At 43.2% G+C, this 251,571-nt stretch overlaps 8 protein-coding genes across 13 annotated transcripts; 5 read left to right on the top strand and 3 right to left on the bottom strand.

The window, feature by feature from the left end:
* The first annotated feature begins 3,162 nt into the window (after positions 1 to 3,162).
* On the top strand, positions 3,163 to 48,156 carry SIDT1 (SID1 transmembrane family member 1). Its single transcript, XM_033173644.1, has 26 exons — positions 3,163 to 3,550; positions 10,694 to 10,815; positions 11,148 to 11,318; positions 13,274 to 13,319; positions 17,574 to 17,675; positions 18,913 to 18,996; positions 20,676 to 20,769; positions 22,025 to 22,096; positions 23,645 to 23,738; positions 24,468 to 24,511; positions 26,688 to 26,759; positions 28,248 to 28,393; positions 29,998 to 30,071; positions 30,583 to 30,649; positions 31,282 to 31,355; positions 31,574 to 31,697; positions 33,622 to 33,739; positions 35,221 to 35,357; positions 35,938 to 36,046; positions 37,430 to 37,444; positions 40,001 to 40,077; positions 42,518 to 42,564; positions 43,623 to 43,728; positions 44,797 to 44,907; positions 46,370 to 46,483; positions 47,853 to 48,156. Exons 1-26 carry the CDS (start codon positions 3,350 to 3,352, stop codon positions 47,913 to 47,915), a joined length of 2,484 nt encoding a protein of 827 aa, XP_033029535.1. The 5' UTR covers positions 3,163 to 3,349; the 3' UTR covers positions 47,916 to 48,156.
* Positions 48,157 to 54,613: 6,457 nt separating this feature from the next.
* USF3 (upstream transcription factor family member 3) lies at positions 54,614 to 73,257 on the bottom strand. 2 transcript variants are annotated; one of them, XM_033173643.1, is made up of 7 exons: positions 73,130 to 73,257; positions 66,934 to 67,016; positions 66,622 to 66,683; positions 63,935 to 63,963; positions 63,682 to 63,764; positions 62,876 to 62,972; positions 54,614 to 61,639 (listed from the first exon to the last, which is right to left on the bottom strand). In XM_033173643.1, the coding sequence occupies exons 3-7, from the start codon at positions 66,663 to 66,665 to the stop codon at positions 55,185 to 55,187; spliced, it is 6,708 nt and encodes a 2,235-aa protein (XP_033029534.1). In that variant the 5' UTR covers positions 66,666 to 66,683; positions 66,934 to 67,016; positions 73,130 to 73,257; the 3' UTR covers positions 54,614 to 55,184. The 2 variants fall into 2 exon arrangements, with proteins under 2 accessions (XP_033029534.1, XP_033029533.1); XM_033173642.1 differs by lacking the exon at positions 66,934 to 67,016 and having other exon boundaries at positions 55,185 to 61,639; positions 73,130 to 73,248.
* Positions 73,258 to 79,917: 6,660 nt separating this feature from the next.
* NAA50 (N-alpha-acetyltransferase 50, NatE catalytic subunit) lies at positions 79,918 to 96,657 on the bottom strand. 2 transcript variants are annotated; one of them, XM_033172855.1, is made up of 5 exons: positions 96,474 to 96,657; positions 84,494 to 84,627; positions 82,477 to 82,596; positions 82,240 to 82,306; positions 79,918 to 80,639 (listed from the first exon to the last, which is right to left on the bottom strand). In XM_033172855.1, exons 1-5 carry the CDS (start codon positions 96,479 to 96,481, stop codon positions 80,459 to 80,461), a joined length of 510 nt encoding a protein of 169 aa, XP_033028746.1. In that variant the 5' UTR covers positions 96,482 to 96,657; the 3' UTR covers positions 79,918 to 80,458. The 2 variants fall into 2 exon arrangements, with proteins under 2 accessions (XP_033028746.1, XP_033028745.1); XM_033172854.1 differs by having other exon boundaries at positions 84,494 to 84,630.
* Positions 96,658 to 103,190: 6,533 nt separating this feature from the next.
* On the top strand, positions 103,191 to 127,266 carry ATP6V1A (ATPase H+ transporting V1 subunit A). 4 transcript variants are annotated; one of them, XM_033173070.1, is made up of 15 exons: positions 103,191 to 103,338; positions 113,715 to 113,813; positions 114,973 to 115,101; positions 116,065 to 116,279; positions 116,448 to 116,585; positions 117,455 to 117,606; positions 118,580 to 118,742; positions 119,394 to 119,502; positions 120,811 to 120,933; positions 121,045 to 121,159; positions 122,540 to 122,603; positions 123,540 to 123,743; positions 124,260 to 124,354; positions 125,199 to 125,370; positions 126,886 to 127,266. In XM_033173070.1, exons 2-15 carry the CDS (start codon positions 113,732 to 113,734, stop codon positions 126,976 to 126,978), a joined length of 1,854 nt encoding a protein of 617 aa, XP_033028961.1. In that variant the 5' UTR covers positions 103,191 to 103,338; positions 113,715 to 113,731; the 3' UTR covers positions 126,979 to 127,266. The 4 variants fall into 4 exon arrangements, with proteins under 4 accessions (XP_033028961.1, XP_033028962.1, XP_033028963.1 ...); XM_033173071.1 differs by having other exon boundaries at positions 103,215 to 103,338; positions 113,719 to 113,813; XM_033173072.1 differs by lacking the exon at positions 103,191 to 103,338 and adding an exon at positions 110,648 to 110,760.
* A 2,560-nt stretch (positions 127,267 to 129,826) lies between these two features.
* CTC1 (CST telomere replication complex component 1) lies at positions 129,827 to 168,551 on the bottom strand. Its single transcript, XM_033172992.1, is given in 24 exon segments — positions 129,827 to 129,944; positions 132,420 to 132,546; positions 132,673 to 132,838; positions 134,577 to 134,641; positions 135,656 to 135,815; positions 137,287 to 137,367; positions 138,338 to 138,503; positions 138,723 to 138,829; positions 140,558 to 140,622; positions 140,841 to 140,966; positions 141,823 to 141,912; positions 142,212 to 142,665; positions 144,664 to 144,778; positions 146,350 to 146,473; positions 147,181 to 147,384; positions 148,293 to 148,467; positions 149,406 to 149,604; positions 149,607 to 149,629; positions 150,885 to 151,024; positions 151,158 to 151,460; positions 152,414 to 152,558; positions 153,088 to 153,287; positions 153,791 to 154,037; positions 168,286 to 168,551. Coding segments are annotated over 24 exon segments (3,837 nt in total). The 5' UTR covers positions 168,537 to 168,551; the 3' UTR covers positions 129,827 to 129,840.
* Positions 168,552 to 170,819: 2,268 nt separating this feature from the next.
* On the top strand, positions 170,820 to 178,730 carry LOC117061158 (tumor necrosis factor receptor superfamily member 1A-like). Its single transcript, XM_033173843.1, has 5 exons — positions 170,820 to 170,953; positions 171,577 to 171,766; positions 172,689 to 172,817; positions 173,146 to 173,292; positions 178,636 to 178,730. Exons 1-5 carry the CDS (start codon positions 170,915 to 170,917, stop codon positions 178,728 to 178,730), a joined length of 600 nt encoding a protein of 199 aa, XP_033029734.1. The 5' UTR covers positions 170,820 to 170,914.
* A 4,913-nt stretch (positions 178,731 to 183,643) lies between these two features.
* Positions 183,644 to 203,177, top strand: LOC117061159 (tumor necrosis factor receptor superfamily member 1A-like). Its single transcript, XM_033173844.1, has 11 exons — positions 183,644 to 183,809; positions 189,390 to 189,591; positions 193,100 to 193,228; positions 194,385 to 194,560; positions 194,945 to 194,999; positions 196,119 to 196,203; positions 196,993 to 197,063; positions 198,857 to 198,976; positions 201,305 to 201,342; positions 201,465 to 201,591; positions 202,818 to 203,177. The coding sequence occupies exons 1-11, from the start codon at positions 183,771 to 183,773 to the stop codon at positions 203,084 to 203,086; spliced, it is 1,311 nt and encodes a 436-aa protein (XP_033029735.1). The 5' UTR covers positions 183,644 to 183,770; the 3' UTR covers positions 203,087 to 203,177.
* A 5,047-nt stretch (positions 203,178 to 208,224) lies between these two features.
* Positions 208,225 to 250,814, top strand: POLQ (DNA polymerase theta; the record flags this gene model as incomplete). The annotated part of the gene is made up of 30 exons (XM_033173845.1): positions 208,225 to 208,417; positions 209,124 to 209,254; positions 209,998 to 210,154; positions 211,615 to 211,723; positions 213,621 to 213,840; positions 214,768 to 214,909; positions 214,995 to 215,141; positions 216,572 to 216,784; positions 218,517 to 218,659; positions 220,550 to 220,748; positions 222,799 to 222,938; positions 224,893 to 225,086; positions 227,826 to 227,950; positions 228,416 to 228,659; positions 229,805 to 230,490; positions 231,013 to 232,704; positions 233,729 to 233,875; positions 234,509 to 234,702; positions 234,920 to 235,160; positions 236,162 to 236,355; positions 237,341 to 237,478; positions 238,549 to 238,723; positions 241,953 to 242,082; positions 243,528 to 243,637; positions 244,794 to 244,978; positions 245,248 to 245,359; positions 248,086 to 248,210; positions 248,805 to 248,958; positions 249,447 to 249,562; positions 250,639 to 250,814. Coding segments are annotated over 30 exons (6,870 nt in total), but the record flags the coding sequence as incomplete, so codon positions are not given.
* Positions 250,815 to 251,571: the final 757 nt, after the last annotated feature.

The following is a 251,571-nucleotide window of genomic DNA, read 5'->3' on the forward strand; positions in this document are numbered from 1 at the left end:
ACTGGCCCACAAGCCGCCCCTGTTGGTTTTACCTCTCATATAGTTGTGAAAGTTTAGTCAAAACCTGCCAATGAGTCCAAATATTCCTTCAACTCTTAAGAACTGTTCTCTATGTGAGTAGGGCTTCTTCCTGGTTTTTGGATTCTTGTCCTTTCACTATACATGATAACTCAGACCCATAAGGTGGGGGACTCCCTTCAATAGTCAGCCCCCCCCCAAGTTATCCTCAGAACTGTTTAAATGTTTTTGCCTTTTCCTTTAAGGGTACCTGCAGAACCAGGTTTGAGAGGCCCTTTGGACAGGTGCCCTCAGTAGGCCCAACTCCTTAATACTTTCACCACTGCCTCCAGGGGCAAACAAAGGCTAACCAACACCCAGGGTGGGGTAAACCGCCGGCTGCGCACGTGTTGCGCTGCTACATACAACGCATTGTGGCGCCGCTACGTATGACACGTGTGGCACCGCTATGTACAATGCATGTGCTTGACACCACATATGTGTTGTAGGTAGTGGTTTGCCGCTGGCGCCACTCGAACGCCGTACGGACGGTGACGGCAGCCATGAATGGAGGATCCTCCACGTGCGGCTGTGGCAGTGGGTTGGCAGCTCGTGCCGTCACTCCCGGGGGTGGTGGGGCGAGCACCCCACAGGGTGCCTTCTTGTCACCCCCCAGACATGGCACTCAGGGCACACCGCCCCCCCCCCATGCGACGCCACTGACTGCCTCCTTTTACCATTCACTCAAGGCCCTATGAGTCCTACTCGCCAAACTTATGATAAGCAGCATCCCCTGTTCCTTTTCCTCCCTCCTGCAAGTTCTCATTCACATAGGAAAGGCAGGTAAAGAGGCAACAGGATGGATGGGATGCAAAGGGATCGCAAAGGGAATGGGTATGGGCACATGCTCAATAATGATAGCATTTGGCCTGGCTTCTGGACTCTGGCTGGTGATGTGGGGTGGTGCGGAAATTCCCCCCTTTTTATTAGATCTCAAGCTACCTAGTTCAGCCAGCCATACTTTTTTTTTACAGAAGTCAAGAGGCTGTAGAAATCTGAAAGATGCATCCTTTAAAATCTATTATTGCTGGGTTTCCAAATAAATTCTGAACCTTCTAGACCCATGGTTCCCAATGTGGGGCACATATAAGAATTATATGTTGAGGGGAAGCATCAGGATTTTAGAGATGCTTAGGTGCTACCATCTTTTAATAACTGGTATTTGTTTTATTGCTTTAGACTAGGTGTGCGCAACCTGTGGCCCTTCAGGTGTTATTGGACTACAACTCCCATCATGCCTCGTGAGGTAAGGAGATTGCTTTTTTGGCAGCATTAACAAAGGTTGCATGGCAATATTGCAGCTAAGGAGAAAACTGTTGTTGTTCCAAGATTATTAGGAAATATTTACTAGAAAGTTGAGGGTGTCCATTGAAAGGTGAGGTGGGGAAATAGGATACTGAAAAGGAAGGAACTAGCTTGCTTTATCTTCTTACACTTGATAGTGACCTGGGTTGCTAAGGGGCATGACATAAAAGAGCTTCCTTCACTGCAATATACAGCAAGGTAGAATGAAAAAAGAAAATAGTTCTTCTGCTACTGCCATCCTTGGATAGGGATAGCCTGACCCCAGCTGGACTACTATAATGCATTGTACATGGGGCCGTGCTTGAAGACTACTCAGAAGCTTCCTTTAATGCAAATGGTCATCGACAGAATTTTGACCAGTGCAGCTAGATAAAATCACATTGCACAGATTACAAAAGAACTGTGTTGGCTGCCCACTCGCTTCCAAGCCCATTTCAGGTTTTGGGTGGTTACCTTTGAAGCCATAAATGGCTATGCACCTGAAGGACTTGCTGTACCAACATGCCTAAGAGGGGGTTATCTACATTCCAATGGGGGCAGGAGCTTGCTCTGTGTTCACATGTATTAGGTCTTTCTTTGCGGTGGCACCTACCTTGCAAGGTGCTTACAACCTCAGCACTTCTATTTCAGAACCAAGTTAAAACTTTTTGTTTTTGTTTACTCAAGTAATTTGAGTGTTTTTACTGTTTTAAACAGTCTGACTTTTTTAGTTGGTTCTGTCTGTATTAACACCCCCCAACCTTTGTTATGTTATTGTTTTTGCATAATTTATTGTGTTATTTGTTTGAAGCAGTAACTTGCCTAGGTACCATCACTGAAGAAAGGAAGGTTGGTTCTTCTCTGATTTGGGGGATGCTCTCTCTTTGCAAATGCAACAAGCATTTGGGGGGGGGGGTTGTAGCCAGGGTTGGTCATTTTGCTCTTCATCCATAACTTATTGTGTCATTTGTTTTTTGCTGTTCAAACGACACAACGTACTAAAGGGAGGGCTATGTTTATTTTTAAACCAATGAATCAAAGTAATTGCTCAAGAACGAAGCTCTAGAATTTGGCATTTAATGAGGGCTACAAAAATACGCTTAATGCAAGTGGCTGACTTCCGTAACAATTTATCTCAGTAATCTGTTTACCACCCCCCCCCCAATCCGAAAGCTAAATGTGACGTTTTATAATAAAGCTAGCAACCTTCTCGAAAGTGCTGCGTATGGTAGGAAGCAGAGAGATTATATGAGCAGGAGCGTGGAAATGGACACGTGGCAGAGGCTGGCGCAAACCACTCAGGCACTAAAGCGTGGGATTTGCTGCGGGGCCGGGCATTATTTTTACAGATCTCTGCCTACGAGACGATGTCTTGCGAGAAAAGCAAGCGGGGGGTTCTCCAAATAACAATAAACACAACCATCGTGAAAGGTTAATCGCAAGTGATGTTTCCAACCGGAGTTTCTGCTTGCCTAGCCCCGCGCGCAATAAACGATTTTTTTATTCCGGCGAAAAGGGGGTCGCGCCTTTAGGAGACCTCCGTCTTGCGCAAGACTTAAAGTTCGAAGGACACGTCCTGGCAGCAGAGAAGGGATAGGCAGCCAGTTAGTTTCCAACCCTCGGCCGGCTTCCCTTCCCCGGGGACCATAACCCAGGCGGGTTTCTGCTGCGGGATCTCAAGCTTTTTGCGCGGTGCGCAGCCTGCTGCTGTGTTATCTGCGGATACCTCCATGCGCGCCGAGTAGAAGAAGCTGCTGTCTCGACCCAGCCTTTTGCCCAGGGAGATCGGCGTCTATCAATTAGACGCAGAGGGGGGGGGAAGACAGATCCGGCATACGCGCCTCCAATCCGGATTCACTCACCACTGCAAGCGGGCGCATGGAGACCCCCGGCGTGGAGAGCAGCGCCTAGCCACGGCTTGAAGGCGACGCCAGGCCCGGCGCTAGAGCGGACCCTGCTTCAGCGGCTCCCGATTTCTTTTCCTCTTCCTCCACCTGGCTGGGGGATCATGAGCAGCTGGGCCAGGCTCGCCGGGCTCCTGCTGGCCGTCGCCGGAACCCGCGAGCTGCAGCCTGGCGCGCAAAGGAGAGGCGCCGGTGCCGTCGCCGGCGCGGAAGAGGCAGCCCAGTTCGACTTCATGTACTCCGGCCAGGTCAACCGAACAGCCGAGCGCCTTTACGCGTTCAACTACACCAGCAAGCCGGGCCAGGTAAGGCGAAGCACCACCCAAGGCTGCTGTTCTCCTCCCCACTGCCTGGCAGCAGAGCCGTGACGACCGGCGGTGGCGGCTCCAGGGGCGGTCGGTCACCACCAGACTCCCGAGCCAGATTCACCTGCCGGGGCAAGGAGCGTGGATTTCCCCCCCACACACACACTCCCCAGGCAGGGCGGGTGGCGCGAGGACAGAGGCAGGCCTGTGTGGCCGCCGTTATGGATGGTCGGTGGGTACAGACAGCCCTCCGTAGACCCCTCTGCGGAAGAGCTGTTGCAGCCAGAGCTATGATAGGAAGGACAGGAGATTCAGGGCAGGGAAGCGAGACCCGTCTCTCCTGCGTGCCTGCATCTGACTGGCTGCTGCAGCTGGACAGTTGATGCCGGGAGAGATGGGTCGACCTTGGTGCGATTCGGTGGGGAAACGCTTATGTCTCGAACCCTTCTTTGGAGGGGGGATGCGCTTTAGATGCGGTTTGGGACCGCAGGTTGCTGATCTTCCCTCCTTGAGAGTCTCTCTAAAGTGGGGGTGGGAGAAATGTCCATTTGTCGGGTCCATTATCTTCCCCAGTTGCCCAGTAAACACTTGCGTTGTTTGGTGTGTGTGTGTGTGTGTGTGTGTGTGTGTGTGTTTTAAATGCATCCATCCTTAACTTCTTGCCCTTCTTTCTGATGAAACATTTTCTGTGGCTGATTGCTCGATTTGGGAGTTTTATTCAGAAAAAGAGAGAGGCATCATGTTTGTCTGAAGCCTTTTGCTTGATTTGGGTGTTTTATTCAAAAAGAGAGAGAGAGGCCACGTTTGTCTGAAGCTTTTGAGTCACCAAACATCTTAGCTCTGTCCAGTAGTGTGTGTGTGTGTGTGTATTTGTCAGGGAATAAAAAAAAATCTATTGTTTAATGAGAATGCATTCATAAAATTTTTGGAGATGCAATAGAACACATTGGGATATAGCTGTTACCTTCCCAGATATAGCTAGATATATCTATTAGAGTACCCAGTTTCTATGTATGGTACCGTATATACTCGAGTATAAGTCGACCCAAATATAAGCCGAGACACCTAATTTCCCTACAAAAATGTGGGAAAGCTTATTGACTCAAGTATAAGCCGGTTCACCTTTGCCACTGTGGTAGAGGAGGAACGAGCAGCCCAAAGCAGCCATTTGGGCTGCTCCTTCCTCTTCCTCCTTTGCTGCTGTGGAGCTCACCCCGTCGCAGGGTTTCGAACCGCCATTCTTCTGATCAGCAAGCCCTAGGGCTCTGGTTTAACCCACAGCGCAATGTTCCCTTGTGTTATACAGAGAAGGCTGGGATCCTGTCCTGTTTAAGCAGGAGCCAGGGAAAGTGAGCACCTGTGGGGTTTTAATACTTCCTTAACTGATAGGCTTTCTGCCTTCTGGGGTCTAAAGTTTGCATTTATGTGAGCAGTTCAGGAATGGAACAAGCTGCCTGGGGAGAGTAAAGAACCACCGTTCTTGTACACTTCTTAAGGAATGGTTGACTTGAGTATAAGCCGAGGGCAGCTTTTAAAGCACAAAAAGTGTGCTGAAAAACTAGGCTTATACTCAAGTATATATGGTATATCTGTTAGAGCAGAATTAAATAATGAGATGGAGGAGTAAGTCATAATGTGAATATATCCCGCTAAGGCTGAAGCTAGATGTGAACCTGAACTTGTAGTTATTTTTTTAAATTGTTAACTGCTGCAGGGAGCCCTGATTTTCATTGGTACTGTAACACATGGGGAGGGGTGTCAACCTTTTCCTTCTGCTATAGTGTCCTGATTAAAAGAAGTTTCCCTTCTGGCATCTATTAGTGCTGGAAGAAAACATCACATGGGGTGGGTACAGAGGCTACCTGTTGCAATAATTATTTGCCTTTATCTAATATTCAAAGCACTTCCCATTCCTTGCATCAGGAAGCCCTACAGCAACACTGTATTTTCACATAGTTGCAAAGTGTGTATGTGTTTGTGTGCGGTGCCTGAGGCAAGATTTAACTTCCTGGTTCGCAGGTCAGTTCATTACGGAGCAATCCTATACAGTCATACCTCATGTTGCGCCCACTTCATGTTGCGCCCACTTCATGTTGCGTCTTTTCGCGTTACATCCTGCGACAACCCAGAAGTACCAGAACGGGTTACTTCTGAGTTTCACGCTCGCGCATGTGCAGAAGCACCAAATTGCGCCGCACGCCTGAGCAGATGCAGTGCTTCAAGTTGCGGGCATTTCACGTTACAGGCGGGCCTCTGGAACGGATCCCGTCCATAACACGAGGTACCACTGTACTCACCTTTATGCCAGTCCACAGATACACTGTACACCTGATAAATACCAGTAGTATGCTAATTCAGCCTAGGGCAAGAGGGGGAAATCCTTTTTTATATATAAAAAAAGTTAGAAAATGGAAGGATACCCTGCCTTAATAAGCACAATCTTTGTTACTGCCCTCCAATTGCAGGTGAGGCTGGCAACACACCCCATTATGTGTGGCAATGGAAGCAGCCAGTGACAGTGCGCCAACTGGGGACCCCTCCAGCACACCATCTTGTATCTTACAGAGCACGCAAAGGGATGTATTGCACCCCAATAGCTCCAGGGACATCATGCTCTCACACAGGGATTTTTTTTCTGCCAGAACACAGTTCTGGCACCTTTTTTTGCCATGCTTTGCTCAAGAAGTCTGCTCAACCCAGCAAAAGAGGTCCCTAAGTGGTGAGGTGAGCAGGATGGCAGCCAAAGTGACCTAAGCGGGGTGGGGGGGGAGCGAGCAACCTGGCATCTTGTCACATGACTTGGGTTACAAGATGTTGGTGTCGGTGGTGTCTGGGTTGGCGACTTGTGGGAATGTTGTAGATTAAATATTATCCTGCCTAACTCACACTAGTGAGTCATACAGCAGAGTTCATTCCCTTCTATACACAGCAGGAAGCTAGTTGCAGAGTCGTTTGAATCTCTTTAGTTAAGCAATCCAATCTGGCATGCCCAGATTGGAGTATATTCCTGGTAAGACCCCTTTGTCCCTCCTAAAAACAATAAAGACACAATAAGCTTTTTTTTAAAAAAAAGTAATAAGGAGTTTACTCACATTCAGTTCCCTGAATGCAGGCATTAGCTTAGAGTTACAGAAGAGGGTTTGAGTTCATCCCATATGGGAATGAGCCCATGTCCTGGTGGCTGACAGCCAGCAGACAGCAAAATACATCAGTATAAAGAGAGCATGGCATCAAGAGAGCAGCATGGCATCAAGAGGAAGAAGAGGAAGCTGGCTGTGTGACCAGCTTCTCTTATGGGGTCTCCCAGAGTCATGTCCACCTACCTGGTTACACGCAGGGGGAGGAAGCTCCAGACTAGGTGTGACAGGAAGTCCTTTTGGAACTGGAATAACACCTCCCCATGTGTCCACTCTGGGCAAACAGGAAGTGTTGTACTTGACTGCTTATGTTACATCCCACATGACTTACCGGTAGGTGGTGAGTTCTGGCACCTTTTTTCTAGAAAAAAAAGCACTGCCTTCACTCATGTTTTACATACCTGGCACACACACACACACACACACACACACACACACCAGTCATATAAAAGAGAGGGGCATGCCTGGGATTAAAATTACCGGGTACCTAGCAGGTACCACAGAGCCGTTTCCTAACCACTCAGCCATAGCAGGAGCTCAGAATTATGGGGCATTTTTCTCCCACCTCAGGGGTGAAAATGATACAGATCTTTGACTTTCATACTCAGAGCCAGGTAGGTAGCCGTGTTGGTCTGATGCAGTCAAAATAAATTAAAAAATTGTCCAGTAGCACCTTGTTGTTGTTGTTCAGTCGTTCAGTCGTGTCCGACTCTTCGTGACCCCATGGATCAGAGCACGCCAGGCACGCCTATCCTTCACTGCCTCTCGCAGTTTGGCCAAACTCATACTAGTCGCTTCGAGAACACTGTCCAACCATCTCATCCTCTGTCGTCCCCTTCTCCTTGTGCCCTCCATCTTTCCCAACATCAGGGTCTTTTCTAGGGAGTCTTCTCTTCTCATGAGGTGGCCAAAGTACTGGAGCCTCAACTTCAGGATCTGTCCTTCTAGTGAGCACTCAGGGCTGATTTCTTTGAGAATGGATAGGTTTGATCTTCTTGCAGTCCATGGGACTCTCAAGAGTCTCCTCCAGCACCATAATTCAAAAGCATCAATTCTTCGGCGATCAGCCTTCTTTATGGTCCAGCTCTCACTTCCGTACATTACTACTGGGAAAACACCTTAGAAAAGCACCTTAGAGACCAACTAAGTAGCACCTTAGAGACTAACTAAGTTTGTTCTGGGTATAAGCTTTTGTGTGCATGCACTCTTCTTCAGATACACATTCAGATACTCAGAGCCATTCATGAATATTAAAGCATTCTCTGCTTTAATGAAACCCTGAAAGAAATTTAGCCTTGATGCAAAGATGGGGAACCTTTTTTTTCTGTTGTGGACTGCATTCTCAATAACATGTATATAGCCTGGAGGGGATTTCATTAACACTTTAGCATTGACATAGATACAAGATATCAAACGTAGCATTGCCTGATTAGAAATTTCTCAGGGAATGATAGTTCCAAGACATCTCTAGTTTGAGAAGGCTTTGAAAACTTGCAATTAATGCTTTACTTTAAGTGGTCACAAATTGACACAACATAAGGTACACCTTTTCAAAGCTGTGATTGCCTTCACCTTTAGATGCCAGAAAAGGGATACAACAATAAAATATTTTAATGGTGTAGTTTATAGAAGCAAACATTAGGTGGAAACCAAGGAGACTATGACCAGGAGGTTGGTCACCATCTACTTTCCATTTTTATGCACTGCAACATTACACAACGCCACACACACACAGTAAACAATGCTGAGGTGTTATAATTTGTATCTCAGGCTGTTTCCATGATACTGGGTGGTTTGCAAACTACCACCTCAAAGAAGGGCTGTAGGATTCTATAGGATTCAAAATATGAGCGTCTGTTCTTTAAAAATTATTCAGATGGTAGTGTATGGACCAGAAGTCTCATGTGGCTGGCATCAGAGCTTTTGTGTAGCTCAGGGCTGACTGAGTGAGGCAGTTGCCAGAGGCAGTGATTGCTGGAAGGAGTGGGGCAGTGGTAGCAACACACACACACACACACACACACAGAGAGAGAGAGAGAGAGAGAGAGAGAGAGAGAAGGGGAGGACACCCTCCCTAATGCAGTACATGTGCATGAAGGTCTCCTGCTTCCCTTTCTTGGGGTGCAATGAAGGATGGGATCCTGTGGAAGTACAATTCATCTGTGTGAACCTTATTGGCTTCAGCAAGAGGAATGTGGTGGGGAGTTGCCCCTCGCTTTAGGCAGCAAAAGGCCTTGGTGTGGGCCACATCCTATATTCTGATAATATAGGCTTATTTTATTATATGAGCTTTCAGACTTCATGACTGTAGAGAACATGGGAATCATAGAATGCCATAGAAGTTCCAAAGAAATAAATAAAAAGACAAATGGCTAAATTTATAGGCTTTGAGGTTTTATAATTCCTAGTAATTACAATTCTTAATCTTTCTAATTCCACATTGATCTGGTGAGAAGGGATTTGTGATGCTTACAAGTTTTTACAAAATCCCCTCCATCCTCTCTCTGGCCTAGACAAGACGTGGATTTAGAGCAGTGTGACCAGTTCTGCCACACTGAGCGCCGAGCCTATGGGTGCCTCAGGGTGTCGCGACTATTGACGTGGTACAGAGTATAAAGAGTGGGGTTGACAGGGAGAATTTATGTGGGAAATATCACAGGTTTCATTTTATCCCCATGGATCCTGGACTTGGTGCTTTCCCAGCTTTTATTAAACTTTATGGAGGAGAGAAAGATATGCTAGTCGCATAGATTGTGTTGCCATGGCAACATTAATAGACATCTGTCATGAGGACATCTGGCTTCTTGAGCCACTTCTGCCCTGCGGATGTTTTGGGTCTGTAGCTGACAGGCAATTACAGGTTCTCCTACATTTCAAGGCTACATTCTTCCTCTTTTGCTGGACATTGTGGACAGGAAAAGCTTGGCTTATCACTACACCTTCTGACGTTTTTGATGTGAGATAACAGGAGTTGCAGTCAGGGCAACCCCAAAGAAAGATTACTGCCCATCTCAGGATGGAGGGCCTGGGCATAGCTAGCTGCTCCAGCACCCAAGCTGCCCACGGGGATGGGGGAATCCGTGCACGGAGGCGGCACAGCAATCCACGCACAGGGGCACCGCACGGGGGCAGCACGGCAATCAGCCCAGGGGGGCAGTGTGGTGAGCTGCCCACAGAGTCCACCTGGCAGATGCAAGCCCTACGCTGCCATTTTGGGCAGCGCTGGACCCTGAGCCACCAGGTCACTCCCAAGAGAGATGCATGGCTTGGGTGCACTGCAGGCCAGGCCCCGTGGTAAGTGCCGCCTCCCACAGTGTGCCATTTTGTCACACACACCCCAAGGATGACACCTGGGGTGGGCCGTACCCTCCTTCCTGTGGAGGGCATCTTTATAAGACGCGGGAGGGGGGATACAGAGCACTTCAGCAGAATGCCAGGTGGCATTTGCTATGAGAGATACTGCTGACAATATTCCAAGGACCTTATCTCTCAAATTAGATCAGTGTTTTTCAACCTTTTTTTTGGCAAAGGCACACTTGTTTCATGAAAAAAATCACGAGGCACACCACCATTAGAAAATGTTAAAAAAATTAACTCTGTGCCTATATTGACTATATATAAAGTAATTTTTCAATTTTTCCCAAGGCACACCAGGCAACATCTCGCGGCACACTAGTGTGCCGCGGAACAGTGGTTGAAAAACACTCAATTAGATTATTACATGGGGCAGGTAATAACATATTAAACATCTATGGCAAGTTCATTGGCAAAATGGAGGCAAGTTTCTCAGAAAACTAATGAGGAGAATGGTGGCTGCAAATGTTTGCCTCATATCCCAGGTTTGACAAACTGGTTATTGTTCTTTAAATGAAATCTGGAACTTCAAGTTCAGAGAGTGGGGGAGCATCTGTTCCCCCTGCCTCCCAATCATGGGCACCCTTGGAGATGACGCTATGTGGGTTTTAATTAGTGAGTGCTTATACATATTTTTTTTTTCTCTTTGCAGGTGGATGCAGTCCGGGTTAATGTGCGGAGTAACTCTGAAGATCTTCAGTATCCAGTCTTGTTTGTAGTTCGGCAGCAGAAAGGAGTGCTATCCTGGCAGGTCCCACTTATTTTTCGAGGCCTGTAAGTAGTTGTAGTATTGTTATTGCCTGACTTGGTGTTTTTGATGCTACTCTATTTAAGGTTTTCCATATTTAGTTCCCTTCATCGAATAGGGGATGAGAGCATATCATTGCATCACAGTCCCACCCATTGTATCTGTGGAGTGGTGGAAGGATATCTTCAGTGGCAGAGGTGTGTCTCAGTTCTGCTGGCATGATGGGGCTCCTGCAGAATCCTATAGCCCTTTCATCAGTGCATACTGAATATGGTTCAACATGGCTGTTCCTCTGGAATTTAGCATTGCAATTTTTCTTGGGTATGAAGAATTCTGGATTTTATTCTTGTTTTTTCAGTTACCAAAGAAGTTATAACTACCAAGAAGTGAGCCGTACCCTCTGCCCTTCACAGCCCACACCTGACAGTGGACCTTCTGAACAGATCATATTTGTAGATGTGGCTTCCATGGCCCCCTATAATGCCGTATACTCACTGCAGGTCACCATGATTAAGAGCTTCCAACTTATGTGAGTGGTTCACGTTTTGACTCAGAACTTGTCTGTGTTTTTTTGTGCTGCATTCACAATTGCTGTCAGTTACACATACGTATCACCACTGTGACTAGAAGACCTTAGGTTACTTTGAGATACGGTATAATCGGTTCAGGTTGCTCTGGCTTATTGTCAGCACAGCTTGGAGACAGATTCATTCCTGCAGCCCACACTCTCATGCTTGCTGCAAGGGAAAGCTAGTGGACAGCATAGGTGCCAACTCCCTGGGGCCCTGGGTGCCCAAGCACCCACAAAATTCCCCATGAAGGGGCCAGGCATCCACAAATTTCAGTGTCAGGGCCATGCACGCTGCATGGCACCCACGGCCTGGGGCACCCACGGTCATGTGGCCAAGCTGGCACTCCTGGTGGACAGTGTCACTCTCTTCTGGGCAGAGTCCAAGCCTGAAACTTCTTTTTTACTCTTGGATAAATTTTAGTTTGATCCTCAAGATTGTGTGTGTGTGTGTGTGTGTGTGTACCTTCAACTTGCAACCCATCTGTCTTAGCTTGTCCTAACACACTGGGTGTGTGCTGGGCAGTTATAAATGCAGATGTGTGAAACACACCCCCTTTTATATACATGGAGATTTTCACTTTTCTGCCTGGTGCTATTGAATATCCATGGAAACCCCAGCTGGCTTTTCTAAGAGTTTGCTTATTCAGCCATTGGTAATTTGATTTCCTTAAAACACACACACACCATTATCACAAAGCATACAAATAGATAAAGGAACTAACCGCTTTCCGAAACATTAGTGCAGCTTACAGAGTTGAAACAGACTTGTAGCACAAAACAGATCACTACAAATCTGTGGTTCTCAAAGAGTGTGGTGTACCAAGCTGGTGTGGAAGGAGAGTGTGGCAAGTCTGGTGGGAAGATTCAAGGACAATCAAACTCATTGAGTTTGTGTACATACATAAGGTAAATATATAAGAGGCTCGTTTATAATTATATTTTTGGAAATGACTCATGTTCTTATGTAGCTGCATTTATTTTATACTTACTGGATGTCCCATGATCATATTATAAAGTAATTGTGTTATAAATAAAACACTGCCAGGAGTTGTTTCACTTTGTTTTCCAATGTATTTGTATGAACAACTTTTGATTCTGGCCCAGAGAAGAAATTCTGAGAACCACTGCTATCATAAACAAATGTGGGAAAAGAGGGATTGGCATATTCCCTCTTGCACTTTTACTCCAACCAAGATTGACGCATAGTGGCTGGAAGGTGGGGTAGTTCCTCTGTATTTCCAGACAGAAAGTAAATCAGATTGAATTGGACAGAGGATGGTTTCAGGAGGGAGGTGTTGATTTCCCCTCAAAACATCTGTAATTTGATCTCTCCTGAAGAAGCCATCACAGTCACCTGATAATTGGTATATTGCCTTAAGGCAGGCTTCCTCAAACTTGGCCCTCCAGATGTTTTGGGACTACAATTCCCATCATCCCTGACCACTGGTCCTGCTAGCTAGGGATCATGGGAGTTGTAGGCCAAAAACACCCGGAGGGCCAAGTTTGAGGAAGCCTGCCTTAAGCGATGCAATGAAATTGCCTGACTTTTTCCCTCTGAGGAAAAGACCTTAGGTTCAGAGATCACTTTCTTCCATTCACAGGGTAATTCATGACATCTGATTCAAGGAGACAGAGATGCTTTCATAATCCAGCTTCTCAGTTTTGCTTTGGTACCTGTTATATACCAAATGAACTGATGAGCGGGGAAAATACCTTCTGGCTTTTCTCATTGACTTTGTGGGTGCCTGGCCCCCACAATTATATTATTGTGGGTGCATAAGCACCCATGGCCCCCTGGAGTTGGCTCCTATGATGGGCTTCACCTTCAAAAACCTTCTGCCTGCCAACGTTCTGGTGTATTTTGGGTTTTATGTTGGCATCCATACTAATCTTTCCCCCTCCTGTGTTTTCAGGTTGGACACTCCTTTTAGCTTCAGTGCCAGTCCTTCCCAACCTCAGGTAAGTTAGAGTACTGGATGCTATAGATTATAAATTTCCCCCCTGGTGGCAAGTGAGTATAATTAGTAGTTTGACTATTAGGATCACTACATCTCCTTTCTTAAGATGCTGATATGCCGTAATTGCACAATACCATAAAACATTATCTTGTGGCCATTGTAAGTACCGTATTTTCCCGTGTATAAGATGATGTTTTCTGCTAAAAACAATTAGTCAAAATTTGGGGGTCGTCTTATACACGGATGGTGAATGCATGGGGTTTAAAACACACACACACACACACACACACACACACACCACTACTTACCTTCCTGAAGCTGCCATGAAGAAGCTGCTGGAACCAGTTCCACCAACTATTACAGTCTGACCACTGGTGGGATTTGTTCATTCTTTAGCAAATGTCTGGGTCAACAACTTTCTCCCGCTTCTGATTGTCCGGGTTTTCATTTCTAGAGATATGGTAACCCTAAAATATTGATTTTTAAGTTTTGGGTTAAAAAGGGGGGTCACCTTATACATTGGGGCATCTTATACATGGAAAAATATGGTAAATAAGCTTTATTGTACTAGCCAAATGCCATAACAAAACCATACAAACACAACCAGGAAAAGAAATATCTATATTATATATAAAAAACAGAGCCACTGCCTGAACCATCAAAATAATAAAATGCAGATGCATTACTTAATGGTTTGTAGAGTGGGGACTCCACACAACATATAATATTTTTCTATTTAGACCTCTGAATATCCCTCACAGTTTACTTCAATTTTGTACAGGTTCTTCTTCCTAATCTTTCTTGCCACCAGTGCAAACAGGGCCACAGTATGAGTTGCTGGAGCATTAGCAACACTGAGCAGCCATAGCACACTCTCCGTGGGTAGGGGAGGTAGCTTTTCTGGACAAACAATGCATTTACAAAGCGTTCCCTAGGTTTTCTATATAGTGGGCAATATAATAAATAGTGCTGGGTGTCCTTCACCTGTGGTTGCCCACAAATACAAAGTCTATCTGTGTACAGAACCCTGTTATAACGCCTGTCCAGGACAGCAGAGGGCATTACTTGTGGCCATTGGAAATAATTATATTGCATTGCATACTTCTACCAGGCTCTTTGCCTGTCCAGGTGCACAGGGAGGCCATGTCCCAAGGAACAAATCATTTGCAAGCAGTGCAATCTAAGCTTTAAACTGCCTCGGCCCAGTATACCTGAAGGAGCGTCTCCACCCCCATCATTCTGCCCGGACACTGAGGTCCAGCCCTGAGGGCCTTTTGGTGGTTCCCTCACTGTGAGATGTGAGGTTACAGGGAACCAGGCAGTGGGCCTTCTTGGTGGTGACGCCCACCCTGTGGAACGCCTTCCCATCAGATGTCAATGAAATAGACAACTACCGTATCTGACTTTTAGAAGACATCTGAAGGCAGCCCTGTTTAGGGAAGTTTTTAATGTTTGGTGTTTTATTCTGTTTTTAATCTGTTGTGAGCCACCCAGAGTGGCTGGGGAAACCCAGCCGGATGGGTGGGGTATAAATAAATTATCATCATCATCATCATCATCATCACCTTGCAAGAAGTGGTGGTTTGTGTGAGGAGTGGTTGAGAGCAGGAGCTCAGCCTAGCAGGATTTTCTAAGTCTATGAAATGTTCAGACTGAATAGTGGGCCCTGCAGCTCAGGCTTTGTAGCAGTAGGTAGGGCTGCATTGGGTTTTCTGATGAGGTTCTGAGTCAGCTGGTGGGGCTTGCAATGACGCCCTAAGGTGGCACCTCTGAGGAGCATAGTTCAGTCTGCATCTTCTTCAGCAGACAACTCACCTTGGTCGCACAGGAGGTAAGATGCTGGAGCCTGGCTTCTGTGAGTCATGCTTCTGGCTACAGTGTCCCATCTCTCCCCTGCTGTTGGTGAATTATGCGCCTTCCTTTTCCTGCCACATTTCACACACTTGCAGAGTTCTGAATCAAAACACCATAGCTATCAAAAGTGGCAGAGATAGTAGAGAGGATAATCTTTGTACATTTGTGAGCAGAAGTATTTTAGTCCCATATAAGTGCCCCCCCCCCTCCTTCAAACATTGTTGCTCATTTTTACCCATGGCTGCAAAGTCCACACCTTGTTTGATTTGCTAAGGGAGAAAAGCTATTTGCTTAGTTGAAAGGCACCAGGTTATGGGACTGATAGCGGACAATGGCAAATGTATTAAAAAGCAGCTCCTTCAGTAATAGGGAGCACACAAAAAGCAGTGACTCTTTTGGACCATAGTGGAATTCGAGCACGTCTTTCAAGCTTCCGCCATCTTTAGGTGTCTTAACAGTCTTAACTCTGTTTACCAACAGGGCCGGTGCTAGGGTTTTTTGCGCCGTAGGCAGATCACCTTCTGGTGCCCCCCTCCCCCGCTGGCGGAGAGGGCGGAGAAGCCCAGTTTAGGGCTGCTCCCCCCTCCCCCGCCACTCTGCTGCTGGCGGAGGGGGCGGAGAAGCCCGATTTTGGGCTGCTCCCCCCTCCCCCACCACTCTGCTGCTGGCGGAGCGGTGGCGGGGGGTGGCGGGGCAGGCTGGCCAGCGCCCCCTCCATTTTGGCGCCCTAGGCAATTGCCTAGTTCGCCTTAATGGATGCGCTGGCCCTGTTTATCAAATCTTGCATAAGGAATTCCTATGTACTTAACATCCTGTTTTGGTTTGGTTTGGTTTGCTTTTGAAGATTTGTATCTGAGCTGGATTACCTGAGTGTGAGGGCAAGCACCTTGTGAAGTTATCTTTTCAAAGATGTATCATCTCTGGATGCAAATATGTCGATGGACTTTCCTTCATCCCTTTCCTCAATTAACCTTCAGCCTCAGCCCAGTTCCCACCCCTCCCTTTTCTTCTCTTTTTACTTTATTGTAACAGTGTTAGGAGTACTTTTAGCAGAGAAGCAGCTCATTAATGCCAACGATAAATAAATAGAGAGGTTTATATTATTTCCCCCACTGGCCAGTGGAAGCATTTGTGAAATGACTACACTGTAATCCTCGTAGGCTGCAGTAATGAGAATCTTTGAGGAACTGGTTTTTCTGGTTTTCAGAATGATGTCTGCTAGGATTTTTTTATTTTTTATTTTTTGCCAAAACACAGGCTGATCTCATTCAACAAGAGATGAAGCTGCAACAGTAAGCTTTTTGACCCTGTGAAGATGCGTACAAAAGACAGGTGCAATACAAACAAGGAGATTAATGGCCATTATTATTACTATTATTTTATTTTAAATTCCTATCCTGCCCTTCTTCTCAAAGGAGTCCAGAGTGGCAGCCAATACAATGCATAGTTTATGTTATTGTGCAGTTGCCATTGTGCGAGTGAATGCTGAATGTTTTTCAACTGTATTAAACCAAACAGGAGCACGTGGCAGAGCCTGGGAGTGGCTGCAACTCCTTGCCACATGTGCATGCAGTTTAATCTATGTTTGCCACCATGTAACTGCTCTGAGGTTTTACAGTCAATACCGAGGAAATAAACAGCTTGCACCACCACTTCATACTGCTTAACTGGGGCTGACCCCAGCCACAGCTTGGCAGTGTGGAAGTTACCACTCTTGTGGTCACTCTTGAATTGCTACAGTCACATTGAAGTCTTCAGCCACAGTGATGGATGCTGATTGGACAACTGCTGGTGGGCATGGCTCACAGTGGGAATGCCCATGCTGCTCAGCTGTTGTTTAAACTGGGCCTTGTGCAACAATTGGTAAGAGGGGAGGTTCAATTTGTGTGTCATGACAATTGTGTGCCCTAATGAGATGGAGGGAGGGAAAGGGGAAATCGGGTACAAGGCTGTTTTCTATCTCCTATTTCTTGTGAAATTTAACCTTTCCTCTATGTTGGAACTCAAGGCAGTGTGCCCAGGGAGTCTTCCTTCTGGGCACTGAGCAGGTTCAGACTTACTTACCTTCAGCACACTTTCTATGCCATGTGCCTTCAGACCAATGCTCTGCGACGAGGGACTTGCTTAAGTTGGCAGTGGCGGACTTTGGGCTTTAAAATTTCAGCGGCCCCCTGTACAAAGCCCAAATTTGGTGCCCTTCCACCTCCTGTTGCTTCTCATTGTTGCAGTGTCCCCTAAGGTGCCCTCTCAGCTTGGTGCCCAATGCGGGCAAACCGGTCACGCTCCCTTTAATTCTCCTGTGAATTTGGGCTCTCCAGTGGACATGGCTTTTCTCATGACATAAGGATGTTTTTAGCGCATGACAAGAAAGAACCCTAAAACCCTTTTCTTCTTTCCATAGTATTTTCTGTACAAGTTCCCTCCAGATGTGGATTCTGTCATAGTCAGAGTGACTTCCAAGACAGTCTACCCATGCTCCGTTGTATCCATCCAGGATATTGTGGTAAGCTCCAAGAGGCCGGGTCGTACAGAAGGGCTGTAATAGCCTGGCAGAACATTTTGGTGTGGCTTTCCCAGGCTTAGCACTGCGCATCAATAAATAAGTCTGAGGTATTGGGAGCTTTGTCTGGGCTTTTAAGATTTAAATGGTTTGAACTGAGGTCTCATGCCAAATGGTGAGAATATGCTTAGGTGTGTTTGTGGTCACTGGTTAGGAGAATGGCTTGTGACAGGGGCAAAACTAGGCTTTATTTCACCCGGGTCAAAGACCCAGTTTGGCACCCCTCCATGTACATTTGCATACATACACACACAGGCTGGGAGCCTTCACCTGGGGTAAAAGAACTGGCTATTGCCGCATACGTATGCAACAACAGCCGCAGGGATGCTATTTGCCCAGAGATGGAAAGAAGATAAAGTCCCTACCAGAGAGGAATGGCAAATCAAGCTGTTGGACTATGCCGAAATGGCAAAACTGACTGGAAGATCTAAACTTCAATAAAGAATGGGGAAATTTTATAATTTATCTAGGAGATCACTGTAAACAGATGAAAGCACTAGCAGGATTTTCATAACACAAATATTATGGATAAGATGGAAAGATACAGAATATGGACTGTGGGAAAATATGCAGTTAAGAAGGTGTATAATAGGACCCATGGGGGGGGGGGAAGGTGGTAAGTCCAGAGATTTGGAGAAATCTCTAAATATGGATATGTAATTTGGATTGTTATAAAATAATACCTGTAAAACCAAATAAAAAAAATTATTATTCAAAAGAACTGGCTAGCCCCTCCCCAAGCTATCATTTGTGAACTGTACCTAGTTTCTTCCAGACTCATGAAAGTCGGTTGTTCTTGGTCAGCTGGAATTAACATGTAATGTTTTAAAATACAGAAGATGGCTTTCGATGAAAAGCAGTCATGTTTAAGGGGGAGTAATCAATTCAGGACAGGTCAAGACAGTATAAACAGGAACTTAGAATAAAGGGCAAACAATCCCACATACATTGTGGGTTTTTGAGGAGAAACTTATTGAGCTTTTTTTCACAAAGTAATAGGAGACACTGGTAGAGACTGGAGGCTGCCACATTAAACAGCATCTGCCCTCAATTTTGAGAAAAATATTATATGGTATATATTGTATAGTGCAAAATTGCAGTTCAGGAAAAGATTTGTGCAAGGTAACTTTAATAGAGAACCTAATACAACTCTTTAACAAGCAATGTCTATCTGTTGCAGTGTCCAGTTTATGATTTGGACCATAATGTGGAATTTAATGGCGTTTACCAATCCATGACAAAACAGGCAGCCATCACTGTGCAGGTGAGTTGCTTATTCTATCCATTAAGCCATTTCCCTGTTTTTCATTTTCACTTTATTATTCTAGCCCAGGGGTCAGCAGCCTTTTTCAGCCGTGGGACGGCCCACTGACCCTCAGATCATGTGTTGGGCCAGACTATATTTTTTTTTGGGGGGGTGAACAAATTCCTATGCCCCACAAATAACCCAGAGATGCATTTTAAATAAAAGGACACATTCTACTCATGTAAAAGCACGCTGATTCCTGGACCGCCCGCGGACCGGATTGAGAAGGTGATTGGGCCGCATCCGGCCCCCGGGCCTTAGGCTGCCTACCCCTGTTCTTGCCACAGGCAGTTCTAGGTTCAAAAAATGTTGAGAAAAAATGTTCAAAAAATGTTGGATATGCTATGAGGAATATATGGCCAAACATTACTCAAGGGACGATGTGCTTGCATGTCTAGATTAAGAGATATGGAGATTAATAAAGGGAAAAAAGAGATTAAGAAGATAAGAAAATGTATTATAAAGAATGATAACACAGAATGCATATTGTGAAAAGGATTTATGACAGAAGAAGAAATGTTGCTGGAGGGGAGTCAGAGGGGGGGAGGGGGTATGGGAGTAAGATTAGATGGAGAAAGATTATATGACCCTCTCCAAGTTTCTATGCTTGTTTTGGGGAACCTTCGGGATTCTCAAAGTGTGTATTACACATTGCTATTTTGCTTGTTTGTTGATGTTTTGACCATCATGGTCATACATGACTATTTTTCACATGGTGACTAACAAAAAAAATAAAAATAAACCAGCATTCCTCTACTCTCCGGCCTTTGACTAATTAAATGATCTATGGCCTTTTAAACTGGGTTGGGGGGGTCATTGTTTTCATTTGTCACTATTTTTGTGTTTTTATATTCTAAACTGCGCTGTGATCCTTGGATGAAGGGTGGAATACAAATAAAAATGAAATGAAAAAATAACATGCTGCCAGATTCCTAGTTTCAGAAGGTCGAGGGAATCCTATACTCCCTCATATTTTACTAATGCAGGTAAATATTAAAACTTGGATGCCCTAGAGCAATCCAGGTTTTCGTAACAAGTGGGCTGCAAGAGTACTTCAACACAGAAGCAGCAGGACTCGCCCTGCTTTGTCATGTGTGGGGCAGGAAGCGAGGCCAAAATTTGATGCCCAGCCCTTGTGGTGCTTTCCCAAAACCGGCTAAGAGAAGCGCTTGGATTTGGAAGGAGGTGTGAGGGCTCTGGCAGGGTTTTAGCGCCAACTAGGCTTTGGGAAGGAGGCAGGAGAACCTGTCAGAGCCCTCATGCCTCCTTCCTGAAGCTCAGCCCCTCGCTTATCCGGCTTTGGGAAGGCAGCATGAAAGCTGAGGGGGAATGTAAGATGTTGCTGAGGGCTGCCATAAAAGGCCTTGAGGGCCACAGGTGGCCCTTGGGCCGCACTTTGGACCACCGTACCCTAGAGACTTGAGACTTAGCAATAGGAGTCCTCCCAGTCAGGAATAAAAATCTTTGGAAAATAAATCCACTCTGTAAATGTCATGGCTACTGGTATCCAACAACTTTGAATCATACAACAGTGTATTAAGTCTGTCAATGACTTAACTACATCCAAACTACAGAGAACCTCTCATTTGTTGAAAGACTCAGTCTTCAAGATGAATTTTGCTTCTTGTCTTATGCAGAAAAAGGACTTCCCAAGCATGCAGTTCTTTGTTGTATTTGTCATAAAGCCTGAGGACTATGCCTGCGGGGGATCGATACCTTCCTCCATTCGAGGTAAGAGGACTAGAACCAATATGGTTGGGGAAAGCAGCCTATTCATAAGGCACCATCTTGGACACACTTAGACTGCAATGGCAATGTCCATATGAAATTTCATCAGTTGTCTAAATGTAGTTGGATCCTAGAGAAGCCCAGCAAGCAGCTGTGAAAAGAAGGAAGGAGCTTCCCAGGTCGGGCATCTACTTGGGGTTGCAGCGCTCATCTCGATCTATAGGCTGAGGGAGCCGGTGTTTGTCCACAGACAGTTTTTCCGGGTCATGTGGCCATCATGACTAAGCCGCTTCTGGCGAAACCAGAGCAGCGCACGGAAACGCCGTTTACCTTCCCGACGGAGCGGTACCTATTTATCTACTTGCACTTTGACGTGCTTTCGAACTGCTAGGTTGGCAGGAGCTGGGACATAGCAACAGGAGCTCACCTGTCGCAGGGATTCGAACCGCCAATCTTCCCACTGGGCATCTACTTACGAAACCTATAAATAATATCTGGCAAGAGTTATTGTCAAGAGATGATATAATCTGCACCACATAACTATCAATGTGATCCTGCCTTTGATATGTATCAAAGTTTAAAGGAATATTGCCCAGTTGCCTCTTCAGTGTGTTCTATCATTTTTGTTCCCTAAGCAGTAGTGGAACAATAGCTGCACACAGTGGTGTGTGTGTGTGTGTGTGTGTGTGTGTGTGTGTGTGTGTGTGTGCGCGTGCACTAAACCCTTGATCTGCCACACACACACACACACGTGTGTGTGGCAGATCAAGGGTTTAGTGTGCATTTTCAGGCCTCCCAAAATGACAAAAATTCACAGCAAAACTCAAACCTCACAAAAAGTATAGCACCAATCAGCAGTGGTCACTTGAATTTTGCATATGAAAAAACTTTAGAGTACTTTTGTTAATTGGGGGGAAAATTAGTTAAAATTTCCCAAAAAGTCTTAAGTGCACATTTAACAAATTCATTTTTTTTGAAATCAAATGGATTTCTGTAATTGATCTAGCATTTGTTGATTTCATTCATTCATTCATTCATTTCCTGCTTTTCTTGAAAAATTATGAAAGCAGCGTCATTCAAAAAGACCAGATTATAACAATTCCTGTGCTGCATCTTGGAGAGGTCCCCAAGTTAGTGAGGGGTTATACAGCACCCCAACGTGTTCTGCCCAGAATAGCCTAAACTGCTGTTGCATGACCAAGGCCACAAGAATTTCTTTCTCTCTCCCTTCTCCCACCCTGCAATCTTCTTACTCTAGGACAGGCTAACTATACCTGGAACCTGCAGCGCATGAAGAGTCTTGAAGTGACAGTTGTGCCCTCCATTAAAGGTATCTGGCTATCATGTTAACTTCTTCTTATGATGAGCCTCAGAAACAGAAGTAAACTATTTGGGAACAATGTCCCTGTAGATAGGAGCAGTCTAGAAAGCGCTAATGCATCCTGTGCCTTTTTAAAATTTGGGTTTTTTTGGGGGGGTATTGGGTTGTTGTTTTTATTTTGATTATATATTTTGTGGTTTTATATTTTGATTTTGTTCTGTGAACTGCCCTGAGACCTGCAGGTATAGGGTGGTATATAAATTCAATAAATTAATAATAATAATAATAATAATAATAATAATAATAATAATAATAACTACTTTTAAAAATTAGTACAAAATGGCTGATTTTCACAGAACTGTTCCACTTTCGAGGCCAAACTTGGCACGGTTTTGAAATGCACCTTTATGTTTTATCTATAGGTTGTATAGGTTGGCCTCACAGCAGGCATAGAATGGCAATGCAACCCTCTTCTCCCCCACTGCAGTCCCGAGGAAACTTGCTTCTCTGAAGGAAGCACTGGAACATACTGACACAATCAGCTATTACATCTCCCTCCTGATTATCACAACCCCCCCCCAGGCCCAGTTTATTCAGTGTATTTATTTGTTACACATACCCCTCTCCCTGAAAAATGCCCAAGACAGATGACAACAAAATCCATACGTAGCAAATAAGCAATATGACTATAAAACCATGCAACAATCAAAAAGAGCAGGTGAAAAAAATGACAGCTAGTTAAAAACATACCGTATTTTTCTGTGTATAAGACTAGGTTTCCCCCCTAATAAATTATGTCAAAAATTAGGGGGCTGTCTTATACATGGATCGTGCCGGGGCCATTTTCTTAAATCTGAGTCCCCAATAGTAGGGGGCATCTTATAGACGGAAAATACGGTAATTTAAGTAAAAACACACAGACATTAAATTGCAGAGCAGCAGAGAAAAGCCAGTTTATGTTGTGAGGCAGATTGCAGAGCCTGGGTCACACATGGCTCTGACTCCAGTTGCAGGACAGAAGTATATGCTTGTGTAATGGAGGAGGAAGAATTGGATATCCTCTGTTGTCCAGTTTTGGGTCTGCTGCAGACCTGGCCCACTGATGAGGCAGGGTGAGGTGCTCACCTCAAACTGTGGAAGCCCCAAAGGCAGCGCCCAGCTCACCTCTGCTGCCCGCCTTGCCTCTGCCTCCCACCCTGCCACATCCGCTGCCAGTGGAGAAGCTGTGCCAGCTGCGGCGCCGGTTTCTGTCGAGATCTCGTGAGATCTCAATGAAATCTTGGCAGACTTTAGTGAGATCTCGCAAGATCTCACCAGGAGTCGCCACCACCGCACAGGTCGGAGAGGGGGGGAGGCAGCTAGGGGGCAGGGCAACAGCTGGTGGCGACATGTTCCCGGTTCACCTCAAGCAGGGAAATAGGACATGGCACCCCTGGTCTGCTGCAGCAAGGCTTTGGAGAGAGTGAAAACACTTGTGCTCCTGTTTTAGGAGCAAGAGCAACCTAACGGCAGAGGGGTGGACTTATGCTGATGGCAGATGCTTTTTCCTTCCCCTAGGTTCTGTTTATGTGAACGCCATCCTTTTCAGCTTTCTGAGTTTCTTCTCATTCTATCTGGGCGCACTGGTGGTTGCATTTGTGCACTACGTCAGGTGGGTGAAGCATTCAGCAGTGGCCACATGGAGGGCAAGCCAGTTGCCTCATTTTCCATTTACTGACATGCCTGACCCTGCAGGAAGTCAGGAGAAGAGTGGCCAAAGAAGTTGCCATCCCTTTAAAGACTGGTATAAATTGGCTTGGCACTCTTTATACTCTCTTTCCTTTTTGCCATCTCCTCTTTGACTGTAATGTCGTCATCTTTGCATGTGACCTTTCACCTATGGAGCTTCTTGATTCCCCCCATAATTCCTCCCTGCACAAAAGATAAATCCCCCCCCCATATTCTCTCTACACTTTTGCCCAGTGGTTCATTCTTGTTCCTGGAAAAAGGATGTGTTTTGCACTCATTTCTCCCCCAATGTGTTCTTTTGGTGCACATCCTTTCCATTTTACCATGGTTTCTAGATGAAATGATTGCCCCTGGGTTGTAGTGTAGGAAGAAAATTTTGTGCATGAAAGAAGATGGGCCAGGCCTTTACAAATACATATTCCAGCGTCCTGCTTCTCCAGTGCCTTGTACATGAGAGCATTTTCTTTTGGTTAACCCATGTGATGTTAAAAAACAGGAAATAATCCACCAGGACTTTGGTTAGCTTGGTATCTAGAATCAAATTTCTGTGCTTTATAAATCATATGTGGACGATGGCACCTTACATCTCACAGATGAGAGTAATAGCCACGTAGCTTGATGGATAATTAGCCATGTTTGTGCTTGATTTCAGGAACCATAGGAAGCCTTCAATTGCTGGACACAGTCCTGATGATGGTAACATTCTAGTATACTGTTCTTATATCACTGACCTGGAAGGCACTTCATGGGTTACTGGATACAACCTCCTGCCCACTGCAGGAGTCCTATCATCTATCTCATATATATATTTGCTGTGGAAATAAATAATAAATAATAGCCATGGACAACACTGCAGGGGTGTTGTAAACCATTCAGAGACTGACCTGTGAACTGAAGGCCCATCACACTCTCACCCTTCCAACATACAATTTAAACTGCATTTGCATTGGAATTTACATGAGCAAAGTTCTTTGTAAAAATGTTTTACCCTAAATAAAAAATAATAAAGAGCAGGGACTCTTTTTTGTGTTACCTGTTGGGTTTTTAGTTTTTAGAGGTGCTGCTAATCTCTACCATATTAAAAGCTTGGATTTCTTGATGGATTTATTTGGCCAGCCCTGACTTTGTCCCTGGGGACATTTAAAAATAGTGTGTGTGTGTGTTGTGTGTGTGTGTGAACCAAGAAGTGACCTGTCCAGACAATGACATATTTCTCACTATACTTTTTTGTATCTATGTATGTGTTCTTCCACCCTCTTTCTCCAGTATATGCCATTCCATTTTGGCTACATACCGTATATACCCGAGTATAAGCCGACCCAAATATAAACCGAGGCACCTAATTTTCCTACAAAAACCTGGGAAAGCTTATTGACTCGAGTATAAGCCGATTCACCTTTGCCGCTGTGGAGGAGGAGGAGGAACGAGCAGCCCAAAAGCAGCCCTTTGGGCTGCTCCTTCCTCTTCCTCCTTTGCCAAGTTTGCATTTATGCAAGCAGTTCAGGAATGGAACAAGCTGCCTGGGGAGAGTAAAGAACCGCTGTTCTTGTACGCTTCTTAAGGAATGGTTCACTGGGGAGAGCAGGTGGCAGCATGAGCGGAGAGAAAGGGCTTCTTTCTCACCGCTCCCGCCGCTCGCCTCACTCAAGTATAAGCCGAGGGCAGCTTTTTCAGCACAAAAAATGTGCTGAAAAACTAGGCTTATACTCAAGTATATAGGTAAGTGTCGGCATTCTCAGTCTCAACTGAAGATGGGAAGTAAAGGGAATGCCGATACTGATCTACAACAGAAATCAAAACAGTGTATGCATAGCCTTTCAGCATTTGAAATAACCATCCCTGCCCAACAGCCATGCTGGCTGCAGTACATGGGAGTTTGAGTCCATCAGCATCTGGAAGGCCAATAAGTCCTCTATTCTTTCTATAATGGTTCACTGCTCACTTTGTGAATGGCATGCATTACTAAATGCTATAAGCCACCTATTCCCCTTTCCTGCATATTATGTGCAATCTAGCTGGGCTTTGTTGATCTTTTTCCTTTTGTAACCTCACCCTCTGATTGTTCCATTCTTTGGGTTCCTCCCATCGCTTACATTGAAGAAGATGGGCTGCAGAAACCAGTTTTGCTTCATCACACCTTGTTAAGCAAACACTGGTTGTACATTCTGCCGGTTTGCTGGAGGAGACTTGTTTGAAACGAGCCTCCTGCAAATGTTTCATTTGATGTCTCAACTGCTCTTGTAAAGCATTTTTACTCAGAACTGATGATTTATGCAATGACATGCCAGGTATATCCACATGTACAACACTGAGGTGCAAGTGGGCAGTGCTTTTTTCTGGGGGGACACATACCCCTAAACATTTAGTGAGTATTTCAATATGAGTAGGAAAATGAGAGTACCCCTAAACATTTTTTAAAGAAAAAAAGCACTGCAAGTGGGGCAGTGCCGGCCCACCCATGAGGCAAGGTGAGGCGGCTGTCTCAGGCGGTAGGAGGATCCACAGGGGGAGCAAATCCCAATGTCGATCTTTCTTCCCTACTTGTTCTTGATCTTTCCTCACCCCTTCTTCCCTGGCAGGGGGGGAGGTGGGCTGGAGATGAAAGTTGGGTGGGCTGGAGATGAAAGTTGGGGGATGTGTTAGCATTCTCTGGTTCCCGTGGTGGCTCCCTGTGGCTTCAGACAGAAGCAAATGAGTTAACAACTGCACTATTCTTCACCTCTTCCGTTCCTTGAGCTCCTTCCGTCAGTGCCAGATGCCCATAGAATAGGAAGCACCTGCTCTCCATTCCGAGGAGGAGTCTCTCTGCCAAGTCTGTGGGGGCTTTTGACCAGTCAGATGAAGGCTATTCACATGTTTGTTTCCATTGCAGGATCTGGGACTGTGGCCTCCTCTCATCCTATCACTGCCAGCACTCCTGAGGGAAGCAGCTATGGAGCTATTGGTAAAGTAACTCTGGAATTGCAAAGGCACAGCTAGATATATGTGGTTTATAAAGCTGGTAGTAAAGTTGCATTAGAACAGTTAAAGTGTGTGATGGCAAGATGTGGAACCATGAGAGTACTTTTGGGGCTACCTTTGAAAGTGACTCGGAAACTACAATTAATCCAGAATGTAGCAGCTAGACTGGTGACTGGGAGCGGCCGCCAAGACCACAGAACACTGCTCTTGAAAGACCTCATTGGCTCCCAGTACATTTCCGAGCACAATTCAAAGTGTTGGTGCTGACCTTTAAAGCCCTAAATGGCCTTGGCCCAGTATACCTGAAGGAGCGTCTCCACCCCCATCATTCAGCCCGGACACTGAGGTCCAGCACCAAGGGCCTTCTGGTGGTTCCCTCACTGCGAGAAGTGAAGTTACAAGGAACTAGGCAGAGGGCCTCCTCAGTAGTGGCACCTGCCCTGAGGAACGCCCTCCCATCAGATGTCAAGGAAATAAATAACTATCTGACTTTTAGAAGACATCTGAAGGCAACCCTATATAGGGAAGCTTTTAATGTTTGATGTTTTATCATGTTTTTAATATTCTGTTGGGAGCCACCCCCACCCCCCGGCTGGGGAAACCCAGCTAGATGGACGGGGTATAAATAATAACTTATTATTATTGGGACGTGGGTGGCACTGTGGTCTAAACCACAGAGCCTAGGGCTTGCCAATCAGAAGGTCAGCGGTTCGAATCCCCGTGATGGGGTGAGCTCCCGTTGCTCAGTCCCTGCTCCTGCAATCTAGCAGTTCGAAAGCACATCAAAATGCAAGTAGATAAATAGGTACTGCTCCAGCGGGAAGGTAAACAGCATTTTCGTGTGCTGCTTTGGTTCGCCAGAAGCAGCTTAGTCATGCTGGCCACATGACCCGGAAGCTGTACGCCGGCTCCCTCGGCCAATAAAGCGAGATGAGCGCCGCAACCCCAGAGTTGTCCGTGACTGGACCTAATGGTCAGGGGCCCCTTTACCTTTATTATTATTATTATTATTATTATTATTACTTGTTAAAATAGGATGTGAGGCGAGACGCAGACACCCAAGTAGCTGGTACAGATAAGCAACGAAAGAGCAGAACATCTCATTCTGCAAATTATTATTATGAGTTAAATGCTTGCAATACAGTGCATCTATGCCATGAAATATAAGAAAAGCAACATCAATTATACAAGTTTGGACAACTTCCTTTGTAGCTTGATGTCTTTCCTCATGAGTATGTCTTGCTCGTCCACTTAGTCTTGTTCCAGTAATACATGCCGCCATTATTATTTTTTGGCAGTGCATTAAGCCAAGAGGTTGATACTCCCGAGAGAGGCATCTCGTACTCTTAATAAACTTATTTGGTCTCTAAGGTGCTACTGGGATTTTTTTATTTTTTTATTTTGTTTTGACTATGGCAGACCAACACGACTACCTACCTGTAACTCTAAATAATTCCTGTTTGCTTTCCAGATGAGTCAAGCTCCAGTGGGGGCCAGCAGCTGTCTCTGGAGCGCAGGCCTCGTCGTGGCTCTGACACAGACAGCTCAGTGGAAGAGGAAAGCGACTTTGACACCATGCCCGAAATTGAAAGCGACAAGAACGTCATTCGCACAAAGGTATTTCGTGCAGGATCATTTATGTAAGGAACTTTTCCTTCCAGATGCCATACACACAAACACATGCATCCCATCTGGCATTATAATTTATCTGGGAAGCAATAAAAACTGATAAGTTACCATTCATGAAATAAAAACAATGAAGGTGAGGAAGGAAAGACATGGACTCTAGCGAAAAATCAAGGGTTATTTGAGATGAAAAGGCTCCCACCTGCCGCTGGGAAGCAGGGTGCCACATGACCCTTCTGGGACAGGCAGTTCCATGGCTCAGATAGCATAGTCAAGAAAGTTCACCTACATCTCATAGCCACCTGTCACACTTCAAATGACAGGGGCTCTTGCACTCCATGTTGCTGCATTTTACTGTAAAGCATTCAAAGAACCCAGCTGTTTTAAAAACAACAACCCAACAAATAAAAGAGATGAACCTTGTGCAGTTTTGACCACAGGTAGCCAATTCTGGCCACAGCTATAGATGGGAGGGTACCATTTATCTCTTTGTGGGGTGAGAGGCAACTGGCAAGCGGACCCCAGGCACACACCCACTTTGTGCAGGGCAGGCAACTGATGTCAGAAGCTGTGCAGTATTCTCTTTCATGCTACTCTTGATCTGGTGAGTGCTGCTGCCATAACCAAAGTGAGAGCAGCAGTGCAGAAGACTCTGATGTGCACATGGCTGGGTCCTTATTTAGGGAGCATATGGGGAGGAATCCCATTGTACCAGGATGGGGGACTTGTTGCTCTCCAGCAGTTGTTGGACTCTTACTTTCCCTTATCATTGGCCATGCGGGTGGAAGTTGGGAGTCCAACAACATCTGGAGAGCCAAGGGTTCCCCATCTCTCCCTTCGCACCTTTTCTTTCTCGCTCCCTGTGTGTCTGTGTTCCTGTTCTTTTTCATGGTCTCAGTGCATGCATGCACATGACTTTCTGAGCTTGTGCAGGACATGCTGGTAAATTATGTGGGTGCTTCCCTTAAGGGGGTAGGTTTTTCTTCATGTGCTTATCCTGAGGATAGGGATGAGGAGGGTTCCAGTGCATTCTGCATTTTGGAGCAAACTCTCACATTTCACATGCATCCCTGGCCTATGCGCAGATCAGAACATTGATCTGCCGATTAACCCATCTAATCAATTGATCAGACCACACACGGATCCATGCAGTACTTTTGCCTTTTTAACATGTTTAACCTTTTAAGCTGCTCAGAACAGCTCCATGGCCGCATGGTAAAATATCTATTTGAAAATGCTCCCAGGAAGTAACTGTACATCATGCTGTGGAATCCTTTCCAGAACAAAAGATGACTGCCCCCACAATGTCACTATTTTCTTTTCTTTTGTAAGAAACTGGCAATTTTTAAAGTGTTTTCCCTTAGAAACCCACCTACACAAAGACAATGACCTGGAACCGGTTTTGCAAAAACAAACTAAAACTAAAACAGCTCAAGGTGGCACTATGGTGATTCATCTATTCTTACCTGAGTTCCTTCTTAAAAGTTTTTGGAACAGCTGTCCTGTCCTAGGTCTTTTGCTAGCTTGCATGCCTTTAAATAAACTGTCACAGAATATATATATATTTTAAAAAGTTGTTCTCTCTCTCTTTTTAGAGACTGCTGTATCTGTCAGATTTATCCAGGAAGGATCGGAGAATTGTCAGCAAAAAATATAACATTTATTTCTGGTACGTAGCTGATAATCAAAGCTCAGCCTTCTACCGTATATTCTGATCTTAATTTTAGGGCCCTCCAGATGATCCAATGTTTTCTTGGTATGATAAGAGCTGCCTGCCTAAATCCAGCATTAGTGACATCCTCCATCAAGAAGATATTTTGGGCATGTGTAGAGAAGCTGAAGAGGGAGGTGGAATGGTGGTCAGCTAGGAGTGGAAGGGAAAGTTCTACACCCTATAAAACTTGACTGTTGCTCAACGCAGAAATTGCTGTATGAGAAATTTCAAGACACAAAGATCCAGCTTCAAGTTTTAAATGAGAAGTTAAGAAGTAGGAAGTCTTGAAGTTGGAGGATTGGTATGGCAGTGTGGAAATAATGGAATTTACAGTACAGGCAAATTGTAGGGTCCATTTGCCTTTCTTTGCTGATAAAATACATCCCGTTGGTTAAAACTCGGTGGAAATGTGCATGCATCTTCTTATGCCCATTTATTCTCTTTCTATGGTCTCTTGGTCCTGAAGGAACATCATCACAATAGCAGTCTTCTATGCCCTACCTGTGATCCAGCTGGTGATCACGTACCAGACGGTGAGTTGTCTGCCTTCACCCCACATCTTAAGAACAAAAACTCATTTCGGGGCTAACATCTTGAAGACTTGATGAATTTATTATGGTAAAAGATTTTGGAGGCTAAAATCCACTTCATTAGACTCATAATTTTTGGTAATCCATGAAAGGTTATGGGATAATACATTTGCTAGCCTCTGAAGTGCTCCTTAAGTGTTTAATTTCTGTTGTAAGCCATGGCTAATTGGCTACCCCTTTGATTGATAGGAAACTAGAGCGCCAATGACAGAGAGAATCACATTTAAATTAGGTCTCCAGATCCTCTGGTACCTCTTGTTTTTTAAAGGTATAGGGACCCTTGTTTAGACAACTCCACCTTTTCTCCAAATCTCAGGTCAGCTGAGGATGGTCCTTAGTCCTCACAGCCAATCCCCTTACAGGTGCCCCATCATTCTCAAACCATTAAGATGTTGAGGTCAGGAAGGCTACCGTGTCCACAGTAAATGTAGGTAGGTTGTGCAGGAGGTTTGAAGGACATGTCTTCAGTCCTGCCTTTCATTATGAGGTTGTTTTTCCTCCCTTGCCATTTTCTCATCATCCCTGGGATGGTGCATTCAGAATGCAAGTAACACCTTCTCTACTGTTCTTTCTAGGTGGTGAATGTGACTGGAAACCAGGACATCTGCTATTATAATTTCCTGTGTGCTCATCCACTGGGCGTTCTGAGGTGGGTGTGGGTGACTCACGGGCCATTCCTTGGGTTAACATTTTCTTTCTCCTTCCTTTACAATCAGGAAGTAGATAGTGATATATTCCTGTTTGTAAATAGACTATTCTGTACAGGAGTAACAAACAAAGGCATGTCCCCTTCCTACATTTTTGAACTTCTGGTTTGGCTTGTTAGGTTTACAAAAATAATATTTAATAAGATTTCCTTCTTTGCAGTGCTTTTAACAACATCCTCAGCAACGTGGGCCACTTGCTGCTGGGCTTCCTCTTCCTCCTGATTGTGTTGCGCAGAGACATCCTCCACAGACGCTCCCTGGAAGCCAAAGACACCTACACAACGGTACACACTCTTAACATGGGCCTTGTAGAAAGGCAGGGTTTTTTTAGGATCATGAGTCCCTTACAGGAATCATGTACCAAAACAACTAGTTGTACTGAAGGAAAGGCCCTAGCACAATTGTCCTTTAGTGTACCTTGGTGACAACGTGCCTTTGGGCCAGACTGCACACCACAATTCTTTTATCCAGTCTTTGTTTAAAAGCAAAACCACCGTGACTTCAAGGTGGTGTGGAGGGGAGAGCAGAACCAACCCTCCTTCCAAATGCCTCTTAAAATCACTCCCCACAGGGGAAAGATATGACGTCCCTATATGTTTTCCCCTGCTTGTTGGGGGGGGGGGCAGTTTTGAGGAGACAAACCCTGGGAAAGGGGGGAAGGCCTCTGAACTCACAACCGATACCAAATTCCGCTAAAACTATCCTTGAAGTTTCTGGCTGTGCAATAGGCACAGGGAAGCTTTTTTGGTACAGATCCTTATCAGTCCCTACCCGCAAGCCAATTTTGACAGGTGGGTGGGACAACCCACCTATCAGTCATGATGTCATCAGATGGTTGACAGGTGGATTGTCTCACCCACTTTGTGCAGCACTTCCCAAGTGCCTCATGAACAGCTGGTTGCCAAGCGATTGGGAACTGCAACGCAATAAGCTTTGCCAGCCCTGTTTTTTGGCACTTCCCTAGCGCTGAGCTGCTTTCCGCAGAGGTGAACTTGGTCACACAGCCAATCCAGCAGGCTTGAAGTCACTGCACATCAGTTGATGTAGGGTAGCTTTGCCTTTTTGTAGGGATGGCTGTGTGATCGAGTGCTCCTGGAAGATCTCGTGCGTGCAGCGGATCCAGTCACGTACCTACCTGCCCCACACCTGATGTCACATATAGGTGGGGTGAGTGGGCAGGCATGGTTTGGGGGAAATGGCCTTGTTGGCCAAATTTTACCCAAAGGCCAGAAGTGCTCTACAATATCTTGCATCCTTACTTTAAGAATGCATAATTCCCAGCAAATGTAATGCAAATGCTCTCAGGGCGAGTTTAAACCATCGCTAAACATGATACCTATTTAAAGATTTGCCATGGGGTGACCAGGGCTAGGCAATATCTGGTTTTCAACATTGCAACATATCACCAGCTCAACATCATAGTATACTGATATAGCACAATGTCTGAAATAAGGGTGGAGCTATGTAGAGCCATTGGCTGTTGTCACTGTTTTTCCCACATTGTGATTTTTGCATAGCACACTCACAGACATCATGATTCGCAATACAGTATATTGCCAGGTCAAAAATTATGAAACCAATATCACAATAAGGCCTTCAAAAAGGTTTTGCCTGATATACCTAGTGGTGATTCTAATCACATGGAGGGGTGATTATCTGACATTTCCAGCCACACAGTAAGCCTAACATTGACATTCCAGCATTTCCTTGGTTTTCCAATTTGGTGTGAGAGTATAGCAGTGTTGGGCTTACCATATAGCTACAACCCTACGGATGCTGCTACATGTCATACAGTGAACTTTCAAGCAGATATTATGTGTTTAGTGGCAATCTGCATCCACCATATGGCCTTAATTAGACAGTAACTTGCTGCTGAATTGTACACTGCAATTATTTATCTTTGTCAATATGTCGGTCCTACCCTAGAGTGCGCAAACAGTCATGAATCCGGCTGAACATTTTAAGCAGCAGCACAAATAAGGACGTATATGGCAGACTGCATTTCTTCTTCTCGTAAATGTGTCTGGTGCAAAAGAGCAATATATTTTTCAAACAGAGTTGCTACCACAGTTGTCACATCCAGCCAAAACTGCAGTGCCTGTTAGTTAGACAGATGGATTTTCGTCTGCAGTATTGAATGAAAGACACTTTCCAAGCTTGTGTGCACACTACCAATGTATGATACTGTTCTTGGTCCCTCTATTTCAGGAATATGGGATTCCTAAGCACTTTGGCCTCTTCTATGCCATGGGCATCGCTTTGATGATGGAAGGTGTCCTCAGCGCTTGCTATCACGTCTGCCCCAACTACTCTAATTTCCAGTTTGGTAAGTGGGTGGCTTCTTCTAGCAAAGGAGCTAAGGGGAAAGAGGTTTGTTTTTTTCTATGGATGTTTTGAAGAGTCCCCAAGAACTGGTTTTGGATAGCTGAATCAGTGGCGGATCTTGGGGTCTCAAATTTCAGCAGCGTCCCATGAGACACCAAAACCTGGCACTCCATAACGCATCATAGTTATGGCATCCCCTGCATCGCCCCCAAGGCAACCAAACCGGTTGCGCTACCCTGAATCTGCCTCTGGCTGGGTGTTTTGGGTTTCAGAGTGCTCAAGGTCCTCTTTCAGTTAGGGTGATAACATAGATTTGAACACTATAGTAGCTTGGGAGAGATGTTGCTTTGAGAACTTGAGAAGTGGGGCAGGGGAATCAGTGGCCACATTCTTTAGATGATGTGTTGTTGGGGTACTGGAACAAAGACTCTCCTTCGGTCATATTTTTCTGAATTTTTGCCACACCCATGGGAACCCAGAACTCTTACCTTGAAGAAAAATAGGAACCCCATTGTGGTGGTCTTAGTTCACAACAACAGGAACCTTACGAGCCACAATGGGGTGGTGATAGCGCCCTCTGCTGCAAAGAGAGGCTTTCTCCCGTAGAAAAATATTTGCCAGTAATATCACTGTTGCCAATTTACTCATTGTTAGATACCATCGATATATCATTTTCATGTAATTTTCTCTTAGACCATAACATTCTGTAAATTTTATATCCATATTCCACAATCGTTTCCATGCTTCCATGTCTATATTATTATCAATATCTATTGCCCAATGTATAATTTAGGATTTTACTAGCTCATCCTTTGTCTCTCATTTCAATAATATTTTATACATTCTAGACAGCACTTTTACATTACATTCCAACAGGTCTCTCTCCAGTTGTGATATTTGTTCCCCAAAGCCTCGTATCCTATCTTTCTTAAATACTTCATTTAAATGATGATATTGTATCCATGTTGTTAATTTTCCTGATAATTCCTTAAATTCTTTTAATTTATACTCTCCTCCCTCTTGTTTTAATAAATTTCTATAAGTTGTCCAGCCTTCTATCATATTCTTTTTCTTTACCACTATAGCTTCTAACAGTGAGAGCCAAAGTGGTGTTTTTACCTCTAATAAATTCTTATATTTATCCCATATTCTGTACAGATTTTTCATAATTTTATGATTTGTAAATCCCTTTATGAACTTTCACCTTTTCATACCATAAATAAACATGCCAACCAAAAATATTGTCATGACCTAAATCTAGAATATGTGAATTCTCTAATGTCATCCATTCCTTCAACCAACAAAGGCAGGATGCCTCATAGTATACTCTCATATCCGGCAGGGAAAAACCTCATCTTTCTTTTGCATCTATCAATATTTTATACTTGGTTTTTTACCTTCCCAAATATATTATTAATTTATTGAAGTTATATTTTTGCCATGTATTGAAACTATCTATTGCCCTTTCTCCTCCTTTGACAGACACCTCCTTCATGTACATGATCGCAGGGCTGTGCATGCTGAAGCTCTACCAGACCCGCCACCCTGACATCAACGCCAGCGCCTACTCTGCCTATGCATCCTTCGCGGTGGTCATTTGCCTTGCTGTGCTCGGAGTGGTATGGATGTATTTGACACCCTCTGCCCTTCAGAGAGAGGGACTGAATCAGCAAAACTTGGGGGAGAGCTCGTGAGAATGGGGTCAAAGGCAAATAGGCTGTAGAATCTGCAACAAAATTGCTTGCGCAGCCTTACCCTCAACTTCTGCAGGATTCTCATGATTTTAGGCTCGGGTTCTGCAGCAGCCAAGTATTAGAAAAACAACCGTTACAGCTCCTTCCATACTATCCTAACACTCACGGCCCTTTATACAAAAGAAGTGCTCTGATTAAAGCCCATTACTTTGCTCTAACTGCTTTGGGAATAGTGCTACCCTTGGTGTGTGTCTCTCCCCAGTACTTTGGCTGCTTGTCGCAGATGCCAGAAAAGTTGCAAGGTCTCCCAGGACATGGGATGGCTGTTTCTGTACCCTGGGTTATTTGAGTATCTACATCTTCCAACCATTCTAACAACCAGACATAGACAGGTTTGGAAAATGCCACCTGTCTGTAGAGCATCTATAACCTCTCATTGCAGAGAGGGAGACTTTTTTCATAACTGGACATAATGCACAATAATTCTTTTTTTGCTTGCTATCAGGTTTTTGGGAAAAATGCTTTGTGGTTTTGGATCCTCTTCTCAGTTATCCATGTTGTGGCCTCACTTGGTCTCAGCACCCAGATCTACTACATGGGTCGTTTCAAGATAGGTAAGTTTGATGACAGGTGATTGACACCTCCTAAATATTTAGGCCCCCTAATTATATTCACCTGGAGGTATAGAACTGCTCAGTTTTTTACCTTTAGGATTGTAGCCCCAGAGATAGAATAGGAGTGGTGTTTATTCCCTTCATACTGTATGTTTCTGATCTGTTAAATAAGAACGAAGGCCAAATGTTGACATGACCTTATGATTTCTATTTATTGCCTGACCTGGAGATTTGGTACTAGGGAGTTTCACCTTGACTCCCTATGGAATCATTTATTTATTTATTTATTTATTTATTTATACATACATACTTTTCAAGTTCATACATTTCACTAATTTTACAATCATTCTGACACTTGAAAACTTGACTTCCTTCCCCCTCTTTCTGCAGTTCTTTCAATTTATTTTTAATATCTTTTGCATATCCAAATTAACTTAATTTTCTCATTTATTCATCTTCTTTAAATATATACTCTTATGAAACTGCAGGTTGGTAAATAATCCAGCCAATGTTCTTATCTGTTTACAACTTATGTATAAATATTCAATAAACCATCTCCATTCTTTTATAAAAAGTTTGTTATCTTGATTTCTTATTCTTCCGGTAAGTTTCACCATTTCTGCATAGTCTATAAATTTTTGTATCCATTCTTCCTTTGTTGGAACTTCTGTTTCTTTCCATTTTGGGACAAATAACATTATTGCTGCTGTAGAAGCACACATGAATAAGTTTCTATACATTTTAGGTAGTTCTGTCCCTATAGTTCCCAAAAGCTTCTGGGTTTTTTTTTTTTTTTTACAAATGTTATTTTAAACATCCTTTTCATTTCATTATACATCATTTCCCAGTAAGCTTTAACTTTACTACAAGACCACCATACATGATAAAAATAACCTTCTTTCTCTTTACATTTCCAACACTTATTTGATTTAGATTTATACATTTTTGCCAATTTACTCAGTGTTGGATACCATCAATATATCATTTTCATATACTTTTCTGCTGTAAATTTTATATCCATATTCCACAATCGTTCCCATGCTTCCATGTCTATATTATGACCAATATCAATTGCCCAATGGAATATGGTACTGGCTTTTCCTCTGCCTAATGTACTTAACTGCATGTTAGTGCTGTGCTGTGTGCGAGGAATTATTCACCTTCCTGCCAGTGGCCCTTTACTCAGGGAGCAGGCTGGTTGGGGTATGTGTGTCTGTGTAAGTGCATGCTGTGGGAATCAAACCAACTTCTGCTTTAGTGGGCATTTGGGTGGCTGGGGGGGCTTTCCAGCGGCAGCACATACATTTATTCTTCTTTGCTGTGCCGGTATGCTCCTCTCACTAGCATCTTTTTCCCTTTCTCTTCTGCTTCGCTTGGCTGCAGATGTCTCTGATCCAGGTAACTAGCACTTGATCTGAATCCTCTTTCCCTTTGGGCTGAGCATGCAGAAGCCTTAGCAGCCAGAATAGGAGGAATGTTCATTCTTCTAAAGCTTATGGGGAAGGTCAATAGCTTGGACTAGGGCTGGGCAATACCCGATTTTCAATATTACGATATATCACCAGCTAAACATCACAATATACCAATATATAGCAATGTCTGAAATAAGGATGGAACTATGTAGGCCTACAGTGGTACCTTGGTTCTCAAACTTAATCTGTTCCAGACTTTTGGTTTTGGAACGCTTTGGTTTTGGAACGGACTTCCGGAACGGATTAAGTTTGAGAACCAAGGTACCATTGTACACAGTTCCATCCTTATTTCAGACATTGTGATATGCTGGTATAGTGTGATGTTTAGCTGGTGATATATCGCGATGTTTAAAATCAGGTGTCGCCCAGCCCTAGTCCAAGCAATAATCAATGTACTGTACTATAAAATAAACAAGGCAGTATTGTAGATGATAAAAAATTAAAATTACATTGTTTTCTTACCTGCACTGATGATGGTCACTGTTTGGATGGGGGGCTTTTATCCATTTCCGCAGTCACACAAGCAAGCAATCAGTAGCTGAACTGGGTTCCACACAGCCACAAAAACAAATTAACCGAAAAAGCCTAAAAAACAAAAACTCAAAATAAATAGCAAAAACAAAGGCGCCAAACTTAATCCATTTTGGAAGTCTGTTTGACTTCCGAAATATTCAAAAACCAAGGTGCAGCTGCATCGGATGTTCGGCTTCCGAAAAACATTCGAAAACCGAAACACTTATTTCTGAGTTTTCGGTGTTTGAGAACCAAGGGGTTTGCAAACCAAGGTACCACTGTAGAGGCGAATAGTAGGGCTGGGTGATATCTGGTTCCCAACATTGTGATATATCACCAGCTAAACATCACAATATACTGATATATCACAATGTCTGAAATAAGGGTGGAGCTACGTAGAGGCATTGGCTTCATCTTTTTTCCCCATATTGTGATTTTTGCATAGTACACACACGCATACACACACACACACACACACACCATGATTCACGATATATTGCCATGTCAAAATTATGAAACTGATATCATTATATGGACTTCCAATCAGTTTTGGACAATATATCAATATATCACCCAGCCCTAGCTTGGACTAAAGATAGCGAAGGTGAACTTGGAGCTGCAGTAGTTTAACCTGGATGTAGGAATAGCAGTGATCAGGCGGTTTACTATCCTGGAGGAGCTGTTAGTGCACCAGCCTGGTAGAAAACAGCTTAGGTTACAGATGCTAACTGGCATAGCCAGCACAGCCATTAGATAGGGTGAGGCCGCTGCCTCAGGTGGCAGAAGCCCCCCAGACAGCATTCCCATGGTACACTACCTTCCCCACTGCCTCTAATAAACAACAGCACTATTGGCCCAGATTTTTTGCAAGAGCGCATCCATTTGGGGCACAATCTTGCTGAATGTGCAAGATCTCACAATTTTGGGTGAGATCTCACGCAAAAATTGGCATGAAAATTGGCCAGAAATTGGCCAGAAATCGTCAGCATCTGGTAGTGTATACCGTCATGGCAGAGTGGGCGGTGTTGTGTTGTTGGTGGCAGCAGCAGGTATGGTGGTGGCAGCAGCAGCGGCAGGGCAGTGCGGCACTTCCCATTTCCGCTCAAGTGGCGAAACAGGAAGTGCCACTCCACCCCCTGGTCATCAAGAAATGGCCCTAGATCAAGCAGAGTCCAAACTGCAGACCTGATTTATGTGAGGGAATGCAACTCCATTCAGAACAGGTTGGAAACAATTTCTCATACCATACTAGGCCAACTAGTAGTCAGCTCACAACACTATTACATTATTAGTACAGCGGTACCTTGGTACTTGAATGGCTTGGCTCCCGGACAAATACAAATTAGCTCCTGAAAGCCACAAACCCAGAAGTGAGTGTTCCGATTTGTGAACTTTTTTCATAAGCTGAATGTCCAATGCAGCTTCTGCAGCTTCCGATTGAGTGCAGGAAGCTCCTGCAGCCAATCAGAAGTTGGTTTCTGTACCATTTTTGGAGTTGAACAGATTAAGTTCGAGAACCAAGGTACCACTGTACATTATTATTCTAAGAATCTTTGCAAGCCTTACAACACAGTGGTTCTTGAACTACAGTTGTTCGGAGCTACAGTTTCCATCATGCCAGACCATTCATTGGCCATGCTGACTGGGGCCAATGGAAGTTGTAGCCCAACAACATTTGGATCACACCTTGTTAGCTACCCCTGCCTTACAGCACTGGGATGTTTTATGTTTTTTGTGGAATTTCTAACCTGCCCTTCACTATCTGGTCTGAGGGCAGGAATGCAGCACCCTTAACACAATAAATAGCAATAAAACCAGAAATGCAGAATGGAAGATGAAAACTCGGTAAAATAAGCAATGCCAGCAAGACACTGTACTCCTTCATTATGTATAATAGATAAAACGTAGCTCCTTCATAGCAGCTGTGCTCTGTTAGGTTTTCATCCCCTGTGCTCTCAATCTCTGGCAGACTTTGGGATTTTCCAGCGTGCGGTTATGGTCCTCTACACAGATTGCATCCAACAATGCAGCTGGCCAATGTACACGGTATGTATTTCCCTTTTTCTCTTTAGCCATTTCTGGCTGGTTTGGAGAGCTGCTTATTCCCTTTTGCATCTGAGCATGTATACATGGGTGAGAGAGAAATTGCTATCTTGCTTTTATTAACAAAAGAAAAGTCCTCAACTCTGAATGGATCATACCTAATCCTTTTTATATAAACTTAGAAATTTCAAATCCGTACTTACTTTCCTGCTCCCCTTGATGGTCTCTGGGAGTAAACTGAAAGAGGGCCAGGCACTCACCACACGCAGAGCAAAAGTGATGCTGGCAGGATCTTTGGAGCCAAACTCCAAGAGAGAAGTCTATGTTGTCAGCAATTGACCCGGCATGGAGCAAAAACATCTGGAAATCAGAATTTTGGAGTGGGGAATGAATGGAACAAGAGAAGTTGTTCTTGCTGGTTTTTCAGGAGAAATGATGTATTGCATTGGTTAAGAGCACAAACATTGAGACAGGAAGCCTGAGATTCAAAAGTCACCTCAACCATGAACCTCCCTAGGTGGTCTTTTTAGCAAAGTGATTACTTCTTAGCAGGGTGGATTTGATTTAAATCAAATCGATTTAAATCACGATTTAAATCACCAGTCAGTAAGACTTGATTTAAATCATTTTTTTACAGAAAGATTCATTCTTGCTGGTATCATCTTAATATTTACAACCAGAGGAAGGTTTCATTTTTGAAATAATAAATTTTCTGAGTAATTTTACAGTTATGTCAAAAATTACTGATTTGGCTATACTATTAGAAATACATAGACACATAATTATGAAATTATAGTGAGGTTTAATAAGTTAACTTTATATTTTGACAACTTTTTTGCTGTACTTTATTGGAAGGAGAAAAGGAATCATTTCCTGAATATCAGTTTAAACAATATATTTAACTAAAACAGTAACATTATAGCATATGTATCCATGTTTGTTAACTGATGTGGTTAAACAATTTTAAAAAAAAAAACTTAGACTGAGTTTTAGCACTTATGACAAACTTAAAACAAATCCTTATTTCCTGGTGAATAGCCTTTGGACTATAATGTAACTTAAATAGAAAACTATCTTTAGAAATATTTTTCCTCCAAAAGCATTTTATTTTAAAAATCTGATTTAAATGAAAAAATATATATTATTTTTTAAATATTGATTTTTATCAACCCTGCTTCTTAGTCAGGCAGCCACTGCGTTTGTTTATTTGCATATCTATCCTGGTTGCATAGGATAGGAAATTTTAATGTCACAGGGAGCCTGTAGGTGAGGGCAGTAGAACACTTCTCTGATTTATCTCCCTGCATCAACAACCCAGCATTGATTCCAGAAATGGAGGCAGGACACAGCTCAGTTCTTCTCTCCCACAAATCTGTTCTCATGTTAAGGGCACACAGTTGATCAAGCATGGCTTCAGCTATCATGTCTGTTTTGGCCTGCAGCACAAGGGTAATTTTCACATGGGTAGAAGGCTGAAGAAATAATGATTCCGTCGCTCCTGCCCATCTCATTTGAGTTGGGCAGAACCTCTTAGGTTGGAACAATTGAGACACAGCCCAGGATAACATGGGTTGTCTATTGCTTCCTCCCTTTGCCTCCCTTTGTGAAAGATCAGACAAGACATATAGGAGGTGCTCTTCATTAGTTTGTTTAAAACCAGAAATGAAAGCTTCTGGTTTCCCCTTTGTGGCCACAAAAGAGGAAGGTTGCAGACTTCTTCACTAGTCAGAAACTATTGTTTTCCATTGCATTTGAACCAGGCACATAACCTCATAATTATGTGGAGTATTCAGAACATTCAATTTTTTTTTTGTAAATCCTTAGTAGCAAAGCATCAACAGTTACCTGAAAACATATTTAAAGCTTCCTTGCAGCTTTTTGGAATCAAAAGGATGATCCAGACCAGGGGTCCCCAAACTAAGACCCAGGGGCCGGATGCGGCCCAATCACCTTCTAAATTTGGCCTGTGGATGGTCTGGGAATCAGCATGTTTTTACATGAGTAGAATGTGTCCTTTTATTTAAAATGCATCTCTGGGTTATTTTTGAGGCCTGTCTGGTGTTTTTACATGAGTAGAATGTGTCCTTTTATTTAAAATGCATCTCTGGGTTATTTGTGGGGCATAGGAATTCATTCATTATTATTTTTTCAAAATATAGTCCGGCCCCCCACAAGGTCTGAGGGACAGTGGACCGGCCCCCTGCTGAAAAAGTTTGCTGACCCCTGATCCAGACCAAAGTGAGGCATTTTTCTGTCCCAAATTTAAGCACATACTTAACTCTCTCCCTTTGAAATCAATGGGACTTAAACATCAGACGAGGTTTTAAAATGTTTAATATGTTCGGATTGTCCCTTGGGCCTCTGAGTCTCCAGCTGCAATGGCAACTGTAACTTGACACACATTTCTGGTTTGCTAATGAGGGTTCTTGCTTCTTTCCTCTAGGACAGAATGGTCCTGCTTGTTGTTGGGAACCTAGTAAATTGGTCCTTGTAAGTGGCATGTATGGGGCTTTGTGGATGTTTAGCATGCTCAGGGAATGCAATCAGAATGGTCTTACATGGATTAGCCCCAGAACCCCCCCCCCCCATATCTGAGGTTTTTTATATACTTTTGAAGCAGGAAGGTTAGAAATAATGTAAAGATTTTGCTCTCTTGTTGTTTTGTCTTCTTATCTCCAGGCCTGGCCCCTGGTAAATTTAAGACATTTCCCAAATATCACTCTGATTATTGTTAGTAAAGAAACCTAAGTTCCCTTCAACGCATGGTGGGGGAGCCACTTTTATTCTGAGGACTAGATTCAGACCCGGTCAGCCTTCTAGGGCGTTGAATGGTGAGCAGGGCCAGAGCCAAAAAAGCAGATTTTGCATACTTTATTTAAATATATTTTATGCCCATTTTATGCATTTTTCATTTAACCCCCCTCCCTTAGTTTTGGGGAGAATTGCATGTAAAATACGGGACATGTGAAATTTGTAATGGACAGGTGTCAAATGACATCACATGTTTGGCAGGTGGGCGGAGTCTGCTCAGAGTTCCCTCGTCAGCCATTTGGAGGTGCCTTATCCTGCAAATTGGCCCATGGCTGGAGGTCCCAATGCTGTAACGGGAGACCCAATTAGAATAAGTACTAGTTGCTCCTTAATTCTATGCAAGTATCTTCTTATATCAGGGGTCCCCAAACTAAGGCCCGGGGGCTGGATGCGGCCCAATTGCCTTCTAAATGCGGCCCACAGATGGTTTGGGAATCAGCGTGTTTTTATATGAGTAGAATGTGTCCTTTTATTTAAAATGCGTCTCTGGGTTATTTGTGGGGCATAGGAATTCGTTCATATTTTTTTTCAAAATATAGTCCGGCCCCCCACAAGGTCTGAGGGACAGTGGACTGGCCCCCTGATGAAAAAGTTTGCTGACCCCTGTCAGCATCCCTCTTCAGTATGTGCAGTGAGGGTGGCAGGTGATGGTGGTATGATGAGCTATGTATCAGGATGGCAAGTTATGGGGGGCCTGCACCTTGGATAACATAATTCTTGTCCTTTTCCTTTCTTAGTGCCATTTTTGGACTGGTATATCGGCCAAAAGACTTTGCCTCCTACATGCTGGGCATCTTCATTTGCAATCTTCTGCTGTATCTTGCTTTCTATGTCATCATGAAGGTAAAGGAGTAGCACCTGCAGCTCTTTTCTGTCATTGTGAGAACTTTAACAACTAGCTTTCATACGCAAGCTTGAAATATGCATTGTGTGAACATACCAGTTCTACCACTCTTGTATCAAACTACAGGTATAGCAACGCAGGGCTTGTTTCTCTTCTCTTTTTGATAATACATTTTATGGTGTTTTCGCTTTACAAATGAATGAATGTCGCTGAACACACAAACTAGCATAGTCCCCAGTCTGTGTGATATATTCCCCAAAGAGAGAGTTACTAAAACTAAAGCTGTATCAAATATCCTCTCCAAGAAGAAGACTGGGAATTGGGGGCTGGGGGGCTGGGCTGATTTTTTTGGTTATTTTTTGACCAATAACCACATTAAATCAAATATATCATATTTTGCCACCTTTCACTATTTTGTGTTGTGTCAATTTGTGTCAAAGTGCTATCTCCCATATTATGTCATAGCACGTATTTGCAAGAAGGCAATTTTAGATTGAACATTTTGCTGGGCTATAATTACTTGCTGCATGCCCACTCTGGTGGTAGATTTACTTTCTGAGGCTCTACCATAGATGTCATGAGGGTTATTGGATTCCTGTTGAAAAGGTAAATCCCTTGCTATGAATTCGTTTTCTGTGGTTCCAGGAGGCTATTCCTAACCCTTAGAATAGCACTGCACTTGGGCAGGAGGCAGGACCAAACATCCGGTTCTTCTTCCTCCAGGGTAACTCTCCCGTAGCCATGGGAGAATGTGGGGTTCCCATGGCCATCTGGCAACTGGCATTGCCAAGAACACCACAGTAAGAAATGTGCTTCAATTTGCTGGAAGTTACTTTTCAATCACTCTAGGTTCAAATCAGTGACTGGCCAAAATAGTAGTAGTAGTAGTAGTACTAGTAGTAGTACTAGTAGTAGTAGTAATAAACAAAAACAAAGCAGATCTGTTTGGGTGGGGGACCAAAATCTTTATGATGCACCCCTTTGGCTTAAATGTTCTCCTGGGCTCTTGGGAAGTGTCTGCTCAAATATCATTTGAGGGGATTATTTTAAGGTTTTTCTCTTTTCAGCTCCGCAGCTCAGAGAGGCTTCTGCTCATCCCTCTATTCTGCATCGTGGCCACAGTCGTGGTTTGGGCTGCAGCCCTTTATTTCTTTTTCCAAAACCTTAGCAGCTGGGAGGTAGGTTTCCTCATTTGTTCCTCTCTCTTCCGCTTCAGGCACAAAATACATAAATTTAGAAATATGTAATTGATTTCCTCCAAGCTTTCTAATGCTTGCAATACTCGTGAATTTCCAAAATTATCTTAATTGCTCAAAGCCACCCCCCACAGCCCTATAATAATAGAAACCTGCACGTGATCCACATGCTTAAAAGTTTAATCCCTGGTATTTTTGTTTAAAAAGATATTGGGAAAGGAATTTGGCAAGAACTGTGCCCAAGATCATGAATAACTGCTGCCAGGCATTAGGCTAGATGGGCAATGCTTTCCAAGACCATCTACTTGGCATGGCCTTTGCAATCTTGAAGACTTACTGCAGTAAACAGCTGCAGGTATTGGAGGGAGCAGTCTGGTTGCTGTAACTCTTTATTTGCTCTGCCTTCCAATTTGAATCCATGTCTTCAAACTTACACCTCAAACTCCTGGGCAACGTTTTATTTCTGCCACCCTGTTGTTTCAAATGCTGTGACATGCCAAATATTAATGAGAACCAGTTGTGCAGAACCTGTCCTTTATTTATGCAGAGTTGTCCACCTCGTGCTCTTGGGAGGTTTATAGAATGTACCCAATATCCTTGCTTTTAAGGATTGCAGGAATAAATGGGGTTTGCAGCCAAATGCACAGGACATCCATAGAAGTGATAATCTTACAGCTTTGCCTCTTCCCAAGCACTACTGGAATAACAGTGTTGCAAGCAATGTAAGCTGTTGCACAGGCATTCCCCACCCCGTTAACACATATTAAAATCACACATGGCCCCAGAAACCCAGAAGCGGGGGGAAAGACCTGAAGAACCTCAACAAAGCTCTGCTGCGCATCTGTCTTGCAAGGAGACCCTCCCCGGAGCCCAAAGGGGACATTTCACTCCAGGGAGGGTCGCCTCATGAGTCGGAGGTGCAGTGGGGCTTTGCTGAGACTCTATCCTCTTGGCCAACAGCTGATGCACAGGAAAGCAGCTGCTGCTGCTACATTTCCTGCACATCAGCTGTTAGCCAGAAAGCCCGTGTGCTTCTTGGCTTGTGAGGAGACACTCCCTGGAGCCCAAAGAGGACGTCCTATTTAGGCTCTGGGGAAGGTCTCCTCATGACCTGGAGGCGCCGTGGGGTCATCCCTATTTCACTTATGCAGGCAGGGGGTCAGAACATAACCCACGTGTAAACGGGGAGTTGCCTGTATTCTAGTCAACCCCAGTAGTCAAGGGATATGATACTGCCAATGGTTTGCTGAAGAATTATTAACAAGGCCTCTTCAAAAGTCATGATTATTTGCTGAAGGCGGCATATATACCCCACTCCCCCAAAATATTTTTTCCCTGCTTCCGGGGGGTGGGGAGCACACATGTGGTAGAATTTCTCTACAGCACCGGACAGAACTTTTGAGACCGAGCTGGAATTCACTGCCTGTGCCCATCTTTTCTGTAGGAAACTCCTGCAGAGTCCCGAGAGATAAACCGCCCGTGTATTCTTCTGGGATTCTTTGATGATCATGATGTCTGGCACTTCCTCTCAGCAGCTGCACTGTTCTTCTCCTTCTTGGTGAGGTTTTCCTTAAAGTCCCTCTATCAATGTTATGCCGGGTAGGCTTCCCGTCTCACCCAGTTCCATGTCATAGCACACTCAGTGCATTCTCACACATTCATTACCTTAAATACTTGTTGCAGTTTTAAATGACATGCAGGTCAGACTTAATTTAGAGAGAGAGAGAGAAGGGCCCTGCTGGATCAGACCAAAGGTTCAGGATCCTTTTCTCACAACAGCCAACCAGATGCTTATGGGAAGCTCACAAGCAAGAAATGTGCACAATAGCCTTCTCATGCTAATTATTATTCCCCAGCAACTGGTGTTCAGTTTGGTAGGATACTGCTTGTAAGTGTGCAGGCAGGGCCTTAATCAATATGTTTGTGTTCTCATCAATTAGTGTTGCTGCAAGTGGTCACTGTGGCTTTTTATGCCTCCAAGTTAAATATAAATGGTCACATCCCCAAAATGCTGGACACCTTCTGGGAGCCTCAAACAATAGAAATTCATGCCAGAATTTGTTTCTGCCCGTTTATCTGCTGCAACTGAATAAATACATGAATTTCCTAATGGTGGTGAAGCTTGAAGGGCATGGTGTGAGCCCCCTGCCCCCCAACTCACCATCACCTTCTCCCCTGAGAGGGCACTGGGGCAGGGCATCACTTGTCTGGAATAGATCCCAAACAGGATCTATACAAACTGCATAAAAGCCCAAGAATCAAGAGGACAGATGCAGCCCATGTAAGCAGGCCCAAATTGTCCCAAGCAATCTTTAGCAAGCTGCACTGGTTTTCTCAAAATGTAACCACATGTATTATGCATGGATAAGATGGCTGCAACATTTGAATTGGGTGCCTTCTGCACATAGATGAGCATTTTTGTTTTTAGATCCTTTCCTGGGCCAATGCTCACAAGAGACTAAGATGTATAGCCTTGAGCAAGAAGAGTGCTGGTGCAAGCTGCTCTAGAGAAGCTCTCTCTTTCTGTTCCCCTGACAATTTGTGTTTGATAGGGTGGGGAGGAAGAATAGAAGCAGCTAATAATCAGGAATAGGCTTCTGCAGATAGAAAGTTATATGCCCACTCTAACTCCATACTCGTTTCCTGCTAAAAATAATCACACGAGAGAACCACGAAGATCATTTACTTCCAGCCCCTGCAGTGCAGGAATCTTTCATCCAACATGGGGCTTGAACCCATGACCTTGACATTTGGAGTCACATGCTGTATCAACTAAGCTATCTCCCCACCGTTATTTGTTCCCAAAGGTTGGTGGGAGTGGGACTATATAGAAACTGAAAGGTTCCTTTTTTCTGGGGCATCATGCGTGTTGGCTCTGTGGACCATCCAGAAGACCAGACTCCAATCTTTGCCCTGCTTTGTTCTAGGTCCTGCTGACTCTGGATGATGACTTGGATTCTGTGCGGAGAGACAAAATACCCGTTTTCTGAACTGCAGGAAGTTTTGGTAATGCTTGCTCAAACACATTGTGTTGCCAGCCCAGGGCAGTCGACAGAAAACAAACTTGTTAGTGTACACAGAGCGCATCAAGTACACACTGGGAAGAAACGTGTTCAAACCAACTGGCAAATAAGGAAGACCTGAACAGAGGACAATAATCATTTTGCAACTGGAGGGCTCAGGCTTGTATGCCAGATTGTTGGTAGAAAGCAGAGAGAAGGGAATAGTTACCTGGGGGGTGGGGCGGGGCTTGCAGATCTTTTTCAGCCATCTGATGAAGAATAAAATTTAGTCCCCAATGTCAATTTTAGTGGTGGAACTTACACTTTCACTCACTGCCTAGAAACAGCGGGTATAAGTGCAATAGTGTTGAGACTTGAGAGATCTCTTGTATTGAAAAATCAAGCATGTATTGGCCATTGAAGCTATGGTTCTTAGTCTGATTCTTCAGATGTATATGGTAAGCTGTTACTCTTTTTACTCCTCATACCCAACTGCTTAATTTATCACCATTAGTTTACAATGGAGCATCCTATCTGCTCCTGTACAAGATACTTGAATGCTTTGACCCCCCCCCAGTCTGCAAATAACAGGCCACCACCATTTTATTTAAATTCCAATTTTAAAATTACACACACCCTGTACCCTTCTTCCTCCGAGAGGCATTTCTTAGCTAATTTGAATAGCACAGCTGAAAGGGAAAAGCACACACCTCAGAAAAGAGCTTTCCAATCTGGGCTAGATGTTCTCTTCCTCATCCACAATCTGCCACTCCTCTCCCTGCCATCATTATTATTTATAAAGCCATTTTTCAGTACAACCACCAGCCCCCTTTGACTGAAATGATAGTGTTGGTTCTCTTCTCAAAGAGGGTAAAAGGCTCTGTGTATTGCAATGTTACGATACTTCAAAGTCTATGAGTCCCCAATCTCTTCTGGCTGTTGCTGCAGCAGACTGCTCATGAATTCTTTTCAGAAAGCTGCAATTATTATTATTATTAACATTTGCTGTGAATGCCAAATGGATTATTTTCTTAAGTATGCCTTTCTCTTGATAAGAGGAAGAGGAATGGTTTTAGGAAGAAACTCTTACATTTTTCCTAAATTGTTTTATTTTAGATAATACATAGCAGGGCACTGCGTTTCTTGTTTGCTAAATTTTTGAATAAAAAGTTGGTTCACTATGACTAGGTAAGGTAGTAATTATTCAAAAAGTGTATCAACGGAATCTACCAAAATATCTGCCCATTCTGCTGTTAATTCTTAAAGCAGCTATTAAACCAGCTCAGACTGTGCTGTCTGCTTACCTAGGTAAAAGTACAGTACTTTTGTATCAAAGTACCAGGTGCTGAAATTCTGCACTGATGTGTTTCACAATGTCCTCATGTCAAATGCAATCAAATGTTTAAAGGAAACCTGAGAACTCAAAACAAGATTAGTTCCATTCTTATATCAACTAAAAAAACAAAGAAAAAAGCTAAGAACTTTTGATAGAATGTAAGTGAAGCACTGTTGTTACTTCATATGTATTACATATTGCATTTTTTCAGTGTTCCATTACCGAAACTAAATAGATGTTTAAACAGTAGTTTCCTTGTGCTTCTGATTTTTAAGTTTTGAGCCTTTCATTTCATGTTCATGCCAGTCTTTTTTTCTTTTTCTTTTTTAAAGCACAGTTCAAAAACTGAACAGACCAAGCATATGCTCTAAAGTTCTAGAAGAAAGGGAACCCAGGAGAATAGGCCAAATCAGGCTGTTTCTTTTGGTCACATCCCCCCAAACTTTTAGCCAGGGTTGAGGTGACAGGCAGAATTTGGACCAGCTAGTCATAAAGTTGCTAATGGATAAAAAAGGAACATGAGAGTATACGGACCCAGTTTGTAAACATACAGGCATTCTTAAGTGAAACTTGCTAGCCGATTTAAAATGATAAATATATCCACAATGAAGTAGGCAGATCAAAGAAATTAAAATTAGTTAAAAACCACAAAAAGAATTTCTTGACTTTAAATTATTTACATTTTTCTTTAAAAAATTACAGTTTATAAACTTTGGCTGCAACTTGCAGCCAGGATTTAAGCACAGGATCACAGGCATTGGGGTTTTTCCCTGGAAAAGGGACAGGAAGTGGAACTAGAAAGTATATAGAGTACGCAAAAATGAAAGTACACAAACTGTACATTTTTAAAATAAAATACCATTTTGTTCATATCTATACAATTTTTACAATCAATAAATTGTTACATTTAATAAAAATCTGAGACCTTTCATCAAAACCACCATTGTAAATATTTACATCTGAATGCAATGAATTTGTAAAAAGATGTCAAAATAAATGGAACAAAATCTTATTTACAATAATCCGTGTGCCTGATCAGCACCACCACACATTTCTGTACTAGGGCTTGAAAGAATCTAGGGGCTATATGCAGAATTTTAGGGGATGCACTGTGGAAAAACTGTGGCGCAAATCAAAGGAATACATTTGTTACTTTCAAGAGAAGAGGGAAGCGTAGCTCACTCTGAGTTGTTTAAGGGAATCATAAGGGTATCGGGATGTCCGCTTCTGGCTTGGAGATGAAGCAATCTGCCAAAGCTGGATGCCACACAACCTATAATCTGTATGGTATCGTTTTCCATAACTGCTCCCATTAAAAGGGGCTGTCTGCTTGCACCCAGCAGAAACAATACAAGATGTGATATGCTCACTCTGTTAAAGCTTCTATATTTACATGCAACTCATCTGCATGTGACAATGAGAACAGCACAATGGTTCATGTGTCCAGTTTGGCATCCCATAGGACCTACAAACTGCCAAGTCCCCAGTGTTGTTGTTTTTTTAAAACTCCCTTAAGCAGTGCTGGTAAGGAGAAAGCGTTAGAAGGTCACACATAATGCAAAAGATCTTGATAAGATTAGAAAATTGGTCAGCAATGTCACTAAACTGGACAGCGGTATTAAGAAAATAAAGCTAAGAGATTATGAGTCAAATGGCTTGCTAGTACATAACAGACCAATTTGTTGAGCACATTCTGCAAAAGAGAGAGAAGATCTCTACATGTTGGCTCTTTAGTGAAGAACACGACCGCCTGAAAGGAGGAGATAAGATGTGATTGAATTCATGGACTGTGTATCAGTTTGTACTCCAAGGATTCTGAGACATGACAATTTTCGGCTAAACAGAACTCCCGGCAGTCACTCAAGCTCCTGTAGCACTTGTGACAGTAAAACTGCCACCGCAGACAATGTCAAGACAGACATTTTAAAAATGTCTTAACAGCACTAAGGTTCACATTAGCAGCTATCTACCACAGTTGTGTCTACCAGAAAGTCCTTGTAAGAAGATTCAATATAGATACAAGCCCACAGAAGTGATTGATCTATTAGCTTATACTACAGAACATACTGAATGTTTTAGCAGTCTTAATTTTTTCCTTCATCAGAAAAGTGGGAAATAGACGCCAATTTACAGAATTTTAAAAATACACCCTCCCAGCTCTGTAGATGTCTTGCTAACTTGATGGCGGAGGCAGAACTAAAATAAAAACCATGGGGAGGGAAGGGGAGGGCCACAACAGATATTGGCTCAGACGAAATAAGTTGCAGAAGCCTTTTCTCATATTGAACGGCCTGTTTTCCAGCCTTTCCCCATTATCTGCACTTAAACCACATCTAACCAGTTTACAGAATCCTAGAATTCCCAACCTAAGCACAACCTTTTGCATGGAAATGAACTTCTATGACAAATATAAAATAGGATTCTAATATGTCTCTGACTTGCCATGTTGTCTTGGAAAGTCACTCTTTAGGTTTCCTCAGCTCCTCGTTATTTGAGTATTTAAGCTGAATTCCTCTGATGCAAAATGATAAGAAAACTGATTCTTCTCAATACTAGGAGTACCACTAACTATATAGCACAACCAACTAAAAACAGGGGATGGAAGGTGGTTAAACAATGTAAGTGAGGCAGTACCAATGCAGTGTCAAGGCACAACATCATAATTTCTATAAAGTAGCAGTTTTTTCCCCCTTCCGTTTGCAAGACCAGAATAAGGAAGCCAAAAAGAATCCAAACATGGGTTATTAACTTTTTGAAAAAACAGTGTGTACTAATTATGAATAATTTTTAAAAAGAAAATGTTCACAGTTCCATAAAGTTTAGTCCAGACACTGCAGACCTTTTTAAGTGCTTTTAAAAATACTTGACTAACCAATGCAACACAGAGCTCTCCATTTTCACTGGGACAACTCAACAGAAACTTGGCATGTGTATACAACAAGTAGCACAGCAAAGTGCCTCTTCTACCCCCTAGCATGGGGCCCATGACAGAAAAGTTAACCTGCTATGTCCTCTTTCATTACTGAATTAAATTACTTGTAGAATTTTCAGGAATTTGTTGTGAATGCTGTCCTAGGCTTTTTCTGGAGAGTGTATTATAAATTTAGCAAATAATAATTGATTTGAATTTTTAACTTTTCTATCAACAACCAAGATAGTCCTTTTGATTTCTGAACTACAAAAAAACCCTCAAACACAATTAGCACATGTCTAACAAACTTAAACAGGCTGAATAGTTAAGCATTTTTAAGGGGTCCTGCAGCTTTTTCGGGGGAGCAGAACACTAAGGAACAACTCCACATCCTTAGAAAATGAGTTATGTGGAGTAAGGCATGTCAGTTATACCACTTTTACTTATTAATCATGGCAAATGACAACACTTTCATGCAGCAAGAGATAAAGCCTTCGAAGAAATAGATGTTCATTTCCCAAGTGATATTATCAGAAACTCAGAGACAACTCTATTACATCACTTAAGTAGTTAAATCGTACAACACAGAGAAGTCTCCAAACTGAACCAAGTAGCTGGAATGACGTATGGAATGAAGAATCCAAATAACTGGTTACTTGACAATTGCTTTTGAAAAAAATTATGCTAGGAATCCATGTGTTTTTGATATCTGCACATACATACACATGTCTTATCATGCTAGTATGCCCTTTGAAAATAATTACTGTATCCACCCTTTTCTTGAGACAATATATATGGAATCAAGCTCTCAATTACAACTATGGTAGCATACATTCTTTCACAGTGATGAATTTCCCAAGCACTTAGAGACCCAGAGATGCAGGCTGAATGACCCTGCCAAGCCAATGAACTGAAAGATGCTTCCTAACATGCTATGCACAAACTATGGCCAAGAGAGCTGTTTGTGGTTTTAAAAATACTCTGGAACTTCACACACTGGATTCTAAGAGGAAATGGCTTGTTTTGCTGTTGCTGATTGACAAAAATGTGTGTTATGTGGCAGCTACTATAGCGCTGGAGTTAGAAGAAAGCAACAAGCCATAGGTCCTACCCTGAAAAGGTGAGCAAGAAGACAGCATTTTGAAGCACATAAGGACACTTGAACTCCAGGGCAAACTGAAGGCACATCCTTCAAAACAGAAATATGCTATTATAAATCAATGGTAAGTTTGCACACCCTTCTTTTAGATGTACACAGAAAGTCAGAGTCCAAGATTCAAATTCCCTCTGTTTTCAGGCATGTGTCATGCAGGTCCATGGAAGCTGTTCCACTCTGTCTTACCTTACCATTTGTGAATGAGCCACTGCAATACTAGAAAGCTAACTTCCACTTTGGCCAATTGAACCTTCTGGGGTACTCATTAGAAAGCTGAGCTTGTGAAAACTCCTACAGTTCTGATTCCGACCAAGCCAGCCACTTCAGATTTCCCACTGGAGATTACAATTCCCATGAGGATCTCTGTTCCAAGACAGGAGGCCCTAAAAACAACTGCTGAGGACATTATTGAATTGCTATTTCAAGACAGACCCATGCTGTAATTTCAGCACATTTACTAAGCAATGACTATATACTATACCCATTCTAATATCCCTTTATATGCTACCCCTAAGGTTCTTCTGGCTACCTAATTGCTTAAGTGTTTTTTTTTTAAATCCCACAAGGAAGTTAGCAATCACTAAGAAAGTAGCCCAGGCCAATTTTTTTTACTGCCAAGGTCATAGCCTGGCTACCATCAGCTGAGGAAGACTCTTTGAAACAATATTGCTGTGTGTTTTGAACAATCCAAAAGGGTGCAAAAAAAAAGCATTTGTAACAATTACAAGAGAAAATCAGCCATTCACCTGTTACTTGCCACATTTCATCTATTAAGTTACTGACAAATGTTTCTCCGCTGTAACTTTGCCTCATCAAGACCATCCCATTTTGCCAAGTGCTCAAACCCTCACACGCTCCTCTTTCTGCCCCCAGCAAAGAGTTTCTGGACAGAAGGTGCTTTGTAAGTGCAAACTAATACATTTAAATAAGAACTTAATACTAATGTTGTATTTGCCTACAGTTTCACCCAACAATATTTGTCATACGATATGTTCATATTACATGTTCTCATGTTACAAGAGTCAAGAGTTATCTGAGGGAAAAGGAAAGAAAAACATTACAATGGTAAAAATGGAGATAATTCCCCTCCTCAAAAAAGTGATAAGCAAGACACAAAAAGGATACCCTGAGAAACTCACAGCATACAAGCTGTGGGGAAGAAATCAACATATATGAACTGAACTGAACTGAACATAAATTATTTTTTTAAAAATTCTATGGATTGTTAGCAATGCTAAAAATAAAAGCCTCAGGAGGAGAGCATTAAACTATATGTTTCAGAAAAGAGGCAGTATTTCCCATTACATTAATACAGTTCCTCAGAAGCTAGGCATGGCACTAAGCTTTAAATGCCCACCAGAATTTATCACATGAAGTCAGCCCTATGAAATATGTCTATGATAAACTTCAACACAAATAGTAAAAATGTTCTACCAACTTGAGATGTGTTTGAGACCCTCACGTATCTACTTCCTGGACAAAAAGGAAAAACCACTCTCCAAGAACTATAAATGCAACTCTTCAGTTTCCCTGGACTTAATTTTGCACAAGGCTCATCTTGGCACAGGGGGTGATGATCTGGAACTCTCTTAAGACAGATCAAGGTGTTTGATTCTTACTCTTACTAGTAAGCATTGAGATAGCCACCTGCTACTTTAAATTAGCAACATGGGTATGTAGAAATACAGAAGCACCTGCTATTGTATATATACTTCCCACAAACAGTGATGCTACGAGTGGTCTTTTCAAGGATGGCAATCCCAAATGCATACATGAACACATGCATGTATATACACAAATATGCATACTACACACATAAAATAATTCACCATTCTAACTCCTGGCCACAACATTTCATACAGCCGAACTGCAATCATGACCTAGAATATGGCTTATGTTGTGAGCAGGCCGGTTTGATGATTGCTTGGAAGAATCAGAAGCAGAAGTGTTTGCTATAGAGAGCAGGGGCGAGATTGCTGAACCATCTGGAGGCAGAGCTGTAGCAATCTCTGGGAACAAAGAAGTCAAATTAAAATTGGACAAGTGAGATGAATTGGCCATATGCATTGGGGGCATGTCTGTCAAAAGGGGGAAACTTGGCTGGGCAAAGCCCACTGGCCTGGGAGGAGACAAGATGGAGCCAAAGCGATTGTTTAAACCTCCACCACTTGGCTTCTCTGTGCTTGGATTAGGAAACATCTGGTTAGAAAAATAGGGGATTGAAATGTCATTGGAAAGGGTGGGATGGGCAGGAGAATATGGTGGATAAAAAGATGGCAACGTATTTTGAGGATCTACTGGAATCAGGGCTGGTGTTCGAGTGGTACTAGATTGAGTCACTGGTGGAATGAACGGTGCATTGGCATTTATTGGGGGATTCATTCCACCCTCTGGAATAAAAGGGAATCCAAAATTTTGAGACAGACTGTGCTGATCAGGAGCTGCACTATCATTAGTCATTTGTGGTCCTTCAGGCATGAATCGCACAATACTGCCTCTTTTTTCTAGAGCAGGTTGTTGCCTTCCAAGGATCATACTACCACTGGCAGCCAAAGGAAGGTGGGGAAGACTAGGATCAAACACATTTCCATGTCTTTGATTTCCAGAACGATTTCTTTCAGGCTGGCGAATTTTAGAACCACTGTTATCCTGGAGAGGGTGTCTTGATCGCTGAGTAACTGAAGAATTTGGTTGACGAACTGATGGTGGGACTTGCTCGGCATTCCGAGAGACGGGTGGGTGGGTGAGAGGAGGTCGGACGACTCCATGCACATTGCTAGAAACTGGAGCATTCATGTGACCCTTGGTTCCATGACTCTCTGTCATTCTCATGGGATTGGATTTCTGAACAGAAATATTGGGGCTTGTATTGCGACCCTGAATATCTCCAGAGGAACTTGAAAAAGGAATATTTAATGTATTGTTCCTATTATTAATAGCACCAAGAGACATATCACAACTTTCCCTGTTCTGACCATCACCTTCTCTTCGAATGTGAATACTGTCTCTTGCTGGGGGGCAATTATATTCAACAATAGAAGAAGTGGCACACTGTGGATTTCTCTGGTGCTCTGCAATTGGTCTTTGGCCTCCACCGACTTGATCTCCAAGATGAGGGACAAGTAAACTCTGCATAAAACTTTGGTGGCATGTATTTTCATTGTCTCTTGGGGGAGGAAGAACATTTCCTGCTGAAATGCCCTGAACTGGCTGATAGGGCAACCTCTTCTGTCTGTCTATGGGTGGTCCAGCATTCTGAGCAATTCGAAAAGCCTGTGCCTGCATACCTCTGAGGGATGACATTGAGGTCCCTATTTCACTGTTCCTTGAGGACTGAACATCAAACTGCTGGTTAGCACTATTTGCCTTGAATGTCTGGCACTCAGAAAGTCTATGAACATCTGATCCAACCGTATGGTCTACTGACATACGTCCTTGCATGTTATGGATTACCAATCCTTTATTCCTAGACACATCAAGGTAATTTCTCATTTCAAGATTATCTGAAGCCCTCAAGCTCTGAATGGATATTCCTAGCCTCTGCTCTGAATTAGAGGGAGTCTTTCCAATAAGTGCCTCTGCGGAGTAGCTGCTAACCCTATTTCTTTCTTGTCTATGGGGGACACAGGTCATGTCGGATGACCTGGTGACAATACTAGGTTGGGACACCATTTGCTGCTCCAAAGCCCTGGAGGTCATAAGTCTTTGCATCTGGCTATGTCCTGGCATGTGTTCAGAAGAAACTCCAGAACCTGTCTGTCTGTTGCCCACATCTGGTGCTTGCTGATGCAGAATATCCTGATTCAGATGGCTCTGAGGATGGTTGTGGTGAGTTCTGTTTGTAGTGGGGTTCTCGCATGTCTTCTCAGGCTGAGAAGATGTATAGTGCTGCTGCATTTGCTGCATCTGCGGGTGATGGGGGTGGGGTTGGCTGCTCTTTGACCTTGACTGGTCGTTTCCATGATGCTTCTGCTGTAAAGCAAGTGTGGTAGGCTGGGCTGCTTGGATGAGGGTTCTTTTCTTCTGCATTTGTGCCTCTTGATGCATTACTCTTTGCTGGTGGACGCTGAGGGCTTGGGAATGGATAGGGCTTTCTGCATGAGAAATATGATGCTGGAGTTGATACAACTGATGTCTTTCTCTTAACTGTCCAGCCTGTTGTTGCTGCTGCTTTATATATGGATTGCTATGAAGGTGGGTCATTCCTTGAGTGGGAGCATGTTGAATAGGTTGCAGGTGCTGTCCTGTCTGATCCGGGACAGAAGGCTGAGAATTACACTGAATTTCAACTTGCCTCAGAGCAGGTGACACAAAATTGCTGGTTGGGAACAACCGGCTAAGACTATCAGTGTGCCCTTGACTGCTCCCTGATACTGCCATATTGGAGGAGTTGGAGGGGATCTGGTTGACAAGGATTCGACTTTGATCTGAAATATCGTCAGCTGTTTGGTTCAGCAAAGCCATCCCTTCAAGTTGCATAGGTGCCGTCTGGCAGTGTTTCTGTCTCTTCGATGCGGAAAGCAGGTGATCATCTTGAACAGAACGTTTGACAGAGTCTTTGCGGCTTTCCTGGCTTTGCTGCTTTAGGTGTGGCTCATGCATCTGAGACGCCTGCATGGTGCTGGTCCGAACAGCAGTCAGTTGTTCTGAAGCATAATCTGTCATTAGCACTGGAGAACGTCCTGGAGACTGAGTTATATATGGATTAGTGGGCATGGATGGAGTCATAGTCACAGAAACAGCTGATTGGTTTGAAGTTGGGGGTAAACCTGAGCAGCTCACAACAGGGTGGATGATGCAGCTTTGATGTATGAGATTATTGACACTTAAGCTTGATGTGCTTGAAGACTGGGAGGCTGGAATTTGCAATGTTACACTGGACACTTCCACTCCAACAGAACAGCTTTGTTTTTCGACTGACCTATCAACGTTTATTTTCACTGCATTCTGAGTGCTGAAATTTCTTGGCGCTGTTTCTATCTGGTCTGCATCTTTAATGGTGTGAGACTTCAAAGACTGGTCTCTTCTTAGAGATGCCACTTCATCATCCTTGGAAACAGCAGCTCCCGACACTGCTGCTATACCTTTTGCATGGGCCTCTTGGTCAAAAATTGCTTTTGCTGCCAAAGCTACAATATCCGTTTGCTCTGAAAATGTACAGCTGTTGCATGTATTCACAGAAGTGCTGTTGGGAACATTTTCCCTGCATGTGTCCGGCAACATGGATGCAACTGAGAATCCACAACTGCTGCCTGAGCTAGTTGACATGGGAGAGTCTGCTTGTCTGTTAGCAGTGACTGTTTCTTGTTCAGAGGCACAGGAATGAGATTGTGCAAGGTTTTCCTCTTCAGTGTTCACCAGCAAGAGCCCCTCCTGCTTGTCTTCCGAGTCATTCGAGTCTATAATTGATTTAGTGTTTGGGGTGTGAAAATTAGGGTGTTCAACTTGGACCGAGAAGTTTTTTTCTACAGCTTCTCCCACTTTACTGAAATCAGAGAAAATCTTGGTCAGGCCTTGCTCTTCTAACAAATCACTGGCCTGCATGACTATGGAACAATTTTGTTCCATTGTGCAGATTTCAGACACCTCTGTTCTGGGAACACCCTCTGCACTCGCCCCACTGTTTGCCACAGATGTCCCAGAAATATGAGAAGCTGTCACCTGAGAGTCAGAAGGTGTTAAAGGGCTGGTGGGGGTGCATTTGGATGATTCTGATAACTTAGAATTTGTTGCTGAATTAGTTTGAGGAGGCAGAGATGCACACTCTCTGGAGACGGGAGGAACCACTTCAAACTGTTCTGATGAGGCCGATTCAAGAGGCAACGATCTTGGCACTATAGCTGCATTCAGGTCAGATGCCAGGGTAGTTTCCATATCTTGTTCAGCTCTCAGTCTCTCTTTGGGATGAGAATCGGAAGCATCATTTTGGGCAATGTCATTAGGTGCTACCCTATTTGCTTGTGATATGGCTAAACTTTGTAACACCACATTATCAGGCATGTTTTCAAGCAAGATGTCACTTCCTGAATGCTCAGGGGTAGCCTCCACATCCCCACTATCAAGTTTCTTCAAATCTTTGCAAGAATTCACTCGACATGCAAGATTGCTGCTGGCCACCAAGCATTTTTTAGTACTTTTATTAGACCATTTTGAACCGAGACCAAATGAGGTCTTTGGGGGAGAGGCACCCACTGAACACGAAACACTGGTTAACATTACATTCTCAGCAGCTGAAGAGGATGCTGCTGTAGCTGCCAGCAGAACATGGTTACTTGGTGTGGTTTGGCTGCTGACTGTTGATGGATTTGTAGGCTGACTGGTAGACACCTGCAGACAATTCTGTCCAGCCATCTGCGATATGCTTTGATTGAGGCTAGCTAAAGCACCAAATGCATTGAGGGCAACATTTGTATTTGGATCTTCACTGGTGGTAGGCTGAATAACTTGCATAGGGGTTTGATCTGAACCTCCAGAGCAGGACTTCACAGGCTTCAATGCAAACAGCTGCCCATTTAAATAAATAGTCTGTGGAAGATGTTGGTTAGCCGTTGCAACTGAAAATGTTTGTGTCGAGCCAGAAGATGATACAGAAGATGGCCTTGGCAAAATATGGACAAGATGCTTCCCACCAAACATATGAGGGCCAGAGGCATTTTGCATAGGATTACTAGCACTTGCTGAGGGAGCGGCTCCATTTATAGGCATTCTGATAGGAGGAGGAGGGGGAGGGGGAGGAGGAGGGGGAGGGGGAGGGGGAGGAGGAGGGGGAGGAGAGAAAAGGGAGAGAGGATTTGGATTAGCAGTCTGTATAATTACAATCTGCTGGCTAACAGTTTGGTTGGGGACTTCAGTTCTCAACACTGGTGGACTGGCATTTGAAGGCTGTAAAATGACTACATTTTGTTTAGCAGGTGATGCAGTGACAGATGGACCTACTGGCTGGGGCATCTGAATCAGCTGCATAGTGGGATTCAATGGAAGGAGGCTCCTTGCAGGTTGTGCTAGAACCTGCGTCTTAGTGACTAGCGGCTGCATAGGTAAGGATGGGTACGATGGCAAAGTAACCATGATCTGCTCAGCTGTTTGTTCACCAGCAGGTAGAGGATTATTTAAACTGGGAGTAGTTGCCAAAATCCTGTTAGGAGTGGATGCTGTAATGCTAGTATTGTTAACGGGCTGATTTAAGATGGCTACGTTTATGTTGGACGGAGTACGGTTTAGAGGCTGAACAGTATTCCCTGCTAGTTGCAAAGTAGTCCAAGTAGTCTGGGTGTTTCCAGCAGAAGTCATTCGTGTCAGGCTACCCATGGTTTTGGAATTTGAAGTGCCAACAGCTGAAGAACTGGGAAAAGGCCACTTGTCTATAGAAGCAGCAGGCAAAGTGTTAATTTCTGTTACAGCCTTCTGGATTTCTACAGCAGATGCTGCTGGTCCTCCGCTGCTTTTGAAGATGTTTCCTGCGGATGGCTTTCCATCAATGGAGAGCATTACAGATGGAGTACAAGTGGTGTCAGCTGCAGAAACTACACAGCTTTCTAGGGATCCATTTCTTGACTCCTCTTTAGGGGGCATGTCTGCCAGCTGAGCCAGAGATCTGTCCACAGTAGCACTGAAAGGAAGGCTGTTGCTAGGTAAACCCGCTTTCTCAATTAACTTGAAAGTCTCTGGTTTATTTTTAGATTTGGAGATGTCATCTTCATCTTGTGGAGAACTCTGCATTTCAGGCTGTAGCCTCACTAGCTGCAAGGGATTCAGTGAGCTGTCAGCACTAGAACTAGTAGGTAGGCCTTGCTCATTCTCAGAGGTAGAGTGCTCAATAATTTTCTTGGCTGGATTTGATGGGCCTGATACCAGTGGAGAAACTGAAGTCTGAACCCCTGATTTGATTTCTGTGGAATAGATACTAGAAATGGTCACAGGAGTGACTAGGTTGCAAGTCCTCTGGACAGGAACAACATTAGCAGTCTGCTTCTGTAAATTATGACTGATATTAAAGGTTATTCCTTGGACTGATGCCCCCTGATTGGTTCCACCAAGCTGACTGCCATTGGAATATACAATGATGTTCTTTTGCAGCTGGTCACTGGGGATAACAACAGACACTTTTGCATTTTTAAGGTTTCCTTTCTTCTTTTGCGCCTGATCATTGGGGATAACAACAGAAACTTTTGCGTGCTTAAGGTTCCGTTTCCAGTGGACAGTGGGATCATCATAAAGGCAAATGTCGTTCGCTTTTAATAATGCAATGTAGCGCCCATTTTCTTTCTGAAGTTCATCCAACTGCTTCCGGAGCTTTTTTATTTCTTCAGCTGCAGAGAAATAATAAATAAATAAATAAATCTGAATGACCAAAGGTTCTGCAAAAGGCTGATTTGTTTTAGGAGCAAGTGGAGATAGCATTAAAAAAAGCCATTTCATCACCTCAACATAGGTTTCTGCTGTAATATGCAGCGCTTTTTTTCTTTAAAAATGTTTAGGGGTACTCTCAATTTGACTCAAGAAAAGCACCATTTTATGGTTCAAACTGGGAAAAATAAATACAGTAAATGGACAAAAGTACAAAGATTCACAAAACGTCCCCCCAGGAAAAAAGCACTGGTAATATGTACTCAAACTCAGATTACATCCCTAGAGACTTAGAATTAAAAGGAGAAAACACAAGTTGCATAGAACACATCCCAGGATCTCTAGCTAAAAATATTTATAGGTAACAGGAAAGAAAACCCAATGCAAGTTGGAGCCAATCATTACTGGGCAGATGGTTCAACTGTTGAATCGGTAGATAGCAGCTTCATATGTTAACTGTATTTCACAAACTTATCATCTGAAGAAAATTACAGCCTTATAATTCCTCTCAGCAAGGAAGTATTTCTATTGCTTTCATTCTATTATTTCTTTATTGTTCAAGTTCACACTGCATTTTTCCAAAAAGGATAATTAGTTGTATGAAAATTAGGGGATCATCGAATGAACAGGCATCATCTAATGTAAACCCTAATAAACTACTACTACTGAGACTTGGATTTCAACCATGTTGCAGAATATTCAGAAAGACCCTATTCTTTCTGTTTAGTTTGGACGAAGAAAACAGCTCCAATTATAACTGAGAAGCAACTTCACTTAGAAAAACTATCAAATAACAGTTGTTCTATATCTTAATTTACAAGTGTGGCAACATTTTTTAGAATTAACTTTAGTGTAGCTTTTTTCAATCATGTTCAACTTCTTCATATAAAATGTGTATTGTGAAAGAGAATTAGAATACCAGCACACCAAGATGATGTTGTTAGCAAGGTATAAAATTAGCAAATCTGCTTTTTAATAAAAGATTGGGACTACTTTTATTAGGATAAGGAAAATTTCAATCCAAAACACAAGTATTAAGCAAACAGCATTCAATCTGCAGGATAGCGAATCTATCATTTGATAACAGTTCCGGAGGAAAGGTGGAGTAGCAGTTAGACAAAGAATGTTTAGTTTGAAATGTATGTACAATAAAAACAGATGTATTCTAGTGAGAGTATTCTAGCCAGTTCCCCATTCACCTTGCTCATTGTTTCCTCCATTCAGCAGGAGCTCATCGTTTTGCCTTTTCATTTCTGTTATATATTGATATGCCTGGTCAAGGATCATGTTCTTACTCTGGAAGGGAACATGTGGATAATTAGGAAAAACATTCAGAGACTCAGTCTGAAATTCAAACAGACCTACTTATATTATATTAATAATAATAATAATAATAATAATAATAATAATAATAATTAAATTTGTATACCACAGCAGTTCGGGCACTAGCAACTTCAATATTGGATTACTGCAATGCACAGTTGCTGAACAGAAGTGAGACCGTGTCAGTCTCTAACACCTATACTCAATGGTTGGCAATTTGTTTCTGGGCCAAGCTTTAGGTATTACTATTAGTATATAAAGACATTAACAGTTTGAAACCAGTTTACTTGCTGGATCATGTCTCCTACATACCGGTATGCCCACTTGACTGGAACTAGCACTACAGGTGCCACATAATACTCATTACACACTTGTAAGAAATTGATATTTTTTGTGTGACAGCACCCACACTTTGGAAATACCTGCCTATTGACATTGGGCAAGCACCTTCGCAGTACTCTTTTCGGTGTCTGTTTAAATCATTTTTGTTTAGCAAGCTTATCTACACATAGATGTTTACATCTTTTCATCTCTTTACTGATAATTCTAATAATCTTTAAATGTTTAAACTGTTTGCATTGATAATTTTAATATTTCATACTTAGAGGTTTTATTACAGCCAAGCAGTATATAAATTTTGTTAAATAAATAATTATTCAGCTGCCATGAAGAGCAGACTAACTTGTTTCAGTGCTGGGGAGCATGGAATTAGTTCACCGATTCGATTTATTCCAGCATTGATCTTCTTCTTTCGATGCCTCTCCACTAGCAAAAACAGAACACATAAGGTGTATAACAGTACATTGATAGCATATCCAGAAACAATAAGACTTCTCTTTTGATTGTGAAGACATGTATTTGCATGCTTGGTGGAAGGAAGAACTCGAAGAGGAATGCCTGCTCCACCCTGACAACAGCAGCACTGAAGCTCTTACCTGCATTGTGAGTCTCACGGTTTTTCTTTCTGTTAAAAAAAAGGTAACATGTAAATGGCTAAATTACAATATTTGCTATCTAAGAAGTTGTCTTTAATCAATCTATTCTCTTTAATCTGCCAGCAAATGCACAAAGGGAGAAGAGAAATAACCACATTTGCTGTGAGGATCCCCAAGATATATATCTGACTTGCATTATTTATGTAAATACTGTATAGACATAAAATTATATATATGCCACATTTTGGGACACAGCCTAGCCAAGGCAGTTCGCAATATCATAAAAAGAACAATAAATATAATGACCTAAAACAACCTAACAAAAGTAGCACATTAACAAAGGCCATTTGAAACAGTTACAAAGATTAATAAAACAGAGCTATATTTTGTAGATACCTCTGTAGAAAAAGCCTTTAGAAAAAGGCAAAAAGAAAAAAGATGAGTCTATAGTGCCCATTTAAAAATCCACAGCATAGAGGCCATGCTAATCTCTATGAGGAAAAAGTTTCAGAATCTGGGAGCCACCACAGAAAAGGTCCAACCACTTTGGCTTGCCAATTGGATTGACTTCACGGGCAGAGCTTCTGAGGCCAATCAGAATGCCCAGCAAGGTTTATATGAGTGCAGGCGATATTTCAAATAACTCAGTTCCAAACTCAAAACAAAATAAATAAATTTTAAAAATTCCTTCCGGTAGCACCTTAGAGATCAACTAAGTTTGTTGTTGGTATGAGCTTTCGTGTGCATGCACACTTCTTCAGATACACTGAAACAGAAGTCACCAGACCCTTATATATAGTGAGAGAGTAGGGAGGGGTATTACTCAGAAGGGTGGTGGGAATGGGTGATTGGCTGATAGGTGTGGAAAACCTGTTGATGACTGTGAATGACAGCAATTGGTCTTACAGGAAAAAAGCAAGGGGTGAGATAGCTAAAGATAGCTTTGTCATGTATAATGAGATAAGAATCCAATGTCTTTGTTCAGACCAGGTCTCTCCATGGTTTTAAGTTTGGTAATTAGTTGCAATTCAGCAACTTCCCTTTCCAGTCTACTTTGAGATCTTGTATAAAATGTCCTGGGAGACTGAAGTGTTCTCCTACTGGTTTCTCTGTCTTGTGATTTCTGATATCAGATTTATGTCCATTTATCCTTTGGCGTAGGGTTTGGCCTGTTTGTCCAATATAGAGAGCTGAAGGGCACTGTTGGCATTTGATGGCATACACAATGTTAGAAGATGAGCAATTAAATAGTCCTGAGATGGTAAGTTTGATGTTGTTGGGGCCAGTAATGGTGTTGTCCGGGTGTATGTGGCAGCAAAGTTGGCATCTGGGTTTATTGCAGGCTCTGGTACCAGTGTCCATGTTAAGTCCTGTTGTTGTATTATTGTGGGTGAGGAGTTGTTTTAAGATTGGGTGGCTGTCTGTAGGCGATGAAAGGTCTTCCTCCCAGAGCTTGAGAAAGAGAACTGCCATTGTCTAGGAGAGTTCTCATTCTCAAGCTCTGGGAGGACGACCTTACACTGGTAACGAGTCCAACTATTACAAAATTGGTGTCATATCCTCTGATTGCTTTTGCACCCAATAGCAGCCAAGCAGCAGCTTTCTCTTCCAGTTAAGCACACTACAGCGGTATAACCTGGATGCAACTAGTGCATGGATTACCGAGGCAAGGCCCAATCTCTCTACATACAGCCACAGCTGATATATCAGTCTAACCTAGCCAAAGATGCAACCAGACAACACTAAGTCCAGGAGAGGCCTCAAGCTACAAACTTGGTCCTTTAGGGGGAGTGTAACCCCATTCAGAGAGGACGGCTTCACCATCCTGAGCACCTCCATCTTGTCTGGATTAAGCCTCAATTTCTTTCCCCTAATCCACCTTTCAAAACTATCCCCAGTAATTCAGGAGTTTCACAGCCTTCCTTGGATTTGCAGATGGAAATGAGAGGCAGTGCTGTGTATTGTGTTGTATTGGATTTTTATTGGGCTGTAGACTGCACATGATCTGATCTCATCCCAGAGTTCCCTTCACAAAAGCATAACAATAGTTGGGGGTCATCACTTACAGGCTCTGACACTGTGAGCACTTTCTTGCTAAAAGAATCGCACAAACCCTTGCTTTTGGGGAGCCAAAGGAAAAGGCCGAAGAATTGATGCTTTTGAATTATGGTGCTGGAGGAGACTCTTGAGAGTCCCATGGACTGCAAGAAGATCAAACCTATCCATTCTGAAGGAAATCAGCCCTGAGTGCTCACTGGAAGGACAGGTCCTGAAGCTGAGGCTCCAATACTTTGGCCACCTCATGAGAAGAGAAGACTCCTTGGAAAAGACCCTGGTGTTGGGAAAGATTGAGGGCACAAGGAGAAGGGGATGACAGATGACGAGATGGTTGAACAGTGTTCTCGAAGCTGCCAACATGAGTCTGACCAAACTGCGGGAGGCAGTGGAAGACAGGAGTGCCTGGCGTGCTCTGGTCCATGGGGTCACAAAGAGTCAGACACGACTAAATGGCTAAACAACACTCTAGTGGCTTTTTACTAAGAGCTGACACATAATAAGGGAGACTGACAAGCATGATCTTATACACACTTATTTGTGAGTAAAGTTCACTGAACTCAATAGAGCTTGCTTCCAAATAGATAGGCGAAGAATTGCATTGTAATTCTATTTATGAACAGTACACTTACCGGTGCTGTTTCTTAAGAGGAGCCTTCTCTGTCATCTCTGGCATAGTTTGAGAGATGAGGATCTAGAAGAACAGAACCAAAAGTAACGATTCTAGAAGCATCAATCATTATTGTTCCATCTGAAAACCCTGATTCTCAAGTATTTTTTTCTACATAGTTAAACTTCCGCTGGCTTCTTTTAGATCAGCACAACCTAATAAATTGCACCACAAAGGACACTAACTAGCCTGCTAGGCCTCATTTGTAGCCTAAAAGAAGATGCAATCATGCAAAGCTTCTCTACAGGTGACTAGGTAGATTATTTATACTCACCACTGGTGAGTGGCTGTTTACAAGAATGCAATAGTACTCCAGCTTCTACTGTGTTGATGTTTCTCAAACCATACTTCACAATCCTAAGTGAGACAGATAGAATTTATTGGAATTCTAAGGACCTCTGCTTACATTTAAAGGTTACAGTCATTGGAATAATTAAATACATTATTTTAAATGAAACTTGAGTAACAGGAGGGGGAGAGAAACCAAGTTCTGTTTAGTTCAGTGTTTTTCAACCACTGTTCCGCGGCACACTAGTGTGCCGCGAGATGTTGCCTGGTGTTCCGAAGGGATCTTTGCGCGCATTCCCCCCCCCCGCCCCTCTCCGAACCGATTCTCGGTGCAGGGCTGTAAATTCCTCCTGTCAAGCCACAGATGCAGCAGCAGCAGCGAAACCTTGCCGCTCTCCGCTCTTGCCGGGCTGCGAAGCTGCGCCCTGGTTTGCAGCCTTCGTGACATGCGGCAGCTCGTACTGCCGCTGCGACCGTTTCACCCCGGACTGCTTTGGATCCAGTGCGGGGTTTCCCGCTCTGCGCGCTGGGGCGCCGCAGGGTGAGGCCGCCGGCGGAGCGCCTGTCCTGCAAGTCCCAGCCTCGACGGCCCGCCCGACGGAGGTCACCTTGCGTCCCAGGAGGGGAAGGGGGAGAGGTGGAAACTGCGTCCGTCCCGCCTATGCCCCAGCCAAGACGGGCGACGAAGCCTGGGGGGGGGCGGACGCCTCTCCCTCCTCCCCGCGGTTTCCGAAGTGGTGCAGCACTGCGGGGAAGGACCCTCGGGACTTTGGGGGGGGGACACACACACCCCAGCTCTTGGGACCTTTGGCGGCGGGGAAAGACCCTCGACGAAAAGGTCCCAAGAGCTGCCCGCAGTAGCGAAGGTTGAGTTGCCTTCTCGGGCGTCGGGTCCAACCAACGACGGCAACGCGAAGTCGACGGCAGCCTCTTCTCCACGTCGCCAGCCCCGATCTTTCGGGCATGCGAGGCATGTGCGCGCCCTCGCCACCCGCCTCCGCCCGCGTGGTTTCGCTAGCCTGGGGGTGGGTGAATAATCGCGTGGAGCTGAGGCGCCCCCGAACTCGCGTGTTCTCCTTTCGCAAATGCGCCGCTTCGCTTGCCGAGAGTCGCGGCGGCGCTTTGGGCGTTTCTGCTCTTTGCACGCGCCGGGACTGCGCTGGGGAACTGTCGGGGTCCTTGCACCCTGGGAGACTCTGAGAAGGGGTCCCTTGGTAGAAATCCACTCAGGGGTAATTCCCCACCTGTGAATATGGGCTTTGGGCGAGCTGCAGTCACAGAATGGTAGAGTTGGAAGGGACTCCCAGGGGTCATCAATAAAGTATTTTATAATTTTTCATATTTCTGTTTACTTACTATTTCATAATAAAGTAATTATAAAATACTTTCTTTGTGTTTATTTGATTCCTATTCAAGAGAATTACTTTATATATAGTCAATATAGGCACAGAGTTAATTTTTTTAACATTTTCTAATGGTGGTGTGCCTCGTGATTTTTTTCATGAAACAAGTGTGCCTTTGCCCAAAAAAGGTTGAAAAACACTGGTTTAGTTTACTGTAGTTAAATAGATTTTTTAGGCCACCTTTCAGCATATCCGCCCTTCCAAGAAACATTACAATTTATTGATACAATGATCTGGTTTGCGTACCACTAATAACCACTACTATGGCTTAACTTTGGTTCAACATTCTCTCTCTTTGTAAAATAGAACTCCACAAATATTTATGAACTTCCAAACTCAACTTTTCTTGGGTCTGAGTTGGCTACTGTGACTCATGTGCTGGTAACCTCACGTTTGGATTACTGTAATGTGCTCTGTGTGAGGCTCCCTTACAACTAGTCCAGAGATTGCAGTTGGTACAGAATGCCACAGCCCAAGTGGTTAATTGTGCTTCTTACTGGGCATGTATCACACCAGCACTAAAGGCTCTGCTATGGTTCTATAGGTCAATGAACCAGTTTTAACATCTTGTTACCAACATATACAGCCCTAAACAACACTGGACATGTTTACCTGAAAAATCAGTTTCACCTCCACTGCTCAGCAAGACCATTAAGATCAACAAACAGAACCTATTAGCTTTATCATTCATGCCCTAATGATGTGGTGTCAGGCTTTTTCACTCATGGCACCAGTGTTGTGGAATGTACTGGCATCCCATTGCCTTTTGAAGATGCACCTGGCATTCCCTTGATCTCTTCACCTAAGTCTCCTGCTATAATTCTTGTGCTGTTTTAATGGGGCTGTATCAATGAAAATTTTAATCACTGAAGTTTGCATTTTAACATCCCAATTGGATTGTTTTCCAGTGGACTTCAATTATGGCATATCATTATGTATTTTAACAGTGTGGTTTTTTATTTTGTAAACTACTTAGAAACCAACTGGGCATTAAGTGGTATATTCATTATTAATAATAATTTCAGAGATTAAGGCACAGGGCCAAGCTAAACATGGCCAGACAGCCACATTCGTTGTTCATGTGCCAGCTCCCTTCATGTATAAAGCCTGGAAGGGTGATCATAGTTTTTACATCAAGAGAGATACCGTATTGGCCCGAATATAAACCACACCTGAATATAAGCTGCACCTTTAAATGTAAATAGGGGGAAAGAAAAAAAGACAATACCTGGGCTGCTTGGGGGGGGGAATGTCCCACGCCACTTTGTTGGTGGCTTCCCCTTTCCCCCTTCATTTCAATGGCTCGGGGGAGGCTTGGGAGCAGCGGAGCTTTGCTGGCAGTGTAAGGTCATGAATGTAAGCCGCACTTTAACTTTTCATGGTTGGAATTCAGGGGGAAAGTGCGGCTTATGTTCAGGCCAATATGGTACCTGTTTCTCTTTCTCTTTCTCTTGCACTTGTTATTTCAAATCAGACCCCCACCCTAGTATCCTACTAATAAGGTAAAAAGGTAAAGGGCCCCTGGACGGTTAAGTCCAGTCAAAGGCAACTATAGGGTTGTGTTGCTAATCTCGCTTTCAGGCCAAGGGAGCCGGTGTTTGTCCACAGACAGCTTTCCTACTAGTAGCATCTAGTAAGCTAGCATCCTATAAATCATGCTTGGGAATAAGAAAACTTTATTTCCCTCTATCTTTGTACTATTGCTGAGATCTTGTGAGTTTAACAGAAGCCAATAGCAAGCAGTGTTAGAGCAGAACAAGCAACTCTGTGGACAAAGCATCATAATAAACAAAGACACTGATTCCAGAGACAGTGGGATCAGCATTGCTGGTAGAATTTACAGGTGCTCACAAGTACGCTCTGGATCTTTTGAGTATTTTCCTTATGATATGTCGTTTAAGGAGAATATAAACTATTCTCATTTATTATTAAATGCAGTTCACACAACACTCCAACTGCAATGAATTTTCTGTAAAGTATGCATTGCTTTGTAGATTTTCTTAAAAATTGGAAGTGACTTGTAGAAAATGAGTTTCAGCGAGCTAGCAGTCATCAAAAATTGCAAGTGATTTACAGAATAAGAATGGTTAACCAATGTAGTTACTTTCTCTTAACAAGAGTGAGTTTGCAAAAGAAATTTACTTTGAGGAGTTAATTAATTTAGCAATGAAAAAGAACACAAAACACAAAAATAACCTGGTCTATATATAAAATGTTTGTACACATGCTAGTCCATTAGAATAAAAAATAAAAACACTGACAGGCTAATATATTCATTAGGACCAACCAAAAAGTTAAAATAGGCAAAAGGCAAACATTTGTAGGACTCATATTCAGGCTAGGTGTTTGGGTGCATGGTTGAAAAGCCCCAATTACAGTAGGCCATGGTATAATTTTGGAAATGCAAAAAATATAACTTCAGAATTAAAAGACAAACTTTTATTTAATGCCTCATGCAACTGTATGTATTGGATGGGATTATGGGATGTGTGTGGGATCCCATAATGGTGTTATAAATTTGTAGTGGGACCAGAAAAACAATGTTTGGGTATGCTACCAATCAATCTTAATCCTAATCATATTGACTTGAAAGCAGTATTTACTGATTTACTTTTACTTTTGAAGAGGAGGCTGCAATCCTATACAATCACCAGGGAACAAATCCCTCTAAACTCAACTGACACAAGTGGGACTGCATTGTTAGGACTGTAGTCTGTGTTTCTTAATATAGTTGTCAGAATGTAAAGTTAAGTATATAGAAGAAAATTTCAAAGTACAGGAGACTCCCAATTTATGCCGAGGTTATGGTCCATGGACAGTGCCTAAAGCCAAAATAGTATATAGTCAAAACACACTGAGTTCAATGGTGGGTGAGAGTACCAAAACTTCCCCCAATGCTTGCCCCCTTTTTAATGTTTTTAATTTTTTTTTGCCAAGCATGTAAACACAAAATACAATTGCATTATCACAAAAAGCTGTACTGAGTATATTTGCCTATGACGGGTGTGTGTGTGTGTGTGTGTGTGTGTGTAAATAAAACAACATGAAGAGGTTAATAAAAATATGGGCAAAAAACAAGAGAACAATTTACCATTAATACATTTAGCTTGAATAATAAAAGTGTATGTCCTAACTATAAAACAACAACAATACCAGAACAGTGTCTTAGGACAGCCATGTGAGCAAGGAAACTCACTAGTGATACAAATTAGGAGGATGTGATTTTTATGTGGCATCTTAATCTGGCATCTCATAACTCCCAAAACATTTCCATATCTCAATTCAATAATCTTCACAAAAGCCCTGTACAAAAACTTAGCATTATTATTTTCTTCATATTGCCAATGCCAGACGGAGGTTGTAATTTAAATACAGTATTAATAATAATAATAATAATAATATGCACTACTACTGCCGGGCTTTTTTGTCTGTGGTATGCAACATGGCCATGTTATCAAATGGGTATTTTGGTAACTAGGCTCCTTGCTCCCTTTCCTACAAGCAAAATCCACTGCAAAGTGCTTAGCATACTGCAATCTATCTATCTTGTATGGATAACAGCTACACAAGGGAGAGTCCCGCTGCAACCGATCACCTAGTCCTGAGGTCGGTTTCTGACAGCAGCCCCCAAGATGCCTCCTTCCTGCAAAACTTACAAACAAGGCACGGAGCTGCACCCAATCTTCCCTTGCGCATCCCCAGCATCTTATCTGCTCCAGGGGATATACTGCCTCTGCACATGGAGGTTTCCGCAGGCCATCCTGTTGAAACCTCCCTGCTCCAGACACAAAGCGCACGGCCCGCAGCACTTTGGGGGCAGCCTCGTCCCCTCGACAACTCCCACCCCGCCCGGCAGAGAAAGCAGCAACCGGGAGCACTGGACATTTGGGGCAGCCTGGGGGTGGGAGGGCTCCAGGGCCCCACCACCCCAAAACCCAATATTGGGAGCCGGGGAAAGCCGCAACTAGGAGCAATGGACATTTGGGGCAGCCCGGGGAAAGGAGGCCACCCCACCTCCACAAAACCTATTAATTATTATTATTGTTGTTATTACTGAACTTCTATACCGCCTTATACCCGGAGGTCTCAGGGCGGTTCATAGAACAAAATCCAAATATAAAACCACAAAATGTATGATAAAAATAAAAGCAACAACCCAATAACCCACTGTCTCCTGTAGTTGGTTGTTTCATATCTGAACTCTTGTAGAAATATGACGTGTGAAGCTGTGAAAGAAAAAGGGACTCGCTTCTCACCCCACTTGATATAATTCCAGTGCTTTTTTTCTAAAAAAAAAATGTTTAGCGGTGCTCTCATTTTCCTACTCATATTGAAATGCTGCCCCTCAATGAGGCCAAACTTAGATTCACAAAACGTTTAGGGGTACGCGTCCCCCTGCGTCCCCAAAGAAAAAAAGCACTGGATAATCCCCAAAATACAACACCATGTATTGCAGTGTCAAATATTCAGGGGGGGGGGCGACCGCCAACATGCCTGACGACCCTCAGCAGCTCCAAGGGGGAGGGGTTGAGGGAGGCCCCCCACATACACACATTTTGACGCGTCCCAGAACTGAGGCAGCCCCTCACAACCGGGCAGCGCGACGCCACGGCAGTCCCTCACAACCGGCCCGACGAACTGCCACTCTGGCGTGAGGCGGGGAAGAAGCGGGCCGGGCCGGGTGTGTGTGTGGGGAGGGGGGACGAGCACCCTCGCGGCCCTCCCCCTCACGCCGCCGCCAACGCCACGACTACGACGCCCGTGACCTGAGGGACTCACCGACGGAGCGCCGGGCGGGATGAGCGGCTGCGGCCCCACCGCGGGGACCATCCTCCTCCTCCGGGGAGGCCTCTTCCTTCCCTCCGCCTCCCCTACTACAAACTCCTCCTTCTCCTCACCACACCGTCAGTACCCTCTCCACAGGTACCAAGGATGCCTCCCCTCCGCTTCCAGGATAGCCAATGGAGTGCCGGCTCGGCCGGCCGCCAACCAATCGGCGACCCCGAGAAGTGGAAAGGGCAGGTCGCGCCCGTGAGGAAATGCTGAGGCCCAGCCCACTTCAAGCCTTATATGGCGCAGACGGAGGCCCGCACGGGCTTTTGGATCAACGCGCAAGGTTAGATTGACGTGGGGAACGGGGGCGGGGAGAGAGAACAGGAACTGTGCGAGAGGCCAATGAGCAGTTGGGAAGAGACGAGGACGGGCGGGGCGGAGGAGCGCTTCTCAGGAGGCCGAAATCTGCCTGATAGAAGCGCAGCAGGAAACATATGCGCGGTAATAGGATGTTTTCGAGGTGGTGCATGTGAAAAAAAACCCCGTGTGGCCTATTTTCTTTCCAGATTCTCGCCGAATTATGTCAGCCCTTATTGAGAACTTACTGCTGCCCCTGGCTAGTCATTGGGAAATATTCCATCAAGGGTGTATCTGAAAAATTGTTCACATCCCTTGGGAAGACAGGTGAACTAATGCAAGTGTACTGGAAGAAGCAAAGATCACCAGTGTCAAAGCAATGATTCTTCAACATCAACTTCATTGGACTGGTCATGTTGTGCAGATGCCTGATTATCGTCTTCCAAATCAACTCCTGTATTCCTAACTTAAAAATGGAAAGCGGAATGCCGGTGGTCAACAATGGATTTAAAGACTCTCTCAATGCAAATCTATAAAATTAAATGTAGTATAAACACTGACAACTAGGAAACACTGACCTGCGAGCACTCCAGTTGGAGAACAGCCCTTACCAAAGGTGTCATGGACTTTGAAGAGGTTCGAACTCGGGACGAAAAGAGAGATGCGTGCTAAGAGGAAGACACGCTTGGCAAACCCTCACCATGATCAATTCCCGTCCGGAAACCTATGTCCCCACTGTGGACATTTGACACTGGTGATCTTTGCTTCTTCCAAGTACACTGGCATTAGTTTGCCTGTCTTCCCAAGTGATGTGTACAATTTTTCAGAGACACACTGTTGATGGCATCTTGAATTGGAGATGGTAGCATACAGTAAGGCTGATGGTACAACTACCTGTACTACCTTTCAAGTAGTACAACCACCTGTGAGGGATAAATAACTGTAGTTCAGGCACGTCCAACAGGTAGATTGTGATCTACCGGTAGCTCACTGGAAGATCACAGGCTCCCCCAAAGAAGCTCAACAACTTTGGCTCCCCTAAAAAAAAAGCTCATATTTTTGCCCTGCACCCTCCCAAAACAGGGCTTCCCTTCTCCCAACAACTTTGACCTGAACCCCAAAAAAGGGGGTAGATCATTGCCAGTTTTTAATTCTGTAAGTAGATCAGTCTCTTGGGAGTTGGCCACCCTTGTGTGTAGTTTATTCCTCACAGAGTTCCAATTCCCAGCACGTGTAACAAATGACAACTCCCAAGATTCTTTTGGGGGGTGAGTAATGATATTTAAATGTTTCAGACTTGTGTTTTTCAAGCTTCTCTGGCCTACCCTCACATAATTGACTGTTGGAGCATGACAAAGACAAATGGCTTAGATATGCCAAATGGTCCCTTAAGAGAAGCTGGTCATGAAACCAACCAGAAGAGGCAACCCTGGAGTTAATCCAAATTATGCCCAGAGCCTGGTGCACATACTTCAGAACTCACTGGGAATGATTGCTTTGCTCTTGCACTTGACATGTGTGGAATCGCCAAAAAAAAAGTATCACATTTCCCATCAGAAGATAAATTTGAAGCATGAGGGCACTGGTTAAGAAAATATGCTAAAAACGGAGAGTCAATTTGCTTTGATGTTATTTTAAAACCGTAATAGCTCAGGAAGAAAGATACCATCAAGTGTGAAAGAAGTGAAGGAAGCTTCATTTTTTTAAAAATGAAGTTTTTCTCAAGTGAGAAGAGAACAAAAAAAACACACACTCTGTACATGTAAATTACAACAGGGGAAGCAAAATACTGAGAGTATATTGCTAGAAATATAACAGAATTGTAGAGTTGGAAGGGACCCTGAGGATCATCTAATTCAACCCCCTGAAATGCAGGAATATGCAGCTGTCCCATATGGGGATCGAACCTGCAACCTTGGTGTTATTGGCACCATGCTCTAAGGAACTGAGTGACCCACTCGGGTCACTCAACATGTCTTACATGTCTTAAGCTTGTTCACGCCTTGAAAGGCAATTTTTAACAAATGAAGCGCTATATATATATTGCTAAATAAAATGCCATCTGTGAAAGAACACAGCTCGGTAACCAATGTGAGGTTTTAGGCTGGTTTGACTTGCCAGTCCTACCTTGAATATCCTGTTGGCAGGGACCTATGATTTTATTTATTCGTTTGTTCTTTTTCAGACCATAAACATTTCAAAGTGCTGTACAGCAGATACAAAAACAATTCACACAATAAAATAGAATTTAAAACCAATAGAACCAATGAGTGACCAAGTGGCTAGGTTAGGTCAATAAAACAGGAATGCTTGGGAAGGCAAGTCTTTAATGCGCATTGAATAGTTAAGACTGACGTTTCTTCTTTGGTGATCACTAGTAGGCGAGTAAGACTGTCTTCCATAAACACGGGTTTTAACTGTGGAGGCCAGTTCTGGATCCACGTGTCCTTCCACAGTGGGCACATAGGTTTCCAGGCAGGATTTGATCATGGCGAGGGTTTGCCAAGCATGCCTTCTTCTTAGCACATTTCTCCCTTTCGTCCTGAGTTCGAGCATCTTCAAAACCCATGACACCTTTGGTAAAGGCTGTTCTCCAATTGGAGCGCTTGCAGGCTAGTGTTTCGCAGTTGTTGGCGTTTATACTACAATTGATGTATGGTGTCTGGAGAAGGTATTCCATAAGGGGCAAGGGTTGCTGCCTCTCCCATGTCACTCCAGAGGATCTTGCTAGCATGCAGCACCACCAGGACTTCATCAGATGACCTCTGTGACCTGGCAGGCCTATAAAGGAGACTAATCAGATAATCTGGTCCTAAATTCTTTGAGTCCATATTGTACACCAACTAAACCTTATTGAGTGCTCCCTATCTCTCTCCTGTAAATCTACCAAGTTGTGAGCTACAAGCTTACTTTGCTGGAGTCAGTGCAAGTGAGTTTCTGGCTGCTTCACCTTCTTCCCAGATAAACTCATATTCACTCAAAGCATGCAAGGACAAAGCGAGCTTAGGTGGGAAGTCTGCTTGAGAGGACTATCTAATTTGTCAAGTTCCATCACAGCCGTTATGTGGGGGATTTGACAATTGTGTCAGTGTATGGTTTGTGCCTGCGAATTGGGTAGATAAGCTTCTGGTAGAAGTTCATCCAGCCTCATTTTTAAATGCTTGCATCTTGTCTACATCTAGTGACATGTTTTCTGAGCCCCTTTTGTGGATTCTTAAAGGTAAAGGTAAAGGGACCCCTGACCACTAGGTCCAGTCGCTGATGACTCTGAGGTTGCAGCGCTCATCTCGCTTTACTGGCCGAGGGAGCCAGCGTACAGCTTCCGGGTCATGTGGCCAGTATGACTAGGCCACTTCTGGCAAACCAGAGCAGCGCACGTTTTCTTACACAAGCATATATACAAAGAACTGCTTTATTAGTCTCTTTGCTGACATCAACCCCACCAGGAACAGTACTGCAACAGGCTTTTCACCCAGTTTAAAAGTTAAGTGCCTGATTCTCCCTGAGACCATGATAATGCAATCAGGTCTCTTCTGCACGGTCTTTCTTATTTATTAGCAGAATCTGCATTTTGGGCTTTCTGGAAATCCTCTGACCAAACTATACCTGCTTCAGAAGTCACTGCTTGCTAGTATGTTACTATGTCACATACCTTGCAGGGTTGGAGACTGGCAATTTTTCTTGCTGGGACAGAGGAAGGGGTGAGAAATGAGACACAATTCAGGCAGTTGCCTGGCAGCCACTGCAGCTTTTCTCTGCCTGCCTTAAGAGAAATGGCATGTCTGGGTTGCAGATGTTACGTCTGCAAGCTGGTCCTACTCTTACTGCATGAGGGTGGTAAGTGGGGTGGTGGTGGTAAATGGACAATGCTCCCATCTTTAGCAGAGAAAAGCAGGTAAGGGAGAAAGGAAGCCAGAAACACAAGGCCGGCTCATGGGCAATGTAACTTGTGGTGCACATTTATTAAGAATGGTTTTTTTTTTTAAAAAAACCTTTAGCTTCCAAGGATTTCAGAAAGGTGAACTTGCTTCTGATGTACAAAGGCGGTGGCCTAAAATTTGTGAACATGTTTTCCTTGCTTATTCATGTAAGATTTAAACAATATATTCTATCTTGTGAAATGCCCCAGCAATAGTCAGTCATGTCACAAAGCACAAAGAAAACATCCTCCTTTTTATATGCCATAGCATCCCTTCTCACATAATTGCAACAGGCTGGCAATTAAGCAAGAATAACTTTTACCCATGAAGTAAAAAATATATAATTAGGTTCACATTTACTAGACATCACAAGGCACCATTAAATGTTAATGAAAACAGAACTAGAATTTATTTCAGCTGTAACAGTATGTCATCTTTAATGGACATATTCAATCATTAACTGAATCAAGTAATCCCAGCCACTTTTATGTATACAAAAATATTCCCCCTCCCATGCCAAGTAAAGGATGCCTGTCCTGGGTGCTTTTTCCCCATTCTTGTTGCATATATCAGTTACCTAATACTGAAAAAAAATCTTTATGAAGTCCAGCAGTTTCATAGTTATATGATGAGAAAAGTACTGTGCCGAGCCCCTTTACATTTACCCTGCTATAGGATATGTAAAGTACGCTACACGTATTCTCCTTGTAAACTTCTACAAGAGAAGCACTGATGATGGTAATTTAACTGAACCTCCCAACTAATTACTGCAGTTGTACATACGCTGATTTGCAAGAGAATGGAAAGTACTGACGAGTCACATGAAGCATTAAAAAACACCCATTTTAGACAACCCCCTGCTTGACTATTTCAAAAGACAAGACATTTCCTCCAAATTGGCAAACTTTTGCAGCACTCAAAGAAAGAAACCATCCGAACTGCTGCTCTTTGCCACACTCAAGCAGAGGGGATGCAGCTCAAGGAGCTAGGGATTAAAACCTGTGTTCTTTTTAAGCAAGGAATCACTGGCAGGACTGATAGTCATGAAAAGTGGAGCTTTGATTTCCAATTTCTTTTCCTCCTACCTCCTGTAGAACATAGTTACTAAGGAAGGTTGACTGCACAATGGAAACCCCAAGAAACGTTGAGAAATACATTCACAGAATGACAGTTGATTAAAAAATATATAAACGGGTGGGATTTTTTTTAAGTCTAAGCAGAAAACTACCTGTAAGTGATTTGTAGATCAAGAGAAGCCATTGACTTCCCAACCCCCAATTCCAAGTATCTACCATTCGGTTCCAAAAAAAAGGACACACTTTCCTTAGCACCAGAAGATAGTTATGAGCAGATGTTGACTTGGGCTGTATATACATTCTTCAATGCAGTACCTTCCCCTCTGAACTTCTTTGCCTTATCTACAACTGATCAGGGAAAACAGTGTTGGCACTTGAGATTTAGATGTGCTTCAACAACATCTTTGCAGAAGGAAAACAAATACTCAGGAAATACAATATAAAACTTAGCAAACTATGGCCAGAGAAGCAGTACAAGAACATTTCCTGTACAAGGATTCTGAAGGGTGAACTTGCTGTTTTTTTCTGATCAAAAGAATAAGCATGCAGTTGGGCAAAATGTCTGATGGACCAAATAGGTGTCAGGATATTCTGCTAGCCTGATAAGGAATAGTGTTTCCTGACTTCTCTGCAATTAAAGGTTGCACAATATTGCAAATTGCTTGAACTTTCCTGGTCTTCATGTCCCCTTGTTTCTCAATTCAGCATCACAGTGAAATTACATCTGCTAGCAAGGTTACATTGTAACCCCCACCCACCCACCCTCAATAAAGATTTTTCAAAGCAGAAAAGCGCAAGATACAGTTAAAAGTTCAAAATCAGGAAAGAAATGCAGTTTAATATTGATTTAGGTGATAGGGCAGGTTGCCTCCCCTCCCTGGTACGTTTCCCCAGATGGAGAGAAGAGTTGTAATGTCAAGCTAGCATTGCTGTACTGAATTGCTAGAAGCTCAAAATGAAATTGCAAACAAAAGCGTAACAAAATACAAAGCAAGAGCTTGGTAAAGTAGGCTACAGTTCTTACATTACAATATCAAGAGAAAACCAGTTATTTTCTGAATCGTCACAATGCTCCCCAATAAGCCACTTCCATCTGGTGTTCCATTGCATCCCCTTTTAATATTCTTCTAAGACGAGTGCCAAATCTTCTGATGTGTAATGGGGGGGGGGTAGCAGTTTTAATCATCTTCTATCTTAGGGAGCGTATAATCTCAGCAAGCAAACAGAGTTCAAACCAGCAGAGCCATTTCGAAGGCAAAGCTTCCTTCCTTCTCTTTCTTTCTTTTTTTTCCTAAGTAAGAGTCACAGACTGATCTTCTTTAGCAATCTTTAATGTTTGGCTCCTCCATTGTTCTGCCAAGGGTTGTTCTGTTGTTAGTGCAATACCTATAACGAATGAGAGAAGAGTGGAAGATGGTACAGTCCACTCTGAATCCTCACCTGCATCAGCTGGTCACTTGCTGACCGCTCAGCAAGTTGAATCTTCTCGCCAGCCACTTTGTCTCAAAACACAATGAAGAAATGGCAGCTCAAATGCTCTGAATTAGCTTCCAAACTGATGCATGTTCAAATAGTAAACAAGGCCAAAACTGCCAAACCAAGTTCAAAACTAGAGACCAATAGACTCCATTACAAAAAAAAGTGGCATGGTATTAGGAGCCTGGATGCAAGGTATTGCTTAAAACTCTGCCCTTCAATGGGAATGCAGGAGGATCACACACATACCGAGGAAAAGCTGACCTTTGGAAGACCGAATGAAGGCCCCACCCCAGCTAGAACCGCATACTACTTCCATCCCAAAATTGCAAAGAAGTAGAGCTATAGAACCCAAACACACAATTTGACAATCCTTGGGAAGTTATTAATTTGTTGGAGAGGATACAACACACATTAGGAGCAGGGGGAAACCAAAAACAGACACCAGGCCTCTCTTTCCCTATTTGGTGACAAGAAAGTGCAAGAAAGCGTTCATTGGGTTTTGTTCAGTTGTCAGACTTTTGCACATCTGTGTTCTGGCCGAGACAAGGGACTTTGAGGTTTTTTTGCAGCACATGAGCATCCGCTGGTTCTATCCTCTTGTAGTAGTTCTTCTTCGTCTCAATGATCTCAAATCCAAACTTTCTGTAGAAGTCAATAGCAGATTCATTGCTAATCTGGACATGTCTGGGGTAAAAAAAAGAAACCAAGGGAGAAAAGCATTACCATTTATGAAGGCTGGAACTTGGATCTATATTTTAATGAACTGTTTATTTGAAGACTGGAAGGGAAAATGGGAAAGCAAGGATAAAGAAGAGATTAAAACAGATGTTACCAGATGTGATAATAAACAAAAGACCATTGAACTTCTGTATCCCATGTTAAATTCAGCTATCACTTTACTACAGCTAGGGGGAAAATATTGCATGCCAACTTATAACACAAGTGCCCAGAAATCAAGTACAGTTGTACCTTGGAAGTTAAACGGAATCCGTTCTGGAAATCCGTTCAACTTACAAAACGTTTGGAAACCAAAGTGCAGCTTCTGATTGGCCGCAGGTGGCTGAAGCCCCGTTGGACATTTGGGTTCCAAAGAATGTTTGCAAACCCGAACACTCACTTCCGGGTTTGTGGGGAGCCAAGATGTACAAGTACCATGGTGTTTGGGATCCAAGGTACAACTGTCTATGACCATCCTATGTAAACAACTACCTACCTTTTGCCTTTCTGACTTCAGCAACAAACAACAACTATTCTAACACAAAAGTACTCTAGAGCACATTTCCTAACCTGTTGTCCGCCAATTACTTTGGACTACAACTCCCATCAGCCTCAGATAGCATGGCCATGCCAGGGATGATGGAAGTTAAGTCCAGGATGCGAAGGAAAACAACATACAGTACTGCAGAGCTCTCATAAACCAGAAGGCAACAGTACTACTACACTGGCCCCCAAGAAAGCTATACCTTGATAGCGCTGCAGATGCCCAGCAACAATTGCATCAGGTGGGCCTTCTTTGAGAAGGCATCCCACAACTGTGGTGCCATGATCAAGCAAGTCCTTTCCTACATGCTCACGTGCTGTATCTCAGATTGGGGGACGGCTAGTAACTTTAGAGAACATATTTACAAGGTTGGGTTTACATGTGCAGAATTATGCTTAGGAGCTTTTTGAACTGCTGTTTATTTATAAGTTCAGCCCTTGCAGAGCTCAGCATGTCCCTGGTCAATGGATATAGGCACTAATAATAAACAATCCAGGCACAATACTGATAAAATAAACAGGGCATCACTTACAAAAAAGTAACAAAACTGTACAGTCGCACCTTGGTTCTCGAACGTAATCCGTTCTGGAAGTCCGTTTGACTTCTGAAAACATTTGAAAACCAAGGCGCGGCATCTGATTGGTTGCAGAAGCTTCCTACACTCAATCGGAAGCTGCATAAGCTGCGTCAGACGTTCGGGTTCCAAAAAATGTTCGCAAACCGGAACACACACTTCCGGGTTTGTGGCATTTGGGAGTCACAAGGCGTTTGAGAACCAAGGTATGACTGTAATGTATGTATGTACCTCCTGTGGTTAGCAGTTGCACTACATGGTATTGTCAATATAATTAGTGCCTCTACTGTCTCCCAGCAAACTCTAGTACTCGAAAGAAAAGTCTTATATCAGTTGTTCTTTAATAATAGGCCACAAGACCTGAGCGGCAAAATTTCCATGCAAGCCAACTAAACATGTAAGCATGTAATTCCTCCTGCCTAGGAGGCCAGAAATGTCTTTCTACTTACAGATAGATATTGTCGAAAGTGCCATCTTTTTCACAGATGTTTAACACATGATTCAACATTTTAGTTCCTACAAAGGAAGCAAGAGAAAATGGAAGAAAGTTATTCCCAATTTCAAATACTGCAGCATCTTGCAATATCTGTTATTTTATAAACAAGTACTAAATTTTGTTTCTGTAAGCTTTAGATCCACATGTTCCATAGCCAAGAGCCACCTCATCATTTACAAAACAGCCTTACCTATCCCCAACCTTCGGTAAGGGGCCAGACATCCAAGCGTCATGATGTACAGTCTTTTCTGATTCTGAGAATGATCTACTCTACAGCACACTGCACCCACTGCAATATCATTGAAATAGGCTGCCAAAAAGAGGGGTGGGGAGAGGAAGAAAGCATATTATTTTGATTTTTTTTAATCCACCATATTCTGAGGGTTTTGGATAAATATAAATATATAGTTTTAAGAATACCGCATAATTAGAACAGCAAGACACACTTCCATATTAAATATATAACAATAAATGTGATCCCATCCCTGCTTAACTCCACATCTCAAACTAAATATGTAACAATAAGAATAATCCCATCCCAACTTAACTCCACATATCAAATATCAGGTCAAACAAGGTCTAATTCTCACTGAAGGGAAGCCTGTACTATGCTGGTGGAACTCCAGGCTGAAGGGGAGAGAATAGTTCCTTGTAAAAATAAGATCTATAATTCTACATGCATAAAACTAGCATATTAAAGAGAATGCTGGGGTAGAACTCTTTCCCCTCATAGTCTATGTGCCAGAAATACTATGTATAATGGACAATTCAATCAGACCTGAAGTACAGCCTTTAAAGTGATAAAATCAAGACAGAGTTCTACAATTGCAGCAAGAGCTAGATCTCGCAATACTTTAGGAAAACATTCACTTTGATGCACAGTGGTCCATAGTTCTGCTTGTCACCCCCACCATAGCGTGTGTTTCATTACCTTATGGCAAGGACAATAAGAGGGGGAACAAATCTCTTTCTACCTTGGATCATCAACCGAGTTGTGCTGAACTTCAAAGGGTGTGTGTGTGTGACTGCAATAAGCGGGATGACCTCAACCCCCTCTCCAGCTCCAAGCTAAACAGGAAGGCTAGAGCTGACCATGGCACTCTTCTTGCTTTTGCTGCCTGCCACCAAAATGTTGGCGAATAGTCTAGACACTCAGAATGCCTCAGCCAACTAGCTCCAAAGCAAGCTCCTACTCCTCTTCCTCAGTTCAGAAAGCCTGGAGGGAAGGTGGGGCTTGTCCCTGAACTCCTGCAGGGGTGGAGCAAGAGGTAAAAGTTACAGTCTTATGAATACCCACCTTAGAATAGGACTCATTGGGTTGGATCCATACTTAAAAGCAGACCCGCTGAAATCAACAGGGCTTATTTTAGTCATGGACCAAGATTTCAATGGGTCTGCTCAAACCATGGCTTACTTGGGACCCAATCCATTCAGTTCAATGGGACATACTTCTGAGAAAGCATGCATAGGCTGAAGGGGAGGACCAAGGCGAGGCCACCTTAAAAAAAGCTGTGAAACCCTGTTGTGTGTGCAGTAGGAAGGTTTACACCTGATGAATGGGTATCTCTCTGTGCATATCACTGAGACATGTGACAAGATATGTTAAGCATTTGAGTAGGAAAAAATGGTATTATTCGTTTTAAAGGCCATTATATAGTATAAAGGGAAAACGTGTTTCTAATGTAACATGAAAAGTAATTTAGGGCTACCTAAGTTGTCAGTTCTGTATACTGCAGTCAACTGGACGCAAGTGGTGATGCTAAAACACTCACAACTTGGCATGAAGGATCTTCATGAGGAAATGGGCCACTGCTTCCTGCACTTGCTGAAGCTTTTAAAACAACCAACAAGGGCACTAGTTTTCCTAAGCAGCTGTGGAAGGTAAAAGCTGGTAGCTCTCTATGGCTAGAACAGGAGGAGCTGAAGGGGAAGGAAAAGGCACAGACAAGGGGAGAAGAGGATGGACAACTATCTCAGGCAAAAGGGGTACATACCTGAGGAAGATGGCTGAATAAAGGCAATATCTGCATTGTATATGCAGGCCCAGGCTGCAAGGCATGCAAGGCTTCATACAGTCAGAATAATTAAGGTATCTGGAAAAGCTATCCTCACATAACAGATGATATACTGAATCTAGCAGATAAACCAAGAACAATGGAAAACCCTCTATCCACCAATCCACCAAATAAAAAAGCAAGGTACTATACCCAGTTTGGCAAGCTCGCCAACCTCTAACACATCCTTGTAGAACTTGTCATTGTAGCTGACGGGAAAAATGACTTGGTTTAGCCGCTTCAGCTGCTTAATGTTGTGTGGCGTCACATCACCCAGCTCGATCCGGCTACTGGAACAAATCAAAACATGCTTAATACCTCTAGGAATCCCACTGTGATTAAACTATACTAGGAGGAACAGTAGAACTGGTCATCTTGTCATGTCCAAGCACTTTGGTGCAATATCCCCATTCTGCACAGAACCCTCCTAAATCTATCAAAGTCAAAATTCTTTATTGTATTCGCATTTAGCCATAGCATAAACCCAACAAACAAAAACAAACAATGCCGAGTACAAACAACAGAGTACATAAGTCGCACTGAGCTGCAGGCATAGCATGGCATAATAAGACTTAAAGTACTATAAAACAAATAGAACTAATATCTAAAACACCTGAGGCTGATTATCTAAAATTATCTGAAATTACTAATAGATACCAAGCAAATAGAAACCTGGGGGTAGGCTCTAAAGGTTGAACTCAAACAAAATGATGATAATCCTGAGCTAGGCCGCACAGCCTGTCAAGGGAACCCTAAGTTTCAATGCCTGCAGAATAAAAACGGCCACTCCATGTGAGACTTGGGGCTTTGCATCTACCAATAGGAATTTCAGGCAGTCATCCTTTGATATAATGGAAGACGGGATCAGGAAAAGAAGTTTGGGTCTTATTAAATTGTGTAAGGGACACTGGAAAAAGAAATGTAAAAGGTCCTCTATCTCTTTCATATTGCAGGGCCAGGGGCGCTGATCAATAGGGATCTTAAGGTGTATACCCTGGAGGAAGGCTGTGGGCAGGGTATGGAAGCGGGCCATAGAGAAGGCTCTTCTTAAAGCAGGCTCTGTCAGATCACTCAGGTAATTGGCAAATGATCTTACGGCCTTCACTCTAGGGAACCACATTGAGAGACGGACTGACTTGGACCGTGCCAAGTCCATAGCTTCGTCTTTAGCTAGAATCCAGTCATGAATTTTATCTTGATCCCAGGATGACAGCTCAGGAAATTCCGGAAGGGAATAATAAATAAGGAAGGCCTCCATGCCCTTGATCCATGTGTAAATACGGGGAAAAGTTTAAAAAGCCTGCTTGGCTAGTAAGGAATTTGGAGCATCTGCTAATTTTTTATAGAAGTTGATGATCCTAATATGAGCTCTCGCTACAATGGAGGGAAGGCCCAGTTCCATTCTTAACTGGGCTGCTACAGACCCCTTGGGAAGACCGAGGATCTTTCTCACAAAGGAATTTTGCAGGGTCGCTAATCGTTGAAGAATTTTTAGATTCCATCCCCAATTTTTGACCCCATATAGTAAAATCGGAAGTACCAGTACTTTGCTGATGTAAGCCTTTCTAATTGGTGGAACCGACTGGGCATCTTTTGTATAAAAGAATTTCTCCAGGGCACCGATGTTCTGTGGGCAGCAAATATGGTCATTTTAAAATCAGCTGACCAACTGAGCCTATATTGGAATATGATACCTAAGTATTCAAATGTTGCACATTGGCCAATGGAATGGCCTTCTATATTCCAGAAAGGCTTCTGTTTTGGCGTGCCAAAAGACAGAACTTTAGTTTTAGAGAAGTTAATTTTGAGGGAATTGGCATCGCAATATGACATAAGCCCTCTCAGCATGTTGTTAAGACCCTGTTTTATCAATGATCGAATAATCATGTCACCCGCATATAATAATATGGGGATCTTGATCTGCTGCAGGGAGGGGGCAGATTGATTGAAGCCCTTCATGGATGTTACTAAGTCATTTATAAAGAAATTAAATAGAAAGGGGGCCAGAAGGCAGCCTTGTTTAACTCCTTTATCCAAGGGAAATGGGTCAGAGAGAACTCCATTAGGACCAAATTTTACTCTGAACAAGGCCTAAATATATCGTGCAGGATTTAGTAGGACTCTTTTTTAAAAAAGCAAACACCTTGCAGTTACTCATACTGAAATTTGGCCCAGTGCTTTCAGGTTACACTGATCTTTCAGCAATTAAATTTATACATGGATTGTACCCAGAGCAACAGGATCAAACCATCATCTATCCAGCTTGTCAAGGGCAAGTCCTCTAAACTGCAGAGAACATGGAAGTCGTGTGTCTTGCCTCACACAAAGCCACAGAAGAGGTGAAATATGGCCCATCACCCATCAATTGGCACATGTGACTTTTGGGAGTTTCAGAGAAGAACAGAGGACCCATAAATCACACTCAAAGCTTGCTTGCTTCCTTCCCCAACACATCTAAAGACACCGGGAAAGAAGCAAGAAAAGCTTACTTTGAAACTCATCAGAAAGTGAAACAGGACACTTTGCCTCTTCCACTATTTTGTGGCATGTCTGCAAGTCTCAGTGAGAGGGAGAGACTGGTAGTGGTAACCACAAATAGCACCTGCCTAGAAAATCAAGCCATAATGTGTGGATCCTGGGAAGCAACCTGTCATTTTAGAGTTGAGAAGGAAGCTAAATTAGCTCCTCAGAATGGCAGGAAGTAACATGAGCCATGCTGGAGACTTGAACCACTGGCTGTATGAAAAGAATTCCCAAGTTCACATTACAAGGCTCAAACATATAAACAAGACAACAGAACAAGAAAACAGGAACATACATAAGCTAGAATACATTTTCACATATAAAATTATAAGCCATTACCCAAAACACATTTCCAACAGTGAAACCGCATACAGCCATAGTTTATTGTTCACATTAAGAAAGTTAACACCCCCAAAAGGAGTCAGGGTCTCAGGGACAGAGAATGGCTGAAAGTGGGAAGGCAGAAAAAGGTCTTCCTTTCCTTCCACTCTGCAGACAAGCCCTGGACTCTCCCAACACCCCCTTCCCTTCAAATAATTATATCTTTTTGGAACCTCAATTAACACATATTAAAGGCCTAAACTGATGGCAGAGACACCTTGCAGCCAATCAGAAGCTGCACTTTAGATTTTGAACGTTTTGGAAGTCGAATGGACTTCTGGAACGAATTTCGTTCGACTTCCAAGGTACAACTGTATAAGACGACCCCAAGATCTATTGGAAGTCTAGCAGGGAAGAATTTATCCTCCCACACCCTCAGCATCAGCTTTAATCTGAAATCTTAGGCACAGTACTACGCCCAGAGCTCAAAAACTGCTCACTTTTATGAAATTCCCTGTCACAAAACGCTCCTAGAACAATGGGAGCTTCGAACACTGTCCATGTGGTCACAATTAGGCCCACGCCAGTAGTAAAACGTGTCTGGCACCTGGCTATTTCCTATGTGCTAACTAGGGCATAGGGGCAGAGAGAGTCCATACTGTGTGTCTAATCATCTGGGCAAGGGGGGGGGGGTTCCTACCTAATCACTGACTTCACTGAGAGAGATAATACTTGGCAAATATTATTACTATTTATTATTATTGTATCAGGCAACTGAGAAGTAGCTGTGTTGAGCTCTCAGGGGCTGAATCCAAATGCAACGTAGAGGTTGAAAACATTAACAGGCCTGTTCATATTAACCACTTAGAAAAGTGGTTCTCTATATCAGGAGATATAAAATGAGAAGTATAGTCAAAGAATCTCAAGGCTAGCTACAGCTGTGTCTTAAGAACTTATAAAGAACTTTGTACTGCTTTCTTCAATGCTTTTCATTTTTTAAGTGCAAGATTTATGATTTCTATTCTATGCATGTGTGTGTGTGTGTGTGTGAGAGAGAGAGAGAGAGGGGGGAGAGTGTGTGTCATTATTTGCAGTTTTTTTTTAAAAAAAACAACAACTATTCACTTAAGTCTTGAAGTGTTTTGAAAGGAACACCTTTTAATATATAAATACAACTCATACAGTAGTACCTCTGGTTGCGAACAGGATTCGTTCCGGAGTCCCGTTCGCAACCCGAAAGGTCTGCAACTTGAAATGCCATTATCTGCGCATGTGTGCGGCGCAATTCGGTGCTTTGCGCATGCGCACAAGCGCTATATTGCACTTTGCGCATGCACAGAAGTGCCGAACCCAGAACTAACCCGTTCTGGTACTTCCTGGTTCGGCGCATTCGTATCCCGTGACGAACGCAACCCGCAGTGAACGCAACCCAAGGTATGACTGTAGTTGCTTATTGCAGACTAAGAAAAGTAGGCAATAACTGAAAAAGCTTCTATGCATAAACTCATGTTCCAGACACTAATAACAACTTTGCAAAAGGTTTTAGATTAGTCAAGTTCTTTTGAGAGTTGTTTGTGTATTTCTAATTAAGTGAGAAATTGTAGTAGTATTTCTGAAGCTGCAGTTGTGTCTGTTGTGTACTGAGGGGGCTGAACTGGGAATGTATATGATTTATCTTGATTTTACAGTCAAATTATACAGCTGTCTTAAAAACAATACATTTTAAGTGCCAGACATTCTTCTTATTAGAAAGGGAGTAACTCCAAAGAGAAGAAATAATGTTTTATTGGCCAGTTGGAAATGTCACCATGTACAGACTTTTAACACACTGTGAGAACAAATTAACAATCTGCTTCCCTAAACAAAGAACCAGGAAGTTATTTGCACACTGTAGCAGTACATAGGAGGTATTTCTATTTATTTAAGACAGAGTCCACCTGTTAGTCAAAAAGGCTTTCAGATCAGCTTTCAAAAATCAGTACTAAGACTCAGGCTCACATTTGAAAAAGACATAACACATGAGTAAAAAGGAATGGGTGGGAGGAAGGGAATATAAATTCAGACTCTTTAAAAGATACAATTCTTATAATAGGGTTATGTCTATTCAGATTCTGGCTGTCTAGAAGAGCAGCAACTACTTGCTAATGCCAGGGACAATTCTGGCAGTCTTGCCCTTGATAAAGCCAACAATGACAGAATAGTATGAAATCTGTATTGCTGCAGTCTACCATGCATTTAAGAAGCTTGTAAATTCCCACATATTAACCAGGGTGTAAGCTGATTTGTCTGTATGCACTCAGTGCCATGGCTGCCTGATTTTGGAAGCTTTATGACCATTATGATGCCACCTTCCTTGTCAGTCAAGCTGCCCTCTGAGCATGAAAAACTTTTAATTTCCCCCTGCTGGACTGTAACTCTTTGCTTCAGCCATGACTTGGTGAAGTCACAGAATGCTGTCTACTTGTGAATGATGAGCCAGTTCTTTAAAAAGTAATTAGCAAAAATAAACCGAGACAGGGATCTAAGCCGCCACCTTAACACAGCAATACCACAGCTCCCAGCTCTGCTCACTTCTCAATATATTTATAGCCGGTTACCAAAACGGACCACATGCACATTTGATTTACACCATCATGGAAATAAACTCATGTTTTCACAACCTATCCGTCATTTTTGGAGGGAAGGTTTTGAGCCTTACTCTGTAAGAAAGTTGCCCCAGTCAGTGTTCTTGCATGTCTAAGATTCAAACTTTCTCTGCTAATTTTCCAGTTGTCCCCTCCATCTCTAGAAAACTTTGGACTGCACAAATTGGGCCTGATACTTTGATATCATGTTCTTTACTTTAAAGCACTGAAAACTTTTAAAACAGAAAACGTCTGCTGCCAGAAGAGCGGCAGAAGTATTGGCAACAGAAACACCTGGTAGACAAGGGGAAAGACTGCAAACATCTGCCCCCCACAATAGGTCTCTTTAGCACCACAAACATTTGAGAGAAATAGGAAAACTGGTGAGACAGTGGTATCAGAAAAAAAACCTCAAGAAAAGGAAGTGTCTCTAAAAGCCACTGTCCCTGGTAGTTCTTACTGTAATTTGAAGCCAGTGAGAATTTCATTGAAGCTCTGTGAAGATTGTATTGCTAGCAGAAGAATGCCTAGGTGGACCAAGGATAGCAAAATATGCAGCGACTTTGCATTTTGATAGTTACATGCTCTCCAGCTACTACCAAACAATTTGACTTCATTTGACTCTTACCCACACCACCACATAAAATCATTCAACAACATTGTCAATGTAATGACCACCAGATTGCTCTTTACATCTGCTTTCCACCTACAGGAGCCTTTATCACTAGAAGCGTAAGAAATATGGGTAACGGTTAGCCTATATGGGTTTGTTTTTTTTAAGGATCAGCAATTCTCCATTGAGTATCGGTTGCAAATGATAGTTCATTATGTTCTTTTGCTTTTGCATACTGAAAATTTTTAAAAATAGGGATTAGCCATTCTTTCTTCATCACAGAATCCTAAACATAACCAGATACCTGCAAGCACCTAGCAGAGATTAAACCAGCCTGCAATTTTCATCATCTGACTAAGTCTGAGAGCAAGGCTTCAATGTCTAATCCCCCTCCCCAATACACACATACTCCCAATCCCTGCAGAAGAGCTCTGGAGAAATCAAACATTTGTGCACTATTTTGTGGCATTTTGTTAGTCTTAAAAAATGTATTACACAACCATGGATTTTGGAGTTAAATGTTTAAGAGTTTGAATGTTTAAGAAATTCTGTATTTTATCAATGCATTTTATGCTTAAAACATTGAGTACTGTGTACATTTATTGATAAAGTAGAGGAAGCTTCCTTATACAGTGGTACCTCAGGTTGCATACACTTCAGGTTACATACTCCACTAACCCAGAAATAATGCTTCAGGTTAAGAACTTTGCTTCAGGATAAGAACAGAAATCGTGCTTTGGTGGCACAGCGACAGCGGGAGGCCCCATTAGCTAAAGTGGTGCTTCTGGTTAAAAACAGTTTCAGGTTAAGAACAGACCCCCAGAACGGATTAAGATCTTAACCCGAGGTACCACTGTATTGAAAAATACTGTTAGTCCATCAAGTGCAAATGTCTACTCTGACTGGCAGTGGCTCTCTAGGGGTTCAGACAAAAACTTTCCCCAGCCCTACCTGAATATGTCACGGATTGAACATGAGATCCTTTGCATGCATAAAGTATCTGATTTAGCATTGCCTTTGTTTAAACCAGCAGTCTTCAGCCTTTCAGATCCAGCCTCGCATTTAACGTAAACATGCATTTGCGGGCCAATTTCTTAATATTTTACCATATATATGTAGTATGCTGATACTGCTGTTCTGACTCAGATCAGTCTACAACCAACTAAGATCCTGCCAAAAATTTCCATCAATGCCAAGTCAAAAGACAATATCTGAGTGCAATAAGGATAGATCAAGATGGAAAAGAACACCAAAACCTCTATCAAGAATTACAGAGCAAAACTGCAAGACCACCAAAAGAGAGCCTGGGATTATAAAAATAATGCACAATAACAGACCTTCCTTGACACTCACTGGCTACTAGCATAATGCATAGTCATGGAAGTTTGCTATTGCTCATCAGAGCCTAAGGAGAGGCCAACTCTAAAGCAAACTTATGGTGCTACAATAGTAGCTACTAACATCTGTGTAACATCAATATACAGTCATACCTTGGAAGTCGAATGGAATCTGTTCCGGAAGTCCATTCAACTTCCAAAATGTTCGGACACCAAAGCGTGGCTTCCGATTGGCTGCAGGAAGCTTCTGCAGCTAGTCAGAAGCCGCAGAAGCCCTGTCGGCTTCTCAAAATAGTTTGCAAACCGGAAGTCACTTCCAGGTTTGTGGTGTTCAGAAGCCAAAACGTTCCGAGAAGTAAGCTGTTCGAAAATCAAGGTATGACTCTAGTTCAGTTAGGATCTTTTATGCTCTCAGAAGCAAATTGGCATCAACTGAAACTGAACTTACCGGTATCTCCAAGAGTCACTCTTTTACCACACAAGGCAAGACCCCTGAATCCATACAGCAGTATGCTTCTAACATCATGTTCACCATCTGTGCTAATCCACAGCAAATGGCAAAATGCTTCCATGATGTCACCCTACGGGGCAGATGCACTGACCTCCACTGCATCAACCAGAGATGCAGGTGGCAGGAATTCAGTAAATGAATTTTCTTGCAATTCCAGCAGATGTGGGTCGGAATCCAATTATACAACATACATAGGCTGTGACTAACCAACCTTTTGATGGATTTCAGTTGAAAATGCTGGAGACCTGGCAAAGCCTGTGGGTTTACTGGGGAAAAGGGAGGAAGAGGCTGTCAACCCAACACAGGGCATTTCATGTAAATGGTAAATTAACTCATGTAATTTCTGTAAATGTAATGTATTTATACATGATACATACATGTTTGGTCTTGTTTTCCACCAAGCAAACATCATATATTAAACAATCATTAGATTCTTTGTAACGAGTGATGGTTAGATATTCCGTATTCTCTGAACAAATCCTGTGCGGGACTTAACTTGGCAAGGGAAATATTAAGGTTTTAAAATTGGTTTTAACTGTAGCTTGTAAACTCCCTTGAGTACTCCGATTAAAAAGCAAATGATAAAGTAAATAAACAGTTACCCTGTTGAGGGTTTTAAACGCAGTTTTTTAAAAAGTTATTTCCAAGCACATTTTTTTATTGATAGTCAAACATTCCTCAGTTCATTTTGAAATCAACTCTGCATTTACAAGCTTCCATGGAGAACATTTTTAAATAGCTTCTGCTTTCCAAGAACTCTCTCCAAGCCTATAATGTTAGTGATCTTTTTGGCTTTTTAGCAACCATGGTGAAAGCAAAAGCACCTTCATGTTTCAATGTGTAACATGATTCAACCCTCCTTCAACATTTCATCTATTTTTCATCCAAGTTCTGGCCATTAAATACAGCTCCTCCAGCTGATTTTAAGGCTCTAAGTAAGGAGTCTTGCAGTCTTTTGAGCGACTGACAGATCTGACCTAGAAGAGTTTGGAAGAAGAAGAGTTTGGATTTGATATCCCGCTTTTCACTACCCGAAGGAGTCTCAAAGCGGCTAACATTCTCCTTTCCCTTCCTCCCCCACAACAAACACTCTGTGAGGTGAGTGGGGCTGAGAGACTTCAGAGAAGTGTGACTAGCCCAAGGTCACCCAGCAGCTGCATGTGGAGGAGTGCAGACACGAACCCGGTTCCCCAGATTACGAGTCTGCCGCTCTTAACCACTACACCAAACTGGCGTACCTAGTCAGCGTACCCTTGCTTGTTTGCCACAGAAAAGAGACTTCTAGGTAAGGGGAAATGGCAGACCACTTTTGAAGAGAGCCTATCCTTTGGGACGTAGCAAGCCCTATGCTAGCATTATGTCTATTGTGGTAGTGGGTTTTGAGGATTTACTCTACTTGCCTTATACCTCTGTGTCACTGGAGGGAGAGCAAATAGAAGCTCCTTTCTAGCTTACTGACATGGCTGTTTGGGGACCACTGCTCACTCTCTTTGTGGCCTCTGGGATTATCTAGGCAATACTGAGATGTTCTATCGAAAACTGTTCTTACAGTCTCTTCCAAAACAAAGATACAGCTCAAGCCTGGTATTAATAAGCCCATTTACAATATCTATTACATGTGTAAAAGGTCAGTAGTCAACTGGTATCCAAAGCTAGAGGATTTGTTCCAACACAGTGACACCACTATTTGAGTTAGCGGGTACATTAGTCACATCTCACAATCATACTAGTATGTGCTCAGTTCTGAAAGAGCTGTGGTAGTTTTAAATGAACACCCAAACACATAAGCCCATACATTATATGGGTTGCCATCATAAGTATATTAAAACTCAGTATTTCAAATGTTCCACCAAAAGCAGCCCACCCTTTGGCTTGCACACAGTAGGAATTTCTTCTTCTGTAAGGAATAGTACCGGTAGCTATTTTTCTCTATTACACATCAAATAAAATAGTCATTTTGAATCCAATATGTTACTTCAGCAGCGCCAGGACACCCTGATGCCTGAAACAGTTCTCCAGTTGTTTTAAGTTTAACCAAAGATGGAAATCTTTGGTATCTGAAGAAGTGTGCATGCACACGAAAGCTCATACCAAGAACAAACTTAGTTGGTCTCCAAGGTGCTACTGGAAGGAATATTTTTATTTTTTATTTTGTTTTGACCAAAGATGGAAAGAAGACAAATTCCCTACCAGAGAGGAATGGTAAACTAAACTGCTGGAATATGCAGAAATAGCAAAAATGACTGGAAGAAATCAGAAACGAAGTAGACAAAAGCTTCAAAAAAGAATGGAAGAAATTCACACTTTATCTGAGAGACCATTGTAAACAAATGAAAACATTAGCAGGTTTTTAACAACACTTGTAATGGAGCAAAAACTTTGGATAATGGAGATAGATTTAAAATATAGGTGATGAAATATATGCAGTTGAAAAGGACAACATGGAGGGAATACGGGGGGGGGGGAGGGGGAAGTCTGAAATTCAGGGGAATCTTGTATTTTAAGTGTATTTGTAATATTGTAAAAATTTTATATTTGTAAAATCAAGCAAAATGTTTCCAAGAAGAAAAAAAGGGAAAAGTTTAACCAGTGTTTTCAGAGGACCAACTTTTAGCCCTAACCTGAAACTTTTGTGGAGAGCTGTTTGTTTTGTTACATACAGCCATTTTCCACCCCCCCCCCTCTTTAGGCTGACCAGATGCTGAGGAGAATCTACCTCTTTTAAAAGCAGGCACAACACAACACACAATGTTGATTTTCTACGCGGACAAACTATTCACCGTATGTGCGTTAAGGGTTGATGTTGCTTAGAAAGAAAAAGTGTCCTGCATTTATTTCAACCCTGCGACTTCCTCCTTGGCACAGTTAAAAGTTGGGGTGGGAGACAAAACTGGTGGACTATGCCAGGCATGTCCAACAGATAGATTGTGATCTACTGGTAGATCACTGGGCGCCTGCGGTAGATCACTGGTAGATCATTGGCTCCTCCCAAAAAAGCTGAACTGTGGCGCCCCTCTGACAAAAGCTCAACAACTATGACCTGAACCCCCAAAAAGGGGATAGATCACTGCCAGTTTTTAACTCTGTGAGTAGATTGCAGTCTCTTGGGAGTTGGCCACCCCTGGACTATGCAGAGCTGGAGAAACTGACAGGGAAGATCAGAAACCAGGAAGATCAAGTATTTTTAAAGGACTGGAGTAAATTCTTAATTTATTTAAAAGACCACTGCAAACAGTTAAAATATTGGCAGGGATGTAATGACACATGCAATGTGGAATTAACTACAGTAACTATGGATATATAACAGATGGATAATAGTAAAAGATGCAAAAAATGTAATCTTAAATATGGAACCCATGTAGGGAGAGAAGGAGGTCTGAAGGTTCAAAAGAACCTTTTAATGTTTTAAATGATTAAAGTTAAAATGTAAAAAATTGTGTAAAACCAATAAAAATATTATTTTAAATAATAAAAATAAAGTTGGGGTGGGTGCCAACAAAAGAAGAACAGCAGACAAAACTGATAGACTATGCAGAGGTGGGAAAACTGACGGGGAAGATCAGAAACCAGGAAGATCAAGTATTTTTTAAAGGACTGGAGTAAATTCTTAATTTATTTAAAAGACCACTGTAAACAGTTAAAATCATTGGCAGGGATATAATGACACTTGTAATGTGGAATTAACTATGGCAACTATGGAAATAACTTTTTATTTTAATGTTTGAAATGGTTAAAGTTAAAATGTAAAATGTTGTGTAAAACCAATAAAAAATATTATTTAAAAAATGAAAATAAAGTCGGGGTGGGTGGAGAAGGGGAGAAACAACCTGCTGGTCTATTCGTGGAAATCAGGCACGGCTCACTCTCATCGCAACCTTATGGCGCACCTTGAACCCAGAACCCGCCAAGTCCCAGCCGCTTCCTCTCTCCCTCCCTCGCCGACGTAACATAACCGCATCCTCCCCTGAGGAAACGGGAGCCGGGAGAATAATCCGGAGGGTCCCGCTTCGCTTCTACTCCCCCACCCCCGGAAAGAAGCGCGGGAAACAAAGACCCACCGCGCCACGGGGGGGGGGGGAACCTGAGGGGGAAAGAATACCTCGAGGGCGCCTGAGGAGACCGGTGCTCGGTGGTTGGCCCAAGGGGAGGCGGGAAGAAAAGGGGAGAGAAAGGGGTTGGCGGCTACCGCCGGTCCCGCACTCACCCCTTCATAGCTGCTGGCGAGGGCCCCGGGATCCAGCAGCGGCGGTTAAGCTGCTCCTGCTGCTGCTCTTGCCGCCGCCGCTCCACATGGGCCTCAGGCCGCTCCGAGCTACCGCGCGCGCATGCGCACGACCCCACCCCCGCCTCAGTTCGACCTTTCACCTGACGGCGACGTGACGACGACTGCACGCTTTCCCGGCGTAACGCTTTGCACGCGCTCCAGCGATAGTCTCTTCGCCCCGCCTGCCCCCGTTTAGAAGTCACTCAGAGACCGACTTCCGGGTTCTTTAGTCCCGCTCCTCCCGTTTAGAAGTCACTCAGAGACCGACTTCTGGGTTCTTTTCTACGCCACGCGATTTGCCCACAGACGAGTAAAGCTTGTTATCAGCTTAGCCGCTTGGATGGCTTTCCGATTTTAGTATAACTTATTATATTTATCTACAGTGGAACCTTGGTTCTCAAACTTAATCCGTTCCGGAAGTCCGTTCCAAAACCAAAGCGTTCCAAAACCAAGGCGCAGCACCGCAGCGCTGTTGCAATCGTCTCTCGCGCCCGGGCTTCCAACCTGCAGATGGGGTAAAATGCAGCTAGACTTTTATTTCGCATCGTTGAAAAACCGCTGAACTGCATTGCAATGAGCTGCATTTGCAATGGCAGGCTGTTTTCTAAAACAAAGACTCGGGTTGGAACGACCTTGAAAACCACCTCTCTTTGCTAAGTATCTGAACTGGGCACCCTCCGGCGTTGCATTTTATGTACTCGGGACGAGGCGTCCCGCCTCCGGGGATTGGAAGGCAGTGCTAAAAAGCCTTTTTGCAGGAGAAGGGAGCAGCCTTAGTCACCCAGAAGTGAACAAAAGAAGGCTCACTAGGGGGGCATTGCTAAAAAAAATGTCAACTTTGTAACCAGAGGTTCAACTGAATAGAATCTGAATCACATGCACCACAGGCCTATGCAGCCTCAACTTAAGGTGGCTCCCGGCCTGGCTTTTTACAGGACCCAGCTGACTGCACAACCTGGCCTTTGGAAAGGCCATATACAGGGGCGTCGTAGGGTGGGGGCGGGCCGCCCCTAGGCGGGTGTGTGCGGTGCTGCTGCTCCCGGGGTGACGGAGGGAGTGGCGGCGCGTGGGGTGACAAGCGGCGGCCCCTCCCACCACTCCCACACGCCGCCGCTCCCTCCGTCACCCCGGGAGCAGCAGCGCTGCACGGACGAGGCTCCCGAAGCGGCGGCCCAGCGATGCCCCGCCCCCGGGGATGCCGGGCCGCCGCTTCGGGAGCCTCGGTGGGCTGCAAAGAGCCCCGGAGCCGCAGCCTGGCACCCCTTTGCGCTACGGCAGCGGCTTTGGGGCTCTTTGCAGCCCGCCAAGGCTCCCGAAGCCCCCGCCCGGCATACCCCGGGGGCGGGGCGTCGCTGCGCGTGCGTGCGTCATGACGTCATGACGGACGCACACGCCGCGATGCCCCCGCCCCCCAGGGGTGCCTCTTGGCTTCCCGCCCCAGGCAGCCAAGGGGCTAGGAACGCCCTTGCCATATAGACAGATACCTTTAGCTTCTGCACCCCTCCTTTGCACACCTGTCAACACAACCACATAGGCATTTTCCACAACAGTTCGGCAGCACAAATCCCTTCTGCAGGCAGGCACCCGTGCGCAAGAAATGCGCTCCACTCCCCACAGCAGACCCATGCTCCCTCGCCCTCTCGAACTTCCCCTCTGCAAGCTGCATCCATGGATAGAACATGGCACCTAAACATTTCCATTCTGCACAATGTGCAGCATTTGAACGACCCCCTCCTGACAGCACCACACACGGAGGGATAATTCCCACACACAGCTTGATGGGCACGTGCAGACCCCTCCCCCCAAATATATATATATATATATATATATATATATATATATATATATCAGATCTGCATCAGAGGGAATGGCACATGCTTCTTTGTCAATTTGAGCATAGTGCACTCCGCGGGCAACAACGTACGGGAATAGAAAGAGATGGGCTTGGCTTGGGCAGGCCGGGTCGTCCCCTTGGGATTGACAAGTCATCTGACCCTCACCCTCACCTGAATCTCATAGCTCGTCCTCTTATATACCTGCTGGGATTGACAAGTCATCTGACCCTCACCCTCACCTGAATCTCATAGCTCTCCAGTAGCTGCCTCTGATCACTTATCATTTAACTCTTGGGGAAAATAATTAGCATCACACATCATGTGCCTGGAAGTTGCCAAACCAATTAACCAACCAACCAGAAGGATTACTGTTAATAGCACCAGTTTTCCTATAGCTTGATATTGCTGGATAGTTTTGATGAATTGCAAAAGCATTTTTAGTTTGCTTTCTGTTGCAACACTGGAACGTACGAAACCAAATGAATCTTCTCAATTTTATGTCCCCTTGACACTGCATCCTGTGCAGAGGAGCCACTCACATCGCCCTAAATCTGGCGCTACTGCAATGCAGGAATCTCACACAGATCATCCATGACAGGTGGCCACCCAACCTGCTTAAAATCCTCAAAGGAAGAAGAGTCTACAACCTTCCGAGGGAGTCTGTTCCACTGTCTGAACAGCTCTTACCATCAGAAAGTTCTTCCAGGTGTTTAATCAGAATCTGCTTTCTACTAACTTAAAGCCATTGGTTTGGGTCTGACCCTCCGGAACAGGAGAGAACAAGCTTGCTTCATCCTCCATGTGACCATTAGATATTTGAAGGTGGCAATATGCAGACAGCTGAATCTTTCAGCTTCATGTGCCTCTCCTGCCCCATGTCACCTCGCAAGGATGCATATCCTAGCTCAACAAATGCCTCTGAAGCATTTCCCCTAGTGCTGCCTGGCAGGCTTTCTTACACAAAGACACAGACACCTCCTTCTGAGCTGAAGCCACAGGAGTTTTGGGGGCCTCTTCTTCCCTACCTCCAACCTCACCTTGTTTTGGTCTGTAGCTATGAGATCTTACTGCTTCAGAGCCCTTGACAGAATGGGGCCCAGAAATGCCTCAGGGAGCGCATGGGACCACTCACATAGCAAAAACTACCATAGAAATCTCAAAATTTTCAGAAGTAGGCAGTCCATGGCTTGGCTTTTGAAAGAAGGGGGTCCACAGTACTTAGCTAATTGGAAACCACTTCTCCAGCACAAGGATTAACACTAGTGTAACAGAATTTCACCCCTCTCCTCCCATGCTGTCCTCAAATCTGCTCTGGGGGTTGGGGGAAAGTCCAAAACAGATTTAGAAATTAGAAGACGCCTGCTTCTTGGGAGAAAAGCAATGACAAACCTAGACAGCATCTTAAAAAGCAAAGACATCACCTTGCCAACAAAGGTCCGTATAGTTAAAGCTATGGTTTTCCCAGTAGTAATGTACGGAAGTGAGAGCTGGACCATCAAGAAGGCTGATCGCCGAAGAATTGATGCTTTTGAATTATGGTGCTGGAGGAGACTCTTGAGAGTCCCATGGACTGCAAGAAGATCAAACCTATCCATTCTCAAGGAAATCGGCCCTGAGTGCTCACTAGAAGGACAGATCCTGAAGTTGAGGCTCCAGTACTTTGGCCACCTCATGAGAAGAGAAGACTCCCTGGAAAAGACCCTGATGTTGGGAAAGATGGAGGGCACAAGGAGAAGGGGCGACAGAGGATGAGATGGTTGGACAGTATTCTCGAAGCTACTAACATGAGTTTGGCCAAACTGCGGGAGGCAGTGAAGGATAGGCGTGCCTGGTGTGCTCTGGTCCATGGGGTCACGAAGAGTCGGACACGACTGAACGACTGAACAACAACAAGGAGGAGAACAGGGAGAGAACATTATGTTGCACAATGAGAAACCCTTACACTGATGAAACATTCACCTGATTTATTTATTAAATTCAAATTCAAATTCAAATTTATTGCGGCTATAAGCCCATAAAAACATAAAATATGGAATATATGACATAAAGTTACAGCAAACCACAGACCCTGGAGTCAAAGGGAAACAAACCACAGCACAAATACAAGTTTTAAAATTGCAGCCAGGGAGCAGAAAACAAAAGTATTAGTGGTCGTGTAGTCACCTGATTTATTTATTAAAATATTTATAGACCACACTTTCACAAAAATACAACAAATTACAATAAAATAAATAAAAACATCAATACTGGTTGGTGAAAAGAAATGCACAATGAAAAGGTCAGTCTGAATAACAGTTTTTAGGAGATGTCCAAAAGAAGGTAGAATTTAAGAACATAAGCCTGCTGGATCAGGCCAATGGCCCACCTGGACCAGCATCTTGTTCTCGCAGTGGCCAATGACGTTCCTGCGGGAAACCTGCAAGCAAGATTTGAGCACAAGAGCACTCTCCCCTCCTGTGGTTTCCATAAACTGGTATTCAGAAGCACGGCTGCCTCGCAACAGTGGATACAGAGAGGGGAGAAAAATGCCATGCATAATTTTATAAACTATCATGTCACCCTCTTGCATTTTCTTTTAATGAAAATGTCCCAAATGCTCCAACCTTTCTTCATAGGGGAATCGCTCAATGCTCTTTTCTTAACTTTTCGAACTCTAGCCTTTTTGAAGTGAGGCAACCAGAATTGTACAGTCGTACCTCGGGTTACATACGCTTCGGGATGCATACTTTTTGGGTTACAAACTCCCGTAACCTGGAAGTGTAACCCGCCACGCACGCGAACCGCGCATGCGCAGAAGCATTCTGTGCACTTTGCGCATGCACAAAGCACGTTTTTCGGGTTATGTACGTTTCGGGTTACATACAGCGACCCGGAACCAATTAAGTATGTAACCCAAGGTACAACTGTACAGCCTTCCAAATGCGGTTGCACTATATAGCCCTGTTTAGGGAGGCTTTTAATGTTTAATAGATTATTGCATTTTAGTGTTCTGTTGGAAGCTGCCCAGAGTGGCAGGGGAAACCCAGCCAGGTGGGCGGGGTATAAATAAATTATTATTATCATTAACATTATTATTATTTGCATAAATGGTATTATGATATCGGCAGTCACCTTCAAATATTGGGGAGTTTCCATTTATTTTTAAGGGCAACACTGTTCTGCCAAAGAGACGTTTAAGAATGGCTTCTCAACACGAATAAAAAAATGGCTTATCTAGGTGATGAGATTTGTTTATCGGATTCTGTTTTTGTGCTCTTACCACCATGCATGTTGCAGAATTGGCATCTGACCATGCTCGCATTTTTCATGTAAATGGCAGAAGACATGATAAATCAGTAATAGGTGTCTGAACCTGAGTGAAAGCCTGATAGCTTTTCTCAAGCAGAAATGAAAGCTATCAGTATGAAAATTCAGGATTTTACATGACGTCACCTGCCATTTTCTGCCTGTGTCTAATCCCCAACCTGCAAGAAAGATAGAATTGCACTGGTATATTACAGAGCTGCTATGAAACACTCTCATCCTCAGTTTGACTCCAGCCTGCACTATTAACAGTGGATTACACCGCAGGGCTGTCACAGCCCCTCCCCTATTTGCGACATGGGATCATTTATTGCATTTATGTTTTTGTTTCTGAAAAACAACTTTTGTTTTTATATTGTTTTATATTATATTGTTTTATATTATATTTTATATTGCTACCATACTTTCCCCAGTATGACTACTGAACGCAATGTCTTCCAAGGGGGCTGTAAAGGGAGCTTTAAAACCGAGGAGATTCTTGCGATAAGCTGAAGTACACTCTTTAGAGACTTTCTTCGCTCTTCATTCAAAGTAGAAAAGTTACATTAACATAAAAGTTGGGGATGTGGGAGAGTGGGGGAGAACTGTGTGCTGATCATTTTACATATGACAAGTGAAAACTCACAATTACTAAACTGCCCCACCACAAGACAAACAGCAGTGTCAACATCAGCTACCGGTAAGTTTTTTCCCCTCCCCGTTAAATTACACTTTGCATTTAATGCATATTTAATTACACTTGTGTATGCATATGCAGTGCTATTTTTCTTTTAAAAAAAAGTTTAGGGGTACTCTCATTTTGACTACCTCCCCCCATTTTATAGTTCAAATCGTGAAAAATAAATACATTAAATGAACAAAAGTACAAAGATTCAAAAAATGTTTAGGGGTATGCATACCCATGTGTCCCCCCAGCAAAAAAGCACAGTGTATATGTGTGTGCGCTTGTGTAAAAGCACATTAAAGTGTTTGCTTTGGTTTTGAATTTATTTTGGTTGGGCGATTTCCCAATGTTTAAAAACCTAATTTTAAAAAATTGTTCACAAGAAATGAGCTTTTTTATAAAAAAAAACACACACGATACAAAGCTTCTTTTATTTGGGCGTTGCACTCTAGCGTTCAAACAGCTATGATGAAATCCTGGATTTCCCCCACCGGTTCCCACGACGGGCAGCTTTCACTCCCATCCCTCTGCGGGAAATTTTTTTTATATGGCGCTACGCGAACCCGGAAGCTTGTTCTCAGGACGCACGATGCGCACATCTATACTTTTCATACCTCTGTGGGGCTAAACCCACGTCTGTGAGGCAAGCGGTAAAGGCTGCGTCGGGCCGAAAAAACGCACAGGCGTCCCCGCCGTCGTCCTCCAAGCTTGTCAACATCAATTATTGGTTCAATCCGGCGCCACGCCAGTTATTTATTTTACGACATTTTACCACCACGGAGGACAGAGAGACGCGGCGAAGTGCGCAGGCGCCGCAAGAAGTCCGCCGAAGCCCGCGGGAGGCGCTGAGAGGCTCGACGGGAAGTGCTCATACGTCACTTCCGGAGGCGCCTGCAGGATTAGTCCGCCGGGTAAAGGGCGCATCGGCATTCGGCTGCTGCTGCGGGTGGTCAGCCGCTTCCTGAGTCACTGCGCGCGGAGCTGCTCCAGTCATTAGACCGAGGTGAGCAGCCGCCGCCGCCGCCGAAATCGCCATCTCACCACACTTCTCTCCCTCCTGCTCCCTCCGCGCGACGTTTCCTCCCTTTAGAAAAGGGGAGCCTGACCGGCTTCCCAGGAGCTGTTACGGTTCATTCCCACCCCTTCACCCCTTCTTCCACCTCTCCCTTGCGCTAAGGTGTGCCTTTCTCTCCGTGGGTCCTTCAAAGAGTGCAAAACATCGCCTTGCCCCCCACCCCATAGGAGCAAAAGCTCGGCATCTCCCTCCCCACCTCTAGGCCGGTTCAAAAAAACGGGGGGGGGGGGCTTATGTGGCGGTGTTTTGGGTGCTTGTTTCTGACGAGACGGCACCAAACAGCAGAGGAAGTCTTATAATCAAACGGATACAAATAAACAAACAAAAACACCCTACAGCCGGTCACTAACCCATCATCATATTTATTTGTATCCCACCTTTCTCCCTGATGGGACTCAAGGCGGCTTACAGAGAAAAACAGAATGAAAACTCCTATCACTACAGAGGAGGTACATTTCCCTCCTCTGAAATCCTTGCCTCAGTTATGTCTTGGCTATTTTAGTTATAAAATTCTGGGTGAGGAGCTTAGAGTGTTGTTGTTGCTGTTGTTGTTGTTGTGTAAATAAGACTCACTTCCTGTATTCATTCACTTGTGTAAAATTGCTTTTTCACGTAACAGTGCGGTTGACATTTCGATGTGTTGTGTGAGGCCTGATAATGAATGCATGTGTGGTGGCCGTTGACATTGCAGAAGGAGAGGTGCATAAATGAGAACTGCAGCAAGCTACTACCCATGTGCAGCCATGAAAATAAAATAAAAGCGAAAGAGCAAAGGTAGATCCCCAATGCATCTGTGTCTCTGGGTGTGTATTGTAAAGGACTTGTTCCCAGGTGGTTTATAACAATTACAGGAAACACGTTTTCTAAGTAAAAAAATGGTGGTGTTGCATTATTTTAAAGTGAAGCAGAGAAATAATCAGCTGAGGTAAAACTGATTACCGTAGGTTAAAAGCCTGGGGAAATAAAGGGTCTCATTGATATTGAGAGATGAAGTTGAGTCTCCCAGGGGAAAGTATTATACAGCTGGGGTGTATCACACTAAAAAGGACCTTTCTCCAGTAGTCACGCACCACCCCTCTGATGCTGGTGGCACCTGAAGCACTTCTGTTAAATATTTTAACATATAGGCAGGTGCACTATTTTATGAAAGGAAGGAAGGAACTGCATAGAGTGCAGTGAACTGCTGTGTTCTTTCCACCAGCACTTAGGGGGCATGGATGGAGTAATTGAAGGGAGGGGAGGGGAGAACACTGATGCACACTACTTCGTGAACATACAAACTTGCATGTACAGACAGCATATATAGAAACTCCTGCTTAAGGCAACATTGCCATGCAAATGATATCATGCAAAGGGATGCGGGTGGCGCTGTGGTCTAAACCACTGAGTCTTTGGGGCTTGCCGATTGGAAGGTTGGCGGTTCAAATCTGCACGACGGGGTGAGCTCCTGTTGCTCTATCCCAGCTCCTGCCAACCTAGCAGTTCGAAAGCATGCCAGTGCAAGTAGATAAATAGGTACCACTGTGGCAGGAAGGTAAACGGCATTTGCATATGCTCTGGTTTCTGTTACAGTGTCCCGTTGCGCCAGAAGCGGTTTAGTCATGCTGGCCACATGACCCAGAAAGCTGTCTGCGGACAAACGCCAGCTCCCTTGGCCTGAATGTGAGATGAGCACTGCACCCCATAGTCGCCTTTGACTGGACTTAACCTTTTTTTTACCTTTTATCATGCAAATATTTGTACAATTGCAAAGTGGTATGCACAAAAGTGCTCTGTGAAAAAATGAGCCCTGGGCACTTCAAACTCTATGTGTGTACATAACCATACTGTAGTTGTCCCCCAGCGCTTTTAAACAAGCCCAGGTTTGGAGCAATGGTCTCTTATCAGCTCAGATAGGAATGGAGCCACCTTAGCACAGGATATTCACTAGGATAATGATGATGATGTTTATAAGCTGCTGAGAGGTCCAGGAGACTGAGTAGGATGCTGCTCCATAAATAAGTTCATGTTGTGGACTCTCCTTACTTGGCCACATGACCCGGAAAGCTGTCTGTGGACAAACGGCATCTCCCTCGGCCTGAAAAGCAAGATGAGCGTGGCACACCATAGTCGTCTTTGACTGGACTTAACCATCCAGGGGTCCTTTACCTTTTACCTACTTGGAGGTTTTTAAGCAGAGGTTGGATGGCCATCTGTCATGAATGCTTTAGCTAAGATTCCTGCACTGCAGGAGGAGGGGGTTGGACTAGATGACCTTTGGGTCCCTTCCAACTTTAAGATTCTATGATTTTAATTCAGAATTCCAAAAGCTGGGGAGAAATTTGGCTGGAAGAAAACTTTCTAATTATCTCTTTTTTAAAACCAATGTCAATAAGCTGGCTTTTTCTTAAGTTTCTGATTTGGGACAATGAGGAGTTGTCTGCTCCTAGGTAAAATCATTTTTGTCAAGGTATTGGGAATAGCCACAGTCGAATGCTCGATATTATTACAGTTGCTCATAGTAATATTTTCCTTGCCATGACTGGTGGTTGAATAGCTTTTGCTCAAGGTCTGGTGGTTAAGAAGGAGTTCACATTTCCAATTACATTAATTTAGTGATCTGTAATTTTTTTATGGCTATGCCTCCCATTGCAGCTTGGGGCTTGGCTTGCTTGCTTGAGTCATATTTCTTTGTAAGTTCCTCTTCCAGTTCACCCGCTGTAAGGGTTTGCTTCTTCCTTCTTTTATTCTGATGTTGTTGATAATTATAATATTAATTCTGTAAATATGAAATTGCCCAATAAAAAATAATCTGGAAAAGTTCATGATGTGCTAATATCCTAATTATATCTCACCTTTATAATGATGGGCTTTTCTACCTCAATCATCTTTTAGCTGTTATCTAACGTGTCTCAGAGAAATGTATTGTATTCAGTTGGCTGAGATGCTTAAAGTAGTCTCCATAATTTTGTCAGCCATTCCTTTAATATGGGAGCAGGTGAGGCTTTCCATTCCATGTCAGATAATCATGGCTAAGTAGAACAATTAATTGACACATGGAGATGGGATACTTTTAATCATTCATCTTAGTGTATATACAGTATAATATTTTGTTAATAATGCTTTGTTTTGAACAGCTTCACAAGATATTTAAGAAATGGCTTTAGAATCCTATACACTTGCCTAGTAATAAACCCCTTTGAGAAGAATGGGACTTAACAGCTAAATGAACATCACGGTTCTTAGGCACATTTGCAAGTACCTTGAAGAACATGCATTTTTCTAAATCTTACTAAATAACTTTGATGCCTCTGGAGAATATTCAGGTCCTCTTATAAATATTGTCTGCCAAACAAAGAGGTAGTTAGTATTGTCAGAATTTCAACCTATGTATCCTTAAATGATGTTTCTATCCTAGAAAACACTAAAAGTGTTGTGTAAATTTAGCAGTATGCCTCTCTTGGTCTTCTTGTTAGATTGTGGTTTTAAGTGGTGTCCAATTATGTAATATGGAACCCTTCTTCAGAAACCTCTTTCTTAGAAATGCTGGTTCCACTGGAGAGCATTGCTTTTAATTTTCCTTGCAATCTCTGTTTGCATAAATCTTGAACGGCTTCTTTAAACTACATGACACAAAACTGGATCCCTTTCACGCCACTCTCTACACATATAAACATATAAAAGTAATAGGCCAATAAAGCAGGGGTAGTACTTCTTTTTGAATCCCACTTTCCATTAATACACGAGCTGGGTAATTTTATATGCTGTTTATTTTACATATTTAATTATAATAATATGGCATAAGATAATTTGAAGTGCCTTGTTGGATCAGACCAAAGTCCAGCATCTTATTTTGGGGTTGGGGGGGGGGGAGAAAGAGACTGTTGGAACTTAGAATTTCTCCCTATTTTTCTAACTCTTGGCTTTTGTTCAGGTTCAGTTCAGATACCATGCAGTGCTGGATTTACACATAAGCTAAACAAGCTGTAGCTTAGGGCCCTACTCTCTTGGGGACCCCAAAAAAATTTAAAGGAAAAAAACCTGGATGTACATTTCCAAAATATAAAATAAAAAACAAATAAAATAAAACCTACATAGAGCAAGTGTTTTGTGTTGTGTAGGCTCCTGTGATGTAAGTAATGGGCCCCGCCTGCTAGCCTGCTCCCTAAAATATCACTGGTTTGCTCATTTCTGTATATAGGGTGCCTACATTCTGCATGTGCAAAGGCTTTAGATACCTATTAGGTCCATAAATTATCATATAGCATATATTCAACACAAAAGCACAGCGACAATTTGTTATTGACAAAAGGCAGCTGGACATGTAAAGGGCCCCATCACCTTCAGTAGCTTAGGGCCTCATCAAACCTAAATCCAGCCCCGATACCATGCCAAACTACAGCTGAGAATGTTTAGCTGTGATAGGAAATCTGAATTGACAAACCATAGTCTGCAGTTACCTGTTAATCCAAAATAGAAGCATGATGGGAGGTGGGCTTGCACTGACTATATTTTGGTGTGGTGTCTGAATGAGCTTAAGCTGAGAGAACAGAAAATGAAAGGTGACAAACTTCTCTAAACCTTGGTTTGCTTTTTGTGCATTTGGAAATTGAAAATGTGGGCTCTTAAATTGATAGATGTAATCTGCAGTTTATCTTGATATCTGAACAGAGCCTTAATTAGAAAACATATTCTGCCTTTTTTGGTACAATTTCTCTTTATGCAGGTGATCCAAAATTCATTTTTAAAAGACTACACAGTAATATGCAGTATGTAATATGTTCATATATTCCCCCTCCCCCATTTAAACACCACTGGCTTCCTATGGTGTAATTAATTGTTCCTGGATATGCAAATAGCTGCTTGAGTTCTATTTCCTGTTGTCTTAATAAAGTTCAATAGAGAAAAAATTGAGATGTGGAGGAAGTAACGTCAATATTTCCCATCAATTTAATACTTAATTTGCGTTGGGAAAATTGATTCTCCTTTAGTTGCAAAGCAGTTTGTTGTATGGTGGAATGGAACAACTCAAGCCAAGCAATAGACTTAAGAGAATAATTCATGTATGTTTCACTGTTAGTCATTCACTGTTAATCATTCTTTCTGATCTAACTAGTGTGTCTGGGTTGGAACAATTGTCTCCAGTGCTGGGTTGCAGGAGTTTTTAGAAATGACCCAGAACATTTTGGTCCTCTGTCAATGCATATAGCCCCAATAATTCATTTTTTAAATAAATCATTTTTATTAGTTTTCCAATAAGAACATCCAATTAGCAAATCCATCAAATCATAATCATAATTCAAACAGTCTCTGATACTGAATACTAAAGGAGAATTCTGTTGACTGAAAATTACAACTTTTTCTATGTGGGAGTTTGAACCAGCATTTTAATTATAAAGGAGAGGGCAAAATGCATAATAGGCAATTGTATCGCATTAGTTCACACCACCAAATTTGTACTTGAGATCATTAAAGGAAGAATGTGGTTCAAAATGTGCATATGATGGCTTGGATTTAACTATTTTTTTGTCTGTGCCTGGACTGGCTGTAGCACAGTGGAGAATTAGAGCTACCCCCCCCTAAAGACTTGGAAGAATCAGGATTGCAGATTTGGGTCATTCAGTTGTCATGATGTTCCTTAGCTTTAGGCAGTGTTGATATTTTTTTGATTAGGAATATTAGCAAAGTACAGTGGTACCTTGGTTCTCAAACCCCTTGGTACTCAAACAACTTGGAACCCAAACACTGCAAACCTGGAATAAGTGTTCTGGTTTGTGAACTTTTTTTGGAAGCCGAACGTGCTCTGTTTTGAGTGCCATGCTTCCGATTTGAGTGCCACACTTCTGTTTTGAGTGTTTTGCCGAGGTCTGTCTCCTTTTGCTATTTATTTTGCATTTTTGTTCTTGCAGCTCTTTTTTGTGACTGTGTGGATCCCAGTTCAGCTACTGCTTGATTGATTGTGTGACCGCTGTACATTGTTTATTGCTTTCATTTTATGGATCAATGGTCTTGTTAGATAGTAAAATTCATATTAAATTGCTGTTTTAGGGGTTGTTTTTAAAGTCTGGAATGGATTAATCCATTTTGCACCTTGGTTTTGGAACACTTTGGTTTTGGAACGGACTTCCGGAATGGATTAAGTTTGAGAACCAAGGTGCCACTGTAGTAATGGGAGGGGGCAGCTTCTTTTGTTACCTAGCAAACCACTCATGAGCAGTAAGGTTTTGTAATAAAATATGGATTTCCCCATTGGTATAAGCTGAAAGCACATGAAGTCCACCTTGCTGCAACTAAGCAGGTCTGGATCAGCACCTGGTTGTGTTACCACATTTGTACATATATGATTGCATTAATATGTGGAATTAGTGTTTTGCAGCTCAGAAACATATTCTGAGCGAATGTGTGGGCAATGTTTCTACCATACCTGGACTTAAAGGGACATGGGTGGTGCTGTGGTCTAAACCACTGAGCCTTTTGGGCTTGCCGATCGGAAGTTCGGCGGTTGGAATCCCTGTGACAAGGTGAGCTCCCGTTGCTCTGTCCCAGCTCCTGCCCAACCTAGCAGGTCGAAAGCACGCCAGTGTGAGTAGATAAATAGGTACCGCTGTGGCAGGAAACAGCGTTTCTGTGCACTCTGGCTTCCGTCATGGTGTCCCGTTGCGCCAGAAGCGGTTTAGTCCTGCTGGCCACATGACCCGGAAAGCTGTCTGCGGACAAACGCCGGCTCCCTCGGCCTGAAAGCGAGATGAGCGCCACAACCCCATACTGTAGTTGCCTTTGACTGGACTTAACCATCCAGGGGTCCTTACCTGGACTACAATTTCCTAGGGTCACCAGATCCCCATTCTTGCCCCACAAGATAATTGCTGCAGTTAAAGTTAGTGTTTAGCACTGGGCAGTGACTCATTAGTTCTGCAGAAGTGAAGAATGCAATAAAACAGAGGCATTTTATTTTCTGACTTGATCATTTTATAAATGGGCTCTTGAGATAGCAAAAACAGTATGTCTCTTCTTCTTTGGGTCTTGCCCAAGCACGGAAACAGCTTGTGACTGAGAGTTGATTTTGCTTTCAGCCTCAGCATGATGGAGTGTGTTGAAATTCAAAAAGAGCACATTTAAAATTTAGTTGGGCCTTGAGCAACGTGACTTGCTATTGCAGCAGTCCTTTTTGGGAGCGATGGATGACTCATCTGGTCAGGTGACAATCTTTTCTTTGCTGTCTCTTCCTGAAATGCTTTCTTTCCTATCTCTTCTGTGTGAGAGCTAGGAGCCAGGAAGGCAAATCATTTGCTTTTTCCTGATTTCTTAGAGCTTGTGTTTGGATTCCTTCATAAGACTGGTGGATATTTTTTTGTTGTTGCTTCCCCTAAGGTATGGACCTTTTAGTACTGTATTTTACCATGCATTGCTTTCTGGGTGATTGCTTCGGATGAGAATCTTGATTGCGACACACATGTGGTTTTAATTTCAAACTGATTCAGATTTTGTTGCAAAAAATTCAGTCTTTTAAAAAACCTTAGATCAAAACATATTGGACTCCCCAGTGTGAGCTGAACAAGGGAACACTCTTGTTAGGCTTTGCACTGTAAAATGGTTATTTAGTTTGGCTGAAATTGATCTCAGGCAATCAACATGCCATGTTATGGGTGAAAATGTGTTTTAAATTTAATGTTGGCATTAATGAAATTCTATTTTATGGTGGGTGGTCAGCTATTGGAACCTGCGTTGAAAATCTTTGCCAGTAAAGTGGTCTCCCAGATGCTTCATGGAGTTGCAATATGGCGCAAGGACCCAAATGCCAACACAGCCTTAGAAATAGTGCAGAACAAATTCCTCAGGAAAGTGCTCTCGCTCCCCAACGGGACTCTAGCTGCTCTTCTCCACGTTGAAGCTGACGTGACAACAATACAGGCTAGAATTGATTGTTGTTGTTGTTCAGTCGTTCAGTCGTGTCCGACTCTTTGTGACCCCATGGACCAGAGCACGCCAGGCACCCCTATCCTCCACTGCCTCCCGCAGTTTGGCCAAATTCATGCCAGTCGCTTCAAGAACACTGTCCAACCATCTCATCCTCTGTCGTCCCCTTCTCCTTGTGCCCTCCATCTTTCCCAACATCAGGGTCTTTAACTTTGCTAAAATTATGTGAAAAGACTTCAATTTCTTTTGGAGGAGAGATTCCCGGTTATGTCACACACAGAACAGAAACAGACCAAATGTTGGAAGAACAGTATCCAACGCCTCTTGTCCCAATAACAATTACAAGATTTTCAGGTGACTATGAAGATGGACAAGAGGCACTTAAGAGATTGTCTCTTTAGGTCCGATGCAGAAAGGGATCTAACCATGATGGCTTCTACCAAGAGTTTGCCATGGTTCCCACTTAATAAAATGGAGTATACCTGGGCCAGTATCCCACTTGCCATGCTTAGAATCACTTTCACAGAATTATGATTCCAATCGATGCCCTCGGCGGTGTTGGATGGATGCTACAGCAAACTACATTATGAAGAGAGACTTTGTATGTGTGGGCAACCCTGTGTGGAGGACCTGTGCCACTATTTATTGCAGTGCCCGTTATATATAGACTCAAGAGACCGATTCATAAAACCCCTGTTTCCGAATGGAACTCACTTGAATAGGGTGGAAAGGGTGAAATGGCTGCTGAGCGATACTGATGCCTTTGTAACTTATAAAGTAGCACTCTATGGTTGGCAGCTAAGAAGATCAGGAGGAAAGAACTAGATAAAATAGCGGTCAACTGCAAAGGGGATTTGGATATTTAATTTGACACATTTTACTAGAGAATCTTCTGCTGTTCTATTTTATGCAACAAACAATCTTAGTAGTTGTGACCGTGGTTTATATTGTATGTGTGGTCCTGATGATTTTTATTGCTGTTTTTCCTTTTGTTATTTTTCTGAATGATGCCATGGCCTATGGCTAGTGCAATAAAAGTCTATGATGATGATGAGGTTGATGATGATGAATTTAATGTAGCAGAATTCTTTAAATAATGTAGTAGAAATTTGTGAACGGTATTCAACTCTGCAACTTCCATTTGCCCATCTCCAAAACAGTGTGTAACTTTTGTAAGTGGATAGCTTCATAAAATAGTGGGAATGTTAAAAAACAGGTTTAAGGGAAAGAGGAACCCGCTGAAAGGGTCAAAACCCAAATACGTTACCATAATATACTCCCTTCTCGTTTATGGGCAGAGTGTTTTCTCACAGTTTGCTAATTATTCATAGTTTTTTCTCCGCACCCTCTGTTCTTGAGTAACTCCTGAATTATGCTTTGGAGGGGGAAAAGTTTGGATATAAATGCAATAAATAAGCTCTTCTGCTTACCTGTTTAAGAAAGCTGGAGGGACCGGCCAGATGGAGATGTCAGTCGCCAACCTGGCATCCAGAGATCTCCATGTGGTGGCAACTGGACCCACGCCAGTAGCAAAACGCACCTGGCGCCTGGCTAATTTCTAACACTTGTAGGTAGCCATGGTTGTATAAGGCTATCTTGGTGATGCTTAAGATCAGCACAAAGGAAGGCCTGCAGCAAATGTTTGAACCATAAGCACACTATTTTGTAGCTACATCTGAATAGTGTTGAGAGCTTCCTCAACACCAAATACATTCCAGGGCTGCTGAGCTAGCAGTTGTGATTGCATATTGTGTACCCATAGATTTTCACAGAGATCCTTCTTGAATGAATTTTTATTTGCGTCAGCCATCGGCCATAGCAACAAAACAACAATGCAATATACGAAGAACAGAAATAAAAAGTTGATTATATGAAACACACTTTAGGCTCCTGAATAGTGGACCTTATTCTGATTGCCCCAGCTAAAAACCTTGCTGCCTTTGCTGTCATCTGCTCCTCTTGATCTGCCAGGAGAAAGGACACTGTGGCAGTGGTTGGGCAACCCGGAATGGACAATAAGAGAGGGTTGATAATCTCATTCCTAAAGTCTTTATAAAAAGTGCAAGCCAGAAGGGCATTCCACAGAGATCAGCAGCTAAAATAGGGAACTGAAATGAATACTTACTGAGTTCTTTAGCACTCTGATTATTACATGGCAAGATTTCACATATACTTCAAGATGCAGACGAACCTTTGTATACAGTCCTACATAGTTGCTCAGCTATTTAACTGACAGTTGTGGGGGGAACACAAGATTCAGACTCAAAAAGTGAGGGAATGCAAGTAATGTGGGTGGGGGGAATTCCACTTTGTGTTAATTGTGAGTGGCATTGCTGTGATTTGATGTAGGCTAACCAAACATGCAAACTAGACTTCTCTCTCTCTCTCCCCCCCCCCCCACTTCTCAGCTAGCTGGACAGTAAAGATGGATTTCTCCAAACTTCCCAAAGTACGTGATGAAGACAGAGAGGATGCCTTTGGCTATGTCTTTGGAGTTTCAGGACCTGGTAAGTGCTCCTGGTATGTGTACTTTAAATGAGTAGCAGTGAAATGGAGCTTAGAAAGAAGTATCCTCTATAGTCGTGTCCAGGAGAGGCATGGTCTGAAAGCTCAGGACAGGATGATAGGAATTATTTGGGAACCTGTATCCTTTCACCTGATAGAGTCCCTTAAACGCCCCCTTTCCCAAGGAAGAGCAGTTCTGCATAGATTGACCCCACCCCCTGCTTTTGAGAAGCATCAGGGCTTTTGTGACATTAGGAACAACCAGCCATCTCCTTTCTTGCTGACCTAACTGCATGTGTTAACTGCAAATCTCAGGGTCGTGGGTTCGAGCCCCATGCTGGGCAAAAGATTCCTGCATTGCAGGGGTTGGGCTAGACGACTTTGTGGTTTTTCCTGCTTTCCAACATTATGATTCTGTGACCTCATGACAGAATTCTCCTCTGCACAAAAAATAAAAATAAAAAATTGCTCTACAAAGTAGCATGCCAGGGAGAAGGCTGGGCTAGAACCCTGCTTCCTGGCACCCACCTTTCTTTAAGGAAGGAACATACATGCATCCTTTTATTTGTATACCGCCTTTCCACAGTTCAAACCATGCTCGAGGCAGCTTGCAAAACGGAAACAAATTGCATAATTACAAACATAGCAAAAGTAGTTATAGAGCAAAGCATCGAAAAGTACAGAACCAAATTGAACATTTCCATATAAATCATAAGATCTAAAATAAATACAAAAATTTATATCAATAGCAGCAATAAACCCCCTATCCCCACAAAACTCCCTAAATAGCACCTCAGCCCACTAGTCTGTTCAGCAGCCCCAGCTTTTGTAGCTTTAGTAAGTTGGCCTCCACCCTTCCAGGCCAGTTGGAAAAGGCTAGCAAGACAGGGAGCAGGTCTTTCAGGACTCGCAGCCAAGAAGCCCAAACACGTGGTTACCTTACCACTTAGAAGTCTTTCATGCACCACAGCAATATTTTGGGCTCTACTTCCAGTAGACACTATAGTTGCAGAAATTTTAAAATGAAGCGAGATGAGCACCACAACCCCAGAGTCATTTGTGACTGGACTTAACTGTCAGGGGTGCATTACCTTTACCCTTTTCTACCAGCGGGAAATCACAGTTGAATCTGCATTCACCTCTTTCTTTTGTTTTCCCTAGTTGTCACTGCCTGCAACATGGCAGGTGCAGCTATGTATGAATTGGTACGAGTTGGCCACTGTGAACTTGTCGGAGAAATTATCCGGCTGGAGGGGGACATGGCAACTATTCAGGTATATGAGGAAACCTGTATCCTTTTGGCTGGTGCGTGATTTATGCCATTCAAGGGTATGTTGAGCAGAGTAAAGATGAAAATGGGATGATGACTTCAGTGGGAGCTGAGATCCTTGGTTTCTAGTAGTGGATGTGCTTCGTGTACCAGCCAAAGCTTCTGGGCCAAACTCACTGCCTAGACACCGGAACCCCATTCTTGGTCTGGGATTACTTCCAGATTGCTAGCTTAATCCCTAAGGGCAAGTGCAACCCCATCCATAATGGGCATAATCCTATCCGCCTGGGGAACTAAGCAATTCATTTTGCATTTTTTTATTTGAAATTGTAAAATAATAATAATCACAAGTTTAAACAAGTAAGCAAAGCAAGGATGATATGTAGAAGGTAAGAGAGACTCATACCACACTAGGTTTATCAGAATTATACAGTTTATTGTAGTATGGCCTGAGACTCATTTCCGTTTTTCCAGGAGGAGGCAAAAATAGCACCACCAGAACCACATTGACTTGCTAAACTCTCTGGGGTGGTTTCTGTTAAGTCAAAGACCTCTGGAGTTGAAACAACTTTGTTGCTATTCTATGGAATGTCTGAAAATACAGTCGAAATCCGACTGTACAGTTGAAATCTGGAAATGAGTTTTTTTTTAAATGATTTTAGAAAGCCTAACATCCATTGCGGCTTCCGATTGCTGCAGGACACTCCTGTAGCCAATCAGAACGTGCCTTGGTTTTTGGACATTTCTGGACTCCTGGAACTCATTCTGTTTGAGAACCAAGGTACAACTGTACTTGTTGGCTCACCAAAATGTTTTCTCCCCTCCCAGAATGGGAGCCTTTATATTCATATGGCTGAAACTTGAGTTCCGTTGCAAGATGTTTTTTGTGGCCCACCATGAAGAGTAATTGGTTATGAACCAGTTATACAATTCTAGTTAGCTTGACACCACCTTTAGGATGCCTTCCTTAACCAATTGCTTAGCTGGTGTTTCTGTAGGAGACCCCGTACTTCGTACTGGCAAGCCCCTCTCGGTGGAGCTTGGCCCCGGAATCATGGGAGCCATTTTTGACGGTATTCAGAGGCCTCTGTCAGACATCAGCACTCAAACCCAGAGCATTTACATCCCCAGAGGTGTAAATGTGACAGCTCTGAGCAAAGATATCAAATGGGACTTTTCACCTGTCAAAAACCTGCGGGTAAGTTACGGAGAACATGTTTGCTGTTGATTGTATTTTGGCAGCGCTGTTAACCAAACTGAATTGAACCACTTTGCAGTTGGGTATCCATAATGTTTATAGTGCATCTCGTACTGTGGACATATAATACCTCTGTATATTAATATTAACAGTTTCTTTGAATTGCAGGTCGGCAGTCATATCACAGGCGGTGATATTTATGGCATAGTGATTGAAAACTCTCTTATCAAACACAAGATCATGTTGCCCCCACGAAACAGGGGTACGGTGACGTACATTGCTCCACCTGGGAATTATGACACATCTGTAAGTTTTTCTGCAAATAATAAGTTTTTCTCCACTGTCTAATGTTTTGGCCTTGCATGATGCCGCGTTTTGTGTGAACTGTTTCAGACATGGTAGTACACTGGAGGAAACACTTCCCATTTCATAAATTTTTGCTCTTGCTCAAACGATGGAGTCACTGCAGGTCTGTGTTTTAAGTTGAGGGAGGCAGTGGAGCTAGAGAAAAACTCTCCTCTCATTCTCCCTTTTCAAGCACCTGCATTCTTGCCTTGGCTGGGCTGGCTTTCACAGCCAGGACACGTGTGTGTGTGTGTGTGTGTGTGTGTGTGTGTGTGTGTGTAAGTAAAATGGGCCTGATTAGGGAAGGAGGTGGTGAGGTTACGATAGACTCAATTTCACTGATACACTTAATGTGTAAGAAAAACTCCAGTGCTCTGTTATGAGGCCATGCACTCTGTTATGCCCTCTGTATAGACAACTGTCAGGCAGATCTCTATATTGTACAAGCACTGCCTCAGCACTTGTGCAGAATATGCAATCTCTTGGGCAGGGAAGAGACAGGTTACCCGGCTCAGTACAATTCCCCCTGTCTCTGCACCACCAGGGAGTCCTACTGACTTCCACAAATTGCTGGCAGATTAGGGTTGCTTGAGGGATGCCTAAATTGCCATCATGGGGGCAGCTTGCAGAGGTGGCTTGACGCAGAACCTACCACTGCCAGCAAACCTCTTTGCTTCCTGTCTGCAAACTAAAAATGACACCAGGACCCCACTTTTTAACATAAATGTGACTTTGCTGAAATCAGCAGCATGCCGTTGTCCTAGCTGACTTTTTGCCAGCAGAGCTTCCAGTACATCTTGTTTGTTCTTGGTTTCACCGCCCTCTTGCAGGATGTTGTGTTGGAGCTGGAGTTTGAGGGAGTGAAGGAGAAATTCACCATGGTCCAGATCTGGCCTGTACGGCAAGTACGCCCTGTCACAGAAAAGTTGCCCGCCAATCATCCTCTCTTAACTGGTCAGAGAGTCCTTGATGCACTCTTTCCGTAAGTAGCAACTATGATTGCAAAGTCTGTTTTTTACTGCTTCTTTTAGTAGAAAAGTTCTCCAGTTATGTATAGTAGAACTGTCGCTGACAGCATAACTGGAATAACTGTATGTGCAATGCTTAGAGCACTAAAACTACAATAAAGATTTTAATATTAAAAAACTGGTAAAGGTAAAGGGACGCCTGACCGTTAGGCCCAGACGTGGATGACTCTGGGGTTGCAGCGCTCGTCTCGCTCTGTAGGCCGAGGGAGCCGGGGTTTGTCCGCAGACAGCTTTCAGGTCATGTGGCCAGCATGACTAAGCCGCTTCTGGCGAACCAGAGCAGCACACGGAAATGCCGTTTACCTTCCCACCGGAGTGGTACCTATTTATCTACTTGCACTTTGACGTGCTTTTGAACTGCTAGGTTGGCAGGAGCAGGGACCAAGCAACAGGAGCTCACCCCGTCAGCCGACCTTCTGATCGGCCAGCCCTAGGCTCAGTGGTTTAGACCACAGCGCCACCCGCGTCCCTATTCTATTAATGCTGAACCACGTCTTTGGTTGTGTTTTCTGTTTAAATCATTGCATATAGAGAGAAAAGGGTTTGGCAAGAACGAACAAACATATACAGCCCATGCAAACTGCCAGTTTACATAGAAGCAGGAGCAAAGGTTTCTGTTTTATGTTTTTGCTATAACAGACCCATATTTCTTTGAAACATTTTTATTTCACTCTTTACTCTTTATTTCACCAAAGTGGCTTTCAAAGTTCATTAAGAGTGCTCACAGGGTACAGCTACTATTATGACATTTTAAACACTGCTGGAGTAGGGCAGGGTACCTTAAGTGGTCAGATTCAACATGTCCTCTTTAAATCTTGAGGCTTGTGCCAGTTTTAAAATATATGTTGCACTTCCTTTCTGTCTATTTGTCCATTTTTTGTTTCCCTCCGAGTTAAAATATTGATCCAGTCTATCTTCTTCATTTAGGTGTGTTCAAGGAGGGACGACGGCTATTCCTGGGGCTTTTGGCTGCGGAAAGACTGTGATTTCTCAGTCTCTATCCAAATATTCCAACAGTGATGTTATCATATATGTAGGCTGTGGGGAACGAGGAAATGAAATGTCTGAAGTCCTCAGAGACTTCCCAGAGGTCAGTATTGGGCATGGAAATGCTGTTCAAGCAAAATGTAGACGGTGGTCTTTGTCTGTCTGTCTGTCTGTCTGTCTGTCTGTCTCTCTCTCTCTGCATGTAGGTTTCACACATAAGGCGAATGCCCAGATAGGGTCATTATATTCAGCAGATTCAGTCCTGTTTCTGGGGTTTATACCATCTTCTTTTATTGATTCTAGGTTTCTTATCTCCATTACACAATTTATTGATCATACTTTGCCAACCCTTTATCTCTGTCTCCGATATCTTAATTGGTAGCATTCTAAAGAAAAAAATTGTTCTAGACAAAAAATTTCATTTTAATTATCGCCACTCTTCCAAACCATGAAACCTTAATTTTCTTATATTCCTCCAGCTTTTCCTTAATTTCCTTCTTTAATTTGTTCATATTCTCTTGTTCAAAATTTCTTGTTATTTTTATTCCCAAGTACTTTATTACATTTCTTAATTTTATATCTATTTTTATTTCCTTCCAAAAAATCATTTTTCATCTTCATCATAGTTAAATATCATCATCTCTGATTTGGACCAATTTGCAATCTTGTTATTTCTCCAAATTTTGTCAAATGTGCCTCTATTACCTGCATATTTTCCAGTGGATTTTCAGTCCTGTTTCTCTTGCCTTTGCAGCTCACAATGGAGGTTGATGGTAAGGTCGAAAGCATTATGAAGAGAACTGCTCTGGTAGCAAACACCTCCAACATGCCTGTCGCTGCCAGGGAAGCTTCCATCTACACTGGTAAGAGTTGAGAATACAAAAGACTATTGGGGGCTCATGCTTCTTTCCTGGTTTTTCAGCCAAAGGCTGTGTAGACAATCCTTAAGTTTATCATTAAGGATTTTACTCTGTGCTTAAGACTGAATCGGTTGGTTGCCAGTATTTCTGTGGACTGAGCACACCGCAGCCTGGTAACTCCATGGTGCTGCAAGACAGGCACAGTTTGTTGTGTAGAATCACACTCCTATTTTGCAACTCAGCTCTGCCACTTTGGGAAGTCATGCTTTCTCAGAAATACCTTAAGGGACTGTTTTTAATAGTAGTTGTTGTTCTTAATCTGTAAACTATAAACATCAGTAACCCAAAAACATTGTAATAATCAAAAGCAATGCAAAACAACAGTGTTAATGTTGTGTATTCAAAGTGCTTAGAAAAAGGGCTATTGTTAACTGCAAACTACATGTGCTAAAAGAAAGCGGTCTGGTCCCTTTGCCCTACAGTAAGATGGGCATTTCTATTTATTTCCAATTTTGTAATAAATAAAATTTAAAAATGGTGCTGGGTTTCTGTCTAGGAAAATGTAAATGCTGCTATGAAATACAGTCGTACATTGGTTTTTGAACAGCTTAGTTCTTGAATGTTTTGGCTCCTAAGCGCCGCAAACCCGGAAGTGACTGTTCCGGTTTGCAAACTGTTTTTGGAAGCCGAATGTCCGACAGGGCTTCCATGGCTTCCGATTGGCTGCAGGAGCTTCCTGCAGCCAATCATAAGCTGCGCTTTGGTTTCCGAATGTTTTGGAAGTGGAACGGACTTCTGGAACAGATTCCGTTTGACTTCCAAGGTATGATTGTACTGGTAAGGGCAAGAACACGAGACAAAATGGTCTGCAAATACAGTGGTACCTCTAGATACGAACGGGATCTGTTCCGGAGCCCTGTTAGTATCCTGAGAAGTCCGCAACCTGCAGCGCCGCTTCTGCGCACACGCGGGTTGCGATTCAGTGCGTCTGCGCATGCGTGTGATGTCACTGTGCGCATCTGCGCATGCGCGACCCACTGAACCGGGAAGTAATCCGTTCCGTTACTGCCAGGTTTGGTGTGTTTGTAACCCGTGCAGCGAACGCAACACGAGGTACGACTGTAGTATTGAATTGCACAGGTGAGAATTGAAACGAGTGGTGAAACTTTCCTCCTGATGCTTACCTTTCCATTACTGCTATACAAATCTGAGAGTCTATAAATGCTTCCAGGAGGTTTCTCAGTTAAGCTATCATCAGCTAGGATCTCCACTGCCTGTGACACCTGATCTGCAATTCCTGTTCTTTTGTAGGGATCACCTTGTCTGAGTATTTCCGCGACATGGGCTACAATGTCAGTATGATGGCTGACTCTACATCCCGATGGGCGGAAGCCCTTCGAGAAATTTCGGGACGCCTCGCTGAGATGCCTGCTGGTAAGCCTTCTGCTGTTGACGACCACCTTGGGAGCTTTCTCCAACAGAGGCCCTGAACCTTCCTGTGGTTGGGGAAGCTAACTTTCCATTTGTCTGCGTTGATGTCTGCAGATAGCGGTTATCCAGCCTATCTCGGCGCCCGCTTGGCTTCTTTCTACGAACGGGCCGGCAGAGTGAAGTGTCTGGGGAACCCAGAGAGGGAAGGGAGCGTCAGCATTGTGGGAGCGTAAGTATGGCAAAGTCCCTTGGTCCTTCGTTTCTTCAGTTGGGATTTGCAATGTCTGTCTTGTGCAGAGAAGAACATTCCCTGTCCCCCGAGGAGCTACATAAGGAAGGCGAGTCAGAGGCTGGAAATAGATAAGTCAGGGTCAGAAGTGGCACAAGGGTTTAGTCATAGGAAGCAATGCAGGGAAGGCCAAGCCCAGGATTAGTCAGTGGAAGATGGCAAAGCCAGAGGGAGACATTCAGTCTTAAGTTTGTTGATTCTGTGCCATGCTAGGGAAGGTGGAATCCAGAGCAAGCTGCTTTAGTGGAACCAACTATACAGTACCCATGTCAGAATTTGAACCTGTAGGGTTACCATGCCGTTTCTAGGGGAAACTACCGAGTGAGGATAACCACCCTATCTCTTTGTGCTTTCTTTTTCAAAACTGGATAAAGGTCTTAAATTAGAATCTCATTAGTCTGACCCAGTCAGCTGTGATGTGTCTGTGTTACAACAGATTGGGAACCTGTGCCCCTCAACAAGTCATTGGACTACAAGTCCCATCATTCCCAGCCAGCACTGGTCAGTGGTCAGGGATGATGGGAGTTGTTGTCACATCAGCTGGAGGGCCGCTGGTTCCCTAAACCTGATTTAAATATTAGGAGTGCCTCTCCTTGTATCAACCTCCCCCTCTAGTAAGATCTGCTGAAGAGGCCTTTGTTGTGTGGGGATGGGGCCTTTTCCATGGTGGCACCCCCAACTATCGAACCACCTCCGTCACAAGATTTTGGCTATTTTCTGACACCACTTACAAACATTTTTATCCTTCCAGTCTTTTACTGGGCATTGCTCTATGAAGAGCAGAACAGTGTCACTGGGGGTGGATCTGATGCAGAGTCATAGACTGCTGTGGATCTGTTGTTTTTACTGAATTACATTTATTGTGTTTAATAATCTTCTTGCCAGGTGGCCCGATCTGTGTTCCTGGTTCTTTAATATATTTTGCTTTCATTTCATGGTTATGCTTTGAGATGTTGCGCGCCACATAGATACATTTTCATTGCGGTCTAGAAATGAGTAAAATGGTAAATGTGGCTTGAGTATGTGTGTAACTGCACTGTATTAGTTTTAAGCCTTGGCATGGTACCAAGGACTGGGCTTATTTCTACAACATCTAGTTCATGCTAGACTATGATTTATAACACTGAATCAAGGATGAAATCTGGGTTTGGTATTTCCCCCATCCCCTTGTCTCAGGTTGTGTTTCAGAAGAAGTTGTGTGGTGGGTGCAAATCTGAGCACCGAGTTGCCAAGTCACACAACTGCTGTTCCCCATGAAATGTCTATTGCTGCTGTTCATGTCTCTTTCTCTCTCTCTCTCTCTCTCCTATCTGTGCTCAGTGTATCTCCTCCAGGCGGTGACTTCTCTGACCCTGTTACTTCTGCTACCCTGGGTATCGTTCAGGTAGGTTGAGGTTCTGGTTCCTTAACTGAATGCAAGCTTCACTTTCCAGTGGTCTTCTGCTGCCTGTGCCCAGTGACTTGCTTCATCTAGCCCAGCATTGTCCGCTATCAACAGTGGCTCATTGCGGTCTTGGCCAAATGCCTTTCTCTAGTGGTTGGGCAGTACTTATTTCTGGGAATTACCTTCTCTTGGGCTGATGGGCAAGATTCTCTAGCAAGCACCCCATTAAAGGGAAGTGGGGTCTTCCCTCCACCCCAAGACTGACTCTGCCTAGCTAGAGGGCAACAGAACTTTGGCGTAGCTCATATCCAGGGCACAGGACACCTGAAAGGAGAGGGGAGCTGATATTTGAGGGATTCTCTTTAACATCTGAATCGTGACAGGGCCATGCATTACCTGGGCTGATGGGCTAGATGAGAGCCAATCATCTGAAACTGAATCCTTATGCTGAATGGTTCCTGGGTTCAAGAGTTGAGAAACTTCCTGTTTCGGATGGGGTTACACTCCCTCTTGTACATAGTTTCAGGATACCCCCAAGGTCAGTTGTAGTCATTAGATGACCTCAGTAGCAAGAAGTCAGCTTCAGTTGGTATGTCAACTGTTGGACGGTGTTAGACACTGAATGAAAAATTGCCTTTTTTGCTTGGGTGTTTCTCGACAGTTGATCTCTGGATCTTATGATTATGCTGCTTATTATTTTTAGTTTGTATCAGAAGTCAGTATTTCTTCTTTTAAAAAATGATTTTATATCACTGGTGGTTTATTATTATTATCTGTATGTGTGCATTGCTCTGCTGTATGTTTTAGAGACCTTGACCCTTGGTTATTTTAGAGTCTTGTGACTTTCTTATTGCAAACTGCTTGGAGAGAGACCTGCATTGTGTAGCAAGCTGTCTGTAAGTTGACTAAATGAATAAAAGCCTGGTTGCTTGGCAGGTGTTCTGGGGCTTGGATAAGAAGCTTGCTCAGCGTAAGCACTTCCCATCTGTGAATTGGCTGATCAGCTACAGCAAGTACACGCGCGCTCTAGACGAGTACTATGACAAGCACTTCCCAGAGTTTGTCCCCTTGAGGACTAAAGCAAAGGAGATCTTGCAGGAAGAGGAGGATCTTGCAGAGATTGTACAGCTGGTGGGGAAGGTGAGTAGAGGAGCAGCAGGGGGAGCAAAGTTTTGGGGAGACATTTTTCCTCCATATTCTCAACTGCTATAGGCATGTCTGTAGGATAATGCAATACAGTCCAGTGACGATGCTTGCCTGTTGGCGTCAATGGGGTGGGTGAAGGACTTGGGCGAGGATAGCAGCAGTACTAAAACGTTTTAGTTAGCATCTAAAACAGTGGTAGGTGCTGGTATGCAAATTATAAGTGATACGCTCCCTGTCAAAGGGGATTATTCTCCCTTATTGGCAAAACAAGGCTTAGAGTGAGCAGTCAAGGGCTGACAGTGAGTAAATGACAAACATCTGGAGATGTGGAGGTTATCAGAAGCCGGAACAGAAGTTGTAGTTGGGAAATATGGTGGACAGATGATTCAGTAGCAGGTGGACTAGAAATGTGGACTAGAGAATTTTTAAAATATAATTTTAAAAAATGAACCTGTAACATCAGGAGGAGCAGGGAGCCAGGAAGCTAACTTGAGTCTCTTTCACTTCTAGGCTTCCTTGGCAGAAACAGACAAAATTACATTGGAAGTTGCCAAGCTCATTAAAGATGACTTCCTGCAACAGAATGGCTACACCTCATATGACAGGTTTGCAGCGGCTCATTGGTCTCCATCTTTGGGAATGCAAAACTTGCAAATTGCAGGGAGGCAAAGGGGCCTTTCTGCACGTGTAAAAGACAGGAATTACTGCAGTGGAAGTGGAGTAATTCAGCCATCTATTTCCACAAAAGTTTCTGATGTTTCAGGAGCTGAAATGGGCACTAAGGAGGTAGACAGTGTTATGCTAGACGTTTCCCAGTTAACTTTCATGGGGTAAGAAGGGCGTTAGAATTTTGGTCTCTTCCTGCAGCATTTTGCTGTTCCATGACTCATTGACTGCTGCTGAAATAAAATGGCATCTCAAAAAAACAGAGGCAAGAACAGCTTTCAGATTTGCTTACCTGCCTTGAAACTCCTTAACCTGTAGAAATCTGTTAAGGTTATGGTAGTGTTGTAAGAAAAACTGTTCCCTTTCCCTTATGGGGTAGAGTCCTTAAGTAGGTTCCCTATGGGTAGGAGAAAACAGAGGCCAACCAGGGTATATTGAGAGGCAAAGCAGCTAGTAAGCCTGATTTTTATTAAAGGAACTGTTGTGACAGAGTCCTCACTCACCATATGCAGGAGGGAGGAGAATTCTGAACAATGGTGCCCACCCAAGACCACCCCCCAAAACATCCTAGATATATCACAGAAGGAAGAGGTCTACAGCAGAAATCCTGTCTGCCAGGATATCTGTTAATGGTCACTGATTGCCCTACCTGGGCAGCCTGGCCATTCTTTTATGATGGTTGATACTTTAGTTCCTGAGTCCAGGTCACAGGCTTACCCTATTCATTCACAAAAATGCCCTTAAGACAGGATTTGCAAGCCTTCTCTGCTTTTTTTCTGTTAGGTTCTGCCCATTTTATAAGACAGTGGGAATACTGTCCAACATGATTGCGTTTTATGATATGGCACGTCGAGCAGTTGAGACCACTGCCCAGAGTGACAATAAGATCACTTGGGCCATCATCAGAGAGAACATGAATGAGATTCTTTACCGACTCTCATCAATGAAATTCAAGGTATGTCCTCTGCTTGAGGAAGAACAAAACAAACCGAAATTCCTTCTCCTGGCTGTGTTAGGTGGTCCCCCATTTCTGGGTAGCGTGAGGACATTGTCAGAATGTCCCCTATTATCTTGGTTGTAAAAATGGCAAGCGTTTGAGGCCGAACTTGGCAGTGTTGTGTTTTTATATTTAAGAGAAAACGAAAAGACGCAACAGGCAATTTTCATATTCCATTCTTTGCTCCCACTGCCAACAGGTTATTGTGTCATAGAATTCTACTCAATTTTGAGCCAGAGCAGATTCCAATGTATAGCTAGCAGAGTAAAAACTTAAACACATTGCAGGATTCCCCAAAAATAGACCAGAGGCAATTAATATTTAATCCAGCAGAGCTTTGCTGCTACTGAAGGCAAATGAGCATAATGGCCATTGTGTTATTATGTGGTCGTTTGACATGAGCTATGAAGTAAGATTAAAATTGTCTCCAGGTGAGCCTTACCCCTTTTAAAAATAACAAAACTTAAGGAAAAGGATGCATTAGTGGTCACGGTGGTCCACATTCTCTTCTCCTCTGACAACAAGCCCAAATTTCATTTATCAATTTGAGATCAGTGATTAGACTAGTCTTGCCATGGCTGCAGTTGGCTGTTTCTGGGATGAACATGACTGTTGTCCACGCTGACAGTTTTGCTTTTTTCTAGTCCATCCAGACAGTTGTTTAAAACTGTGTTACCTCAATCCAATGAGAAGAGGAGAGTAGAATGCCTTCCACATACAGTGGTACCTTGGTTCTCAAACTTAATCCGTTCCGGAAGTCTGTTCCAAAACCAAAGCGTTCCAAAACCAAGGCACGCTTTCCCATAGAAAGGAATGCAAAATGGGTTAATCTGTACAAGACTTTTAAAAACAACCCTTAAAACAGCAATTTAACATGAATTTGATTATCTAATGAGACCATGGATCCATAAAATGAAAGCAATAAACAATGTACTGTAGTCACACAATCAAGTCAATCAGTAGCTTCTGTTTCAGTGTATCTGAAGAAGTGTACATGCACATGAAAGCTCATACCAAGAACAAACTTAGTTGGTCTCTAAGGTGCTACTGGAAGGAATTTTTTTTTTTGACTGGCAGACCAACACGGCTACCTACCTGTAACTGGGTTCCACATAGTAACACAAAAACAAAACAAAAAGAGCCGCAAAAACAAAAATGCAAAATAAATAGCAAAAACAGACAGACCTCAGTGTAACACTCAAAACGGAAGTGTGGCACTCAAATCAGAAGTGTAACACTCAAAACAGAGCACGTTTGGCTTCTGAAAAAAGTTCTTCCGGATTTGCTGTGTTTGGGTTCCAAGTTGTTTGAGAACCAAGGTACCACTGTATTGATAAATGTGAGCTCATATATGGGCACTGGGGGTAGAAATTGCCTAGGAAGGAAATACTCCAGACAACCTCCTTCCTGACAAAGGACCACTTTTCAAAATGAGCTCCAGCGATTCCTGAGTTTTGGTCTGTCCATTTTCAGGACCCAGTGAAAGACGGAGAGGCAAAGATCAAAGCAGACTACGCCCAGCTCTTTGAAGACATGCAGAACGCATTCCGCAGTTTGGAAGACTAGAGTCACGACTCTCCTGGAGCCCCACTTGAGTGTGTTCCTCATCTCCGCCATCTTGCTTTTCCATGGATAGAAGATGTACACTTCACTGAAGACTTCCTTTTATCTTTGAAAACATTCCCATTTAGTTTGATAGCTGTGTGTTTGTGTGTGTGTAAATCTGAGCTTAAGAGCGTAAAACAGGTCCCTCTGAGGTTGAAAGTCTCCTTTACCAGATTTGACCTCTTAGCCGGCAGTTTCCCATTCTTTGGAAGAGAACCAAGGGAGCTCAAGAGTTTATCTGGGAGAGAACCCCCCCCCCCACATGTACTGCTGTATACGTATAGATGGCATCGGGGCGCTTGAACCCTTTTCCCTGGATTACTGCTATTCATTTGAAGCAATTCTGATGCACCAGAGATAGGATTTATTGATTGATTGTACTTTAATGTTGCTGCTGCTGCTACCCTGAAAAAAATAATCAAATCTATAGTTTAAATTACTTAGCTACAATATTATTTCACTATCTTCCTGTTTTCAGCCAGTGTGTTGAAAATCTGCAGGCTTGTGGGGCAGAGAGGAATGCCCAGCAGCAATCTTTCTGCTCATCTTATCTGAGGAAACACTATTTTCCTTAAATACGAATTACATTTATTACTCTCAACCATGGTAATAGGTTCTACTCTCTTCCTAGATCATCTCCACCCCCCAAACACAGAAATTAAGTCAAATCTCTGTGTGCTGCAGCTTAATATTCCCCCCCCCTCTATATGCAGTGGGACAAGGCAGAAACTAAATAATTGTTTTTCAGTGGGACAAGGCAGCAGTCCTTCCCTCTGCCTCGTTGCCTGCGTTACTCTTTACAGTTACTGCAACGATTAAAGCAAAATTGGAACCCACACATTTTTTTACTTTGGATTTTTGTTTTTATTTCAATCACTGGAATAGCGGAACAGTAGTTCTTAATGTTATAGGGTAGGGGTGGGGATAGAGATGGGAAGGCCTGGGGGGGAAACCGAAAAAATTGGGGTGAAACCATTTTATCCCCAAACCCGTTTCCCCCCCCCCCCAGAAAAATTGGGGAAAAAAGTGTTTGATATAGTTTGAATATTCCACACACTTTCTCCCCATTTTTCCAGGGAGGAAACAACTTTGGAAAAAAATGGAGGACAGGATCTGCCCCCCTCCCCATTTTTCTGGGTTTTTCTCCCCAGGATTTCCCATCTCTAGATGGGTGAGCCTTTGGCTGTCTGAATTTTACTGGACTCCAGCTCCTATCAGTCTCAGGTAGCACAGCTGGTGGTTAGGAATGATAGGAGTTGTGGGCAGGCAACAGCTGGAGCCCATAGGTTTCCCCATCCCTTTGGTGGAGTAAGAATATAGAGAATTTTTCATTTTACAGAGCTGATGACTGGGACGTTTGCCCTGCTAGTCTTGTCTTGCAGGACACGTGGGCAATATTGCTCAGTTACCTTCTAGTGTGCAGGGTGGTATTTTCTCACCATTGAGAAGTTAGTTACTTTTCCTGGTGCTCATGTTCTAGTTACAGTTTCAATAATGAAGAACTTTAGTTTTCACTGAATAAACACCCACTGCTGCCGTGTCACTGCTGCAAAAACACGGGTTCCTAGCAAAAAACACACCTAATGCCCCTTCTGGGTGAGTTTCCTATTCTAAACAGCAGAAAACCTGCTTAACAGAATCACAGAATGGTTATAATTGCAGGTGACTCTTGTACAAGTTAAATGCTCCATATCTCTCTCCACCCAAAAATAAACATTGCCAGGAAGTTTCTAGGTTTCTAAATGCCAGTTAAAACCTAACTGCATCTTGACATTATTGTTGGTTCTGCATTGAGTTAATTTCCACTGTGTTACCAAGCGTGGCGTATGAATGATTTGTGCAAAACCCACTTTTGCTGAAAACCTAATTGACTGTACTGTGCTGTAGCATTTCATGCCTATGAAACCAATAACTACTTTAAGACGATGCTGTAAAATTTTATGAACTATATCTGAAATAAAGATGTCTATTTATTGTGCTGTACCTGCCTAAAACTGGCCAGTTCAGTTTCATATATATTTTGTCTCCTTGTTTTGTGTCTGTTTTTCAGTGTTAGAAAAATAACTTAATGTGCTGCTGCAAATTCTTGGTTCACCAGAAAGTGGAGGAATGAGACGAGGTGGGGAGGGGAGGGGAGGGGAAGCCTGTATAGTAAGTATATTATCTGTTGCTAGAAACTGTGTACATTGTTGAAGTAACTGAGAATAAAAAACAGATTTAGAATATACTTGACCTGTCCTTCCTTCATGTAGCAAAAATGTTCACTGATTTTTTTCAGCTAGAGGGCTCAGCTTCCACTTTAAAAAAAGCCTGCTTAACAAATCTGAGAGCACGTTTTCGACACGATCCTTAAGATTGCACAGAAATCCTCTTAATTCTGATGAATCAAGACCTCAAGAATGTGAAGGAAGTGTTTTGAGGGGCTCTCGGCTATGGAATCCCCCTTGTCCCAAAACTCATCAAAGCTTCAGAATGTATATCAAAATACTACTCAGCAAAAATAAAAACTAGCATGAACGGTCAGTGCCAGAATTTGCAAAAAATTGGCTAGAATGCACGAAAGATGGTGAAAATTAATAGTCATATCTGCATGAAAGAAAAACAAGCTAGATGTTTAAAATGAGTTTATTTTATTTTTTGCGACAGCAATTAGGAATATTATTAAAAAGCTACAAAATAGATTTGTTCCAATTCATTACATTTGCATTTTATATGAGAAACGTAAACGACATGTCTCCAAATGACGGGTTGCATGGAAGAAGTAGAAATTTAATAATTGCTCTTCCGCAGCAGGATAAGAACCAAGATGTACAAGCATCATGTTCATGTCGCCTCCTGGACATCCAGACACATCAAGTTCCACCGATGCCTCGTCTGACTTAGGAACTCCAAGTCATTGGAGAAAAACCTCCTCAACTGTCCTGAGCCTTGAAAAAAACAAAAACACACAGTTTCACTTTAAACAACGAAGTCTCAACATTCCACATAAGATTTGGGGTGGTGAAACCAAACAACCATTGTATTATTTTTTTCATTTGATTTACTTTTAAAACATTATTTGAGCTACCTAAAAATTCAGATATTTTCTTAGGGAAAGTTGGTTAGGACAACACTAAGCTCAGACTATAAGCTGGAAAAAGATACCTGGACACCTACAATTTTCTTTCTTTCTAAATTTAAGAAGCTGACATCCTGTTAGAGTTCACTGCCTTTACGACATGCCACAATCTCCAGATTCTGGTCCTGAAAGTATAAATCACCAGAGGACCATGGATGACAAACCCTTCCAACCCACTATAAACCAGCAAAAAAGGTATATTAATCAAATTGCCAAACCTGCATTTTTTTTGCTTATTTTAAAATGTGCAGGCCAACAGCCTACTTGCCCTTTCCCTCTGATTCCCAATACATAGTTTTTATTGAACTGGTTGAAAATTATTTATGTTAAGTCCAGTCAAAGGCAACTGGGGTTGTGGTGCTCATCTCACTTTCAGGCCAAGGGAGATGCTGTTGTCCACAGACAGCTTTCCAGTTCATGTGACCAGTAGGACTAAACCGCTTCTGGCGCAATGGAACACACTGACGGAAACCAGAGCGCACGGAAACGCCATTTACCTTCCCACCGTAGCGGTACCTATTTACTTGCGCTGGCATGCTTTCGAACTGCTAGGTTGGCAGGTGCTGGGACAGAGCAACAGCTCACCCCATCATGGGGATTCGAACCACTGACCTTCTGATTGGCAAGCCCAAGAGGCTCAGTGGTTTAGACCACAGCGCCACTCGCATCCCCATAACGTTATGTGCGCACAGAATGGCTATTGTAAGCCTTTAGGATTCCACTGCCAATCTGGCACAGCACCCTAGAAATTCCTAGGAAGCTGCTTTTGCGTACAGCAAGGGGTCATCAAAAGGGCATGAATGCATTTACAGCAAGATTGAGCCAGTCCTACAGGTGCAATGAGTTACATGCTGGCTGATTGGAATAGAGATTAAGAAAGTGCGATCTGGACCCAGTTTTGAGAACAGGAGATATGTAGCTGTAAACCTTTTTCTCCGAGGTGCAACAGATGCTATGTGCTTTGGAAGCAACAATCATCTCAGAAAGAATTATTCATCTCTCTAGAGCAGGATAAAATTCCTACATCAGTATTCCTATTTGCTAATGGAGTAAGGGCTTTACTGAAGTGTGTCCCATAAAGAATGTTGGCCAATTACAACAGCACAACTGTTGTAATACATTGAAAAAATGGGGATCCCTTTTGTTTGGAGGGCAAATGTTTAAATACAGCTTAGCTTGCCTCTCCAAGCACAAATTTATTAAGCAAAGAACCTGCTTTGCCCAGTGCCTCACACAACAAGCACTGCTAGCCACCAATGGAAAATGACTGTCACTCAAAAGGATTTAGTGGAGTCACCTGCCCCATAAAACAACCCCACCCATACCTCCAGCAGACAACCCATCTCTGACTTAGGCATGAGAATCTCCTGCAAAGGACAGGCTTTTTTTCTTCTTTCTTCAGACAGAGAACCTAATTGGGTTTACTGTGTTTCCCAAAACCCTTACCATTCCAAGAGATTACATTTAACGCCAGTGTACTAGACAAGAACATGCAGAAACCAACTCCAAGAGAACCAAGCAGATACTGAGCCACGTAGGTAGGCTTCCAGAGAGCTTCATGGTTGAGTGGCAATTTGAACCCTGGTCTCCCAGGTCCAACACTTTATCTACTACGTTACCCTGTTGTGTTGCCCAAGGCTTTGCCCAAGAAGACATTTTATAACCTATTAAAAAATGCAGTCTCTTCCCTCAGCAGTAGAAATTTGTATGTTCATGTCAGAAGCAAGCCAGCAGTAAATCACACTGTGCAAGTTGGGATCAACTCTTTATAAACACAATCACCACAGACTTGGCAGAGTGTGAGGCCTAATGAGCACAGTCAGTCTTTCCCCTCCATGAAGCAGTTTCCTCTCCACTGCTGCCCAAGCCTCTGGGTCCCCCCCCCCCCACAAGCAATCAGAGATTGTGCCTGTGTGCTTGTCTTTGCTCCTACCACTTCATGCCTCTTCTGATTCTGGGAGACTAGAAGGAAGAGACACAGTGACTCTTCACCAGCCTGACTCATCTCTGCCTCTTGGACTCTCCCCTCCCACCCTCCTTCAGCTTTTGCCTCTGATTCTGGACTGCTCTCTGCCACAGACTCTCCAAGCTCACTAAGCCCTGTTGCCTCTTCAGCTTCTGACACCTCCTCTTCCCAGTCTTCTCCCTCTGAGCATTTATCATTGCCCCACCACCATCCTCCAGGCTCTGAGCTTTCTTCCCTTGAGGGTTCCCCAGCTGGTTCCTCCCATCATTCCTCTGCATCCAACCAGTCCATGACACCTGAGGACACATATCTACATACCTGCCTCGTGATCCCCCGAGGGCTTTCTATCTGGCCTGAAAGTCAACAGGACAGGCCGACAGACAATTGGGCTTCTGCATAAGCTTCTCAAGTACCAGGTGAACAGGTCTTCACGCTCCTCAGTTTGCTATCAAAAGCAGAAGATTACTGGCAGTGTACTGAGCAAGTGAAATACACAGAGAAGATCACTAGGGAGAATTTGTAATTCAGATACGGGGTTAGCAGTTCAACCGGAGGAGAATAAGCCACTCACCCCAGGAGCCATATTAAGTTCACTGTGCTGAATGCCAATACTGCCCGTGTTCTGAACATGATTCTGTAGAACATCCCACTCCTTGGTGCTCAAACCCAGCACTTTCTGCACCTGTTGGTTCTTGCACACCACCACAAATTCGCTTGTTCCATCTTCTACTATGATTCTGAAGGTTTGAAGGAGTAACGAGATCACAAAATTATTCTGACTCGGAATGGTGGTCTGTCTATGTCAGGGAATGGCCTGAAGCAGAGGACTGGGGACAGTGGAAGAATGGCAGTTGAAATTAATGGACTTTATGGAACTCGCCGAACTGACCGCGAGAATCCGAGACCAGAGGGAGGAGAAGGTGTCGCAGGACTGGAAGAAGTTCAAGGATTATTTGATTAAAAGTGTAAAATTGGACATTTAAAGCAGAGTTAGCTAGCAGAATTGGCTTAAGCTTGTTAAGATTTGTTAAAATTGGGTAGATGATTTAAGTATGAAGGATATAAATAGTTAAGAATTTTAATATAAAATGGAGATGGAAATGGAATTGAAGTTTATAAATATATTCGTTTGATTGATTTGAAGTTTGAGATATGGTAAATGTTATGGGAAAAGATACAAAACTACCCAGAGCCCATAGATAATTTATGAATGCAGTGGGGGGAACGGGGGAAGTCACAATGTTTGAAATAAGATAAGTTTGAATTAAGAATAAGATAGAGATGTATGTTTGAGGTTTGTATACATTTTATTTCTTTTTATGTTCATTGTTATTGTTATGATTGTTGTTCAATGTTTGCGTGTTACTATGTGTTTTGTGTTATTTCTTGTTTTTGTTTATAAAAGGGAAAATTAATAAAATCTCATTAAAAAAAATGAAGCAGAGGACTGGGGAATGCATTCTTAGGCAGATCAGTTCTCCAAAGAGGAGCTGGAGGGGGAAGATTCACCCCACCCCTTGTCTTCAGCGGTTTCAGAAGCAGGAGCAGCTTAGACAGGAGTTACCTCACTACGAGATAATGGCAAGGGAAACAGAAGGGAGGGAGCAAATAGCCGAGACATCATTAGAGAGTGTGGGGGAACTAGGACAGGGGTCAGCAACCTTTTCCAGCCGGGGCCAGTCACTGTCCCTCAGACCAAGTGGGGGGCCAGACTATATTTTTTTTTGGGGGGGGGGGAATGAATGAATTCCTATGCCCCACAAATAACCCAGAGATGCATTTTAAATAAAAGGACACATTCTACTCATGTAAAAACACGCTGATTCCTGGACTGTCTGCGGGCCGGATTGAGAAGGCGATTGGACTGCATCCGGCTCCCAGGACTTAGCTTGCCTACCCCTGAACTAGGAGGTCTGTCCATATTAGAGAACAAAGGATGCAAAGAGGAGGAGGGACTTTCCGTTGGCGCCCAGGATGTTGCAGGAGACAGAAGGTGAAGGATTTGGAGTAGCTAACTGCTCTCCTTGTGGAGGGATGTGGATTTTTGCTTGCAACCTGACGCTTGAATAAAAGAACTATAAATTATAAACTGCTTGTTATTTCTTGTCTGTGAAGTTACCGAAGGGAGAGGAGGACTCTCCACACCTGACAGTCTACTCAACTGGCTTACAGTACAGTCCAAGTGAGGAACCTCCCCTAGACCACCTAGACGACTCTGGCATTTGGCCCATGAGGACTTTTTGGCCAAGCCACACCCGCCTACCCTATACCTGGTGCCATATACCATGTCAGGTATGGGGCAGGTAAAAACCTGGCTGAAGGGGCTGAAAGGGACTGAGCAAAACCAGACAAACTTTGAGACTTGCACAGACATTGCATGCAAATCCTGACTCTGACTAAACAGAACATTCAAACCCTCATCAAAGGAAGCTTGTGGAAAGCAAATTCACCTCAAATCTAATCCACTGCACTCACCTGGCACGGGCTTTGCACACTCCTGTACGCGACAGGCAAGGTGGGTTATACTGGCTGCATTTTCCCTGGATGAAAGAGAAAAGAAGGCAAACTCAGGTCACTTCTCACTGAGGTGGTAAACAAGTAAATGTCCTTCGGAATATAGGTGCGGGGTTCCTACAATTGAATGCTTTCTCCATACAAAAATGCGAATAGATAGACATAACATTTTACAAGGACAGGAGGGAACACCATGGACAGAATAACTGTCACACACAGGAGGAAGAAGGGTATACAGTGGTACCTCTGTTTTCGAATGTAATCCGGAAGAGCGTTCGAGTTCTGAAACATTCAAAAACCGAAAACTCAACAGCCGACAGCTAAGCCTCAGCATCCTGCGCTCAGCAGAAGCCGCATGGCATGTTCGAATTCCGGGGTGTGTTCAAAAACCAAAGCATTTACTTCCGGGTTTACGGTGTTCGTAAACCAAAATGTCCGTCAACGGAGACATCAAAAACCGAGGTACCACTGTAGTTTGAATGCTTCAACTCTGGGTTTATAAATCATTTAATGTGTCAAGATGTTGTTAATATTGCAGTTGTAGTATAAGGGGTTGTTATTTTGACAGGAGTGTAATGGAGAGGAATAAGATTTTGGAATGCAGAAACAAAAGTAAATCATCAAACCATCAATTCTAGCACGTAGGAGGCCACCTAAATTATATAATTTGGCATCTGAATGATTGGGATTAGTAATTGTATAATAATTTGGCACTGTTATAAAGAGGCTAACATTGGATTGCTGTTGTTGTTTAGTCGTGTCCGATTCTTCGTGACCCCATGGACCAGAGCATGCCAGGCACTCCTGTCTTCCACTGCCTCCTGCAGTTTGGTCAGACTCATGTTGGTAGCTCCGAGAACACTGTCCAACCATCTTGTCCTCTGTCGTCCCCTTCTCCTTGTGGCCCTCAATCTTTCCCAACATTGGATTATTGTAATTGAAAACTAATAAAAATTGTTGTTATTAAAATATATGCCCCCTTTGCACAGAAAAATATCAGGAGAAAGGTTCTAGCTACAGGATATGAGTTTGCTGGGCACCTCTGTGAAGATGCTGTTGCAAAGGGAACAGTTCCAGTGCAGGGACAAAGACAGGACACACGTCAAATGGCAGGCAACCTGTGCTTGGCACAGACTAGAAGGCTCTGGCGTTATCTTGGACAAATATACCACAGAAGGAGCAGAGGTGGCACCCAGCTGCCTAAAATTAAAAAGACAAAAAGGATAGACAAAAAGAAAGGTTTTAGTTATGAGATACCAAAGTTTCAAAAAGAGCTTCTAGAAAGCAATACTAAAATACTGTCGAAAATGTATAATTGGCTCCTGGAATGGCATACAAAAGATGAACAGGTTAAATTGGTTATGATACACTGGGCAAAGGACTTGGGACATAACATACAGATGGCAGATTGGGAGAGGCTTTGGGAAACAGATTTGAAATTCACAGCATCTTGTATGCTGAAAGAAAATTATATGAAAGTGATATACGAGTGGATATTTGAGCCCCACTAAGTTGGCGCTGTGGGTTAAACCACAGAGTCTAGGGCTTGCTGATCAGAAGGTCGGCGGTTCGAATCCCTGCCACGGGGTGAGCTCCCGTTGCTCGGTCCCAGCTCCTGCCCACCTAGCAGTTTGAAAGCACGTCAAAGTACAAGTAGATAAATTGGTACCGCTCCAGCAGGAAAGTAAATGGCGTTTCCGTGCATTGCTCTGGTTCGCCAGAAGTGGCTTTGTCATGCTGGCCACATGACCCGGAAGCTGTCTGCGGACAAACACCGGCTCCCTCGGCCTACAGAGTGAGATGCACGCCGCGACTGGATCTGATGGTCAGGGGTCCCTTCACTTTTTTACTTAAGTTAACTAAAATGTATAGAACAAGTTTAAATTTCTGCTGGAAGTATAAAGAAAAGGAAGGTACCTTTTACCATATGTGGTGGACGTGTACTGTAAGGTAACAAAACCATTTTGGGAAATGGTATATAATGAATTGAAAAAAAAATGTTTAAAATAACTTTTGTTAAAAAACCAGAAGCTTTCTTTATGTTCTTTTATTGTGTATTTGTGTATGTGTAGTGTTTTTGTTCCTTATGCTGAAAATAATAAAAAATATTATAAAAAAACAAAACCAGAAGCTTTCCTATTAGGAATTATAGGTACCGAGATCCCAAGGAACTAGAAAAGACCTTTTATGTATGCAACAACAGCTGCATGGATGTTGCTAGCCCAAAGATGGAAAGAAGAAATAATCCCAACTAGCAATGGCAAGCCGAGATGGCAAAACTAATTGGGAGATTCAGGAATCAAGAGGATAAGAATGGGGGGAAATATAATATATCTAGGAGACCATTGTAAGCAAGTTAAAACTTTAGCTGGACTTGGAGATACATTTGTAATGCAACTAATACCTTGGATAATTTGGAAAAATGGAAATTTTGGAGAACAGACTGATATGTAGTTTTAAACATTGCAATAAGGACCCATGTAGGGGATGGGAGAAGTCAGGAATACAGAGAATCTCAATAAATGATTATATAAGCTGTTTGACTGTAAACTTGTACTGGTAAAAGCAAATAAAAAATATTTTTTAAAAAAGGAAAAAGTTTGAAACACATTAGTCAAACACAGTAGGGAGTTGGGTGAGAGGGTAGATCTGTCAAGAGTTTTGTACTCACTGGGAAGAAAAGTCATGGGCTGCAGCAGTCAGAACACACACGCAACTGGATGCAATGTATGTACAATAGACATTTTTGGATCTGTAATACAGAGGTTTTGATTTTTCAAGGAAGCAGCCTGTCTGTTATCCTAAAAGAAATATATAAATGCCACAGGGCGAGAAATGGGATTCCCAAAGAACTGGAGCTCAGAGTAGCTGCTAATTCCCCCCCTTAGTACAGCACACCACTGCCACATCCAGGCTTGACTCATTTTAAGGCTGGCGCAGTGACACTGTTTGTTACTGCGCCAGCCTTAAAATGTCCGTTTCCTTTAAGTGTTGAGCCCTCAGAATTTCATATAACTTAACAGTGCAACATATAATCAATGGTGCCCCCAACGGACTTGACATCCACAGATAAAGAGGCTCTGTATCTAGTAATGAGAGCATGGCAAGGTTGGGGTGGTGGCAGAGCCGTAGCTAGGTGATCTTGCGCCCCTGGCAGAACCGTCCAGATTGCCCCCCCCCCCAGCCACGGACAAATGAGCTCTTCTTTCTGCCTCTCCTCCAACCCCTCCCTCCACCCATCCAAGACCCTCTATTTAAAAGCTTTTCTTATGCGGCAATAATCAATATTTTCATTTACAGTGGTACCTCGGTTTACAAACACCTCGGGTTACAAACACTTCGGGTTACAGACTCCACTAACCCGGAAGTAGTACCTCGGGTTAAGAACTTTACCTCAGGATGAGAACAGAAATCGCGCATCAGCGGTGCGGCAGCAGCAGGAGGCCCCGTTAGCTAAAGTGGTACCTCAGGTTAAGAACGGTTTCAGGTTAAGAACGGACCTCCGGAACGAATTAAGTACGTAATCAGAGGTACCACTGTATAGACATATTTATGGACATATGTTTTAGCCAATTTTGCACACCCACCCCTCACCTGCGTCCCTGGCGGGGGCATTCCTCACCACCCCCTAGCTACAGCCCTGGGTGGTGGTCATCACAAACACACCAACCAGCCCAGAGTAGGCCCCTAAGCCCATTTCCACACCTTTTGGATCCACATACCTGGCAACCTTGCGCTGCAAGTTCTGAAAGAGAATTCTGGCGCCAGGAAGTAGACCCCAAAGATAGGGCAAGAATGCCGTTTCAATGTACACATCCAGCACTTCTGAGGCAGCAACTGTAGGTGATACACTTAGCTTCACGGTGTAATCCCGGGGTAAGAGGTTACCTAAGTGTGAGGAAGACAGGCAACACTTTGCTCTCATGCAGTAAATACCCTAACTTGTAAGTTAGGAAACACAGATTGACAGACTTGGCACCAGAGCAGCTCTCCTCCTGCAGAATCATTCTGCCTTACCCAGACACACCGATCAAGTCCATGTGTCTTATTTATGTGCTCAGCCATGGACCAGAAATGCTGCTTCTATAGTACATTCCAGGTTCTCACCCTTTTGCTGCATCAAAACATCTCCAGGTGATTTCTTTCCAACGAAAGATTGACACAAAGTCCTCTCCACTATTAGGCCAGAGAAAGAGACCAGGGAGCCTGTGAAACTAATGAGTGGGAACAGGTTTAAGAGTTTTACCAGGTTCTCAAATACTTGGAGAGAGCACAGCAAGATTCTCTCCAAAAAAATATATATTTGATTTTCCATATTAAAATTTACATTCACATAAAGAACATACTATATAAAAACAAGATTCTAAAGAATGTCCTGGACTTCCCTCCTCCTCTTAGTGGGTCTTATTGTTAATCTTTTCCTTCTGCATCTTTTATAATAATCCATATTTTTGTATCTCCATTATATCCATAATTTGTTGTTACATTACAGGTGTTATTGCAATCCCACTAACAATTTTAACTGTTTACAATGGGTTTTAAGGTAAATTATAAATTTTCTCCATTCGTTATTAAAGTTTTGGCCCTCCTGATTTCTGATTCTTCCTGTCATTTTTGCCATTTCGGCATAGTCCATCAACTTAATGTGCCATTCTTCTCTACCGGTAGTAAAGACTTCTTTCCATCTCTGGGTACGGCCAGATTCTCAACCCAATATGTTTGTACTCTTAAAGTGACCATAGAACATCGGTCCCGAAAGACCTACATTGGCTCCCAGTACTGGTATGTTTCCGAGCACAATTCAAAGTGTTGGTGCTGAGCTTTAAAGCCCTAAACAGCTCAGCCCAGTATACCTGAGGGAGCGTCTTCACTCCCATTGTTCAGCCTGGACACTGAGGTCCAGCTCTGAGGGCCTTCTGGCAGTTCCCTTACTGCGAGGTTACAGGGAACAAGGCAGAGGGCCTTCTCAGTAGTGGCACCAGCCCTGTGGAACGCCCTCCCATCAGATGTCAAGGAAATAAACAACTATCTGACTTTTAGAAGACATCTGAAGGCAACTCTGTATAGGGACGTTTTTAATCTTTGATGTTTTATCGTGTTTTTAATATTCTGTTGGGAGTGGCTGGGGAAACCCAGCCAGATGGGTGGGGAATAAATTGTTGTTGTTGTTATCATTATTATCATTATTATTATTTAAAAAGCAGCTGGAGTGTCAGCATGTTTCAATAGGAGAGATTCTTCAACGGGAAAGAATTATGGCTCTTGAGTGGGCATCATGTTGAGCGAGAGCAGGATTTATTGATTAAATTCCTATCCTGCTTTTCTTCTCAAAGGAGTCCAGGGTAGCAAACACAGAAGTGGTATCTCATCCCCCACAAAAAAACAACAACAGTGCAGGCTGAGTCAGTAACCACTTCCCTAATGGCATAATCACTGTGGAAACTTCCCAGTTCAGAAGGAACAATTTCCAGACATGAACCTGAAGGCAGAAGAGGTGCAGATTCAAGCAAAAGTGTGTGTGAGGAGGTATGGGATTGAATGGGTCAGGACATGACACGGCCGCATGGTGCATATTGAGCAACGTGTGTCTTAAGTGGCATCTCTGGTGCTTAATCTTCCCTGATCCTCCTGCCCATGCATATGCAAATTACTCTTCAGATTAAGACAAGGTCTGTGTGCACCTCATGTCCTCAACTAGCTCTCTCTCTCATCTCAATAAAAGGCACTGGTAGGCTACTCAAAAACCAGCTTCTCTCATATCCACAGCCAAAGATGTTGGCATTAAAAGCCGGAATATCATTACATTTTCTTTTTAGTGGAGAGTCAGCAGCCAATACAAAAATTCCCCGTGTTGTTCCCCATTAATCTTTTTTTTTTAATGTTCCCCACAGATTCTCTTATCAGCTTCTTAGTAAACAGGAACAGAGGGAAGGCTAGATTACCTGGAGCTGAGAATCTCCGCAATGGAAAACAGCTTTTGACCCATCTCTGGCACTGCTGAAACCAGCTGAAAAACAACATTCCTTTATAAAAACATAATGCAATGTCAAACATTTAAAACTTCTTGATACACGGCTGCCTTCAGATATCTTCTAAAAGTTGTGTAGTTCTTTATCTCCTTGACGTCTGATGGGAGGGTGTTCCACAGGGCGATTACCATGAAGGCCCTCTGCCTGGTTCCCTGTAAGTTTACTTCTCACAGTGAGGCAACACACACAGGCATACCTGAGAAATACAGCCCACATGGTGCAGGAGGGCACCATCTGGAACAGGTAGAAACAAGGAACGTCTCAGCGCATTCAGGTTTCCTTGTGCCGACGAGCAGCACAGTTGATCAAAGACACCCAAGTCCTGCAAAAGCAATAGCACCAAAGATACAGTCAGTGCTTTTCTTGCTGTTACAGTACTCACTAGTAAAGAGTACTGTCACCTCTTTCTCTTGAGGCACATGGCAGCCATTTTATGCCGACAGCCATGGCACTTTTACCTAAAAAAGCACTGGATGCGGTACAGAATAGAAAAATATTGTGCAACAGAATACTGGTAGTTGGAAGGACCCCCAAAGGTCCTATAACCCAACCCCCTGCAATGCAGGAACATTAACTTGGCATTTACGGTATATACCACCCAATCAGTTATATTTTCTGCATAGAGGAGAGAGGAGACCCACATCCATCCCCAAGCCCAGAAGTATTTGAACAATGGACAAAAAAGTACCGTACTTTTCCATGTATAATACTAGTTTAGTTTTTTTTTTACTTTAAAATAAGGTTAAAAATCTGGGGGTGTCTTATACACGGATAGTGCATATGCCCATTTTCTAAATTTGGGGTCCCCCAAAGTAGGGGGCGTCTTATACATGGGGGCATCTTATACGTGGAAAAATACGGTAATAGATCCTTTGGGAAAAGTAGCAAATCAAGTGAATGTGTTTCTAGTTAAGGCATAGGTAAATATTGACCCAGAAAGAAAAGGGTCACAAACAAGAACAAATTTACAAACTACAGACTGACAATTTAGCAGAGGAAACAAGGAAGAGACACCAGATTGTCATAGCATGAACATGCAGAACAGGATTGGAGGAGATGCCTCCAGCTAAGAACAAGCATTTTGATCACAGGAAATCAAAGAGCACCAGAAATGACTGGCAGGTCTCTTGTAATGTTTCCAGGAATGGGCTGGAGCTGGAGCCGTTTTTCATCCTTACCGTGCACTGGGGTATGGTGAGCTGGTACAGGTGATCAGGGTGCAGGAAGGGGAACCACCGGAGAGATTTCTTCAGGAACAGGAGCAACAGCTGAAGTCAGAGGGTTTTTTTTGAAAAGGGGAAAAAAGAAGCCAGTAAGAGAAGAAAGCCGATTTTAAGTGTAAAGGCAAAACACGTTAAAAAGCAACATAATTGGCTTCCACGCAGCACAGCTGATCATTTGAGAGAGCATGAGAATTAAAACCAGCTGCAGAACACTGGAAATGCATTATGCATCAGTAGAGGAACAATGCAGGAAACAGCACTTATCTCCAAAGTCAACCCAGCTACCTCCACTCCAACCCTAGAGAAGGTTCTGAAAACATCCCCTGCCACCTCGCCTGTCTTACTTTCTGCTGGGCTTCACTGGTCTCTTGCAGAGCGGAAGTGTTAAGCTCTTGCCAGCGCCCGCTTTCTCCAAGATTCTTGCACAGTTCAGGGCTACCCATCCATACCACTGTGGCTTGAAAGCAGAGTTGCGCTGCCCGGCCGCCTTTGCCCCCGTCTCCTGAAGTCGGCACATAGTTGCGCCAGACGAGCCCCTCTTTCTGCATCACGAGGAACAGGCGAGAACACCAGCCCGCTTCTGCAGCGCTGCCCTGGGAAGGCTCTGCTGTGCTGGCACCAGACTCTGCCGTTCCTGCGCTGGATATTTTCCCCTCTTGGGATCTTGGCTCAGCTGCCGAGGAGCCATCGCCTTCTGTTTGAGAAGAGGTCCTTTCATTCACTCGGCGACCCTCGGATGCTCTCTTTTCAGGAGTATGAAGGATCTCTACATCCTCAAAACAAAACTGTACGCAAGGCCTTGGAGGAAAGCAAAGAAGTGGGGTGAGTACAGCTCAAGCCCATTATTTACAAAAATAAATACAGTGGTAACCTTGGTTCTCAAACTTAATCTGTTCCGGAAGTCCATTCCAAAACCAAGGTGCGCTTTCCCATAGAAAGTAATGCAAAATGGATTAATCTGTTCCAGACTTTTAAAAACAACCCCTAAAACAGCAATTTAATATGAATTTTACTATCTAACGAGAGCATGGATCCATAAAATGAAAGCAATAAACAATGTACTGCGGTCACACGATCAGTCAATCAGTAGCTGAACTGGGTTGCACACAGTCACAAAAACAAAACAAAAAGGGCCGCAAAAACAAAAACGCAAAACAAATAGCAAAAACAGACAGAACTCAGCGTAACACCCAAAACAGAAGTATGGCACTCAAATCGGAAGCGTAACACTCAAAATGGAGCTCGTTCGGCTTCCAAAAAAAGGTCGCAAACCGGAACACTTACTTCTGGGTTTGCAGTGTTTGGGTTCCAAGTTATTTGAGTACCAAGGCGTTTGAGAACCAAGGTACCACTGTAAACATAGCTGTGGAAAAGGACAGCGGAGGCAAGCCTTTCGGTGTGTGTATGCTAAAAACATCTCTCTGTTGGACAGCACTCTTTTGTTGACTGCTGCTGCAAGTTTTCATATTTTTGCTGAATCTTAGTTTACATATGTTATTAAAGTGTATGCCCACTTCCCAGTACATAATTTTTTCTTTGTTTGCATTTCTTATACCATGAAGCTGCTTTAAATGCCCTATGGGCAGAAGAGCAGCAAACTCCAAGACTGTACCATTATTTACCAAAAGGACACTACAGTCGTACCTTGGAAGCTGAACGGCTTGGCTCCCGAACAACTTGGCTCCCGAACGATCGAAACCTGCAAGTTAGTGTTCCGGTTTTTGAACAATTTTCGGAAGCCAAACGTCTGGCGTGGCTTCCGATTGGCTGCAGGACACTATCAGCCAACCAGAAGCCACACTTTGGTTTTCTAACAGTTCTGGGAGTCAAATGGATTCCCAGAATACTTTCCTGTTTGAAAACCAAGGAACCACTGTATCTGTCAGGGGCAGAGGAGGAATGGTGGAGACCGCCTCCCCACCCTGACCCTTCCAGGGAGGAGGAAGTGGAAGACAGTTTAGATTTACAGCAGGGGTTTGTGGGAGGTCACAGCTCAGAGGCAGATGAGGGGGAAAGTTGGGAAATAATGGGAAAGGAGGAGGAGGAGGAGGAACCAGCAGAGGGGTGACAGCTGATGGACACTGTGTCTTTAGAAAGCATTCCATACCCTCCATCTCCCAGAACCTGGCAAGCCTTGGAAGTAGGAGAGCAAAGAGCTCAAAGACAGAGGCCATGTAGCAGCACCCATAGAAGTGATGATGAGGAAGTGGGAGAGATGGGGGGGGTGGAGATTCACTTGGGATAATGCCATTATCCAAGAGGCTGGGTTCTATAGCTTCTCTCTGTAATTATTGAATTAAAAAAAGATGGTAAGAAACCTTCCCTTGTGTTTATACTTTTCTGGGAAACCAGCCAGGAGCCACAGGCAGCATCCTGACACTATCCATGCATGAGAAAATGGCTATCAACAGGCTTGGGGGAAGCACAAGGTTTGCTGAGTTACAACAGCAAAGACTTTGGGGGGAAATGGAGAGGGGGCTCTCAACAGAACAGAGAGGTGGGTCTCCTACACAGCAGCATTTCACACTGCAATATCGCTTTTGTAGCTTATTTGGGCTAAAATGAATCTCAAGCCTGAAAAGCTTGAAGATGACTGGCCTTGAATATTGCTTCCTGCTTTGCTGCTGCCACCGCCGGCCCCAAATCGAAGCTGGCAGGGCGGTTTCCTACTTCCTCCCCCACCGCTTGAGGAGAACCTTCTATATTAGAACTTTTCACCTGTGTGCTTTGTACCACTCCGAGGCCCTGCCATGGTTCTCAATCTTTCGGGGGGCTCAGAGAAAGAGGGAGACTTGCCTTGTTTTCTTCTCCTTTATGTAGTCATGTGACCCCAGCTGCTGCCAAGAAGGGAAATCACTTCGAAGGAATTGCTCCATTACAAACTGAAATATTTCTACCTGCAGGAGGCACCCTGCAATAAACAAACAACAATACTAGAAATAGACACCACATCAACAGTTAAGCAAAGCTGGCTAAATAAAAAGTCTTAACTGTGAAGCAGATGTAGGTGCTTGCAGAAGGCTTGGTCCTCAAATCTAAAGCAAGTCATTCTACTCTCTGTGCTGAATCTCTTGTTTCTCATCCCCCAAACTCATCCTTATCTGACCCAGTACATTCCAGGGGCAGAGACTGAGAAATCTGGCTTAGCTGTGAGAATCCTCCTTCGAGCACAAAGCAGTCCTGACACCAGTGGCTTTCCATCTGTAGCCACTTGAGACAAAGTTAGCAATCTGTTTACGAAGGTAAAATAGGGGTGAGGGGGACTCCAATTATGGGAAGGGGCAGGCGGGGCTGGAGGGCAAGATAAAATAAGATCTTTCTCCAAACTAGAGCCCTCAGCAGCATCAGAAATTTAGCAAGGATTGGAAAGCCTCTTTTCCTGCTGCCCCACAAACCACAGCAGCAGGTTATACATTGCAGAGTTCTCCTAGTGACTCCCTTACAACTCAAGATATTGACTTGCAAAGAGTCTGTAATCCAATATTTGTTGAGGGGTGATACTCCCAAAACTACCAAGATTGTTTGGGGGTAGTTACAGGTGGGTAGCCGTGTTGGTCTGCCATAGTCGAAACAAAATAGAAAATTCTTTCCAGTAGCACCTTAGAGACCAACTGAGTTTGTTCTTGGTATGAGCTTTTGTGTGCATATCTGAAGAAGTGTGCATGCACACGAAAGCTCATACCAAGAACAAACTCAGTTGGTCTCTAAGGTGCTACTGGAAAGAATTTTCTATTTTGTTTGGGGGTACTTAGCCGAGATCTTTAAAGCTAAATCTAAAGTTGCCTGATTTATTCAATGGTGGTTATTTAGTCTTTTTTATACTGTATATGTTTGGATTATCAATGTATCTGGATGACTTTGTATGATTTTATGATTTTACTGTTTTAACTTATGCCAATAAAGGCTAGTTACAAGTTACAGTATGTTTGTCCCTAATGTTGCACAGGTCCTTTTTTGCTGCACCCCAGAGCTAGATCCCAAAGCAAGATTAAACCACAGATAATCAAGAGCCCTTTTAAAGTTAAAGGCACCATTATTTCACCCCTCTCTGAAGTCCTAGGAATTGCAAATATTTGTTTCCGTGCTTCTTAATTAGTACAAAGTTGTTTTGTTTTTTTAAAGCATTTTCTTGACTTGGTTGGTGAAGACTGCATAGGCTATTTGGTTTCCTTGTCAGATGTCAGACCTTTTTATCATGATGTATAACAATCTATTTTGGCCACTTTGTGCAAATGTAAAAGCTGTCTTAGTATTGTATTTTGGAAGTTTGTTTAGAATACTATACTATGTTCTTACTACGTGCTAATCTATCTTCCCAGGTTTTTTTTTTTTTTTAAAGATCCAATACAATAGTTTCTTTTGAAGAAAGCTATCCTCTTAAATTCAAAGCTGTGAAAAAAATTTCTAAGTCCTAAGAGCCAGCATCATATTGTTGGTTTTTAAGAGCATTCAAACCACAGAATCGATATAGGATGGACACACCTACTAAAGACGTATCAGCAAATGGCCGGCCATCTCTGTGAAATATTATACAAGGGAGTGCTTTACTTCTGTCTTGTAACTTGAGGAAGCCACTGCTGGAACAGTCCAGCCACCCAAGCAACACCTACCCACCCAAAAAAGAGAAAAGAAAAAGGTGAAGAACACTGACCAGACATAATGATTAAATGATGCTTTCCCCACACATTTTCCAGGGATCTCTTTGTAATGAAATAAGAAGCATTTATATAACAAAACGGGAGTGTGCAAAGCACTTAAAATCACAGGATCACAGAATTGTAGAGTTGGAAGGGACCCCCGAGGGTGTCAGGCTTTGGGGAATCGGATTGCTCCCCCGTGGCCGTAAGTGAGCAGATCAAATGAAAGGGAATTATTACCAGTTAGTCTCTTTAATAAACACAGCGAAGGACAAAAGAAAGCCTCTACCCAGAATGGCGGTGCTCCCAATTAAGGCTCACACCCCTTCCATCTCTATTAATCTATGTCACTCCTACATATTGTAATCTGAGTTTGTACCCTTTGTGCTTTCTGTTCTGAGACTTTCTGAGCTCTTCTCGACCTTGGGGAGGGCGCTGGAGGAATGCTGTCCAACGACTGTGAATCTGTTAACCCTCTCTTTTCCAGTGTTTCTTCTCCTAGCTGTTCCCCATCCAGTATTTCCCAGCTTCTGCCTTCTGAACTATGCCCCTCTGCAAACCACTGTTCCAAATCTATATTGTCCTCCTGCTCCTGGGAAGATTCAGGAGCAGGAGCAAGGGGAGGGGGTAGCTTCCACCATTCCTCCACAATTAGGAAGTTGAATTTAGCACTTACCATCTGAGGCTGAAAGCTCTCAGCAGATAAACTAGAGTAGGACCAGGCCAATCTGCGATTCAGCTCCTGGGCGCTCACGTTGCAGAGCTCGGGGGCTGAGTTCAGTTGTTGCAGTGGACTGAGGCTTTCCCAGCACTTCTTCTCAGCCATAGCAGACAGCAAAGAGAAAGGTGGAATCTGACATGGCGGCTCCAAAATCTGATACTAGGAAAGGATTGAGAGGGTCAAAATATCCTCTATCTCCAGGAAGAGATGGAAGCACTCGGGGCTACAATCAGGAGTAAAAAAGGTAAAGGACCCCTGGATGTTTAAGTCCAGTCAAGGGTGACTATGAGGTTGTGGCACTCATCTCGCTTTCAGGCCAAGGGAGCCGGTGTGATGGAAACCGTGACGGAAACCAGAGCGCACGGAAACGCCGTTTAACTACCCGCTGCAGCAGTACCTATTTATCTACTTGCACTGGCGTGCTTTTGAACTGCTAGGTAGGCAGGAGCTGGAACAGAGCAACGGGAGCTCACTCCATTGAGGGGAGTCGAACCGCCGACCTTCCGATCGGTTTAAACCACAGCGCCGCTCTGATAGGTTTGGTGAAAAACGGCAGCCATTTAATACCTTCAGCTTGTTTGGAGGTTCTAGCAGGGGAGCACAGCTATTGTATACCCTTGACCAAAGAACAGTACACTCCTTCTATCTGGGATGGTCATCCTCTTCCACCGAGCACGCAGCTTCGGGAGGGACGCACATGGAGCGGTGAGGGAGGAAGGGGACACCCGCCTAGCCAGCCAGATCAGCCGAATCAACCCTGGCGATCAATGGGGTGACAGATGTCGCAGCCAGATCGCCCTCACATCCATGAGAAACATGAGAAACGTCCAGTTTGCTAAATTGTTGGCATCCTCTCAACATTACTAGCAAGTCCTATATTCATGAAGCTAAAGGTAAAGGTAAAGGACCCCTGGACAGTTAAGTCCAGAAGAATTTGACTATGGAGTGTGATGCTCACTCCATCATGGGGAATCAAACCACCGACCTTCCGATTGGCAAGCCCAAGAGGCTCAGTGGTTTAGACCACAGCGCCACCCGCGTCCCCGCACAGTCAGGAGTAGAGTTACCTGCTCTAGGGGGCAGTGGTGCTTTTCTGCCAGAATCTCTTGATGGATGTTCCGCTCTTGTTTTCCAAGCGGCACCAGAACATTCAGAATAGGAACAATAAACTTCTCTGCTGCCCCCAGGGCTTGGTGGCTAAAGCAGTGCAACGACTGCTGGTGCGGAAGAAAACAACAAAACCTAGGAGGAATTATGGATGCATTAGCCCCTTCCAAGTTCATGCAACCCTCAAATAAAAACCCCTAGGAAGGGGAAAATGCAAACAACAGTTGGAGATAGTAGGAAGGAAGCACAGAACAAGTCGAGACAACAGTAAGGGAAAAGGATATGGGATGTGAATGTACACATCTAAGAAAAGGTCAGTCCAAGATATTCCCACACAACGGGACATTTTATACCTTCTGTGATAGAAGTCCTTCATTACCCTCCTACTTTGTTCTCTAGTTCTTCATTACTATGTTCTTAACTGCCATCTTCTATGTGAAATTACTAGGGGTTGGGTCAGGGTTTTAATCTGTTATAAACCTTTAAGATATTTAATATACTTGGTGATCCAAGTCAGTCAATTTTTTTTATTGTATATAGCCAAAGGCCGACAGAGAATAAAAGGAAAACTTTCCTCTAAAACGTATACAGAGCTTCCAAATTCAAAGATCTTGGCTAAGGGAGACAATTCCACCCGCAAATTACATCAACAGTTGGAAAATAGCCCCAAAGAATTGGTTTCCAACTGAAGACAAAGCTGCACAGCTTCCTCATACTGTCACATGCCATGAGTTCAACAGTGCTCACGGTTATGTATTCAGTGGTCTGTGTTTGCCTGTGCTTGAGTCTGGACTAAGGATTCTGAGCTCCTGTGTTTTGATTCGATACATGATGTCCAGTCACAGAATATTTCAGGATTTGGGCCCTTGCCATTGGCTCCTGAACTCTTGAGTCATGATTCGCAGCTTGGAAGTTTAGACAGCCAATAATGTTGGGAGTGGGCGTGGCCCAGGCTTTCAGGAATGTATATAAGCAGTTGCTTTGTCCCTGTTTCCCAGTTATGTAGTTCAATAAAGGTTCTTGCTGTTATCACTGTGTCTTGCCTCATGGGAACCCACCTACACCTCACTCACCTCTGCTCAAAAGTCTCTAGCAAGCTGACCAGCCAGATATAGAGCGGCAGGCTCAAATTGAAACGCAAAAGCAGCTGAATATAAAGATTCCCAAAGCAGGCTACAGGCTGGTATAATGTGCTGCACGCCGAAAAGCTCTTCAGCACAACCATGCTGCGCAGGCAAGCTCCAAGTACACAAGGCGAGGCAGCCAAGGGCTTTGCACAAGGTGGACGTCTTGGAAGCTGTAAGACAAGCAGACAGATCAGCATAAAGGAAACAGTGAGTTCTTAAACTACTGCAGTTTCCATAAAAAGACCAAATGATTTCACCACGATATCCCACCAGTCAAACATTACTCATTTGAGGTTTAAGAAGCACCACAGAAACAGCTTGGGCAAAGGGAGACAAGATAATGCTCACGCCCCAGGGACAGAGCAAGGGGGTGCGATGGGGGCGGACCGTCCCAGTGCCACTTGGCCTCCCCCACGCCCCCCGAGCCTACAGCGAGCGGCGGCCATGACGGCCCATCCGGGCCACCGGCAAAGCTCTCCCCCTTTCCCCAGGCTGACTGTGGGCTTGGGAGGCGGGGGCGCCGTTGCCCCACCGCCCGGTAAAAGGCCTCGCTCTGCGGCTTGCTCGTTCACCCGCTCGGCGCTTTGCTTCCTTCCCGCTCGGGCTGTGGGCAGAGGCGAGGGGCGGGAGGGGACACTTCTCTTGGGCTGCTGACGCCCCTCCCTGGCCCGCCCCTTGCCTCTCCCCGCAGCCCGAGCAGGAACGAAGCTAAACTCCGAGCTTGTGAGCGAGTGAGGCTTTTTACCAGGCAGTGGGGCAACGGCACCTCCAAAGCCACCCAGTAAAAAGCCTCGCTCCACGGCTTGCTCACGGTTTCCCAGCGGTGGCGCCAGCAACCCGCTACATAGCACGCATGTGCAGCGTTGCTACGTACGTAGTGATGCTGCGCATGTGCACTACGTAGCGACGCCCCGCCCCTGGGTGCACCTCGTGTTCTTGCCCTTGGCTGTGCTGCGTTTAAGGAATAGGGCAACGGCTAGGCCAGATTCCACCATTAGAGCTGGCGATATATTTATAAATTGTCTGAAACTGGTATGGCTTTCAGACCATGATACCGGTTTCAGACAATTTGAGATGGCTCAAATTGCCCGCAAACAGCAAAGGCACAGGCAGGCAGGCGGAGCCTGAGAATGTTCCAGAAAGTACTTTAAATCGCTCCGCCTGCCTGCCAGCGCCTTTGAGGAAGCTCCCTGCCCCTTTGGCTCATGTGAGCCGGAGCAGTATCTCAGCTGCTTTTTCCTTCTCTAAGGTTGGGAGGAAGCAGCAGCCGAGATACATGCCAGTCAGACATCGCAATATATCAGCATTTCGTAGTATTTAGCTGCTGATATATTTATGATGTTGAAAACCAGATATCACCCAACCCTACTCAGCATCGTCTTAAAGCACCAACTCTGCTTCTTCTTAAAGCACCAACTCTAGGACCTTAGTCTCACCTCCACGCCTGCTCCTGGTCTGAGCCCACGGCCAGAATTCAACATCTGCTGATAAGCAAGACACAGAGTTAACTTGTTGTCCAGTTCATAGAGCCCAGCTTGGGCATTTAGCACCTGGGTGATAGTGCCCTGGAAAAGGAACAGAGAAAGGAAACAATGTGCCCTGCTGTGGAGAAATCCAAAGACACCTTCTTGAATCCCAAGGTAGAGGAACCAAATTCAGGGTAAGGTCCTCTCCGTGCAGGAGATACTGTTTGCTTACTGCATAGGAGATCATCTGGGACTTCCGAGCTGGAACCACCGTCTTCGCTTCCTCCTCCAGCTCCAACGAGCTGCTAAGCTGCTCACAGGCCTTGGTGGAAACAGACACAGTTGGACTTCCCTCTGAAGTACTGTCCAAAGATTGCTCCTTCACTCGTTCCATACAGTATGGTAGAAGGTGTGAGGAGGAGCTGGTGATAAATACCCTCAATCCAGAAGCTTTAAGGCAAGATGTTTTAAGAGCAGTGAGGACATACCGATGCCCAAGCTGTAGCACATGATGCCAAACCAACTGGGAAGACCTCTAGGACAGAAAAACCAGAAGGTGAGTCAGAATTCAGCACACTTTCAAGAAATATATTCTTCCAGCAAGAGCCTTATCCACTAGCCTCAAAACTAGATGCATTGCATCTCAGCTGGTATTTATGGGTCATGGCAGTTACACATCACCTCGAAGATGACTGCACCAGTGTTAGAAACTGAGATATGAAAGCTAGGAGCTAAATGGCACCTTAAACCTAGGTTATGGGCACAACCATGGAATGTCTAGGTGCACTTTTTATAACAAGAATACAAAGCTGAAAATGAATGAACTGCAGCTAGTCCTTCAACTGCCCACCCCACTAATATTCTTAAGAAGGCCTATTCTCCAGTCTTCAGAGTAGCTGGAAGTGGGGAGGCAGAAAGGGGTCCTCCTTTCCTTCCACTCTGCAGTTTTAATTTGAAATCTTAGGCGCAGTACTGCGCCCAGAGCTCAGAAACTGCTCGCACTAATGAATTTCATTGTTTCAAAATGCGCCTAGAACAATGGGAGTTTTGAACCATGGACTGTGCTAACTAGTAGTGTCGTACCTTGGAAGGAATCCGTTCCAGAAGTCCGTTCGACTTCCAAAACGTTCGGAAACCAAAGTGTGGCTTCCGATTGGCTGCAGGAAGCTCCTGCAGCCAATCGGAAGCCATGGAAGCCCTGTTGGACGTTTGGCTTCCAAAAATAGTTCACAAACTGGAACAGTCACTTCCAGGTTTGCAGCGTTCGGGAGTCAAAACGTTTGAGAACTAAGCTGTTCGAAAACCAGGGTACGATTCTAACTTTACATCGTGAATGTGACCTTATACATAATGAATATATCGCAATATGAACTCTTAGTGTAGATGCAGTATTTTGAAACGTGGAAAAGAAATATAGCTCTGATTCAGAAAATTGGCTTTGCTGAACTACAGTACAGATGTAACAGTGAATTTTCTGGGACAGCTTACCTGCACTAATACTGGGATACATGTAGCTGAACTAAAGCACTTCAGGAAGATGAAAAAGAAGGTCTTTTGGTGGATGTAGAGAATAGTGCTCAGCCTACACAGTTCACCTGCCACATTCAGCTTTGTGATCTCCTTATATTGAGGCCTTAAAAAAAAAAATCATACCAAGGTGGGTCTACCTATATAAACAGAAAATTTCAACAGCAGCAACAAATCTGGCTAGACCATTCTTCTCAGATATGATCTCTAGGTTACGTCCTGCCACAGACAGGAAAATTAATTCACGTTACAAGCTTGAATGACTTGTCTTTACTTAAGCCAAGTAATTCACCGCTTCAACAGAAGCTTGCGGAACATTGAATTTCTGTACAGTTGTACCTCGGAAGTCGAACGGAATCTATTTCGGAAGTCTGTTCAACTTCCAAAACATTTGGAAACCAAAGCATAGCTTCTGCTTAGCTGCAGGAAGCTCCTTCGGACATTCGGCTTTCAAGAACAGTCACTTCCAGGTTTGTGGCATTCAGGAGCCAAAATGTCAGAGTACCAAGGCGTTTGGGATTCAAGGTATGACTATATTCATTTTCCCAGGCAGCTTGCTCCCTTGGTGGAAGACAACAATCGGTCTAACAATCATGGCTGCTTGAAGTATTTGACAGGCAACATTGAACCTTTACCTGGCATTGAGAAGCTGGGCAGCTTGTCCCGGGTAGAAAATAGGGAGGATATCAAGAGTTTTCTCTGGACCAGGCATCACTTGGATTGGGTCTTGCATGATCTCCAAATATCCAGCTGTGCTCTGGCCTGCTTTGGGGATGTATATCCAGCTGGGAAACAGCAACAGACACCCTAGCCACTCAAGCTTAAAATGCAGGAGCTGAACCGAAGAGAGAAAGAGACTCTATTAGGCGCATATTTTCTGTGAAATTTGAATACTTTGAATAAGTAAAAGTAAAGGCCCCCTGGACGGTTAAGTCCAGTCAAAGGTGACTATGGGGTTGCAGCGCTCATTTCACTTTCAGGCCGAGGAAGCTGGCGTTTGTCCACAGGCAGCTTTCCGGGTCATGTGGCCAGCATGACTAAACCACTTCTGGCGCAATGGGACACCATGACAAAAACCAAAGCGTACGGAAACGCCGTTTAACTTCCCGCTGCAGCAGTACCTATTTATCTACTTGCACTGGCGTGCTTTCGAACTGCTAGTTTGGCAGGAGTTGGGACACAGCAATGGGAGCTTACCCCATCGTGTGGATTTGAACCGCCAGCCTTCAGATCAGCAAGCCCAAGAGGCTCAGTGGCTTAGACCCCAGCGCCACCCGCGTCTCTGTTTGTTGGAAACAGTGTTAGAAAGCAAAAGAGAAGATAGCCCTCAAGCCATACCGTGCAGGGCAGCTCGCCAGTGTTGTCTCGCACATACAAACTACCATCCACCAACTTCTCTTTCGCCCCACGTCTTTCATCCGTCAAGTAGCCCACGAGTATTAAGTGTGTCCGTTGCAACCTTCTCTGGTTAGACAAGGCGCCTTCACCTTGGTGAACCCATTCCCTGAATTCATCGGAGCTCCAGGTTAGATGACTGCAGCAAGGCACCCGTTGTTGAGACTGGAGGTCAGAGACAGAAATAAGGCTGGAAGAGAAATAATGATTGATTTAGGAAACAAAATTTTGATTTTCCACATAGAATTCTGCAAGATGTCTAGACGTAAGAATCAATATTCATCAAGGACATACATAAAAAAATAGGTGGCTCAGCTTGGGGGGGGGGGGCGGCGGGAATCAGCCAAAACAATAGGTCTCAATACTTTTAAAGCTGCCTCATTGTGCTCATTTCATTTTCATTTCACCTTTAATATGTATACCACTTTTCTATATTACTGTACACAAGGCAGTTTACAACAAGAAAATATACAACGAAGTTCACACACCTTAGAATAATCTGGTGAAATACAAAATCATAATAAAAACATAACTTTAAAATAAACAAATAAAGTAACATTCAATAATGTATTAGAATTTAATAATACACAATAAAATTAACTCTTGAAATACCAACATATAATAATTAAACAGAAACTTATTAACAATTACAAAAATTACTGAAATACCCTTCAAAAAACTGAGTTCAAAATTTCACAAGAGGAAACAAAGCTAGTTAACAATACAGTATGTGACGGTACCAATCTCAGAATTGTAGCTCCCCCCCTTTTTAAAAAAAGAACAGGGAAGCTCAAATTGGACAGTATTGAAATGTGCAACTGTGTTAGAGCAGATCCAGACCAGCAACATGGAGTCTCCCCAGGCTCTGATAAATTCATATAAATTAAACAAGGAAGACTACCCAGAAACGACGGCAACAAACTTTCTTCAGTGCCAGCTGCTCTCAACCTCAACAAAAGAAAAGTGAGTGTTTTATATAACTTGCTAATTTTGACTCCACCACCCCTGGGATCACAGCTATGAAGCACACAATTTTGACTGAGTCAGGTAGGAATTTTGTTGTGCTTACAAGGGCTCAGCCGCAGAATCAGTTTCTAGGGCACAACCTGAAAATATACCGGTACTAATCATGGAAGGAAGATAAGGTTCCAACCAGAGAAGAATGGATAGGATTGGGTTGTTTTCTTCATTTTGATTATATATATTGCGGTTTTTAAGGTTGATCGCTTCTGTGAACCGCCCTGAGAACTCTGGGTATATAGGGTGGTATATAAGTTCAATAAATCATCATCATCATAAAGATGATGCCAAAATGGCAAAACTAACCAGGAACATCAGAAACCAAGAAGACAAGAAATTTAACAAAGAATGGAATTTTTTTTACAGATTACCTTGAAGAACACTGTAAACATTTAAAAACATTAGCAGGATTGACATAACACTTGTAATGTAATAATTTTATGGTTAAAATTGGATATAATTTTTTTTGGATAAATAATATAAGATGCAGTAGAAAAAATATTTACAGTGGAAACCATGGGGGAGCGAAGAGATGTCCAAGGATTCAGGGAATCCTATACATGTATAAAATCGACTATATTTGAATGAAAACGATATTTCTAAAAACTGAAAATTAAAAATTAAAAAAAGGAAATATACTAATTTTCTAGGTTCTGGGCATGTGCTAAGCATCTTTCCCTTCACTAGAGTAAACCACAGGCTCACAAATGAGCGTACGCACACACACACAAACACTTTTCACTGAAGAAGGCTGCTGTCAGGCAATTTCGGGCACCTCTTGAGCAGTGACATCACAAAAGGACTAGTGCTTGTTCGGCCACTATACATTTTTTACATTTGCACACTTTTCTGGGATCAGTAGACAAATAAGGGAAACTTTCCAAGAGGCAGGCTGGAACTGCTTCTGCTTTCAAGTGTCAAAGAATCACCTGTGGGTGAGCAGATAACACAAAAGGCAAATAGATGAGGGAAGGATGGGTAGACAAATACATAATGCTAATGTTTAGCCTGGAAAAGAGGAGACTCAGAGGAGATATGCTAGCCATCTTCAAATATCTAAAGGGTTGTCACATGGGAGATGAATAAAACTTGTTTTCTCCTGCCCGGAGGGTAGGACCCGAAACAATGGCTTAAAGTTACCAGAAAGGAGATTCTGACTATACACTGGAAAGAACCCAGCTCCTTCAACTGTTCCTCATAAGGCTTGGTATACAAACCCTCGATCATCTTGGTCACCCTCCTCTGCACACCTTCCAGCTTGTCAACATCCTTCTTAAATTGTGACACCCAGAACTGGACACAGTATTCCAGCTGTGATCTGACCAAGGCAGAATAGAGTGGTACTATTACTTCCCTTGATCTGGACACTATACTTTTGTCGATGCTGCCTAGGAAAGCATTAGCAGTTTTTGCTGCTGCATCACACTGTTGACTCATGTTAAGTTTGTGGTCCAAATAGGCCCCTAGATCCTTTTCACACATACTGCTAGCAAGCCAGGTGTCCCTCCATCTTATATATTAGGGACGAGGGTGGCACTACAGTCTAAATCACTGAGTCTATTGAGCTTGCTGATCAGAAGGTCGGCGGTTCAAATCAATGTTTCTGCAGATACAACATAAATGGTTCCCAATCATTTTTTAACTCTCATTTACTGATTGTATATTGTTGAAAGAGAATTATATGAAAATGATGTATAGGTGGTATATCACACCAGCAAAGATGGCAAAAATGTATAAAACAAGCTCCAACAAGTGTTGAAAATGTAAACGTAAAGAAATGTAAAGAAAAAGAAGGTACTTTTTTCATATGTGGTGGAATTGTAAAATAATCAAAACATTATGGGAAATGATTTATAATGAAATGAAAAGAATGTCTAAGATAACTTTTGTTAAGAGACCAGAAGCTTTTCTGCTAGGCATTACAGGTCAAGACGTGCCAAAAGATCAGAAGAAATTATTCATGTACAGTGGTACCTCGGGTTAAGAACTTAATTCGTTCCGGAGGTCTGTTCTTAACCTGAAACTGTTCTTAACCTGAGGTACCACTTTAGCTAATGGGGCCTCCCGCTGCCGCCGCCACAGCACAATTTCTGTTCTCATCCCGAAGCAAAGTTCTTAACTCAAGGTACTATTTCTGGGATAGCGGAGTCTGTAACCTGAAGTGTCTGTAACCCGAGGTACCACTGTATGCCACAACAGCGGCTAGGATATTACTAGCCCCCAAATGGAAAGACAGTAAGATACCAGCTGAATAAGAATGGCAAGAAAAACTGATGGAGTATGCTGAAATGGCAAAGCTAACTGGAAAACTGAGAGATAAGGACAATAGAGACTTTTAAAAATATTGGGAAGCATTTATGTTGTATCTGCAGAAACATTGTAAAGAAGTGGACTCACTAGCAGTGTTTGAGTAAACACTAACAAACAACAAAACAAAGATAGAGAATAAGATGTAATAATTGGAAAATAGTAAAATATTAGAAGTAATTTAAAAATAAGTACAGGGGAAAAAGAAAAACGCTAAGAATAAAAAATATTCAATTGGAAGAATATAAGGTATGAAAATAAGCAGGAGATGTTATTGCGTAACAAACCAGAAGGGGAAGTTGAGGGAAATCGTGGGGTGTGTGTGTGTGTGTGTGTGTGTCGCGGAACTGTGTTTCTTTTTCTGTCTGAGACAATGTTATTGTGATGAACATAAAATTGCAAAACAATAAAAAATATTTAAAAATGAAAAAGAAAAAGAAAAAGAAGACATTTGCACCCACTGTATTAATGCTGCAAGGGACTTTTTTATGTGCTCTTATGACCAACAGGTGGTGGAAGGAGCGAGCCGCATTCCAATGAGTGAGCCTGTCCCTGGCTATAGTACTGGTGTTAGCCCTCTCACTGGTCAGAGCAGAAGTAGATAATGGGCAGAAGGATTAGGAGAGGAAGGCTGGGGAAGATGAAACAGGTCTGAAAAGGCAACAAACCACCTTAGGTTAGGTTGCTTTTCAAAACTATATATATATATATATTTTAGAGTAAATGAAGGGATTTCACTCTGCTGAAATTCATCATTTACAACTATAAAAAGGGACACAGGTAAATTTCACCTTATATCCCTGCTGTGGTTGATTTCAAATACTGCGCACATATATCTTAATCAGGTATTTGTCCCTGAAAAGTGTTAGCAGAGGCATTAAATTTTAAATTAAAAGGAAACTGAAGGAAAAATAGAAGATCAAAGAAGACTTAATCCTAGTAACACAGGGACAGTAAATTGTAGACAGATAGGCCTAATGGACTTTTGGAAAGTCCTCCCAAAAGAAAAGTTTAGCCAAGCCAAATTTAAACTGAAAACTCAGAAAACTATGAAGATGGAGATGTTAAAGAGAATCAAGAAAATTAAAAATACTGAAGTGGAAAAGCTAAGAGAAAATGAAGCTAAATGAAGGAATGTGAACGGGGGGTATCAATTTTATTTACCTTTCAAACTAATTAGTCTTCGGATGAAAAGAAGGAGCACATGGATATAGAAGTCTGCTTAAAGCAGAGAGAAGATGAGTATGGAAAATAGAAGGCATTTCTTTTAAAAGGCAACAAGAGAAGTCATTTCATGAAGAGAAAGTTGGGGTTTTTTGTAGCTGAAGCTAGAAATGTGCATGGGGGGGTGGGGAGAAAGAAGACAAGGAGAAGAAAACCATTGCTTCTAATTTCATGTTGACTCAGGCTGCCTTGGAAGGAGAGAAAGACCGGTAAGTTAAAAACTTGCTGAAAAGGTGAATAAAGCATTTGGAGGATGAACCTGCTGATTTGAAGCGACCATCACAGCTGAAAGAAGGCAACTATCAATAACGCTTGTTTTTTAAGAGGCAATGACAGGCTCAGATACCTCACAAGTAAACCTTAAAGGCTACATCACAATGATAGCAGCAATATAGTTGTATACATTATGCCTGAATGACATCTAGGTGAGTAATCCTTGCTTGGCTGGGAAGAAAAATTATCTTGTGTTCCTTCTGCAACTCTTTGTGCTAAGACTCTTTCAGGTTGCGGTGACTGAGGTGTCAGAAGAGGCCTTATCCTGCGTCACCACATTGAGGCTCACCTGTAGATCAATGGTTCATCCAGATTCAAACAAAAATGGCGGTCAAAATGGTATTCCAAGATTGAAGGACATTTATGTGAGTATACCTTGCTTGTTAGGGAGACAATCTCTATTGTGATCAGTCTGCAACTCACTCTGCTAAGACTCTTTCAGGTTGCGGTGACTGAGTTGGCAGAAGAGGCCTTATCCTGCGTCACCACAATGAGGCTCATATGTAGATCAATGGTTCATCCAGCTTCAAACAAAAATAGCGGTCAAAATGGTATTCCAAGATTTAGGTGAGTATACCTTGCTTGTTGGGGAGAAAATCTCTATTGTGATCAGTCTGCAACTCACTGTGCTAAGACTTTTTCAGGTTGCGGTGACTGAGGTGTCAGAAGAGGCCTTATCCTGCGTCACCACATTGAGGCTCACCTGTAGATCAATGGTTCATCCACCTTCAAACAAAAATGGCGGTCAAAATGGTATTCCAAGATTGAAGGACATTTAGGTGAGTATACCTTGCTTGTTAGGGAGACAATCTCTATTGTGATCAGTCTGCAACTCACTCTGCTAAGACTCTTTCAGGTTGCGGTGACTGAGGTGTCAGAAGAGGCCTTATCCTGCGTCACCACATTGAGGCTCACCTGTAGATCAATGGTTCATCCACCTTCAAACAAAAATGGCGGTCAAAATGGTATTCCAAGATTGAAGGACATTTAGGTGAGTATACCTTGCTTGTTAGGGAGACAATCTCTATTGTGATCAGTCTGCAACTCACTCTGCTAAGACTCTTTCAGGTTGCGGTGACTGAGGTGTCAGAAGAGGCCTTATCCTGCGTCACCACAATGAGGCTCATCTGTAGATCAATGGTTCATCCAGCTTCAAACAAAAATAGCGGTCAAAATGGTATTCCAAGATGTAGGTGAGTATACCTTGCTTGTTGGGGAGAAAATCTCTATTGTGATCAGTCTGCAACTCACTGTGCTAAGACTTTTTCAGGTTGCGGTGACTGAGGTGTCAGAAGAGGCCTTATCCTGCGTCACCACAATGAGGCTCACCTGTAGATCAATGGTTCATGCAGCTTCAAACAAAAATGGCGGTCAAAATGGTATTCCAAGATTGAAGGACATTTAGGTGAGTATACCTTGCTTGTTAGGGAGACAATCTCTATTGTGATCAGTCTGCAACTCACGGTGCTAAGACTTTTTCAGGTTGCGGTGACTGAGGCGTCAGAAGCGGCCTTATCCTGCGTCACCACAATGAGGCTCACCTGTAGATCAATGGTTCATGCAGCTTCAAACAAAAATGGCAGTCAAAATGGTATTCCAAGATTGAAGGACATTTAGGTGAGTATACCTTGCTTGTTAGGGAGACAATCTCTATTGTGATCAGTCTGCAACTCACGGTGCTAAGACTTTTTCAGGTTGCGGTGACTGAGGCGTCAGAAGCGGCCTTATCCTGCGTCACCACAATGAGGCTCACCTGTAGATCAATGGTTCATCCACCTTCAAAGAAAAATGGCGGTCAAAATGGTATTCCAAGATTGAAGGACATTTAGGTGAGTATACCTTGCTTGTTAGGGAGACAATCTCTATTGTGATCAGTCTGCAACTCACGGTGCTAAGACTTTTTCAGGTTGCGGTGACTGAGGCGTCAGAAGAGGCCTTATCCTGCGTCACCACAATGAGGCTCACCTGTAGATCAATGGTTCATCCACCTTCAAACAAAAATGGCGGTCAAAATGGTATTCCAAGATTGAAGGATATTTAGGTGAGTACCGGTATACCTTGCTTGTTAGGGAGACAATCTCTATTGTGATCAGTCTGCAACTCACTGTGCTAAGACTCTTTCAGGTTGCGGTGACTGAGGTGTCAGAAGAGGCCTTATCCTGCGTCACCACAATGAGGCTCACCTGCAGGTAGGAGAGAACTTCTTCTTTTGTTCCAGTTCTTCTTTCCTTCAGGGTTTCCAGAGTTGAGACACATTAAATTTTGAATTAAAAAGAAACCGAAGGTAATTGGATCAAAGAAGTCTTACTGGTAATACTAGTAACACAGGGACAGTTAATTTGTGACCGATGGTGGACCTTGAGAAAGGACCTTCCCCCCACAAAAGAAAAGTTTAGCCAAGCCAAATTTAAACTGAAAACTCAGAAAACTATGAAGAGGGAGATGTTAAAGAGAATCAAGAAAATTAAAAATACTTAACTGGAAAACCAAGAGAAAATGAAGATAAATGAAGGAATGTGAAGGGGGTATCAATTTTATTTATCTTTCAAATTAATTAGTCTTCTGATGAAAAGAAGGAGCACATGGATATAGAAGTCTGCTTAAAGCAGAGAGAAAATGAGTATGGGAAATAGAAGGCATGTCTTTTAAAAGGCAACAAGAGAAGTCATTTCATGAAGAGAAAGTTGGGTTTTTTTGTTGCTGAAGCTAGAAATGTGCATGTGGGGGGAAAAGAAAGAAGACAAGGAGAAGAAAACCATTGCTTCTAATTTCATGTTGACTCAGGCTGCCTTGGAAGGAGAGAAAGACCGGTAAGTTAAAAACTTGCTGAAAAGGCAAATAAAGCATTTGGAGGATGAACCTGCTGATGGCGACTGGAGAGTGACTTCTCAGGGACATAGCAAGAACAGGATTCCTGTGGGAAAATGCTTTGTCTGAGGGAAGTTCCTGAGAGAGTGGAGTGGCTAGAGTGGTGGATTAGGAACTGGGAGACTAGAGTTCAAATCCTCACTCTGCCATGAAGCTCTCTGTCTCTCAGCCTAACCTACCTCACAGGGTTGTTGTGAGGATCAAATGAGGAAGCAGACTAGAACATCAATTCCACTAAGCCTTTCCAGCAGAACCTGCAAGATTACGAAAAGATATGGGAAATGGAGCTCAAGGTAACTATGGAACAAGCCAGGCAAAATTATCCCTGATACGTAATTTGGCTCTCTGGTGGTAATAACCAAGGTTTTTGGATTTTATTTTATTTTTGCCAAGCATCTTCTAGGAACAGCTATTTAGCACGTAGCTCAGACAACACAAAGCATTGACTTTATACAAACAAAAAAATACAAACTTCTCACTTTGAAGCGACCATCACAGCTGAAGGAAGGCAACTATCAATAACGCTTGTTTTTTAAGAGGCAATGACAGGCTCAGATACCTCACAAGTAAACCTTAAAGGCTACATCACAATGATAGCAGCAATATAGTTGCATATATTATGCCTGAAGGACATCTAGGTGAGTATCCCTTGCTTGGCTGGGAGAAAATCTCTATTGTGTTCCTTCTGCAACTCTTTGTGCTAAGACTCTTTCAGGTTGCGGTGACTGAGATGTCAGAAGAGGCCCTATTCTGCGTCACCACAATGGGGCTCATCTGTAGATCAATGGTTCATCCAGCTTCAAACAAAAATGGCGGTCAAAATGGTATTCCAAGATTTAGGTGAGTATACCTTGCTTGTTGGGGAGAAAATCTCTATTGTGATCAGTCTGCAACTCACTGTGCTAAGACTCTTTCAGGTTGCAGTGAGTGAGTTGTCAGAAGAGGCCTTATCCTGCATTACCACAATGAGGCTCACCTGTAGATCAATGGTTCATCCAGCTTCAAACAAAAATGGCGGTCAAAATGGTATTCCAAGATTGAAGGACATTTAGGTGAGTATACCTTGCTTGTTAGGTAGGAAATCTCTATTGTGATCAGTCTACAACACACTGTGCTAAGACTCTTTCAGGTTGCGGTGACTGAGGTGTCAGAAGAGGCCTTATCCTGTGTCACCACAATGAGGCTCATCTGCAGGTAGGAGAACACTTCTTTTGTTCCAGCTCCACTTTCTTTCAGGATTCCCAGAGTTCACTGTACCTGAGGTGAGAGTCACCTGCATATGAATTGTGCTGGTTTAGGTAAGTTCACTTTCCACCACTCAGTGGTCTTTTTTAAAGGCAATGATTTTTTAAAATTGGTTTCTAATTTTTCCCATTTTCTTTTCTGGTGTTCTCTTCACAGGTCTCTTCAAAGAGCTCTTCTTTACATATTTAGGTTTTTTTTTCCTGAGAGAACATTAGCAGAATGTTCTCTCAGGTTTTGCTTTTCCCCTTGTTGCATTGCTCAAAAAAAAAGCAAAAGACACTGGTGGTCGGCGCTCCTGGTTCCCAGGATGGGGTTCAAATCCCTACGGTGTCCTCGCTAACTTCCAATGCAACCATCATGCCCCCCTTTTTCCCCCTATATCCCTCACTTCCCAAAGTATTAGCATGGGAAGGTTTTTTAGTAGTGATTTCAGTGAATAAGCCTGGTTCTGAACTCCGCCAAGGCACCTGAGAACCTATTCAAGCAATCTTTGCACTGTTCCTGCTGCTCTCACACTGCTCCCCTGATGCATCACTGACATCTGTCTCGATAGGCTGAATCATGTGGCAGCTTCCTATCCTAGCATCCCAGGTATGTATGTATGTCTGAATGTTTTTTAATTTCTATACTGCTTTATATTTTTAAGAAAAATCTCAAGGTGGTTTACAGAATATTGAAACATCAATAAAACAATCTGAAGAAAGTCAAATATAGAGTATATTCTGTCAGATTTTAAAAATGAGATGCTGACACAAATGCAAAAGCAGAATGAAAAAGTTGTAGCAGAATTGGGGAAGAACACAAAAATGGTCACAGAAATGTCTAGCAAATTAGAAGCTTTGGACATTTTTGTGAAAAACTTGGGAGGCCGAATCCCAAAAAATTGAAAAAGAGACGAATAAATTAGAGGGGAACAAGAGATAATAAGGGGGTTATGAGAGGTTTAGCTGGCAGACAGGATCAAATTGAGGATTGTCTCGTGGTCTTAGAGACGAGACAAAGATCTAATGTGATGCAAATAAGAGGCCTTCCAGAGGCGGAGGGGGAACAAGTTCCTAAAACATAAAAGTCAAGACAATTGCAGATTCATTGGGAGAGAAATAGGAGTATGTTGAAGAATCTATTGACAGTTGCTGCAGGGTCCGGTCTAAACCAGCTAAGGCTAAGAAACAGCCTCGAGACTGTTTGGTAACTTTTTACTCTCAGAAATTGAAGGACACTATAGTCCAGAACAATTATGAAAACAGACTCCAGGTTGACGGAAACCCTGTGGCTATGTTTAGAGAGATATCTCTTCGTTTGCTTCAAAAATGCCAGAGGTACTCGTTCCTGACAAACGTCTTGATTAGAGTCAATATTAAATTTAGATGGGAATTCCCAGAAGGAATTTACTTTACATACAAGGGGGGAAAGATAAAGATTGGTAAATGAAGAGCAGGCACAGGAATTCTGGCTAAGACATGGCAGAGATTTTGGCAAGCCATACACTCCACAGGACCCATTGGGAGCAGTAGGAGAGGCAGGGGAAGGAGCAACAGTGGGGGAGGTGGATAATTTAGATAACCAAGACAAAAAAAAAAACTTTAGACAAGATTTTAGGAGAAAAGACACAAGTAAACATAATGGCAGATTTAAAGGTACTGAGTTGGAACCTAAATGGTCTAAACAGTAAAGTAAAAAGGAATCATGTCATGAATGCACCAGCTCCCAGGGAAGAAGTACAGGCAGAGGGAGAAGGCAGACAGGAAGAGAGGGGGCTAAATGCAAGACTAGATGAGTACAATCAGCAGTCCTCTCCCAAACCCTCAGGAATGTCGACTGGAAACAACCTTGATGGCAGACAACCAATGGAGTTCAAATTACAGAGAAGTAGCAGCCGCAGCTCGGAGAGTGGGAACGAACATGGAAGCTCCGTGTCTGGGAATGAGGAAGAGGAGGGGGCTGACCCCCTTAGCCCCCGCTTTCATCAAATAGGCGGCCTTTAGGACAGATCACGTCACAAGAAGACACTGGACTGCTTTTGGTTTCGCTGGAAGAAGCCTCATCAGTAGGAACATCTTCACTGATGGACGGACAGCAGCGTTCACCACTCCATGAACTCTTTTGCTTTTTTGCAATAAATATTCTTTCTAATTAACCACGCCCATTTGTTTCCAAGACTCCCTGACAAATAAAACATTCCTCTTCTCTCAGGCCTTTGGCTCATTAATCTTTGGCCATTTAAACTGGGGAGGTTAGTGCTGCTCTGGTATGCATTTTTGTGTTTTTATATTGTAAACCGCACTGTGATCTCTGAATGAAGGGCAGTAGAGGAGGAGGAGGAGGAGGAGGAGGAGGAGGAGGAAGAAGAAGAATGCTCTGGTGTGGATTCACTCTCAGTTTAGACAATGCTTGTCAGGGTTGGGAAGTGTGTGAGCAGGCACTTAGATGGGTCCAGAAGACTTGCAATGAATAGTGTTGCCCTCATGCCAAACACCAATGGAGGAAGTGGGAAGATTATTTTCAATTATTCCTCCTTCCCCATGTAGCCCCTGACCTTGTGACAGGGCTGTCTCTACGAATTCTGTGGAGCACCCGCCGCTGAAGCTGCCTAAGCTGTTAACCACGTGATTGCGTTTGATGGGTCATTTCAGTTCTCTATTGCGGAATAGCTGCAGAATCAATGTAACCAGCGCTGCTCCCTAGTGGTGTCTTTCATTTTAGCATGATTGCAAAAACGGAAAGACTGAGGTATTGCAGGTGCTTTTTGCTTTTTCATGTTAGTGGAATTTGCTGTCCCCCTCCCTCAAAAGCTCAACAACTCTGAGCAGCCCCTCCACCGAAATTGGGGGCGCTGGGTGAATTTTTGCACCCGGGGCTGCATATGCTAAAGACGGCCCTGCTATGCCCTGAATCATTTAATATTACCTCCCTGATAATAGAGATTTTTTGGTTTTGAAATCTTTTATTATATTTATTTTCAGTTACATTTTCATACTCAACGACATGATGAAAATAATAACACTCTGGTATACATGCAACACTCCTACTCTCATTCCAGTAATCATTACCTGGCCTCATTTAACACATTGACACTCATTTAACACTTAAGGCTTTACAATAGTCTGTCCTGCACTGGCCTCTGAAACTAACCTGATCATAATATTTTCCCCTTTAAAAAATGTTTAATAGAATGTTTAATCTCACAACGGGACTGCTTTTGCTTACAGAACAATGGGTAAGTAGAAGGTAGAAAACCTACATTTTTTGTGAGTGATTCCTATGTCATTAAACAGCCAAAGTCAGATAAGGGAAGTCAATAAAGTATCATTCCAATGCTTTTGAACTCACCCTGTGAACAAACAAGCTAAATAAATCTGCCACATCACAAAGCCACACCCACCCCACCACATGAGACAGACACATGTAGTTGTATGCTTGAACAGCCATGTGTAGGCAGTGCACATGCGTACAAAAATGAGGCATGAAGCAGGGTGAAACATGCGAAGAAGGAAATACATGTTATCTGCATGGCACAACAGTAATTCTTAAAACATTTACCCTAGCAAGGTGGGGAGTTTTCAGGCTGCAAAATGTCTTGTGACAGAAGCAAAACAAACACAAGATGCAAAGACTTGATTGTTGGCTATGAAAGCAGTATCTTTCACACTTTCCTGTTTGGGGGCGGGGGGAGACAGAACACAAGAGGAGCATTCTTGGAACAGATCGGAAGTTGACATGCAACGGGGCACAAAAACATCAGCCTCCCTCCCTGCTCATCTCCTTCCATGCCACTGAAAAATGCCACCCCAAGTAGCCATGAGATCCACCTGTCATAAATGTACCTAATTACATTTATCTAAAGTTATCTAGGCCCAGGTGGCGCTGTGGGTTAAACCACAGAGTCTAGGGCTTGCTGATCAGAAGGTTGGCAGTTCGAATCCCTGCAACGGGGTGAGCTCCCGTTGCTCGGTCCCAGCTCCTGCCCACCTAGCAGTTTGAAAGCACGTCAAAGTGCAAGTAGATAAATAGGGACCGCTCCAGCGGGAAGGTAAACGGCGTTTCCGTGTGCTGCTCTGGTTCGCCAGAAGCGGCTTTGTCATGCTGGCCACATGACCCGGAAGCTGTCTGCGGACAAACGCCGGCTCCCTCGGCCTATACAGCGAGATGAGCGCCGCAACCCCAGAGTCGGACATGACTGGACCTGATGGTCAGGGGTCCCTTTACCTTTACCTTTACCTATCTAGGCCCAGAGCTGATAGTGAATCCCATGAGTTATTTGTGGGAGTCAAAAAAAAATTGGGCTGACCTTGCTGGAAAATTGAAAATTGTAGTTGGCTTGACAGTCTCTCCTGGCCTATGAAACCCCCTTCTGCCTTTACCAATGGATTGGCTAGATGGGCAGGTGTGTGCTTTCAGGAGCCACTAGCTTGAAGGTGCTGTGCTTTCAGGCCATGGAGTCCAACTCTCCCTGTCCATTTCCAGGCTGGCAAGGAGTGTATACTATTAGTCGCTGCTGCCAGCAGCAACCAACACTACCCAATCTGGCAGCAGGAAAGGTCTTGTGTGCATATGTTGCCAGCTTGGTCCTGCACCTTGAAGACACAGCTGCCAAACAGTCCTAAGCCTTCCTCCCAACTTTGGGGCAGGGTGGTGGTGGGGATCACTGCCCACTGCTGAAGCTTCCAAGTTGGGAGGAAGTCTGGATGTTTGTCAAGCTCATCAAATGAAGACTCTATGCAGTTGTCACAAGAGGATTTGTTACTATTAGTGGTACTAGTGGTAGTAGTGGACGCGGGTGGCACTGTGGTCTAAACCACTGAGCCTCTTGGGCTTGCCGATCAGAAGGTCGGCGGTTCCAATCCCCATGACAGGGTGAGCTCCTGTTGCTCTGTCTCAGCTCCTGCCAACCTAGCAGTTTGAAAGCACGCCAGTGCACATAGATAAATAGGTACCACTGTGGCAGAAAGGTAAACAGCATTTCCGTGCGTTCTGGTTTCCGTCATGGTGTTCTGTAGCACCAGAAGCGGTTTAGTCGTGCTGGCCACATAATCTGGAAAGCTGTCTGTGGACAAACGCCAGCTCCCTCTGCCTGAAAGAGAGATGAGCGCTGCAACCCCATAGTCACTTTTGACTGGACTTAACTGTCTGGGTCCTTTACCTTTTACCATCTTATATCTGTGCACCTGGCTTTTCCTGCCTAAGGGCAGAACCTGACATTTGTGATCTGCTTGAGATTCCTGCAACGCAGGGGGTTCTCTAGAATAGCATTAGCTATTTTTGCTGTTGCATCACACTGTTGACCTGTGTTAAGCTTGTGGTCCACCAAGACCCCTGGATCTTACTGCTAGCAAGCCAGGTACGCCCCCACCCCAATCTTACATTTGTGCACCTGGCTCTTCCTGCCTAAGTGCGCAACCTGACATTTGTGACCTTTTTGAGATTCCTGCATCGCAGGGGGTTCAGCTTACATGACCCGGCGGTCCCTTCCAACTCCGCAATTCTCCAAGCACCTCGCTCACCTGTAGCCATGCAATTGCAACAGGTCCTTTCGGCTCCCGCACTCCAAGGCGCGCATCAAGCACCGCAGCGCGGCGTCCGTTACTTCCTCGTCGCTCCCGCTGATTCCGAAGTCCCGCAGCGCCTGCAGCCACTGCTGCTCCAGGGCAGGGAAGGAGGCTCCGGCCAGCCCACGGCCCCCTTCCCCGGGAGCGGAGCACGGCAGATCCATGGCTCCAAGGCGCGCATTTCTCTCCGGAGGAGGAGGAGACATCCGATCGCCCCGCCCTGATCGCAGGCAGCCTCTCGCGCGTCCCCGGAGCTCAGATGCGGAAGCGCCACTTCCTGGTTCCACCGAGCATGTGCGGGTGGTTGGAAGGTGCCCGTGGAAATCAATGCAGAAATTCAAATATTGCAACGCGATTGGGATCCACTTCCCAGTTCTCTTCCCCCACCAAACAGAGGCAAGCAGAGAAGAGGCGGTGCTTTTCCTTCCGTGAGAAAGCTGATATTAGTTTTTCAAGCTTCCCTGTGCTATCGTAGTCAATGCTTTTATTGTTGTTGTTGTTGTTGTTACTACTACTATAATTACTTTTTCTTTTTAAATAATTTTTATTGGTTTTACAAAATAAATCTCACATTTACCACATTTGAATTTTAAAATCAATCGAGATTCTTCCGAATCTTATGACTTCTCCCCTCCGTGGGTCCTTTGTATATCTAAATCAAATGCATACTGTATTTTAGTTCCTCCACATTATGGTCCTCCAAAGTATCCAAAGTCTTTGTGACATTGCAGGAGTTACTAAAAGCCTGCCAAAGAACTCACGTGATTACAGTGATCTTTTAAGTACAGTCTGTATTTTGTCCCATTCCCTATTGAAGTTTTGATCTTCCTGATTTTTGATTTTCCCTGTCAGTCTGCCATCTCTGCATACTCTTAATAGTTTCATCTGCCAGTTCGCTTTTGTCGGCATCTCCTCTTTCCATCGCTGGGCATTACTACTATAATTTCTATACCGCCTTTCGCCCGAGGATCACGAGGCGGTTGGCAATATAAAAACACAAAAATGCGTATTACACAAGCTGCTAGACAAAAGTAGCTTTCACAATTCCTACACTTGCCAAGCCGGGCACATTTGGTGGTCTACTAGGACTGTGTCATGAAGTGGATATGGGAAGAGAGCCAGGAGGAACAAAACTTAAGAACGACATACTAAATTTATGGAGGAGGTGGGGAGAGTCAGAAGGAACTTTTGCCAGTTTCCCATGTGTGCAGATCAATGCAGAAAGTAGCCATACAATTTTTTAATGTACTCTCCTAACATGGTTGTGGCCAAGGAGGGGGCAGTTGCCCCCACTAAATCAAGAAAATAAATAAAAAAAATACTTAACTAAAAAGTTGAAATCGTAGAAAGATTTTGAGAGATTTTCCTGAGCGCTTTGGGGTTAAAAGAAAGTACAGTGGAACCTTGGTTTTCGAACATAATCCGTTCAGGAAGACCGTTCAACTGTTGAAACGTTTGAGGCGCAATGGGCGGTCGGCAAAATCCATTGAGAAAATTGAAAAACACACAGCAGAAGCCGTTCGACTTCCGTGGCGTGTTCGAAAACGGAAGCAAATACTTCTGGGTTTTCGGCATTTTGAAAACCAAAATCTTTGGCTTCCGAGACACTTGAAAACCGAGGTTCCACTGTAATTTAAAACAAGTGTTGTTGAGACATTTCATTCCGAACCTGCTAGATGGAACCAGACAGAGGATGATGATAGGTTGGCATCCTGCCCCCCCCATAAATCTGGCTACCTGCCCCCCCCCACCTACGCCCTGCCTATGCCCATGTCCACTTGTGGAGTTTCTGTGTTCACTGCCTTCTTCGTGTGATGAAGCAGAATCCTTTTGTAGCAGTGGCCCAAAGGGGCCACAATGAATATGATAATGTGAACCCCAATAAATCATTGAATATGCTTATGATAGAGAATTATGGTAACCTGTTGCTTTAAGGAAACTGATGATTTGGCATGAGACCTTCTCTACAGGGAAAGAAGGACAGCAAATACGTCAATCATATTCATAAGCTAGAACATAAGTTGATACATAGAACAAAGGCCTAACACAGATTCCCATGCACGAAAACTAACGAAAATGTAACAATCTCTGAGAATCAAGGTTTAGTTAACAATGCTTATCGCGCATGTGTATTAGATTAAACTGAAATGATGTAATGAAATATGATTGGTTAAATTGAAATGCTTTGTCTGAAATGTTATAAATACCCCTGCCCAGACCTTTGTGCGGGGTTGCAGGCTTGCGAAAATGATTCGACTGTAACCCTTATTGCTTTGCAATAAAGAAAACAAAATGGACTCCTAGCTCCTCTAGTCTCTGAGTTTTATTGGCGTAGCTCAGAAGAAGGGCCTTTTGCCCAATGCAACACTTTCAAGGCACTGTGGAGATGGGGAAAGGCTCACCATGTCCTGTGGGTGGGAATTCAAGTCTCCACCCTTTCCATCATATTTTTTTGGCTTCCTGTGCTATAAAGAACTTCGTTTACCAGGCAAGCAAATTTCACTCTTCGCCTGTGGAGGTCCTGTGAAAGGTGAGAGAGTGAGAGTCCTGCCTGCAGGTGTAAGGGACAAGTTGGCCAAAAACTATGGCTCTGTTGGAACTGCTCCCAGTTTTAGTGGCGATGGTAAGTGAGAAACCTGAAGGAAATTGGTCACCAAGGCTGGGAGAAAATAGCTAATTAGGTCCAGTGCTTTTTTTTTTCTTAAAAAAAATGTTTAGGGGTACTCTCATTCTGACTCAAGAAAATCACCATTTTATAGTTCAAATTAGGGAAAATAAATACAGTAAATGGACAAAAGTACAAAGATTCACAGAATGTTTAGGGGTATGACTACCCCTGCGTCTCCCCAGAAAAAAGCACAGGCTAAGTCCATATTTTTTTGTGCAAGCAGAAAGGCTCTGTAAACATTCGCCTTCTGGCTTGTGTGGCGGATTCCTGAAACTGAGCCATTCTTGATGAAAAGTAGTTTGTCTCTATATGGAGTTTGGATTTGGATTTGATATCCCGCTTTATCACTACCTTAAGGAGTTTCAAAGCGGCTCACAATCTCTCCTTTCCCTTCCTCCCCCACAACAAACACTCTGTGAGGTGAGTGAGGCTGAGAGACTTCAGAGAAGGGTGACTAGCCCAAGGTCACCCAGCAGCTACATGTGGAGGAGCGGGGAAGCAAACCCGGTTCACCAGATTACAAGTCAGCCGCTTTTAACGACTACACCACACTGGGTTTTATTTTTTTTCCTTTGCAGATCAACTTGAACCTCGTTCAGACAGACACAGGGGAACCCCTCATCCCTGATGCTGAACCTATCCCTGCATCAGTTGTGGATAAGGATGCCCTCATCCACTCCAATGGTATACAAAAGAGGGAGCTGGATTGCTCAGAAGGATACTATCATCACCCGGATGAAACCCACTGCTGCCGTAAATGCCCCAGAGGTATGGCAGAATGTAAAACAGAGTAATAACTGTTAGTTGTGATTTCCTATTTCTGCATACCCCCCGATTCTTAGAACCATAAAAAATCCAGTTTTGGGGAAATGTGCTTTAATTTTTTTTCACTTCAACTCAAATGTAATTGCATAGCAGTGAAAGGCTATAGCTCCTCTGGAGTACTGTCGTACCACTGTGGAGATTGCGGGCGGCATGCCAAAAATAAGACCATAATCCCACTGAAGTCAGTGGGACTTCTGAGTTTGAATCCCAGGTTGCAACTATGGGGGAAGCAAGATTCTCTTCGGAATGTAATGCTGCTTAAAATGCAAGCAGCAACTCCAAGCAGTGGTCTTGGATAGATTTTGGCAGCAGCCTAAGCTACTCTCTAGGACTGGGGTGGGTAGTTGGGTTGCCATATTTTGAAGAGCAAAAAAAGAGGACACATTTGCCGACTTCTACTTTCAACTATGGATCGCAAAGACAACTCTACCCATGAAAAGGAGGATGCGTCCCAGAAAAAGAGGACATTGGGTAACCCACTGTGATAAGAGGTAGGGCTGGAATGTACTGTTGTACCATTGAGCTACAGTCAAACCTCGGTTCTCGAACGGCTCCCTTTTCTAATGTTTCGGCTCCCGGACAGTGAAAACCCATAAATAACTGCTCCAGTTTTTGAACGATTTTTGGAAGCTGGACGTGCTACGCGGCTTCCATTTTGCGTTTCCCTATTGTATTTCAGTTTTCGATTGTCAAAAACTTAGTTTTCGGTTGTCAATTGTTTTGGAAGTCGAACAGTCTTCTGGAACGGATTACTATCGACAACTGAGGTTTGACTGTACGGAAACTTTCATTCTATGCCCAGCCTTGCATTTCTTTTCTTACTGAATGACTTTTTCCTACTTCCTCTTGGATAATTCTTTCGCAGGAACTTACATTGAACAACACTGTTCAGACTCGAATGAGGCATCTAAGTGCTCAATATGCCCTGAGGGTTCCTTCATGCCTGAAGAGCATTTCTCTGAAAGGTGTCTCGGATGCCTTCAGTGCCGTCGAAGTAAGTCTTTTCTTTGTGTGTGTTCATGTCTGTGTTTTGGATAGGAGTAAGCAGCAGTTTCGCCAGAAGCGGCTTAGTCATGCTGGCCACATGACCCAGAAGCTGTACGCCGGCTCCCTTGGCCAGTAAAGCGAGATGAGCGGCGCAACCCCAGAGTCGTCTACGACTGGACCTAATGGTCAGGGGTCCCTTTACCTTTACCTGTAAGCAGCAGTGAAATGTCCCTGCATTGGGAATGTTGCATATGTGTATTGACTGTAGATTACTTGTTTCTCAAACATTAATGGCCCATGTAGAATTAACCAACTCTTCCTTTATTTCTTCTTAGCCTTTGGACAAATAGAGGTATCCAAATGTACCAGTGAGAACGACACAGTTTGCGGTTGCGGCAGTGATCAATATCAAAGTAGCCGCAGTCTTGACTTCATGTGCAAGAGCTGCAGTGACTGTCCCGATGGAAAAATCCAGCAACCTTGTGAGTGTAATTAGGACAGAATCAATGACTTAAAAACGTTACTACCTCCCACAAATTAATTAATTCATACTAGGAACAGGCTCTCTCACCCCTACAGCAAATGCAAAGCATTTTTCTTTGTTGCAAGCTGCGTGTGCTGGCAAAATTGAATTCCTTCAACTCTCTTTGTCCTATGATAGCGATTCTCCTTATTTTTAACCCTTCCTCTCCTCTCCAGCTTTATGTATTTCTTTTAATGTGATATGTCCTTAAGCCCAGCACCTTTAAGGCAGTATTAAATTTGAATGCTGGTGATGGTGATGCATTTATATAGTGCCCTGTATATATACATAGAACCTGAGCTTTCCAGAGGACAAACAAAAAGACAGTGGTGGACGGTGACATTTTGAGGTGGTAGGGCTGCAGTTTTTAACCTCACCAGGAAAGTGTGCCATTGCAGAGTACCGTTGTCTCCTTACTGAAACACATCAATTATGTTTTGCACATCTGTGGACAGGGGATGTGCTAGGGATGAAAATTAAGGTTGCTACCAACTCTGGGCCTGACTAAGGGAGAACCATCCCTGAATTCCTAACAATCCTTCCCCATACGTTGATGCTTCAGCAGACGTTGGTTTTAGTCACATCACCACTGATACCCACAGAGAGAGAGATATCCAGTACGGGTTTTCATTTTGCTTAGAATAAAACAAACAAGTACCAGTAAGCATTCACACCCTTTCACAGCAAAAGCTCATGGACTTAACAAACTCAGAAGCATAGTAGGGGAGTCTCCACTGGTGAAGGAGCAGATTCAAGGAATAGTGCTGAGCTTCACTTGCATGCCTTCTTACCTCACTTCTAATGACTATTAATCTCTCTTATTATAACTAACAACTTAATGGGTGACTCTTTAAAAGGCAAAAACACCCTGAAGACATTAAAATAACCTCTTTTGATTATACCTTAAAATCTAACCTATTGACTCTGTTAAGCAGAGAATGTTCTCTTAAACATGCTATGTCCTTGTTCTGAACCCACACCAAAGAAGAGGAAGAGTTTGGATTTGATACCCCGCTTTTCACTACCCGAAGGAGTCTCAAAGCGGCTCACATTCTCCTTTCCCTTCCTCCCCCACAACAAACACTCTGTGAGGTGAGTGGGGCTGAGAGACTTCAAAGAAGTGTGACTAGCCCAAGGTCACCCAGCAGCTGCATGTGGAGGAGCGGAGACACGAACCCGGTCCCCCAGATTACGAGTCTACCGCTCTTAACCACTACACCGCACTTATTCTGACTACAGGATGTACTCTTAGCTTGGTACAGAAAACGGACACCTAGAAACTTACAGAATATGTCCATAATGCCACACATGGAGAGCAGCACATCGTCTACCCCTGGCCTAGAATTTTTAGCTCCCCTGCTGGCATTTAATTCAAGCCTCTCAAACTATATATATGAACGATGCAGACTCTAACAAATAAGTGAAACATCCTGAATCAGAATATATAAAACGTAGGTTTAATCAACATAAACATTCCTTTATTCCTTCACAATCCTAGTGCTAATATAGCACTAGTGCTTATGTTGAATTTTTAAATGATATTTAAAGTTCCAACAGAATTACTTCCGTGTAAGATATTCCAAGTATGGTTTTCAGACAAGACTGACTTTATATCTCTTACTTAGAACCCTGCCACATGACATACTCTTTTGAATTCATGTATTCAATTCACAATAACACCTGCTCATCCAAAGCCAAAGGAACTAAACCAACACACAGGAAATTTTAAACGCATGCGCTTTTCTTCCCCAAACAAATCAATGTAACTGTTCATTATCTGAAACACTTATTCTCTAAATTGAAAGAACAAAATATTCCAACCAATAAGGCAAGAGTAATTGTTTCATTTGAGCCATGGCACATATGAGCATAGCAGAAAAACATATTTGCAATTCATGGCTCAGCTCTGAAAAGGCGAAGTAAAAATCTTTGCTCATGTGCAGAGTATCTCACGCCGGTGAGCAACCAGCTTCTATCATGACTGACTGGGGAATGACAGGGACTTATGCACAGCTCCTCTTGTCCCACTGCTTTTCGGGGGGGCGGGGCTGGGAAGCTGCTCTTTAGCGCTCAGTTAGAGCAAATGACAGTTGGGTTTGCCATTTGACATAAATTGCCATTTGTTCTGATTTAAAGCTAAATATCGGGTTTTCCCTGGGAAAGGAGCAGGGCAAGGGGAAAACAGTAGGACCTGTGCTTTCTACTTTTGTGATAATAATTTTTTTGATAACATTTTTTATTAGTTTTCAATTACAGTCCAATAGTAGCCTTATTATAACAATGCCAGATTATAATACAATTACTAATACTAATCGTTCAAATACCAAATTATATAGTTTAGGTGCCCCTCCCTGGTGTGCTAGAATTGATGGTTTGAAGGTTTTCTTTATTTCTGTGCTCCAAAATCTTATTCATTTCAGTTACATTCCGGTCAAAGTAACAATCCCTTAAAGAACAATTGCAATATTAATAACATCTATTCGTGTTGACACATTAAATGATTTATAAAACTGCAAGTGAGGCACTCAGAACTAATCCTTGTTCTTCCTGTGTGTGACAGTTACTGTATTCTGTCTGTGATGTTTCTTTGTGTCCTTGTAAAATGTTATGGGTAAGCTGTGCCTTCGAAGTGTGGGACAAGCAAAATGGGAACCAGCCCAAAGGGTCAGTCAGTGAGATATCCAGACAGACTTGGATCCAAAACTTTTCATTATAGAAATTCACTGACAAATGCAAAACAAGCAGGGCAATTAAAAGCATGTTATCCAGCCATAATCGGGAACGAAGCTGATATATTTGTCTTAACCCCTACATCACACAGTTGACATTGGAGAGAATTTATCTAACCAGCCCCATAATTGGAAATCCTGTGCAAAGATTTCTGCCTGAGGGCTTGGGGGAATGCCCAGAAAAGCGCAGGGGGCAGAAGGAAAGGGGGATTCTTAAGTCTGGCAAACTGGATTTTTTGCACAGACTGATTTCCGGGCATGCGCAGTCCATCCCGCTGGCGCTGCTGCTCCAGCCGCGACCCACCGAGTGAGCGCCGGCTCATGGGGCTTCCCCGTCCATGCTGCTTTAAAGCAGCACTGATGGGGCAGCCCCACGAGCCACCGATTGCGCGGGGCAGCCCCATAGCGGGGCGGGGCTGGCCCAAGTGTCACCCCCCCTCCCCTTGAATCCGGGGCGGACTGCCCCCCTCGTGACGCCCGTGATGGCATCGAATTCCACCCAACAGCTCTCCGCTACCCTCTCTGCAAAGAAATTCAGTGCAAGCTATTACCTCCCTTCCCAAGAAACTTATTTCAACAGCACAGTCCAATGAATAGCACAAGCCTTTGTTTTGTGGAGTTTGTGCTTTGCAAAATGTTTTACCTTCGCAGTTCTGCTTTGTGTGTGTTTTTTTGCCATACGAGCTCCGCACTCACCAATTCCTCCCTTCAGTTAAGCCATTTAGTAACAAGAGAGGAATGTTTAAGTGTGCAGTGTCATAATTCATGTTGTGAATTTCGTTTCTGTCAGTTGTGTAAGAGTTGAAGGCATAAGAGTTCCCATCAATGCAAAATATTGCACGATTTCACTGCCATCTTCAAACTGCTTTTTTTTTGCTACTTCCCTTCCTCCTAAGTTTCTATATCCTCTTCCACTTCTTAATTTTTTGTTTTTAAAGAAGCTTCTTCTAATTATGTCTGCATGTATTCACCCATTCACAAATGGTCCATGTCTGCCTTCTCTTTGTATTCATCTCTGAGCATTGTTATGGAGTAGTTTCCTTCCATTTTATCTTAAGAGCTTCCCCTTTCTCTCTATACTGTAATTGGTCATTGTCCTCCATCTGACTAGAACAGGGGTGGCCAACATGGCCCTGGACTAGAAATCCCATCACCCCCAACCATAGGCTTGCCATATTTCAAAAGGTACACCCCGAAAGTTGTTTTAGGAACGTCCCAAATTGTTGAGCTTTTTTTTTTTTTTTTTAAATAATGCCCAAAAGTTGTTGAGCAATTTCCAATTGACTTCTCTAAGATCCAGGACAAAGCATAGTTAAAAAAACACACCTGGAGAGCACCACATTCTGTTCCCCTGGCCTAGAATTTTGAGCATTGTGCTTTTTGGGGGGTGTTTTTTTCTTTTTCTTTTTTTACAATACCTTTATTTTCCTCAACCAAGCTCCAAAATATTTAGTTGTGGTATATATATAATTTTATCTGGGGAGATTTAAGGAGGACTTAACAGTAATCAAAATCAGCTATTTTGTCTACAAAGTTTCAATTTAGAAAGCCTAATAAATTGAAGCAAAAATGATATCAGGAGCTAGTAATTATTCTGCAGTTCCATAATCTTACTTTAATATTAGGAATGCAAGAAATTGTCTATTATAAAATTGAGCAAACAGATGACCCAAAACATAACATGAGGCATTTTTTTAAAATTCCAATATCCAAAGTTGAAAGAAGCTAAAATCTTCATTCAGCTGTAATTAAAAAAAACCTTTCAGTATAGATGGAACATTAGAAAATATTAATTTTCAGTTATATGCAACCATAAATCTATGCATGTTTACTCAGAGGTAACCCCTACTTTACTCAATGGAGTTCACTTTCAAGTAAACATGCATAGAATTGCAGTCTTAATTTATCTTGCTTTTTAAATGCAAAATGATGCATCTTTTCCAATTGATATGTAACTATTTGGTGCTTGTTTTCAATGATTCATTGTTGAACAGTTCCCTCCTGTGTCACTGTTGGGAACAGATGACAGTACTTTTCTTCTAACCATGCTGTTAATTAACCCATTCTCTTTTCGCCCTGCAGAGGGCACAGTTAAATGTGTGGAGACCTGTCATTAGGATCTCTTGCAGTTTGTTCAAAATGCAACGACAGACCCACTGACCCTCATTCAGATCAGGAGCATAGTGCTGGGAAAAGATTCTGGCTCCTTCTCATCCCCTCAGATTCTTCCCTGGGCTGTTTTCTTGATTAAAATCCCATCTCTGAAGCTATTGTTTTCCCCAAGAGGAAAAAACACACAGGTATTGTCTGAGAACCTGTCTCCACCTGTAAATTAGCCCCACAGTTATCAATGGGAAAACCACTGCATATGGGAAATGTTGACCAGATTTTGGTAAACTACTGCTCTTGTTGAATTGCCTTTAAAGCCACAAGTGATCCTGAATGCGGAACTTCTGCATCACGTCTAGTTTGTCCCCAGATAATAAACACTGCTTATGTGCTACTGTGTTTGAGTGATATCCAAATCATTGAAATAAAATATCTTCCTTCTCTCACTTATCTTTTCTTTCTAGGTACCAAATTCAGTGACACAATATGTGAGAGTGCCTCCATGGATTCTTTCTCCAGGCTACCCATGCAGCAGGTGGGGGGAAACCTTGTTATCTAGCTGCATAAAAGGTGGGAGTACATTTTTGTAGAAAAACAGCATCCTAAGGGTTTAGCCCTTATGGAGGGCTAATCCACACTTCCTCTCATCCTGCTGCCCCCCCAAAAAAACTTTTTAGTGCTCAATTGGACGAATCCTTACTCCCTTTGCGGGGGGAGGTGGGTAATAATACGATATAATACTTCAGATGATGATAGGATTCTCAATGCCATGTTCATAAAGCAAAAGTATTAAATCAGGCATATGTCTGGCTGGCACTTGGACAGCTTTTGAGAGCCTTTGCAGGGGAGAATCGCTGAGCAGATGCAAAAGCTTCAACATCTTTTCCTCCTGCCTGCCAATCTTCCATGCTAGGTAAAAGGAGCAAATATAGAAGCCAAATTAGGTAGCTTTGCCCAAGGCAGTACTTTGTTAAACCAACCAAAATGTCACAAAATAGTATGCAAGATCCTTTCTCTGAGTAGAGATTCAAGGAGGCAATGAAATAGGAGGAACTATAAAGGAGCTATAAAGCAGTATTTATTTCCTGTGCAACTGAGGCCTACTTTTTTCTTTTTCAGTTGCAGTCAGCCAGATTGCCAGACAGACTGCGACATCGGGCTCTGATACAAAAATTATTCAAGTGAGTTCTGGAATAATAGGGTGGGGAACCTCAGACATGGGGGTACAGACCTCCAGGTCTCTCTTATTTGCCCTTGACCTGTTTTTCTCATCCAGAGCAGGAGATGATTAGGGGGTAAAGCCCAGAATATCATTACATTTTCTTTTTAGTGGAGAGTCAGTAGCCAATACAAAAATTCCCCATTGCAGGAACTGGTTTGCTGGACAGTGTTATTCGCCATTAATTATTTTTGTATGTTTCCTCACAGATTCCCTTATCGGCCTCTTAGTAAATAGGAACTGAGGAAAGGCTGTATACCTGGAGCTATGGATCTCTGCAATGGAGAAGAGCTTTTGCTCCATTTCTGGCATCTCTGGAACCAGCTGTAAAACATTTCATTTAAAAATATAAATATTTAAAATAAAACATTTCACCTTCTGCCCTCCTGTCGAATTTCTGGTGTCCCCCCCCCCAATCTAGTTTTGGCCACTGTACAACCAGATTCCTTGATCGGAGAGTACTAGCAGCAAGCTTCTCCCTGCCACAGTCCATTACTACCCGTAAGTCTCCCTGCTTTATCCATTCTTACTTCACTGTTTTCTGGAATAAAGTAAAAACACGGTTGCTGCCATGGGCGTAGCCAGGATTTTTGTTAGGGGAGGCAAGACATTGTTGGGGGGAAAGGACTTTTGGGGGGGCAGAACCAATGTCAGTTGGTTGAGTATTTCTATTGTTTTACTTGATCTGTCGGGGGGACAGGACAGCTGCTCCCCTTGGCTATGCCCATGGTTGCTGCAGGAGCGGCCTGGGCCAGCAACGGCAGAAACGCAGAACTACAAAGACACACACGGGCATACCTGAGAAATACAGCCCACATGGTGCTGCAGGAAAGCAGGGTCTGGAACAGACAGAAAACAAATAACTTCCCAGTGTGTTCAAGAGGTTTCTTGGTGCTGGTGAGCAGCACAGATGATCAAACAAACTCAAGTCAGGCAAAAACAAAAGCAGCAGAGATACAGCCAGTGCATTTTTTGTTACGGTACTCACCAGCAGGGAGTACTGGTGTATAGGGTAAAGGGGATGTGGGTGGCGCTTTGGTCTAAATCACTGAGCCTCTTGGGCTTGCCGATCAGGTCGGCGGTTCGAATCCCCGCAACAGAGTGAGCTCCCGTTGCTCTGTCCCAGCTCCTGCCAACCTAGCCGTTCGAAACCATGTCAGTGCAAGTAGATAAATAGTTACCGCTGTGGCAGGAAAGTAAATAGCGTTTCCATGTGCTCTGTCTTCCGTCACAATGTCCTGTTGTGCCAGAAGTAGTTTAGTCATGCTGACCACATGATCTGGAAAGCTGTCTGTGGACAAACGCTGGCTCCCTTGGCCTGAAAGCGAGATGAGCGCTGCAACTCCATAGTCACCTTTGACTGGACTTAACCGTCCAGGAGTCCTTTACCTTTTACCTTTTTTACTGGTGCATACAGTATGGAGGTCAAGGAGGATTAACTGGGGTGCATTTCCCCTGTCTCTCCCGACAGAGGTCATCATATAAGGTGACCAGGGCAATTTTTGTGTCAAAGCCTGGCTGATTAGACCAGGACAAGGGAGTGACGTCAATACTATATCCCCCAACTTTCAGATCACCCTCTTCCCGGCCTGGTTGAAAATACAAGATTCAGAACGCATTCTGCAATATGTGTTGGGCTGATGACATGTGGGGTCTGCCCCATGGCAGACATGAAGTCCTGAGCCAGTCACCTCGGCATGGATATTGAAGCCCATCCAGAACCAGCAGCCTGAGAATCCTCAACCCTGCCTATGAGACCAGCTCAGGCAGGGTGACTGCTGGGCAGTGTGGCAGGCAGTAAACCAGCAGAATCCCTAATCTTTACTCAACACCAGGCACAAACACTGTAGATCTCCATTTAGCTGAACAGAAAATCTGGAGTAAGAAAGAAAATCTCTAGACTATAACAAACCTCCCTTCCCCAGTCGTCAAGTCTGTCCTGATGCTTTGTCTAATACACAGGTGGGCACAACTGGGTGAGATAAGCTTCTCTCTGTTCACCCACCCAGGTCTCCGTAATACAGACCAGATTGGCCTTCTCATAAACACATAAATAAAAGCAATGTCTTAAGAATTAATTGGGGCATGAAAAATAGCTTGTGTGGTCAGAATATAGAACCATTGCAATGCTGCAGGGAGCATCATTCAGCTTTAAATACAGGTCCTTAATAGGTGGTTTTATATCTGAAAAAATAATGCCGGTAAGTTCTCTGTTTATTATTAGTTTATTAGCTCATATGCAAGGAACTTACAAGGCTCCATGCTGTGAACTGGTGGATGGCTTGGAAAGGGGAGCCAATATCCTTCCAGATAGGAAGGGCAAACCAAGTTTTTAGACTATGTTGAAATGGCAAAACTAGCCAGAAAGCTCTGGAACCAGTGTTGTAAGAATTTAAGGTTATATATATATATATATATATATATATATATATATATATATATATATAATATTATTAATTCACCAAGCAAACATAGGACGAACAGGCCTCACACCATTTTTCACTCCCAAACTGATAAACTGCTTCTCTGCAAGGAAGGGGGGGTTGGGGAACCTTCCCATTATCTCAGTAATCCTTGGCATCCTGATACCAGTGCCAGACAAAAGGCTGTGATTAACTTTGCTGGGAAGCAGGGAAATGTAAATATCTCTTGTTTTACTTGATGGGTTTGGTGGAGGGCAAGAAGAGACATGGGGGCAGGGTCCAGGATGCTCAGATCACTGCTAACAGATCCTCCCAATTTGTGATGTATGTATGATGTATGGAGGGGTGGTCTTGAGCTGGAGGGGGGCAATTTCAAAAGTCTATATAGGAGCTTGCGTGCCATTGTTCGAGGTCTTTTGCTTGCAAAACACCCTGCTGTAGCAGTTTCTAATAAACAAGGCCTTGCTTTGGGAGACTCGGTATTGTCTTTGTCTTTTGTGCTGCATTATCGGGAAGGGGCTCTTAAAATATAGCGCTCTTCCCGGGGTTATGGACTCCCTTCTGGAGACGGACCCAGTTACAGAATTTTTATAACACCAGGAAAATAAAAATTTCAAGAAAGAATGGGGAAATTTTTTAATTTACTTAGGAGACCATTGTAAGCAGATGAAAACATTAGCAGGATTTTAATCTCACTTGTAATGTAACAAATACTATGGACAATGTGGATAGATATAAAATATAGATTATGAAATAATATGCAGTTGGAAACATTGACAATAGGACCCATGGAGGGGATGGGGGGGTCTCAAGATGGAAAGAAAACTCTCTATATGGATATGTATTTGCAGTGCTTTTAGAGGTGCTCTCATTTTCCTACTCATATTGAAATGTTGTTGTTGTTGTTCAGTCGTTCAGTCGTGTCCGACTCTTCGTGACCCCATGGACCAGAGCACGCCAGGCACGCCTATCCTTCACTGCCTCCCGCAGTTTGGCCAAACTCATGTTAGTAGCTTCGAGAACATTGTCCAACCATCTCATCCTCTGTCGTCCCCTTCTCCTTGTGCCCTCCATCTTTCCCAACATCAGGGTCTTTTCCAGGGAGTCTTCTCTTCTCATGAGGTGGCCAAAGTACTGGAGCCTCAACTTCAGGATCTGTCCTTCTAGTGAGCACTCAGGGCCGATTTCCTTGAGAATGGATAGGTTTGATCTTCTTGCAGTCCATGGGACTCTCAAGAGTCTCCTCCAGCACCATATTGAAATACTGCCCCTCAATGAGGCCAAACTTAGGATTCACAAAATGTTTAGGGGTATGTGTACCCCTGTGCCCCCTCCCCCAGAAAAAAGCACTGTGTATTTGGTTTTGTTATAAATTTGTATCTGTAAAATCAAATACAAATGATTTTTTTAAAAAAAACAAAGGAAAGGAGAGCTGATGGATTTATCAAGTGCTTTTTTCCCCCTTAAAAAAATGTTTGTGGGGTACTCTCATTTTCCTACTCATATTCAAATACTGCACCTCAATGAGGCCAAACCTAGACTCATAAAATGTTTAGGGGTATACGTACTCCTGCGTCCCCCCCCCCCAGAAAAAAGCACTGGATTTATCAGTGACATTGCCCAGATGAAGCGACCTTTTGGGAGGGAAGCAAAACTGGACACGGAGGAAAAGCCACAGGAACTTTGTCCTCCGTCTTTTCTTTAGGCTTCTGTGCAGTTCATGGGTTAACTGGCTTGCTCGTGTGACGAATGGAGATGGGAAAGGCTAAGCTTGGCCTGTGGGTGGGAATTCAAGTCTCCACCCTTTCCCTCATAATTTTTTGGCTTCCTGTGCTTTAAGGAACTTGGATTACTAGGCAAGCAGGTTTCACTCTCTCCGCCTGTGGAGGCCTTGCCAGAGGAGACGGAGCGAGGGGGCCCTGCCTGCAGATGTGAGGGACGAGCTGGGCCAAAAACTATGGCCCCACTGGGGCTGTTCCCAGTTTTGGTGGCGATGGTAAGTGAGAAACTTGGGGGCAATTGGTCAGAAAAGAGCGAAGTCCATTATTTTCGTGTGACCAGAAAGGCACCGGAAGTCCACCTCCTGGCTGCTTGTGCGCTGAATTCCTGGAACAGACATAAGCGAGGAAGCCTAGCAGATAAGAGCAGAAGATATTGGAAGATAAGGCAAAGACAGCTGTCGCTTCGTCTTTGTGCTCGAAAGGGGATTAGGCCATCTGACTCCCTCCACGGCTTTTCCTCTGGAGGTTCAGGAGTCTTTTTGCTTCCTGAAAAACTTATTCAGCACTCGGGCCTGTTGCGTATTTGCTGGGTGGGGCCTCTTCATAGTGCATATACAGTAGTAGTTTTGTTTTGTTTTGCTTCCTTGCTTCACTTGCTTTGCACAACACTGATTTGCTTAGCGAGGGGCTGCTGACAGTGTTCGAAACTCCCCTTGTTCCAGGCGCATTTTGCGACAGGGGATTTCATTGAAACGCAGAGTTTCCGAGCTCTGGGCGCAGTGCTGCGCCTAGAATTTCAGATTAAAACTGCAGAGTGGAAGGAAAGGATGGCCTTTTTCTGCCTCCCCACTTCCAGCTACTCTCTTAAGACTGGAGAAGAGACCCTCTTGAGAAAATTAGGGGGGTGGGCAGGGGAAGGACTTAAACCCAGGGTTCCCAACGTGGGTCAGATGCCCCACAGGGGGGGGGCAATTTGATTTTTAAGGGAGGCAATTCGACAATGCGTTAGACCAAGTTAATGGCCTTTTAGGCTTCCTTCACGTGAATAAGAGTTCGCATTTTGAATACAGTTGTATCAAATTGGCTCCCGGAAGTGAATGTTCCTGTTTTCGAATGATTTTCAGAAGCCGAATGTCCGGCGTGGCTTCCAATTGGCTGCAGGAGCTTCCTGCAGCCAATCAGAAGCTGCATTTTGGTTTCCGAATGTCTTGGAAGTCAAACGGACTTCCGGAACAGATTCCGTTTGACTTCCAAGGTATGACTGTAATAATAATTATATGTCATGGGGCAGGGAGGCATCAGAATTTTAGAGATGCTTAGGTGGGGCATGGCCAAAAAAAAAAGGTTGGGAACCACTGGACTAAACCATGTGAAAAATGAACATAATATTTTAGCCGCAGTTCATTCATTTTCAGCTTTGTATTCCTGTTATAAAAAAGCACGCCCAGACATTATATGTTGTGCCCGTAACCTAGGCTTAAGGTGCCGTTTAGCTCCTAGCTTTCATGCCTCAGTTTCTAACACTGGCTGCTAGGCATGCTATTTCTTTCCTCCCCCTAACTTTGCACTTTTCTCCTCCTCTTCCTTCAGAATCCAATTATGACAGCTCAGGGCTGTCACCAGCATCTGCTATATTCTTTGCCGAGAGAACTTGGTTGCACAGCTGGTTTAGAAATGTAGTAAATGAAATATTTTTGACACAAGGCCAGGATCTGTTGCTTTGAAACTCAGTAATAGAAAGCTCTTTATTTCCGGCCGAAGTAAAATAATGATAAACTACTCTAATACCAATACTTCAGAACCAAACTCATGTTGAGGCCTGACATGTAACTCTGATTAGGAAGTGAACTCCATTGATTCGGCAGCAGACACAAGTTTAAAAACTGATCAATTCCTGGATATAAAAAGGTCAGAATACAATTACCAGAATTACAGAATAGTCATAGGAAAACTTGTTCCAGGCCCAGGCAGTATAGGCTATGTCAGGATCAGGTCAATAATTCACAGGGGGTCCACTGCTACAGAGCCCTGAGAGCATTTCCTACTGTCCAACATATTGCCTTGGTATACCTCCTGGAATTTTCACTTATCTACTCCTGTTTTAGGACATTCTTGTTTTGTTTTGTTTTTAAACCCAGCACTAACCTAAACCTGGCATTATGGTTGCATCAGAACACTCAATGCAGTTTACAAAATAGGGTTAAAATTAGGGAAATTGTTTAAGAAGCCTTACAGTCGCTTCAGAATTTGCATTGCTGTGGATAGTTTCTTCGTGTGCCACCTCCATGAGAGGTCCAGAGGGTGACAACATGAGAACAGGCCTTTTCTGCGGTGGCTCCCTGTTTGTGGCATGCTCTCCCCAGGGAGGCTCACCCGGTGCTTTTGTTACATAGCTTTAGGCGCTGGGTGAAAACATTTCTCTTCAACCAGGCCTTTGGCTGATTAACAATATGTATATCCTTTTAAATGAGTTTGTAGAAGGGAGGTTATTGGTTCATTTTGGTTTTTCTTTTATTATGTATTTTGTGTTTTCATTTTTCATTTTTAATGTTGTGAACTGCCCTTTGATCTTCAAATGAAGGACGGTATGCATATTTATTTAATTAATAAATAAATAACAACAACAGCAATAATAACAGTAGTCATAACAATGATAATAGACAGCATAGTGCTGAGTGGTATTGCTTCTCTTCAGACTCTTATCTTACAACACAGAGAATAGCCAGAATATAGTTCCCTCTTCATACCCTGCTGCTCCCTACATCTTGACTGCTCATTGGCGGTAGTAACAACATCTCATAGTGGTCATTTACACATTGAGGGAATCTGGGAGGTAAATGGACCTGTGTAGCTTGCTATCTGGCAGTAGTTTTACACTGGAAAATGAATATCATGAGCTGGTGGCATCAAATTAGCTGGGGTTTGCTCAGAACTATTAAATGAGGGTTGTTGTTGTTCAGTCGTTCAGTCGTGTCCAACTCTTCATGACCCCATGGACCAGAGCACGCCTGGCACGCCTATCTTTCACTGCCTCCCACAGTTTGGCCAAACTCATGCCAGTCGCTTTGAGAACACTGTCCAACCATCTCATCCTCTGTCGTCCCCTTCTCCTTGTGCCCTTCATCTTTCCCAACATCAGGGTCTTTTCTAGGGAGTCTTCTCTTCTCATGAGGTGGCCAAAGTACTGAAGCCTCAACTTCAGGATCTGTCCTTCCAGTGAGCACTCGATTAAATGAGGGTAAAGGTAAAGGGACCCCTGACCATCAGGTCCAGTCGTGTCCGACTCTGGGGTTGCGGTGCTCATCTCGCTCTATAGGCCGAGGGAGCCGGCGTTTGTCCGCAGACAGCTTCCGGATCATGTGGCCAGCATGACTAAGCCGCTTCTTTCGAACCAGAGCAGCGCCCGGAAACGCCGTTTACCTTCCCGCTGGAGCAGTACCTATTTATCTACTTGCACTTTGACGTGCTTTCGAACTGCTAGGTGGGCAGGAGCAGGGACCGAGCAACAAGAGCTCACCCCGTCGCAGGGATTCAAACTGCCAACCTTCTGATCAGCAAGCCCTAGGCTCTGTGGTTTAACCCACAGCGCCACCTGGGTCCCTTAAATGAGGGTAGGGACCACCTAATTAACCTCAGTGCAGATCATTCTTTGTAGTATTTATCCCTATTGGTGTGTGGGTGGAAAGACTGCCTTTTAGTGTTAAAGAACAGGCAAGCTATATCTCTGATCTTAACACTATGATTGTGTTATCTCACTAAGGTTGTGAGATAAAAGGTTCCTCTGTCTGCCTTCAGAGACCACTTTCTGAAGCAGGCAAAGCACTTGATTTCTCAATCTGATCTAGTTCCCAATCAGAGCTGGGTAGGAGGGGGCTGGCACACTTCTTGCAGCTTCTCAGGTCCTCCTCCTCCTCCTCATAAGAGCCCTGGCAGCAAACACATCTACAGTATATAAATAAAAATGTAAATGTTCGTTTGTTACTAATCTAAGATCTCAGAAAGTCCTTGACGGATCGCTTTGAAATTTTGACACAACGTTGGGTTCCATTCCTGCCGTGTTTTATGTAAAAATATTACTTAAATGTCACACCTGTGACAGGTAAAAACTTGATTTTTGGCAAAAACAGTGCCATCTGCTAGACGCAAAAAACAGCACCCGGTAATTTCATTGGTCGTGTGCGCGGGGGCGGAGCCAGCACTTTTACAGGAATGTCCATTGTGTGTGCACAGGGGGGGGGGGTGGAGGCAGCGGTTTATATGGAGGAGCCGTTTCTGAGGGAGAAACACCATGGAGCCTCTCCGCTGGGAGAGGAGGCAAGCGGGAATTTAGTAGAAGCTGTGGGGTAGAAGCTGTGGGGAGGCAGGCAAAAACGGGGTCTCCTTCCACTACGGGGAGGGGGGGACGGAGACAGAAAGGAGCCAGGCGGGAGTTCAACGGGAGAAGCTGTGGGGAGGCAGGCGAAAACGGGGCCTCCTTCCACTACGGGGAAGGAAAGAAGGAGAGGAGGCAGGCAGGAGTTCAATAGGAGAAGCTGTGGGGAGACAGGCAAAAAGCAGCCTGAGTTCAACAGGAGAAGCTGTGGGGAGGCAGACAAAAATGGGACAGAGAGGAGGCAGGCGGAAGTTCAACGGGAAAAGCTGTGGGGAGGGAGGCGATATCTCCACAGAATTACAAACGTGCGCTTTCTCTTTTCTATCTTCCTTTTCCATTGAACCAAATGAGCCACTGCAACGTGTGGTCGGGTACAGCTAGTCATTAATATAATACAAACAAAACATATTCTTTTTAAAACTCATTGATTTTTATCCACCCTGATGCATCTATATTTTGTTCACAGACCAATCAGCAAACGTCTGTATTCAAGGTGTATTAAAAAATAGTATATAAATGGGACAACTCAAAGTGCTAATTGTTGGCAATGTTACTAACTACGGAAGAATCCTTATGTTTCTATACCTAGGATTCAGAATCTAAGCAACAATCAGCATTGTGACCAATCTGCATTATATTGCTCGCCCTTGCTCTAATGTTAAGCTGAGGTTGCACATGTACATGAAACAGCCATTACCAATCTGAATAATGTTTTTCTGATCACCTGAGAGAGATATTGTATTTTACAATCCATTATGCAGCGGGTGAAACTACACTTTATTTAACCCCTGGTCAAAGACTCAGTTTGGCACACACACCGCATGCATATTTGCATACACACAGGCTGGGAACCTCAGTGGTGCCCCTCCGGGGGCTTCACTCGTGGCAAAAAAAAACCAGTTCCCCCCCCCCATAGCTACAGCACTGCAATATGTTAAATAATACCGTATTTTTCCGTGTATAACTCGCCCCCATGTATAAGACACCCCCTATTGGGGGATTCCAAATTAAGAAAATGGGGGGAGATTGCCCAGAGTTGTTGTTGAGCTTTTTCGGGGGGGGGGATTGCTCACCTGCATGACCTGTGCTTCCACTCGCATGTGTTGCAGTAGCCGCTTATCGTCTGTCCCCTCGCCAGCAGAAGACATCAATCGCCTGCCCAATTGACGCAGCAACAACCAATCAACACCAACCCTTGCTGCAGCCACCAATAATACACCCAATAGCTGCAGACAATCTCCGGCTCGCAGCAGCCGCCAATCACACGTCCCCCCTATGCACTATCCGTGTATAAGACGACCAATTTTTTAAAACCCTTTTAAAATAATAATAATAATAATAATAATAATAATAATAATAATAAATAAATAAATAAAGAAACCTCGTCTTATACACGGAAAAGTACTGTATTTTGTGAAGGCTGAAGTTGAGCCTTTTTTATGAAAAGCAGTTTGCTTATTTATGCCATTCTTTTTCTTTCCAGGTCAACTTGAACCTCATTCAGACAGAAAGTGGGGGATCATTGGGGGTAACCCTGAACCCTGTTACTAAACCTATCCCTGCAGCGGTTGTGGAAAAGGATGCCTTCATCCACTCCAGCAGTAAACAAAAGAGGGAGGTGGATTGCACAGGAGCATACTATCTTCACCCCAATAAAACCCACTGCTGCATTAGATGCCACAAAGGTATGACAGAGTGTAAAACAGAGTAATAACGATGAGTTGTGATTTCCTATTTTTGTGTACCCCTGATTCGGTCAAGAATCCAGTTTTTGAAAAATGCACTTTTTTATTTCCCCCCACTTCAACTCAAATATAATTGCAGTTACAGGTAGGTAGCTGTGTTGGTCTGCCATAGTCAAAACAAAGTCATGGTATCTGAAGAAGTGTGTATGCACACGAAAGCTCATACCAAGAACAAACTTAATTGGTCTCTAAGGTGCTACTGGAAGGAATTTTTTATTTTTTATTTTGTTTCAAATATAATTTCATAGCAGTGGAAAGCAATAGCTCTGCTGGAGTATACCAAAGTATGGTATTCACTTGTAATGAGTGAGTTATTGCAGCTGGTGGGAACTGCTAGGTGAGACAGAAGGAAGATAGCCTTTTTTTGTGCAAGAGGTGTGCCCTTTTATCCTATCTCACCAGAAAGCTGGATAAATCTAACCTGAAAACTAGATAAATCTGAGATTCCATATACAATTAGACTTCGTTCATGCTTTCCGTTGGGCATGTAGATTGCTGATGAGCGCAGGGTTGGGGGAGTCCCTGGCTATTTGAAATTCAGACAAAGGAGATATCCTACCTATGCTTTTACCGAGGTAAAAGGTAGTGGTGTTGCTTAGCCCACTGTAGCATTCCCTTAAATCCATCCTACTCAGCAACTGTTGGCTATATTTTGATATCAGCAACCAAAGTTTGCTCCAATAACTTCTAGACCTCAGACTGATGCAGCAGTAAAGGAGGAACTGATACTTGGTGTGTGGGCATTAGTTGCCATTCTTCCTCCTTTAGCTGCTCAGAGAATGGGTGAATACATTACTAATTTGCATGATTTATTCAAATATTTCAATACAAATAGCTAGCTGTCCTTTTACCGCACCTTCTTGGCACACATACCTCTATTCACACCTGCAAACTACTTCTCTGTGTTCATCGTATATGTTTTCAGAACACAGACAACCGTGGGTGATTGAGCTCAAATCTGCTAAGGGAACAGTTTCTCCTTGTGACCCTCTGTTTATTCTGCTGGAGGGAAAACTGCTGTCTGTCTGGTACAGCTGGCTAGAAAGTAGAATGTTTTCCAAATTTAGCAGAGCGCAGTATGAGTAACTTCTGTCAAGACTGTAAAGCAACTTTGCAAGGTGTTCTAGAAACGACAGACATGAAATCAGAGATTTTCCAGAAATTTAGTTTCATTGAGAAAGTATTATGAATGCTCAGTACAGTGGTACCGCGGGTTACATACGCTTCGGGTTGCGTACTTTTCGGGTTACGAACTCCGCTAACCCGGAAGCGCAACACGACGCGCGCGCGATTTGCGCATGCGCAGAGCGGTTTTTTCGGTCTGCTCATGCACAGAATGAATTGTTCGGGTTACGTCCTTTTCGGGTTATGTAGTGTAACCCGGAATGAATTAAGGACATAACCTGGGGTACCACTGTAGTTAACTGTGAAGGCTGTGGCAGAGAGAGGACAGAACGAGAAGTAATGCTGGAATGAAGCTGTACAATGGATTGCTTTGGCTTCCAGGCTGTGGGGAAGGATGTTATTGTTTTGGGAACAGAAAAGCTGCAGGGGGAGAGACGGTGGAAATTATTCATTTCCTTCCTTTCTGCATAAGGGTAGGAAGAAAATGGTAGCTTTCTTTCCTGTGCTCTCTCAGAGCAGAGGGGGCAGGGATCCTTAGCATCAGTGTAAATCCAAAAATAATTGTAGAATCATAGAATTGTAGAGCTGGATGGGATCCAAGGGTCATCCAGTCGATGGGTAGGCAAACTAAGGCCTGGGGGCTGGATCTGGCCCAATCACCTTCTAAATCCAGCCTGCGGACGGTCCGGGAATCAGCGTGTTTTTACATGAGTAGAATGTGTGCTTTTATTTAAAATGCATCTCTAGGTTATTTGTGGGGCATAGGAATTCGTTTCCCCCCCAAAAAAATATAGTCCACCCCCCACAAGGTCTGAGGGACAGTGGACAGGCCCCCTGCTGGAAAAGTTTGCTGACCCCTGTAGTCCAACCCTCTGCAATGCAGGAATCTCAGCTAAAGCATCCATGACAGGTGGCCATCCAACCTCTGCTTAAAAACCTCCAAGGATGGGGAGTCTATCCCAAGGGAGTCCGTTCCACTGTCTAACGCCTCTTGCTGTTAGAAGAAGGTTGTTACAAGAAGGGTTTGCGGATGCCAGATTCCCCTAAATTCCTGGGTCTGATAGGTGTTAGAATTTAATCAGTGCCTGGAGTGTTAAAAAGGCTGCCAGACACAGGATTTAGCCAAGTGTTAAAATGCAGGCCAAAACAGCATTCTGCATTCAGGAAATGTCCTGGGAGATCAGTCCTTAACCAAAGGCAAAGGGAAGGTAATGGGCCATTAGAAACACCAGAAAGAGGGTACTCTGTGCCAGACTGAAAATGAGAGGAGGCTCTCCCTCAGCTCTGAGATACTTAGCAGAGCCCAAGCAGACTAGAGTTTAGGATTGCAGTTGTGGGGAAAGAGATTCCAGTCTGAAAAAGTCTGCAAGCTGCAGACAGGCAGAGCCATGGCTAGTGTCAGTTTGAATCCCAGGCTGCAGGGAGATTCAAGAATCTCTTGGAGTGTAATGCTAGGAGCCCCTCTATCGCAAGCTCTACTTGTATATATGTGGCGCGGGTGGTGCTGTGGTCTAAACCACTGAGCCTCTTGGGCTTGCTGATCAGAATGTCAGTGGTTTGAATCCCCATGACGGAGTTCCTCTGTCCCAACTCCTGCCAACCTTGCAGTTCAAAAGCACGCCACAGTGCAAGTAGATAAATAGGTACCACTGTGGAGGGAGGGTAAATGGCATTTTTGTGCGCTCTGGCTTACATCACGGTGTTCCTTGCACCAAAAGCAATTTGGTCATGCTGGTCACATGACCTGGAAAGCTGTATGTGGACAAACGCCAGCTGCCTCGGCCTGAAAACGAGATGAGCTCTGCAACCACATAGTCACCTTTGACTGGACTTAACCGTCCAGGGGTCCTTTACCTTTATATCATAAGGACATCCCAGTCTCTGCTGTGCCTCATTTCCAAAGTATTTCCCTGGGTAAAGGGTGCCTAGAACTCCCTGCAGTCTTGCACCGCTGCGGAGATTGGAGGTGGCATGCCAAAAATTAAGACTGTATTCCTGCTGAAGTCAGCGGGACATACTTCTGAGTTTGAACCCCAGGCTATAGCTATGGGAGAAACAAGACTCTCTTGGAGTGTAATGTTGGTTAAAATGCAAGCTGCAACTCCAAGCAGTGGTTTTAGACAGCAGCCTAAGCCACCCTCTAGGATTGGGGTGGGGAGTGAATGATAAAAGGTAGGGCTGGATTGAACCCGGGACATTTTGTATATAAATCACATGCTGTTGTACCATTGAGCTACTGAAACTTTCATTCTATGCTCAGCCTCGCATTCCTTTTCTCACTGAATGACTTTTTCCTGCTTCCTCTTGAATAATTCTTTTGCAGGAACTTTCGTTGCACAACACTGTTTAGACTCTGATAGGGCAACCAAGTGCTCAGTATGCTCTGAGGGTTCCTTCATTGATGGAGATAATAGCTCTGAGAAGTGTCGTGGATGCCGACGCTGCCGTCCAAGTAAGTCATTTCTCTGTGTGTGTTCATGTCTCTGTGTTGGATAGGGGTGAGCAGCAGCGAGGAAATGAAAAAATTACTAAAAATTACACTTCACAAAAAACCAGGAATCATTCCTTCTTGGGATTCTGACAATATTCCAAAAGAAAGATTAAAATTATTTTTTCTATGCAGTGACGGCATCTAGGGTATTAATAGCCAAGCACTGGAAGGGTGACCATATACCAACTAGAGAAGAATGGCTACAAAAGCTGAGCGAGTACTTGGAACTCGCTAAGTTGACTGAAGCCTTAAGGAACAAGTCAAATAAAATAGTCCAGAAAGAATGGGAATGCCTAAATACCTACCTATCGAGTCAAGGTTCAACAACCAAGATTTGGTTGTGTTTAGAATAAACCCGTACGTGGGAAAATGTCTCCTTATACCAAGATGAGTAATATATTGAAATACAGATAAATTGTTTTAGTAATAGGAAATGAACCACCATGAGATCAATGGAAGTCAAAAAAACCAAAAGTATAATAAAAAGAGATCCACCCCAGAAGGGTCAGCATCTCGGTAGAGAAATTACATTCTGGGATGTCTGTTATACCGATAGTTACCTTGTATTGTACTTATGTTCTTACTTTTTTCGTTTGCTCTCTATTTTGCTCTGTTTTCTTTTTTGTTTCTTTTTTCTTTTTTGTATAGAATAGAATAGAATAATAATTTATTGGCCAAGTACATTTTTCAATTTACTTGGAATTTGCTTTGGCTACATGACAATGTAAAATACATTATACAAACAATAGTAATTTACAGAGCAAGAGCCGAGGCTTCCCTTCTCGGTGCCTCTTAAACTGTGTTGGTGAGTGTAGGCCTGCCTCCTAGGCCTGATGGAGTTGGCCGGAGGAGGGAGCGGTCTTCCCAGACACTCACAGCAGCAGCAACAGCAGCAGTGTTGAAAGCAGTGTATTCAGTTGAAATGTTTGTATACTTTGTTTTGTTTGTATCTGCATAGTAATTCAATAAAAATTTAAATAATAATTTTTAAAAAGTGGCAGCGAAAGGCCCCTGCATTGGGAATGTTGCATATGTGTATTGACTGTAGATTACTTGTTTCTCAAGCATTAATGGCCCACATAGAATTAACCAACTCTTCCTCTCTCTTTCTTCTTAGCTTTTGGACAAATAGAGCTATCCAAATGTACCAGTGAGCACGACACAGTTTGCGGTTGTGGCAGAAAACAATATCAAAGTAGCCACAGTGATGAATTCACGTGCAAGAATTGCAGTGTTTGTCCCCATGGAAAAATCAGGCTATCTTGTGAGTGCAGTAGGACAGAATCAATGTCTTAAAAACATGACTCCATGAATAAATTCATTCATACTAGGAACAGAGACTCTCGCCCCTACAGCAAAGCTATGCATCTGTGTTTGGGGCAAGCTATGTGTGCTGGCAAAATTGAATTCCTTCAGCTCTCCTTTGTCCTATAATACTGGTCTTCCTTATTTTTAACCCTCCCTCTCCTCTCCAGCTTTATGTATTTATTTTAATGTGATAATGTCCTTAAGCCCAGCATCCTTAAGGCAGTATTAAACATGAATGCTGGTGATGGTGATGCATTTATATAGTGCTCTGTATACAATCCTTAAAATTTCACCTGTTAACTTTCTGAAGATGCTTCTTAACCAGAGAATGTTCTCTTAAACATGCTTTGTCCTTGTTCTTAACCTCAGCATACACCTGCAAACACATCAAATGATCCTTCTGCACTTATTCTGACTGCAGGATGTACCTACTCCTAGCTTGGTACAAAAAACAACAACACCTAGAAACTTACAGAATATGCAACATGGAGAGCACCACTTTGTTTACCTCTGGACTAGAATTTTGAGCTCCCCTGCTTCATTTAACATATTGGCCGAATATAAGCCGCACTTTCCCCCCAAATTCTGACTGTGAAAAGTTAAATTCGTGACCTTACAAAAATTGGCTTTTATGATATCACTGCTGAAACAAACATAAAGTAAAACGGAACAAAAAAAATGTTTTATTGCTGATTTGCGAGCTTGTGACTGTTCATTTGCCATTCACAGGTGTGAGTGCCTGTGGAATTGTAGCAATTGAATAGTGATTTGTGATTTTAGCAGTTGTACCGTAACGTTTGCGGGCTTTAATCAAAGAGTTACAATTCTACCAACCGCAGCGATTTTCAGCCTGTAACCCAATTTTAAGGGAGTGGCTTATATTTTGGTGTTGTCTTTTTTTCTCCCTGCCCCCCGTCCTTGAATTTTAAAGCTGCAGCTTATTTGCAGGTGCGTCTTATATTCAAGCCAATACTGAAATTGTGAAATTGAATTGTGAACAGATTCTTTCTGTTAGAACCATTCTGTTAATTCACCCATTCTCTTTTCGCCCTGTAGAGGGCACAATTAGATGTGTTGACACAGGAGATCTGTGATTAGGACCTCCTGCAATTTGTTCCTAATGTAACAACAACACTGGCCCTGATTCAGATCAGGAGCATAGTGCTGGGGAAAATGCTGGCTCCTTCTCATGCCCTCTGATTCTTCTTCTCCAGGGCTGTTTTCTTGATTAAAATCCCATCTCTGAAGCTATTGTTTTCCCCAAGAGGAAAAAATACGCAGGTATTGTCTGAGAACCTGTTATGTCTCCACCTGTAAATTGGCCCCACAGTTATCAATGGGAAAACCACTGTATATGGAAATGTTGATCAGATTTTGGCACCCTACTGCTGTTGTTGAATTGCCTTTAAAGCCACAAGTGATCCTGAATGCGGAACCTCTGCATTACATTTAGTTTGTCCCCAAATAATAAACACTGCTTAGGTGCTACTGTGTTTGAGTGAAATAAAATATCTCCCTTCTCTCACTTATCTTTTCTTTCTAGGTACCACATTCAGTGACACAATATGTGAGTGTCTCCCAGGATTCTTTCTCCAAAAAGATGAAAACAAATGCTACCCATGCAGCAGGTGGGAAAAGCCTTGTTATCTGCATTTTCTCAGTCACACAGAAAGTAAAGGCAGCCGTGTTGGCCCATAAGGAAAAAAAAAATCCAAAGTCTGTATAAGGCCACACCTTTATTACACCAACTGAAATGTCACAAAATAGTATGCAAGATTCTGACCTCCCCAGAACTCTCCTTTCTTTAAGCAGAGAGTCAAGGGGGCAATGAAATAGAAGGAACTTTAATGCTATACAGTGGTACCTTGGTTCTTAAACTTAATCCGTTCCGGAAGTCCGTTCCAAAACTAAAGCGTTCCAAAACCAAGGTGTGCTTTCCCATGGAAAGCAATGCAGAATGGATTAATCTGTTCCAGACTTTTAAAAACAACCCCTAAAACAGCCATTTAACATGAATTTTACTATCTAACAAAAGCATGGATCCATAAAATGAAAGCAATAAACGATGTACTGCAGTCACACAATTAATCAATCAGTAGCTGAACTGGGTTCCACCACACAGTCACAAAAAAGAGCCACAAAAACAAAAATGCAGAATAAATAGCAAAATCAGACAGACCTCAGTGTAACACTCAAATCGGAAGTGTGGCGCTCAAATCGGAAGTGTAACACTCAAAACGGAGCACACATTTGGCTTACGAAAAACTTTCACAAACTGGAAGACTTACTTCTAGGTTTGCAGTGTTTGGGTTCCAAGTTGTTTCAGTACCAAGATGTTTGAGAACCAAGGTACCACTGTAAAGTACCTGGTAGTATTTGTCTCCTGTGCAACTGAGACCCACTTTTTCCTATTTCAGCTGTAATTCTGAGAAAGAATGCGAGATGGCCTGCAAGATGGCTTTAGTGACGAAGCCAGAAAATAATCCACGTAAGTTCTGGAATAAGATGTACAGCACTCCAGCTCTCTCTTTAGTCCTGGATACTCTCCGCAGCAACAACTTTCACCAGCCCTGCTTCACACCTCAATTGTTCTTGTATGGCTGGCAGAGGCACCAACTTCCAAGGGAGAGGAGGGGTGACGTCATGTGATGTGAGATGTCAGGAAGAGCCGGACTCATGGGTGTAGCCCGGAAAGTGGCACTTGCCCCCCCTAGATCAAGTAAAACAATACAAATACTTAATTAACTGACCAATCACATCGGTTCTGCCCTGCTTCACAAAAGTCTTGCCCCCTCTAACAAAAATCCTGGCTATGCCCATCGCTGGGGTGGAACTGAATGCGACTGGTCCTACAGCGAGAGCTGCTTCCTTATTCCTTCCCGTCCAATTCAGGAGGAGGAGAAGGAGCCAGTCACTGATGTGCTCTGTTCCACTCTTGACCTCTTTCCTCCCACTTTGAACATGGGGGGGGGCATCCCAAAAAATGTTGGGGTGTGTGTCCCAAAGGGCTTGGCCCCTAGGAGAGGGCACGCCTGATGACTGGAGAGTGTCCTTGAACTTTGACATCATTTACTTGTGCGGATGGAGGATAGAGATGGCATGTCTAGAAAGAAACATACAGAACAAATGTAGAATGTACATTTGTTACTCCACCCATTTACGCCTCTGGTGCCACCCACTGTTAGCATGTGACCCCCAGGTGCTTGTGCTTGGACTACTGCAATGCACTCTACCTGGGGCTACCTTTGAAGGTGACCCGGAAACTACAACTAGTCCAGAATGCGGCAGCTAGTCTGGTGACTGGGAGTGCCGCAGAGACCATATAACACTGGTCCTGAAAGACCTACATGGACTCCCAATAAGTTTCTGAGCACAATTCAAAGTGTTGGTGTTGACCTTTAAAGCCCTAAACGGCCTCGGTCCTGTACACCTGAAGGAGCGTCTCCACCCCCATCATTCAGCCCAGACACTGAGGTCCAGCTCTGAGGGCCTTCTGGCGGTTCCCTCACTGCGAGAAGTGAAGCTACAAGGAACCAGGCAGAGTGACACCCGCCCTGTGGAACGTCCTCCCATCAAATGTAAAGGAAATAAACAACTATCTGACTTTTAGAAGACATCTGAAGGCAGCCCTGTTTGGGGAAGTTTTCAGTGTTTGATGTCACTTTTTTATTATTCTGTTGGAAGCCGCCCAGAGTAGCTGGGGAAACCCAGCCAGATTGGCGGAGTATAAATAAATTATTATTATTATTATTATTATTATTATTATTATTATTATTATTCAGAAGAGATTGCAGACCTCAGGCTGAAAAAAGTTCCCTACTCCTGCTCTCTAATACCTGACATTGACTTCACTTTCCAATCATTTATCTCCACACCACACTTGCCTCTGTGCTCTAGCTATCCTATCCATCTCGTTGCACCTGTTTTCCTATCTTTCCAGACCCTATCATCTATATCAGGGGTGGCCAACAACCAAGAGACTGCAGTCTACTCACAGAGTTAAAAACTGGCAGTGATTTCGGGGGTTCAGGTCAAAGTTGTTGGGCTTTTTTTAGGAAGGAGGAAGGCCCATTGGGGGGGGGGGTGTTGGGTCAAAGTTGTTTTTTTCAGGGAGGAGGTAAAATGTTGAGCTTTTTAAAGGGGAGCCACAGTTGTTCAGCTTCTTTGGGGGGAGCCAAGGATCTACCAGTGATCTGCCACAGACGTCCAGTGATCTACCAATAGATCACGATCTACTTGTTGGACATGCCTGATCTATATTATGCTTATTTTTCCTTACAGAACACACAATTCTCACTATATTAGTAATCATATTTGGAGCTACCTGTGCATTGCTGTTGGTGAACACATTTCGCAAACGATCCTGTCAGAAGAGGTTCGGCTCCACTTTCTGTCCATATGGTGAGTATATCACTTGCCTGTTGGAGGATCCAGATTAGGAAAAGTCTGTGGTTTCAAAGCTGAGCAAGGGGAGACTTGCAAAGGGATTTAAGGCAGCTCCCATGCTCCTGTTTATAACCTCTGGAAGCCCAAACAGGAGCAGCGTGTGTAGGGCGACATGCTGTCTTAAAGCCCTTTCTAAAAACACACTATGAAGCAGCTGCCCCCCCTTATCCTTCAAACATTGGAGAGAGCAGGTGGGTGGGGGGTATGTGGGGAACTTGCACCAGCACTCATGTTTTATCCCCCAGAGGCCGGGTGGGGGGAGGGTGGTCTTATAGCAGAATCTCCTTTTGAATCAGCCTCTTCCCCTTCTTTAAGTGAATGGTCAGCAGAATGACTCCACCACCATGCCCTAGAGCTGTCCAACTGCTTGCTCTAAAGGAGAAGAGGGGGGCTGCTTTAAGGATCGTGGGTCCCCCCCGGACTTTCCCTTTGTAAAGGTGCTTTTCAAAGCAGCTCTGCTTCTCCTTTAAGCAGGCGGTTCCCACATAAGCACACACCGTATACCTGTGGCCGCCACTGTGCCAGCCATGGACACAGTGACACCTTTGAGAACTGCCTTCTAGGCCCCTGTGGTGATATCGCCCCTTTAAGACTGATTTATGGGAATAGGTTAGAATTTCAGAAATAGTGAGCTTGCATACAGCTGTCTCCCATTCAGGCTTCAAGGCCAGTGTCAGAAGGTAATTGGGTGGAAGAGGTGAACATCCATGGTCTATGTTCCCATAAAACCTGGGTTGGTGGGAGCTCTCACCAGTCAGCCAGGCATCTATTTCAGCTTTTGACAGCATCTTGTTCCCACTGAGATTTAAGTTTAAGCATTTATATTAATTAGCTGGATAAGTTGGTGTTTGTTGTTTTCTTCCCTTCTGAGCTATTTTTAATCTGTGCAATTATTTGGAGTTTCTCTCTCTCATAGAGTTTTGTTTCAGTAAAGTCTGTGTTTGATATTATGAAAATTGGTCTAGTCTGAGTTCCTGAACCCTTAAATTTTGACCATGCTTTTTGGAGCAAGGGTCATCCACCACAGCCCCTGCTGTTCATTGAAGCAATTTTCATAATTTCATAAGATGATGAGGACGGGTACCTTTTTCTCCTTTAAAAATACATGTAGTGGATAAGTTAGTTGAGAGATGGACAGACAGGCCCTTTCCCATTTTCTCATTCAGTTCTAAGTGCTTCTCAAGGCTCAGATTGCTGAGCAGGTATCTAGATAGGAGGGGGAATAGGAGGAGGGGAAGGGGAACAATCTGGTAGACTGGCTGGAGGAAAACAGAGTAAGAGGGTTGAGAGGGGACAAGAGAAGAAATGCAGGGTGCCACAGAAATTGGGAGAGAAAGAGAATGAAGTGTCAGAGAGAAAAAAAATCACAAGTGGTCTCCAGTAAAACAGATCTTCTTGAAATTGTATAATTTTCCCATGGGTTCTCTTCCCTCCCATTTCCTTCACCATCAAATCACACATCAAGTGCTCTGCAGCCCTGACATGGCACAAAAGCATTAAAGTACATTTAGAACCTCACAATATTTTTAAAACTTGGATCAGTACTAATAAAAATAATGTATTATTTATACCCTGCCCATCTGGCTGGGTTTTCCCAGCCACTCTGGGCAGCTCCCAACAGAATAAAAAGCACAATAAACCATCAAACATTAAAAACTCCCATAAACAGGACTGCCTTCAGATGTCTTGTAAAAATCAGGTAGTTGTTTATTTCCTTGACATCTGATGGGAGGGCATTCCACAGGGCAGGTGCCACTACCAAGAAGGCCCTCTGCCTGGTTCCCTGTGTTCTTGTGGTGCTGGCAAGCCCAGGATCTGCCATCTTTATTGTGCAGGCTACCCAAGTAAACTTTAATTTGATGTGCTTTTCGTGGGACTCCAGGTAAAATCCTGCAAAATCAAGAAGATCCAACATTTACCCAGACACCATGGAAGAGCAAAGAGGGGTGAGCTGGGGAAGAGAAGCAATCAGAGGGATATCAATGGCACCATTTCAAAATTCCAAAAAGCTTGGCTTATGTTTGAAGACCCAACCAGCGGCAATGCCTCCAATATCTCTGTAGCCTAGTTATACATACTCCAATTCCTTTAGTGAACTGAATATAAGCAGAACTCTGGTCTTCAACACAACCCTAGCTGTTAAATGCATCAAGTAGCTAGTAGCTGCCACCATTCGTGTTTGCTAAAGAATCATCTAGCCGACTATTAGCTTGACAATAACAATAAAGCTAATTTTCTCTTTTGATGGCTGTAAAATAATTTTTTCTGGGATTTTTTTTCCAGCTTCAAATCTGCAGCCAACAAGTGAACCTTCCCCAGAGGTAAGTTGTTGCAAAGGTTTCTAAAATTCCTCTAAACCTCAGGATTGTTTGCAGTTCATGCCTAGCTTTCTTATTTTCTAAGTTCAGCCAACTGCATACTTGATGTTTCTCTTGTTCCTTAGGTGGTAGAGAAAGCAAAATGCACATTTCTGGAACAAAACCAGATAGAGAATCTTTTGCCACAGAAAGCCACACCAGCTGACCTCCCAGATTGTGTAAGAGTGGCAGGAGAGACACAAATCTCAGATCGTGAGTGCATCTTAATTTCAGAAATAAAACATGGGCAGCCGGGGGGAGGAGAAAATGCGAGTTATTTGTGCATTGCTCCTATAAAGGTGTGTAGGGATGTGTTTGTGTCCATCAAAAACCCAAGAAGGTGCTAAAATCCTGAATTTGAATGTTACAAAGAAATCCAGAAAAGCGGAATGCCAGTTGCTGAGAACCTTGTGGGGAGAGTGCTGCTGTCCTTAAGTCTTGTTTGTGGGCTTCCCATGCCTATCTGGTTGACCACTGGGAGAACAGGATGCAGGAATAAAACCATCCTTGCCTGATCCATCAGAGCTCTTACTTTCTTAAGTGCAGCTATCTGGTTATATGGGGCATTGCTGATTGCCCATGTTTCAGTAAAGTGGTGCCTTGGTTCTCAAACTTAATCAGTTCCTGAAGTCCGTTCCAAAACCAAAGTGTTCGAAAACCAAGGCGCGCTTTCCCTTAGAAAGTAATGCAAAACGGATTAATCCATTGCAGACTTTTAAAAACAACTCCTCAAACAGCAATTTAACATGAATTTTACTATCTAACGAGACCATGGATCCATAAAATGAAAGCAATAAACAATGTACTTGCAGTCACACGGTCAATCAGTCAGTAGCTGAACTGCGTTCCACGCAGTTACAAAAACAAAACAAAAAGAGCTGCAAAAACAAAAAAAACGCAAAATAAATAGCAAAAACAGACAGACCTCAGCACAGCATAACACTCAAAATGGAAGTGTGGCACTCAAAACGCAAGTGTAACTCTCAAAATGGAGCACATTCGGCTTCCGGAAAAAGTTCGGAAACCAGAACACTTACTTCCAGATTTGCAGTGTTTGGGTTCCAAGTTGTTTGAGTACCAAGGCATTTGAGAACCAAGGTGCCACTGTATTTCACGTTTGTCATACAAGGAATGTGCTATTAAGGAAACATGGCTGTCTCAGAGAGCCGTTTTTCAATAATAGGGAGAGTGGAAATAATTTTTGTTACTGACAATTTATACTACACTAGGGTTTCCTAAATTTTGTTGTTTTTGGACTACAACTCCCATCATCCCTAGCTAGCAGGACCAGTGATCAGGGATTATGGGAATTGTAGTTCAAAAAAACAGCTGGAGGCCCAAGTTTGGGAAACCCTGACATAGACCAAATAGTGGGAGGTGGGCAGAGCATAACACCTAACAGCATCACTTGATTTCTCCTTGGTTCCTTTTACCCCTAGGTCCTGAAGTTTTGTACGCTGTGGTGGATCACGTACCGCTGCCCCGGTGGAACGAATTTGTGCGGCGCCTGGGACTGAATGAAATTTCAATAGAGAGGATTTATGCAGAGCACCGGCACATTCGGGAAGCGCAATATGTCATGCTGAGACAGTGGAGGCAGCAAGCAGGCCACAGTGCCACTGTAGAGCGCATCTGTTACGTTCTCAACCAAATGGAGATGAGTGGTTGTAGTGAGACTATTCAGGAGGTCCTGTCCAAACTGCCTTAGATGTACTGCATCAGTACTCACTCACACCAAGCACAATCATCTCTTGATGACTTGTAGCATCATAATGGATTGTGTGTTTGAATGTGCCATTACGCCATAAACAGAATTTGTAGGTGTATTGCCTCCAACACAATGTTTTATTCAATGGAGTAAGCTCACTGTGTTCCATTCTTAAACAATCAAGAAATATGTGTCTGAAACAAGTTGTTCTTCTTCCCATCCCTGTCAAGTCTAGGCCCTCCTTTCAGAGGGCTTATCCACTCTTCCTTTTGTCCTGCTGCTTCCCCCGCCCAGGTGAAACTGCTCTTTAGCTTGTAATTGGAGAAAATGGCAATCTGGTTTTCCGCAGTTCTTACCTATCTCTTAAAGAGTGGGTTTTCTTGGAAAGGAGCAGGGCAAATGGCAAACCACTTGGACCCATGCTTTCTAGGCATGGCACAAGCAGAAGCGTGTGCAAGCCCGGAGTTAGATTTTGGCCTCTTCACTTGCTTGTCATCTACTTTATTATTCTTTTTTTGTAGAGACTGAAAAGCAAGCAACTTAATCAAATATGTTTCTGAGCACAATTCAAAGTGTTGGTGCTGACATTTAAAGCCCTAAACGGCCTCAGCCCAGTATACCTGAAGGAGCGTCTCCACTCCCATCATTCAGCCCAGACGCTGAGGTCCAGCTCCGAGGGCCTCACTGAGAGAAGTGAAGCTACATGAAACCAGGCAGAGGGCCTTCTCGATAGTGGCATCCGCCCTGTGGAACACCCTCTCTTCAAATGTCAAGGAAATAAACAACTACCTGACTTTTAGAAAACATCTGAAGGCAGCCCTGTTTAGGGAAGTTTTTAATGTTTGATGTTTTATCATGTTTTTAATATTCTGCTGGGAGCCGCCCAGAGTGGTTGGGGAAACCCAGCCAGTTGGGTGGGGTATAAATAACATTTTTTTAAAAAAATTAAATGTTCTACTTTATAGGATTGTGAGAATGTCTCTTGAATACTCCCTGCCTCTTCTGATCCAGGACTCTTTCAATCCCAACCAGTTTGAATGTGTGTGGGTTTTTTAAAAAAAATATATATATATGTCCATTTTCATGTATTTGTGCTGTCGTTCTTTCTGCCTCCCACAAGGTCTTCTTCAGGGCATGCGTACACTACAGACATCTTGGTTAACTGTGGTTCCTTTTGTGTATGTAGCATTGGAAATTGTTGTTTGGAGCACTAACAGACAATTTTAGAATCATAGAATTGTAGAGTTGGAAGGGACCAAAGGATCTACTGTAGTCCAACCCCCTGCAATGCAGGAATCTCAGCTAAAGCATCCATGACAGATGGCCACCCAAGCTTTGCTTAAAAATGTCCAAGGAAGGAGAGTCCACAACCTCCCAAGGGAGACTGTTCCACTAATAGCTCTTACTGTCAGAAAGTTTTTCTTGAGGTTTAGTCAGAATCTTCTTTCTTCCAGCTTTAAGCCATTGGATTGAGTCCTACCCTCCAGAGCAGGAGAAAACAAGCTTGTTCCATCTTCCATGTGATGTGTGACTATCATAACTCCTTTCATTCTCCTCTTTTCCAAGCTAAACATACCCAGCTCCTTCAACCGTTCCTCATAAGGCTCAGCCTTTATAGAACTAGCATAAATGAGTAGTCACAATCTTGCTCTAAATCTTTGCTTGTCTTTCCCACCATCATATTCTTTCTCTCTTCCTTAAAAAAAATAATCCAGTATTGTGGGGACATTTGTGCAACCCACCAATGGATTCTAAATCACTAGCTGAAAACAATTTTAGGCTGTAATCCTATGCACCTTTGGATAAGCTCCAATGAACATAGTGCGATTTACTTCTGAGTAAATGTGCACAAACTTGCACTGGCAGTTGGGAAAAATTGCACTCTCCTGGACAGCGTAAAGTTAATGAGAGTTAGGAGGAAATATTTCAATCTGAGAGTCAGTAGAAGTGCTCCAACATAAATAGTATTTGTTGGTTGATTGGCGTTTGTCTGTTTTGAGTGTGCCTTTGGGGTTGAAGCCTGGGCAGTGTGTATGGAGGTCCTGGGAATGGCAGTTTTATCTGTATATATTTGCCGTTTGGGTTAAGTAATGCAGTATTTTGTATATACTTTTGTTGTATCTTTGTGTAACCCTTGTTATAACTGAGCAACCAAGTCTGACAAAATACAGCAAGACGAATGTGCTTTTATATATTTTTTTGAACACGTTTGTTCATTCTACACTATAGATATAAATGGCTAAACTTGTAATACAAATTAAAACCTGAAAGCAAAAGAGAAGCTGTTTTTTCTTTCTTTTTCCCAACAAAAGCCTATGAGCAAAGAGAGACAAATGCCTTTACTCAGCATCCCTTTTCATTTAAATCACACCTTTTCCAGCATTCAAAGTTGTGTGTTTGTGTCTCTCTCTTTGGCGATCATTCATAGCCGAGTGAGATTGTCTTCCATAAACACAGTGTTAACAATGAGTCCGCAAGTGACTGTGGAGGCCAATTCTGGATCCATACATCCTTCCACAGTGGGGACATTGGTTTCCAGGTTGGAGTTGATCACGGTGTGGATTTGCCAAGTGTGCCTTCCTCTTAGCATGTTTCTCCCTTGCGTCCTAGTTCGAGTGTTTTCAAAGCCCATGACACCTTTGGTAAAGGCTGTTCTCCAACTGGAGCACTCGCAGGCAAGAGTTTCCCAATTGTTGGTGTTTATACTACATTTTTAAAAAATTGTCTTGAGACTGTCTTAAAACCTCTCTTGTTGACCACCACCAGCATTACGCTTAAGAGTGTTGGAGGAGACATAGTTGTGTTAGGCAGTCCAGACTCCAGCCTGCATCCATGATTACAGAGGTGGATCTGATTGAAGTTGGTTTGGATTTACAGTTTGAGACAACAAAAGCCCATCACATCTCAGATGGTAGAGAAAGCTTAACCTTTAATTGTACTGTACTGGTGGCGGCTCCTAAGATTCCCTCCCAGGCCAAAGCCAGCGCCCATTTGCACAAAGTAGCCCTCCTGCCCTTCCATTCCATGCAAACTGGCAGCACTTTCAAATGCTGTTTGCATACGATCCCTTCATCCTCCGGTCGGTTTCACAACATACGATGTTGGACTAAAATAATAATTTATTATTTATACTCCGTTTGTGCTGCTTCCTATTCTATGCCTCGTGGGCTAAGCGGCGGAACTGCGGAGCCAGAAAGTATTCTAGTCCCATCTGAACGCCAGTTTTTTTCTCACACTTGGGTCCCCAGATGTTGTTGGACTACAACTCCCATCATCCCTAGCTACCGGGACTAGTGACGAGGGGTTATGGGAGTTGTAGTCCAGCATCATCTAGGGACCCCCCCCCCCATGAGAAAAGCTGGCGTTGAGATGGGACTAGATAACTTTCTGGGTCCGCAGTTCCGTGAAATGGGCTTAGCTCACGAGGCAAAGAATGGGAAGCAGCACAAGCACCTGCATTCGGTGCGGCCGTTTGTTGTCTCCCAGTCCTTGGGACTTGTTTAGGGAGACGCAAATGTTGCCCGTAAGGCCAAACGCTGCAGTTTCTCGCCACTTCCTGACAGGAATTTGGCCGGCTGCAAGCGATAGTTACAGGCGCCGTGTGTCAGACTGAAGGGAAATGAGCCGGAGCAGCTGCGGCCCCTTCCGGTGCTCTTTGAATCCCCGCGCGGGAAAATGGCGGCGGCGGCGGCGGCGGCGGCGGCGTTCGCTTAGCAGAAGCCGGTGTGGGGCGGGAAGATGGCGTCGTTGTCTTCCCCTTCGCCCCGCCGAGGGGTTTTGAGCGGCGTAGTGCTGAGTCCCCCACCCGGCCTGGGTTGCTCCCTCCGCCCCAACCTCTGCCCTCCAGGTAAAGCTTTGAGGTGACTCCTCGGGGCTTGCTTGGCTATTCAGCTGTTATTTTGGGGGGGGGGAGAGATAGGCCTTTTGTTAGGGGGAGCAGAAACTCAGTTTGCTATGTATTTTTATTTATTTAGGGGGGCAGCTACGCTCCCTGCCCCCCCTTGGCTACACCCATGGATTTAACCATTGCGGTGGGGTTTCTTTCCTAACCCCACATCTTAAATTAACGCAGAGCGGTTCCCCAACCCATAGTGTTATTGAGCTGTGGCAGTTGGGAAGGGGACCCGAAAGGGTCATCTAGCCCAGCCCACTGCGGTGAAGGAATGGCGACTAAAGAACCCCTGGCAGGTGGCCATTCAAGCTCTGTTTAAAAACCTCCAATGAAGGAGAGTCCACCACCTGTCAAGTTAGGTCTCATCCACACTTTATTTTTCGCCCTGCCCAGCGTCAGTTTTTTGGGGTGGGGGGGGTGGGGAGCAGGCAGCTTTCCCACCCAGAGCACTGAGTCAAGGGGGCACAACATTGAAAATATCCATTTGGGGGCGTCAAATTTTGGCCTTGCTCATGGCACCATATTACTGACAATCAATTTCCACCCCTGGCCCCACACTTTCCCAGTCCGTGTCCAAGCATTGTTGTTTTTTTTTTTTTTGCCCTGCCGCTTTTCTCTGGGATGCCTGTTCTTTAATGCTGAATTTGCACAAATGGCAATTCGGGTTTTCCGCAGTAAAGAATGGGTTTTCGTGAGGAAAGCGCTGGGGGGGGGAGTGCTTGGACATGAAGCCTTAAAGAGCGGACCTGTGGCTAGAAATGAAACACTACACAAATGAAGTCTGGATGAGCCTGGAGTCCTTTCCACTGTGAAACAGCTCTCTGAAGTTCTTCCTGATGTTTAGTTGAAATCTCCTTTCTTGCGATTTGAATCCATTGGTTCAGGTCTTACCCTCTGGAACAGGAAAAAAACAAGCTTGCTCCATCTCCCATGTGACAGCCCTTTAGATATTTGACAATGGCTATCATATCTCTCATGTACACATTTGGTTGTTAATAGAAATATCACAGATATATATATTATATTCAAGGGCTGTTGGGCTCAGCTGTTGCAGCGTTTCTCTGTAGTGTAGGTGTGTGTTTGCACATTCGTCTGAGAACCAAGGATAACATTGCACATCTGTTGAATTGCAAGACAGTTTATGTCACAATTAAGTTGCTTCCACAAGACTCTTTGATATGTGTGAGCCATATAAATGTCCAGACCTCCACCCTGAGGGAAAAAAAGCCTAATCTGATGCTGGATTTTCACCCCAGGACAATGTCAGCATGTGGGTGTTCCTGATGAGCAAGCTGACAAACTGCTGCTAGCAAACTGGGGGCTCCCCAAAGCGGTCCTGGATAAATACCATAGTTTGGGAGTAGTTCGTATGTTCCAGTGGCAAGCCGAGTGCCTGATGGTTGGACAAGTTCTGGAGGGGGAAAACTTGGTTTACTCAGGTATGCTAGTAGTTGATGTTCGTTCATCAAATCTCACTTGCTGCAAGTAGCTGATGTAGCATTTCCCTGTTTGACTGTGTTTGTGGTGAGTAAATACCTCTTTCCATTTTGACAATGCGATTAACTTCTGAGTTTAACGGGGGACCCTCCTTAATACACAAATAACAATGACTTTCTGATTTGCCTTATGTGTATTTTGATTAGATCTAAAAACTGATTCTTAATAACTGCTAGCTGTATATTTTTAAAGGGTGAATTGCCATCGCTTCTTTCTCTTGGTACCCTTTGATGCTACTTGAGAACATTTTTCTGAAGCCCTCATCATTGTTTCTCATTTGATAGCTAAAAAGAGAAAGAATGTGACTCGTACATGTCCTAGTAATAATAAAAGCATATTCATGCTAAGTGCTCTTGTGGTAGCACTTAACATAAAATATGTAAGGAATTTTCAGTAACGCACAATTTTGTAGGGCAGGATCAGTGATCCACAAACTTTGCCTGTCCTTTACAGCCAATCCAACTTGTGCTCACCTGTTCTTGTTTTGTCCTTGACTTTCTACTCCCCCTCCGTGTGAGGTTATGAGCAATGCCTTGTTTCTTTTTTGAGCTCCAAGTTTAATTGGGAAGGAAGGTGGGGATCTTACCTGTGATTCCAGGTTGGAATTTGTTTCTAGATGTTGAATGTCTTCCTTTCAATGACTTTCAGCTCCTACAAGTGCAGGGAAAACTCTAGTTGCTGAATTACTTATACTGAAGAGAGTACTGGAATCTCGCAAAAAAGCTTTGTTCATTTTACCCTTTATCTCTGTGGCCAAAGAAAAGAAATATTACCTGCAAGTAAGTATAATATATTTAAAGTAGGGTACAACAGTGGTAACTTGGTTTAAGAACAGCTTAATTTATGAACAACTTGGATTAAGAACACTGCAAACCCAGAAGTAGGTGTTTTGGTTTATGAACTTTGCGTTGGAAGCAGAACATGTTTTGCTTCCTGTTGAGTGTGTTCCATTTGTAAATTGAGTCACCGCTGCTATGGGAAAGCACACCTTGGTTTAAGAATGCTTTGGTTTAAGAATGGACTTCTGGAACAGATTAAGTTTGTAAACCAAGGTACCACTGTAGATCAGAAGTCATATTGCAGAATCTTAAGTGCTGGGAAGAAAAGCATGCACATTTTTGACAGAGAATTTTGGGGCAGAATGATCATCTGAGGTAAGCAGAACTGTGCACAGCATTCCAAGCGTGGTTGCATCATAGATTTATGTAAAGGTATTATGACATTGACAGTTTTATTTTCAGTCCCTTTCCTAATGATTGCAAGTATGGGATTTGCCTTTTTCACAGCTGCTGCATACAGGGCTATCTTCACTATGACCCCGAGGTCTCATTTTTCATCAGGTAAATGGCCCAGCTAGTCAAGTATCCTGTTTTCACAGTGGTCAATCAGATGCCTGTCCTAGATGAGGGATTGTCTACTGATGAGTTGTTTTCAAAATACAATGTGGGGTTGACTGCTTTACACAGTGCATGCCAAAATTCTAAACATATGAAAATATGTACATTGTCTCTTCGGCAAATAGGCAGTGTTCCAAGACGTAGGTGTGCAAGTGGAGGGGTATATAGGGAGTATTTCCCCTGCTGTCCGTTTCTCTGCCCTGGATGTTGCTGTCTGCACTATTGAGAGAGCTAATGGTTTGATCAACAGACTCATAGAGGAGAAAATACTGGACTCACTGGGTAAGCTGTAATAGCATTTGTCATTGTCAAGAAACAGAGTGAGAAAAGTGGTCTCCCAGTTGGGCATATCACTCTTCTTTATTTTGCACAGTATATACCATTTATTATCTGTGAATAAGATGCCCCCATGTATAAGACAACCCCTATTTTTTTGAACACAAAATTAAGAAATCTTGCCAGAGCCAGACCCCGACCCTGAATCGCCAGACCCTGAACCTGAACCCAAATCCAGGCTGCCTGTGCTAGAGTTCAAACCTGAGTTCAGGCCGCTCACAGTAGAGCCCAAACGCAAACCTGAACCTCTGTGCACTAACCATCTGGGTATAAGACAACCCCCAATTTTTGACTAAAAATTTTAAGCAAGAAACATTGTCGTACATGGGAAAATACGGAATATAATTTCTATAGTAAGCTTGGTCTGTATTCCACTGGCTTGATTTGAAAAATTGTAGGTATATCCACAGATATTTGTCAATTCATTCAATAGAAGTCTTAAATCGGAGTGCTATTGTTAGTAAATTTCCTGATGTTTATATCTGTATCAGCATTTTTAAAAGAAATATGTTTGAACTCTTTTGAAAGTAAATAGCTTTTTTAAAGGAAGAACCCATAATTAAATTTGATATTTGTGCTAGTATTAAGGTTTTTGAGTCACTTTGGGTTCCCTTTGTCAGAATAAAAGTGACTCTTAAACTCTTTTATAAATCAATAAAATAGTATGGGAGCTTAAAATTTAGAGGTTTCATTTAACTATTTGGCTGGATGGCATCCTTTCTAAGTTTAAGTGTCATTATGATATTTGCATCCATCCATTTATTAGGAATAATTGGGACGCGGGTGGCACTGTGGTCTAAACCACTGAGCCTTAGGCTTGCTGATCGGAAGGTCGGCGTTTCGAATCCCCGCGATGGGGTGAGCTCCCGTTGCTCAGTCCCAGCTCCTGCCAACCTAGCAGTTCGAAAGCACGTCAAAGTGCAAGTAGATAAATAAGTACTGCTTCGGTGGGAAGGTAAACAGCGTTTCCGTGCACTGCTCTGGTTTCGCCAGAAGCGGCTTAGTCATGCTGGCCACATGACCTGGAAAAACTGCGGACAAACGTCGGCTCCCTTGGCCAGTAAAACGAGATGAGTGCCGCAACCTGAGAGTCGTTCACGACTGGACTTAACTGTCTGGGGTCCTTTACCTTTATTTATTAGGAATAGACTTTGTTTCTCTACAGTATGAAAACAGCTCAACTAACTGTCCTTTTAAATGCTTCATAAAATTCAGTAGTATAGCTGTCTGGGCCTTTCATTTTATTCAAATTTATTCAAGTTTTAAAAATGCAATAAAGTATCTTAATTGCTTTTTTTGTTATATTCTGCAGCAGCCTAGAATCTGCTTTGGTGAAGGGTGATACAGAAATTTAAAATAACAATAGGTAAATTGATATCTGTAGCCTCTCCATTTCTGTTCCATAGGAATAGTAGTTGTAGATGAGCTGCACATGCTGGGGGATCCTCAAAGAGGGTATCTGCTAGAACTCCTGCTGACAAAAGTTCGGTTTTTGACCAGAAAAATGAAGAACAAGTGAGTGGACTAGAAAGTCTTGGTTTTTTAAGATCTCCAAACTATACTTTTTTTGAACAAGATATGTAGTTGGATTATGTGTATACACATGAGGCTCCCTTGACAATGAAAGAGCACAATGCTCTGGATATGTCACTGCCTTCAGTGTAGAGAACCTCTAAGTTTTGTCTCCCCTCTTCTACATGCAGGTTATCACTTGCATGCATACAATTCTGCTGATAGAGCAACTCTATTTACAATTCCTTTTGGTAAGCCACAAACATACTTTACACCCATTCTGAAAGCTGTATAGTATGGGAATCTCTTTAAAGAGGAATGACTATCTCTTTTTTACTTTTCTTGAAGTGCTTGTTACCATCATAGGTGCTGCTCTGAACCTGGACATTTGTAATAAAAAACTGACAGTTGGAGGGAATATAGCTAATTGATAGCTATGATAGGCACATTAAGAGTCCTACCTAATTCAAGATTATATGTACAGTGGTACCTCGGTTTACGAACTTAATCCATTCCGGAAGTCCGTTCTTAAACCGAAACTGTTCTTAAACCGAGGCGCACTTTCCCTAATGTGGCCTCTCACCGCCAGTGCCCTTCCACTGTTGGGTTCCATTCTTAGACTGAGTTAAAGTTTGCAAACTGGGACACTACTTCCGGTTTTGCGGAGATCGTAAACCAAATAGTTCTTAAACAGAGCTGTTCTTAAACCGAGGTACCACTGTACTGTATTCACATTTGAGTGGTTAATACAGCCATGACCAAAACTTTATCCGCATATGAAGGAGCAGAGCAGCCAAACTTAGCACAAAAAGAGTTGCCAAGTCAAACTTTACAATGAGCAAAACTTCACAAATTGATTGAAAATGTCAGTTCAATCATTTGAAATCCTCTGCAGGTGATGCATGCAGTATTTTGGCTTAACAAAGCTTCTCCTCTACAGTTCCACAGCAAGAGACCACTGCTTTAGAGTCTTTCTTTCATCAGGTCCACTTGGAGCATTAGTAACAGGGCATATATAGTTGCAGTTAAATGTAGCCAAGTTGTGTTATAATAGCAGAATTTTCCCTCTTAGGTCAGATTTCATATTCCTTTTCATTGCAGATGCTTGCTATAAAAACAGTACTTTAAGAACAATAATAAATACTTTGTTTTCCAAGTAAAATAGTTATAGTGTTCATTGAAATGACCATCTACCTCAAGGACCGCCTCTCCCTATATGAACCGACTCGGACGCTGTGCTCATCATCTGAGACTCTTCTTAATGCCTCTCCACAGGATGCCTAGAGGGTGCAATGGGAGAACAGGCCTTTTCTGCAGTGGCTCCCCATTTGTGCTCTCTGCAGGGAGGCTCACCTGGTGCCTTCATTGTGTATCTCTAGACACCTGGAAAAAACTTTCCTCTGTAACAGGCCTTTGACCTTTAACTATTTGTAGTCTTTTAGAAATGGACAGGATGTTTTACGGTAAATTTATTTCTCTTTCCTCTTTATAAAGGCTCAGTTTGGTGTGTATGGTGGAGCATTGCTTGGTTAAACAGTAGAAAACTGTTCTGGCACTTGATTGAGGGAAGCAACTTCTAGGGTGCCTATATAAGAACACAAGAGGAAGCTTGCATGATCAGACTAAAGGTCCATTTAATCCAGTATTCTGTTTCTAGTATTGGCTAGCCAGGTGCTTGCTGGAAACTTGAAAGCAGACGAAGGCAACAGTGTCACCTAAGCAACTGGTATCCATTTAGTTCCCAGGGCTTACCTTGGTTGATAGGTCTCCCATCTGTGAACTTGCCTAGTCATCTTCTAAAGCCATTGGCCATTCCCACATCTTGTGGCAGCAAACCCTGTAAAACAATTTTCCAATTGAATAACTTAATAATTCAGTTTTCTTTTCTTTTTTTTTGTAGACAAACGAACATGTCTGGGCCACTCTCAAATGGAATACAAATTGTAGGCATGAGCGCTACCCTTCCTAACCTGGGTCTTCTGGCCTCATGGCTAAATGCAAAGCTATACCACACAGATTTCCGACCGGTGCCCCTTGTAGAGCAAGTGAAAATTGGCAGCCAAATTTATGACTCTTCCATTAAAGTTGTGAGAGAAATCCAGTCTGTGGTGCATATAAAGGTAACTGGATATTGCTAAGGATACGTCTACTTAATTTAATGCTGCTTGGCTGCCTAAATTTAAAATGAAACCCTTAAGTGTATAATAGGTGTGTAGTGTGTCAAAGCGTGTTGTATCACATGGTAGGTAGATGGGCAATCTTTTCCTATCTCCAGGTTTTGACCAATAATTTAGCAATTTCTGGACTTCTGTCTAATGGTACAATCCAAAAGCATGTGTTCAGTGCACCTTACCTTACAGCAGTGTTTTTCAACCTTTTTTGGGCAAAGGCACACTTGTTTCATGAAAAAAATAACGAGGCACACCACCATTAGAAAATGTTAAAAAATTTAACTCTGTGCCTATATTGACTATATATAAAGTAATTCTCTTGAATAGGAATCAAATAAACAAATTTTCCCCACGGCACACCAGGCAACATCTCGCGGCACACTAGTGTGCCGCGGAACAGTGGTTGAAAAACACTGCCTTACAGTAGGCATGTTTAGGATTGTAACAGACCTATGTTGCACAGTTGCAAGGCAGGCAATCAAAAAGGGTGGAATTTAACATCATACTCTACAGCTTGCCAGTCTCCCCTCTCCTCTCCATGTGCTGTTCTGGGGGTTCTTCTGACCTCTCCCAGAGCCAATTTCAAGGGGGTAGGCTGAAGAGAAGGGGGAAAACCTTGCCGTGCAAGCACAAATCCTTACGTGGGGCTTCTGATGGAGCTGGTCAGGTGAATCCTGCCCCAAAGTCCCACCCAATCACACCACATGGTGGATGGCTTGGGCACTTGCTTAGAACAGGGCATAATTTTCAATCCTGGCCATATGGAGCTGAGCTTTTGAGTTTCTGAATTGAAGAAGGAATTGGAAAAAGGCTTCAAGAGCATCACCTCCATAGCGATATATGAAATTTGCTTGCTAACAAAATGTTTTTATTTAGAATGATGAGGACCACGTGGTGACTCTGTGTTATGAGACTGTTCAGAATGGCCATTCTGTCCTTATTTTCTGCCCATCTAAGAACTGGTGTGAGAAATTGTCAGACATCATTGCCCGGGAATTCTACAATCTCCAGCACAAGTGTGAGTCAAAATTAAGGGGTTGAGGAAGGGCTGGGGCTTGAAGACCACACACAACATGACAATATGCTTTCCCTTCTATGTAAAGACCTTCAAAAGATGTCCACCCTTACACCAGTAGCCCTGGACACAGAAGGGATAGAGGAGTTGATAAGTCAGCTAAAGCATTCGCCTTCTGGTTTGGACTCCGTGCTTCAGAGGACTATAAAATGGGGTGTAGCATTTCACCATGCAGGTATGCCATTGGGGTGTGTTCATCTTGTATTATTTTATCTGTCTACATCAGTCTGAGTGTGTAAGTGTGTAGCCTGCTATGACTTTTCTGACTGATAGGCACATGCGTGTCCATCCATCATGTCTGCAGCTTTGAGTGAAATATCCATTATGAATCAAACACTACAGGACACTACCCAAAGAGTGCTTACTAATGATTCCTCATCATTCGGGGGGAAAGTGACAAGTGGAGTGCCGCAGGATTCTGTCCTGGGTCCACTGTTGTTCAACATCTTTCTAAATGACTTGGATGAAGGAATTGAGGGGATGCTCATCAAATGGCACCAAACAGGGAGGGGTAGCTAATACTGCAAGAGACAGAATTGGGATTCAAGATGATTGGAGAACTGGGCCAAAAATAACAAAATGAATTTCAGCAGAGACACATGTAAGGTTCTACACTTAAGCAGGAAGAACCAACTGCACAAATATAAGATGGGGGCTTGCAAATAGTACATGTGAAATGGATATAGGGGTCTTAGTAGACCACAAGCTTAACATGAGTCAACAGTGTGATGCAGCAGCAAAAAGGTCTAATGTTGTTCTAGGCTACATCAACAGAAGTATAGTGTCCAGATCAAGGGAAGTAATAGAATCCTGCTCTATTCTGCCTTGGTCAGAAACACACCTGGTGTACTGTGTCCAGTTCTGAGCACCACAATTTAAGAAGGATATTGGCAAGCTGGAGCATGTGCAGAGGAGGGCAACCAAGATGATCAAAGATCTGGCAACCAAGCCTTATGGGGAATGACTGAGGGAGCTGGGTATGTTTCGCCTATATAAGAGACTGAGAGGAAAGATGATAGGCATTTTCAAATATCTTAAGGGCTGTCGCATGGAAGATGGAGCAAGCTTAAGTCTTCTGCTCCAGAGGTTAGGAGTCCAACCAATGGCTTCACGTTACAAGAAAGGAGATTCCAACTAAACATCAGGAATAACTTTCTCACAGTAACAGCTGTTTGACAGTGGAATGGACTCCCTCGGAAGGTGGTGGACTCTCCATCCTTGAAGGTTTTTAAGCAGAGGTAGGATGCCCATTTGTCAGAGATGCTTTAGTTGAGATTCCTGCATTGCAAGGGGTTGGACTAGATGACCCTCAGGGTCACAGCCAACTACAATTTTATGATTCTTTGAATTTCATATTGCTTTTCAGTGGAGGCAGTTCACACACTTGATATCCTGCTGATGAAATCCATTTTATCAGAAGGTTAAAAAAACTGTCAGGAATGGGGAATATATGTATACAAGTGGAATTACTTTAATGCTATAAAACAATATTTGGATTTGAACTTTATTCCAAAATCTTGATTTCCCAGGAGTAAATTGCCTCAATAACTCTATCTGCTACCATTGGTTAAAATGTCAATATTTAATAGTGTATATTAATCTTAGGCCTTACATTTGATGAACGAGACATTATTGAAACCGCATTTCGTCAAGGAGTGCTTCGAGTCCTAGTAGCAACCTCTACACTTTCTTCTGGGGTGAATCTGCCTGCACGCCGGGTAATCATCCGAACTCCTGTGTTTGGAGGCAGATCATTGGATGTCTTGACATACAAACAGATGGCTGGGAGAGCTGGAAGGAAGGGAGTAGACACCATAGGTAAGTGCAGTTGTTCTAGCTGTGACTAACAATAGTTCCTTGAGTCTTTAAAGACCAACAAAATTATTGTGGCCTAGGCTTTCCTGGGCTAATGCCCACTTGATTAGGGGCATCCAGAAAGTGGTCTAGAAAGTTGCTATAGGTTTAGAGAGTGGGCAGTTTTCCATATAGTAGACCAAAAAGCTAAGAAAATGAGTGAGAGAACAGGTGTGACATAGTTCCATATTAAGAAGAGGCAGTCCCCATGCAATCAATGTTCAAAGAAAATAAATAGGTGCAAGCCATAGAGCTTAATTGCATGTTTTGATCTAAAATGCAGTTTTCATCAGAGAAGATCTACAGTGTAGAACATTCCTAACATTGTAATTAGCATGTTCATGCTAATTCATGCTAAATGGCAGAGTGGAGGCCAACCTGACCCCATCCATTGGCCAGTGAAGAAGTAGCTGCTTGCTTTCAGTCCCCACAGCATTCTTACGGGATCCTCTGGATCTTCGACTCTGCCCATGCAACAAAGGAAAGATAGAGGACTTTATTCACTTTTTCCTCTACTGCCCACTATATGTCTCAGTAAGACCCAGGCTTTTCCCTCTAATCCCGCCGACTATCGCCAGGGACGATGACCGCATGAAATACTTACTGGCGGATGCCAACCCTTTGATTTCACATGGAGTGGCCATCTATACATTACAGGCCCTGAAACTGAGGACCACCTTTTCGGCTAACTTGCCTTAGCCTTAGTCCTATGTATCTTCCTGACATGGACACTGTCGACATGCCCTGCTATTGCTCTCTATTTTATTTGTATTATCCAGCACGATTTTACATCTAATGTTTTAACTGTTTTTGTAGTATTTTTTGTACAAACGCGCCAGGCCACTGCCTGGTCTTTCACTATGTGCTATGGCTAATGCAATAAATTGATTGATTGATTGATTGCTTTCAGTGCTTGTTTTCCTTTTCCCTCCCTTCTCCTTATCTTTTAATATGTGTACAGTTCTTAGGGGGGGGGGAAATATGTGCTCTATAAGTGTTAAGCACAGAAAAAAACCCCGAAGGTGTGTCTGTGTGTGACCCAGATACCTGTAAAGGTTGGGAGGAAGAGGGCCCAGCCCCTCTGCCTACCACTGCTGTCAGATGATACGATGCAGTAAAATAGAGAAACTGACACTTTGGTTGTTCAGTTCACGGCATACTTGACAATGTTTGGGTTTGGTGAAATGATAGTTGGTCAATTGGTTGAATAGCTGACAATATTTGCCTAGCCTCCAAGCCCTAATCTTGTGCACAGCTGTATGCAGAGGAAGAGGAATTCAAGATCCAGTCAGAATCAATGTGTATTCTGTTCTTGCTTATAGGAAAGGGGACAAGATTGTACCCAGCCAATGGTCCCTAGTGATATATCTGCGAAGATTTTGCCATTCCCTCATCTGCTTTCCCATTTGAATCACTGATGTGTGCCCTGTATAGTGAATGATTTTTTCTGTAAGAAGGAAGTAAGCAGGCTATAGTCAGGGCAGAAGACCAAAATATGTACCTTTGTTCCTAACCCTGGTGATCCCTGCTTTCAGTTTAAATGTTCTTGCGCCACTTGACCTACCTGTCCTTGGTCCTAATCAACATTGATTTCATTAATAATGAAACTGCTTATTAATTAAAATGATTCTTGTGTGCACTGGTTATTAAATAATGCATTTCCCCCTTCTCGGTTGAAATTTGTGTGTTTTGATAGGCGAGAGCATTCTGGTGTGCAAGACCACAGAGAAATCAAAAGGAATTGCTCTGCTCCAGGGCTGTCTCAAGCCAGTGCAAAGCTGTTTGCTGAGCCAAGAGGGAGAAGACATTACTTCAAGTATGATACGGGCAATCCTTGAGGTATGTAACACTCGTGTTAAGGCAATAAAAATTTACTCCCAAGGCATATATCAATATTTATTACCTGCAGGCTTCTGGGCTGTAGTCGCTTGAGTGGTGAATGCATCTTTTGAGTGCTGGATGCCTCTGTAGAAATACATCATCTTTTAATATCCACCTTCAACATTAAGTTCAGCCTGCTTCACCTATGCAGCTAGGTGAAGGAGCTGCCAGGTGTATTTAAGGAAATGGATCCTGTGAGTACTTCACTCTTAGATCTAATTTCTGTGATCCTTCACACTCTAAAGTAAGCTGGGGGCTATGTTGCTTCAATCAAGCATTCATGGCAGCATATAATCTGGCTGAACAGAGGTTTATTTTCTTCGTTTATCTGTCAAATTTATCTCCTGCCTTTCCACTGAATTAGGCTTAAGATAGCAATAATGCAAATTCAGTAAAATAGAATTAAGCATAAAATACAAAGTAAAAAAGCAGGCAAAACTTCTAAGAAACAACCAGGTAAAACTAATCACAACATATTTACAATTCGGCATGTTGTATTTGCCTGCCCAAGAGAAGGTTGTCAGAGCTGGGGGCAGAATTCACCCCATGCGTCAACTGACTTGAAGAAACATAGTTTTCACTGGGGAGTGTTTTGGGACAAGCTGTCCCTCTACAAGAGGAGAAGGCTGCCCTTGAACCAGAATGAAACCAGGCTGCGGTTGCTCAGCATCGAAAAGGTGGCAGATGCAGCTTTTAAACTCATTTCGAGGGTGGGGGGCAGATAAGTGGCAGTAACTGAGGAGCATTGATTTTGGAGATGAGGATGAAAAGGTTTTTGACTACCCAAATGGGGTTGAGGTGGAAGAAATAGGGAATGAACATGATAGCTAGTCAAAGAAGCCAAATGGCTGTATGGGAAAATGCACGTGTCGGACAGAAACATTTGGAAAGGGGCAACGTATTTAGGGGTTTATATGATAATTTTAGAAGCCTCTGAGCAAAGATGAGTGAATTGGAATACTTGATTTTAAAGGGAAACCTATATTGGGCATAACAGAAATCTGATGGAATGGAGGAGAACCAGTGGGATGAAATCCTCTAGATCCAAAGTATGGGAAGGACAGGGAAGGGTGTTCTGGGAGCAGTGTCACTTTATGTCAATTTACCCAAGGGTGACAATGTGGCATATCTTCAGACTCTGAAGCAGTGTGATCAAAATATATAAAACTGCTGAAAAGCATCATGTATCAAAAATGGCAAGGTTATGCCAGAATTTTATTTTATTAATGCATATATATGCTGCCTCTCCACCAAGACAAAGAAACGATACAAAGTATTCTCAGGTCAACTTTAGGAGCTGATGGCCATCTGCTCCCTGGCCTGAGTTTCTTCTCTGATACTGTCCCCCGATGCAGGGCTCAAACTCAGACGCTGAGATTAAGAATCTTATGCTGGGCTCAAACTCAGACGCTGAGATTAAGAATCTTATTGGTGTTCAGAGGTATACTACTCCTAAACACAGGATCTCTATTTAACTAGAATGACGAATACTTGCTTGCTTGACCTTTCCTCCACATATATGTCTGATCCTCTCTTAAAGCCATCTGAGCCAGGCATCTTTATTGTATCCTTATTGTAGTAAATTATGTAAGCGCTGAAGACAATTTCTCTGTTACTATTCATTCTGGGATGGTATGTAGTTGCAATATTCTGGAAATCTATGTGTGCATACACAAATGCCTCTGTGCCCAGGGGTATCATCGGGAGAGAGAGAGTGCCTTTGACATGCTCACTGAGAAATTTTAGAAGCGCAGTGTGTCCTTTCCGTCTAAAAGGGTCTCCTTTCAGATTTAATTGCTGTATCAGTTTAGCAAGTACTGTATGCTGATTAAATTCTTATTCTGACAGATCATAGTAAATGGAGTAGCTAGCTCTCCAGATGACATCCAGAGTTATGCTTCCTGTACACTCTTTGGTGCAAGTCTGAAAGACTTCCCGGACAATGGGACAGAGCAGGAGAGAAATTGCCATGGTTCTATAGATGCTTGTGTGAAGTGGCTGCTTAAGAATGAATTTATCCTGATTTCGGTGTCTGATACAGGCAAAGGTAAAATGCACAGTTGGATTTGAAATGCATGTTAAAGCAAGAAATGAAACATGCAGATTTGGAGCAGCAAACATTTGTACCATTTATGTGCAAGCTTGAGCATAGCTTCTCTAACTTGTTTTGATGCTGTTTCTATGCTCGGTTTCTTCCACAAATTGATTCAATCTTGTTCTTTAATTTCTATGCCTCAGTCACCCTCCCACAACCTTTTTAGCCCTAACAAATCTTCCCAATCGATGTTTTACAAAATAGGCTACAATTTGGAAACTGTGCCCTTTGTCCTGTCCCTGGGGGCAGCAAGGAGTAAAGACTCAAAAGAAGTCAATTGTTCCATAATCTCAAGACATAAATCATGCACTTGGCACCACGTGGATACCATGTAGCTGGGACGTCAACCAAGATGATATCTGAAGTGTGCGTGCATACGAAAGCTTATACCCAGAACAAACTTTGTTGGTCTCTAAGGTGCTACTGGACAATTTTTTTATTTATTTCGTCAACCAAGATTGTAATTCTTGCTCTGCAGTAGGTCTACCACCTAGCAGGAAAAAAGTCTCAAAGACAGTAGGGTCACTTTGATCTCCAAAGGGGCTGATATTGGTGCCATTAGAATAAAAGGTCATGGTCTAGTTACAGTGGAATTGGAAGCTTTAGGAAGAAAAACACATACCCTTGTGCTTTCACCCTCTGCTTTAGACGCCACCAAGTGGTGCAGAAAAACTGAAAGACATTTTAACTAATTATTTCACTGAATATGATGCTTCTGAGGACTTGATAACAATCAAGTGGGAGGTGATGAAAGTTGTGATGTGTGGGACTTTCATCAAGGAACTGAGATAAAAAAGAGACAAGGGACAGAAACTTCGGAGCAGGAGATAGATCAGACAAAATATGGTAAATGAGGTTCCAATAGGGTTTATAAGCAACTAGAAGAGAAAGGAATTGAAATTATTGAAGCTAAGAGAAGCATGGTTAAATTTTAATACACAAACAGGGCCTTTGGTGTCAAGCAGTCTAACATAATCTGTTAATGCTTCTTTGCTGTTTAGGGTGTAAGGCAACATTTCCCAGTACCCACTCACAAAACTGGGACAGTTTTGAGACATTTAAAACCCAGGCAAGGTTGTTGTTTTTTCTTCAGGGAAGATCAGAGCCAAGAGACTATGCAGCCTTTCTGTAGCTCATCAAGCCGTACACCCTAGTTCAGGTTTTATTTTATTTTTTGCTGCGTAGAAGGTTGCATAGAAGGTGATATTACAACTCAAGGGCATTTAGTCAGGTTTAATTTGAATCTCAGGGATTATCTTTTTTCCACTTCCTCCTCTGGTTTGCTTGGATACGATTCATTTATTAGTTTTACAGCGTTCAGTCCTCGGAATCAGTTAAAAGAATAGGCTAGCCAATAGTGGCAAAGGCTTTGCTGGAGACTTTATTCTGAGATCCAGTATGAATATACACTACGGATTTAGATGTGGTTGGGGTAAGGCAGCTTCATATGTCTATGTGTAATACTATCAAATTATACTCTTTACATTGGTCTCAGTTCAGAAATGAATCTGTCATTGATCCTGCCGTCTCAGGTTCCTAGTCTACAAAGACATCGGGAATTCCTCCCCCCCCCCAAGAAAATTCAAGAAACAGTATAATTAAAGACAAATTCTTGAGGATTAGCTGTGTTAGTTCGTTGCCGCAAAACCACAAAGCATTTTGCAAATGAACAGTAAAACACTTGTACTTTTCTGCAGTGGCTCCCCATTTGTGGAATGCTCTTCCCAGGGCGGTTTGCCTGGCGCCTTCATTATACACCTTTAGCCAGGTGAAAACATTCCTCTTCAACCAGGCCTTTGGCTGGCTAACATCCTCTATCCTTTTAAATGTGTTGGGAGGGGGGTTATTGGTTTATTTTGTTCTTGTTTTAATTATGTATTTTGTGTTTTTATCTTGCATTTTTATGCTGTGAACCGCCCTGAGATCTACAGATGAAGAGCAATATACAAATTTAAGTAATAATAATAATAACAATGATAAATGTATATTTTTCTCTTGGCAGAAATATATTGCCCAACACATCTCGGCTCTGCTACCTTGTTTTCTTCCTTTTCACCCGTAGCAGCACTAGAAATTTTTGCTGATCTCCAGAGAGCAATGAAGAGCTTTGTCTTAGAGAATGATCTGCACAGTCTTTATTTGGTATGTTTTTGTTCAGACTTTTTCAGCTACTTGAGGTATACAGTCTGAAATTCCAGCGGAGGGGGAATCCTTCCTGACACCAGTGGCTTATAATTTATCTCAGCAGATGAAGTTATGTCTTAAACAGAATCAGAAGAATTTTTATTTGCATCAGCCACTAGCCATAGCAATAAAATAAAATGTACTGAAGATAGAGGTAAAAACTTAATTATAGAAAATACATTTTGGAGGTTTACATCTATAATCAAATAATAGATCTTATCCTGATTGGCCTTGCAAACATATTAAACTGCTGCCTTGAATTTTTAAAATCTTTTTCCACTGCAGGTATACTTTTTCAGCTTGGTTAGAGCTAATCCCAGTTTACTCTCTTTTTTATAATTTCTATTTTTGTATTTTCTATTTTATATAAATGAATTAAATACATAAACATATAATCCCTTTTAAACCCCCCCCCCATTGTGGATCTTAGTGTAATGATTTCCTCCTCTGCATCTCTTTTTTATAAATCCTTTGTCAATCCATAGTTCAAAGTTTTACTACAAGTTTTCTGTCAATCTGACCCATGTGTGTAATTGTTTACTATAGCTTTTCAAATAAATTATAAACTTTCCCCATTTTTCCTGGTTTCTAATTCTTTCTGTAAGCTTTGCCATCTCGGCATAGTTTATCAGTTTTGTCTGCCACTCTTCTTTGGTTGGAGTTGTACCATCTTTCCATTTCTGAGCTGACAGAGTCTGCACAATAGTGGTCGTGTACATAGTTTCCTCTGGTCCTTCGGGATCTCTGGTCCTATAATACCTAAACAAAAGTTTCTGGTTTCTTAGGAAAAGTTATTTTCAACATTTCCCCCCAGTTCATTTCCCAGAAGTCATTTCCCAGTTTACTCTCTTAATCCTTATTCTATCATGCCAAGTGCATAAGGAAACTAGATTTTGACTTGTTGAGCAAAGCCCTGCCATAGTATTATGTCATAATTTGACTCACTTCCTTTCCAAAATAGTCTTGCAGGTGCAAATTTTATTTGCTGATGACGATGACTGCCATACCTGCTTGTGGTTGTCCTTTAGTAGTCTTTGGTACCACATCCACCTCTGCCCCTGGTGTGTATCTTTAGTGAAAAGTGAATCAGATCCTGCTGACAGGTAATCACTTGTTATCATTGATGCCCCCAGAATCATTAGCAGGACCTTGGGCTTGTCCTGGTAGCTGCTGCCTATGTGAAAAGATGCAATAGAGAGAGGCAGCAATTCTCGTTGGCTATAAATTATCTGTGGACACCTCTTGTTCTTGAATTTCACAACTGGAAGTAACTTTCCTCACCCATTGCTTGTCTCTTGCCGTGTCACCTGACTCCAAAAGAAGGCAATAATTTTAGCACTGCTATTGCCTGTTAAACATGTTGTCATGTATTGTAGTTGCCATGTATTGCGCAGACAACTGGTATTCCCCCCAACACTAAAATAGAGCTAGTGTTAATAGGGGATGATTTATTCATAGAATAGAATCATAGAATCGTAGGGTTGGAAGGCACCCCAAGGATAATCTAGTCCAACTCTGCAGTGCAGGAATCTCAACTAAAGCATCCATGACAGATGGCCATCCAACCTCTGCTTAAAAACCTCCCAAGGGAGTCCTTTCCACTATTGAACAGCTCTTTCTGCCAGAAAGTTCTTCCTGATGTTTAGTTCTTGTAACCTGAAGCCATTAGTTTGGGTCTTACCCTCTGGAGCAGGAGCAAACATGCTTGGTCTGTTAGATATTTGAATATCATCTCTCCTCTCAGTCTCTTATCAAAGCTAAAGATACCCAACTCCCTCAGTTGCTCCAGTGCTACATCACACTGTTGATTCATGTTAAGCTTTCCCCACCTCTGTTGGTGGTCTGAAAATAGTATGTAAAGGAAGTAGGATTCAAAACCTGATTCTTTTTGTTTTGGTTCTTCTTTTTTTAGGTCACCCCTGTTTATGAAGACTGGGCCAAAATAGACTGGTATCGATTCTTTTGCATGTGGGAGAAGTTGCCTGCCTCAATGAAAAGAGTTGCAGAGCTGGTTGGAATTGAAGAAAGCTTTTTGGCTTGTTCTGTGAAGGGCAAAATAATTACTAGAACAGAGAGGCAGCGTAGGCAAATGGCCATCCACAAAAGGTAATGGCTGAACACAACTTACAATATTACACTATGGTATATGACATCACAAAGTGATGGTGACATTATTGCAAAATACTCTACCTTTGCAACCTGCATTCAGCAGTTTTCTGCTCTAAGTATGATGTTGAAGTTACTGGATTTGCAAGTAGCATGTGTTTAGAAACAAGTTTCTTCTAAAACATTTCCGTGGAGCCTATCTGTAGGTACAAAATAAAGGGAGTAATAACTTTTGAAATAGGCATTGTGATTGATAATACCCAACACACATTGAACTGATATGGTTTTGAAGAATCTCTTGCAAATAAGCAATTTCCAGTGCTTGCAGGCAATTACTGTGTTCCTGCTGTTTGTGTTATTTGCCAGGTATGCATCTTCATTTAGCAGCATGTGGTCATATTATCTAAGAGGGAATTCAAAATTGTGGGTGATACAAAGACATCCCAGCCTGAAACTTAGGTTTCCCAGTATGCCATTTGAGTTTCCTCTTTCTGCTAGTAAGGCACACACATTCCATCTTCTTGTAGCTTGGACAAGTGCCCTGCATGGATGTGCCTCTTCCCCATGGAACAGCTGTCTTATTTCAGATGAACTTACCACTCTCAACCAGCAGTACAATGGCAGGATCATCTCTGATTTTATGAATTACTTTTTCACTTGCACCCTATTTTCAGTAGAAGACATTGCATTATACACAGGCACCCCCCGTTTCTCATTCAGGCTTTAAGTAGACCCATGGCTCCTTAGCTTCACCAACTGCCTTAAGATGGTAGTCCTTTTGCCATATATATAACATAAATGTGCCTGAGTTTGTGGCAATCATAAGCTGCAAGGCAGTAATTACCATTGCAAACCCTGTTGGTGTTCTCTTGCTCCCTTTCCTTGTGCCCCCAACTCCTGCAGGAATGTTAGCTACCTTGCCAATTGCCTCCAGGCACCATCTGTTTCCAGAATTCCTGCCAAATCCTTCCATCACCTTGACAACACTCTCTGTTACGGGCTGCCTAACATAACTGCAACCCAAGATATGGATCTAGCTGGCTGCAATTTCTGCAGGACACTTGTTAATCTGCAGGGCACATCTAAGTTGGTGCACCACAACCCCTTCTAATTTTTGTTTGGACCAGACTGCAACATGGACAATTATAGATGGTCTTTTCTGATTGTTGATGCTGTTCTAGCCATAAAGTGGCAATTTGGCCTGTGTGTGTAGCTTTCTGTAGCCTTTCTTCCAGCTGAGAGAACAGCAGTACATACAGTGCTATAGTACTGTTAAAGTTAAAAGAAAACTGAAGAATGCTTGCAGCTGGTGGAGGGCATTTGGGGTGGAATGGGAAAATCAGTCACATGTGTCTTAAAGCAAGACACTTAACAGAGGTTCAACAGATATTGTCATGCTTGGCACATACGTGCTTATTCGACTCCTGCTGTTAGGATGTTTGGATAAATTGTAGGGAGTTTATTCCTCAGATTAATTTCTGCCACCTGCTTGGGGATATATGAAACCTCTTCCACACTCCTGCCCCATGATCTTTGATATCATTGCTTTTAGGAATTATTATGCCTCTGTATCTGCACGTACATCATATGCTATCCTTGGTTCAGTGGGATGCACATCCACATCCCAACATGCATTTCTGTTTTAAACTCTCAGCTAGCTTGCACATCCAGGCCCTGCCCCCCCCCCCCGGCCGATTTTCTTCCTTGTGGAAGGTAAGTTGAAGAAAGTCAGACAGAAAATGAATTTGACATAAATGTCCACACCAGCAGAGCTGCAACCTTCTCGATTAATGTATCTGCTTCTTATTTTTTCCTTTCTATGTTCTTACCATAATGAACGCTCCCCACATCAAATGGGGGGTGATGTTTGAGTGGTCGCGCGCAGCCCCCTGAATTCCTGGGCGACACCTGGTAGTTCGGCTGGCTGCGCCCTGCCCCAGAAGGGATACCTGGGGTCTCCGCCTATCCTAGTTAACGTCCAATCCCGCCTGGGGGAGGCATTGCCAAGGGATTGGCCAGGTAAAGGGAGGGACTACCCAGCCCACACAATAGAGGGTGTAGCTTACCTGGGAAGCAGCAGTCGGCTCCAGAGCTTCTCCCACCCTCCACTCCCTCATTTAATGCTTACTTTCCAGGTTAATCTCTTGCACGCAGGCGCTGCTATGCCAAGGCCGCTGTTGAAGGGCCAGAAGGGAATTTCCCTGCACTGACAGGTTTCGCCTTTCCCGTAGCAATTCGTCACAACTTTGGCAGTTTCAGGCCTTGGGCGGAATCCTTTAGTCATCTTCCTAAATGGGGTGGGGCGGTGACTCTACGCCCCCAGTGCAGTGGCGATAACAGGGTTCCCCATTAAAGGGGTATTGGGGGGAGGCATTGGCCATACGCCGAGAGGTTGTCATTGCTCTCCCCCCCAGTGGCAGCAAAACGGGGGGGGGGGCTCTCTGCTTGAACATATGTTCTCCGGAGCCAGCCCAATCCCCACACATTCTGGATAACCCTGATGTTTCCCAGATCCCTGGCTGGGGGCTGGGAAGGATAAACACCCAATGCCTGAGCCAAGGTCTCCCTACATCTGAATCTGAATAAAGTTGTGGCCAATTTTAATCCCATAGCACATTGTCTTGTGTCATTATTCCACTCGGGGGTCGCCTAGGGTTTGGGGGACTCCCCCTGTCAACGCAAAGCAATATTCATGCCCCTTTTGCAGCACACCAACTTATCTTAATTTTTCTGTTGTAGATTTTTTACAAGCCTGGCTCTCTTGGACTTAATAAATGAGGTTCCTATAAATGATGTTGCTAAGAAATATGGCAGCAATCGTGGACAGCTTCAGTCTTTACAACAGTCTGCTGCTACTTATGCAGGTGAGGCAATACTGATACACAATTTAATAGAATTTTATAAGTAATAAATTATTATTATTATTACTACTACTATTACTACTACTATTATACAACAAATTGGTGTTTGCAGCAGACTCCTTTGGGAGAAATGGCAGGATAATAAATCCAGTAACATTTGCTGTATCTTATACAATATATTTCAGTCTTCTAATGTGTGGAGATTTGGCCAATAACAGAGTGTATGTGTCTGTCTGTCTGTCTGTCTCTCTCTCTCTGTGTGTGTGTGTGTCTCATAAAGGAATATTCGGCACTGTCAATGTGAACATAGGAAGACACCCCTGTAGTAGCTATCTTAAATGATCTATTGAAAGCGATTTTGTAATAATTTGCACCATTTATACATACACTGTTTGGTAATAACTTAATGTTTTTTTAAAGAAAAAGTTTTAAAATGCTGAATTTTGTAACAATTTTTATACATTTCAGGGATGATTACCATTTTCTGTAACCGTCTGGGGTGGCACAATATGGAACAATTGCTCTCCCAGTTTCAGAGTCGTCTCACGTTTGGAATCCAGAGAGAACTCTGTGATCTTGTCCGGATATCTCTGTTAAATGCACAGTGTGCTAGAGCTCTTTATAAGGCTGGTTTTGTCACGGTCGCTGATGTCGCCAAAGGGAATATTGCCGAGGTGGAAAATGCCTTCAGGAATGCAGCACCTTTCAGAAGGTTGAAAGTATTTCTAGTATGACAGAAAGCTGTCCCTTTGATACAGTTTTAGCTAGTATAAGTTTGGGAAATGGATCTGGTTTGCACTCTTGGATGTCGGTTTACTAGAGTTTAGTATGTCACACTCCAATAATTTTATTTTAGCTTTCTTATGCTCCCCAGTGCCAGTGTGATATGTCTGAGATCGCTATTGGTATAAAATACTATACATAAATGTTTGTCATGCTTTATCTAGGTAATATTTAGAATTCTATGTAAGACTCATAATATGGTGGTGTTTCAATCCTACTCTTAAGGAATGCATGTTCCCATGTCAGCATGCCTATGTGCTGTCTTCCAGGTGCCTCACCTGCTTGGAGTAAGGCAAGTGGTGTCAGAAGAGAGGGCCTTTTTGGTAGCATAATTCCCTCCCCAAGGCACCTGTGTTTTATTTATTTTTATTTTTCCAGTTCTAACTTCAGCTGTTTCTGTTCTTTCATTACTGTGTCACTGTTCATTTATACTTGTTAATAACCCCCCCCTTCTATACTGCCCTGGAAACACATATGAAGAGCAATATACATTTCCCCTAAATTATGATATATATCACCTTAGGATGTACAGTTCTTTAAAACTGACTTCTTCTCAGTAGGAGCTTTCTGCTAATTTCTTCCTCCTCCCTCATGCTCTTCTGCACCTTCTAAGAAGAGCAGCATCTTACATAAATCCTGAAGGGAAAACTATATTCCTCCCCATCCTTTCTTTTCTTTGGTTCTGCACCCCTCTTCTTATTACTTAGCTTTTTCCTAGAAGTCAAGTGTCTAGCGACTGATCTCTGAATGCACCTAACCTCTGATGCAAGCTAAGTTGTCACCTCTGCTTCCCAAACCCCTTGGTTCGCTTCCTTATCGGTGTGCAGACTAATATAAAAATTGGCTTTTTGTGATGGGTGCATGTTAGGTGACATGTTAAGCGGAGGTTGGATGGTCATCCTTCATGGATGCTTTAGCTGAGATTCCTGCATTGCAGGGGGTTGGACTAGAAGACCCTTGAGGTCCCTTCCAACTCTACAATTCTATGACAGTAAGAGTGCTATGGTAGGAATTCTTTTTAAAAAATTGAAAGCATGATTTCCAGGTAATGTTGTCTTGTTTCTTCTGCTTCAGTCGTAAGGCAGTGGATGAAGATGAACAGGCTGTCGAGGAACACCAAATTACACCCCTTATATGGATGTCTGGACTGAAGGGTTTAACTGAGGTTGAAGCAGCTAATCTTGTTGTGGAGGAGGCTAAAACTCTCTTAAAGGAGGACTTGGCTGCTTTGGGAGTGCAATGGAACCCCAATACCTCTCTCTTATCAGATTCATCTTGCACATTTTCCATAACAGGACAAGTTGAGGAAGAGGAAAAACATAGACTGTATGGGAAACAGATATCAAGAAATAGCCAAAATATAATTTCATCAGAGAAAAGTATCAATTCTCAACCTGATAGTGCAAAAAGGGTTAGACAAAAAAATAAGAGGCCGTTAGATGCTAGTTTAGTAAATGACAGACTTGAAGAGACTCTGGTAGATGAAACTAAGGGACAGACAAGAAATGATAATGTATGCTGTAGTGCAAGCAAACGCCTGAATCTGAGGAAAGATGGGGAAAGTATGAGAGATACCCCTGTAAAGCAAAAGTTGGATGCCATGATAGGTACTGAACAGAGGACAAAGCCAGGCTTGAAAGCTACTTCAAAAAAACATCATGTTGCAGCTAGATTTAAGAAAAAGGCTGGAATTAATTTAAATCAAAGTAGGGAACAGAGCACAGTTGCAAAATGGAGTATGTCTTGGAGTCAAGAATCAAGTTTCAACAATCATTTTCCGTCCTCCAGCGACAGCTGTGAGTCAAACCAGAAACATCACCAAACTCTAACTAAAGGATCATTTGGCTACCAGGAAGGAATTGACAAAATATCCCTACAGGCAAATGAAATCTACCAAGATAGCGGGAAAACAATGCACAAATTGCTTATAGAACCTATACATGCTAGTGAATCCAAATACGAGTTAACACTGAATAATCACACTAAAACACCCGCTTTGAATTCAGTAGAGGGAGATACAGCTCCTGTTAAAGATAAAATGGAAATGCAAGATGTTATGGACGATATGGTGATATCCGATAAGAAATTGAATCTGAAGAGTAATTGCAGCAATTTGGAGCTCAGTAAAAACAGTGCTAGAACCATAATTACTGAAAATAAAATGGAAGCAGCAAGTGGCGCTATCACCACAACTGGAAATAAGCAAACAGCAGAGAGTTCTCGAAAAGCAGACAAAAATGACCCTGGAAGGATCAACCCCACCCTGGAAAAGACAAATACAGTTATGTGTAAAGTGCATAATCACCCTGATAATGTTCTGAAGCCTTCTGAATGCATCAGAAGCTGTTCTCCTGATCTGTATTTTGTCTTCAAAGAATTTGAAGAAAGCTTCCAGTTGGATACACAAACTGAGAGGATATTGCAACAGGAGGTGGCAGCTACAGTAGCTGATAAACAAAAAGAACTAGTAGCAGATTCAGCACTGAAAACAAAGTGTGCTAGTACTTCAGAAACTAGTGCTGCATATACAATGGATAAGCTAGCGTGCAGAAAAGCAGAACCGTTACCTGTTAAAAAAAACGATGTAGCAGGAAACACAGCTTTATTGCATTGTAAAGTGAAAGGCGCTCACAAAAAGCCTACTATGAAATACCCAGAAATACCATTTTGCCTTGAAAGAAGCAGTTTTTCTGTCATGGACTCCCAGTTAGAAAGCTTCTTACGGGACTATCAGACTCCAAATCTGGCAGAAGAGCAGGAAACTATTGTTCTTTCAAAGGCTTCCTTTGCTCATAATCAGTACCTACCTACTGTTGATGCAAGTGCCAAGTGCTGTCCTTTGCCTGAAATAAATTTGAATAGCAGTGATAGTTTGTTGTTTGATGAAGACTTTAACCACATTAATGACCCTCAGGATGTTCACATTGGTGAAGCTGTTGCCATGGGAGAACTTCCACTGCAGCAAATTATCCCTGCTCCTTTTAAATCTACCTTAGAAGATGATCTTCCAGGTGAGCAGAATGTGGGGTCAGTCAAGGGTGTATCAAATACCACTATAAACCAGCAGCGACTGACAGAGTATAATGATGATTCTCTAATGTTCTCAGATGCTGATTCTTTCCACATAGCAGAAAGGCGAGATAGTGAGTCCGTGCCTTGTTTTCGCAGAACCATCCTCAATGAGCTGAAAAATCTGAAAGATGCAGATGATGATGTCAGACCTGAGATTACTGGAGAAGATGCAAATGCTAACCAAGTGGGAAAGTGTGATTTTTTATTTGATTTAAGTCCAGGAATGAAAGAAGTATTAGATAAATGGCCAAGCCCCACTGGAAATAAACCTGAAATGGATACAAGAAGCAATTTGAGAGTAGTGCTATCTGAGAAAAATCAAGATTCTGCCCTATCCTGTGGTCAGTGCAAATTTCGCAAAGATTTTAAGAGCAACTGCATAATTAGACGGATGGATGATCAGAGTAAGACCTGTGGCTCTTTACTAATCAATGGAAAAGGAAGTTCCATTTCTTGGACAGATGGGAACAAGGTACGTCTTTCTCCTGCAAAGTTCATGGAGCCTCCTTCACAGTGTTTGGAACAATGCTTTGTGACACGTGCCGAAGCCAGAAATATGAACCCCACAGACAAAGCTCCTTGTCTTCAGCTCCTGCAGAACGCTGCACTTGATTCACACCCGCAAGCAAAAATCTTGCCACATGAACCAGAAAATAGCAGACATGCTGAGTTTCCATCTGAGGATGACTCTATTATAATTGAAGGTTTTTCACTGCAGTTATCTCAAGATCTACCATCCTGCAGTGCTGAAAATTTTGCTATAATTGATGTGGCGAATGATAAGGCTCTTTTCCGAACCTTCATGAAAGAATGGAGCACAAAAAAGAGATTTGCTATCTCGGTGGCTTGTGAAAGAGCAAAAGGCTCCCACAGATCAGCTATTGGTGCCAAGTTCAAGCAAGGTGAGTTTGCCCCCTGTGCTCCTTCCATTATTTTAGAAATGTATATTCTAGACATTTTACTCTGGACTTAGTAAAGTGGCAAGTGGTCCTATATCTGAAAGTTAATCTACGGATTGATCTGAATCTGGGAAGGAAACAGAGTTTATATTTTAACATGTATACTGTAGTGCCAAGTAGGAAGAAGGCATATGCCTAGTTTTAGCAGCAAAAAGTCACTTGGAGATACCAAAGACGACAAATATGGATTCTTCACTGGTTAATGAGAAATTGCATATAATGTTTCCTTTCCACAGTTCCTTATGCCATTTAGTGACAAAGGTTTGGCTATCATGGTTCATGGATTTATAGGTTATAGAAAGCACTGAGTTTGTTACACTGAAACTGAATCATACAATATACAGCTGTACCTTGGTTTTCGGACAGCTTAGTTCTCGAACGTTTTGGTTCCCAAATGCCACAAACCCAGATATGACTGTTTCAGTTTGCAAACTATTTTAGGAAGCTGAATGTCCGACGGGGCTTCCGATTGGCTGCAGGAGTTTTGGTTTCTGAACGTTTTGGAAGTTGAACAGTTCCGTTCGACTTCCAAGGTACGACTATATATATCTGTCATTTAACATGTGGCCCAAAGAACCATAACTGTTGCACTGACTTCAAGCTCCACTTTTCTGCTGGGAATGGCTAGCAGGGAGCTTGAAATCAGTGCCTATCAGCTGATCAATAATGACCATAAGCCTTCCTTGACAGTGCAACAATTGGAACACACTTCAAGGCTCCCAGTTGTCAGCCATGTTTCCACAAGCCCTCACATGACATCACATATGATGTCAGGTGTGGGGCAGGTGGGTTTGGGAGAAACTGCCCTGCAAGCTACATTGGGATCCTAATCAGGTCTGCAGGCCAAAGTTTCCCCCACCACTATCATAAAGATAATTTAAAAAGCAGGAAAGGAAAGTATGCTTTGCACACAATTTGCAGGAACTTCAGGGGGGACTAACAGATTTTAATTTTTGTGTGTTCATAGGGAACATGCACCAGGAAATTCAGTATGATGGTGATGGATTTCCTGTTACAGCCTGTGAAGACCTGCTGGTAGTTGGATTAGCTGTGTGTTGGGGTGGAAAGGATGCTTATTACATTTCATTGCAACAGAAATCTCATGAACAGACTGGTAAGGAAGTGTTTTATAAAGGAATGCACTTTAGAGAAGCCTACACGTAGCATCTTGCTGCCTTCCCAAATCCATGTTAACTAAATTATAAAGTATTGTTTTATCCATAAGAGCGGCAATTATGGTTTATCTGGACAGAGAACAATCACGGAATACTGATGATGTAGCTTTTCCAAGGGATGGCAGAGCTTGGATTGCTTGGGGGTAAAAAAATCTCACATAGGATTCCAGCATGAAAAGATGGAACTGAGTTTGGGACGCAGCCTTGTGTAAGGTGCAAGTGGGGAAGCTGACAGCTGGGAGTTCAGATCCATGGGAAGAAGTAGGATACTTCTGAGAAGATCAAACAGCACAGGTGGGAATGGTAGAGAACTGGGGAAGGATGGAAGAATAAGGCATGAGCTTTGAAGCCTACGAATAAGGATGGTGGTGCTGTGCTCTTAATGCGAATGCCAGGTATAATGGGAACTGGAGACTGTGAGTAAGAGAGCCAAAAGGCAAGGATGATTTTTATACTACCCTGTACAAGGAAAAACCAATGTATGTATAGGCATACACTCTTCCCCTCTCTCTCTTTTCCCCCATGGGTCCTTGTCATAATACTTAAATAAGATGGTTTCTCTGTTGTTTTAGAAATCAGTGCCAGTTTGGAACCACCTCCCCTGGATCAGAACTTGGCTGCGGCAGAGAGGTTGCAGCATCTTCAATTACACCTGCAGGATTCCAAGAGAGCGTTTTCGCTTGCTGTGTATGATTTCATTCAGCACTACAAAATCCTCTTGAAGGCCTGTGGCATCTCTCTGGCAGGATGCTATGAGGACCCAAAGGTTTTATAACTAATCCTTTTTCTATCTTCTCTATCTGTAAAGTGAGAGTGATGTTTAAAATCAATGTTTAAATCCCCCAGCAATTGCCAGAAATAGAACTTATAAGTTCCTATCTTTGGGGAGGGGTGCACATACACATACCCAAATCTTGTTGCATTCTTGTGGGGGGACGGGACGCATTTTGAGTTAAGTGTGCTTTGCACTTCCCTCATTCTAGGTGGCGTGCTGGCTGTTGGATCCTGAGTCTAAAGAACGCTCCCTTCACAACATGGTCACCAATTTCCTTCCTCAGGAATTGTTCTTGCTGGACAAACTTGGAGCAGGCCAAGGGTGTCAGAGTCTGGGGCTCAGTGCCAGCGCAGATAATTCTGGACGATACAGAGCAGCTGTGGAGTCTGTTCTTGTCTTTCATATTATGGAACACCTCAATACTCTGTTGCATAAAGATAACATGCAAGGTGAGAGCACTAAGACACCCCATGGGTGGTGTTTAACTAAGTTTTACTCAGAGTAGAGCTATTAAAATTAATGTACCTAACTTAGCCATGTTCATTAATGTCAATTCACTTTGTTAAATATCACCTTTGAATTAAATTTAAAGTATGTTAGTCTCCAGTTGAATTTCAGACACATGTTAGAAAATCTAAAAACCTTATACACTGTAGTGTGAAATTGTATTTTGCTATGATTAAAAATGTTTGGAAAGTGAAGGAATATCAGTACTTTTTACTAATGGGAAACAGATTTTCACACCTGACAATAAACTCTTCCCCCCTCCCAATTTTTCTTTTTGCAACATAGCACTTTTTTGTAATTGTGATGCCCTGAACCTTGGGCACAAGGAGTGTGACTTTGGCAATACAAACAATAAATGATTGTGTATGATTCAATAGGTACATTTTCATAGACTTTTAGAATTGTAGAGTTGGAAGGGACCAAAAGGGCCATCTAGCCCAATCCCTTTCAATGCAGGAAGCTTTTCTCAGGGTGGAGCTTGAACTCATGACCCTGAGATTAAGAGTCTCATGCTCTACTGACATTTTGTTTGATGCCAGTATAAAACCTTCTCAGGTGTGATAGGTCTCTAACTCTGGTGTGTGTGTGTGTGTGTGTGTGTGTGTGTGTGTGTTTATGTTTAAAACCTCTGGTGATTGTTTTTAACCCTTTCAGATTCTAATACTATTTTCTAGTTGTCTTTCTTTGAATTCCTTGACCCACAAATTCCTATTGACTCTGCACTCTGCAGATACTCCTTGTGCAACCTATTATTAAGAGCTACTGAGAATATTAGTGGGGTGGAATGGAGGGGTAATTGGTGCAAGCACCATAATCTTCTTCTTATTTATTTATTTATTTATTTATTTATTTCAAGTGATAGGAAATTTCTTTTCAGTCATTGTGTGTTTTGCGACACTGAACGAATGTTGTCTTTTGCCTCATTTGTCGTTGTGTACCACAGATACTTTTCGTAAAGTGGAGATGCCAAATCAATATTGCCTGGCCTTGCTAGAGCTCAACGGCATCGGATTTAGCACAGTTGAGTGTGAGACGCAGAAACATGTCATGGAAGCAAAACTAAACGAGATTGAGAATCGGATATATCAGCTGGCTGGTCACAGTTTCTCCTTGACCTGTCCTGATGACATTGCTGAGGTACTGAACACATGGCCCCTTTCAATAGAGTGAGCCCTGTCCTTATTATGATCAGTGGGAGGAAACTGTTAAACAAATCCACCAGTGAAATTTTGACTGGAATAACGTTGCCGTCCTTCAGTTGGCCAGAGTGCTGGTTCCTTTTGATGAGAGAGTTTTCAACACACCGTGGGTGGAATTCAATGTTTTGCTAAGGCAATAATTTCATCAGTGCAAGCATTCCTGGAATGATGTTCCATCTCTCCCCACCCCAGCCTCTTTGTCCTGTTCCAGGGATTCTCCTGATCTCCCTGAGCCAATGGGGTGTGTGTGCTGAGGGTAGAGGGTGGAGGGAAAGCCCCATTGCACTAGTAGGATTTCTTCATCTGAGTGCAGAGAGAGACTAGAGAGAGACACAAACTCTAAACTTCCAATAATAAATTAAATCAGCAGCTGCCATTATTTGCGTCATTTTAGTTAAAGTGTTCTTAATATTTTCTGCAGAAAATGGTCAGATTCTGTTTAATTGCTCATTCTTAGTTAACTAACTTCTCCTTAATTACCTCCTCCTCCTCCTCCTCCTCCTCCTTATTATTATTATTATTAGAATTTATATACTGCCCTATACCCAAAGGTCTCAGGGCAGTTCACAGAACAAAATCAGAATATAAAACCACAAAATACATAATCAAAATAAAAACAACAACCCAACCCCCCCCCAAACCCCACATTTTAAAAGGGCATAAGATGTCAATCAAATAAACCAAAGACCTGGTTAAAAGGGAATGTTTTTGCCTGGTGCCTAAAGGTGTTTTGTTAAAAGTTGGTTTTTAAAAAATCCAGTAATGGTAAAATGGGAGTTTGTGACCTAGCAGAGCTTGTCGGCTAATGGGTTAGCTACAATCTCAGTTCATTGTGTGTTAAGAAGTAGGCATGGGAAGAAGAAGTTGTCTAAGCCCCAAGAAAACGGCAAGATTCCACTGACTGAATTTATTACCTCTTTCAGGTGCTGTTTTTGGAGCAGAAGTTGCCATTCAATGGAGAATCAAAATTGCAAAGGGGCAAGAAAACATTAGGTTACACTGGAAGGAAAATAGCAAATGGAAAAATTGCCAAATTAGGCAAGCAATTCAGTACAACCAAGGTATATTGTTTGTGTGCAACCCCTGGAGAAGCATCCTTTCTAGCCTATGTGTGATTGTGGGAAGCTAGTCATTTGTAAAAACACAGTGGTGGAATTATGTTTCACAAGTGCTAGTTTTGCATAAGTGATGTCCACACAAAAATCAAGTTGCCTACTTCAATTTCAGCGCATTACTGTTATGTTACCTGACTCAGTATTATCAATTCCTTGCATTACTTAAAGGCCTCAGATGATTTCGCACGTGAGCTGTACTAACTGCAGCTCACCGTACTAATCATGGCTAACTGGTCTTCATAGAATTCTAGAATTGTAGAGTTGGAAGGGACCGTGAGGGTCATCTAGCCCAACCCCAGTCTGCTTGATCCTTTAAAAAATGTTTACTAAGCCAATGGCTATGATGCATTATTGTGGCAGCAAATTCCATTCAGCATTGCACTACAGGGGTTGCCAACTCCCAAGAGCCTGCAATCTACTCACAGAGTTAAAAACTGGCAGTGATCTACCCCCTTTTTGGGGTTCAGGTCAAAGTGTTGGTTTTTTTTTTTCAGGGAAGAGGTAAAATGTTAGCTTTTTTAGGGGAACCACAGTTGTTCAGCTTCTTTGCAGGGAGCCAGTGATCTACCGCAGATGTCCAGTGATCTACTGGTAGATCACAATCTACCTGTTTGATATGCCTGCACAAAGGCAGTTGTTCAGCCAGGAAAGCATTTTTGGCTTCCTGCCTTGGAATGAGAAGACAAGTTTTGGAGAAAGGTCCAAGAAGAGAAAAGGCAGGAAAACAATTAGAGATAGGGGCTGATTTATCTTTCCCATCATCTCCCAACCCACTCCCTATGTGCTAGGAGGTCTCTTTTCTCCAAGCATCACAATGGCTCTGCTTTCTCATCTTCTGTCCCGTCTACAGCAGAGTCAAAGCAGAAAAGAAAGGAGGTCCTTTGTACAGAACTCCTGGTACCATGCTGGCTGTACTCCCATATAGCCCAGAATATTTTTCAAGGGTTGCTCCCAATGTTACAAAGAATCAATTTGAAAGACAGCTAACTGACTTTTGCCACTGTTAATTTCCATAGGATGTTCTGGAGAAACTGAGGGCCTTGCACCCATTGCCAGGCCTGATTTTGGAATGGAGGAAGATCACCAATGCCATGACCAAAGTGGTGTTTCCACTGCAGAGGGAGAAACGTTTAAACCCTGTGCTGGGCATGGAACGGATCTATCCTGTTTCTCAGACTCACAGTGCTACAGGTAGCAGGTGCTTTTTATATCGGAAGGTTCTCCTTGGCAGTTTATCAACGTTTGACTGAAAAAGAACCAGGAAGGCTAGCACATGGTCCAAATAAATCCTGGAAGCTTTGTGGTTTCTGTCTGACTGCACTTGTTGTGGGAAAGAACTGGCCTAACCTCCACAGGCTATTTCGGCAGGTTGGAAGGACTGCCCACCTGCCAAACCTACAAAGTTCAAGCCCCAGGAGCATGCAGAGGTTTCTTCCTCATCTTTGCGCTGTGGTGCTTAATGTTAATATTGGAGATCAGATACCTCTCTGCCTGATGTCAGGTGGCTAACAGGCATGTATGGTTTATTCAGATGGCCTTGTGGGGCAAATTCAGAGGACTGATGGACCCATTTGGGTCTGCAGACTGGAGGCTCCCCACCAATGTCCTGTGGTTACCGGTACATTTTTTAAAAATTACTGAAATGCCCACCTGCTACTTTGAGGCCTCCTTGCCTGACTGCTGAACTCACTCTGCTGCTTAACTAAGCCTCTTTTTCTGAGCTGACCTACTAGCTAGCTCTGTATTGTGTGGAACTGTATATTAGTGCAGTTTTCTTTTTACCCTTTCTCCAAACTTTCCTTGTTTACTGTAGCCCCTGAAGCTTGCTGTCTTAGGTAAAAATTGAAAGCTCAGTTTCTACAGGCTTACTGAGGATGTAGCCCCTGAGCTATATAGGATTTAGCTCCTTGAACACAGTGCCAGTGCTGTGCCCTTGTTGGTCAAATCTGATGCTTAAAAAATTATTGAAATGGGTGTTGCTTATCCGCCAGTCACTTGGCTGCTTAACTTGCCAGTTTGCTTGATGCTTTGTCACTGCAGCGCTCTGTAACTCATGGAGTGAGCTTCTTCACTGAACTCATACCTATTCCATATAAACACTAGAATTTTGAAATGTAATACAGTCATTCCTCGTGTTGTGTACGCTCCGTGTTGCGTACGTTCGGGTTACGCACCTCCGCGACGCGGAAGTCCTCTGCGGAGCGTGCACAGGTGCGCAGAAGCGTTCTGCGCACTTCGCACATGCGCAGAAGCGCAAAAACCTGCCAACTTCCGGGTTTTTTCTTTCTTTCTTTTTTTGTTCGTTTGTGTTAAGTACACCCGGGTTATGTGGCGCAACCCGGAACGGATCGCATACGTAACACGGGGTACCACTGTATTGAGCATTATCATTTAAAGAGTACAGTGGTACCTCGCAAGACGAAATTAATTCGTTCCGCAAGACTTTTCGTCTTGCGGAAATTTCGTCTTGCGAGGCACCGTTTCCCATAGGAACGCATTAAAATTTAATTAATGCGTTCCTATGGGAAAAAAGTCAGGGAGCGCTGGTCGGAAGGGGCGCCGGCCGGCACCGGAGCCGTGCTGCGCCGCATTTTAAGGCTGCAGCGAGCGAACTGTTCGCCCGCTGCAGCTTTAAAATGCGCCGTAGCTAAAAAGGCTTACCTTTTGGCTCCGGTGGGGGGGGGTTTCCGAGTCGCGTCCGCCATTTTGGATCGACTCAGACATGCGCAGTCGATCCAAAATGGCGGACGCGACGCGGAAAACACCCCCCCACCGGAGCCAAAAGGTAAGCCGCGCCCCTCCCGACCGGCACGGCGCCGCGTTTTAAGGCTCCGGCGAGCGCTGCAGCTTTAAAACGCGGCGTTGCGCCGCAGCTAAAAAGGCTTACCTTTTGGCTCCGGTGGTGGTGGGGGTGTTTTCTGCGCCGCGTCTGCCATTTTGGATCGACTCAGACATGCGCAGTCGATCCAAAATGGCGGGCGCGACGCGGAAAACACCCCCCCCACACACCGGAGCCAAAAGGTAAGCCTTTTTAGCTGTGGCGCGACGCCGCGTTTTAAAGCTGCAGCGCTCGCTGGAGCCTTAAAACGCAGTGCCGTGCCGGTCGGGAGGGCTTACCTTTTGGCTCCGGTGTGTGTGGGGGTGTTTTCCGCGTCGCGCCCGCCATTTTGGATCGACTGCGCATGTCTGAGTCGATCCAAAATGGCGGGCGCGATGCAGAAAACACCCCCCCACCACCGGAGCCAAAAGGTAAGCCTTTTTAGCTGCGGCGCGACGCCGCGTTTTAAAGCTGCAGCGCTCGCTGGAGCCTTAAAACGCGGCGCCGTGCCGGTCGGGAGGGCTTACCTTTTGGCTCCGTTGTGTGGGTGGGTGTTTTCCGCGTCGCGCCCGCCATTTTGGATCAACTGCGCATGTCTGAGTCGATCCAAAATGGCGGACGCGATGCGGAAAACACCCCCCCACACACCGGAGCCAAAAGGTAAGCCTTTTTAGCTATGGCGCGATGCCGCGTTTTAAAGCTGCAACGCTCGCTGCAGCCTTAAAACGCGGCTCCGGCGGCTCACAGTGGTACCTCGCCAGACGAATTCGTCTTGCGAAAAACAGCCATAGACGAATTCGTCTCGCGAGTCAACTAAAAACTCGCAAAACCCTTTCGTTTTGCGAGTTTTTCGTTGTGCGAGGCATTCGTCTTGCGGGGTACCACTGTACTTTGTTCTGCAAAACTGGAAGCTTGTTGGTCAAGTCTGCTTTGTCTTCTGCTTCTGCGTTTCAGCGTTTAGTGCTTTAGTTTTAGCTTCAGTATTCATTCAGAGGTCTGCTGTACTGCAACATACTGCCTGTCTTTTTACCTTTGCACCTCCTAGGCATTGTTCCCTCATTGCAAGTGCCAGCTTATTTAACATCTCTCTCTATTGCTAGCCACCGCTTTGCTTTTATCAAAGCACGTTTTAATGTCTTCCCCTCAAACGTCCTTTTTCATAGATTTTCTAAGGGCCAAGTCTCGGATTTATGTGCCTGTGATAACCGCTCGATTGAAACCCTACATCACATAGTATTTATCTGCCTCTATATTGTGCTGCCCGAAAGAATTTATTGCTTCCACTAATTCAAAAACTGCTGGGGTATTTGGAAGAGTCTCATCTTGCTCTTTTGTTGCAAGATTCTGATACGATTGTAACCTCAGTAGTGACACTCAAGAGACGCAATGGATTATTATACACAACTTGAATTTTTTAATTTCCATTATAATTTAATTAGTATATCTTTTAACCTATTCTGTTGCTAGTAATTGTAAATCAGAATGTGCGTGTTTTCTCTGTTCTTGTTTGTTATGTCTCTGTTCTTGTTTGTTATGTCTATGGGCTTAAAGCTGAAATAAAATAAACTGTAAACTATACCTTTGCACCATGTTTGCTTTTAGGCCGTATAAGCTTCAGGGAACCAAATATACAGAATGTGCCAAAAGACTTTGAAATTGAAATGCCAACCATGGTTGAAGAGAGCCCACCTTCCCAGAAGGAACACAATGGGTTCAATTTACCCAGAAGCAGGTAAAGTTTTCTCATCTATTTTTTTATCAGCTCTCAGATTTTTTCTGATACATTCCTCAAAAGACCAGAATGTATCAAAGTTAGGGTGCCTTTTTTCCACCATGAAACTGAAGGTGGCTTGCATTGAGTTCCCAGAATGTCTTTCATCAAAGCATTAATCAAATTGGCTTGACTGTATCTTGTCCCTTGATAAATAAACCTTTATTGTCACTACACACCTGTGTGCAGTGAAATTAAATGAGCCCCCCCCCATACACCCAATCTTGTTCGCACACTGTGTGCTTGTCGGAAGTCAATTGCACCACAATTTTTTTTGTCCATGTCTTGGGTCATAGTTAATAGCTGTTGGCAGGAAACATAAGGAATAATCTGTAAACTGATGTGGTTGTGGAGTTTGCTTAGTTGCCTGCATTTGCACATTGCCACACTTGCATTTATCAACAAAAAATGACCATTTTTGGTGCATTGTTTTGTTCTTTCCCATAGTACATTATTTTATTTATTAAATTTGTATACCGCCCTTCATCTGATGATCACAGGGTGGTTTACAGCATAAAAATACAAAATGAAAACACAAAATAACAAAAATGAACCAATAGCCCCCCCCCCCACAAATACATTTAAAAATCTGTTGATTTGTTAAATCAGCCAGTGGCCAGGTTATAGAGGAGCATTTTCGCCTGGCGCCAAAAGACATGTAATGAAGGCGCATGGGGAGCCTCCCTGGGGAGAGCATTCCTCGGAAAAGGCCTGTTCTCATGTTGCTGCCCTCCAGACCTCTCGTGGAGGGGGCACACAAATAAGGTTGTATGGCTACAGCATCTGATTATTCAAAAACCTGATCTTTAGGTAAATATACAGGAGTTCAGGAAAAGCTAACTGGAGTGAGGTTTGTACAAGTACTCTCTAAAACGAAGGCCATCAAGGTAGATATTTTCCCACTTAGAATTGCTGTGATATGTACACCTAGCAAATTGTCACCAAAAGCTCACATCCTGAAATTGCAGCATGTACATGAAGGCCAGAGATGGCACATCACAATAAGTGCATACAAAGTGCATTGCTATAATAGGCTAGTCATAAGTACTGCAACATCTTATTGGAACCATATTGGGAATGAAAAGAAGTTTGTGTGTGTGTAGTGTTGTATAAAAATGAAGATGAGAAAAAACTTTGAAGTATCTGAAGAGATGCATTTTAAAATAATTATTTGCTTGGCTATAAGCGTCCAACCTTGCAGGCCAGACATACCAAGCAACAAAACCCACCCTCTAGAAAGTACTGCTTAACTAGCCTATTGCATGCAAACCAGAGTAACAGTCAACCATAAATATGAAGTTATTTTGTGTTTACCTGCTACAGATATTAGATTTAACTCTGCTGTTTCATTTAACATCGTGTGTCTTATAGAAGTCAATTGCCAGTTATTTAATTTTATTTTACAGATGGAGAAAGCATTCTGTGCTACCACATGGACAAAGGAGTCTTGCTGAACCCAGTGGGGGGAAAGTACCATTTTCTGTTAGCATGAGGCATGCCTTTGTGCCATTTCCAGGTAACACCTTGAGAATTGCCTTATTATAGGAGTAAAAAGTAGAAGAGGGATATACATAATTGAGCAATTATATTGTGCTGACACAATGAGCCTGTTCAGACCCAATGGCAACCAAGGTCTGTTACACAAACAAGCCTGAGAAATATTGGCATCATCATGTGCTGCTGCCTCTTATGCGTAACTCCCCGTCATTGTTTACAGGAAATCATAGTTTACTAGCTTTTTCTGAAATGGACAAACTATGGTTGCGCTGGGGAAAATGATGACGTAACGAGCAGGATGGTTTTCAATGGGAAGGCAACCATGAGCAGTGTCCGTGGGTGTCAGGGAAAGAGGGATTGCTCAGGAGGAGCGGGGGGAGAGAAAGGGGGAAACTGCAGACGAGAGAAAAGATAGCATTTCAGCCAGTAAAGGGGAGCTGTTGGGATATCTAGAGCAGTTGCCTATAATCTCTACAGATTCTTCTCCCTCTACCAGCCCCCACCAGGAAACTTCTCCGGAAGAGGGAGAGATTTCACACACTGTCGGTAGCAGACAAGTGGGTGAGCAGAGGGGGAGGCGGAGGCGTCGACGTCATATCAGAGGGCCGAGAAGTTGGCTCTGTTGGTGCGTGCGGGAAGATAGCAGTCTGGGAAACTGAAAGTAATTGAGCAGTCATGATTTCAACACTCTGTAACTCTTAATGAAAAATAAACAGCTTCTTAGCTCACCGCTGGAGCTGGTCGTTTCTCTCGAGCAACATCAAAGGCAAGAGAAGCCTGACAGTGGGCTCCCTTTTATTGATCATTTTACATGGCAGTTAAAGATTAACCTTCAGGCACAGTCCCACGGAACAAAAAAGGAAAAACCTCCCCCTCAGGTGGGGTATTCACTCCATATATGGTAATACTTCTGTCCTGGGCTCCTAAGGTGACACCCCCAAACACCTCCTAGGACATCTCCATTGTGTACGTGCTTTTCCTCATGTTTCTCCTCTCACTCACTTAATCTGAAGCAGCACTTTAGCTAATGGGGCCTCGCGCTGCCAAAGCACAATTTCTGTTCTTATCCTGAAGCAAAGTTCTTAACGTGAAGCATTATTTCTGGGTTAGGGGAGTATGTAACCTGAAGCGTATGTAACCTGAGGTACCACTGTATTCTGTTTTATTGGCTACAGGAGGCTTGATCTTGGCAGCTGATTATTCCCAGCTTGAGCTGAGGATCCTTGCTCATTTGTGTTGTGATAAGCGGCTTCTCCAGGTCTTAAATGATGGTTCTGATGTGTTCAAAAGCATTGCCGCCGAGTGGAAGATGATTGACTCTGAAGCAGTTGGGGATGATTTAAGGCAACAAGCCAAGCAGGTAACTCATAGAAACATCTAGAATTCTTGGAGAATTTTAATATAATTGAATGTTAGTGGGTTTTAAAATAAGTTGTACAGGCTGAGGGATGGATTCAACTCAATAGCAAATGAACAAACTGGCATATTGAATGTTTTAAATTTGTGTACTTTGTTGCTTTGTGAAGATTGTGCTTTATTCTAATAAACAAACAGTTTTTCTCGCACTTTAGTCCCCTTGGTTGTACAGAGTACTGTAGAATTAAAATTAAAATTGCATTATTTTTCTAGATTTGTTATGGAATAATATATGGAATAGGAGCGAAATCTTTAGGAGAGCAGATGGGTGTTGAGGAAAAAGATGCCTCCTGCTACATTGACTCCTTCAAATCAAGATACTCAGGTAAAGATTGCTAGTATGTGATTGTCCTGGCTTCTTGGCATAATTAACTGATTAATAATATCAAGCATATAGTGAGTTGTGCAAATCTCTTTGCCTATGTTTTTTGTAACCTTTTTGGTGTGGGTTTAAAGAGAGTTCAAGATATTGAAATAAGAACTTACCTTACATAAACTCTTAAGAATTGTGGCAACTTGGAGTTCTGTGTATTATCCAAAATGCAAAATGAAACACTATGAATGTACCATGTTTTAACTTGCGGGCTTGCTGGTCAGAAGGTCAACGTTTCGAAACGCCGCGATGGGGTGAGCTCCCTTTCCTCGGTCCCTGCTCCTGCCAACCTAGCAGTTCGAAAGCACATTAAAGTGCAAGTAAATAAATAGGTACCGCTTCAGCGGGAAGGTAAACGGCGTTTCCGTGCGCTGCTCTGGTTCACCAGAAGTGGCTTTGTCATGCTGGCCGCATGACCCGGAAGCTGTATGCCGGCTCCCTCGGCCATTAATGTAAGATGGGCGCTGCAACCCCAGAGTCGGACACGACTGGAACTAATGGTCAGAGGTCCCTTTACCGTTACCTAGTCTGTAGGCTGCAGAATTGGATAGCAGAAGAAAATTAAACACTGGCATGTGATTGAACAAAGTTTCGGTGTCATTAGACATTTTATTTCAGTACTGTACCTACATTCCATAAATCAGTATTTGGTAAGACACTGTTGTGAATATTGATTGATTGTCAAAGCTGGACATCTTAAATAAAGGAAACCTGTCTTAAAATTTTAGAACGCAGGTGATCCTTGAACAATCGCTTTCAAGCAGCTATCTCAGAAGAAGTCTGGGAGTTGAATTTGTTATTTCTTACTAGTAGTTAACTTAATAGAACATTGTGAAATACAGAAGGAAAGATATTGGAAATATCACATGAAGTTACTTATTTAACCGAATCTGTACACTGTTTGATTGTTATAAAACCTCAAAGCAGTTTGCAAAGTGATAAAACAATGAAATCGAGAAAAATTCACAACCATGCTTTAAAACATACAGAAGTTATACTGCTAAAACGGATGAAAATTACCTGAACTTTCTAAGCATCTGGGTAGGCTTGTCTATACAAGAATGTCTTTAGCATACGCCGAAAAGAGTACAGTGAAGCTGCCTGCTTGATCTCAATAGGCAGGGAGTTCCGAAAAGCAGGTGCTGCCACAAGACAATCAAGTTCTTACAAATGTGGAACAGGATATTGATCCATGATAAATATGGTGACGGAATTACATGATAAAAAAATCAGAGCACATGTTGGAAATCTAACACAACTTGTTTTATGAAGATGCTTTTAGGAAACTTAGTGAAACTTGATGAATTATTACATCGTTGCAGCAGTTTCTGCTATTAGTAGAAATCTTGTTGCTTGATAAATGAGGGGTGGGACATTTTTGAAATATGGATTTGCAACAAATGTTTACGTGGTATTGTCTAAAGCAAGGGTCCCCAAACTAAGGCCCAGGGGCCGGATGCGGCCTAATCGCCTTCTGAATCCGGCCCACGGACGGTCCGGGAATCAGCGTGTTTTTACATGAGTAGAATGTTTCCTTTTATTTAAAATGCATCTCTGGGTTATTTGTGGGGCATAGGAATTTGTCCATATTTTTTTTCAAAATATAGTCCAGCCCCCCACAAGGTCTGAGGGACAGTGGACCAGCCCCCTGCTGAAAAAGTTTGCTGACCCCTTGTCTAAAGGCACAGGAGGCCACCTCTTGCTGAATGAAGCCAAGCAAGCGTGGGTCTGGTCAGTACCAGATTGGGTTACCTGGGAACTGCATGTATGCAGTGAAACTGCTGTGCCAGCTTTGTTGCTGTTGCAGTTTACCTGGATAGGGTTGGGGTAGGCTGTGGCAAGATTGGAGGTGCAAGGGTGTAGCAGCAGGACTGGTAATACTGGCGCCAGTCAGGAGGACATCTCTGGGGCTCCAGCCCACCACATGGGTTGTTACTGTATGTATATGGGACATGGGTGGCGCTGTGGTCCAAACCACTGAGCCTCTTGGGCTTGCCAATCAGAAGGTCGGCGGTTTGAATCCCTGCGATGGCGTGAGCTCTCGTTGCTCTGTCCCAGCTCCTGCCAACCTAGCAGTTCAAAAGCAAGCCAGTGCAAGTTGATAAATAGGTACTACTGTGGCAGGAAGGTAAATGGTGTTTTTGTGAGCTCTGGATTCCATCACAGTGTTCCGTTGCACCAGAAGTGGTTTAGTCATGCTGGCCGCATGACCTGGAAAGCTGTCTGTGGACAAGCACGGGCTCCCTCGGCCTGAAAGTGAGATGAGCGCCGCTGCCTTTGACTGGACTTAATCACCCATGGCTCCTTTACCTTTACCTTACTGCATGTATGCTGCCTTTAAACCTCATGATGGAAGGAAGGCAGGATAGAAATGTAATAAACAAAACAGCAAAGAAGGCTATACATCCACTTTTGATTTGCACATTTCCACAATCTTGAAGCTGAAATGTAAAATATAACAACATAATAAATCGGGGAGAGTTTCCTTGTATCTTCTTTTCCTTTCTTAAGCTGATGGGATAGGGAAGTTCTGAACATATTGACACCCAAGCATGGAAGTGTCCCTATGAAATTTCAGCATATAAGCATATACACAGCATTAACTAGAGCAGCTGTTGTTGAATATTTTGGATTGAACTGGAAGTTGCACAACACTGTTTCTTTCTTTCTTTTAATAGGTATTCAGAAATTCCTAAGAGAAACAGTCAGGAAGTGCAGCAGAGATGGATTTGTGCAGACAATCATGGGGCGGCGTAGATACCTGCCAGCAATTAAGGACTCAAATCCTTACAGAAAGGCTCAGGTATGCAAAGAAGTGTTTTTTCAGCTGCTAAAATCTAGCTGAGGGGCAAGACCCATTGAGATAGCTGAGTTTTACTCTCTCCCCAGTGATATTGATCTTGTGCCAATTCAATCTAAGATGAGCCAACTTTGCACACTTCTTGTGCATGTTGGACCTCCTTTTTGATGGAGGAGCCAAGGTGCCCTCAACTGTCTTACTGAAACTGCAAGCAATACCAAAAGAATATAGCAGTTTTCTGTAGCTGCTCCTAACATTTCCTTCTAAAACTTCAGAATCCACTGCTCTGTTTTTAACTAGTTGTGCATTGCAACTGAGCAGGGGTTGGAGGGACTGTGCAAAGCTGAAGGTTCCTTTTGGGGTTCTTGCTTTCTGCAAGGCTTTCCTTCCCATTGTTCTCTCACTGCTTGTCCCATTCACCCAGGCTTGAGATGTGGAAGGAAGACTAGACAGTTGCAATTTCCTAAAACTTCTGTACTTTCTATTGCTCCTTTTAGGGGTTCAGGCTGTCCACTTCAGAAATGCTGCACTGAAAAGATTTGTTGTTGTTGGGGAGGGGAAATTGGCTTCTTCTTCTAAGTCATTTTGTAACTTTAGGCAGAGAGGCAAGCTGTGAATACTATTGTCCAGGGTTCTGCAGCGGATATTGTCAAAACAGCCACAGTGAATATTCAGGCTCAGCTGGAATCTTTCCCTTCAGCAGTAAAATCTTATGGACACTTGGAGAGCTCATTCCAAAAAAGACAAACGGGTATGTTTTCTCCTCTGGCTTTGTATTTACTACCAAATGAGATATTATCCAATACAGGAACAGAAATACTAAAGTAATAGAATGCTAGAGCAATAAAGAAGTAAACCCATCACAATTAAATATTTTTCTTCAAATTCTTTTTTATTCAGTTTTACACTATACATTTGAATTCAAAAATTAGTCATAATCATCAACATTTAGGATTCCCTGAATCCTTAGAATTCCCTCCACCCCTCCATGGTTTCCAATATAAAACTTTTTCTACTGCATCATATGTTTTATCTCTCTTTCTTAAAATAATCCATTTTTACCTTAGTTTTTAGTACATCAACAAGCATTACTCAAATCCTGCCAAAGTTTTTAGTTGTTTACAGGCCATAACAATTATATAGCAATACAGAACAAATACAAATAATGTCTTTAGGTACTTGTGAATTTTTATAGCTCTTACCATAAGCATTATTTAAGTCAGGTTTCATTCTGCCTAGGAAAACCAGAGAAGATAGAAAAGAGGAAAATGATACATTCCGTGCATGGAGGTTTCTTCATACTCCAGCTGCATGATGAGCTTCTCTATGAGGTTGCAGAAGACAGCCTGATTCAGGTATGAGGAATTGGTTTTACTGAAAACTGGGGAGTGCATCTCTCTAATAATGTGGCTGGTGTGTTTTTTCACAGGGTGGATAAAAATCAAGGATTTTTTTAAAAAAAATAATAAAAACATTTTGGAGGAAAAAATCTTTCTAAAGATATTTTTTTATTTAATTTACATTATAGTCCAAAGACTATTCATCAGGAAATAAGGATTTGTTTTAAGTTTTTCGTGTGTGCTAAAACTCAGACTTAAGTTTTTTTTAATTGTTTAACCACATCAGTTAAGAAACATTGATACATTTGCTATAATGTTATTGTTTTAGTTAAATAATTTGTTATTAAGGAAATGATTATTTTTCTTCTTCCAATAAAGTACAGCAGAAAAGTTGTCCTAATATAAACAGTTAACTTATTAAACCTCACAATAATTTCATAATCACCTATGTATTTCTAATAGTATAACCAAATCAGTAATTTTTGATATAACTATAAAACCTACTCTGAAAATTTATTATTCCAAAAATGAAACCTTCATCTGGTTGTAAATATGAAGATTGTACCAGCAAGAATGTCTTTCTGTAAAAAAAGTGATTTAAATCAGTTTGATTTAAATCAAATCCACTCTGTTTGTTCACCAATGTTGGCTTCAATAAACTATAGAAGTATGATGGAAATATGTGTGCCATTCAGAGTTGTTGCTGAACCAATCCGCAGTATCTCCCTGTGTTTATATGTACATCTCCTCTTCTCACTTTGTTGTGTTTGCGACATACGACTTGTGAATTGGCTTTTTGCTCTGTCGTAACATGCAATTTACCTATACCTTGTAACTGTTTTCTGTGGGTGTACGAAGCTGCATTTGTTGAAAGGTAGACACAAACTTGAGGGTGTGTTGTGAGCCTTTCCTGGGAGAGTTCTGGCTCCCAGAAAGATGCATTCAGCTTCTCTGAATTTTAGCATAATTCTGACCCGCTTTTAGAGGCGTTTCCAGATATGATACCAGTTGGAAATTCAACTGGGCTAAATAAACTGTTGCCCTTTCTGCCTTATTGTCACACTGATTCTTCTAAGTGCATTGTCCTTTAGGTGGCACAGATTGTTAAACATGAAATGGAACATGCTGTAAAACTCTCCGTGAAACTGTCAGTAAAAGTCAAAGTTGGTCCTAGCTGGGGTGACCTGCAAGAGCTGGAGTTGTGAACAGGAAATAGAAGTTTGTACTGCACTACCCAATGCTGCAGCAAAATGCAAGACGTCTCTTACAAGACTGGACAACTGGATCCATTTCTTTCAATGACAATTTTGAATTCTCATAAGAACAAATCCATAGTCCAATACAGCTAGAGGGTACCAGGTTGGAGAAGGCAGCTCTACATGACATGTCACATAACTAGAAATCACAATGAAATGCTTAAAGCAAATTATTTAAATTAATTCATAGTAATATATTTATTTATTTGAAGGCCTATAATTTTTCTATTTCTTAACTGACTTGTGAGAAGCATTCTGAGCTTTGACATTAGCTTTTACAGCTGGGATCCTCTGGAAAGTTTGATTCCCCAGCTTGTTGTGTCAGTTCATTTCCCCCTTCCCCACCCCCCGAACATTTCACAATGTACGCAACTGAATATATAATTTAGGGCAGCTATGTCTCAGATTTCTGTGATACTTGCATCTTTAAAAAAAAAAGGATGACATTATCCTGGGAGTTATTCATACATGCATATGACTCACTGCATTTTACACCATATGCATAGAAGACAGTACAGTACATTAGCAGCCTTTCCAAAGTGTGCACGATTTAAAAGCACTAAATTTGTGAAATAGCCCGTTGCTAGATCAAAGAGGGTGTCCTTTGATTTACGGGACTATAAAGTTATTGTAGTGAATATTCACCAGATCTGTCCATTCACTTCCTTTGTTTGGTTTGAGAAAATGAACTTTCTCTGATTTTCCTGTCTCTAAAGCAGGTAGCAGTATCCTGTGATTCTGGCTCCTGTTGTGGGTTTTCTGCTACCA

This window comes from Lacerta agilis, chromosome 16 (assembly GCF_009819535.1).
Source record: "Lacerta agilis isolate rLacAgi1 chromosome 16, rLacAgi1.pri, whole genome shotgun sequence".
Taxonomy (NCBI): domain Eukaryota; kingdom Metazoa; phylum Chordata; class Lepidosauria; order Squamata; family Lacertidae; genus Lacerta; species Lacerta agilis.

Coding starts and splice junctions, on each gene's coding strand:
- ATP6V1A (XM_033173070.1), top strand. CDS start 113,732: ATGGATTTCTCCAAACTTCCCAAAGTACGTGATGAAGACAGAGAGGAT. Junction 119,503..120,810: donor GGAAGCTTCCATCTACACTG/GTAAGAGTTGAG, acceptor GTTCTTTTGTAG/GGATCACCTTGTCTGAGTAT. Junction 120,934..121,044: donor CCTCGCTGAGATGCCTGCTG/GTAAGCCTTCTG, acceptor TGATGTCTGCAG/ATAGCGGTTATCCAGCCTAT.
- SIDT1 (XM_033173644.1), top strand. CDS start 3,350: ATGAGCAGCTGGGCCAGGCTCGCCGGGCTCCTGCTGGCCGTCGCCGGA. Junction 31,356..31,573: donor CATCCACTGGGCGTTCTGAG/GTGGGTGTGGGT, acceptor CCTTCTTTGCAG/TGCTTTTAACAACATCCTCA. Junction 33,740..35,220: donor CTACTCTAATTTCCAGTTTG/GTAAGTGGGTGG, acceptor CTCCTTTGACAG/ACACCTCCTTCATGTACATG.
- USF3 (XM_033173642.1), bottom strand. CDS start 73,180: ATGGTCCCCGCGGTGGGGCCGCAGCCGCTCATCCCGCCCGGCGCTCCG. Junction 63,765..63,934: donor CCGTGAGACTCACAATGCAG/GTAAGAGCTTCA, acceptor TGTTTTTGCTAG/TGGAGAGGCATCGAAAGAAG. Junction 61,640..62,875: donor TGGAGGAAACAATGAGCAAG/GTGAATGGGGAA, acceptor ATTTCTCTGCAG/CTGAAGAAATAAAAAAGCTC.
- LOC117061159 (XM_033173844.1), top strand. CDS start 183,771: ATGGCCCCACTGGGGCTGTTCCCAGTTTTGGTGGCGATG. Junction 193,229..194,384: donor ATGCCGACGCTGCCGTCCAA/GTAAGTCATTTC, acceptor CTTTCTTCTTAG/CTTTTGGACAAATAGAGCTA. Junction 196,204..196,992: donor AAATGCTACCCATGCAGCAG/GTGGGAAAAGCC, acceptor TTCCTATTTCAG/CTGTAATTCTGAGAAAGAAT.
- NAA50 (XM_033172854.1), bottom strand. Junction 82,597..84,493: donor TGGCGAGCTTGCCAAACTGG/GTATAGTACCTT, acceptor TCTTTTTGGCAG/CCTATTTCAATGATATTGCA. Junction 80,640..82,239: donor ACTTTCGACAATATCTATCT/GTAAGTAGAAAG, acceptor TTTTTACCCCAG/ACATGTCCAGATTAGCAATG.
- LOC117061158 (XM_033173843.1), top strand. CDS start 170,915: ATGGCTCTGTTGGAACTGCTCCCAGTTTTAGTGGCGATG. Junction 172,818..173,145: donor ATGCCTTCAGTGCCGTCGAA/GTAAGTCTTTTC, acceptor ATTTCTTCTTAG/CCTTTGGACAAATAGAGGTA. Junction 173,293..178,635: donor TGGAAAAATCCAGCAACCTT/GTGAGTGTAATT, acceptor TTTTCTTTCTAG/GTACCAAATTCAGTGACACA.